Source organism: Plectrocnemia conspersa, unplaced genomic scaffold (genome assembly GCF_051122295.1).
Source record: "Plectrocnemia conspersa isolate PC_06_02 unplaced genomic scaffold, ASM5112229v1 ptg000011l, whole genome shotgun sequence".
Classification (NCBI taxonomy): Eukaryota; Metazoa; Arthropoda; class Insecta; order Trichoptera; family Polycentropodidae; genus Plectrocnemia; species Plectrocnemia conspersa.
The window spans coordinates 2,330,071-2,618,428 of NW_028277175.1; the positions used below are offsets into that span (position 1 = coordinate 2,330,071).

Genomic DNA, 288,358 nt, shown 5'->3' on the forward strand with positions numbered 1-288,358 from the left:
ACCTGAACGAGATTGGAAAACTTGTCTGGCGAGCCAGACAATGGTGCAATGGAGGGCAATACCGGCGAGGCCGTCTTGCACAACGACCGTCTGGGGTCTGTCTGCTCGATGCTGGACTTTCGCCTTCCTTTCGACTCGAGCGCTCCCTCGGAAGAGAAACTCAAAGCGGGCAGTCAAATGGGCAGTCAGAGTACATGACAAATATGACATGATGAATTGGAGAAAGCTGAGATGTATGTCAATAATTAGAAAGCGATATACATAGACAGATATAATCGAGTCATATTATGGGTCAACAAAATTGTCCTATAAACTGTTCATTTTTCTCCAGTCTTCGGTCGTGTAACAACCCCAAATTTAAAACTAATGAATATAAAATACATGTTATATGAATTCAATAAGGAAGTAATACGCTTACATTGAATATGTGGTAAAACCACAATGTTTATTTCGGGAAATTGTCATTATAAGATAAGTCTCGCGTTAGACGTCACATCTATGGTTCTCAAGTATTCAAATATTCGAATATGTTCGTAATTTATTTAACCAATAAATGCAAACAAAGCAATTATTTGCTTATAAAATATTATTTAATTATTTATTTTTTAATAATTACTTTCATAATATTTAAAAAATTGAATTTTACTACTTTAATATCAGAAGTCTGTAGTAAGATTAATTAGGATAGCTATCATGTAATATAAATACAGACGAACAATGGAGCAATATGCGAGACGCGACGTCTGTCTGTGATGAGTTATCTTTTTTTATTTATTTTGGACTTGACCTAACGAAAGTTCTAAAACTATACTTTTAGAACTTTCATTAGGTTAGGTTTGGGTTTGAACAGCAAATGGATGTTTCTCAACTGTCAAATTTTAGTGCTGCACATTATTTCACTTTCTGTTAAATTATATTTAGCTAGTAGAACTATATATCTACTAGTGAAAATGTATTTGTACTTTACTAGTGAAAATATAGCTTCACTGAAAAATACACATTCACTGTAACATTTGTACATCGCATGTAAGTAAATGTATATATGTATACGTATGGAAGAGTTGAAATCATATAATTTTACTAGCACCTGCCAGATAAATTTTATTTTCACTAGTAAAAATATATATTTACCGGTGAAAATTGTATTCCGATATGATTTCACTGCAATGATTTATTTTGAAAAAATATTTTTGGAGTAGATTCGGGACTGTTTTTTTTTAGATTTTCTTTGAGGAATAACCAGATAATTTTTGGTTTAGAATCAGGGACGTATTTTCAGCTTTTCTAGTGGGAAAGGCAAAAGTTGGCCAGTCAGTGGTTGTTTTTTTTAATATTTCGAATTCATTAAATGATATGCATTTTTCTAGCCAAGTTCAAAGTGAGGGAGAGGGGACAAAATTCAAAGTTATACCATAGAATAAATCGGAGGTCTATTGCTACTTTACTATATGTACAATACAATATAGTTACTCTTTAAGACACCGCAAAAAAGAGTACTATATTGAATACAATCCGTTCTAAAATAATCTCAGATACTCTATTTTTGCTGAAAAGCTAGTGGAAAAAATAAATGCAATATTTACTTGACTGAATCAGGATTTTTTTTTAAATAAATAAAATAAAAAAACACGTAGAGCAAGGCAATGATTATAAGATTTCAATAGAGGTACTTCAAAAACAACATAGCAATAGTACCCTGTGTGCATACACATAACGGTACCTCCCTCCGGGCGACTGACTTATTACAGAACAGAAATTTAAAATCACGTGATTTTTTACTCTTTTTGAAAAATCACTTATCTATCTATGTATATATTGATAACATTGGACTCTCTCAAACTAAACAAATTTATTTGTGAAAAAACTGAGACAACATCGTTTATGGACTACTGTTATATAATATTTGGAAATACTTTTGCACTTTATAGATTATTGTGGTAGGTGGCTTTCAAAGTGTACATATACAATTTTACTTTGTTAATCTATCAGACTGTCAATTTCTAATGGACATAAACTAATCTGACTCTATCCAATCACCCATAAACCAAAAGCTATGCCACACTAAAAGCATTTACGATAAAATCTACAATCGGCGCCACTCGAATGACCACAGTGATTCGCAGGTTTGGCACCAGGTCATTGATCACCGCCGTTCACCTTCACCCAGAACTATTCAGACAGATTGACAGTGTGCGTTGGCAATTGTAACCACCATCAACGTCTGCCTCTTACTTATTGTTGCCCAACGTCCTGCGTCTGGCCAGCGTCTAGCCGAAACGTTCCACGCATAGGCCATCATCATCATCACCGTCATCAGCATTTAAGCACCGTGGCAAATGTCGACAACGATTGCCAAATTGGCCAACTCTAACGACTTGGTAGACGCGCCTTTCGAATTACAAATTTCCCATAGATACTGTATAAAAGCGACGCCCTGCGATCGTCACGGTCGTTCAGTTACAATAAAATTGACCGGCGACCGAATGATAATGAAATGTCAACATTTCCGTTTGCCCTTTTCGAAAGAAGGACGGAGCAAAGCAGTGTTTTTAATTTACGCTTCGACCAATAGCTGCGAAGTAAATTTAAGCTATTAACTGTTAATTAGTCATAGATAAGAGAAATGTTTGTGTGTTTTACATTAGATCTGATATAAATGCTTAAAACTATTTGTTGATTTAATGACATGATGGAACGGTGTTTACAAAATATTATGATGATAATACAAAAGTTTTTCTTTTATCGTATAAATACACGTTTTGTGTTATAAATATCATTGCTTTGAGGTTTTTTAGATAATAATTTAGAAACGATGTTTTGTGGTAAGACTTGTTGATGGTTCCAAACAACAGTAAACCACAAAAATATATAGACCGTGGTAAGATTACTGCACTTGTTTATATACATAACCTATTAATGACAATAATTTAGCAATTAAAATAGAGACATAAAACTATAATAAATTCAGTCATGACCATAACAACTAATAACCAACGAATAAAATAATAATAAAAAAAACACTGTATATGCCGAAATTCCAGAATACACGCATATTTTTTTATTAAAATTGTGTAGCTGTGGACTCTCAGTGACCAGGGAAGTCATTTGGGGAGGAAGGCAAGTTGAATTTAGCCAGAAAATGTTATTTAATTAAGTACTATGAATCTTAATGAAAACAAAATATTAAAAAAACGACCACTGATTGGTCAACTTTTGTTCCCCCCCCCCTCTGAAAAATTGAAATGACGTATCTGTCAATGACGTATATTTAAACATTGTATTTTTTTATAGCAGTACGTATAATGTGTAATTTTTGAATATATAGTATATTATGAGCTATCAGTATAACAATTAATAGCAAACAAAATAGTAAAAAATACTGTAATATGCGAAATTTCATAAATTACTCATATTTTCGATTTGCAATGCTGAAAATGAAAATGCTACATTAAAAAAACTTCCATGTTAAATAATAGTAAAACAAATATAAATATTATTTTATTAATTTTATTTTATACTAGATGTCCAAATAAAATCCAGGCATTCTGTCTAATATTTTGCCCTACGCGCTCATAGGTTCACGTTTAGAGCTCATAATTTAGAGCTTTACGCTCGAAGCCTTGCTTTTTTGTTAGTGTATGAACTTTATGCATATAAATAAAACATAAATATATATTCTCAAAGTGCCGTCACATTAATCTTGTGGAAAGCAACTCCCTATGTAATAAAAACGGAGTACAACGTAGTGGTTATTTATTTTCCTTCTACGATTTAATAAGATTGAATTTTTGGTTATTTTTTTTGGAAATTAAATTATAGTGTCTAGCGACGATGCATTTTTATTGTTACATCGCGCTTAATGCTATGGCAACTTAATTAATCACCTCGGTTTTCATCCGTGAGATTAGTGTAAAACCAGACAAATCTAATATTAAGTGATAGATCGAAATTGTAATTATAAAATTTGAATGAAGCCATCTAAACCGAATTATGACCAATAGGAGAGCGCAAAAACAATTATCTCTTCTCAGAAGTAAAAATTCACGTCAAAAGCAATAAAATCGTGCCGTCGCCGTTGCAGTGGGAACGCTCGTTACCGAGCGTTCCCACTGCAACGGCCCCGACACGATTTTATTGCTTTTGACGTGAATTTTTGACTTCTGAGAAGAGATAATTGTTTTTGCGCCACCCTATTGACCAAAATTCGGTTTGAATATACTTTAACCAATACTCATACTAAAAGTCCATAGTAATGTCGATAAGGAAAGCTATCATATTTTTAAGAGATAGTCTAATATAAGTGCAGGCAAACTATGGAGTAACGTGTGAGACGTGACATCTGTCTGTCATCTGTCTCTTGAGCTTATTTTCCCTGAGAGATGAGTTGTCTTAGTTTGTATTTTGGACTTGACTTAATAAAAGCTCTAAAATTATAATTAGTTTCAGAACTTTCATTAGGCTAGGTTTGGGTTTGAACAGCAAATAACGTTTCGCAACTGTCAAATTATTTTAGAGCAGCATATAATTTCACTAGCGCCTATCATTTAAATTATATTTTCGCTAGTAAAAATATATATATACTGGAAAAATGCATTTGGACTTCACTAGTGAAAACATAACTTCACTGAAAAATACACGTTCACTGTAATATTTATACATAGCATGTATAATATTATGTAAATGCATATAAGTATGAAAAAGTTGAAATCATATTATTTTAATAGTACCAGCCAGATAAATTATATTTTCACTGCTAAAAATATATATCAAGCGGTGAAAATGTATTCCGATATAATGTCACTGAAATGACATTTTTTAAATTAATTTTTGGATATATTCGAGACTGTTTTTGTATATATTTTTTTTGGTATAACGCATTTCTAGTTTAGATTCAGAGACGTCATTTAACTTTTTTCAATGGGAAGGGGAGGCAAATGGTCGTTTTTTTAATATTTCGATTTCAATAAGATTTATAGTACTTCATTAACTCTTTGAGCAGTATCATCGTACATACAGTGGTCAATTTTTACTGTTTTGATGTACCCTAGATAGTTATATATTTACATATATTACTGAAGATATATTATATTTAAATAATATTTTTTTTTTAATTTTATATAATGTATTTGATTTCTATAGAAAATAATTTATATAAAGTAGAGTACAGAATAAGTGAACATAACAAAAAATATTGAGAGCTTCTGAATTGATATAAAAAAATACACAAAAGCCGAATAATATATAAAAAATATGTAAAATAAAATAACAATATTTAATAATACCTAGAAAAGTAGTAAAATAAATCAAAACAATAAAACGTTGATAATCACTGATTTTTTTATAAAAACGCAATAAAAAAGAATATAAATAATTATGGAAGAATACATAAAATTCACTCGCAGGTGTGTAATAACAAATTTATATTAGTTAACTCACTACTAAATGGGTTAAATGACATGTATTTTTCTGGACAAATTCAGGGGGGGGGCGAAAGGCTCCACGTGCTCCCCCCCCCTCCACAAATAACGTCCCTGTTGAAAAATACATCTTAATTAAACCCAAGACTTTCATACTAAGCATGACTTATATAATAAGAAACACATGAGAATCACATAAGAATCAATGACGGGCGTCGTGTTTCGTACATTTTTGAATATTATTATTAGCTTTTAAATATTTATGATTATATTAAATTATGTATTATAAACAAAATATGATTTTCGTGGATATTAAATATAGAAAATTCTCAGTTAATTTCATGTACTTTTTTTATGATACCCATTTATTATTTTGATTATGCACGATCATAAAAAAATGCGGATGACGCAATGCCAGTCAATCGACACTGATCACGAAAATCATATATTTCTCAGAAATGAAAACTATTTGATCTTTTCCGGCGTACGTTAAATATAGCTAGGAACATACAGCAAAAAATGATATTTTTACAAAGCTACATTGTAGTGTTACAATAAAAGTTAATTCCAATTTATCGTCAAAGAAACTAGATAAATCTAAGTCACAGCACATAGAGACACTATAAACAAAACGACGTTCCTTATGGGGAATAATAATTAGAAATCGCAAGTTTGGCAATCGGAACCATTACGAAACTCAGCTGACAGCGTTAACAGCGTCTTGTAATAATATAGTGACGTTCGAAAGTCACATGTGGCTACTATAGTACAACGTCACTACGAATTCGCAATGTGTCATTAAAATACAATTTTTTCCATTGCAAAACGTAAAGCGCCATTAGGCGAGCTTTTCTGACTCGAAAAAAGTTAAATAAGCTTTAAAAGGTATAACGTGAAAATGTCATAATTCTTATCAGATTCTAATCAGTTTTTCTTACATATTTTCAGTTTCGTGCGCTGAATCATTACTCAGTTCTAAATGAGAAAAGCAAAATTTAGCCGACACACATTTTGTGTTGTTCAATTATCGGCGTCAAAATATTGCACACTTGAATTCGCTACACTTTCGTGACCAATTTGCGACGGGGTTGCCTAGCTAGACGTAAATTTACGTAACACGTAATAGAGTACAATGACCGTTTGTCATTACAACCTGTGATGAAGGCTACATTAAATACCAAAGGCCTTGACAATATTATGCAAATTATTGGGGTCCGTACTCCCCCTCGTGCTTATTTCCTGTTTCTCCCGGAGAAAGAGGCTAAAAAGAAGCCATATGACAATAATTCTGAACACGCAAACCAATATTGCAATTAATTGCACGAACTTCCACATAAACTAAATAAAAAATACGTTAGAGAAGAATGAGTAATAAAAATATTTAGAATCAGTATTTTTTTATTTAAATCAACTATTTTATATAAATTAGTATCAACTTAATGAATTAAAAATAAGTCGCTGAAAAATTTCAATCATCCTAATTTAATTATTGTATTGTCATAAAACAAAGTTTTTTTTAGGAAAATATTAAATTTCTAGCTACGCGGACTAGAAAATTAAAATCTTATAAGGATCATTTGTACAATTGTATTATTATTAAAATTAAATTTATTTCAAAAATATTCAAAAAGTTTGCTCTGAACGGTTGAACATTTTTTATTATAGAAAATAAATAAAGAATTTTGTAAAAATACAAATTCTAAGATATAAGATGACTCTCGAAAAAGTTATAATCATATAGAACAGGGGTCGGCAAACTTATTTTGTCGAGATCGCCAGATCGTATATATTTTAGACTGCAAGCCAGGAAGCAAAATTAAAGTGTGAGCACTACTTTACATTGTATTTTAAATTCGTTATGAAATTCAATAATAGCGGCAAAGGCTAATCTTCAAAGCCAATTAGTATTTTAATTAATTTATGGGCGGATTTTTCGTTGAGAAAAATTTTAATCGCTCCTCTGAATTAAAAAAAATCATAAAAAAACTTTACCATAACTGACCCATTGCACACACAACAGCTTTCATTTATGATAAAAAAAAAAGTCATGGGACTGACGACGGTTAAGTTTACGGGAGCGAATAAAATTCACTACTGACACAACTGGTTCAATAAATCATGATATATTAAGATGTTTCCCGAGTATTTTTCTGAAACGAATTGAAAGTGAAATATGATTAAAAGATTTGAATGGTTAAAGGTCAATAAATATTGAAAATTAATGTTTTAGTATTTATATATAAGTTAATATTTTATCCGAGTATCTAATAAGAAATAAAGATGTGCATAGATTTAATACTAGAAATAGAGACCATTTAAGGATAGTTAGGTATAAGAAAACGAGTACGGACAGGTGAATTATGTATGGAGGTGTGAATTTGTATAATAATATTCCTAGGAAAATCCGCAAAAATGTAAAGTGTTTCATAAATAGTACAAAAAAAAACACCTTCGTGCATTAAGAAATAAATTATATTATTAGGTATAATTTATATTCTGTTTATGTATATATTATGTATTATATGTATGTTAGGAAAAAAATTGTTTAGTATAAAATAAATAAATAAATATATAATCCATGTCAGGCGTCGTGTTTCGTAAATTTTTGAATATCATAATTAAATAAAAATAACTAGATTAATTATGTACGGAGGTATGAATTTGTACAACAATACTCCTAGGACAATTTTTATTTTCTGTTTATGTTTATATAATGTATTACATGTATGATGAGTTAAAAAAAATGAGTGTAAAAATTAACTATATTAGCTAAATAAATTAATAAAATAAATAAAATATGCTCGTAACCCGATATTTTATTGTACTATATGTTTATGGATTTCGAAAGTCACTCGATCGTAGTTTGGGAATGACAAAAATGCTACCAAGTTATTTTTAGACTTAAGACCAGAATGTCGACTTCTTGTTTCGTCAATCTTAATTAACATAATGTTATAAATAGAATTCCGTATAGGGTTCTCATTAATTCGTAGATTTCCACTATTCGAATATTGAATAAAAAATTGATTTTTTTCAATATTAATTTATTTAACCAATTAGTGCAAAAAAATAATTAATTGCCTGTAAAATATTATTTAATTAAAAAAATAATTAAGAGTTAGCATTAATTATTTTAATTAATTAACTAGAAATAAATAAATCGCGAACGAATTATTGAAAGGCTTGAAATAACATCTTTGCGTCTTGAAAGAACAAATACAAAAATGTTACACGAACTTCACAAAAATTTACGACGCACCATTCACAACATTTTGTTTCGTTCAACGAACGAATTCTGCGAGTTTCGGTCATAGTAGATACAGTCAATAAGCTTTCTATTTACTAATGATTTTCGAATGCGTAAAAGCATTTTTTTTAAGAAGCCTCGTATTATCTCTCATTTCAAAACAAAATAAAGGCAAAACAAAGGATTTTTGTGTGGCACTAGTCATTCAGGTATATTGAGAGTGAAAACGACTACCTGTGTTGAAAAGATTTTTTTCAAATTTAATTTATTTTTTTACTAAATCTTCCGTCATAACCTGATAGGCGTAAAGCCAGTGCATTACAACGGGGTAAATCTGTACCAATTGAATAAGTCAATCAGATATAATGAATACCTACAAAGTAAGTATTAACCACCAGACTGAAAGTCTGGGAATCGGTGATATCTATATTAATAATTATAAATTATTATGTGTAATATAATTTATAACCAATAGATGTTACTGCAGCTGGGACCGGTTTTTTTAATAATAGCGCATTTTTTATAAATACAGATTCGAGTGCCGCTGCCGGGGTTCGAACCCGCAACCTCAGAGTAACTAGTCTGAGATGTTACGGACTACGCTATTCCGTTTTTATTTGAGATGGTATAAACAAATATTTTACGAATATTCGATCAATTATTCGAATTTTAATATTGTAAAAAATCGGGTGAATAATTCGATTCAGAACCCATACGGTCCGTTAGAACACTAATAATATCGATCTTCATCCGTAGCAATTATTTTATTGCGTTTTAATAATAATAGCTGTAATTATCAAGTCTTTGAAGTCTTCAAATCCTTCACAGCAATAAAATAAATGGCATTCGCGAGACCCGCTAATTTATAACATAAGTTATGGATAAAGCTCTAGTTTTGAGTGAATCGCTAATGGTCGATTCACTCACTCAGAAGAGAAAGAATCGACCGAATGTTCAGAGGATAGATAACAAATTTAAAATATATTGAAATGACACGATATTGCACTTTAGTTTGCTCCGTTCTATTCCGAGCACTAGACAGACATATCGCAAAGTTAAAACATTTCATTATGAAGAGTTGACAAGCGGTCAGTGATATGACGCGTCTGTGGGCGTTTCCACTACGATACCATATACAATCAAAATAACTACATTAAGTATGATTTAATACCTGAGTTCGGGAACTTTTCTACAAGAAATGGACTGCAAGGCCGTCACGTCACAGCCCGTGACGTCACGTGAACACCGTCGAGCCCTTCGTCACGTGGAGTGCTCGTTTTTGCGTTCGGCTAGGTCGGAGCTTTCGCGAACGTTTCGGCGTCACACTCGCATCGCTCGCTGGATGTCGTCGCCGGTGGAGCGCACGCTTGGAGCGTTCGGTCGATGCGTCGGACGAGGTGTGGTGGGAGGGGGTTCGCGTCTAGACGGCGCGGCCGTTGACCCCGCGCGAACGTCGCTCGCCAATTTCGTCTAGCCCGCGTCTGACGCAGCGGTTCCCAAAGCGAGGCGCGCCGATAACCTATTCAATATTCATCAATATTCAAAATGCATCGATTACATAACACACTAAACTCAAATAAAAATAAAAATATACATGACGAAGATTTCGAACAGATTAGGTATATTTAAATCATTGGGTTTACTCGATGACGTTATGGTTATAAGATAACAAATAAGAGGGATTGGGCTTTTAATAAATATATAAATAGAAAAGGCAAAGCAAGACATTAAAGATACAAAGAAACCCTTATTCAAATTTAAGTATTAATCAAGTGAAGGTTAAAGTAATATTATTTTTATATTTTTACGCGTTCGATTTATTAAGATATCTTTATCTATACTATAAAATGGAAAATATATGTTTGTCTGTATGACACAAGAACTGTAAGCAGTGGCGACCAGGCCTGCCGAGAGGGGAGAAATTCCCAGGGCCCAACTCTGGAGAAATCATAGCAAGAATATTTAAAAAAAAAAACAACGTCAAATATGAATCTGAACTAAGCTACAGTTGTTTGATATGTACCTATATACTGATGTATTTCAGGTATACGTTCCTTTAGTCCTTTTTTTATAGATATTATACAATAAATAAAAGGAGCGGAACATTGCCTTCAAAAGCACACATTTTATAGGTAGTACTTTCAGAAAAACATTATTATTCAAAGGGACAGATTGTAGTTTTTTGACGCGGCTCCGTAAGTACTAAAATTTGTTTAAAAATTATTGTTGTCTTTATTGCTTTTAGAACTTTTATATTAGACATAAGAGAAAATATTCAACGAATGTAAATCAGTAACAGAAAATTTAGGTATATTATTTATCCCGAAAATAGTTTTAAAACATGTCATTTCAGTATATTTTCACCAGTGGATATAAATTTTTATTAGTGAAAATATAAATTACCTGGCAGGTTCTAGTAAAATTATACGATTTCAACTTTTCTATATGTATTAATATATATATATTTACACACTTTTCATTATTTATTTACATCTGATGTATAAATGTTACAGCGAATGTGTAATTTTTGGTAAAGTTATATTTTCACTAGTACGTTTTCAACAGTATATATATTTCTACTTGCGAAAATATAATTTAACTAATAAGCGCTAACATGCTGCTTTAAAATGTCTATGAAACTCAATTTGACAGTTGCAAAACGTTCATTTGTTGTTCAATCTCAAACCTAACCTAATGAAAGTTCTGAAACTAATTATAGTTTTAGAAGTTTCATCAAGTCAAGTCCAAAATAAAAACTAAGCCAACTCTCAGGGGAAAATAAGCTGAAGAATAAGTACAGACAGACAACGCATCTCACATATTGCTTCACAGTTTGCCTGCATTTATAATAGATATTACATTATGTTTTAAGAATATGATAGCTCTCCTTATCGATATTTCTAATATAAGAGGGCTGATCAAAGTATTTTCAAACCGAATTTTGGTCTAAAGGTAGGGCGCAAAAACAATTATAACTTCCTAGAATTATTTAGAATATTTAATATTTTATTAATATTTTTATGGGTTCGGTAATTATTGCACAAACAAAAATTGCGTATAGCAAAAATTCTGATCGTAGATTATTAATATACACATAAATTTAATAAAATTTAATAGGATTTTAATTTTACAATATTTAAAAAAAAAATTACTGATGATTACGTAATTATTTTTAGAGGCCTATTGATAAATTATTAAGATCGGAATAATGTAGTCCGGAAGATCTAGATCTCTGGTAACAGTTCAGAGGTCACGGGTTCGTGTTACGGCAGCAGATTCGCATTTTTGTGCGATTTAACAGAGAATTATTTTAAGGAATACGTGTAATTAAATAAATAATTTGTTCCATAAAATGAATTGTTTGTGTAAAGTAAAACTTCAGAAAAAGATTCGTTGCATAGTTATTAATAAAGTGTTCACTGTTCTGAAAGTGTTACAACAAAACGTTAATATTTATATTTATAAATAAACATGAAACGACTAAAAAATTTTGAAACAAAGTTAGAATTTTATAATAAATAAGTGTTGTATTTTACAACAGGTTAATAATGAAAATAATTAAAAGTAAAAATTTCAAAACATTTACTAGCTTAGCAAAAAATAATTTAAAAAATGCCACAATCAATTGACCGAATACACAATATTTAGAATTTATTTTAAATGCATAACTTATAATTTTCAGTTTTAAACGGTTTAATTTCTAAAATAATTTATTTTCAAATATGTAGGTAAATTCTAATTAATAATTTGTTATACAGCTAGTAATTTATGTTAGTTGATTTGTAAGATAGTTGGCTTCTATTTTAGTGGTTTTATTTTTTAATTTATGAAATATTTAATTTTTACTTCGTTCATTATTCAAACACCTGTTAAATTATTATTTTGTTTTCAACTAATAAAACTTATCTGAAATCAAAAACTTGCAATTTTGACTTTTATTTATTTTTTTTATAAACTTTTTGTGAAACACAAACACTTTGTTCTTAATTTGTTTCAAAAACTTTCACTCGTTTTGAAATTAAACAATACATTTACACAAAAGATATTCATTTTTTATTTGAATTTATATTAATATATTATTTAATAAATAATATTAATTTATATGTACATATATAAATGTTGAAATTTTGTCGGGTAGCGTAATGTCGCGTTAAAATAATGTCGTTTAACGTTTTGTCTTCATTATGCCTGATTAGCCTACACAGTTGCTACAAATTTGCCCCGTTGTAACGCATTGGGCTTACGCCGGTCAAGTTACAACAGAAGAATACCAAAATAACATTCATAGGTCGGAAAGCGGTTATCGCAAATAATAAATAAACTTTTTATATAATATACATATTATTCTCAATGTTTAGAGAATTTTTAATATCTTATATGTACGACCTATTATGGTTTTGCTAATTAATCATCACGATATTAGGAAATGTACACCTAATATTTTAGTAATCGATCGAAATTATAATTATACAATAGTCACTAATTCTGATCTCCCAAACATGATAAAAATTGAAAAACAGCGTAGTAAACAAATGGGATTCGAACCCAAATCTTTCATATAATATTCATCAACTAATATCACTCGTCTATCATTAATTAGTAATTTAGCATTTTTAATGTCCGCAAAACATCTAATGCACGCAGTGGCGTAGCTATGGTGGGGCGGAGGGGGCGGGCGGCACTTGCTTGGGGGCGGCATATTCGCGATGGAATCGTCTAGTGTGGTTCTTAACCTTGAATATACTAAAATTCATGTAAATCTACGAATAGTAAGGGCTTAACAATAATCAATTTATTATTTTTAAAAATGCTGATTTTATGACTCTGCAAAAAAATGTATGGGGGGGGGGCGGCAATTTTAAGGATTGCCCCGGGCGGCACATACCCTAGCTACGCCACTGAATGCACGACACAAATATTATGTATGTAAATAATATCAATTAATAAATGCAATAAACTTTTACCTGAAAATATTTGAAAGTTTGGATTAGATTATATACATCTAGTTATTTAGAACATAATTGTTATTTTAACTATATTTTTTATACATGGTATTCAGTCAATTAGGATAATGTACGTTGTGCTATAAATAAATTGGAGAATCTATTGTTATATTTAAATTAAAATATTAAAAGTTAGAAAATCAAAAAATTCTAATATGCACGACACTGATATGTACAATGAAAATTAAAACCACACACAATTATATTTAAATTGAGAAAACTCTTTTATTATATTTTCATAAACAGAAAAAAGGTTATCTATGTTTTAAGCAGGGTCCTAAAGTGTAACCATTCATAATTAACATATAAACAGAAACAATAATAAAAATTAAGGCAAGATTCATGGCCGATAATCAGATTAGTTCTACTGCGCGAAAGTTTAATGGTACAACATACTGTATATGCAATTTACAGCGATAATGATGAAGAAATACATGTAATCTATCTAAAAATAATATTCTGGAATACGTTTTCAAAAAAATGTTCAGATTTATATGAATATGATAGATTAGGCTACTGGAAACTTATAAATGTTTTTAAAATGCATATATGAGCATTACTCGTATTATATATAAATAATAGTATAAATTTTCTTGAATATTAATTAAACATACAAAAGATAACGAGTTGAACTCAAAGGTTGATATGAAAATATCCTACTACTTAACAGAAGTTAAAATATATCATGAATCATTATTTCTGCAATACTAATGGGTAATGAGAAGCAAAACAAAGATTGCTGCGTTTATTTATATTTATATGTCGTCAATAAATACATGATATACAGCAAACATATTTATTATTACTGTTTTCGAATAAAAAAAGTATGTTCTCACGTTGATATATATTATACATCTATATATATGAATATAAAACCATATTGTATATCGTAAAAAGATTCCAGACAAAATACCGCGTATTTATGTTCTATAAATATAACTCGATGATAAGAGCTCCGTAGGGAACATTCAGACGACCTTCAAAACTGATAACGCCAATCGAAGCTAAAAACCGTATTAATGATTATAAATATAAAAACACATTGCCATTGTTCTTTTTATATAAAAATAAACCATGAATAGATTGAGAAGCCGCCAAAGGGTTGTACTTTTCGCAGACGTCTGGGGGCATCGAACCTTGCCCTGGTATGACCTGCGGGAAAGCGGAAAATCCTTTAGACTCAGACTAGGAAAACCCTACTAGGATTATAGTGTCAGTTAGCTTTTAATTTTTATTTATTTATTTTTATTCTTCAGATAGAAACAGTCAATGTGATTCACTAATGTGCGATTTTTATATACTAGCGGACGCCAACCTTTGACCCGAACTAAATATATAAATGTAATACAGTAGAAAGTATATTGTTATAAAAATAAACTGTAACGTCTACCGACAATTCTAGCAGTATGGGAATATATAATAAACTAAAATAAATTTACAAAAAAATATAATTTACTTTCAATATATTATTATTTCTATAAATAAAAATATAAAGATGGACAAAGAAGTACATTTAATAATCATATTAATTTTACATTAAAAAAATGTAATTTTGCTCAACCAGGTCAACACAATCAACAACCACTAAATAATTAGTGAGACTGAATCAAGGTCTGTAAATCAGTGATAGCTATTTTATTATATATAAAATGTTATTAAAAAGATGCCGCTTTTGAATTATGAGAATTCGGTCCAGAACAGTCTCTAGCCTAGGCTTTTTTATGATCGTCTGATTGCTTTATGGTTACGTTTTTATCACATTACATCTCTACTTCTTATCAATATGAACAGTAGGCTTTCGAGGCAAGACCGGTAAAGTTTGAGCAGCCTCGTTTGGGCGCGCTGTGTCGCTCTACGACTAGTTGAGCAACCCAACCTTACGCAACTCCCGCCAATATGGCGAACGTCTCGCGTCTGGCATAACAATATTTTTTTCGCAATCGCACACTGTGTCACGATGTCGATTTCGTCGACTGTTGTGACGGCAAAGACCGGACGTGACGATCCTTTTACGCGCGGCAACTGTAAACTTGGAAGAACAACCGTTCTAGTTCTACACATATAGCAAATCGGAGCAGATAGGCAAAAGCGAGAGATGTAACAGTAGTTCAACTACCATTGTCTGACGGGTACCGTTTTAAAAAATGACGACTTCGCGACCCGAGACGAGCGCTGCGAAGCGATTGATATTGAAATCGATGCAAAAAACTTCTATGGCCATCAAAAATAGATCCTCTACTTTTATTTTCCGGAAGCGCCTGCCTGTGATCTTTTGACATTTTACAACGTCGAAATTAGCATCGAATTATAATAACAACTATTTCAGAAATAGCATACAATAAAATTCCAAATTAAAGAAGTTATAATCGTAAAAGCAGAGCCCCTCAATTAGGCTACACCTTTTTTGGGCATTTTAATGGAGAAGGCGTCACATTCGGACCATTACTGATTTTATGGTTCATTTTAAATTTAAAACTTCGTGCTATCAGTGTTGTTTTTATTCTCATAATTGATACTGTAAGACCAAAAAGAGGAATTAGTAATTCATATTTTAATTTATTTAAAGGAAGGTATAAAAAAGTCTGACTCGTATAAAACCACTGAAAAACTACGTTTTCTAAATCTACAGAGCTAAATTAATTACACCAGATTATTTTATCTGTTAGCCCCAGAGACGTAATGGGGGGTAGGTGGGGGGGGGGGGTTCTCCCCCCCCTCCTTGAATTTTGCCAGTAAAATGCATGTACGTATTTTTTATATTTATTTATGTTGTTTTTTATTTATAATTTTATTGCATTGATGAGCCTGGCCAACTTTTGCCCCCTCCCCCCTCCTCTATTTTTTATGATATTTTTATCGCAAAAATATTTTTTAAATTGTAATTTTAGTGAAATCGTATTGGAATACATTTTCACCAGTAAATATATATATTTTTACTAGTAAAAATATAATTTGTCTGGCAAGTGCTAGTAACATATTTATATTTATTTAGATTAAATTACGACTATCGTGATCTAACAGTTTACCCCAATGCGCCACGATGGCCGAAAACAATCTACACATATAATCAAACAATAAAACATATTAATCATTACTTATTCACATGCGATTTTTTCAATTATATATGTATAACTATGAGTTATCACAAAACAGTAAAAGATCGACCACCGTACATGTACGGCGATACCTTTCTAACGGGCAATGAAATACTATAAATCATAATGAAACGAAATATTAAAAAACGACCAATGACTGACCAACTTTTGCCCCCCCCCCCCCTATGAAAAAATCTTAAATGACATCTCTGGTGAGCACATACAGGTATTTTAGATAAAACTCTCATATGCAATATTAAATAGACCATGCGAGAAGCATTCATCTCTCAAGTAAATAACATGTATGTATGTAAGCAACGTTTTCACAATCTTTTGTTACTGTTTTGAGTATTCAATAAAATTCAGAATTGTCTAGACGCAGTGAGAAGTATTATATGATACAAATACTCGAATGATTATTATCAAACAAATTTTTAGCCGTTGAATATTCAAATATTTATTTTAAAAGCTTAAATTTCATCACAATTTATGCAGGTATTATCATGTTCGATATTTTAATTGACTTGAAATAATTTCCGTAATGAGTTACTGTGTTTAAATCGTTTAATAACTAGCTTGCTTACAAAATAAATGTATTATTACTAGTCATGTAATATTATAAAAATATATTATATACGTGATACTTTTTAGCAATTTAATGAAATGAACGTGCTACAACTGGCATCATATATTGATTTCGATAGACAATATGTTTGCCATTTTTTTTATACAAAGGAGTGAACGATTTTTTTCAATCTAAAATGGTAAAACGGAACTAACAGTGCATTGCAGAGTGTGAGTCATGCTTTTGGCGAAACTGTGCCGAATAGTTTTTTTTCAGTCAGTGGGTCAAAGTTTCCTAGACTCTGTCTGGAACGGTAAGTTATCAACCCCGTCGTTGCCAAGGGGAGGCCAGTGACTCCAGGAGGTACTGCTGGCAACACGTCCAGACGATCGATACGATCGTCTGGGTTACAACAGGAAGACGGTAGATAGCTAGAGCATCTAGATAGAGCTACCTCTATCTCTCTCGGCTCCGATCAATCTCTCACCGCTGCAGAGGTAACATAGCACTTTAATTATGCCCAAAAAGTTGGCAACGGCTGAACAGCTGACGACTGAGTGTGTGACATTGAAATCGAGCGCACGTATGATAATTTCGCTCGCGCTGAAAGAAAAAAAACATGCATATTCACACAGCGCACACATGCCGACTATAAATAAAATAAATAATGCGTATAGGGTTGCAACAGATATTTTCTTTAAATTATGTGAAACGAGCGGTGCTTAATCGCACAGATTTTGTAACCAATTTGGGTGTTTTATCGTATATAAAATTCTCATAAATAAATGAGTGCCACGTAATGAATATATTATACAACGTCTTCCGGGGATAAGGCCTAATCAAAATTCAAAGCGACCTACCTCAAAACTCCCTTTATCTCGAAGTGAAAAGCTTGACCGTCGTAGGGGGAATGGAAAACGAAAGGGTTAAACAGTTGAATTGAATGAGATTCAGAAATCTGCTCCGAAGGTTTTAGAAGTCCTTGCACCTGACAACACTGTGCAATAAGGCTGAGGTCACTGACTGTCTGGAGAGAAATGGCGAAAACAGCGGGGCGAGGGGGAGGGGGATGTACGTACTCTCGGGGTCGCCAACATTTGGCGGAACGACTCGATGCGATGCCTTTGTGTTCGTATTTGTATGTCTGCCCGTTTTTTTTTTATTTGGTGTCTGCTACAATGTACTATTCAATTTTGCACAGTAATATTTTTTGACATATACATTTCGTGGGGAAAAATATATAACATAGTGACGAGAATCCTTATAAGCATTTTCCTTTCATTCTTATAGGAATTTTTCTTTTTTAAGATTCCAACTAGATTTGCTTATTATGACAGTAGGAACACAATTCGCAAGAAATGTTAAATATTAATACTCGATTTTTTAATATTTAAAAAAAATAAAATGATGATGTTATAATATATATTTTTAGTTTGTAATGCATTAAGTTAGTTGCGAATACAAAATAACATATATTATGAATGATTTTGAGCTTGGGTGAATTAATTAAGAATAAGTTATATTTTTAATGGACAATGAAAAATAACTTCTGTTCTTTATAAGGTTGTGCTCTATTATATGTCTAATAATAATTTAAATCTATTGCTATAAAAATCCTATTTGAATTAAAATAATTTATCAAGTTAAATAAATTAATTAAAATTTTATTTTAAAAAACTTTTCGCTATGTAGCAAATAATGTTTATACTAAAAATATATGAAACCAGATTGAGCAGCGTCATTCGCCATCTTTCTTTTAGTATAATTTAATTTAATTGGCACGGCGTTTTTTATAATTTAATATATAATTTAATTCAATTGACGCGTCGATAAATTGCTGGAGGTAAATTGCTGGCGATAAATTTTCCTATACTCAAGTTCTAAGTAGTGGGCAACTTACTCCTAAATACACAGCACGATAGACAAGTGGTAGAAGTCGCTGATTCGATGGGTTCAAATCTCATATGGACCTCAGTGTTTTTCTATTACTATCTTGTCTGGGAGATCGGATTTTGATCCTACTCTAATATCCGGTTTGTCCATACGTCACCGATGATGTAAAAGAGCAAGAGCAGCGAATCGTGACGATTCGCGCGTGGGAATCAGGCGGCGCATGCGCGAGCCGCGCGCGTCACGATCGCACCGTTAACGCCGGCCACGTGGTAGCACACATTCCCGCCACGTGACCCGCCTAGTGTCAAAGGTTGGCGGCCACTGGACCGCGCCGAGACAGGTTATCGAGCCAGTCTGGCGCGCACATGCACAAAGAGAGCGAACCGGCCGACGAATCGCACATGCATCGTTAATATCTGATGCCGCTGGTCTCTGTTATCGCCCGTCGTGCTACCGGTGTTACCTGACCGGTCGTTTGGCGAGCCGGCCGGCGAGAAACGGAAGGGCAACAGGGGTGGGAAGTTGCAGCAAAGTGGTCACATACTTATTTACTTGCAGACAAATTCTTAATTTTAATTAATTGGGAATATGATCTATTACATTTTTACGTAGATGGGTTTAAAAATGTTAAACTATTATTTATATTTTCTAAAAAAATTATGCGTTATAAATAAAATCAAAAGTAAGGTGACCAGACGTCCTTATTTGTCCTGCTTGTACAAAAAATTCTAAAAATACCTTTTTTCGAGTACCCGTAGTAATTTATCATCCTTAAAAACTTTTCTGAAATTTTCTAAGATACATTTTAAATATTTTTTTAGCTCTCCAAAAAAATTGTCCTAAAACAAAAAAATATGAGATACCTTTTGAACAAAAATTTCTGAAATGATATTTTTTTAGCTTTCGCAAAAATAGTGACCCTTTTATTTTTTAATGTCCTCCTTTGATATTTTCAAAATCTGGTCACCTAAATCAAAGAGCTTATTACAATAACATTTTCCTTAAACAGGTGCTGAGTTAAATTCATAAAAACTTATAAACAAGCTTAAAACTACTTTAAAGATCTCTGATCAATTAAAATTTCTAATTTTCTGAACAAACTTGAACGAAATTGTCTATATGCAGTAATAAATTCGAGCAATTAGTTTATAAATAGGTATAAAAAATATATAAAATGTGTTAATTTATCATCAAATTAAATACTTTTAAAGAAACAATAAAAAAATCGCGCGAAAGATTTATTTAGAACACAAACAACCGTATTTTTATATATATAAAATATATGCCATTTAATTAAATACTATGAATCTTAATAAAATTGCAATATTAGAGAACGCTGATTTTAAATTTAGGCGCTAGGATACATGTACGGATAATGACCAAATATCCAAATTAAAAAAAACGCATATAAAAACATAAAAAAACGAATCAACATAATTTTTAAATCAGTATGTTCAAATAAAAATGTAAAAAAAAAACATATTTTTCATGGTGGGGAGTATGTTCAAAAAATAAATTAGGTGTATAAATAAAAATATTCATTAATATTACGAATTACTTTGATTGACTGATGGGGGCATTTGCCTTCACTTGAATTTCTCATTTAATTAAAGATAATTAATCCTAATGAAATAAAATATATACAAGCTGAAATGATCTGCCTGATTCAAAACCATAAATTTGCGGGTTATCTCTCAAAAAAAATCTATAAAAAAAAAACAGTATCGAATCTATCCCGAAAATATTTTTTAAAACATGTCATTTCAGCTCATACCGTAATACATTTTTACCTGTAGATACACATTTTTAGCAGTGAAAAAATATTTTATCTGGCAGGTGCTAGTAAAAATATATAATTTCAATTTTTCCATACGTAGTAATATATGATATATGTAAGTATATTAGTCATTATTTATACACGTGCGATTTATAAGTGAAGTTATATATTTTCTAATGCTGTCCATATACGTTTTCGACAGTAGGTATAATTTAATTGATAGCGAAAATATAATTTAATTGATAGGCGCTAGTAAAATTATATGCTGCTCTAAAATGTCTATGAAACTCAAATTGACAGTTGCAAAACGTCCATATCCTGTTCAAACCCAAACCTAGCTCGATTTTTATTCAATCATTATAATATCATACGTGAGATTAGAAAAATCTCATTTGTATTATAATTATATAATACTCACTAATTCCCATTTTCTGATGGGACTGGTTCGGTGATTATTGCGCAAACGAAAATAGCGGAAACGAAAATTTTAAATAGCAAAAATTTTGATCATAGATAATCAATATACACATATATGTATATTTAAGAATACGTTTATATATATAAAAAAAATAATGTCTACATATGTATATATCAAATGTTAATATGATTTTAATTTAAAAATATCGCGGTTTATTAATATTTTACAATTATGTTAGTAATTTACATTAGTATGATTAAATTAATTTCCTACACATTTTTTTAATAAAAAATATAGGAAAATATAAAGCAGTTGGAATTTCAAGTATAATATATAATTGACAATCAAGCAATCATCTATATTCAAAATTTTCGCTCTGTGTAATTTTAGTGTTTGCGCAATAATCCGGTCACCAAAAAAAATTCGCTATACACCGCCGAAAAAGAGAAGAAGACCCGAGAAAGATTTATTCATATCAAAACACAACAGTATTTTTTATAGATATAAGATATTCTCTATGAGGTGAAATAGCTCATTTTTAAAGAATTTAATGTATAACCTAGCTCGATTTTTAATTATTCATCACGATATTTACCGTGAGATTTAAACAATCTAGGTAAATCTAATTTGTATTATAATTACATAATACTCACTATTCCGATCTTCCAGACACGGTAGTTGACATTGCACATTGAACTGTTTAATGTAAGCTACGAGGAGCTGGTCCGGTTAGTATCATTTCATTTTGATATTTCATGATTTATTGTTTTTTCTATGTATTATTTTTATTATATTTTTTTATTGTGTGCTAAAATAATAATACGTCTTGTTTTTTTACCATAATATAAAATAATTTTAAAAACAGAATTTTGTTATTACTTCTTAGAAGTTGAAAAATTTACGCCAAAAGCAATAAAATCGTTATATCACCGTCTCGAATTTTTATTTTTCGTAGAAAAAATATATTTGTTGAATTATTTAGTATAAAAGTATATGAAGTTTTTTTTTTATTTTGAAACAATATAGTAATTTTGTTAAATAATTTAATAATTTTGTTAAATAATTTAAACTTGAAAATCGTATACAGAAAATCAAACGATAGATCATAACAAATTAATTGAATACTAAAAAAATCACAGCGCAGTCTAATATATACAAGTTTTAATACAAAAATTCATCTGCCTTCGTCTTAATTTAGGAACAACATATAGTTATAAGATATGATAATCATATACAGAAAACCAAATTATATATCATAAACCTTACTTCACAAACAAAAAACAACGAAAATAAAATTAAAAAAAAATACTGCGCGGCCTAATAAACCAAAGATTATTCAGCCATTTTTATATAGAAGCAACTTCTAGTTTTAAAACATGAAAATCACATGTATTTATATATTATAACATATTTATTTCTAATAAATTTTAAATTTAATATTAAATAATAAAATATCGATGCAATGTAATAAGACGAGAATAAATATTAAAATCATGCATTAAAAAAAATAATTCCTCATCTTTATGTATGTATATACAATTAGTTGGTTTAATTTATAAAACATAAAATAAATCGAAGCTCATAATTATAACTTTAAATATTATGGGAATTGTAGGATTTCTAAATAGAAAGCCACATAGCGAGAATTTTTTTCTATATATTAAAATTATACAAAATATAAGCAATGGATCGGAAGCTATCAACAATAACTAATAGCCCCATTTAGGAATCTCTCAAAAATATCTACTACGCGGTCATTTACATATAGATTATATAATATAATATTCCTAAAAGACCTGGGTTTGAATCATGTGTGAACCTTAGTGTTTCTTAGTATCAATCGTGTCTGGAAGAGCAAAATTAGTGATTATTTATATAATTATTATTCCAGTTTATTATCACAGAGTAATTTTATAAATTTTATTTTTAATTTATTTTCATGGATGAATAATTAAAATAAAATCGAAATATTACAGTGATATACATTGGTTGTTTATTAAAATATATGTAACTGTTTTTATTCACGTGTCTCAATATTTACTTGTTGTTGATTGTGTTTACATGGTTGTAGCGCAATGTTGCAGCAGAAGATTTACTATAAAATAAATCTATATCAACATTTAATTTAAATTGCACCGATGAAAATTTTCACGCTACGCTGCCGTTTAAAAGATAGTTTTAGTAAAATCGTGTTTGCTGTTCGCAGCGTATTTAGCATATTCCTAACAAATTTAAATTTATAGATTTATTTGAGTATCCAAAATGTGTCGCTATGCGACCAAGTAAATATATTATATATTATATTTATTACTACACTTGGAAGGTATTTATCAATAAAATAGCTCATATGCCTTATTAAGTATCCTAATATAATAAAGTACTCTTTATAAAATAAAATATGCACTGATTTTACTACATATTAATTTATTAAAGTAGACGACCAACGTCCGATCGTTGGAATTGATTGATCGATCGATTTTTAATCATTGATCGCGCCTAATAATAATAATATCAGCATTGACAATAAATTTTATTTCAGAACAATCGCGTTGACCTTACTTCTACCATAAAAATTCGATCGTACATAAATTTTCTAAGACAGCTTCTGAAAGCGTCGATCGGTCTGCTTTGAATTTATAAGGACTCATTTTTGGGTCATAAACACGAAGCAGTCGCCATTTTAGGTATTCGGAAATGATCAATCACCCTGTCGCGTCTGCGAGAAAAGAGAATAAATAAACATCGAGACGAACTGTCGAGACAGGTGAGGCGAGACAGGTACGGTCGAGATCTACTGCGACCTCTGTCGTCTGTGACCTTACGATTTCACACACAGAGAACAATCGAATACGATAATGCGAAATGACCTGAAATGATAACAAAAAAATGACCCAAAGCATAAGCTTAAACGCGACGTCGCTGCTTTGCACGAGATTATATTTTTCTTTGAAGTATCAATGTTTATTAAACGTGGAGTACAAGGCGTATGTTTTAGATAAGCTTTCGATGATAATCGTTTTAGCAACGATTGCATTCTTTATCAGAATAAATTTCACGGTCGAGGTGCAAACTTTTTTTATGGTTGCTAAATATATCGAGTCTGGTTTGGATGTTGATTTAGTTAGATTTCTTAAATAAATATAAATATTTTTAGATATGTATGGTAGTTTGAAACGGTTGCATACTTATCGCAAAAATGAGGTATTTAAAATGCCTGCCTAAATTTTAACTGATAATTTTACAAAAGTGAGAATTTGATGAAATACATTAAAACAGTTAATTGATTTTTATGTGAACTTCTGAGAAGTAATAATACTTTTTCCACTGACACCTCTTTATTAAAAGAGAACAATTTAAATAAGCAAAATATAAAATAATTATTAAATAAATTGATTTTTTGTTCATTACTATTGGACAGATTAAGTGCAAGCGAGCGAGCATTGGTCAGAATAGTGAACAATTCATGAATAACTCTCCTTTTCCTAAGAAAAAATCCGCAGATGCACCTTACATAAATGCACAAAATATTTATTTTAATGCATATATCTCTTAAAATAATTTACTACTTAATCGCAATATTAATAAAATATATATTTTTCAATTCTTTAATTTTCAATTCAATTTTATTGATTTCGAATTTAATTTTTAATTTTTGTAAAGTGACAATTGATTTTTGGACTCAAATTAAAACAAACGTTATATTAATATATTTCATTCAATTTTCAATTCTCAGGACGGTGACGTTACGATTTTATTGCTTTGAAAATTTCACTGACGAAAATTTTGTGCTTGTGAAGTGATAGAGACTTTCGCTTTTATATCGTCCAATTCTCGCGATGATTTTATTTCTTTTGGCGTAAATTTTTAACTTCTGTGAAGTAATAATAAAATTCTGTTTTATATTTATTTTATATACTATAACCCGTGCTGGCTATGTAACTATCGTAAGCCCGATGTGTTACCCCGTTGTAACGCATTGGGCTTACGCTTGTCGGGTTACAATAAATAAATAATAAAAAATCCTAACTTTTAAATAGCAAATTGAACGTATGTAAATATACAATTTATAATCATAAACGCATTGACCCATCATAATGAAATTTTGAATAGTTACTCTTTAGGACCCTGCTTTTCTGGATCAAGTTTTTTTCGAACCTTGAAAATGTTTAATTACCAACACTATATAAATAATATTATATATTGTATATAGTCCTATACGCGTTGATTGATCTTAATACACTTTTGCATAGTTACTCTTTAGGACTACTAAAAACATAGGCTATTCTTTTTTATTGACTGGACCAAATTTTGAATATATTAGGAATTAAACGTTATACATTATATTTGTTTCGTGCGTTAATGTTTTGTGAATCTCGAAAATGTTGAATTACCAACACGATAGACGAGTGATATAAATCACTGACTATTAACCTGAGAGATTTGGGCTTGAATCGCATATGGATGTTAGTGTTTTATAATTTCTATTGTCTATGAGATCATGATAAATTTATTAGAAATAAAAATGAATAATATTCATATACCAGTACGACAGACGAATGGTATAAGTCGCTGAGTATTAATATGAAGATCTGGGTTTGAATCCCATATGGACCTTGGTGTTTTATAATTTTTATCGTGTCAGTGAGATAGAAATAGGTGATTAGTATATAATTACAATTCCGACCGATCATTACAGTTTAGATTTATCTAGATTTAGTGATGATTAATTAAAATCGAGCTTGATGACAGAATAATAAATGACGCATATTTGCGTCAACGGCTCTTAACGATAATTCGGCCTGTAAAGTGTTATAATATATAGCGTATTTCTAGCGATTGATCTCTTGTTAGAAAAGACTTAGTTTTAAAATATTTTGTTAAATTTCAACTTTTTTATGTACAGCAACGTTATGATTTTATTGCTTTTGATGTAATTTTTTTACTATTGCAAAGTGATAATTGATTATATTCGTAGTCGTTAAATAGTGCGGGTGCCGTCTTAGTGTAAATGATCGATCAATCTTGTTTTAAATACATTTTTTTCTTCACATTTACATAGAAAAAAATAGTGCTTCCCATTTAATGGAATATTATACAACGAAGGGCCGACAATGGCGCACTAATTGGTTTTTGAAATATAATTGTAATAAAATGTTTTAAAAATTTATCGTTCATTTCATTTGTATTTCTCGGAAAGAAAATAAAAACATAAAATTCGTACTGTCAACCTTTGGCCTTCAATAAGAACTCAGTTAATTGCTCGTTCGCCAATATATCATTGTCCAGTTTTAATTTACGACACCACTATACTTTTATATATAATCAAACAATAAAAATCCAAATGGTGCATATATTTATTTATCTCTTAATTTCTCGATTAGAAACAAAACCAGAGAATTATGTAAGTTAATGCAAAAGTAAAAAATCTCGATTCATCAAGTTCGACTGAAATAGTTAAATCTCGTCTTTTTTTTGTTTGATGTGATAAAAATGTTGTTGACCTCATCATAAGAGCTACATTTCATCCTTGAATTTTAAACGCAATCCTTTCAGGCTTCATGTATAATACATATATATTAACTAAAATTATACAAAACGCAGGGGTGGCGAATTTTTTATCGATTTTTTTAAATTAGCGAATTGAATTTGTAACAACACAAAAACGACCGAGTTCCGGGTTGAAAGACTCGCGTTACGCAAAAAATTCGCCATCGCCAAAGTTTTTTTTATTTTTAATATACATATAAAAGATAAACTCACCATTTTGTCTCTGGCTTCTTGTACTCCAAAACCGTATAATAAATAAATAAAACACAAACAAAAAACAGGTGGTGGGTGGGGGGGGTTGTTTGAGGCACTTGGTCTGTTTGAACTGAACACTCACTGGTGGTTTTTGAAGCACTCTCGTGTTATGGGAGGGAAAAAAGAAAGTATTGTTGTCGAAAGGGTTCGTCCGCGGTGTCGATGTCGAACGCGCGCCGGTTGGAGACTGTCTGATTTTGGAGCTGGAGCTGTGCGAGTGGCGGGACAGGGGCGCTCAACCATCGCGCGTGAGAGCCGAAGCGGTCCAGGTCGGGACAAGTCTGGAATCGATAGCATCGAGACAACCTCCGCGCAGTCTCCTTTCGGCTTGTCTCGGACTCTGCTTTCCTGTTTGTATCTGCGGACAATTTCAAATATCAGCGTTGGATAAAGAGCTTATGGTATACACTTACATATCAAAATTTTTTAACGTACAAGAAAAACAACGTTAAATAAATCCATCAAATCTTACTATTTATAATAAAATCAGTAACCAAATCTTATTAGTTAATATCAATAGCACTAAACGATTATACATAATTATAGAGGTCCCCTTTTTCGAATGTTAAAAACGCGCCACAAAATTGATTAGAGATTTTCATATTATGTATTTAAAAAATATGTATTTCAGACATTAGTCACGTACTGGTAGTAAATTGTTTTAAAATAGCGAGTATTTATAATAATGAATTTATGTTTTATGGAATATAAGGCGGAGTCAGAATAGCTAAAAATCGACTAAATCAGATTCCTTTTTTAAAAAAGACTATTTTCATCATCAAATGTGTCATTACATATGTATTTATTTTATTATATATGGTAGACTTGGAGAAGTAGATATAATTTGAACGGAGTCAGAGTCGTAAAAAATCAGCCGACTCGTTTAATTTTTTTTTATTATTTTATGTTTTAATCTATTAATAATATATGTATTATATATAATATATCCATATAACGATTTAGCAGGGGTTTTGAAGTCTGAGACAAAAGTTTTGAATGTTAAAATGATTTTATTAGTTTTATAATATACATAAAAACATGTTAACAACACTTCTTATGAAAACCAAAATACCATTTACGGTAAGACTGTTCATTTCATAGTTAATGTTTAAACATGTTTGAAAATTGGATATTTATTAAAAATATTAAATAATTTTTTTTTTGATATAAACTAGTTTTCTTGGACATATAAAATATATCATTACATTATAATCATCCTCAGGATAAAAAATCTATATTGTTATCATTTTAAATAATTAAAAATAAATATAATAGTCTATAGTAAAAATTAAAAGCCGGTAACTGGTATGAGGAATCGTTTTAATTTTAGCTAGACGGCACAGTGGGTTCAAGACTGTACATAGCTGCCCTCAGGGTATACCTTTGTACATGTATTAAATTATATGAAACGAACGACAATGGCAGGTCAGTGGTTCACGGTCATTTTATATATAATACATAAAAATAAAATTGAATTAAAATTTAAAGAATAAGTTAGCTTTTGTTATTAAAACGTGGAATTTAAAAACCAAAAGAGTTTTACATGCGTAGTCATTGTTTAAAAAATATTTGTACTGCCCCATTAACTTAATGACTTGATACATTTCGAACAAATTACCTGCAGCGCTCGAGGCACAGTTTTATTCAAATTTTGAAATAGCACGTTCTAAAAGTAACTATTAAAAAGTTTGTAAATTACTGTGAAACACGATTTTTTTCGCCGTTTCTTAATTGAATGTGCTTTAATAAATCTTTATCTAGTCATCAACGAGTGGGAAGCGCCGGATGGGTCAGCCTATCTCAGCGTTTCTCAAATCGTTTCTTACATAGCTTTTATTTTGTTTGCTATATATATTATACACAACATATTATTTATTGCCTAATTTTGAAATATAAAAATAAATAATATATATTTTTTCGATAAGATCAATTAACGAACGTTACACAACTATTTATACGTAACCCTTTGTAGGATGTAATTAAAAATTATTTGGTACACACATATTTATTACGTGCACGCACGCAACATAACCTCTGTAAAAAAGACTTGTTTCAAGCTATATAATAACATGCAATTCAGCAAATCATTTAAAATTTTATATAACTTGCGCGTAAAGCAACACATCATAGTAATTTAATTTATTACTGCTCGAACACAAGCATTTATTTATGAAGAAGTTACAGAAAACACATGACGAGTAACTGCTTAGTTATTTTTTTTATTTTTTTCTTCACAAATTTGCAATTCTGTATTTTTATTGTTTTACATTTACTGTGCAATACATATATAATACATATGTTGTCACATCAAATATATACATAAATATTTGAAAAAAAAGACAGGCGATTTTGCAGAAAGTTAACAATACACATTTTATTGTTAACAATAAATTGTAGACTTCACTTACAATTTATTTTTTTAAATTGGATAGAAGCGTTGAATTTAATTAATAATAATTATTAATGTACTATTTTATTTAAATCTAAATGTAAAAATAAATAAATAAATAGTGTATATCAGTATTTAAATTACCTCAAATAAAGAAAAAAATGTAAGCTCAAAGAAATAAATTAACAGAAGCAGACATCGAATTTTAAAATAAGACAAATCTGTTATTTGAATGTCAATACATAACCGTAAAGGCTTTCACTATTGTAGCTGAAGAAGCAATAACAATTCCGTTTGTTACATATAATATATTTAAGACTGAAATACTGAAATCAGTTGAAGATATAATCTAAATTGTTTTAAGAATAAAACGTCCATTAGTAATGATTATATTTATTTAAAAGTGAATATTTTCTTTTAATGTATAAAAAATATAATACGATTTTTAGTTCTACCTCTGAATGCAAAAAAATATATTTAGGGGTAATAACTAATTATTGAAATATTCAGTAGATACGATTATAATATTAATTTGCTTATAGAACTTTTAAGATATTGTAATTAGATTTTTAGCTCAACATTTCTATTAAGTATGTATTCAAAAAGGTATAGAAGTTTAGCTGAATATTAATATTTTTTCTAAAGTAACAAAATGACATTAAATAATAATAAAAACTACACTCCATTTGACATTTTCATATAAATACAAGTAACATATATTTATTTTTACAGAAAAATTTTAATTTTTTTTTATGAATCATTATCTATTGTGCGCTAGTCAAAGTTTTATCTCTTAAACTTGCAATTTAAAGCAAGTTTTACATTTTATTTTTTTCTAAGATTTTTATTTGACAGATGGTCACGCAAATTACAACCATAAAATTTGAAATCTTTTGTGAATACCGCTACCGAACAATTTATCATTATTCACTTAAAAAAAGTTTATGTCGAATTTGCGACATGTCATTTTGCAATAGTTAGTATTTCATAATAAGAAACCCACCTAAAAAGTCGTGATAATAAACATAAATATTTAATTTTGCGACGCAGCTTTTTTTCTTTATTTTTTGCTAGGATATTTTTTTACTAACCGCCATTTTAAAACAAAATAACTGATCAAGCTGCGTAACTAATTTAGTTAAGATATTCACATAGTATATTTGAAAAATCCAATTTCTTATATTTTTAAATACCGCTACCAAACAATTTTACAATATTAAATTTTTGCTAAGCTAACAAATTATCAAATTGATAATACTTTATATTTTAATTGATGTTTTTGTAAAAACAAAATATTTCATTATATTCCGAATAAGTACCAGAAGGCAAGAAATGAAATCATCTTATATTATTATATTTTCAAAATTCCTATTTGACAGACAGTCATGCAAATTTCACACCTTTAAATTGAAATATCGCTATCGATAAATTTAGCAGATAATATTAAAATTAATCATTCAACCTTATCGTTACAGATATACTGTTTTGAAGACAAGATTTTACCCGAATCAAAACAATTTGAGATAATTTATCCCTATATATATATATAATACACAACAATAAATTGATTATTTATTTCTAGCCAATTTTTAATCAATCTGATTTTTTTTAAACAATAAAAACTTACTGTATGACGAAATTTAAATAAATTTTTTTCAAATGCAGAATATTTATTGACATTTTAAAAACTAAAATACAATCTAAAAACAATATCAAAATTCTTCTCTGACAAATGGTCATGCAAATATTATACCTTAAAATTTAAAATCTTTTGTGAATACAACTACCGATTATTTGCCATATAATCAATCTAAAATAGCGGATTAATATAGAGTTTATGAACAAATCTAAATTTTTCATCGCACATAATCGTTACAATTAAACTGATCTGAAAACAAGCTTTTACTAAAATCGAATCTTTTGTTACTATAATAATAATTATTGCAAAGTTATAATAATAATGTTTTATATTTAGACGGAAACATTTTAATTTTAAAATCCATATTTTACAGAAGTTCGTGAAATTTAAAACAATAAAATTTTAAATGTTTTATGAATACCGCTATCGATTAATATATTACGTTTTACGATTTTTTTCATTTAACACAAAATAGGTATTAGCATTTTAGTGGCAATTTACCTTTTTATTAAAAAAACTTATAAATTAATAATACCTATGTCATATTTTTACTGATTTGTCAGTGTTGAAATATTATAAAATTTATAAAGTAAAGAAAATAGCATATTAATTATTAGATTTTAATATACACATATTTTAAATATTTATTTATAGATATTTTTGTATCAAAATATAATCTAAGGAATATGAGTTCTAGAAGAGCAAAAGGCAAATCAAGTTATATTTTATAAATTTCAGCAATACCTCTTTGACAGATTATTAAACTTACGGTAATGTTATATTTAAGTAATTAATCATGTAAAATAATTATTATGAAATTTTCATATAAAATATTAAAATAAATTCTTTAAGCAATTATATTTTTAAATTTTCAGAATTTCTATTTAACAGATGGTTAAGAGAATTTCAAAATTTAAAATTAAAAATCTTTAATGTATCATCAACTGAAGATAGCATATTACAAATCCAAATTATTTTTGTCTTTGTTTGTTGTAAGTATATTTTATATTTTTGCAAAAATATATTATACGATTTTATATAGATATACTTGTATTAAAATATAAAAATAAAATCATTGACCCTAATTTTATTTTAAAATAAAATTCACGAGAGATAAAGCGAATCGTATTTTTAATTTTGAAAATTCTAATTTGACAGATAATAAAGTTGAAAATTTTCATGAATACTACTATAGGTAATTCACTACCAATTGAAGATTAGATGAAATTTTCATTAGGTATCGATCGAAACATAACCTCACCCCCGCCATTTTGTTGGTCACGCATTTTCTCCTCTCGTCCCCTTACAGTACGTAGCTCGATCGATCTACTTCACTTTTGGCGGGACGCGACGTGGCCTCACGTGTTCGACGACGCGCGTGACGTAACCGCAATCGAGAAATGCACTTACCGGCGTTCGCGAGCGCGCCCCACGGTTTGACAACGCAAGGGAAGCGATTCCAGCCGGCCGGCGATCGCAGACTATTTCGACTCGCGGACGAAATGCACTCTCGTGGTGCGGTCGTCTCGCTTACTCCGCCCCGATTGGTCGATCTCTATTTCCGTCTCGCTCGCTCTATCCCTCCCTCGATTCGGGCCTTACCGCTCGGAGCGCGCCGGTCGATTCAGCTGCCGTCTCTCTTTATCGTATGCGCGCGCAATTGCCGTCTCTCTCGTTTTCGGTCGTGGGCGGGCCGACGCCCGGTTCGGGTCGGTTCGGCGGAAAAAAGAGGCGACCGAGAGACTTTCTATGGTTTGAAAATTTTAGCGGTGTGAAACCTGAAAACGGGGAGTTATGTAACGCAGCGTCGGAAAGAACGACGATGGTTCGTCACAATATCAATATACCCCCTTTGCGTTGCATTGCACGGCCTTGAGGCGAGTCGAATAATTTTGCATAAGGTTGCCTTTGAAAGTGCTGAAAGGATCGGATGAAAATTCTTCATGATTTTTCATACACCCAAAAAAATAACGAGACAATCAAAGACATATATAAGTCCTATTAATAAATATTTTTATTTAAAAAAATAATCTCTTAAATCAGGGCTCAACAACCCGCAGTCGCAATTTATTTTAAATAAATTTACAGTATCACAAAAAAAATGTATTGCGCAGCCAAACTATTTTTTGAATAGATTACGAGTTTATTTAGTACATAGTAAAGTAAATTATTCAAAAAAATCGCGCTAAACAGCTAAAATTATTGCAGCCGCCATTTTGAAACAATATAACGGATCATAGACTATTAAAAAAAAGTTTCATGACGAATTTGAGTCAAGAGTCATTTTCCAGTAATTAGTATTTCTTAAGAAATCAACAAGTCGCGATAATAAATAATAACATTTTATTTATTAATATTTTTTAAGAATATAAACCTTCCACAAATTTTGCTCTGCTCTGCACAGCTTCTTGATTTCTTTACTTTTTTCGCTAGGATTTTTTTAACGAATTTTACATATCTAGCTATCATTTTGGAACAAGATAACGGACCAAGCTAACTAGCTTGAAATATTTACAAGGTATATTAAAAAAAAAGATGTCGAATTTGAATGAGTCTTTTTGCAATACTTAATATATCTTAAGAAATACACCTAAAATTTTGCTATAATAAATAAAAATATTGTATTTAATCTTCAAGACATTTTAAAGATTATTAACCTTTCATAAGTTTTGCTCTACGCGGCTTTTTGTTTTCTTTACTTTTTTTGCTAGTATTTTTTTTAATAAAATTACAATTTATGTTTTTTACTACCCGCCATATTGAAACAACAACGGACTTTGTTAAGATATTTCCCAGGTCTATTTAAAAAAAAGTTGCATGTCGAATTGCGTTATAAGTCCCTTTAAAATAGTTGATATTTCTTAAGAAATCCAACTAAAAAGTCGCGATAAATAATAAAAATATTTTATTTAATCTTGAAGTAATTTTAAAGAATCTCACATAAATTTTGCTCCGCGATTTTTTGGCTTTTTGTTTTCTTCGCTAAGAGTTTTCTATATTTTTTTTTACTAGGTGCTATTTTAAAACAAAATATTTGATAAAATTAGCTAATTAACTTAATGCAAATATTTAGTCTATTTAAAAATAATTCCATGACGAATTTGAGTTATGAGTCATTTTGCAATAGTTAATATTTCTTAAGAAATCCACCTAAAAAGTCTCGAAAAATAATAATATTTTTTTTTTTTAATATATTTTAGAAAATATTAGAATATAAACAGAAATTTTGCTTTGCATGATTTTTGTTCTTTTTTTGTCACTAGTAATTTTCTAAAAGAGTTTATCATAAGAGTATATATGCGTGACCGATTTATTTTTGTTTTTTACTAGCCGCCATTTTGAAACAAAATAACTGATCAACTTATTTAAGATACTTACAAAGTATATTTAAAAAAATTACAGCACCAAAGATAAATCTTTTACAAATTTTGCTCTGCCCGGAAAATATTACTAAAACATTAACATATTCTGATTTTTTTTGAATAAATAAAAATTGAATACAAAAATACCCAAAATATCGCGTTTATGAGTAAATATAAAAAGGGCTATTAAAACCAGTTTTTGATAAAATCTAATTTTTTAACTAAATAAAAATCGCAGAAAAAAAAATTAAAAAAAATATACATAAATATTTGCAAAAACTGTAATTGTAAGTTATTTTTTATTTATATATTGCAAATTGATTAGGAAAGTGTGACGCTGCATTTAGAAGCGCATGCAATTTTATTAACACTTGCGGACACGAGAATCTTCATTTCGCGATCCTAATCGGTTAAAAACGGGAGACGAGGACAACACGTTTTTTTGTACTGCAATGTTAAAATTCCGTTCTATGCTATCTGTTCTTGTAAATATTGACTATTTAGGGCAGGGATCTACTTTACCGCTTCAAGACAAGTAAATTTATACTTAAAATACAAATATATATAAAAATACATTACATATACTTTATGAAACTTAGAAGAGTAACATCTAAATTTTCATTTAATTTATATGAAAGTCAGCATTGCTGTTATTAGCTCACTTAATTTAATTAATAGAGCATTAATTAAGACATCTCATCGACAGCGATACACACTCCATATATATTTATAAATAACCCATCATGGACGCTTTGGTTCAACGCCATCCATGGCAGAGTCAACACACCATCCCAGTTCAACCTTGTTACCAGGGCTGTGGAGTCGTTAAAAAAAAACACGACTCCGACTCCGACTCCGATTCCGATATTTACCAACAACACGACTCCACTCCGACTCCGACTCCGACTTCGACTCCGACTCAAAAAAGTTTAATTTTATCAAGTATTTTTGGTGTTTTTCTACACGTTTAATATTCATACGCTATACACATTCATTATTACGCAATTAAAAAATCATAAATTTCATAATTTAAAAAAATTCTCGGAGTCGCTCATTTTTTACGACTCCGACTCCGACTCCAACTCCGGCCAAAACACCACGACTCCACGACTCCAACTCCGACTCCGACTCCGACTCCACAGCCCTGCTTGTTACTATGTCTATATTTATTTTTACTCATCTCCGGCTTCAATCAGCTTCCGACTCGATTGATTCTGTGCCTACGCAAATAACTGCCCACAAAGTTCCATGAGTTTCGCACTGACCCACAAACGCTACAACGGCCAACGAGCACCACCGTCCAAAAAGAGGTATAAATATTATACTTTCATAGGTAAACATTTGCTCTAGTCAAAGCCTAGAGCTAAACATCTTCTACTAATATCTACTATATAGAAATTTGTTAAATAGCTATGTATAAATTTAAGCAAACTGTTTAACACCAGTAAGTGTAAAAACATAAGAACAAATCTCGAAATGTCTTTGAAGATACTCTGTGTGAATTGGCTGTTAATTAATAGGTAAAAAATATTTTGAAATGAATTCTAAATTCTGCACTCGAAATGCAAAATATGAGATTTAACTTAAAATTGTCATTTGCCTTAACCCCGTGATACTGGTTTCTCTACTTTAAATTTAATTAAAATGAACTTATTGTGCAAATTTCAGTATTCATTACATACACAACTCAACTACGAGTTATTAAGTTATGCAGAAAATCAGGTTCACCTGCCACATTACGTTTTATAATAATTAAATATATAATATTTTAATATATCAAGACTTATTACCTTTTTATTAATACATGTATTTATAAGAAGAACATGGCCTATATCGACAAGTTTTCATATTTTTATTGGAAATCAATTATTAATAATTTCGAATAAAAAAGTTACCTTTTATAAATTTTTTCACTACGCCGCAAAATAATTACACAAACTTACACAAACTAAATGCACAAGAAGCATTTTTTGTTTTACTTGTTTGAACATACCCCCCTCTATAAAAAATATCACTTTCAAAATAAAATTCTCCTTTTTATATAAAAATACTAGCTCAACCTTATATTTATTGTGCGTTTTTTATTATATATATTCCATAAATGAAAACATTAAAGTATGTTTATTAGTGAAGCGAAATATATTTTGGATAATATAAGCCAAAAAGTTTCATTAACTGAAATTTCTTTTAATACGATTTTTTTATGATGGGATGCATGTTTGCAGAGGTAAAACTTAAAACGTCTTTTGTGTTATGAGTTTAGGGTTGGATTACGTTTAGCTTGCGGGTTGTATAAGGCACGCAAAATCATTTGATGTAGCCCTGCCAAAGCAACTGATGTTGTTGGGGTAGCAACATCATTACTACCAACTAGCATCACACGCCTCACCAAAGAGAAGCAGTACCATTTAATTAACTCCGCATTAGAGGAGCTAATTAAATGTTTTACTATAAATAAAAGGCTCATTTTAACAATATATATGCGCTCTCCTATTGCTCAAAATTTGGTTTAGATATGCTTCATTCGATTCTCACTTATTATAAGTAATAGTATTGTTATAAAGTCTCAATATGAACACTAGATAACCGAGTGTTTCCAATGCGACGGCGACGGCACGATTTTAATTCTTTTGTATCCTAAACAGGGACCCCCTTGAATTTGGCCAGAAAATGTCATTTTATGAACATTTTATGCCTGGCCAACTTTTGCCTCCGCCCCTGGACAAAGCTTAAATGACGTATCTGATTTAATACTTTGAATTTATTAAATAAAAAACGCGTTGCGTAATAAAACACACATTGTCTTATAAACGTTCATTAATAAAAATCAAAAATTGCGTTCCTAATTATGTATTAATTATAGTCTCTGACTAAAATACTGGTCCACCACACAAGCAAATATATTTCAATGAAAACGCAAATAACAAAAACATAAATTTCAAATAAGAATGCCTAAATAAAAATTGTAAAAAAAAATTTTCATGGTGGGGAGTATGTTCGAAAAAGTGAAATTTTATTAAGTTCATAAATCAAAATATTCAGAAAATGTTACGAATTACTTTGATTGTCTTTTATACGTTTTCCTACAATATATATATGCGAATCAACATTTGAATATGTACAAAAATAATGTGATTTATTCATTTTTACTAATAAGGGATGTGGGTTTTGTTTTAATAGCTGAAACACATGGTAGTATATCTGAATATATTGACTATTTAATCATTACGACCTTCACGTTCGTCGCGCTTTCTAAAATAAAAAGGCAACTCCAGGTGGATCCACCGATCATTCAATCAATCTTTGACAAAATCCGCGAGGGGCACAAAGCACACAGACACACGCGCACCTACCATACAGCATTAAGCGTCCGTGAAATCTCAAAACTGGATATCATTATGAAATTCAATTGACATGCGGCCCGCGGATCCTGCAGCGGACTCTGACTGCAGAAACCAGTTCTCCGCATCTGACGATCATATCCGATTCAAAAGCTCCCGACGCTCGCGCGAATAACACCTGTACACCCCGTGACTTCATGTGTTCCATACAGAAGAATTTAGCGAACGGCCTTGGACGGACGGACACACGCACACACATGCGTCTCGGTAAAAAAAAAAGCAAAAATTACATAATAATTCAGAAGCCGTAAAGGTGTCGGTGACAAGGTCAGCTTTTTATTAACCGGAGGGGGTGTGCGCTGGCCGAGCCACCCTTCGCTTTTGCCGCCCCTGCTTCTGCATGTTTGTTTTCTACCCGGTCGCTTATCTATTTAGAAATCTCGCAACCCCACCGGCTACCATTGATGACGTAAGACTCGAACCACCCGATGGGAGTGTACTGAAAATCAATAACACGACGGAAGCTCGGTCGCCATTAGCAGAGTTCGTACATTACTTACTACATGCATATGCATTTATATTCGAGCTATTCAATTATATCTGCGCATGTGTAACTTAGTAATGAGACATATGGATATTAATTATAATATGCTAATTTTATTTTTAAGAATTTTAGGGGCAGATTGCGTGCTACCGGTTAATATTTAAATATATTTGCAAGCGAGCTGTTTGCATTACTATGCAGAACAACTGTGCTAAATTATGTTCAGTCTATTATATGAAACACTTCAACTCTTATCTGAAAAGAAGAAAAGCTGTTTACATCTCCACTATTCAATTTATCAAGGAACAAAAACGATCGAACGGTATCTTAGGCTCTGACATATTGAAATTTTCATAGCTTATTGTGTCTGGATTTTATAGGCTAACGTAACGTGCCAAGGATACTAACAAAATTATTCGAGTAGTTTTATTGGATTTCAAGAGAGCTTTCGAAACAGTAGACATAATAATAATGTTGAAGAAATTAGAGAATATAGGTATAAGTAAAATAGTGTTAAGATAGTTTAATAATTATTTAAAAAAGAGAAAGCATAAAATTAAAATAAAATATGCTTTTTCCAAAGAGCAAATAATTTCTCACGGTGTACCGCATGTGTCCAAATTAGGACCATTGCTGTTTATATTATATATTAATGATATAATAAAGACTATAAGAAAATCTAAAATATATCTGTTTGCGGACGACACTTAAATTTAGTGTATAGGTGATAATGTTAAAGAAGTTGTAGATAATTTAAATAACGAATTAAGTATAATAGAAATATGGTTAAAAAATAATGTATTTAAACTGAGAATAAGAATGAGAATAAAAAAGTTAGAACACAACTAAATGTATGTTTACTAATTAAAAATATATGTTAGATAATAAGTATATTATCTAAGATAAAAATTATGTTAAGAATAAATACGAAAAAATATTATAATCAACTTCAATTATATTGCAAAAATATTATATATGCTTAATAAATTAAATAAGACGGTGTGGTAAAAATTACAAATTAGGGCAATGAGAGTAGTTTTAAATAAAAATTGATTTAATGGTTGTAGAAGTATGATTGATAAATTAGAATGGTTAAATATTCTAGATGAATGTTTTAGTATCTATATATATAAGTTAGAATATAATATGTTACCAGAGTATTTTAATAAATATTTATTAAGAAATAAATATGTACATATATTTAATACTAGATATAGAGACAATTTAAGGATAGTTAGGTATAAGAAAACGAGTACGGCCAGGGGAATAATGTACAGAAATGTAAACTTGTATAATAATATTCCTAGGACAATCCGAAAAAAACAAATAAAGAAACACCTTCGTGCATTAGGAAATAAATTATAATATCAAGTTTTTTTTATTTACATATGTTGAGTTCAAATTTGTTTAGTATAAAATAAATAAATAAGTAAAGAATCCATATCGGGCGCCGTGTTTCGTACATTTTTTAATATTATAATTATATTTTTATCCGGCTTAGCCAGATACATTGCATAATTCAACAGTTGACCTATGTTTTACAAACTATTGTCAAGTATTGTATTATAATATAAAATTGTTTATGAGAAAAGCATTTATCTCTTAAAACAATACCTGAAATTTTTGGTCCATTATTTTGTTAATTGAGTAAAATTAATGTGCTGCAACTGGCATCATATTTCATTGACTTGTTATTTTTTTAACCCTTTGGATGCCGGGCATTTTTGGAAAAATGTTCCAGAACTGCCGGGACTTTTTATTAAATAATTAAAAAGTCAAAATGTGTATTTTAGTTTGTAAACATACGGTCGTACGTGCGACGCTGTCTGCAGCGAACTAGACCTAATTAATGATGAATATGCGATTGTGTGTTATTTTAGTTCGTATTTACGCTGTAATAAGAGTCATTATCGCATGACGTATTAAAAATTACGAGATAACAATGGTATATAATATGGTATTTATTTTTAAAATGTAAATAAAACTTTTCGTAAATTAATAAAATATGATATTTTTAAATAATGGTAGAAGTAAAAATACCCTACAGACGGTTAAATTTATATATATATATATATATATATATATATATATTTATATACATACATATATATATATATATATATATATATATATATATATATATATATATATATATATATATATAAATATATATATATATATATAAATATATATATATATTTATATATATATATATATATATATATATATATATATATATACATATACATCTATATATATACACATATATATATATATATATATATATATATATATATATATATATATATATATATATATATATATATATATACATACATACATACATATACATATATATATATATATATATATATATATATATATATATATATATATAAATATATATATATATATATATATATATATATATATATATATATATATATATATATATATTTATATATAAATATATATATATATACATATACATCTATACATATACATCTATATATATATATATATATATATATATATATATATATATATATATATATATATATATATATATAAATAAAAATAATAATGAAATTTAAATAAAATAATGATTATAATATATTTATAACATATATTTGAAAAAATGTTATATACCCCTGAAGCAATTACCCTACAGACGGTTGAAAATGTATTGGATACTTCGATTTCGGAGCCGTCGGATCCGGCAGTTCTCGCTAGTGTAGCCAAAGCCGATATATCGGATTTCGGTAGCCAAAGGGTTAATAATAGCACATAAACGGCAGTAATATCAAGTTAGTTTTAATGATTTACTTCAGCAGTAAATAATTGAAAGTAATTACACTATACGCAATTAACTCCTCGCGTGCTTCAATTTATTTACTAACCATGTCAACACTTTTGATGATATATGTACATACATAAGCACTCGTATATATAAATATCTAAGCGAGCATGCAAGTGTGCACAACAAAGCACATTCAACAGACACAACCAGCTCGTTGTGCCTATCGCGACATTCGATATTTCGCACTTCCGCGTCTCACTCAACCCCAGTCTCCCCTTGTCGTCCACTAGGGACGAAGAGCGTCAAAGTGTACGTCCCCCAAAACAGTAAACATTAACAGTGACTCTCATACGTTCACGTGTCAAGAGTTGAGAACGCTATGGAGGTATGGAGGAAGTGGATCGATTACACAGGAGGGAGAAGGTATGGTTATCTATGTATTGTATATTATACTCATATGTGTGTATAGTTAATCCCTCACTCGAGTCAAATCCTCTTCACATACATATTATTTAAATATAATTTAAATACAACCTTACTCGTATATTTATATGCTATGCGAAGGTCGTGTATTAGGTATATATTATATAGTCATTAAACTATTAATTTGAATAGACATCCACGTGGCAGGTGAATTGAGAAAATAATTATTGTTAAATAATACATCCGGCTTTTCTAAATGCAAAATTGTACTATGTAAAATAAAGACGCGTAGGCGTAACGATGGGCGGTAAAGTTCATCTCCGTTATCGTACGATGTTATTAATAGATTATATAAATTAAAATACATACATACTTTTTCAGATAACGAAGAACAGCATAATATATTTAATTTAGAAATAAGAGTATAAAATAAAAGCTTCACTAAACTATAAATAGTCTTCGATTTCCGGAAACATGTAATTATCATATAAATTAATAAATATAATTAAAATTCAGGATTTTAACTATAACTTCAAGGATTTAAATCAAGAAAAGAACTTTTTTCGAAAACAAGTTTATAGCAAAGAATATTAATGGTTTCATGGTTTTCGAAAACAATCTAATAATAATATTCTAAAACGTACGAAACACGACGTCCGACATTGATTTTTATCTTATCATTGATATCATATTTTATAGCAAAAAAGTTCAATAATAAAATGATTTTTAGCGAGCTATATAATTTAATTTAATATTTTATATAAAAAAAATTGTAATTTCTTGATATGATTTCTGATTTCTAAAGTTCACTTATAAGTAATGAATAATTTTTATTTTAGTCTAATAATGAGTTGTGAGTTACACTAGCAAAAAAGCAAAGCGCGATATTACGAGTGCGAAGCGTGTTTGTTAATATTTTGGATCTAAAATTCACTGCTAGCAATTTACCGCCGCGTCAATTGATCGCATAAACAATTTACAGCCTACAAATGATCGCTAGCACATTTTACCGTCTAGAAGTATTAATGTATTTATAAAAACTCGCTTATTCATTGGTTGATTGACGGTGTGGGAAGTCTACAAAGTTAAATTATTAAATCAAGATAAATTTTAAGAAGTTTTAATTATATGCTGTTCTAAATGTCTATGAAACTCAATTTTACAGATGCGAAACGTCCATTTTCTGTCCAAAACTAAACCTAGCCTAAATGAATTAATCTAACGGAAGTTCGAAAATTATAATTAGTTTTAGAACTCCCATTGAATGAATGAAGTTTAGGTTTGAACAGCAAATGGACGTTTCGCAACAAGCAAATTGTGTTTCATAGACATTTTAGAGCATTATACATTTTCACTAATGCCTATCCTTTAGAACTCTGATTAAGTTAAGTTAAGGTTTATATAATAAATGGATTTTCGCAACTAGCAAATTGTGTTTCATAGACATTTTAGAGCATCATAAATTTTCACTAGCGCCTATCCTTCACTAGTACACATATATACATCTACTAGTGCCAGATAAATTATATTTCTACTGGTAAAAATATATATTTACCGGTGAAAATGTATACACATATAATTACATAATTCGCAACTATTACAGTGAAGTTACATTTTCAATCGTATGAATATAATTTTACTAACTACGCCAGTTAAAATGTGTCAATTAATTTATAATTTAGTAAAAATAACACCTATAGAAAAACCTTATTTTCAATTTAAAATGACCAATAAATTTATATTAATTATACATATTGCCTGGCGATAAAATATGCTATGTGTTATAAATTGTTTATGTGATCAATGGAAACGGCGGTAAACTGCTAGCATTTAATTGCTGGCGGTGAATTTTCCGGACCCCCCGATGAATCAGAGACTGAGGTAAGATCTCAAACTTTTGAATCGCTGATTGATGCTTTAGTAAATCTGGTCATTTTAATGTTAGTCTCATGTTTCAGATGGTTCGGTGATTATTGCGCAAACGAAAATTCAAAATTCAAAGCATAACTTCTGATTGTCAAATATATTTTACATAAAATTGCAACTGCTTAATATTTTTCTGTAATTATTATTATAATTGTAAAATGTTTTTAAAACATGATATTTTAAAATTAATATACACATATACATAGTATGTGTATATTAATAATCTACGATGGGATTTTTTGTTGTTTGAAATTTTTGCTGTGCGTAATTTTCATTTGCGCAATAATCACCGAGCCATCAGACACGTAAGATACTAAGATTAAGATGATCAGATTTCCTAAAGCATCAATCCGATTCAAAGTTTATTGGAGACAGACATACAAAAAGTGTGAAGTCAGTTTCAAAAAATTTGATACGCAGCCAATTTTAATTTAAAAATTACGTTTTATTTTAGTAAAATAAAAATATATGTTTTAAATATTGCCAGTTAAAAAATTTCATGCTGCATGGCTAAAACTAAAATAATTTTAATAAATTTCTTCAAACCTATGAAAAAATAAGTTCCCGAAGAACATACTATTGTAAAATGGTAACTTTAATTCAGAATTGCATCATTGCTTACATCGTTAGAAGTAGCGCAGTTCACCTGTGTAAATGTTGACTCTATATAAAAAAATGAATGCTAAATATCCGGACTTTTAAGGAAGTCAAGACTTTTCGTTTATTGATCTGCTTGTTTGTAAATAAATTGGTTAATGAAAAGCAAAATGTTTAATGGCAATTTCTAACCATTTTATTTCAACCAATTTATGGCAATTTAAACGTCCATATAAATACGTTAATTAGACATTAAAATAGCAAATTATGTAACTAAATTGACTTTTATTTTAGACATGCCAGTGGCTGTGAACTCGCACTTCATCATATAATTAAAATATAGTTTTTAAGAACCTAAAATATATTGCCTCGCGGCTAAATAGCTCGTGATAATATTAAAAAAAATGAGTTTTTTTCAGAATAAAATTTTCAAAAACAAAAATATTTTTGCACTTGTAATATAGATGACCTCAAAATCAGTACCAGAAACTTTAAGAACATATAATATCATGGGTTGGTTACGCTCTTTCTCCAAAAGCTTGCGAATAATTCTTTGATCAAAGGAAATATATTGAAATATATGGAAATATATTTTTATTAAAAGACCGCAAATGAGCAAAAATACCTCATGCGGCCTTAATGCCGCAGGCTCCTGACCTAACCTAATACCTAACATAATTTTTATAAAAATCATAAAAGTTTTACATAAAAATTTGCATTTCTAACAAAGAGCACTTAATTAAAAATCATGCATTACAAGTGAAATCAAAAACACGTACTATATCTAAATAAATATTTTGTAAGCATTCTTTTAAATTAGTAGGTAAAACTACTAATTACATAACTATTATACATATAAATTGAATTTTAAAAACTTTTAAAGACTATATGTTTAGTGCAAATACAAAAAAAATATTGCAATGCTCCATTTTGATTGCTCAATGTTATAAAAATTACAGAACAGTTATGAAATCAGTAATAAACAAAGATAAATATATTAGTTGTAAAAGTATGCTTTAAGGTTTTATGTTAAATAAAGATTATTTTTTATATTTTTTTGTCTGATACGAAATACAGATGTATTACTACAAATCGCAATAAGTTCAGCGTAGAAAGATGTAAAAAATATAAGTAAGAATATTATTGTTTTGTAAAAATTTTGTTTTTTATGCACTACCATGATCAAAAATAATATATAGTATTATTTTTTCAACACACAAAAAATATAATAAAAAGAATATATAGAAAGAAAAAAACAAAAAAGAAATCATAAACAATTAATATGAAATGATACGAACTGGAGCTCCTCGTAGCTGTCATTAAAAATATCAATTAGTAATGCAAGCGTATTAAGGATCCGGATGGCGACAGCCATAGGAGAGTGCTGGCCCTAACGATCATCAAAAGAGGACGCGATCGTGATTTTTAAATTCCTCAAGAATAGTTTGATTGTTATAATAAATATTTATACAATATTTTTTTTAATTTGATTTAATGTGAATAATTTCCATAGAACATAATAGCAATAAATAGAGCAGTACAAAATAAATGAGCACTTTTTAATGGTTTGAAAAATGCTTAGCCACATACTACTTTCTGCAAGAACTCAACGAATCGTATCCCAACGCTCCTAAAAGAAGAGTGCTGGTAGGTATACAAGAACAGATAATAACTAAATATCCTTTTATAAAGGTATCTTAAGAACCTATTTTGAACTCTTTCTAATAAAATGAAGTATTTGATTATTCGAGGATTTCAAATTAGAGATATTGATTCAAGAATACTACGAACTAAAATGTGATAGAGCGAATAACTGACGGATCGTCAAAGTGAAACGTGTTCCTCGTAACAAAGCCAAGAATCTTAAAAGATTTATCGCAGCCGTCGCATTCGAAGCTACAATTGCTCTCAAAATGAATGACATTTTAAGAGGAAGTTTCTCCAGCCAAAATGTTCTTACCGAGAAGGGAGAAAATGACACAGTAGTGCACTTTCCGATACTAAAGGGCAAAAGCCCATCTCCATAGAGAATATCAACCACTGTGTAGAGTGAACGAGTCCGCAACAGATCGAATGCATTTATGAAATTTCAAATCATCTGCATACACAAGAAAACTCCAATTCGTAACTGCCGTATTTAAATCATTAATTAATAACGTGAAGAGTAGAGACCTTTGAAGAACAACCGAAGGTTGAAATACTCTTTCGACAATCAGTCTATAGATCTCTTAAATAGCTCGAACATAGCATCTGAACACAGGGACGTCATTTCAGCTTTTTCCAGATGGGGAGGGGGGGCAAAAGTTGGCTGGTCAGTGATCGTTTTTTATTCAGATTTTCATATCGTTAAGATTCATTGTATTTCATTAAATGACATGTGTTTTTCTTGCCACGTCATCCACGTCAAAATTCTAGCTATCCTTATCGGACTTGTTTAAACTCAAACCTAACGAAAGTTTATTATAGTTTTAGAACTTTCATTAGATGAAGTCCAAAATACAAACTAAGCCATCGCATCTCGCAGGAAAAAAAGGTACAGACAGACGTCTCGCAAATTGCTCCATAGTTCGTCTGCACCTGTCACCTATGAAAGCTATCCTTACCAATTTTACTACGGACTTCTGATGTCAAATTATTATCAAACCGAATTTTGATCAATAGGAGGGCGCAAAAACAATTATCCCTTCTCAGAAGTAAAAAATTCACGTCAAAAGCAATAAAATCGTGATGGTGCGGTAGCAGTGGGAACGCTCAGTAACGAGTTTCAACATTAATTATTACTGTTGAGACACGAAAATGAAATCTCCCTGATTTGTAATGTGTGTGATGGTTTAAATGAAAAACTGTATTTATTATATTTTTGCCTTTTTGGAAACTGCAGATCATCAATCTTTTAAAACACATCTCGTCCACTAAACAAAAACAAAAACCACAAAGAACACGAAAGACTAATTAACAAACTTTCGAGAGTCACGTAATATGAAAATCTCTAATAAATTTTGTGCCGCATTTTATCATTCGAAAAAGAGGACTTCCAAAATTATCGTTCCTCTGAACATTTTGGTTGATTAGGAAATACAATAAATGTAAGCAAATCATGAAAGAGTTCTGATATTATCAATGAACATGCTGACAACATTAGTCAGGACTATCTCAAGATTTATTGCATCATTAATAAAATTTCTCTATGATTTGTCGCAATTTCTCTAAGCAAGGAAACGGAGAAAACTTGACGAATATAGAATGAAGCATACCTTTTTGTAATTTATTAAATAAAAATGAAAATTACTGTCGTATTTTATTATATATATTTTAAGTACAGTATTATATATTTTTAAAGATGCGTGATAATTTTTTATAACGGACTTGGACCGAATCTGAACTCCACCCCTATCAATGGAATTAAAATTTTAATATAAATTATTACTGTTGAGACCAGAAAATAAAATCTTTCCGATCTGCAATGTGTGTGTTGGTTTAAAAACTATTTTTATTATATTTTTTTTTTGAAATTGCAGATCATTAATCTTTAATAACACCCTGCACACGATTTACAGAATTTCGTCCACGAATCAAAAACAAAAAACACGCAAGAATAATTAACGAACTTCCGAGAGTCGCGTAATATGAAAATCTCTAATAATTTTTTGTCGCTTTTTTATCATTTGAAAAAGAGGACCTCCAAAATTATGTTGTGCCTGGGGCGGGGCCTTCCAAGTGCTTAATCCGCCACTGATAAAAGTGTATTTATTCAAGTTATACTTCATGTTTCATATTTAAATATATACTTGATAGATATTATACAGAAAACCAGGAAAATAGGTTCAAGAAAGAGTTAATATTTAATATTATTTTTTATATTAGCGTTAATACGTTGGAGGTTGTAGAAATACGAATGATATTATATCAAATTGTTTGTACCCAAGTGCTTAATCCGCCACTGAATGGGCGGGACGAAATTATCTTATAATTAAGTATTAGCTCATATAAATTAAATAATAAACCATATCAGTTTCACATAGAAATTTACATTTCTAACAAAGACTACTAAATTAAAAATCATGCATTAAAAAACACATTTTTTAATTATTTTATTTAAATAGTATGTGAAACTACTTATTAAAAACTATTTTAAAACTAACGTAAATATGTAATAAAAAATTTAAAAAATACGAAACATGTTCAGGGTGAATACAAAAGCATATATACTCGTATATGTTTTAGGGGGATCAGATTAATAAACAAAAATATACTAATTAGTTGTAAAATATGCTTTAATAAATATATTTTTTAAATAAATTTGTATAATGATTTATTTCTAGAGATATCTTAAATTTTAAAGTAGATAGGTATAACAAAGGATATGGGAATATTGTACGGTGATCGGAATAATATATAATAGTGTTCCTGATTTTGTGTTAAATTTTAAATGAATGTTTTATTATAATATTTTATTATTAACTATTAGCTAATATTAATTTTGTATGTTTTATAAAGAAATCTGCATTTCTTACAAAGACTACTAAATTAAAAATCATGCGTAACTATTTATTGAAAAATTATTTTAACCTTATTAGTGCCAAACGAAATTAGGCGGTGTATGCTAAGAATGCCAAGCAGACTTTCGCAAATATGGATGATTGTATAAATATATTTAAAAAAATATTTCTGGAAATTTAATATTTTTGCCTGAATTTTTTATTTATTATAGGAACAAAATTAAATCCAGTTTATACAAGGAAGTACACAAAAAGTACATAAAAAAATTATTTAATAATTTTACAAAGGAATGTAATACTAGAAACGGACACCCGCGTCCTAGCGGCATTCATGTCGTCTTTCGTAAGCGGACCCCGGCGTCCTCACGGTATTCAAATGGTTAAGACCAACATAAATACATAATAAAAAATGGAAAAAATACGAAACATGTTCAGGGTAAATACAAAAACATATATATAATATTTGTAATATTATACTCAAATGCTACAAAAAATTTAGAAGAGTGCGATCAGAGTAGTAATAAACAAAAATATATTAATGGGTTGTAAAAATATGTTTAAATTAATATATTTTTAAAATAAATTTGAGTAAAAAATACAGATTTATTCCTAGAAATGGCATTAATTTTAGAGTAGTTAGATATAACAAAGGCTGTTAGGTAGACCTAACAAAGGAAGTGGGAATAATATATAATAGTATTCCTGATTTTGTGTTAAATTTTATATGAATGTTTTTAAATAATAATTATGTATGTTTTATACAGAAATTTGCATTTCTAACAAAGGCTACTAAATAAAATATATATATATAACTAAAATTTTTTTTTCATTGAAATGTTAGAAATTATTATTTACTCACCATTGCCCCCGAATTGTGTGATGAAGTATTTTCGGATTGAAGCATTCGATTCTTGGTTGACGTCTCGTGTATTAACTTATGCGCGATAGTGAGATAACTAAAAAATGAAGAAATATATTTAGAAATAATTTTCTTTGTACTTTATTTATTTCAATAATTTTTAAGGCGTGATAACACAAAAATATGAATAGTAAATTTCATATACCTATATTCCACGACACTCTTGACAACAAAATGATTTTTCTAGTATGTGATAAGTAGCTTCATATTCAGACGCGCTGAAAACGCGTCATCCCACGACCGAAGAGAATGCGAACTAAGCCGACAGCGCAGTTTTCACAGAGCGCCAGTGCGCAACCCAGTTTTGGAAGCCGCGCTCTCCTTCCGCCTCCGCCTCGACGACGAATCGATAGAGCGACCGGCACGCCGGGTGGGAGAGGGCACTTCCGCGTGCGTGATAGGAGAGCTGCGGTGCGTAGGGCGTCGAGGGCCGATCAATAGAGAAATAGAACGGCGGGCGGGAGGGCGCGCCCTACAGGGCCAAGGGCCAATCGCCGAAGCCCGCAGGCGCATAGACGAACGCGGAAGTAACCTATCCGAGAGCTCGCCCGGGTCTAGGCGCGGACACCGAGCCCTCCTCCCTACCACCTCTGCTCCCTACTAGCGCACGGCGATATGTCCATATGTATATGTAGATACAACACATTTTTTCAACCCAGCCACCATTTTCATGATATCATATTCAATAGTTGGGAATTAGTGCTTTCAGTATTGATTTTAAATTAAGTGATCATAATATTTTTGTAATTAAATATTGTTTTAATAAATAAATTGTTTTATGTCACGTACGATCCTTTGTCAATGTAGATCTCTACCTAAATATTACACTGGCCAATATTTTAATTTTTTTTTTGTAACAGTTCTTGATGCATTATGCAGCGGTAAATTCAAATTCGAAATCAAAAAAATTACCACGTCAAATTTTTCAGTTAAAGATAGGTACATATATTTTATAAATATATCTGTAGATTTATTTTTTTTATTTTTGCATCAATCATGTTTTTTGTTTGCACCATTTTTTTACACTGGTATAACACTGCTGTTAACTGATAGAAACCTCGTAGTTGATTGTCAGTTTTAGTGAAAAAGTGCACTTAGAACCCCTTAAAATAATACGTAAAAGCAGTAAAATGTTCAAGGATAACTCAAGACATTGCAAGGTCGCGGATGACAGTTGTTCTTACATATGTGGAACATAAATATCCGTCAAACAAAGAAATAATATAACTCCATAGATTAAAACTGCATATTTTCACTACTTCGGATGCCATATTGGCGATCAAGACAAATCATGGGCTCTCCATGTTTGCTGCACACCTTGTAAGGTAAACCTAAATTAGTGGTTACATGGAAAAGGAAGAACGATGTCATTTTTGTTTCAATGGTGTGGAGGGAACCAAAAGATCATGAAACAGATTGCTACTTCTGATTCTCAAGTAAAATTAAGCATTACATTTCGTATCCAAACCTGCCAAAAGACCAGTTTTACATAATTCTGACATACCAGTGCCTACTCCACCATCCAATATAGAATATATTATTTTTCATGAAGAACCTATTGCTTCTACCTGGAGGAAACTGTCATCATCGAGCGATGAAAGTTATGACGACGAAAAGAAACCACATTTAATTCAACGATCTGGTAATGGACCTTAAATTATCAAAGCAACAAGCTGAACTGCTCGGCTCATGACTGAAACAATGGAATTTACAGAAAAACAAATGAAAACTTAACTGTTTATTTCGATATGATGGATGGCGTTTGTTATTGCAAGGATATACGTGAATTATTCCAAGATATGAACTAAGATTATGATCCAGGAGATTGGCGTCTGTTCATATTATAGATTCATCTAAAAGCAGTTTTGCTCCACAATAATAATAAACAACTAAACTCATGCAGTCAATATGAAAGAAACCTACGACAGTTTGTCCCTTCTGATGAATTTGATAAAATACAATGATTTCCAATGGAATATTTGTGGACACTTGAAAGTTCTTGCCTTACTGCTAGATTTGCAAGGAGGATTTATGAGATAGCAGGGCAACACATGAACATTATAAAATAATAACATGGCCCCAGAGTGCCTGGGAAAGACAATATTAAAATTAAGCCACTTATAAATTCAGAGAAAGTTTTTTTACCACCTTTACACATAAAGCTTGGTCTCATGAAAAATTTTGTGAAAGTGTTCGACAAAATTTCAGAAGCAACGTTGAAAGAAGGTATTTTTGTTGGGCCACAAATACGCGAAATATTACAAGACAAAGAGTTCGAAAACCACCTCACTAATGTTCAGTTAGCTGCCTTGAAGTCATTCAGAGCTGTAGTGGAAGGCTTTTTATGTTATAATAAAGACCCTAACTATACTGATTTAGTGAAACAGCTATTAGGCTATTAGCAAAAAATGGGTGCAAGAATGTCACTTAAGATAAATTTTCTCCATTCGCATCTTGACTTTTTTCCGGAAAATCTGGAGTCAGTAAGCGGCCAATCGGTTGAGAGATTCCATCAAGATATGGCTATTATAGAACCGTTTTCAAGGGAAATGAATGCTAGTATGATGGCAGATTACTGCTGGTTCTTGCAAAGAGGTACTGACGAAATAGAATATAAGTGAATAAAATATAGCATTTTTAATTCTTTTTTTAATTGATGTTTATCTTTATACATTTGTGATCATTTTTAATATAAACTACTACTTTTACTCCATATTATCACAACTTTCATTATACCCTTAGACAAAGACATTCCTGGGTACCAATCACCGGTACGTGTTTAATGTGGGTGGGGTCCATACAAACAATAATTTTACAATTACATCATGGTAACCATATAGACTGAATATGTATACTCAACTTAGTCCAAATCAGTCATCAAAATCTTAGTTACAAAATCTTCCATTTGCGGTTCCATTTTCCTTTAAATTTGCAAATCGGTAAATACAAAAGAGATGATTATATATTCACTATTTTTGGCTTCTAATTGATTGCCTCATCTTATTCTTATTTTTTTTATTGAAATATATAATATATGCATGTGCAAAACATATAGTTTTCCCAGAAATTTGTTTTAGCCTTGCATGAATTCCTAAAATAACCCAAAATAAGGAATAACACCTTATTTCAAGAACAAACTCAAATACCTGTTACCTGATATCAGTACATTTCATAAAGTAAATTATGGAATATTTGCAAAGCGAATCAATGAAATGTATGTTTGTGTATTATATGATGGAGAAGAAAATAACTTCAGTTTCTATAAAATGATTTACATTCTATTTTTTTTTTGCAACTAGCGGTATTTTATTAAGTCAGTTAAAATTGTATATATTGTTCAATAATATTTTTCTGTAACTATATAATATAATATATTTATTAAATATTACATAGTGGTACATATTTTGCTTGACGTAAAAAAATACTGCACGCGACCAACAAAAATATTTTCATTGAAAAAAAATGCACAAATTTTGCATTGCATGGTCAAATACATCTCAACAATTACAATTTTTACAAATATATATCCAGTTTCTTTGCAGCTGATTACTAAATATTACAATTTTACGTGTTAAGCGGTCTGTTATGTCCTCGACATATAATTTAAAGAAAATTTCTGTTTATTAGCAAAATATTTTATATATGAGATGGTTTATATATTGTGTTTAATCTGAAATATTACTGATTAATATCATTATATAGACATTGAGTGTAATTGATTAAATATCAAGAAGCTATTATTTGATATTAAAAACACCATGATTTTTTTTCAGAGTAGAGATAATAAGCGAATAGATTATAGAAGAGAGATACAAGATCTTCGTTATTCGCAGATAAGAGTTTGTATAATATGTTAGAACAATATATAAAATAATTGTTCCATGAAGCAAATTGTTTGTGCGTTGGATAGGTGCGAGCGAGCGGCAGTGAGCGTGCATTGCTCAGAACATTGAACACCCCATGAATAACTCTGCAACGTATTCTTTTCCACAAAAAAATCAGAAGGTTTACTTTTCATAAATGCATAAATAATTTGTTTATTGGAGCAAAATATTTATTTAAATGCACATATCTCTCAAAATAATTTCCTGGTAAATCACACCAATTTATTAACAAGAATCGTGATTTGGATTGCAGTAATAAAATGGTGTAAACTGTTTCTCCTACGCACTCATTATTTCATGCTTTGCGCTCGAAATCTAAGCTAAATTATTTTTATTTATTAGTGTGCTTTAGACTTTTAAAAATTACATAAATCATAACCCAAACCTAAATACTGGTATTGAATATTGACTAAATTCAATACCGATATAGCACGCCTTTTTTAATGTATTTGTTTTATAAAAGTAACTACCATAATTTAAAAAAATATTATATTTAAAAAAATGCCATTTTAGTTAGCCAAATTAGTCCAATTGGCACAGCGAGATGTTCTACATCCGAAACGATTCCATTTGATTAAAATATGTTTACATAATTTTGACAGTTTAGTAAAAATCTTGCTACATAATGGATAAGATACAATTAATACATCTACTTATAAACTAAGGGAACGTATAATTTAGAGAGCGATGGCATGTCATGAAAGTTAAAAATGTATTTTTATGAATATGTGTTACTGTTATTTATATAGCAACATATTTTAGCATCACAGACAATATATAACAAAGAATATATAAAATTTACAAAATATGATATGATATATGAAGGCACGTGTTTAAAAAATATATGTACTAAAGTAGATAAAGTACACACGGCAAAACACACATGTGGATCAATATAGTCATAATGTTAAAAAAGTGCTTCCATTTGTCACTAACTTATTTGACTAAATTATTTAGCACGTGTGTTTTGTAATCTACACATACGAATTACATATATACAATAAATTAAAATCATTGGGTCTTGGCGAGGCATGTAAATAATAATTGGATTGTTGCTATTGCAAGTTGAATGCTTATTCAAATTCTAGTTCACAGTCCTCGACAAGACTCAAAGAGGCTCTTCAAGTGTCTCTGAATATAAGTGTTTAAGCGCTTCGAAACAGCATCGAACGTCCGATGATTTCTCGAATCCAGCCACACGGAAAATTCAATGTTGTATTGAAGCATCAAAACACGATTGTCGAAATGCAGTGGATTCCTCTTGCTCGTTTGGTAGATGGACGATTTTTCGTAAAAGTGTTCATGCGCTTCAGGACAACAATCAAGCGTCTGGCGATTTTTCAAATCGAGAGGACAGACAAATTGTTTGTTGTGATGAAGCATCAAAACATAGCAAGCGCTTTTAACAATGCTTAAATTTTAACAAAAAGTTCGTGGGGTTTTAACCCTGAACGACGACGGCGGTATAATATACACATACTACACCTTATATCTAGGCATGCGACCTGTCCCTATCACCTCGCATGTGCGCTCGCGCATCTTTTACGAGATTATACACGAGTAACATTATACATAAAAAAATCATATAAAAATGATTGAATATCTATTTCAAATTGCAATGCGAGAGAGTGAAGGGCGCGTTTCACCCTTGCACCCAAAACCAGAATCACATTTCAACTTTCAAATATCATATTTCAAACTTTTGATATCGAAATAACAAAAAGAAAGCAAACATGAGCAACCTTTGTGCTTTATTATTTATTTAGTGGGTTGGTTTGAGTTACAATTTATGTGCGTTTAAGATCCTCGCGGACCCTTGCGTGGACCCTTTCGAATTTAACGTTTAATTATGCCATCGGTCGCAGTTCAAACCGATGCAAAGAAAAAAACTGCAATATACAAAAAGACCGATCAATTTTCTGTCGATTTTTTAATATATAATATGCAGCTAAACTAAATTAAAATCATTATTTACAATAGAGCACGCTAAAATAATTTAACATGTAATTTTTCCATAAATTCTCTATTATCTATGTACCTAAATTCAGCATGATTAATAAACAAATCAAGAAAAATACAAGGCGGCTAATTCGAGCTTCCGTTACCGTAACAATGGCGATGAATCACGCGATACATTATTTTTACTATGTGGTAAAAAATATTTTTACTGGACCCACCGATGTACATTCACTAGCATATTCTTAGAATGCAATTTGCATGCCGAGCGAAATTGAATTTGCACGTTCGCAGCTTTCCATCTCACGCACTATTGTCGTTGTAGCAATGTACAAGAAAATCTCTGCTTAGCACTAACCATTTATATTAGTCGTTTAGATTTAGAAAGAGAGGTCATTGATTCGCTTTGTAATTCATCAAGCCCATATCAATAAAACAATGTCACTGTTCTGAGAATATATTCTCATTAATATTTAGTTATGAAAAGTGAATTCATTGTGTAAAGAAATTAGATTATTTTAATTCAGTTTCTTAACCTTTACCCTTAACTGATATGAAGTATAAAGTATTCAAAAATAAAATATAATTAAAATCTACCGCAACATATGCATATTTTAGTTTTAACTACAAGTAGAAGGTAATTTGCTACTTGTGGTTGTTTAAAGCTTGGAAAAAAAAGAAAGCCTGCAATTTGTGGTTATTTATATTGCTGATGGTATGATCTAGTTACAAGTTAGAAAATTATATAATATCATATAGTTATTGTAATATCATAGAGCTAATGAAAAATGATAGCTACCAAAAGTTCACAATGAATAATTATTGTCCCCAAACAAAGACATAGAATAAGCCCTTAAATAATATTTTTGAATAATATATATATATATATATATACACACAAATACACCATAAGCTATACATAGTATTAACATATATAAAATATTAAAATAATATATATTAAAAAATATAATATCATACATCTAAAATCAATGAGCACCATTCAATATACAATAAATTGAACCAGCGCCTCGTAGCTATCACCAAAAACATCTTTATATATGGCGAGTATTTTTTATTTTATTTAAAAATAATATTTATTTTAATTATTATTTTTTTTATGATATAAATTGAACCAGCTCCTCATAATTATCGCCCTAAATATCTTTACATCTGGTGAGCTCATTTTGAGTAGTTATATAGAGCCCATGTCAGATGAGAATCATCCTACGTCTTGAATTATATGTTTCATTTATTGTTTATCTTACACACTTATCATTATTTATTTACATCCGATGTACAAACGTTACTGAATGTGTAATTTTTGGTTTTCAATTTGACAGTTGCGAAACGTTCATTTGCTGTTCAAACCCAAACCTAACCTAATGAAAGTTCTAAAACTAATTCTAGTTTTAGAACTTTTATTAGGTTAAGACCAAAATACAAACTAAGCCAAATCATCTCGCAGGAGAAAATAAGCAGAAGAATAAGTACATACAGACATCGCATCTCTCATATTGCTCCATATAGGGATTCCAATCCCGAGCCGAAATTTTGATCCCGGGATTTCGGTATTGCAATTAGTCGATCCCGGGATCCCGGGACCAGTCCCGGGATAATTTTCATGTTATTTTATCGATAAAAATAATTTAAAATTAATAATACAATATTTTTTTACATCCGTTTTTTATAACGTACAATTTATAAAGTACGTATAATTTTAGTCCTGGACTTAAAATAGAAAATAATATAATAAAAATAAAAAAAGGAAGGTCTTATTTATTTATTTGAGAAGATAAAAAATAAACTTTTGACAATGTATGTACATATGTACATTCATAGACACAATTAATGGAAAACATTATTTTGGAAGAAACTCACGAAGTAACATCAAAGCATCAAGCGTTTCATCATTTAGCCTTGATCTGATTTTGGTTCCTAAGCTGCAGCTGAAAAAGCACGTTCAGACTCACAGCCTCAAAGATTCACAGATGACACGTGCAACTCGCGCAAGTTTGTATACGAAATATAACGATTTTGTCAATAATAATTCGATTGTGCTTGATAAATCAATCAATCCAAAAAATTCGGGATTATGTTTTATAATCCCGGGACTCATCGGGTATTGAAAATCGTTCGGGATCCCGGGATCCCGGGATTGGAATCCCTAGCTCCATAGTTTGTCTGCATTTTAATATTACACTATGTTTTAAAAATATGATAGCTATCCTTACCGGTATTACTATGGAATTCTAATACAAAAGAGCTGATCAAAGTATATTCAAACCAAATTTTGGTCAATGGGAGAGCGCAAAAGCAATTTTCACATCTCAGAAGGCAAAAATTCACGTCAAAAGCAATAAAATCGCGGCGGCGTCTTCGCAGTGAGAACGCTCGGCAACGAGCGTTCCCACTGGCACGGCGATGGCACGATTTTAACAAAAAATATGATAGTATAATAATGCATTTTACCGCGAATTTTAATCATTAGTGGAGGAACCATTCATCTTTTTGGTCTGTGGCGGCCTGATTTACTTGGCGAGAAGATCACTATTTGGTTGACCAAAATGAGAAGACGGATTTACTTGGCGGGAAGATCACATTGGTTGACCAAAATGAGAAGACGACGACCGGTGGCGCATCGTCTGCCGATCTCATTCATAGCATCCATTAAAACTATAATTAATAAATAAACTAATGCAGCGGCCCAATCTATGTCTAATTACCACCCGTCACCATCCATTCGCCAAAGACCATTTGTAAGTCTTAATATTCTATTTAAGTTTTAAAATTAACACAAACGTATTCCATTGGCATGTACACAAATACATGCATATTAAATAAGTAATATTTTACTTGTACACATTAAAAAAACAACGAAATGCAATATTTTATTGATTTAGGTCACGTACGATCCACTTTCATTTTAGTTTTCTACTTAAATTTTATTACAGAACGCCCGAGAGATTTCTATGTATTTTTACGAAATGCGATTATAATTTTCGCGTATTAAATACTGGTCTCGCGCTAGTCGCTCATAATTTTGAGCTTCGCGCTCCTAACAGTGTCAAATACTTTTTAGAGATCAATACATATTGGTCTTAAAGAACTAATGTATAATGTATAAAAACGTATACTAAATTATAGAATATATTTTTCAGAAACTTGATAAAATTAGAAGATATGTATTCAATCTAATAGCTTAATTATTAGTTGTTCAGATATATTAACACGATAAGTTATAAGTTACCCAGGGTTAAAATCACATATTGATCCTAATTTTTTAAATTTATATTATGTCTGGGATATGTTTATTAGTGATTATTATATAATTGTAATACCGCTTGATCATTATAGGTTAGATTTTCTTAATTTCAAAAATGAATACTGTGATTAGTAATTAAAAAATAAAATCGACTTGGGTGGTGCGTAGTGATATCTATTATTTAAAAGCTACAATAATACGTTATAATTAATAAAATATATGTTACTTATTTTTTTAATCATTTTAGTGTCTCAATACGAGTCTAGGAATATCTTTATCGACAGCAATTAATTGCTAGCAGTTTACCGGCGCGTTAATTGATCGTATATACAATTTATAGCCTATCACTTTTCAATTTAGTTTTCTACCTGAATTTTATTACATAGATTTAGTTCCAACGGGTTTCTAATTTTCTATCAGTGGCGGATTAACCCATAAGAGCATGAGGCGCGCGCTTGGAACCTCCAGATCTTGAGGGGCCTCAAAAATAATTAATATATAACCCACATATTTTTATTTTTTATGTTCAGACAAATTAAATTATGAATTCTTATGTGAGTGCATACAGACTTATGGAAGAGAAAATTTATAGATCTTACATTTTAATGGTTAAAAATTACTCCAACTTAGGGGTGGGTACCAATATAAATCGGCAAATGTCATCCGCCGTTCAGTCTTGACTAGAAGTGAGGTCATTTCAGTGAAATCTATTCAGAATCAGAGATATTTATGATTAGAAGAAATTACAAATAGAGTAATTTATTTTATATACATTTTTTGGCGTTTTTTAATCATCTGAAAAAGAGGACCTCCAGATTTATTGTTCCTCTGAACATTTTGGTTGATTAGGAAATATAAGAAATGTAATCAAATCATGAAAGAGTTCTGATATTATTCATGACCATACTGATAAAATTAGTCAGGACCGTCTCAAGATTTATTGCACCCCGAGTTAATAAAATTTCTCTATGACGCAAGTAAACGGGGAAAACTTGACGAATATAGAATGAAGCATACCTTTTCTATAATATACTCAATAAAAATGAAAAATATTTTACTTTATTTTATATATTAGGTACAGCATTATATTATTTTTAAAGATGCATGATTATTTTTTATATCAGACTTGGACCAAATGTGAACTCCACCCCTATCAATGGAATTACAATTTCAATATAAATTATTACTATTGAAACACGAAAATCTCTTTGATTTGCAATGTGTGTGCTTGGTTTAAATGAAAAACAAAATTTATTATCTTTTTGCCTTTTTAGAGACTGCAGATCATCAATCTTTAATAACACACTGCACACGATTTACAGCATCTCGTCCACCAATCAAAAACAAAAACCACAAAGAACACGAAACACCAATTAACGAACTTCCGAGAGTCGCGACGTCCCGGCGACTCGGCGACCTCATTCGAAGGTCCCGAGGAGAAAATTCCCAAAAAAAAGACACCGAAAGGCAGGATCCGAAGAGTAACGACTGACCGGCGAGCAGCGGAGAGCAGTGTTGCCAGGCGGCCCGGCGATAGTTGCCAGTCAGGTCTTTCGGTTCTGTTCAAGGCGAGTTTTTAGGGTCATCGCGCTCTCAGAGTACGTGACGCACCTCCGCCATTGCACATAAGTATAATTACATACACACACGTGTGCAACATGCATATTCGCGGGACACACAGATACACAGATGCGCACGCACTCACAAAGAAGTCGGGCATGGGCATCGCGAATGGGCATACGGCGCACGGGGGACTATTTTTAAACGGCCAATGCAGTTTTTGTGCGGTCCATCTTCCACTCTCGCAACTGAGATCCTTTCGACTGGAACGTTCGATCTGTGCTGAAGATTTAACGTGAAACATCCTCTCGAGCGTCGAGTTACTCCAATATGAAATGAATGCAATTTACGTAACTAAAAAAAGTGCATACATGTCGGATGCTACAATGCCATCTGGCTCTTGAGAGAGTGGTTCTCAATAGTATGTGGTTTAACTTATGAAAAAACAACACGCACAAAGGGTATTTTCATATAAAGCGTAAGACAGAATTCCAAGCCTTCCAAATCCATTTGAGTGAAGTGTGTTACAAATACGAGCTGTAATAAAAAAATAATCAAATGTAGATATAGTTATAATAATCCAATTTTGGATAAAAAAATTTGCATTAAATTTTGCGTTAAGCATGTAGTGCAAATATTGGAGAAGGCGTTTAAAGAGTATGGTATATCTAAACGAAGTGTTTTGAATGGTATAAAAATTTAAAAGAGTTAATAATGGCCACAACATGGGCGGTTTAGCACATCAATCACTGATGTAAATAATATTCGCCAATTCACTGATTAACTCCAGATCGTGGTAATTGGCTGTGGCGGCAATAAGCGGGCGAGCACTAAGCCTCCCTCACGGTAAACAAGTACTATTTTAAATTTAGAATGTTACCTTTATCAACAACAAAAAATATGGACGCGGTCCGCGGGATTCAACATTTTGAGTTTAGTAGTCCGTGAGGTTCGAAAGGTTGCGACTGTAGCGTCAGATGGTGCTCTTGCAGGATTTACCTAGTGGGAGAAAATCAAACGAACCTCGCACTCGATAGGACTATGATTGTCGCGGACCTTTTAAACACTCACTGAAAGAGCTGATATGCTTTATCACGTCACGCGGACCATAGCGTGAACGACAGCGCTATTAACCGAGATGGTTTTTTAAAGCTATTATTTGTTTTTATTGTACTTTTTGAATATCATTTGTACATTCAAATTTATTTTCCGAGAATCAGCAAATAATAAATTTGATTTATTGGCTTCAATTTAAGAAATCGATGCAGTGAAAGATTTAAAATATGCTGAGCAAAATCTACCTTATTAATCTATTAAAGATTTAAATTTTTCTCGTGTAAAAAATTATAAATAAATAAATAATTACATATTTTTAAACCTAGAGGTTGTCAAACGATCAAAATGATTTAATCGTTATCAAACTCTCTTATTTTTGTTAGAATTTGTAGTTTGAAATGAGTCATACTTGATCTTATTATGATAATAATTTAATTACAATTTAAATTTAAAAACTACATATTCAGGTTGATCAAAAGTCACTTTATTGTTTACAAATTTAATATATTTTTCAGGGTTATATATTATTCAATTTTTATTTCAAGAAGCTTAGTAAAAGAGATGATACAAACATTTATTTTTAAGGACGGAACAGCGCAGTCCGTAACGGTTCAGATGTTTCGGGTTCGAGCCCCGCAGCGACATTCGATTTTTTTAAATGCGCTATTAATAAAAAAATCCGATCAGTTCCAGTGATTATAAATTATTATTCAGTCTGGGGGTTCATATGTCGATATTCATTATGCCTAATTGACTTACCCAGTTGGTACAGATTTACCCCGTTGTAACGCATTAAGCTTATGCCTGTCAAGTTACAACAGAAGATTTAAAAATAAAATACATTGCAATAATACCGGTATTGAAAATCCTGGTATTATTGCAATCCCTAGTCAGAACAGTGAGCTTATGAATAACTGCAACGAGTCCTTTTTCGAAGGAAAAAATGAAAGATTTAACCTTACTAAATACACAAACAATTTGTTTTATGGAACAAAATGTTAATTTAAATGCACATACCTCTTAAAATAATTCCCTGTTAAATCGCACCCTACTTTTTTTGTAGAGATATTTGAAAAGAATAAGTGTTTATTAAACCTTGAATAACTATATTTGTGAAGTAATCTGAGCGATAGAGACAGGTATTTTGCATACAGTTGTGGAGAGCGTCAAGATAAAAATGATGGTAAATGTATTTATAATGTATAATTTGTATATATCTATACTATAAAACTGAAAATACACGTGTCTGTAATATTATCGCATTTTAAATGATGAAGAATGACAATTTGACATTTTCATAGCTGCCATTTCTAGACTAACTGTGCTATTTTCAATTTTCAGGTTGAAATTTAAGCTGAACATGGACGTGCTACTGCAATACGTGAAAACAAGATACTACAAATTGTGTAATAAGTTTGTAATATTGGGATGAATAAAAGTAAATATAGTGATAAGGAATAAGTTTGAATCTATCTCTGGTGAAGCTAGTATAGATATAATCTTTATATTGTAAAGAATATAATGTAAAAGATACATACAAAAATGAAATAAATACGAGAAGGTATTTATCTGTTGAATTATATGTAGCCAAATAATTATATATTTGCCACAGAATTCTAAAAAGAGTGTGTCCGTGGGTAAAAAAAGATTCTATCAATAGCTCACATTTTTTTATGCTATGCGTTCATCTACCCTTTGACATATAAACTTGAAAAAAATCGTACGAAGAGCGAACATTAAATACTTTTTTTTAATCAAGTAACCATAAGTGCGGTAAATGGCGTCTTCACATTAATTAAGTACAGCAGCAAACAAAATTGCTGGAGATCATAGCAGCTTCCATTCTAGGTATGTTTATTTTGTTTCACTAATGATTTAGTTGGTCTTGTTTCCATATAATATGTAACCGCATTACATAATTTATGTTTATAAAACAAAACCTTATCAGTCCCACTTCAAAAATATGACACGACCATAATAAGAGATAAGAATAACCGCGAGACATGCGGTCGTCGACGTAGTCTTTGTTCCACCCACCTACGTAGATAGTTTAGCTATAAAGGTAGGTACCTACAGCCTCGATGTGCATTATCGAGCTAGACCCGGGAAATTCCCAGGGGTCGGTTCCTAGTAAAAGGCTCCGAGGCTGAGCTGAGCTGGAGTGCGCATGCGGGCCGCGCATATAGGCTACTGGGTGCATCGAACGGTGCTGTAACAGCAAATTGTACCCATGTATGTACTTACATAAATGTGCATGTACGTGCATATACTGTATAATTAATTCGAGCTGTATACGATTGAATATGTATATATGTATGTAACGTTTTCTCAAAAGAGTTTGTGGATATTTAGAACTTTTTCCATAAGAGTGATGGAAAACCAATCAATACATAATTTCTGAATGTCTCACGTGTAACAAATTGAGTTTTAAATACAACAATAAAGCTATTAGTACATCTTAATCTGTTTATTTAGATAATGCAAGTTAAGTATGTATTCATTTAACTTATCTAACAATATGGGAACGATACAAGTAATGATGAATTTCACATTTACAGTAAGTATATTTCTCTATTTCAACCCTACCTGACATACAACATAAATCCAATGAGTTACAACAGGGTTAATCTGTACCAACTCGGTAAGTCAGTCAAATATAATGAATACCTACAAGTAAATATTAACTACCAGACAAAGTCTAAAATCATCAAGAAAAATTGTGAAAAATATTGGAACAAGCATTTTTTATTATAAAAACAATAAAAAAATTAATTAACCTATAACATACCATAAATAAATAGTACGATTGACTAAATGTAAATTTTCAAAATCACATACTTATATGCGAGAGCAATTCTTCAATCAATTTTTTGAAGAAATTTCTTAATTACTGTATCATATAAATTTTTTCGATTTTGTATTTTTTTATTCTTTCGACATTAGTAAAAGCGCAAAAAGCCTGAGTATTACGAACTGATGTTTTTATGCATTTCAAACATGAGAAGGTATATTTGACTGTTGAAGTACTGACTGGAATGGTGGAGAGCAAGCAACAAAGCTAACAAGCAAGTAACCGTTCTAGCAGAAAAATCTAATAGACTGTATATGGTCATCAATGCATATTTAATTTTGATGAATCAATAATAAGGTTTTTGGGATGTAGTATACGGGCGTCAAAGAGTCGAAGAAGAATATTTAGCTGATTGCGTAGCACCCAAAGTCAAATATAGTGGCGGAAGCGTTATGGTCTGGAATTGAATGACAGCAGAAAGGGTAGAAAACCTGTACACTTGCGAGTGAAGTGTGAATGGTGACATTTATATTTCAATGTTGGAGTACAAAAAAATATGTCCAAGCACAGACCACGCTACCACCCGATTCCAGCAAGATGCAGGGATTGTTTTGCGTCAAAGAGTTTCACGCTTTTAGAATGGCCTACACAGTCACCAGACCTACAGCCTATAGAGCATTTATGGACAAAATTAAAAGGAAAGGTTGCCCAACACAATTACAAATCCAAAATTGCAGATGGAATGGCGAAAATTGTCTACGTCCATCTGCATTATAGTAAACAGTATGCAAAAAAGGATTGCAGCTCTAATTAAAGCTAAGGATGGGCCAACTAAATAAATAAGATTTTTTAGATATAACACATTTATTGGGGTGCCCCATTATTATGGCCATGTCTGTATATATACATTTACATACTGATCATTATTTATTTAAGTGAAATGTGTAAATGTTACAGTTAATGTGTATTTTTTGGTGAAGTTATATTTTCACTAGTGAAGTCCAAATACATTTTCATTTATTTATATTAGCAAAAATATAATTTAACTGATAGACGCTACTGCAATTATATGCTGCTCTTAAATGTCGATGACACTTAATTTGACAGTTGCGAAACGTCCATTCGCTGTTCAAACAAATTTTTATTAGGTCAAATCTAAAATACAAATTATGCCAAATCATCTCTCAGGGGAAAATAAGCGGAAGAAGAAATACAGACAGGCTTTACATCTCATATATTGCTCCATAGAGTGTTTATCAAAGTATATTCTAACACTTTCTGATATAATAGCGTTTGTCAAAGTATATTCAAACCGACTTTTGGGCAATAGGAGGTCGCAGAAACAATTATCCCTTCTCAGAAAGCAAAAATTCACGTCAAAAGCAATAAAATCGTACCGGTGCTGTCGCAATGGGAACGGTAGCATATTAAGATTTTTAAGTAAATCGAAACCGAATTTTGATCTATAGAAAGGCGCAAAAAACAATTATTACCTCCTATTGACCAAAATTCGATTTGAATACACTTAGACTAATACTCTTATATCAAAAATCTGCAGGGATAGCTATCATGTATTTAAAACAGAGTGCGGACCAACCATAAGATCCACATTTCCGCAAAATATCTAAAAAAAATTATAGAACTTAGTAATAAACTACTCATTTCCTTCATTTCGATTAAAAAATTCATGGATATATTTCTATGAGTGCTATTTAACATGGTATTGTTTTGATATGTGTGCATTAAAATAAATACTTTGTCCCATAAAACGATAAGTTTGTGCATTTATATAAAGTAACTATTTTTTTTTAAAGATTTTTTTTCGAAAATTCTAATCTGTTCAACAGTTATACACAATTATTTTATATATTGCTCACTTAAATTGTCTTCAATTTCTATGTTTAGATAAGATTAATTTTTCTATGTATCATTTGTATATTACTTTAGATGAAGTATGATTTGATAAAAGAGTTAACTAGAAATATAAAAAAAAAACACAGGTCGCTCATTTTAAATTTCAAACATTATGCCGGATATGGATTAGTTATGCATAGTCACCAGTGGCAGTGCGCTTATGTAAGCTATGGAAGCGCCGCTTCTCATATGTATAAATAATAAAATAACTATTATAAAAAAAATACAGAGCATGAATAAATACTCGTTAATGATGATTTAAGTCCAAGAACCAAGTATTCTGGTATAAATGTAGAATGTTTATTTTAGTATTTCTATAAATAACCAAATTATTCAAACAATGAAACCATTGCAGATTTAGCCCCGCCTAGGCTACCCGATGTGTAGTTGAGAGTGTATGTGCATGCACAAAGAGCGGTACACGTCCAGACAATAATCCACATACACACATGCACGGGTTTAATCCAGGGCTGGGAGAAGAGGTCAGACCGTTCTCCCGAGCCCTCTGTGGCCTGTCACGCGAAATGCGCCGTGCAAGCATCGATCGCGACTGCAGCACACAAAAGCTCTTCCCACACCACCACGTGTTCGAAGACAGCCGACACCAACCATTTCGACTACGTTTCGCTGACGAGAAGATAATAATTAATATCTATCGTAATTGGCGTCGGTCGTTTCGGTGGCGATAATGACGCGATAAATCGGACGACAACCATAGATTGGGCGCGACTGACATTAAAATACTGATTACACACACACACACATGCACACAATGGAAATTTAGTTTACATTACCGGCACGTAGACATATAACTTTTCCATTGTCCCCGAATATGGATGTGGCAGACACGCGACGCACACGATGCACCAGATTGTGTGTGATGATGTGTCCTTTTCCGTGGTCATTGCAGCACGCGATCCTTGCGAGTTTTCCGGGGCTTCCGTCGAGATACGCGCGTACGCGAGAGGAAGGGGTTCGCCGGCGCGAAAATGTGGAAAAGCGGTGGAATAGTCGCGGGCGTCCGCGACGCCGAGAGTCGCCGGAAGCACTGACCTAAGTTAATGCAGCGCCATACGTGCACGACGCTGTCCCTGCGCTCATGCTTCTCAAACTGCAAAGATTAAATTGCAATGTATCAGATAAAATATGGGTGTTCAATGTTCATTAGTGGGTGCTGTTCCCGAAAATCGTAGAATCCCGGGAATTTTAGAGATTTTGAAAATATCAAAGGAGGACACTAAAAAAAGTCACCTCGGACATCTTTATATTTTATCGTCCCGATTCTTGAAACGTGAATCCCGGAAGTCTGTATTACAAAAAAAAAATTTTCCCGAGATTTTTTCTCGTTGATTTCCCGGGAAGGACCAACAAGTATTAAATTTTTATTTTTAATAAAAATACTACATGGTATACTGGGGATATGTTTAACGTGAATCTCGGGAGTCGTTATCATAAAAAAACATTTCCCGGGATTTTTTTCTCGGGATTTTTTTCTCGTGATTTTTTCCCAGTGATTTCCCAGGAAGGGCCTACTGGTGTTATTTTTATTATTTTTTTATAAAACTCCTACAAGGTATTCTAGGATGTTTATCATCCCGGTTTCTTAAACGTGAACCCCAGGAGTTGAAATTATATAAAAATATTTTTTTTTTATATGAGGACGACTTATTGGAGGAATTCCTTCCTCGCAACACAGAAATGCCTTCCATTACAGGAACTCACTTTGAATTTCAAAAAGCTTTACACCAAATCACTATTTCAGTGATTAAATGAACAAATCTTACACTTTTGGAAACATTATTTTCACATCGTGACCTGCCTCGAGATTATCGATAAAGCATGGAATGTGGTTACCAAAAGAACCCTCAATTATATTTAAATAAACTGTGGCCTAATCGCGTTGACGGGTTTGCTCATGAACGGGAGCTGAAAATTGTCGATGAAAATATTTCCTTGGGCAATAATATAGGACAAGAAGTGAATGAGGACGATATTCAAGAGTCGGTGAAGTAACATGGCCAGGAGCTGATTATCGGAGAATTAATAGATCTGCATCGCACGCAACGGCATAAGGCTTCAGAGGAGATCTCGTCTGAGGAGTAAGAGAAAGTCAGAGAAAATCCTCACTTCTAATAAGATAAAGGGATATCTGTAAAATATCACAATTTCGCCAAATCCTCAAAAGGAGGTAAAATCAGATATCATTGGATAGGTTCATAGATAAAATTCCACGAAAAGAAAAAGATTTCACTGAACTATCACTAATTCTGATATAAATAATTATTAAATTAATTTATTTTATATCAAAAAATGTTCTTTGTATTATTTATTTTTATATAACTATTTTTGGGTTTTGGAACGAATCAACTCAGATTTTTTATATATTTATATATAAAAAATCTGAGTTGATATATAATATAATATTTCTTATGGGGGGGAAATTGCTTTGGTATACGAGCATGCTTTCGGAACGAATTATGCTTGTAAACCGAGGTTTTACTGTCTATGTTATTAATTATAAACTATCATACTATATTAATTTTATTTTTATCATTCATCACGATATTCATCCGTGTGATTAGAAAAATCTAACCTAGCCTAATCTATGTTGATCGGTCGGAACTGTAATTATATAGTAATCACCAATACGCCTAGACACAATAGAAATTAAAAGAAAAGCTAGGGTCCAATATGAAATTGGAGCACGGGTCTTTCAGGTATTAATCATTGACCTATACCGCTGTATGTATAAATACTAAAATGTTATGATTAATTGGGAAATACAAGAAATGTACACAAATCTATAAAGAACTCTGATAATATCATTAACAAAGGCAACAACAAATTAATTATATACAGGACTAACAGATAATCAAGCATAAAATATTTTTTTTATTTATATGTGCATTTTTTTATTTATATTTATCTTCTCACTATTATTAAAAATAAGATCGCTCATATATAATACAATAAATATAAAGTTCCAAAATGTACGAAACACGATGACCAACATGATTGAATAATTAAAAAAAATCATTCAGATGTAATCTATACTGATTTTGAAAACGTTTTTGATAACGAAAATGTTTTTTTGGGTTTTCACAAAAAAATATTATTGTGAATGTGTTCAAAGTATGCTTATATAAGTCGTCTGAATATATTTTCCAATAAGGAATTCATCAAGGTTCTAATATCGGCCCATTAATGCTTATTCACTGTTCTGTTCACATTTGATGTTGAAAATCTATGTGCGTGGTCATCCGCCAACAGATTTCCGATGAGCATCAAACATTTTATTTCATGACCTTTTCTAGAATGAGAACACCATGTATTTTTTATAAAAAATGGACAACAAAGTGCTTCGTCGCTTGAAAATAAAAACCGATTTAGATATCCTATTTTAAGAAGACTACAGATTCTGAATGCCTCAAATATGGGACTTGTCTTACGATAAGCGTATCAACTGAGGAGCTCAATGGCACTGTGTGCCTTGTATGATCAGCTATTGTGCTACGTAATATCTTGAGCATGGTTCTCTAGTCAGTTGACAAATAATATAACCGATTCATTTTTGATAGAAAAGGTTTTTAAAATACTCTGGAAGCTCGATTTACTTAAGGCATAATTCGTTCCGGAAACGTGTTCGTGATCCAAAACACTCGTATATCAAAGAAAATTTCCGCATAAAAAATAAAATGAGCTAGGACCTATCACGATTCATAGCAACAACATTTTGGAGAGAGAGAAAAGAAACATCGGCTCAGTTGTGATCAAGTGACCCAATACGTACTGCTCGTATAGCAAGACATCGCTTATAAATCAAGTTGCTCGTATTTCGAAACAATCACAAATCCAATTGTTATACTAGTACTTGTACACGCAGAAATATAAACTTTATCCATTTTTATTTCTCATAAAATTCCTATTAGATATGCTGGGATATGATTCCCTCGAGTCGTGTCGACGAGTGTACTTGGGAAAGCACTTCTTTAACCTGCTACTATAGAATATACACAATCCATCTATTATGGAAAACTAGCCTTTAATGTTACAATTTATGTTTAGGTTCCATTGTCTTGAAGCTGTAAATAAATATAAAATATCGTAACTCAGATTGCTATGATTTTTTAATAAGGCTATTTTTAATAATATCTTATTAGTTCACTAATAAGATATCGATTTAATATTGAGTTATTCTAAGAAACGCTAACAAAAACGCTAGATTTCGAGCGCAATCTAGGAAGGCCTAGATTTTAGTCTATATAATTTATATATAAAATAAAATAATCAATTATGTAGCAAAATCGAGTTATTCAGATCACAGTATTTCGGATGAAAATACAATTTTATTCAAAAGATAATTGTGCGATTGATTTATTCATGAAGCGTGAAATTGAAAATATCGTAGTGACATTGGCTTTTTTAATTTTTGGATTTCGCCTCTAACCAAAATACAAAAAAATTTAATAACGTTTATCAAAGCTCATATTTAAGCCCTTGAAGTGATTTGATTTGCAATTTATGTACCCTAAAAAACTTGTACAATAATACAGGAAATATTTAATTAGTTTGTTTTAATAATAAATAACACCTTATTTACTATACAAACATTTTTTACATAACCTAAAGTCAAGCTCATTAGCATCAACTCTTCTAAAAAACACACACCCACTAATCTCATTGATACTTACAACGTCGATAAAAATCTCGCACATTTACACCTGTCGTCGGAAATTAGCTCACCTGTCTGTCGTCCGATTAACATATGCACATAACCAACACGCGAGCATAATATCCCGAGAACTTCGCCTCGGGCTCGATTGTTACGTAACTGACAGTTTGAGAACTGGCGGCGCGTCCGCTGCAGTCGATACGGAGCGCTCCCCACCACCGAGAGCCGCCGCCCCCGGCGACTGCGCCCTTGGTTTCCCGGGACAAAGGGACCTCAGATAACGCGGTTCGCGATTGCGATGAAAATTTAGTTCGACTGATGGGTTTGAATGAAGTCAACGGAAAAATTATCCGCCATCGCTGCGTGAAAAATGATGGTAGCGAATTATAAAGTCAGACGTGTTTATTTTCTCATTTTGTTTATTTGTTCAATGAGCCAAATTTAGCTCTTGATTAGAGAATTTTAAAAACCATTTTTGTACATTCGAATTTTAATTAATAATCACGATTTCATTGATGATATTAGAAAAACTTCGTAAAACTTAATCTGTAATGATCGAACGAAACTATAATGATTAAATAATTACTAATTCAAATTACCCAAACACGTAAGAATTCATATGAGAACGTTTAGATTATTTTTCTTTCATGTTTATTTTTGGGTATGGTTCTTCTTAATCTACATCCTGATTTTTATACACACGTTCATTCGACTACATCACTAATAATCTCACTATTGATGATTCTAAATTCATGAGTTGTTGGAACAATATCTTAAGGATCATTTTTTTATGACAAAATTTGATGACAAAAAAATATAATTCAAACCTAGGACCGAAAATGAGGTTAAAGGGTAGGTAAAATTATGCACCTGCCGATTTTAAGGGAGGGGCTTAAAATTGTCTCTCTGTGGCCCTGCTCATATAGGTGTATATTATACATAAATATAGTAAATTCTTATAAAATTAACTACGGTATTATCTGGCAATGATTATGTACAATGGGACTTTTTATACAAAAAAATGAGCAAGCAAAATCACAAAGATTTTTGAGATGGTGCAATAAAATTTAAGTTCATAAAATAAAATATGCAATATATGACAAAGTAACTAAGACAGGTTTTGTTTAGGTGCAGTATTTAAATATATTTTTCAGTTGTATCAAAAACTTAACCTTATATCTATTCGCGGTAAACATTAATTTATGAAACTATTTACGAAACTAATATTAAATTATGAAACTTAGTAAAATAAAATAATAATATGGTTACATAGTTTTTAATTAAAAATCCGTAGATTCCAAAATTATTTCCAGAAAGGATTGACTAAGAAAATTAAAAAACCTGTTATGGCAAAGGAATATACAAGAAAAATTATTAAGGTTTAAAGTTTTTGTTCTTAAATTTTAACCACTAATATTTTATTTTTGATTTAACTTTGTTCTATTAAAATAACTGTTATTAACATTAAAATAAATATAAGCCAACAGGTTCTCTACCTAAAATATGTTTATAAATTTAATCATTAATTAAAAAAAACTACTGAAAACATAGTTGATGATGATAAAACACAAAAATGTACATTATATATTTAATATATAGCATGCCAGCATATTTTTGTAGGAAAACGTTAAATTTAAAATAAGTACGAAATACTGTCATTATAATCAAAATATAACTTCTGATCACGACGAACAAACTTAAATGTTTTTTAAGAGATTGCAGTGATAAAAAAATAGTAAGCAACATAAAATATTTTTAGAATAAGAGCTATATAATTTACAACCGAATTAATTCAAGAACAAGAGTGGAATAAATTGTCCAGATTAATATTCTAACCCTTTACGATTTTTGAGAATGTATAATTATCAGAATAGCCCAGAATCAATCATATTTACGAAATGTAGACAAACAATTACCTTCTTATCTAACGTTCAAGCTAAAATTAATCACTATACACATTTATGAATCCGCTCTATAGAGCTTATGGTCATCGTGATCTTAAATCAATATTTAATAAGAACAGCATTTCTAACAACAAAATTTTAAATTGCAATATCCAAAATATAATCAAACCTATTTTAACATGTGCTTGCTCGGTGAGGAGTAGCAGCACCAATAATACAAATGCAATCATTTACAATATATATTTTTATACTAATATTTAAAAGCAAATACCATATATTATCTTCACAAAAAAAATACTATTAAAATATTTCGCGTAACCACACTAATCTATTAATGTTAAAAACTACGATAAAAACAACTTAAAATTTAAATATATTGGTTTAGAGGTAAAAAAACACATTTCAGTGGTTCTATTGCAGTTTTTGCCGTTAAATTGTAACTACTTTTTTTTATTTTCTATGTAACTCTATTTTATTAGAATAAATGTGCATAACCCAACATGTTTTCTACCTATAAGTATATTTGTAAATTAAATCATTATATTAAAAAAAAGTCGAGAGATGTAAATGAGCTTATGGAATGTATGTTCAGCAAATAATGCTACTATAAATCTAGAGAAATAGTTTAATAAAATAGACATATTTTATATAATATGTACATATGTTTATATAAATTTATAAAATAGGAATAGTATTAGTAATTAAATACAGATTATAAAAATAGTAAAATACAAATATTTGCGGACGATACTTTAATTTATAATTGTTATTATTATTAAGTATTTGATGATTCAAATAATGAATCAAAAAAAGTAGTTGAAGGATTATGATTAATAATTATAAATCTTAGATAGTTAGAGATAATTAAAATAGAGAATTTAACGAGTTTTTTATAGATAACCAATTTTATTTTATGGATTAGATTGTAGTTAAGTAATTAAATTCACTTTAATTATGTAATTTAAAAATATGTAAAGTACTCTATACATTTTTTATATTTACATATAAAAACATAGTATTATATCGCAATATTTTAAATAATGCACAACGATATAATACGTGTTTAATGGAGCATATAAAACAATCAGAATATTTTTTTTAATTTAAAAAATATTAATTTTCAATGTAATAATAAGTGTATTTATAACTAAATATAAATACATTTACTACAGAAAATATATTATGAGATGAAATACGACTAAGAAAATATATATTTATTAGTAACCCTAAGATAATTTACAGAAGTGAAAATTAAACGATTTCTGAATAGAATAAAGAAACACTTCAGTATATAATACTCAAGATTTTTAATTTAAAATTAGTTATGTCATTATAGTTTTACATTAACTATAAATTAATTAGTATAAATATTATATTTTTTATCTAATGACTGCTTATTGAAATAAAATGAAAGAATCTTTAAATGTTTATTGATCCATAACAGCTAAATAGCATAATCCTCTATGGGCATAAAGAAACGATCAAAAAAATTTTTACAAAAAAAATCCTACTGCTTAATTTTTATTTTCCATAACTGCAGATTTTTAAAATCTATACATTTTTAATTTAGCATTTTCTTCAGTAGTGAAAACTGCAGCGTAATGAATTATAAGAGTGGAAATTAAAGACATCTAAAATTTGCTTAATAATTATGAAATGAATATATAACTTGCAGTTTTTGGATACTCATCTAACGGTAAATTGCTGCTTATTAAAATAAAATGAAAAAATCTTTCATTTTAGATGGATTGATAACAGTTACGATAAATAGAAAATTGCGAACATAAAGACACAATAAAATACTTTTGATAATCTATCTTTTAAAGCACTCAAGTTTTTTTTAAATTGAATACAGTTTTTCAAAATTTATATATTTTTAGTTTAACATTTTCTTCAATATTAAAATAGCACTGAAACGATTTACAGGAATGGAAATTAAAGACATATAAGATTTGCTTAATAATTATGGAATGCGTATATGAAGATTTTTAACTTGTAAAGATAGTGTATGGGATACTCATTTAACGGTAGATTGATGCTTATTAAAATAGCATGAAAAATATTTGATTTTAAATGAATTGAGCTTTGTGCACATAAAGAAACGACCAACATACTTTTAATAAAAAAATCTATTTTTTTAACTGCAGTTCTTAAGATCTACCTTTTTTAATTTAGCATTTTTTTCAATTGTAAAAACTGCACCGCAGTGGCATGGCTATGTGGGGGCGGAGGGAGCGGGCCGCCCCGGGCGGCACTTGCTTGGGGGCGGCATATTCGTGCTGGAATCGTCTAGTGTGTTTCTTAACCCTTAATAAACTAAAATTTATGTAAATCCACGAATAGCAAGAGCTTAATAATAATCAATTTATTATTTTAAGAAATGCTGATTTTATGACCCTGCAAGAAAATGTATGGGGGGGGTGGCAATTTTAAGGATTGCCCCGGGCGGCACATACCCTAGCTACATCACTGCTGCACCGCAATGAATAACAGGGGTTTAATTTAAAGACAACTAAGATTTACTTAATAATTATGGAATGAATATACGAATGAATTTGGAATACGCATTTAACGGTAGTGTATTAACAGAACATGAACGATCTTCCATTTTATATGGATCGCTAACAGCTAATATGCATTATTTAACAATTTTTCAGATATGATGAGTCATTTGAGTCAATTCAAATTTATCTCCAAGGGCGGAAGTTATTTGTTACTCAACCTATTAATTATAATTATGTTTTTCTCATATAGTAGATTATTTTTATCATACACTCACTATCTATGTTATATTATGTTATGAAAAATTCCGACCGGAAACTACCAAAATAAAAACTTTAAACGTTATTTATCACTTTTTTAAACTCGGCGGCACAAGACCGCGTTTATACATATATTTACTACCTTTTTTCGGATCGGAAGCAATATTCCGAGCGGTGGCCCGAGAAATTTGCAGTTCTTCTTCTTGGACCCCAGCCAAAGACTTTCAGCAATGTTAGTGAATAAAAATAACTTATACAGAGCGATGGGTACACGCGCCTTGGCCGCGTTAGCCGGACCGTCCCAAAATTTATGCATTGTGAAAAATTGCTACATCCACAGCGATCAAGCGAGTGAGGAAAGAAATTAACCAAACGGCGCAACAAAGTGCCATAAAGTACTCCATTGGACGGATGGTGCAAAAAGGTGAGATAAATCTGGAACGGGAGTGTTCCACGTCAGATATATCACGGCATGACGATCGTTTCGTGCGAGTACGTTTCTCGATTCGGTCACACACCACCATACGATGAGGTCAGCGATTTCACGCCTTGTTATTGGTCCTTGCGATCATGGCATGACATTTGAGGCATGCTGCCAAATATTTTGGGGGTATGCATCTGCTCATGTTAATACCCGAGATAGATTTGCTGTCTTGGGCAAATTCAGTAATTTGTTCTTGTGCGAAGCTTAAAAACTAATGTCTTTTTCTCTCTCCTATTTTTAGATACTATTACACATATACATATATACAATACAATACCAAAATACACAAGTCATAATATACGAATTATCTTAGATAAGCATAATTATATTACCAGTTTAGTTACCTTGGGGTTATGACAAATTCACTAACCTAATAAGTAGATATATAAAATTGAAAATCATGTGATTCTTAAGCGAAATATGCTTTAAATTAATTGAATTATAATATGCAGTCAAAATTACAATACAAACGGCCAAGTTAAAAATAATACATAGTTTTCCAATTTCAGCTTCAATCAATTGATGAAAAAGGAAAGGAAAATGTATTTCATCAATATTATAAAAACACCTTATTTAGATTCAGGAAACCCAATTAATTTATTAAACATTAAACCATTTATTTAATCAAATGTATACAGGTGGAAAAATATTACTGAACTGAAATTGTATGCTAAGCATTTTATACAGTAAATACACAAAAAATGCAAAGAGCTATTTGCCACAAAATGCAAAATTCAATAATAAAAATCTTAAAATTTGAATTCCATTTTAATTACATTACAAGCAAATAATAATATCCTTAGAGTTTATAAATTAATTTCAAATCTTTATACTCTACTTGGTGATCGCGAATGCCACAAGATCACCGGTGTACACATTTTTTAATATATTACATACACGCTGTTTTTTTACAATTAAGTGTTAGTTTTTAGATAACATTTATAGACGTGCATATTTCTAATCGTAGATGAAAATAGTGGCGGATTACTCAATAATCGCATGAAGCGCGCGCTTGTGGCCTTAAAAATAATTTATATATAACACACATATTTTCAATCACCTTTAAATGTTGAGACAAACTAAACTACGGATTTCCTTTGTACGGTTGTATATGTACATACAACTTGTGAAAGAAACAAGTTATAGATTTTACATATTAATGATTAAAAAGTTACTACAATTTAGGGGTGGGTACCGTTATAAATAAGCAAACGTCATCCACTTAACCAATTATTGAGTTCCTTGAGAGAATTTCCATTGGAGTACAATCACTTTTCAAATTAGTTTTCTACCTGAATTTTGTTACAAACGTTCCAACGGGTTTCTAATTTTCTATCAGTGGCGGATTAGCCCATAAGCTCACGAGGCCTCCAGATCTAGTGGGGCCTCAAAAATAATTTATACATAACCTAGGTATTTTTTTTTATGTTGAGACAAACAAAACTATGGAATCCTTTGTTTTATTTTAGATAAATGTCTTAACATGAACAAGGATTTCCTCTTTCTTCTAAATCAAAGGAATTCATTTATAATGTTTATAAATTTGTGAAGAATGAAAGTGAAAACGGTTTTTTAATTAGTGTCGTGGAGTAGGCTATACATAGTTTAAACAAGTGCAGTATATAGTTGCTAAAGTGATTAGTATCACGATGAAGTTACTTCGAAATATGTTTACTTTGAATTATATAACTCCAATTTTATATATTTGGTATAATTTTAATGATATGTCTTGATTTGAATATAAAAAACATTATTTTTCTTAAGTTTTTTGTTTGATTTTATAATTTTTTGGATACATATAATATATCATAATCGTATTACCACATGTCAATTTATTATACTTAAAATTGTTTAAAAAAAATACAAAAATAAATTTGTTAAAATGCAAAATAAAAAAAGCTATAACGGAACGGAAAACCGTCGAATTCAGTAATTACGAGACATAATCGTATGTGGTGCTCCTATTGCTTCGCATTCCAAAGCCAGATATTAAGAGATTCGTGGACTTTAAATTAACGTAAAGTGTGAATTATTTTGTTATCGAATTAGATGACAACGCTTTATATATATTTTAAAATAATACAATATAAGCACTCGACACGATATTCACAACTCGCAGAAAAGTTGGAACGTCTTAATCGGAAGTTTCATTACAAGGCAACGCTAGAAGAGTTGAGCACATTGTGAGTGACATCAATGGCAATGAATATAGTTTTAAGTGGGATTTGTTTAAAATTCTCTCGACACTAGGGCTTTTCTATGATTTTCCCGTAGCTTCCTATGGCAAATTAAAGCGGATACTTTTTTTATTTAATTGTATATATTGAAGTTATTTTTAGATACATAAATCATAATCGTATTACCCCATGCCAATTTATTATACTTTAATTTGTTTTAAAAAAAAATATAACAATAAATTTGTTAAAACAAAATACAAGAAATAAGCATAGAATATTTCTGTGAGTAAATTTTATGTATTACTTTTGAGGACATCGCAAATGATGAAAACAACTTGTTATTATCAGGGATGTCATTTTAATAGGGGATGGGGGCAAACGGTTCATTTTCCTCCCTCCTTGAATTTGGCCAAAAAGGCATGTATTTTTTTGAATTTTAGTCTCGAAACTATTCCGAAAATATTTTTTAAAATATGTAATTTTAGTAAAATTACATTGAAATACATTTTCACCGTTAGATATACATATTTTTACCAGTGAAAATATAATTTATTTGGCAGGTGCTAGTAAAATTATATGATTTCAACTATTCCATACATAGTAATATATACGTTTACACACTTATCATTATTTATTTACATGCGATATAAAAATGTTTCAGTGAATTTGTATTTTCACTAGTAGATACATATATACATATTTTATTCGCGAAAATATAATATAACTGACAGGTGCTAGTAAAATTATATGCTACTTTAAAATATCGGTAACGAGCGTTCCCACCGCGATGGCGCCGACACGATTTTATTGCTTTTGGCGTGGATTTTTTACTTCTGAGAAGTGATAATTGTTTTTTGCGCTCTCCTATTGGTCAAAATTTGGCTTGGATATGCTTCATTTGATTCTCACTTATTGTATATCGTAATATTGTTATAAAAAGTCAAATATGAACACTAGATAACCGAACGTTTCTACTGCGACGGCACGATTTTATTGCTTTTGCCGTGAATACTAAACAGGGACATGATTTGAGAGGGGGCGGGGCAGGTGGTTTATAATTTTATTCGTTATTATAATATAAAACGATCAAGACAATTGTAACCGTCTTAAATAAATAAACTATAGTTTACAAAGTATACAATCATGAAGCATGAAACCTACGATTTTGTATATAAATATTTATATTGTGATATATTACAAATATAAATATAATATTTGCATATTATAATCTAGCATTCAAAACATAAAGTAAATACAAGTTAATTGTAGCATAAAGGTACATTTTTCTGAAAACGTCAAGGTGTTATTAACATTACGCAAAGTTGTATCCTGAAGGCTTAAAATAATCTGGCAATGGATCAATTTGTAATGTGAATGTTAGTTTGAATTATATGGTGTAGTTAAAATCGCCAGTAAAACTAAAAGCACTCATCATCCAAACAAATCATTCTGAAAAAATGTTTCTCTTATCTTACATTTAAAAATAAAACTCGACGAGTAAATACCTACAATAATTCTAAATGTACAGTTTGACATTTTCACTAGATAAACATCTCCCGTGTTACGCCTTCCCACGCGTAAAATAAGATAATACTTTAAATAATAAAAAATCGCACTTCTTAAACACAGTAAGTTGTATTTATAAATAAATTTTCACAATACGTACGCAAATTTATATACCTATAAAGAAAAAAGTATGTAACAAATCAAGGTGGTCATTGCTAATATTCTGCTGGCGCCGGCCTCGATATAACCGGATTTTTAATACACATTTTTTATCGTATCAATAAAAAATATAAATATTTAATTATAATAATTATTAAAGTATAGAATGCGGCAAATGTATAATTATTAATATTTTTTATTAAATAAAAATGTATGCTATGATTCAACAACTCATTGATGAACGATAATAGTAAATATCTACATGACGAAATAAAATTATCAACTAATATGCAGTTATTTCGTTAAAATATAATTAGTTAATATTGTATCCCACTGTTTTATGCATAGCTACTCTTTAGGACCCTACTTAAGAACTAGCGCTCTTTAGCATCATCGTTTCTCCAAACACAGAAAATTACTTTTAAAAAAATGAGAGTTTAAATATCTTAAGAGCTAATAATTTATTTGGCTGAGCAGCAGGAAATTACATTAACATTTAAAAGAGTATACAAAACGGTACTTCATAGATATTTTAAATCAAATGACGAGAAAACCAGGACAAAAAAATATTAATAGAAATTTTTCTCAACGAAAAAACCGGCCCTCAGCTTTGGAAGTTAGCCTTTGCTGCATATATCATACAATTTCTTACCGAATTTAAATTAAAAGTACAAGGAAAAAAAGTACTTATATATGAAACTTACACTGAATGAATTACTTTTTTTTGAGCTTACTTAAATTTTGCTTTCTGGGCCCCCGAGCTTAAAATATTTACGATCTGGCTCTTCAAAAAAAAAAAAATTTTTACGGCCCATGTTCATAGCAATTTATTTGTAATTTTCTACCTTGAATTTAAAAAAAAATTGGAGGTGATCTAACTGATAACTTTGTGCTTAGATTTTTTGAAAAAAAACCCAGAGCAGTAGAGCTAGGGTATATGCCACCCGGGGCAATTCTTAAAATTGCCGCTCCCTCTCCCCATACATTTTTTTGCAGGGTCATAAAATCAGCATTTTTTAAAATAATAAATTGATTATTGTTAAGCTCATAAATTTTAGTTTATTTAGGTTTAAGAACCACACTAGACGATTCCATTGCGAATATGCCGCCCCTAAGCAAGTGCCGCCCGGGGCGGCCCGCTTCCCCCATAGCTACGCCACTGACCTAGAGTCAGTGAAATGATAATTTCGACAACAAAAAACAACATCGCTCTATGTACTTACATGCAGGCCTGCCGAGAGGGGTGTGAAGAGGGGACAAATTCCCGGGGCTCGTTCTCCTTGAGGAGCCAACTCTGGAAAAAAATCAGAGCAAGAATATATTAATAAAAAAAATAAAAACCGACATCAAATAATGTATTTGAACTAAACTACAATTTTTTAAGATGTACCTATATACTGATGTATTTCTGGTATAAGTTCTTTTAGCCCTTTTTATATATACCTAGTATACAAGAAATAAAAGGAGTGGAACATTGCTTTCAAAATAACCTACATTCTAGGTAGTACATTCACAACAAACATTATTATTCAAAGGGACAGATTTGAGTTTTTTGATGCTGCTCTGTTTGTGTTAAAATTTGCATGCAAATATTAGACATGAGAGAAAATATTCAAGAAATGTAAATTAGTAGCAGTATATTTAAGGAAGAAGCAAAGAAATAAGGAAAAATCAACAACGGCACCAGCTGAATTATATAAATTTAATGTTTTTATAAATTGTATCATCAGTAATTTGACAGCTAGATTTAATGCAGAAAAATAAATGAATAAACATTCAGTTTCATGTGGCTAAACCTTAAAGAAAATCTTGAAAGAACAGTCTCAAATCTATCCGGAAAATATTTTTTTAAATATGTCTTTTCAATAAATCATATCGGAATATATTTTCACCGGTAGATAATTTATATTTTCACTGGTAAAAAAATACCAGTGAAAATATAAATTATCTGACAGGTGCTAGTAAAATTATATGATTTCAACTTTTCTATATGTAGTAATATATATATTTACATTTTTATCATTATTTATTTACATCCGATTTATAAATGTTACAATGAATGCGTATTTTTTGGTAATGTTATATTTTCGCTGGTGAAGTCCAAATACATTTTCACCAGTAGATACATATTTCTACTAGCGAAAATATAATTTAACTGATAAGACGATAATATGCTGCTCTAAAATGTCTATGAAACTCATTTTGGTAGTTGCGTAACGTCTTTTTACTGTTTAAATCCAAACCTAACTCAACTAATTATAGTTTTAGAATTTTCATCAGTTTAAGTTCAAAATACAAACTGAGCCAACTCATCTCTCAAGGGAAAATAAGCGGAAGAATAAGTACAGACACACATCGCATCTCTCATATTGCTCCACAGTTAGTCTGCTTTCGATATTACACTATGTATAAAAATATGATAGCTATCCTTATTGATATTACTATGTACTTCTAATATAAGAGGGCTGATCAATGTATTTTCAAACCAAATTTTGGTCAATAGGAGAGCGCTAAAACAATTATCACTTCCCAGAAGGCAAAAATTCACGTCAAAAGCAATAAAATCGTGTAGCCGCCGTTGCAGTGGGAACGCTCGGTAACGAGCGTTACCACTGTGACGGCGACGGCAAGATTTTATTGCTTTTGACGTGGATTTTTGACTTCTGAGAAGGGATAATTGTTTTTTGCGCTCTCCTATTGGTCAAAATTTGGTTTAAATGTGTTTTATTCAATTCTCACAAGTAATTTTAGTATAAATATAAACGCTTGATAATCGAGCGTTTTCACCGCGATGAAACGATTTTCTTGATTTTGACCCGAATTATAAATTCACTATATAGCAACACTGAGCAGCAAAAAAAACACGACTTATAATCAGGTAAATATTATGAGAAGATATTTTTACTATTTTTTAATGCCTAATTAAAATATGTCGCAACGATAGCTAATTTTTGTTTATTTGTAGCATAGATAGGGTTAAATCGTACCTATTGTTATTTATTCAAGAAATTATATTACGATTTTAAAAAATATATAAAATGATATTTTTGTCATGAGGCCCGGGTTCATTGTTTTCCCAGGGTCTGAGTTCGCTCTCGGCGGCCCTACTTACATGTGCCAGTACGTCCCCATCAGAACGATCTACTAATCACAGGGCAGATATTTAAAAGCACGTAATGAATGATGTTTTTGTGTACGGACCGTTAAAAATAACTATGTGGTAAAACACTTCAAATTTTAGAAGCACTGGAATGCTTCACCGCATGCATGTCATTATTGTTTCTCGCATGACCGGGAGCTGCTGTTGCTGCTGCATCGCCCCGAAAGGCTCGTTTTGCAAATGCAGAACATAAAGCCTGAAATATTGTGCAGTGACCAACTTTTTGCCATAACAAAGTTCATTTGGCTCCGGCCCAAAACTGGTGGCGCGAAGTGCAAAATACATTCTCGAACCTTTTCCCCAGACCTGAACAAAGGGAGAATTATCCGCCGGAAAATATTTTCGCGAGATTGTGTAATAAAAAAAAATACTCGGAATGAAAAAGTTTTTACGCGACTGAATAATTTATATTTACAAAGGTGCATTGAATGCGCGCGTTGCATGTTTCTCAACATTTTTTCTATATTTAAAAAATATATAGTAGTGCAATGAGACGTGACTCAAATCTACACAAAGAAAATTTATTTGATATGCAAATGATATCATGCTATGAATCTTTTAGATTGTGTCACGATTTTATGACTAAAATTAAACAACTTGAATTTATGAGAGATATTTTCAATGGATCATTTATACTTATTCTCTGTAGATTTTTTAACTTGTACTATACAATATAATATCCAGAATGGAAGATACAAGACACTGAAATGAAAAACGAATTCTAGCAGACCTCCCGAAAGAACACGAGTACGATAGAAGGAAAATGTATTTTATATTAAAATGTAGCTATCATTACTTGGCAGGTTTCCCCAATGCGGCATAATGACTTTAATACAAAATAGTTACATAACATTTCATACACGTATATAATCGCGCAAATACTTAAAAAAAAGTGCACTATCGAAATAAATTGTTCCAGCTCCTCGTAGCTATCGCCGAAAACATCATTGTGCTTAGCAAGCTCGTTGAGAATCTGACTTTAAAAATTCATTGACATGAAGGTATACCGAATCTATATTATACCTTCTATTATAATTGACTCTGTTATAGTTAGATTTATCTAGATAAAATATAGTATCCCTCACGGACATAATAGCTACATAGTGAGCATTTTATGATCGACAAATGCCCAGATTAGACAGATAGCCTTAACTCGATACGTGCAAGTGTGAATTACGCTACTTATCTCACGCAAAAACTAGTCCTATATACTCTTATAATAATAATAAAACACCGTCTGACCATCTAGTTTAGACAAAAACTGGTTATTCAGTTTCTTTCATCTCAGCAGTTTAACAACCAATCAAAGTGCATAAAAGCACTTTCCCATGCACTTTTTTCTTCACGTGTCAGTCGCACGGCACACGCATTGTGTCCTATATGCCTCCCTTGTGGCATTGTGTTATAAACTATTGGGGTTCCTAGCGAATGGTCTATGAGCTACGAGGGGTTGATTCGCAGTTCACACCCCTTCATTTGATAGAGGGGTCGCTGACGCCTTTTCTACTTTAGAAAACTAGTTTTTACTATTGTGATTGCCCTATGCGATGATTGGTGCAGGCGATGACCCCCCGTGGATCCCTAGGATAGAGCAGGCAACGCGGGAATGGTGCACAGCTACGACCAACCGCTGCACATGTGAACGCCGAGAACATAATAGTAATAATAATAATAACACATAACCAGACGAAATTCAATACGCTTTATCGCATTACCTTTTCCTTATCATTTTCATGACTTTGTGTACTTTTGACAGACTCGAAGCAAAACGTCGTTGTGTGTTCGAGTGTCTCGGATGTTAATTTATAGTCTTCGGGTATCGCAATATGATTTTGTACTACGCTCAAATCGCTCGCATAATTGATCGTTGTATCTCGGTAGACAGTAATTTCCTTTAGCGTCCAGACTAAGCAACGTTATGTGGTTTATTACCGGTTGGTGATAACGCGAACGACGGCGATCGTAAACCTTTTCGTTCAATGCTTGCTAAGATAAAAGTATAATACGGTTATACATTTAAATGATCCGAAAGCCATTATTTAAATGGGTTAATCAATATTAATATAATTTATCTATATTATCCAATCGTCTAAAACTTGAGTGAGTAGAATTTTTTTTAAATTAGTATAAACGTGTAAGTAGTGTATATTGTTCGTAGTTTTATTTTAAATAAATTTATATTTAAAAATAATACCGTTACTTTGGTACTCCATTCCTAGCAACCATATGTTAAAATATGTCTGAATAATTGTTTAATAATTTAAATTTAAATTATATTTTTTATAGTTACCGTGTTGTTTTTATTTAACATGCGCCTGGGGGCAACGTTAGCGGCAAGCCATTCAGAGCGTATTTCTCGAATTGAAATTCAGGTGTACTTTATCATTTCTACCCACTTTTACCATTTTACAAATTTAGTATAAATTAGGACTTTAAACACTCGTTACAATGGCTGTGATTAAGGGACGTCATTTTAGCTTTTTTCAGAGGAGGGCAAAAGTTAGCGAGTCATTGGTTGTTTTTTTTTTAATATTTCGATTACATTAAGATTCATAGTATTTTATTAAATAACATGCACGCAAATTCCCTGTTTAAAATCCACATCAAAAGCAATAAAATCGTGCCGTCGCAGTGAAAACGCTCGGTAATCTAATGTTTATATTAAGACTTTTTATTTTACGACTTACAATAAGTGAATGTGAATCGAATGAAGTAGGGGGCGCAAAAAACAATTATCCCTTCTCAGAAGTCAAAAATCCATGTCAAAAGCAATAAAATCGTATTGGCGCCGTCGCAGTGGGAACGCTAGATAACTGGGCGTTCCCATTGCGGATAACCCTTTAACCAAAATTCGATTTGAATACACTTTAACCAATACTCTAATATCAGAAGAAAAATTAAACTAGTAAGTCAAGGCACCAATGTGCATTAATAATCAGATAAGAAGAAACCGCTCCGCGTGGGAGTCTGCAGATTGTAAAAATGTATGGGGGCTTTCCACGAGTTTTACTCCCTCCGAAATTTTCCTAACAAAAAACAACAATTATTCGAATATTCATATAATTAAAAATCGGACAAAAATCTCCACATTCGTTCTCAACTGAGATAGAGAAGAGGATAATAACTAAACTACTTTATATCTAAAGGTATCTTAGAAATATTTTCTTGATTTCCTCAATCGATTCAAGATTGTTAAAGGCTAAAGTGTCATAATAAAGATTTCCAATACCTATTGAACGTGGTTCCGATGCTTCAGTGGAAGCCTCTCTAACCAAAATCACTCTACTAGCAATACAGCTCTGTAAAACGACACGACATGGCACTTTCTGATGCTATCAGCGGCCCATCTCAACAAGGAATATAGATCGATCTGCAATGACAACGAGTCAGAAATTCTGCGGACGCTTTTGAACACTTTCAAGTCATTGGCATTATATACAAAAGGTGCTTAAATTTGATTGTTTTTAATAATATGAATAAAGCATTTATTCACCATTTGATAAATTAATTGTTTTTTTTTTATATAATATAAACAACATTTTTAAAGAGTCTGCTTCCACCTTTTCAGTGTTTAAACGCATTCGCTCTGCAACATAATTGCAAAACAAACTGCCTATATTTAGTGACAGATCGAATGTGCAATGATTTTCAGTTGGCGATGCCTGCCAGGAGCGTCCGCTGACCGAGGCGAATATTAAACAGTGAAAGTCATTCAGATACGGATAAGGTGACCTCCGATCGGGAGAGGAGAGCGTGTGTGCAAATCTGTTTTAAAAGTACCTACGCACACGGTCGTGAAAATTCGCGCCCATAAAAATAATACTTGATGACCTCAAAGAGATCAGGAACCTCGACAAAGGAGAGGAAAGTCGGCACGACATAAAAACCACCCCACAACTCAATTACTGAAAGGTTTTGTTCCGCAACAATGTATAACAAAGATTCAAGAAAGTATTATTCAATTCACTATATAATATACAAGTAAATTATATCCCAACGAAACATAAACGGAGAGTACATAGAAGCAGTGTAAATTATTTTAATGAAATATATGAAACCTTATTCTTGAAATACCAACATCAACGGAAAACTGTACATATTTATAATACTACGGTACTCGGATATTTCGGACACAAATTTTGCGGACAGAAAAAACGATCACCGACTTTTGCCTCCTCCCTTAGAAAATGCTGAAATGACGTTCCTGAATTAATCCTAAGAGAAAAAATTATTGTATAAAATATAAAAATACGGCAAAGGGAACATGGTTCAATTGCATTCAATCATTTTATTATATTATAATAAATTTAACAAGTGTTGAATCGAATACATTACAATTATATGTGGATTGTTTAAGATTTAGATAAAGTTGGTAGACCCATATTGAAATGAATGACTATCGAGCAACTGATTGTTATAATTAATTACACTGTATGCATTTATATACATATTAATATAAATTCAGTTTTAAAAAAAATAAAAGTTGGTAGACCTATATTGAGGTGAATGACCATTGGCGAGCTACTGATTTTTATAATTAATTACACTGTATGCATTTATATACATAATATAATATAATAAATAAAATATATAAAATTGGTAGATCTATATTGAGGTGAATGACTACTGGCGAACAAATGGTTATAATTAATTACATTGTATATAGTTATATATTACAATACAAATATGGTCCAAAGCACACATACGCAGCAGCATCCTCACGCACCCAGAGACGCATCCTCCTATAACTCAGGTATATCGATAGCAGCATATGCGAAACGGACGCATTTTTTATGGATCGATCCCGAGGCTCTCTCGAGAGGAGACGGAGAACAAAGAGGCGCAGAGGAGCGAGAACGTCGATATATTGCGCAGGGATCGGAAGGGAGAGGGCCGTAGGTATAAGATGTATGGAAATCATTAAACAAACAAAAGAAAGCCATCACCGAGGCAGAGGGCCACGACCTCTCTTCTCTTTCTCGCCAGTCGTATGCCAGACGCGACGGTTCGACACACGGTGATTAAATTGGAATTCGAGTTCCGGCCCGATTTTAGAGGTAGGTGCATGCGATTAACGGACGCTGGCGGAAGCTGGGGAGACAGGAACCGTATGAAAAAAATGTGAATATTATTTGGAAATTTTAGGGAGAACAGCGAATGTATATCAGCCAAATATTTATAAATATGTTTAGTACTAAGGGCGTCTGAAATAATATATAATATGTATATATATATAGGGTAGTAACAGCAGCAATGGCAGCCTAAACATGCAGTTGTAGTGTTCATAAATGAAACAAACAAAGCATTTTTACCCTCCGCCTCCACTCTTCGGTTCCGTAATTGAAAACTTTCAACCCTCATTATTTTGATAGTAGTAATCATATATGCAACGTGAAAATTGATATATTGAAGTTTTGTAGTCATGACTACTCTTTTCCAAAAATATAATGCAGTGAAATGTTTTTCCTATAAACTATATTATTTATTTAAATAATATATCGTATTTTATTCATAAATTACCATTTTATTTAATAAAAATATTATAAAATAGTCCATTATATAAAATAATATCATTCTTGGAATATACTCGTACATATTATACCGGTTCAAAAATAAAAACATGCACAATACTATAATAGCAAAGGAGGCTAAACTGTGGCTCGCGAGCCGCATGCGGCTCTTCAAGACTTATCGTGGCTCAACTCATACATAATTTTTTTTGTTATTTTTTAAATTTCTGATTCTTGTAAATACACTCGAGCATACTTCGTTTAGACACGGTTCAGTAATTCAGTGCTGGATGGAGCTATGATTCTTTACTGATTAATTAACAAAAATAAATTTATTACTGTAAGGCAATAACAAGACTATTTCATAATTCAGTGAGAACGTCATTTGAAAGGGAAGAGTGGGACATTTTTCTCCACTTAAATTTTGACAGATAAATGTATGGCAAGTAATGAAATTCTATGAATTTTACTAGCCAACTTTTGCCCCTTCCCCTCCCCCCATGAAAAAAACTGAAATTACATCCTTGATTCTAAACCAGAAATTCTCGGGTTATCCCTCAAAGAAAATATAAAAAACATCTCGAATGTGTTGCGAAAATATTTTTTTAAATATATCACTTCAGTGAAATCATATCGGAATACATTTTCAACGGTAGATACAATATATTTTTACCAGTGAAAATATAATTTATCTGGCATGTGCTAATAAAAATATATCTGTGCTGGTATTTAACTTTTTTATACCTGAAAATAGTATATAAAGTAAATATGTGCTTTTTGGTGAAGTCCAAATACATTTTCACTAGTAGATATATATTTCTATTAGCGAAAATCTAATGCAACTCAGAAGTCAAAAATTCACGTCAAAAACAATAAAATCGTGTCGAAGCCGTCGCAGTGGGAACGCTCGGTAACGAATATTGTATCGTTTATTATTCGATATTTATATCGATTCCACTAAGAACTGTCACCATTCATTAAATTGAAAGTTGATGTTTTAATCATTAGTTTAAAGCTCTGTAGAATTTTCTTAATGATGGCAATTTTGCAGATTTTAACTCTCGCCAAAACCAATCAAATATTTTAGTATCAGGAATTGTTCAAAAGAGAAATCCTTTACAATAGTAAATAATTGACTGAAAACTCTTGTAAAAAATACAAATATACATATGCATAAAAATACATATATTAATAAAAGTCAAGATGTGCAGTGAAAACCTTAAAAACACATATATTATGAAATAGCATTTAAAATGAATCATATTTTTAAGGAAACGTTAATTTTATGTTATTGCAACAATAAATAATAAAAAAATTAAATCATACATCTAAAAAGTGCTCCCATTCGGAGTTTAATTGCGGAGACTTTCACAGGACAACATATTTAACAACCGCCCATGGCGTTGCGTTTTATGGGGGGCAGCATAAAAAATAATTAATGGTACGTTTTTATATTACAGCCCGAAGCTTTTAAAACCCTTCAGCCGATTTTAACCGCACAAGCACGACTTTGTATTATTTTTTATTATAATGTATCAGCTACAAATACAAAGTAATATATGAACTGGTAGGTATTTGAACTAAAAAAAAACATAGGATATAAATTAGATATTTGATTTGATCATCAGATTATATTTTTAAAATATTTTTTTAGTCTTACGAATAAAGATCATGATTAATAATTAAAATAAAATCGATTTATCTATTTTCTAAAATGATTTACAGACTTTGATTTCAGTCAGGCGTCTCACTACTTATTAAGTGGTTGTTGATTGTGTTTACATTGTTGTAATAATAAACAGGTTTTTCGCTGTCTTCTACGTATATTTTATTGATAGGATATGTGGAGAAAAATATTGAAATTGAATCCATGACTTCTGAATTTAAATTGCTCAAATTCAGAGGTCGTCTCCCACCGATTGAGGGGCGCTGGCCTCTCCACATCGGTGAAAGCGTTTCGGTTCGCAACACACAGAATCAGGAACACAAACGCAAATTGCGAAATGCATTTTTTCGAGTACACACACAAACACGTGCGACATACTCGCAAAAGTTTACACAGTTGTCTGGCTATTTTTTTTACATACACACGTTTTAGCGTTATACGTATACATACATACATTTAATTGATCGATATTTTTCTCTCTCTTGTCCAAAAATCCACTGGATTTTCGCCGGATAAGCTACGAGCAAACGGCCGAGTGTAAATTCGACCAATTTGGCGAGACGTATGTAGGTCGCTTCACGCCTTTGCTCGCCAGACGTCTTGACGGGGAGAGCGATGGCCAATCTTTTTTAGATCTAATATCACTTTTAGCGGACGCGAGATAAAAATTATCATCATAGCTGATTGTACCATACATATTGACAATTTATTCATGCGGAGATTACGATAAAGTGTCAACAACCTCGATTCTTTTATTGTGGCGAATTCGATAAGTACTCTTCGGCTTAAAAAATGATTTATTGCAAGCATATAATAAATAACATTATAGAGTACTTCTAGTTTAAAGTTATATCTAAATGAAATACTAAATTAATTTGGTACATGTGTAAATAAAAATACGGTAAATAATAAACTGTACATATAATATTTCAAATCAATTTTAAAATTATTTGTCAAATCCTAGATTTCTGCTAGCGTTCATCAATGTAAAATTTTAGTACCCTTGCTACTTACGAGGAATTTCCATTTTTTATTTCTATATAAATTCATATCAAACGGTAGAGTTCAAAACAGAATAAAAATAATTCGACAAGTGGCTAGTCACTGCAAATCCCAACACAATCATTACATTGTTTTCTCGACAAATTAGCCAAAATTAAAATATATAACAATTTTCTAGATTGACGAAATACCTAGGTATTACTTTAGACTTTCGCGAGTCTCATATAAATAAACTAGTACAAATAATTAGCTTTAAATAAGTTACTGATTTATAAATATATAAATAAGACCTGCAATTAAATGACTTGATAAATGCGAACACGAAAACTGCGGACCCGAAAATTCCGGACAGCGAATATACAATAAATGATGAAAATGGTGACAAAAAAATTCTGATGATAACAAATGTCAATATGTATTGTGTCGGCCAGCTTAAAAAGCAGGGGGTTTTAATCCAGTTATGTTAGAGAATACAGAAAATTCATACTTTAAACCAGGGCTGTGGAGTCGTTAGAAAAAAACACGACTCCGACTCCGACTCCGATTCCGATATTTACCAACAACACGACTCCACTCCGACTCCGACTCCGACTCCGACAAAAAAGTTTAATTTTATCAGGTATTTTTGGTGTTTTTCTACACGTTTAATATTCATACGCTATACACATTCATTATTCCGCAATTAAAATTTCATAATTTAAAAAAATGCATTTTATAGAAAAAATGGTCGGAGTCGCTCATTTTTCACGACTCCGACTCCGACTCCAACTCCGGCCAAAACACCACGACTCCACGACTCCGACTCCGACTCCGACTCCGACTCCACAGCCCTGCTTTAAACCGAAAGAAAAAAGTGAAGGGGTCAAAAATGTTTTATAATAATATTAAAATTATATAAAAAAATTATCGTTTATTAAAAAAAACATAATTATCGCTATTATATAATAATGGCAGTATAATTGATATCGATTAAATTATAATCGATATCAATTATATGTACACTGAAAATATGAACATATTTTAGGCATATTAATTTTTTAACGACCAGAAAAAAATGTTAAAAAAAGACTTTTCACAAGATTATGATTGTTTGAGACTAATAATACAAAAATATCAATCGCATTAAAATATTGTATACTAGTATGTAAAATTATTTTTACTGTCTTTACCGATATTAAATTGCGAATTAGCAGCTCTTAACAATAGTTCTACAATGACGCATATTTGAGTCATCGCCCGGTAAAGAGCTAAAAGTATTTTTGTTCAGAATTAAGCGTTAGAAATCTACAAACATAATTTCACCAACTCAACTAGTTAAGTTTGATAACATTGTTTTATAATTTCAGTAAAACTATTTGTTAACAAACTGATATGGTACAAGTATTTCCACATGATCAGAGATTTACGGAATTGTGACGTCACATCGTTCGACAAAATACTACAATATTTAAAATAGCTTAAGCCAAACGTAAACGAATTAACCAAATGAAAGTTCAACAACTATGGTAAGTTTTTTAAAAAAAATTTTAAGTATTTATTTTTTATATATGAATTTTTGTTGATATTGGCATGTAAAGAAAGCATCCCATTGGATGCCTCTCTATATTTATTAATACAAAATCTAATTTGTTTTTAATTTTAGGTAATGTTAGGTTTGGGTTTGAACAGAAAATGGGCGTTTCCCATCTGTCAAATTGAGTTTAATAAACATTTTAGAGCAGTATATAAGTTCAATAGCGCCAATTAGTTAAATTATATTCTCGCTAGTAGAAATATATAACTAACATAACCTAATGAAAGTTCCAGAACTAATGTTAGGTCAAAACTGTTTTTTTTGTAGAACTTTGTTTTTTTTAAAACTAGACTAACAAAAGACTGTTTCGCAACTTTTAAATTAAGTTTTATAATAGACATTTTTGAGCAGCATATAATTTCACTAGCGTCTATCAGTTAAACTATATTTTTGCTAGTAGAAATATAGAACTAACCTAACCTAATGAAAGTTTAAGAACTATTAAGTAAAAAATTATTTTAGAACTTTCATTAGATTATGTGAATTGGGTTTGGTTATTTTTTAAAATTAGGTTTGGGTTTGTGCAGCGTAGAAAGAACGTTCAATTAGGATTCTTAGACATTTTAGAGCAGCATATACTTTCACTAGCGCCCACCGGCTTAATTATATTTTCAGTAGTAGAAATATAATTATATCTACAGCTGAAAATGTATGAAGATATGATTTCACTTAAGCGCCAGTAAAAATATAACTTCACTGGTAATACACATGCACAGTATGTAAAATTTATACTAGATTGTTTTATTAGAAAAATATTTTATTAGAATTAAACACGTGAGAAAAGATCAAGAGTCTGTATAAAATCAATCACAAGCAAAGCTTAATTAGAACAAATAAAACAAATTTTATAAATTGTTAAAATTAAAAAAATTGCTCTATGTATGATATGGTAAGGATTTTTTAATTTAAGAATATTTCTGATGAACAAAAATAGTATAATTATTTTGACTCAAAAGGCAATGTGCAAAAAAATATACTCGCAGAATTCACGTGATCGGAGAGAACGGGTCTAAATAAAAATAAATTAATCATTTTTTAAATAAATGGAACAATATACATTTTAGAAATGAATAAAATAAAAAAAATACACACAGATCAAAGCAATGTTTATAACAAATAAAAAAACTAATACCGTCCTGTGTACTTACATATTACGTTACTGCCCCTCAAGGGTACCGACTAATCACAGGACAGAAATAAAATGTTTTACGATATATTTTTTTTAAATGCAATAATTAGCATATTTGACCGAAGAATATAATCGAGTACGAAACGCCTTCAAAGTTAAAGAAAAGCCAGTAGAATTTCTACTTATTTATAGGATTTTTAATATTTTTATGTATAAATATAGAAACGAATTTTTATTTTTTTTAATTAAGAAATAGGTTCCGCGACAAATAAGTTCAGTAAGAATTTAGTTTCTGATAAGTCTAAGATACTTGTCTTTTAATGATTGTTATAAATTTCCTAATAATTCCGTTCACTTAAATTACATGTTTAATGAAGTTAATTATATTTTAGAATAGAACAATTTCTACCACTTTTCAGTGACCATATATTACAGCACAGTCGTCATGATTAATTTAGCACGCATGAAATGCACGCATTTTTTTTTTGCAAATTTAATTGCAGTGCGTGTCGGGGCGTGGGAAAACATACATATATATTTTTTCTACTACACAACGACGCATTGTGTACACACACATGGGTCGATTGAATTTATCTGCATTCCTGTAATTTCTCCACATTCTCCTTTCAAGGGATTCGATCCTTTTACCAGGCGTGTGTGGAAGAAATGCGTATGTGTATGTGTGCGAGTCGAGAAGAAAAAAAGTGCAGAACCGGCTCGGCCGTGCAGAAAAAATAAGAGAAAACATGCATTAAAGTGAACACCACGTGCATCCTCGTGGTGCAATAACTGGTTTAAGCGAATGGTGAAAAAAAGAGGACCGCTGGAGGTGTACAAAAAGGAGAAAGAGAACAAATAAAAAGAAAATGGAAAAGAAGAGAGATAGAGTGAGAGCGAGAGAGGTGGAGAGAAAAAATAAAAAACTGCAGAGCAGACGACGACCGCTTTGCAAGAGGTCCCAACCGACATCTTGAACCGAGGATTTCAATTGTGGAATACGTTGGTAGTTTTCAGTTTTTTTTTTTTATTTTTTCAGTTTTTGGCAAAGCGAAAGTGCATAACGAGTGTAAAAATAAAAAAAATGTAAGTATATGGGAACAACGAGACTCGCAAAGCACTATGTCTGAATAATGAATAATACAATTTGTGCCAAACTGAGCAGTTCTAAAATAATATACCAAAAATATGTAATACTAAAACATTCAGAGATTTTTTTATCTGAGAGTTCAAAAATAGTGTATCAATGATAGGTTTTATAAATGTGTTTTAATTTAATATATAGCTGTAAAAAAACTATTATCAAAACAATATAAAAGTGCCGTTTAAAATATAATATAAATATAAATAAAACAATCATCTTAAGATTTAGTAAGTTATTGTATTGTTTAGGAAATATAATAAGAAATATAATAAGAGTGAAACAAATAAAATCATAAAAAATTGATATATTTTTTATAATTGAGAAAAATATTAAATATAGTTATTTATGTTAATCAGTTGTTATTTTTATTTTAGGTAAGCTGTATATTTGAGTTGCACGTTTAAAAAGTTATATGTCCAAAATGCTAGGCAGTGTATTAACAGATGCAACCATATTGATTAATGGTAAAAAATACGCATAAATGAGGGAATGGTCGTTAGTGTTAAAAATTAAAAAAATAGTGTTGGGATTTTCTGAACCAATAAATATCAGCTGACCTAATCTAAACACTGCATTTCGTTACATTTACACTCTACTTTGTAGTGCACAGCTACACAATAATTTGAATTACTAATTGCAAAAATATTTTTTATTTCTTATTATTTATATAAATTTAACTTTTGATATAAATGAAACCAGAAGTTTTTAAGCTTTAATATAATAAAAAAAAAACTAGCAAATATAACAAAATATATCCAAATCTTAATTTGCTATAAATACATGTCGTATGTTTTTATTATCTTAATTTTTTTAATGAATAAATTGATTGTTTATTTAACTTCGAATAATAAATATTTTTATTTCTTATTATTTATATTAGTCAGATACGCTTGTATTTCTATAGTCACACTTTTTATAGCGTTGGGAAAGGTTATGTCGATACTAAAAAAATGCTATATGTCAGATATGATTTTTACATGTTAAATTGAGCTAAACTGTGCTCATTATTAGTAAACAATTATATATAAGATTATTTACATGCACTATAAATTCGTTCGTGAGATACTTATTATAAGAATGCTTATGTTTTGTATAAGGCGATTTTTAATATATAATCAAATATAACCTCACTCAACATAAGCTGTACTCTTTTATGTTGAAAGAAAAAATACTTAATAGAGAATATGCCAATGTTTTTAGTTTATGAGCTTAATTTAGCTAATCATGAATAGATTTTTTATCATTTATATGTAAGACCTAGCTCAATTTTAATTAGTCATCACGATATTGATTTTTTCACGAAAATCTATAAGCGATCTGAATTAAAATTATATAACAAGCATTGAATCCGATCTCTTACACGATTGAAATTGAAAAATACGTTCGTATGGGATGTGAACCCAGATCTTTTTTTCAGACGTTAATCATCGACCAACTACTAATTTCATTTGTGCACAGCATTGTGGCCTTAAACATATTTTTTACTCATAAAATATTGGTTTTGTAAAATATATTATTTTAGATTTTTTTTTTGTTATATTTTTGTGATATAAAAAAACACCATGAATTGAACTTTTACAAGTTTTACCTTTTTTATTTGAATTTGTCCTTGAAACTAATATTTTAAATGAAGACATTTTTTAACTTCTACGACAAAGCAATAATTATTAAGCCTTTTAAATGTAGGATCAGGTAATCATAATTAATCATAGTAGTACAAAACATATTTTCTATGAAATAAAGTGAAATGTACCTACAAACAAAATTAGTTACAGTAATATATGATAATGTTAAGTATATATCGTTAATCATAAATCAGATAAAATAGTGTTGCAAAAATTATAAAATAGGTCAATTAAATAATGACTCGAAGAATAAAATAGTAAGACTTTCAAGAAATATTAAAAATTGTTAATTTAGAGAATAATATGTAACCAGTGTTAAATGATATAGTGACATATTTTTTTTTTGAGCTTTTAAGAATATAATATTAATTAAACGTGTAAATAGAATAAAATACATAAAACACATTACGACAATTTTTTTTGTTATATAATAAAATTAGCTAATAAGAAATAATAAATTAATAAAAAAATTAAGTGGTTCATATTATTTAATTTATTGCGTAATTTAGAAGAATAAAATTGTGTCTAGTATCAAAACAAATTAAAGCATTTCAAAACATTTTTGCGATTTATTAATTCAGTTAATTAAGATTATCTTTAAATTTTAATACATTTATATTCAATGATCATATTATTTTAATTAGCTTTTCATAAAATCTTTTTAATTATATTAAATAACTTTATAACGATGACTAGATTATTATGATCCAATAGATTCTAATGGATTTTTAATAATAATTGGTATTTCCTTGATAAAATAGTCAATAAGAAATATGAATAAAAGCAATAAAAGTTGTAAATAAATACAACAAAAATTGTAAATTAATACAATAAAAATTGTAAATAAAAACAAATTTAAATTGAGTTATGAATATATTTTTTACGCCTATTTCATAAGTAATTAATAAGTGAACAAGATCAAAATATCGCTAAAAATATGGATCGTTTTGTCCACTTCGTCTCGCCTGTTGCGTAACGCCGATTTGTATCAAATTAACAAACCGACCGTATTTTAATAATTTGCCATTTGGCGTCGGCCGTTAATTTAATATAATAATAATGAAGCGCGTCGCGTCCGTTTTATTGCTTGCCTGGGCAATAAAACGTTACCAAGCTTTTATTGGTATGAATGAGACAAAAAGTGTAATATATTTTACGTAACTATAATTTTAAACAATGATTGTTATTGTATTTTATAATAATCATGTGATACCTAAAATATTTTTGAGTAAATGTATTACCACTCAATAAACTGCTAAGCACGAAATTTTTGCACATTTTTTTAGAAACTGCTGGTGTTTTAAAAATAAACTGTTATTTTTAATTAATAAGAAGTCACGAATTTTTTTTTTAGACATAGTTTCTAAATAGAGCCGGGAGATTTGTTTAAAAAATTAAAAAAAAATGAAATTGTAATAGGTTGCGTTTTGAGTTTTTTTTATGTGAAGTCAATTTATTGCCGACCACTTTTAAATATTAATTTATAAGTGGTCGGCAAAATTTTTTAAAATGACAAAATTTTATATTATTTCTTACAAATTCTACTTCAAAAATTTTTCTTTTATTGTCTTTTAATTTTGGTCTAATATATTTGGACTAATATACTTTATCAATTACCGAATTAATTTTTTTAGTATTTTTTTTCTTCAAATGTAGTCATAAGATTCTTCACTTGTAATTACAATAAAATTATAATAATTTATAATATTAACTAAAAACAGCTTATTATATTATGAATTTAAAATATTTTTTTCTGTTTTTTAGTATTACATATATTCGTATTAAATTATTTATTTGCCACTTATGAATATTTTACAATTTACAAATCATTATATTTAAAAATAAATAAAGCATTGATAAAGATGTCCAAAATTGTATTAATCTACCATAAGTTTTTTAAACGTGGCCGAAAAAATTAGGGATACTTTTTTTTTAAAGAAAAAAGGTTATTTAATTGAAAATTTATTAAACTTAGATCTAAAAAAAAATTAATTTTGAATATTTGTCAGCAGATACATTCTTTTTTACTAATGTAATTAAGTATTAATAAATGAAAGACTTGGGTTTGAATCTCATATTAAGCTTAGTGTAATTTAATTACAATTATTCGTATCTAGGAAGTCGTAATTATTGATTATTATACACTTATAATTCTTATTATAGATCATTACAGACAAGGTTTTGCTAGATTTACCTAATCTCACGTACGAATAGTATTATAATAATAAAAAAATAGAATCGAACGTGTCGTGCCTATGCACTATTGCAATTGATAGTGAATACCAAAATATATAATCATTGATTTTAACCTGTTGTCTTACTATTTATTTTATTTAACAGTTGTTGATTGTGTTAACCTCATTGTAACGCATTGGGATAACGCCTGTCATATTACAATGGGAGACTTACAGTGAATAAATATATATTAGTGATCTTAGTGGGTTTTAGAATTAATTAAAATACATAGCAAATAAAAATTAATTTTGGGTGTCGTTTTTCATACATTTTAGTCTATTATTATTCAATTGTAAATATAATTTTGAATATTTAGTTTTGGATTTGTAAGTTAGAAGCATATAAAACTTGAAAAAAATATACCAGTACCTTGGGACGCTTCTTGGACGTACCAAGCTATTGTCAATGTCTCGAAACAGTACTGGAAATACTGACAAATCATAGTCTTTGGTGACAGATCTATTTTTGATATAAAAAAATTTGAATCATTTACATGTAAATTCTACAGCATTGGCTTCATATACATATGTATGTACATTACAATTATAGACGGCTTTTTTGCTTTAAAAAGCATCAGCACATTAGTGTAAGTCGATGAGAAATAACCTTTGTTTTTAAATTTCTATCAAGTCTTGAAGATCGAAATTAGTGATTGTTATATAATTATAATTCCGATCGATAGTTAGGTTTTCCTAGGTCGTGAATATATAATATAAAAGTCTCTAATAAAGAGTTAAAATCAGCTCATAGAGAATATTTAAATTTTGTATGTTAAATTAAGTTAATCAAATTTAAATCTGATATGCAATATTTGCAAGATATGTTTTTAAAATTAAAAATTTGATTCAAATTATATTAAATAATGTTAATTTAACAATTCTATATGTAATATCAACTTGATTTCATAAGTGCTTGTTATATTTATAATACTTGTGAGATGCATTCACAAATATTATCTATTTAAAATACTGGGATTTCAAGATGGTTAATTTTATTTTTAAATCCTACCTTGGTATTTTTTTATTAGAACAGTGTGTTATTTAAAAATATTATTTTGATTTTTTTAGTCGCGTAGCAAAAATTTTTTCTGAACTTTATTTAAATTTTCCATTTTATTAAAAAAAAATGTCACAGCCCAGCTAGAATTTTTCTTAAAAGCTTATGAATATAATTTAAATTACACAGCTAGAGGGAAAAATATATATATTTTTTATAATTTTTATATTTTGGTTTGTATTTTATTTTTCTAGGATGAGGTTCGATTCTCCTAAAATAGGGGAGTCTAAAAGGGTGAAATCGGAGTCGACATTTTTTTGTACCGACTCCGCAGCCCCGCCCATATGTGCAACGTGCCTATTGCACGAGGGCGATCGAGATTTAAGGGCGGACAAACTGAACTCTTCTTCCTATAGTCCCCATCACAATAAAAAAACTCGCAAAATGGACTAGAAAGTAATTAATGGAAATATTTCAGGGCAAAAAAATACTAAATTTTTTCTGAATTAAAAATTGAGCATATGTATAAATAAAATTTACTTGAAAAATTTCAAATACATACGCATATTATAAGTAACAGCGGTACAAGAATAAATATTTGCAGGACGCCCTAATTAATTGGCGGTTTTACATTATTTACTTCTACATAGATTACGAAGTAATGAGAAATTAATAATGAGCAAAAAGTGAAAAGTCTTATAGTCTACCGTATTTACTTTTTTTTCTACACCAAGAAATAATTATATTTTATTAAAAAAATAAAACATTCTCGCAATAATTATTTCATTTAAGAAAAATGATAATCTTAGAAATCCATAGTCTATATATGTATGTTCGATATATTGTATAATAGTAGGAAGAACCGAAATTGAAAATTTTGAGCACTCTCTTTGAAGTCCTCTTTATATCTACTATACATTTACATATATAGGAATCGTTTTAGCAGCCTTTAATTGATCTGAATACATAGCAAGTGAAAATGTTTTCTTTGTTAGATTTCTTGTTTATAATATAATATGTAATTTAAGGGTCTGGAAGTGTTCGTTTTTGTTCAAATTTTGTATTTGTTTCTTTAAAGAAAATAAGTTAAAACTCAATTTATCTTTTTTTTCTCTGATGACAAGAATTTTCAGAATCATTTGACTAATGCAATACTAAGCATCATACATCACAAAAGTATATTTAATCGGTATATTTTTAAATGACTTCACAGTCCTAAACGTAAATATATTCTAAACGTAAACGTAGTAGAAAAATTTATATTTATTGAAAACTAAATAAGTTGGAAATAGATTATTATTCGTTGGGGTGATCTGCTGAAATTTAGCGAGGCTTAGACCAAAACGCAACTAGTGTAAAATATTAAGGACAAAATGCCGGCCATTTTGCGCGTATTCAGTGGTAAAAAGTTTTGATTGTTTATTTAAAAAAATCGGCCTAGCAACGCGATAGTACGTTAAATTAGGTGGTTTTTCAGAGGAAAAACGCCGTTTTTTAACGGCGGGATTTTCGAAACGGGAAAATGGGCACTCACCGGGGAAGAGCCGGAGGTCGGAGGTCGTAGCGTGCGAATCCCGTCGGCCGGCGGCACGTCGCGAATTTAGGCCTAAAATTCGCACAGCCGTCGGCGCCCGCGCCGCTCGTCCGCGAAATCGCCGCGCCTCCGCGACCGGCAGCGATTTCAACGGCGACCGATGAAAATGGCGAACGCTGACGAAAAGACGGGATTGCCGCCCTTCGTAGATTCGAGGGGCGCAGGCGCGCGTCGGCACCCCCTACGCACCCGTCCTCGACTCGGCGACGAGCCGACCGGCCGCGCAATGCCGATCGCCACACCGGAGAGGCATCTATCGGCGGCGGCCATATTAGCAGCTCCCTGCTTTACCGACGCCGGCGTCCGGTTGCGTTCTCGGCTATGGTGGAAATTTCGATTTACTCCCCTATTAAATTATTAAAAATCCAACAGGAATCCAATAAGATAGAAAATATTTTTATTTTCAATTTCACAAAATATCTGAAAATCAGTCTAATAATCATGTCAAGGTCGCAATTGGACATTGCCGCATTCGCGAAGAGCGAGAACGCCGCCATTTTGCCGCGCGATCGACGAGTTAGAGGGAGACGGGCGATTCGATGCGGCAACGACGTACATGCCCGACGATGATTCATGTCGTTTTTCGCAAAATATCAAATTACAGAAGCAAAAATCGCATCAATTGCAATAAATTTTAATTCGTGTTTTAAATACGTATTCATTTTTAAATTTGCAAAATTTCTCATTGTCGAATCATTCTTTTTCAAATATTTCAAAAGTACATCTGCGCGCGAGAGCAAAAGAGAAAGGTAGCTGTCGAAATCATGCCTGCCGACTCAGTCAAACACGGCGCGCGCTTGTCATTGACGTTCGGTGTGGCAGCTCATAAAAATATTTTTCCCAACTCGTGTCAAAATATTGCGAAAATGCAATAATTACTGGTAATACCGAGGTGCAGTATCAGTCTCGCTTTCTACCTGGTTATTTTTGCGCTTTTTTATTTATAACTGTGGGGGGTTCAACCAATGTCCATCAAGAGAGTTGCAAGAGCAAAGGCTTAGTTAAACAAAACATTAATGAAATCGTAATTTTGGAGTTATAAATTATTACAAATTAAACAACATTTTCAAATTTATATTTTGATTTATAATTTATCAATATATTGAATAAAAGTATTTTTTTAAAACTTATGTTACCATATATAGAAGCAGCCCGTTGGTTGCATCTTTCTCCAATGTTTCAAATAGAGAAAAATGGATAGATTACTTTTTATTGGCACTAATTTAATATATTACCTTTTTCTTTTGGCCTCGAGGCTCGGGAGAAGTAGCGAAACCACTTCCACAGAAAAAACAATTTTTGAAATACGTTTTCATCATGATTTTTATCACTAAATTTTACAAGTCAGAACTTGACTTTTCTTCTACTTTGCTTTTGTATTTGAACACATGAGAGCTCAGTAGAACTCGCACCAAGTAAAGCTACTTTGAGTACCGAGAAATCAGCCGCTTTTTACGTCAAACCTAGTCCAGCTAAGAAGTCCGATCTTTAAATTGGAAAATTGAAGATAATGCGATGCAGATAAGACTACAAAGACAACATAAAACTATTGCAAAAATATTATGTGATTAAGTAGTTATGTAAATAATAGCGCTAATTTTAGCGCTAACTTATTTCTGCGTTGCAATATTCATTTAATTTCAAATACATAAAATAACACTGAATAGTGCCATATTTACTCGAGCTTAGTGCTTGTTATTATTATTTTTCACTCGTATTTGTATCCACGTCTAAACAAGTACTAAGCAATAAGTAAATCTGGCAAATGCAATTTATTCACCAAGCGACAAGCAGCTATCCCCACCACAATTTAAATGAGCACTTATCGTAACTTGTCGCTTGCAGAGTTGTCTAAGCAGCCGCGACAAGTGTTTAGTGACAAAAGAAAAAGAAAAAGATCCAAAACTCAATACGTTCTGGAAGTGGAAGTGTTACGTTGCACTCGCCAAACATACCATGGCACAAGAAGATGGACAGTTTGTTGAGAGATTTGGACGAAAAGCGAACAACTATAAACAATGTAAATAATAAAAAAATATTCTTATTTTATTTATTTATTTAAAATTAATGTAGGATTCTTAGTCCTCTGAAACTAATCTATCATTCTAGATTGCCACGAGACTTCACCTGCATTTATAAAATATGTCGTATACCTTTCTCTTATGTCTCGGGTCATCTTGATGAGTGATTGCTACTTATATTGTCAATACTTGGCAATACAATTAAATTCTCCTACCTCTATAATTATTCTATAATTTATCGATATCTAGATGTTCATAGTCAACACACTTTCTTGTCATGTGGCTGAAGTTTTTCTGATCCAAGTATGTAAAGTACATGATGTAAGAACAATTTTATCAGTAACCAACAAATCTATATGAATGGCTTTTTCAAATATTTTGAAGCGACTCACTAAAATATCAAAAGCAATCTCGACGATTCTTTGAGCCCTTGATAGTCTATAATTTAAAAAAATATGTGGGTTCGTTATTAAAGAACTAGGTTTGTAAGGTTTTAACAGATACGTCTTATGTAGTAATAGTTTGTCTGCGCTTGGATATTAAACTATGTTTTAAAAATACTATCCCTACTCGTAAATGAGTGTTAGTCAAAGTATATTCAAACCGAATTTTGTTCAAAAGAAGGGCACAAAAATAATTATCCCTGCTTTTGACGTGGATTCTAAACAGGAACGTCATTTAGGAGGGGGGGGGGAAGTAAGGTCATTTTCCCCCCTTGAATTTGTCCAGAAAATGCATGTTATTTAATTAAATACTACAAATTTGAATGTAATCGAAATATTAAAAAAACAACCACTGAATGACCAAATTTTGCCTTTAGACGCATGCTTAATAAAAACAGCACGGTTACCATTAAAAATAAAATTTTAATTTTAATCAATAAACAATTATTCAGACATATTTTATCATATGGTTGCTAGGAATGGGTACCGCATCCACGCTTTTGTTTTTCAATATCAAAAAATTAAATATAAAAGTGTACGAATAGTATACACTACCTACACATTTTATACTACTATATTATATTTTAAAAATAATATCCTTGTGTTTGTCAAAATGATTCCAAACCGAATTTTGGTTAATATAAGGGTGCAAAAACAATTATTATCTCTCAGAAAACAAAAATTCACGTCAAAAGCAGTAAACGTTAAATATGATGTTTTAATATTCCACTGCTGATATATTGTTGAATTTGGCCAGAAAAATGCATGTCATTTAATGATATATGATAGATACTATGAATGATAATGCAATGGAAATGATAAAAAAACGACCACTAACTAACCAACATTTGCGTCCCTGGAAAAAGTTGAAATGACGTCCTTGCCACTCGGCCAATAAGTCCAAAATCTTCATCATTTTATAAGTTTGCTTGAAAAATGGATTCTATTTAAGTTAGGTGACCGGACGTCTTTATTTAATATAGATTATCCTCCTTTTATCCTTTGAAGTGAAATGTTTTAGTTCCTGCAGCATCCTTAAATAAAAAAATCGCAGATGACATTTTTTTAGTGTCCTCTTTTGATATTTTCCAAATATTGTTGCCTTACCTCAGGCGGCTTCCATTACTAAATTAGGCGATTGTATTCGTGTTTTTGCTTAGATTTTTAAAAAAAGTTTCTAAATGGAATTTAATCAGAATGAAAATTGTAAGAAGCGATTCCCAAACGTCAGATAGAAATTTTCCCCATGGGGAAACCGATTTCCCACGCGGCAAACTCGAACAGCCGCTGACGTCACGCATGCCTCGGCAGCGCACGGGGGCGCCGCCCGCCCCGCGCCCCTCGACCGCTGCTAGTGTCGCGCCCCAAGGTACGCGCCGTTGAAATATCGCTTCCGAGTGATCACACGCATCCGCCATCTTTTAATTTTGAGTATCGATTTTGGTGGGTTTTATTATATTCGCGTTGGAATCCGATACGGCCAGCGCTTCGCGCTTCGCGCCTCGCGCCTCGCGCCGAGAATAGCGATCGATCAGCTGACGGGCGATCGACCTTGAGTCGCTTATCCGACCAGTCAGGCTCCGGGTTCCGCTCGGTTCGCCCGCTGCCGGCTATTTCGGTACGATCGATCAGCGGCGGAGTTCGCGCCGCACGAAGAGACCAGTTCGGAGCGGGCGCCCGCGAGCGCTGCACTCGCAGTACCCGAACCTTATCGGTTATCGATCGCCGAAATCGCCGAAATCGCCGATCGCCGGCGAGGAGGTCGTCCTGAGCGGTAGTGCCTCGTCGTCATGGTTACGCGTAGCGCTAGCCCCCACTAGGTCACAAGAGTGCAGTGATGTTCTACTCTAAAACCAAATATGTCTTATACTTATAAATAAAAGTGACTTTGACTAGGTCAGTGTAGCACTAGCGACTCGATACATTTTTTAACTACTATTTCTTGTCAAGTACCTATATTATCCGGAAGAAATGGGGATTTAGATAATAAATGTATATAAATATTGTTGTTATTGATTTTAGATGCCAATCTTTGTACATTCTTCTCAGAACTATTTCGGGGTTACTACTATTTTTATTGGTTAAATTAATTGTTTCGTTCGAACCGGATAACCGAGGTTATACTGTGCTGTGATATTTTCAACAACCGAAATCTTTTTTTTTTCATCATATAAATGAAATACAACGAATCTAAAATGCAACAAACCCAGAATTTTATTGTCGGCATTTCTACATAAATATGTTTTCAATTATACAAAAATTCCTATATTAACTTTTTATTTTATTGATCTATCACACGATAGTCTATTTATTTACATAAAAATACAAAAATAAATATCTTTTAAATGACCTCATTTTCATTTTCACAAATAAACTATACACCTGACTCCATCGCTTAGGCTTCTACACGAATATTGCTCTTCAGCTCAAAAAGAAATCGAGGCTTATTGACAAACGCCTTTTAAATAAAAATAAATCTGAAGCAGTAAGCCGTTATTACTGTCACATTCACTATTATAGTGAGACAAAAGTCACTTTACTATTCAAAAATCAAATATCTTTTTTTATTTTTATTACATGATATTATATTGTATATAGTATGAAGATTACTTTTATATACACAAAAAATAATATATTATAAATTTTAAAATGATCTCTATAACTACACACATGAATATTCTATATTTCTCCTTAGCCTAAGAAGAAATTGATTCTTATTGACAAATATTTCTACATTATATGTACAGGAAATAATCAAATTTAAAAATCTTTAAGTATAACTTTTTTATGAAAATCACACATACATACATATGTATATGCTTGTTTTCATCGTACCATATTTTATTGATAGTATCCTATACATATGTAAAATAATATGTTATTCTGAAAAAGTTATTCAATTTTTGAATAATAAAGTGATTTTTGGCCTTTATGTACTTTCTCGTTGATTATCAACAGTGGTCTATCATTAATCTTTTGACAAAATAGGTTATACAATCTTTCACAATTATACTTTCCGAATAACGGACAGAATAACGCAGTCCGTTACGTCCCAGACTAGTAACTCTGGGGTTGCGAGTTCGAGCCCCGGCAGTGGCACTCAAATTTTTATTTTTAAATAAATGTGACATTTGTAGATTATAAATTATAATACAATTTATAATTAATAATATATATATGTCACAGATTCCCAGACTTTCAGTCGGGTAGTTAATACTTGTGAGTATTATTATGACCGACTTAATCAGCAGGTATAAATTTGCCCCGTTGTAACGCATTGGGCTTAGGCTTGCCTGGTTACAGCGGAAGATAAAAGAAAATCACTCCATATTTCATCAAATACTTGTAAATTTAGACAAAGTGCAAGTCAGAGAGCTTAAGAAACGTCCTATTAAAAAGTGAAAAATTCTAAATAGTTCTATTGTCAGTACATTTAAGTATGTATATATTATACAAGTCAAAATTCACTTTACTTTTTAAAAATATTATTTTTATAGATATTTTCATTATTTTTTTATTTTTCTTTTATATGATACTCAATATATTATGGAGATTATTTTTACATATTAAAAAAAATAACCTCTAAAATGCATACATAAATATTGTACTTAAACATAAGAAGAAATCGATTATTATTGATAAACATTTTTACATATCCTAACAAAAATAATTCTAAAGCAGTTGATATGCTTATTATTTCTCAATATTCATGAAGCACAATATGCTGATATAGCTGGTTAAGCATCAACACATTTTGATGTGTAGGCGATTTCAAAGAAATATGAGATTATATTATATGAACCTCAAAAAAAAGTTAAATATTTTTAAATAATAAAATGACTTTTGATCTTTATGTATTTTTTTGTTAATTAATGGAAGATTCTCTGTGGATACTTGTTCTTAGAAAAGGCAAAATCTCTAGTTTTAAAGTAGTGCTTATTTTATGCATATGACGCAGTTTCTATTGTTAGAATGTCAAAGAAATGTGAAATTATATGAACTTTCAGAAATAGTTATTTAATTTTTAAATAATAAAATTACTTTTGCTGCTTAACAACACTAATTTAGACCTATGCGTTTTACTGTCACCGGGCGATAAAATCTTGTAATGATTTTTTCTTATAAAAACTCTTAAAACACTATGCTATTGCCTAAGTGCTAATGTCTTATAAAATGAGATAAGTCGATTCTTAAATAACATTATTGACAGCACTTATACATACACATGTTTAATCAATATTACACAGATGAGTCAAAAGTAGCTCTTACAAATGTAAGAGCTACTTTTATTATTAAATGGTATATTATTTTTATTTTTAAATAAAAATAAAATACCATTTAATATTTTATATGATATTCTATGGAATGAACCCAATCCTAAAATTTCCAATCCTGATCTGTTGTACCATATTGATGCCAACACATTCCAAGTGTTTTCTCTACATCATGAATCACATAATGTGGATATCCCTGGTAATATTTATCAACGATGTGCTATACACGTTTAATGTTTTTCTGGACACGACCTGAGCTTGACTGATCTTTGCTTCTGTGAAAGTCGACCGAATGTCAATATCGCTAAACTTCCATCAATAACATATTTCCCAAGCTTCTATTTATACCATCTAAATAAAATAATATATAACTCTGTAAAAGATATTTAATTTTTAAACGATAAAGTGACTTGGCCCACCCTATGCTTTCTTGTTGATCAACAACACTGCTCGTTGTACTGTCAATAATATTTTGACTAAAATCTGTCATATATAAATTTAATAGCATTAGTCTTAGTTTACGGATATAATGTTTTTTTTATAGTAAATTAAAGTTGTGATTATCTAATAATATATATCTATTACTCTCATTCTTGCAAACAAATATAATTGAGTGGCACCCAAAAATTTAGTTTCTTTATAGAATCATTGGGTTGTAAATTTCGTAGAGAATAAAAACAGGTAGTAAGATTTTACTATGTTAATCGTTAAACGTAGCGTTTTATTGAAATTTTCCGATTTGAGGTACTCGTATATTAAAATAGTTAGTTAGCCTTGAAATTTGACTCGAACGAAGTTTGTATAAATGATGTTTTTTTATTATGAATCAACAGACCTTTTACTAGGTCAGGAGTGTAGGGATTTATGTGTCTGGGTCAAGGGTGTTCCAATGAAAAATTTCCGCCTTTAAACTGTTTTGAATTACTTTGGAATAATGATGGTGTAATTATGCACAGAGTGAGTCAAAATTAAAAATGTAAAATATTTTGTATTTAAAAATCCATTGTAAGTAAATAAAATAACAAATCATAATGTCTACGCAGCGCGACTGTAGTGAGGTTTTATTTGACGCAAAATTAAAAATAAAATACTAATTAAAAATAAAACGTTGAATACAAAATAAATAAATCAAACGGCCATCCTTATCTGATAGATTACCCCAATGCGTCACAAAGATTCCATTATAAATGAAAAAATATTGAAAACATAGTTACACCTGTGTTTATTTTTTATATACAACGGTTGTTATGATATGATCGTTTACAAACAATCGTTTCTGGTATAAACAGTAGATTTTTAGAAATCAAATTATCGAACGTCGACTTTAAACTATTTGCTTATACTAAAATAATACAACTTCACTATATTCAAGGACACTTTACAACCTTAGTAAAAGTCCAATACTCGGAGATAACAACACTAATCAGTGTTTTGGTAAATAAAGTCTTAAATTAATCATTTATCTAACAATGTCGTAGCTTATATTGACGATTTCAACTTTTTTTACACCAATTTCATATTTCGACATATCCGAAAGCCTCAATGACACTGTTTAAGTCTGTCAATTGCTAAATGACCTTCCGGTCTGCTGTCCATTGCCTGTCGCTTGTATTGTGACATGAAATGTATAATAGCTCATCAGTTTTTTTTAGATTATCCTATTTTCTAATGCTTTTTCACTAAACTAAAGACTATTTTATTCACATTTGACATCATCTAGATTCTAGATGCTTTGCAAGGTCGTGCAAAATTAGGTAAAACCAATTATCAAGAGAGAGTGGTAATTTTCCAAATTGTCGACCTTGTGCGATTATTCGTGGATTTTAATAGGTAATCTATCATAAACTATTAAGAAATACCACCATTCAAAATATCTGACATATGTGCAAGCTTCTGTAAAAGTGTTAACTATTATATGTACATCACCTGAGATACTTTTTGTTCAATATAGGCATCGGATTTTGCGTTTAGTGAGTCACATGTATACATATATGCTTATAAAATATGTTGAAGGCAGTCGGATGCTTGTGTGTCATCATAGATCAATACGTTACTCTAATTTGTTAATTATTCAACCGGACCAGACATGAAATGACTAATTCTAGCGAGACCTTGCTACCAAAACAGATACCCCACCAGTCTGCCCGATAAGTTTGAACAGTTCAGTTTGTCCAGTAAACACTTTTGTATATGTTTGCTAATCTTCAGGTAAAGGATCGTTTTGTTGATAACTCGATATAATTTATATTTATAGTTATTATATATCATAGAAAAACGCGCCACGTTCCAGCTACTGTTTACTCTTGAATAACAAAAAGAAGATTCGGCCAACTGGCGCGGATTCAGTCAAACATTTCAGATTTTATTTTTGGTTTGCTCTTTTATGATGCATATACACACTATCTAATTATAAATTTGGCATTTTTAAAAACAAATTTTTAATTATAAATCAGGTGAATGAGTTTGAAAATGCTTTTGTCATAGTACGTCTGTGATTTTTTTTAAATTATATTTAAAAGTAGATTACAGATTTGTTTTTCATATACAAAATATATGCCAAAATGTTCTCTTCGCTATTCTTATAAATTAAATAGCTCGAGGACACTGCGCTTTGTATAATCACTTAATGCGCAATTCGTAGTGAATACGCATTTCTTACTTGCTTGCCAAAAAATTCAAAGTAACCCTTATGAAATATAAAGTAATAATAGTTTTAATTTTCAATGAAATTTCTGCAGAGTATATTGGGGTATGAATCTCTACAGTTGCGTCGACATGTATGCATTGTAGGAGTTTTATGCAATATATATCCTAGGAGACCTCTGTTTTAAGTAATAATGCTTACACTTTAAGGTATTGTAATTACTTGAGAATTATATATGAGAAGTCTTATCACATAAATCGCTTACTTTGTATCAGTTGGTATATAGTAGGCAAGTTTTGAAGTTAGACCTCTCATATCTTGTCTTTAAAAAATAAATGGCTACCTTTTGCCGTTGTCAAGTGTCACATTCATCATTTAACAACTATCTGTTATCGAGGGAATTCCCGTATAGCTTAGGTGGAAGTGTCTTAACCAGAAATAATTCCGTCGAAAACAAGCAGGAATGAAGGCTTAGTATGCGCGTCGAAGATGCTCGGCTTTCTTATGAGGAGCGCGTGTTAATTTTAACAATTTATTGCCAATTTTTGTTCTGTACGATACGTTAGCTCGTAACGTCCTCATTGTCTCATGAGGTCCAACAGTACACCTTGTTGTTATTGAGGATTCAGAGAAAAAATATCAGATATCTGCGTATTTGTGCTAGGCTTAGTGCTAGGCTTTGAACAAATTTTTCGTGACGACTTTTTTTAGCTGTCCCAACTTAGAGCTTCATAAATATGGTGTCGATGCCTAGCATTTTTCAGCCGCAGACTGAATGCCCTAAAGAGTCGCGATTGCGTCCCTTCGAGGCGGCGGTGCGCGTTCATCGTCTTTAAGATCTTCACGACCAACGTGAATTCTGCCAAACCACTTAAAACTGGCCGAACACACTAACGTGCACGTTGCGCATCAATTCGTACGTGGCATTTTTTTGCCGAGTTTAAGACAATTTAATATTAAGTAATTTTTTATGTTGATTTATCGACCCACAGCAAAAATATACTGTCATATTTTTGCCATAACTTATAAACCAGAAGAGCCAGCGCCAAAATTTTTTCAGTGGTGTCAGAACCTAGACCTACAAAACGCATGCCACAACTAAGAAATGGCGCTACTAGAACCGTAGATATAAAACTAGTCCTCGCAGATATGGGGCAGACGGTGCATGTGTCTATAAAAAATGTTATCCTATTTTTAACTAAATTTCGGGCGGTGTTAATCTGTTCTTAACTGGTTATCTAAATTTATATTACTATTGAACTAAACGACTGTTTTTTCAACCTCTACTTTAGTAATCATAGTGTTTCAAAACTACCTGACCTTATCAAGTTCATCGGTTTAAAAGCTCGTTAAAAAGTGCTACTCCGCGGATTCCCATGTGCGCATTGCTTATCTAATAATAATTCCTGACGCGCGCGTTTGCGTATATAATATGAATTTACAATGAAAAAATATGCGTTTTCTATTCTCGGACGTAGGATAATGCGGTCTGCCAAAAGAAGCAAATTCCTGACGTATGTCGTTTGTTTACAGGGGACATGCAGTGTCGAGGGTCGCTTTTCGGTCGCCTTGAACTTTACGCTACTATAATGATCGAATCCCAGCGGCAACGGCGGCTAAAAAAATAAAAGAAACATAGATATTTTTATATTGTAAAAATCTCATAATCTATTTATAAATATTAAAATAATCGCGCACTGCGTCGCACGAATTGCCTTAAAGTATAGGTCGGTTTTTAAAGTCGCCAAGATGCCCGCGTCGAGCACCTCCCTGTCTTCGACGGGGTCCTATCGCTCCGCGCTGAGTACCACTTCGCTGGACAGGCCGTACTATAACTCGTCGACGGGGTCGTACATGGCATCTCGGTCTTCCGCGACGTATTGCAACCGAAGTACCAGTTACGCGTCGGGGAGTTACAGAAGTCGCCTAGCGTACGACGGCGACAGCGTCGGGTTGCGCGAAAGGAAGTCTACTTACACCACCAGCGAGTACACTAGGCGCACTCGCGCGCCTAGCGTGTCCGACTCTGATTCTGGAATCTCCGGAGTGTACGCGACCAGGTCGGAGAGGTCCACGTCGAGGTCGCGCGATGCCTCCGCTTCCCGCAGCGAGTCCTCCAGGACCACCAGGAGCGATCCGCTGCCCAGGGCGTACGTTTCCTCTTCGACCACAGACTTATACGAGAAGTACTCTCCCGCGAACTACATCCCGCTGTCGCAGAGGCTATCTGGATCGGTGACCGGCGAGACCGCTCGCTCGAGGCTTTTGGCGAGCGACACTTCCAGACCGCCACGGAGACTGCGCCCCCAAGATGCCGAGGTAAAGATCCCCCGCACGCACCCCTCCGCTCCTCTCACTAACCCCGAAAAGCGACACGCCACTAACAACGCCAGCAATAGTACCACCGTAGCTAAACCGTGTGCCGTCGTCCCGCTCGAGTGTGCCACTAACGCTTCCGTTCAAAGAGCTCGGGAACTAACAGACGCGGCCAACAATTCAGAGCCCGCGAGAGTAAAACGCGATGTTGAATGTACGCAGAAGCAGAGGGCAGCGCGCACCACCGACTCCAGCTTATCCAAGACCAGAACCACCTCGTCCACCGTCATCCCCAGGGCCAGGTGGTCGCCTTCGTGGAGCGACAAGAGATCTACGCAGTCTCACAACGGACACTCGTTGCCAGTCGCCGACGACAACGGTAACGATCTTCAGCTCTCCGTAACCGACATACGTAGAAAGTTCGATCCGAAGATGACGGTTACTAAACTTCCAGCTAGGGACCCGGATCTATTGTACAAGACGGCTCACTCGAGCGATAACATATACGGCGCGCTGAGGAATCTCAACGGCAGCGTTTCGTCGCTGGTGGACGAAAAGCCAGTGCCAGTCCACAGGCCGATCTCTTCCGACAAGTACTCGAACGGAACTACCGGGAGTCTCAAATGGGAGTTCCCATCGCACAGTCCGAGTCCCAACAGAGAGACCAAAGCGTCGGATTCGAGCTACGTGATCAAAAAGCCAATCGAGCCCATAAGCAAAATCCACTCCGAAGGAATTAAGACTTCATCGCTGAATTCCGTCAAGAATCAGTTAAACGCCAACAACGTCATCGGTAAAATCTTAGAAAAGTCCACCACTATATACGTTGGCAACGGCGAAAACAAGAACTACGAAGACGCCAAGAGTGACAGCGGAAACGTGCTATCGATCGAAATAGGAAAAGAACAAAATGCGATCAAGCAATCGAAAGATACTTCTGATGAAAACGCCAAGAAGAACCACTCTTCTGAAAGCTTCGGAACGGAGGGCAGGTCGAAGCATACGTCAGATTTTGCATCGTACATACAAATATCGTCACCTGCGCAAACATCCACATCTCCTACGGGTCAGAAAAGGTTCATTCATAGCGCTTGCAATGGAGATTCCAATTCATCGGATGATTCCAGTCCAGATCAAACGTCAGTGTCCAAGGTGAACGGATACGAAAAATACTCTAACGACGTACAAGACAAACGCACCGTGCACTTGCTCAGTCCAGACGAAGACGGCACCAATTTGAGGTATATAGACTCCGAGCCTAGCTTGGATAGCGACGGAAAGCTGTTCGTAGACTATAACGGAAGAGACGACGGTCATTACGAAGAGCAAGGCTTCGAGAACAAAACGTTTGAACACGCCAACGGACATTTATTAAGGTCCAAACTTAACGGAGTTATCAAACTAGCGGACGATCTGTCCAACGAAGACGAAGACGACGCCAGAAAGAATAACGATTGCAACTCGAACGACAGGCGCTCCAGAGGAGATAGCAGTAGTCCAGCGCCTGAAACTCCACTAGCCAAGAGAAAATACAGAGAGATCAACGGTGAATCGGGATCGCTCTACCAGATCTATCAAAACGTGAGTATGCACAATGTTTCTCTTTAAGAATCCACAGTTTTGTCTGTTCATTGCATTTGGAATTGCGGCGTAAGACCGTCTCGCCAATCTCCATACCGTAGTCAAAACAGAGTTGCTAAGGTAGTTCGATTATTGTAAAAGACAGGATAGGTTGAATCGTGCTTGAACAGTTTTTCAAATCAACCATTGAGCAAGCAGAGCGTATTGCCTAACAATTAAGGGTTTGCTAAGTAGTAGTAGATTAAATTGAGCATAGTAATAGAATACAATTTGTTTGTTTTTCTTCTCTTTTTAATAGAACAATTAGTTATCCTTGATCCAGTTAAGTGGTGCTTCTTAAGACTGTCTCTAATGTATTGCAAAGTCACTTGCGTAGCAAGGCCTATCCGAGATGATTCAGTGGTACCTAGAGACAGATGTATACACTCACACATGGGTGCACTGTACGTGGGCCACTGAGGAGACGTTGGACGCCGACCAAGATTTCTATTTCTACGGACACGCGGAAATATTCTCTGCGAACCGTTCAATCGGTCGTCCTATAGTGCTTCTCTTTCGTTCATACGTTTGCACCACTGTATTATTTCTCTCAGACGCGTTTCCCACGCGTTCTTTTCTTTTTTATGCTCCTTTCTTTATTTATTTCGACGCGCGCGTAAATATGTCGGTCATTGCTTGGCGTCGATTTCGCGGCCGCTGGTGAATTTCTGCGCGGTTTCAATATCTTGAACTCGGGGTCGCTCGAGTTTCCAGAATAAAATGCTCTTTCAGCCGTTCGCAATTAGAGTGTAGATGACCCAAATCTGGCAGTCGTTACTAGAATGTATACGTCGATTCTCCGAATCATCTAGCAAGAAAGATAGTCTCGAATCCGCCTCTTAATTTCCATACGTGTGTTTTAAATTGACACATTCTACAGTAGGAAATCGATTTGCACGCCCACGTCTATTCGCACCAAGGCAACATGTTCGATGTATATTTCAATGTTGGGAAATCCTCATTCATTAGAATGTTTTTTCACATGCCTTTTTAAGACGTGCAAAGATTCATTCCGTGTTTTAGATAAGTTTGTAAGTTAATAACTCTACTTACAATGCTATGCTCCTATATTTAAAAATGTATTTAGAATAGAAGAGCCAAATGTACTGGGATTTTTGCACCTCGCAACTTACATTATTTTTATAATCTCCCAGTTGTATCTTTGCTTGAGATTTACATTTCTTCAGATGGTTTTTTAAATAGATTTATTTTTAAATATTAACTATTGCAATGGTACTCATAACCCAACTTCAAAATGTTTATATTTGAATTATATATGTACATACATATGTGTATATGTGCATATATTCGATGTTAAAACCCTTTGGACGCGATAGTCGACTACAGTCGCTCAATTGATTTTTTTATCTCTTTATGCAAAAATCAGTAAAAAAAATGTTTTTAAGAAAAAACTTTTTTTTGTGAATAAACATAAAATATCATTTTAAATAAATTAAAATTAAAAAATCAGAACATTTAAACACAGAACCTAAGTAAAATTTGAATTTAAAAAAAAAAAAAATTATATTTATTTTTGATTAACGCGTCCAAAGGGCTAAACATATATTTAAAAGTAGGTTTTCGTCGCGATTGCGACTTATTGTTCAATATTTCGGCAGTGATAGACATACTATGATAACGAATTTTAAGAAAACAAAACTTTTCTTTGAATTCGTGATTATGCTAGGTCTATCACTGTCGAAACGTCAAACAAAAGTTTTAAGAGCGACGAAACCCGCCTTTTAAAATATATATATGGAATATAATGTTTTTTTGAGACATGATAACTGCTGTAGTAGTCAGATCGCCATATTTTTTATTAATTAAATTTAAATAAATTTTAATGTTTATTAATCATAACGGTTTTCGAGAACATGATATTTGCTGTAGATCAGATATTTATGAAACTTTTTTTTAATAGATCTTGTGAATATCTCAACAAAATTCGTGAGCCAGTCTGATCCCCTATTTTGTTTCAAAATGACGATTAGTTAAAAAAAATAGCAGCTTGTTTCAAAATAGCAGCTATTCTAAAAATTATTGAAATTGTAACTTTGCTTAACTAAAATCATAGAGGAAAAAGTTGTAGTTTAAATTATGAAACTTTTTTATATAGTCCTTGTAAATATCTTAACAAAATTCGTAAGCAAGTCTAATTCGCCATCTTGTTTCAAAACACTGTTTTTCAAAAAAAAAAAAAAAAAACGTAGCTTTGTTAAAATACATCCTAGACAAAAAAGAACTGTAGCTTGAATCAGATATTCATGAAACTTATTTTTTTACTACTCTATATAAAAAATAAATATCACAGCGAAATTCGTTAGTCAATTTGTTACGATATATTGTTTCAAAATGGTGACTATTATATAAAAAAATAATAAGTTTAATATTTTTAATTTGCTATTACAGCGGTATTTATGGATAATATATTGTTATGATTTTTTTTCAAATATTTCAAATAATTTCGAATCATCCAGATAGATTCTTCATCTTGTTTCAAAATTGTGGTTTTTCAAATACTGCTTGAAAAATCCTAGAAAAAAATAAAAAATATTCTATAGAAACTGAAATGAAATAAAAATTCTTTCATTATCGTTCTGTTCTAATATTATTTCAAATTCAAACTTCGTTAAAAATTGTAGAAAAAAACCAAAGATGTTATGTTTTTATATATAATAGATAAAACTAATTTTTGCGACTTTTGCCAGACGGAATTTTTTATTAAATTTTAATGTTTACTCACCGTTTTTTAATTATAGTTCTTATTGCTTTAGAGTAGTTTTCAGCATTTTCAAGTCCCGGAAGTCCTTAGCCATAGACAGTTATGGGTCGAATTACATCTGCCACAATTGCAAAAGCGGTGTCACTTTTGCGCGTTAAATCGATAGCTACGTTATTTTATGAGACATATCTGAGCCAAATTGGCATACATTATACAAAAGTTTGTGCACTTGTGGCCCAATTTTGAAGAATATTGTAAAATTTCTCGTTACGCGGCTAATTAAATCTTATCTTTTTCTTCAATTAAAATGGCAATCTAAGCACTGCTTGCTCTTTTTTTAATTATATTTCACGATAATGCCGATATACATCCTCAATTCGATATCGTAGATAGAAACAATGCTTATGGAGTGGAATGCGTATACTATTCAACTCTTTAACGACTTGAGCAAGAAAATCTTAATGTAAAATGATACGCGAGTCCGATCCGTCTCACTCCAATAATGCTCTCCGCTAATTAGAGTTTATCGCATGACCAGATAGCGTGCGCGATCTTCTATTTCAGCTTCTGGAAGCTGTCGACTTTTGCGAGGGGGTAACGAACGCTTCCAGAACTCGAAAGTCTTTCTTCCTGGTTCAACTTTTGTCTTCTGGCACTCTTAATTCGCGACAAAGCGGCTGTTTATTATTTTTGGAACGTATTATGACATTATATTTAGAGGGAAAGGCATCTTTCTGGACCCAGAATTCGTCTTGAATCTCTTCTTCTGTATATCTTCGTCATTGTTTTGTTGTATGTGTGTGTATGTTTAATATGTAATGACTGGCGTTGTCGCTTTGTTTAGATGACAATTATTCGCACGTTGATATGTAGCTGATTGTAAGACAGTAGTGTTTGTTGATAGTTGCTTCTTCACGTATTTTCCCATGATATTTATGGCATTCGAAGACCGCAGCACACTGTAGTATTATATTAGCATGTAAATTACCATAAGTCGGCATGCCTATTTATCTAAGAAACACGCGAGAGATACTACTTTCACGGTTGTTTTGAATGACAAGGGTTGATTTATATTATGTCTGCAATATAGTTACTCTCATATATGAAACATGAACTAAACCAAAGAAGTTTCATTTCATAACGTACAAATCCAAATACGCTGCTAGATGCTCTATATTGATTTCATTACATAATTTCCCATCTCTGCGTTACTGTTGTTTTTCTTCCATACCGCGCTATTATTGCATAATGTGCCAGTGTCGAAAATGTCAAAAAAGTGCATCAGACCTCGAATATTCTATTCCGGTATTCGTTATCGGGGTAAATGGGACGTCTGGTCGTCTACTGCCGGGTCACAGTATAATTAGTCTGAAAAGCCGTTGCTTCTAAATTATTTTTGACGGCGAACAACGAGGAAGGTCTTCGATAACTCGATTTGTGACAAAGCACCAGACGGCTTCTTTGCCTATGACTAAAAATGTCGCATTTATCGATTAGGGTAATGGCAATGCGTTGGAAAACTCGGAGACGCTAAGGTCTCACATTAGAAGCATACTTATAGTGAGATATAAGTTTTTCTTGCTTGTATCTACTTCAGATTCAAGGGTTTTCTGATTAAATTGAATCTTACTAAGATCCTCATGAAAGTCTCTTTTTATACACAATAAAACGGCAGTGGCTGTTTTTTTTATATATAAATTGAGGAATTCGGGTGAATGCTTAGCTGATTCAGATTGATTCGGTTAAACACTCACTATTCCAAGTCAAAAGCGAAGTGGTACTAAAGTTCGGGTGGATGTTCTTGACGACTTTGAGAATTTTTTAAGCTAATACCAATAATCCAGGGCGGGACCAGACTCTTTGTTTTTATCTAATCCATGTCTTTAGTACATATAACGGAGCAACAAAACCAGTACATTGGTGATATCTTCATTGCCTTGAATGTGGAGATGTACTTGCTCGGCAAAGATAATTAATTTTGAGTGCAATTGCTTTAGAACTGTTAAAGAACATCCATCGGATACGGATAACCGTTCTTTGTTTGTTTATGATTTTTGTTTGAATATATTTTTAAAGAAAAAGTGCAACAAATGGTTGAACATTTTGTCAGAGCAAAAGTTTTGAAAAAAATCCACTTTATCTAAAGAAATACGACAATATTTAAAAAAAAACACTTAAATCTTAGATTCGTAGCAAAAAACAGTTATGAAAATAAAATATAAAAATCATAGCTCCGTTAAAAATTACTGAATTTTTGCCGTCAATACTTTGCTTATAAAAAAAAACTAATAAATAAGTAATTATTATTGTGGAAAATAATGTTTTTATTTTATTATTTTTTTAAAGCAATAGTAGTAAATGGTTAATTATTTTGTTGGATCAAAAATTTAAAAATAAATGGTAATTAAAAATAAACTAAGAAATTATCTTATATTTTTATTTAAAAATATTTTATATTCGATTTTCGTTTTGTTGGAGGTCCACCTAGCTCAGTGGTCGGCAAACTTATTGGCCGAAGAGCCAAATATGTACATTACAACGATTCAAAATAGTTCTGAGAGCCAAATCTGTTTTTTAATTTAGTAAACCTTTATTATAATTTTAAACCTTCATTAAATTACAGGTACACTGAATAAAACTTGATTTCACACTTAATAAAGATTTATTAGTTGATAAACAATAATATGAAAGTAAGGTATCCATAAATTTAAATCATGACAATGACTGACAAACACTTAATGCAAACAATGTCCTTGCATCTCCTTGGAAAGTTTCAGTAAGTCAGGTTTATATGTTGTTGTTTTTAATTTTAGGCATGATTCCAGGTTCTCATCAATAAGACAACTTTTCAGTTTACGCTTGATAAAGTTCATGCTTGAAAAGGTTTGTTCGCATTAATATGTAGAACCAAAAAGGGAAAGAACAGCAAACGCAAGTTTTTTCAGCGGATCTTAAGAGTCAGGAATACTATTCCAAACGTTGAAAATGATCATGACTTCATTCTCCAGGTCTTTCAAAGCAGACCACTTGTGTTGTGAACTAAGATCACATTCGTTCTTCTCCGATATTTCCAAATCAATACAAAGACGTTCAAATTTGGAGCTCCATATTTTCTTGTTTTTTAAATCCTGCAATTATATTTCAAAGTTACTAATGTCAATGCCAAAAGGAGAAAATTTCAACTCAGTTTATTGTAGCATTAAGAAGATTTTTGACGAATGCTAAGGTCGCTTTGAAACCTGCTGAGAAATGCTTTCCTCATATTTAAAATTGTTGTTTTGAAATGGTGTTTGTCAATAGAGGAATTATTTTCTTGGCGATGCTTCAGCAGGCTCGGAAAGTGAAACAATGTTTCCCTTTCAAAATCTTGAGCAAAAGCGTTTTAAAACGTTCCCTCTTGATAACCATCGAACCTTGTTATGAAGCAGAAAATCAGCGTACTCACTCTTCATTTCAACTAAAAATTCTCTGAATTGACGATGATTAAGAGCTTTAGCTACAATGGAGTTGATGATCGTGATCACTAATCCCATAACTTTACTAATTTCTTCCGGAAATATCTGCGCACAAAGCGCTTCTTGGTGAATAATGCAATGATAAACCAATATCTCGTAATTATTTTTTTCTTTCAAAATGGCAACAAACCCTTTTCTAACGCCAGTCATACTTTTGGCCCCGTCTGTAACCGCCAAGTACGCAGATTGACAGCTGTCATACTACTACGCTGCGCTGCGCCCCTATCGGACGAAACAGATACTACGTCAACGCTCACGTACACATTCAACGTTGCATGGAAAGGACACTCGACCAGAATTAGCGCCCGGGCCCGTGGATATTTGTGCCAGAGCCGCACTCAAGGAGCCAAAGAGCCGCATGCGGCTCCGGAGCCGCACTTTGCCGACCCCTGACCTAGCTGGACAGTTAACGCTAAGGTCATTCAGGCGATAACTTTAAATTCATGAAAAGGAAATAGTAACGCGTTTTGACAAAAGGCTATTAACAATTAGAGAATACTCAATACCATAATTATCAGAGATTTCACCATTCTGTCGGCATCTGCCCGTTAACCGCTCGTTAAGCACATAAAGACAAGATAAAACAGTTTTTCGGGATACGATGACTGTCGTAGTTAAAATAGACCTTGTAAATATCTCGGGGAAGTTTTATAGCCAGTCTGATCTGCCATCTTGTTTCAAAATAACGGCTTTTCAAAAAAATAATCGTGTATCGTTTAAAAAACCACAGAGAGCAAAAATGTTAGTCTATATTAAATATTAAAATAGAAAAAAATAATGCGGTTTCTTTTACTTAATTTCTCTCGACTAATTTCGTTAGTCAGCCTAGTCCGCCATGTTGTTTCAAAATGGTTATTTAAAAATTCGTAGCTCCATCAAAAATTACTGAATTTTTGCTGTCTTTGAATGACGATTTTTTTAGACCCATAGTTTTTGTTAAAGTCTTTTTCATTATTTATTCTCCTTCTTCTTGTCTTCGATGTTTTTGATGCCATTCTCGTGGCATTGCGACATAAAAATTATTATGAAAGAAGCATTCTTTCATGTCAAATCCTGACACATTAATCATATGTTATTGAAACTTTTCATTGACATAGCAAAATCAATGAGAATTATAGATTCAAGTCTTTTGAAGCGTATGCAGATTGCTAACGAAATAAACATGGTGCAACTGGAATCATCTTTGATTGTCCGACATTTTTCTTGTTTTTAAAACCATTTATTGCAATAACTTAACTTTTTTTTAATAAATAGCATTGAAGACAAAATTATGGAAAACATTTTTTAGTTTTAACATTTATCGTACAATTATGATTGTGTAAATTTTTGGCGGAAGAGAATTAAGAGCGCATTGTTCAAGCTTATATACCATTTAATGGCGTAGCTAGAGGGGGGTGGACCGCCCTGGGTGGCACTTGCTTAGGGGCGACATTTTCGCGATGGAAGGACCGTTCATGCAGCGTGGTTTTTAAACTGAATGCGCTAAAAATAATAGCTAAGTTGAATATATTAAAATAATAAACAACAGTTTAACAAATACTGGTTTTATGACCCGGCTGGTTATAAAATCAGATATTCTCCATTGTTTGTTTAAGTCGAACACGAGCTAAAATATAAGATATTTTATTGTTTTTCACATTTTTTAAATGCATATATTATGTGAAGAATATGTAGCGTAGCTGTGAGAAAGGGGGGGGGAAGGGTCCGCCTCGGAAAGTTTTGGAATATTTAAAACATATATAAGTTAACAAATTTTGTATTGGATAATTGTATGGGGGGGGGGGCAAAGTAAATGATCGCCCCGAGCGACACAAACCCTAGCTACGTTATTGAAAAGTGCATCGTTCCTTTCAGTCTTCGATCGTCTGGCCAATGCGATTTTTCGGGGCAGAAACAGACTATTTCTCACTGTCTAATAAATATCTTGACAGACTATCTATGTACGATGATTTTAAAATTTTCTTTCTTTCTCTAGCATGAACCATCAATTATATTAAGATCTCACATTTATCTGAATCCGTGATTACTAGCCTTCGATCATCTTTGCTCATTCTTAACTAATTAAATATGCAAAAATTGTTTCAGAACGTTGGAGATAATATCGTCATTATGCTTCCTCAACAAAGTAATTATCATGCAGTTATGCATGTAATATCACGAATAGATATCAATTCAGTATCTTCTAAATCTAAAGCACGCTAATTACGCAATTTCATGACCGTGATTCAGTTATCGCGAGACTATTCAAACATAACGTAATCCTTTCCAAGAGTACATACCGATAATAAGATTTGTGACTTAGGTATTTAGTAGCAAACCGAGTGCAATTGTAATTTTATAAAATCGAACCACATTCATTGTTGATTGTATGACTTTGTACTTTCGACCTTTTAATTGTATTTTATAACTACTGCAGTTAGTCGACGTTTACTACTTACTATATATAGACTCGATCGTACGATTTCTGTTTATTTAATTATGCCAACAATGACTTGTTATATAGTGATTTGCGATAGTGAGCTGTCGTTTAGAACGGAGGAATGCTATCGTTAATGGTAAAGATTTATACTAATAAACGTAGCCGATGAATAATTTATGGCGAAGATTTCAATCGTTATAGTTATGGAATGTGCTAATACTGGATTCTCAATATACTATGGAACTAGCTGGTTCAACGTCCTTAGACGGATCATTTTCGTAGTTTACAGGGGTAGGCCCGTCACGCGTAGCCCATCGATTCTGCGAAACGTGGTCTTGCTCACTTTTTCTTCCACCCACCCCTTTCTTTCGAGTTTCCGCACTCGCGTCATATATCTTTTCTCGGGACTGCGTCTTTGGCGACAGCCGGTCGTTTGCGAAAATTATTCCTGGTGCAAAAATAATGACTCATGCCAGAAGAGGCGCGACCCCCCTACTTTTGTGGGCGACTTGTGAATCAATTGCGGAACTGCGCGCAAATTCATGTGCATGCATCGCCAGAATGACCGAAGCCCTTATAATAGCGATACCCACGTGTATGTGTATGTGTATGATTCTAGAAGAATTTTTCAAACTATTATTTGATATGGATACTATTTGTCGATGTGAAAGATATGATTTTATCGAGCTTTTCAGGTTCGTATCGGTCGATTCGGTGTAGTTCCGCTTAGTGCAAGTTCAGTTGAATTTTTGTTTGTTAAGTCGGACGTAAAGTAGTGGATCTGGACAAAGTTTCTAAGATTGCCCTTCCAGTTTTTCATTGTCTGACCAATACGATGAATCGGGGTGGAAACAGAAACGTACTAAATGACGTATGAAATACTATGAATTTTATTAAAATCGAAATATTAAAAATGGTTGGACAACTTTTAATCCTCCCCCCTAGAAAAAAACTGAAATGACGTTTCTCAATCTAAACCAGAAGTTCTCGGGTTATCCCTAAAAAAAATTAAAAAAAAAACTTTTTTAAACATGTCTTATCTGGTAGGGTAAAATATAATTTATCTGGTAGGTGCTAGTAAAATTATATGATTAAACTTTTCCATACGTAGTATAATATACATTTACATATTCATCCTTATTTAAAGGACGATAACTTCAGTTTTCACTATAAAAAAACCCACAAATTGGATTTTTTTTTGTTAATCGAGCATTTAATGTATTTCAGTAATTATATAAAATAATAAATGCCCGTGTCTGCACCTTCTGCAGCAGCCGATCCTTTCAATGTAATTTTAGATCGTTCATTTTAGGTAGTATCTCGGCTATAACTTTCTAAATGTTGGTTTTTAGATGCTCCAACGTTTCTGGTTTGTCGGCGTAGACATGACTTTTAGCTGTAACCCCACAAAAAATCCATCAGTGTTAAATCGCATGATCTTGGCGGCTAGATGACGTCACCAAAACGTAAAATAATGCGACCTAAGAACTTTTCACACAAAACATCGAATGTTGCACTTGATGTTTGGCAAGTTGTATACAATTTTTAAAAGTGACATTTCCTTAATAGACATCTTTCTGAGGTCGAATTGTGCAACGGGAATATTGTAGCTTTACGGTGCTTTTTGTCTTCTGGTAATATATTGTTTCCCGTGACCGTTACGCAACAAAGATATATTATTTTAATGCATCGAAGAATAATTGCGTATTATTTATGTGAAACCATTTTTTCTAGACGTAACGAAGGCTTTTTTGTGGTCCCATCCTTAACATTCTATTGTCTTATTCATCATTATTATCATCCTTGGTTACAAGAATAAGGATTTTGAAAAGATCAAATGAGGACACTAAAAATAAAAAGCTCATCTCAAATTTTCTTGTTCTAAGAGAATAAATTGCTTCTAATTTTAGTTCGAGGAAGAGAAAGAAGGACAAATTGTCATGGGGCATAAAAAAAGGTCATTTCGGATTTTTTTTCGATGAAAGTAAAGAAGAACAAATTGCTACAAAAGCTAAAAAACTATCATTTTAAAAATTTTACATTTTTTTGTTTAAAGGCCATCTGAAAAAAATTGTTTGAGAAAGATAAAGCTGCGGAAACTAAAAAAGCTCATTTCAGAATTTTTTGTTCAAGAAGGACAAAAGTTTTGTGGAAGACGTCTGGTCATTTTATTTTAACAAGGTAAATAAATGACAATTGTCCTCCATACAACTAACGTATTTCCGAAAAATATTTTTTTGGAAGATTATTGGAAGAATCTGGTTTGCTTATAGAATAAAACATTTGAATATTCAAACTATGCTCTAAATCAGGGTCATTGCCAGAATCGTAAAATTGGTGATTTGTGTCAGTTGAGCCGCTAATCTGTGTTGATAATCAAACACCACCTTCAGATCAATTAACAAGCACTTCCGAAAGTCTATATCTAATACTTTCGATAACATGATGCCAAAATGGAAGCTGCTGCATAAATAGCTTTCTGCGCAGTTTTATTTCGAAATGTGGAGCATTTAAAAGCAAATCGCTCCAATCTTCTTGATGAATGAAAATCTGCGTTTCAGACAATTTCTCACTCACTATATTTCTCAGATTAGTCATCGAGAGTTCTCGCGAGTCATTTCGGTTCTGGTCCGTTTTTGGAACCGCGTGGACGGGAACGCGGCCAACGCTCGCCACGTGCTGAAGAGCTGCATTCGGATCCCCTGGAAAACCCTCGGCCATCTCTCTTCCGGTCACTCCTTTCGAACCCCTCAACTTTTTTACCTTTATGAGGTAACCGGAGAAGACGACGCCTTAGTCGGCCGCCGCCACGTGGTCGCTCCTGTCGTGGTTCGGGGAACCGTTCTGTCCCCGTCGAATTCCGAACCCGATGCACGGTTTAATTATAGGCCTGCTTCGCACCGTCCCTCGCCCCGCGCCCGAGAATCTTCCAGAAATAAAATTCGACGCCAGTCGGCGACAAACAATTTCCCGCTTGTTTTTCTCCTGCTCCCCCCAACCATCCATGCCTTCTGGACTCAAATCCAGGTCTTATGCTGGATTCCAAACTCGACTTGCATGTTTCTGTTTACTATTTCGACCTTATTTTACCTGCTGCCGGTGGTAGCTGTATTCTGCGGTTTCCTTGCGGGCCTCAGAAGCACCACAAACCCTAAAGGTATAAACAATTCATATCAAGTACAAAAAGTTGAGGTTTTAAATTGTAATCTTTTTCCACATTGACTTTCTTGCATACATATAATCTTTCAGCTCAAAATAGAAATTTTCCAATCTGCAGAAATCAATTCTTCATTTTTTCAACTAGAGCTGAACCTGCTCAAATAAAACTGTTATAAAAAAAACGTTCTTATTTTGAGCACTAAAATGAACAAAGAGGAATATTATTTTCTTGACTTTTTGATATTTAAGAAAATACATAATATGTGAAACTATGTATGGAAAGCGGCTGCTTCCTCGGTGGAAACTCGGCGTAGCTCCACTCGGTACTAGTTCGTTAAATCTATCATGTTTTCCAAGTCGGAAGCGAAGTAGTATAAAAATCAATGTTTGACTTGTGGAAGTTCCAGTGTCGTAAGCACACTATCCACGTTTATATGCTCTTTTATATATAGAGGCTGTTTTTGACTCTTCTCTACTCTCGACTATATTGTTCTTTTGTTTCTTTTCTAATAAAAAAATATTTTACGTAATGACTATTTTCAAACAGCTGGAGCTTTGGCAACGCTGTAATCCAGGGACGTCATTTGAATTTGTCCATTTAATTAAATTAATACCATAAATCTTAATGAGATCGAAAAATTAAAAAAGTTGAAACAACTGAAATGACATTTCTAATTCTAAATCAAAAGTTCCCGGATTATCTCCCAAAGAAAATAGAAAAAAACAATCCCGAAAATATTTTTTAAACATGTCATTTCAGTGAAATTATATCGGAATAAATTTTCACTGGTAGATATAAATTTTTACCAGAAAATATAATTTTTATGGCAGGTGCTAGTAAATAGTAATATATACATTTACATATAATGTTACAGTGAATGTGTTGTTTTAGATATATATTTCTACTAGCGAAAATATGATTGAACTGATAGCTGCTACTAAATTAAATGCTGCTCTAAAATGTCTATGAAACTCAATTAGAGGGTTGCGAAACGTTCATTTGCTGTTCAAACCCAAACCTAACCTACACAAATTAACCAAACCCAACTTTCATTAGATCAAGTCTAAAATACAAACTCAATTCATTTCTTAAGACAAAATAAGCGAGGAAAAAAGTACAGACGTATGTCGCATCTCACATATTGCTTCATAGTTGGTCTACATTTATATTACACTATGTTTTAAAAATATAATATGAAATACTTTTGATATGAGAGTAATGGTTAAAGTGAATTCAAATCGAATTTTGCTCAATATGAGGGCGCAAAAACAATTATCACTTCCCAGAAGTCAAAAATTCACGTCAAAAGCAATAAAATCGTGGCGGCGCCGTAGAAGTGGGGACGCTCGGTAACGAGCGTTCCCACTGCGATTGCGCCGATACGAATTTATTGCTTTTGACGTGGATTTTTGACTTCTGAAAAGTGATAATTGTTTTTTGCGCTCTCCTATTGAGCAAAATTCTGTTTTGATATGCTTCATTCGATTCTCACTCATTGTAAGTCACAATATTGTTATAAAAAGTCTTAATATAAACTTTAGATAACCGAGCGTTTCCACTGCGATGGAGACGGCACGATTTTATTGCTTTAAACGTGGATTCTAAATAGGGAAATACTATGAATCTTAATAAAAATCGTCCCTTTATATTTATATGGACACTGACTGTCATTTTTTAGCTTCATTGAAAAGGTGCATTTTTAAGTGGTCCTAATCCGCCGAAATTTCCAATCGTCACGCTCGCTTGTATAACGCCGGCGAGATGCATAAAACATTAAAAAAAAACAGCCGAAATTTCTTTGTTTTTATTTTCAATCTGTCTCTTATTATTAATAATATTATTCTAGACATTTTTTATCTATTGATAATATATTTTTTTAGAAAGCAGAGTTAATTTTTTTTGTTAATTGCATTTTTATGGAGAGATGTGAAGACAGCTATTATATTATACTTAAATATAATTTTTATTACATTATCTTCGCATTTCTTAATTCTACAATATAATTACAATTCTGTAAAAGTCTGATCAATAATAAATATCAAAAAAGTATTATATTTAAAATTTCACTTACTTGCATATACATATATGAATTTAAATTCCATAAATTTAAAATCTTCAGTTTTAGTTCTTAAATTAGATTATAATTGGTGTCTCAAAATGACCAGATTGTACCATCTGCAAAGTTTTGCTTAACGTAGTAGATTTTTTTTATGAAGCTCAATTTTGAAGTTGATTGAATTCAGTAAATTTTAGTTAAAAAATAATGGTTTACCATATTCAAAAATAGATTATCCTCACACTTTGTTTGTAGAATTTAAACTTTGAATTATCTTAGTAGAATGTTCCAATCAACAAATCAGACCTTGAAAATGATTACATTTCCTTTACATTGAAACTTTTTCTCGTAATATATTCTGCATAGTAACTGTCAAATCGCACATTCAATCCGACTAATCAAATCACACCCAAAACTGATTGTTAAAGCGGCTCTCAACATTTTAGACTTGATTAAGAGTTCCCCGCGTCGAAATTACAAACTAAGCGCCGCTGCTCCGTGCGACGAAAGAAATGGCACATCAATCTATCCTGCGGTTAGTATCGAAGTGAACGTAAATAACACAATAGGTTATGCTGCATAATTACTGTTTACCGTCGCTAATTAGAAAACGATTTAGAAAAGTGTTAGCTTCTGACGTCTGCGGTCAGTTTTTTAACTCTGTATCTTTGGCGATAATTCGGTTGACTGATAAGATTCCATGTGGATAAGTTCATTTCGTATTGACGTGTCAAATCGGCGACTGTATGGAGAATCAGTCCCGACTCATCGTAAGCCACTCGTGGGAGAGGATTATATTGAGAAACATCGTTCGATTAGTGTTTTTATACAATGTTCGTGAATCGTGCGACTTTATTGTTGCATTGTATATATAATATATATAAAAAAACGTGTGACTTTTGATTGATTGATAGATTGATTGATTGAGTGAAGAGATACTTAACTGTTTATATATGTACATATTTTTATAACAAATCTTTTTGGCTACAATTCCTTAAATGTTTCATTAACATATCTTGAATGTATTTGACCTATCGTCGCTATGGTGACGAAGTATTGTTGTGAATCAACAGTACACAAAAAATAACAACATGGATGACATTCTTTAATTCGGTTAAATGGACTATTTATTAGCACGTGGTGTTGCGAATATTACGTTACACGTACGTGTTAAAAAATATTCTGTTCATGTGCACGTATTGCTTATTTAATGTGATCCTTTGATTTTTACTCGTTCAATAATTTCTTTATATTGATTTGATATTATATTTAATTAATCGGACTCGGATTGATTTGCTCTTTATTGTTTTATTTTGCAACGCAAAGGACTCTTTGGCAACGGCGAAGAGTACGTCTCCGGTAAATACACTATCCGCTTCGTCCAGCGTGACTTTAAACAACAGCAATAGTACCTCTCCGTGCGGAACCCTGACGACCAGTCGGCGGAGATCGGTCGATTCAAAATCGCCTCAGCCCAGCGGAGAACAATTCACCAAGACTAGTGGTAAGCAAATTGTTTATAGTTGTGTTGTAAATATACTTATGCTCATAGTCGCTTTAATGTTTTTTCAGGACTCAACGGCCTTAGAAACATAGGAAACACGTGCTTCATGAACAGTGTTGTGCAATGTTTATCGAACACGAAGCCGTTGTTGGAATATTGCGGCACTCCGGATGCGTTCGCTCCACACATCAACACGACGCTCAGTTGCATGAAAGGTGCTCTAATCAAAGGTATGAAACTGAGTCTTATGGATTAGAAATAGTATTGAAAACATCAGAACTAGTATCATACTTATCGTTATTTCAAGTCGGTCTTGAAGAATGGGAAGGAAGTAAAACGTTTCTTCCAGCTATCGATCCTTTGACCAATGTAAATTATTCAGAGTAGAACCAGACTCTTTGTTTTTATCTAATACAGATTTTGTCAGACTGTACAACTAATATTTTAAATTGGAAGCATAGTGGTAATTCTGTAGTCAAGTTACGTGTGGGATTTTATTTTTTAGAGCTTGCAGTGGATTAAAAATCAGCATAGCTTGGAATGTGCAAATTAGCACGGTGTAGATATTCGGTACCGAAGCTTAATTTTTTGTTCAAGTAGGGTCCAACAGTTTGATGCAAGTACTTTGGTACTATTAGTAAATACCGTTAATGGACATTGTGGGGTTACACAAAACTCCTATTTTTTGTTTGTTTTGTCGTCAAAACCTCGGATTCTGAGTAAATTCGAGGGCCATAAATCAATTATTTTTATGACCATTTTAATGAGTCTTTTAACGTTTATTGGTGGTTGTGACCAATGTTCCTTCTAAGACAAGAGGGTATCTGTGCGGAAAATCAAAGCCAAACCACCGAATGTGCAGCATACTTTTTTTTGTTAAAGGAACTTCAATTTATTATTTATTTAGCTAATTGCTTATACACTAAACAAATATGATCAAAACATACAAATAAAAAATAATTTAATATTATAATTTATTTTTTAATTCATATTTTTTATGGATTGTTCTAGGAATATTATTATACAAATTCACACTTCTATACAATTTTCCCCTGTCCGTACTCACTTTTTTATACCTAACTATCTTTAACATGTCTCTATTTTTAGTATTATTAAATCTATGTATCTTATTAAATAATTAATAAAATCAAATATTTTTAATGCTACTAAGTTCAGATGATATTATTTATGGTATACAGAAAGTTCACCGACTGGTAAATTTCTCGAATAGAAAATTTACCGACCCCCGCAATTTTTCGAATGGAAAGTTCACTGATTTTACAGAACGCCTTATTTTTTTTAATTCATAATTCTGTAAACTATTTGATCAAATTTCCTTTATTAAATTGTTTGGCAAAATCTAATCTTAAAAATTCCCTTATTATAATGCAATGTACAATATTTGAATAAACAATAATATTATTTCTTCCTGATAATAGAACACATTGGTATATATAGATAAAAGCAGATCATATAAAATTACTGCTAGTTTAAATCGATTATTTTACTTAAAATTTTTGAGGAGTTCCAGTTTTTTTAACATAAAGACAAATTGGACCATCTTTCAAACTTTTCTCGTTGTAGTTTTTAAAGCGTTTGGGCAAATTTTGTACTATAATAAAGTAATTAAATGTTTTTGACGAAAATATATTTATGTTTTATGTAAATTATCCATTCATTGTATGTATTATGATATTGCATTTCAGATTTGTATTTATGAATATTTTTAAATAGTAAAATGTAATCTCAAACACGCATTCAAGTAAAAAGTATTGAAGAAAATATTATTATCATTATAAGATTAAAAATTGTTAAGATTATAAAAAAAATTTCAATTTTCTAGTATCTTTAGAAAATTCATGCTTATTTGGAATACGTGATTTTTTTACATGAATAACAATTTATTATTAATATTGAATATCTTTTAAATCTCAATATCTAGGATTAAATTAATTCATTATTATATTAATTTAATATGTATTTTATTTTAAATTAATTTGCTTATTTAATTTAATTTTTATTTATTATATTGTATTCTTACAATTTTATTTTAATTATTTTTAAATTTAGGAAAATTATTTATTTATATTGATAATTATTGCAATGTACTACATTATTACAGTAGACCACCCAAAAACACGGTAAATTAGGAACGTGCTATTTGAGTGCGTGTAGTTGGGGGGACTGAAAAATACTCGTACATTTTTTGCAATACGTAAGTACGAATCAGGTGCGTACCGTGAGATATCCTCCCTTTGGCTCGCTCACACATAAAGTAACGGGCTCTCAAATAGACTACTGTATATAGAAAACATTTTTTAACTCCACACATTCCCAGGTTCAAGAGAGCCGACGATGCACAAAATTTATATTAATCATTTTTATAAGGACACTTTATCAGTTTAAATATCGACAGAATTAGGCAAACCTAAACTACTGTAAATCATCTTTTGAGCAAATTCTACTTCCTAATAATATTGTCTTGATTTAATTTTAAAGTTGTAGCTTTTTTATGATCTTCACAATTTTTAATCTTAATAGTTAATAATCAACTTCATTTTAAATTTGATTGAAATTGGTTCAATAGCTACGGAAATATTAAAAAGAGGAATTCATATGTATCTGGCGGTAAGAATGATGTTTCATGATTTTTAATAAATAAATCACTGACGTTCAATTGAATTTTCCATTCAGTGAACTTTCCTAGAATCTTATTTATTTATATAATATATGTATAGAAGACGATTATCATTATTATTATTTATACTGTTAGGTTAGGTTAAGTTAATATTAGTAATAAAAAAATTCTAAATTTTATATTTACATTAACGTATTATGTCAAAAAAAGAGGGAGTGCCTCCACCTGCCCCCCTCCCCCCGAATAACATCCCTGATTCAAAGGCATATTTTTTACTATAAAAAAATAGGGAATATATTATATTAATAGGGTCAGCATTTTCTTGCTCTATATTTTCACATCTAATATACCGATTTTTTTTGTTTCGAATAGATTTACCGAATCCATGTGAACTTTTTGACATAGATGGCTTTTAAAATAATCTGATTTTATTACCATTAAGGCTAATTGTAATTTTCCCAAATATTCAGTACTTTTTTGTATCTGAAAATAAAGCAAATTCTTGATTATTTTAATATTTGATTGAGTTATTCTTCCATTGTCAATAACTGTTTGGTCTGGGATCATTTTAAAATGAATATTGTTCTGCAGTTGTACTATTTAATTTTATCATTTTCTTCATCAAATATTTTTTTATTAAATCTTTTGCAAACATAAGTACTTTCTTTGAAGGCATAATTCTATATTTTTTCGACCATTTATTCGAGTCTCCATTGTCATTAACAACTCTTCACTCAAATTTCTATTTTCTAGAAAGAACCTAACCTCAAATTTTTATGTATAGTTTTTTTTTGCCTAGTCCCCCCTATAACGAAGTCCCAATCTCTACGCTATAGGAGGGTCGACTGTAACAATTGTATTGTATTTAACAATTGTACGAACACCTTTGAATTATATATTGAAGCATATGAATTTGTAAATTCAAATTTCTTCACTTTCGTCATTAATACAGAAAGAAAAATCCTCCACAGCATCAATATCATCATCATTTTCATTATCGCCTCATTGTTATGTTTATTTTGTATGCTAGAACTTGTTTTCTTGTAAAGTACATCGCAAACGAATAAGTGTAGTGTGATTCAAACATAGGTTAAAAAGTACGAGAGATATTTTTCTAAACTTGATCATTACATTTTTTTAAATCTGTATTAAGTAAGCTTAAATGGTGTTCTACTTTATCAAGTAACTGAGTAGCTGAACTAGAGTTAAAAATTCTTAATGAACCAAGATAATTGTTTCATCATCGTTTCCACGTACATTGATATTTAAATATTTTCTCGCATTTTCATGCTCGTCGAATTTGTTGGCTTTCCTTTATCTTCTAATTTCAATCTTTTTTGATTGAAATTAGAAGATAAAGGACTAGATTTTGTAATTGCTCTAATCAATATAATATCAAAAGCAGCCATTTCGGAAAGAATTTCTTCCAAAGATATATTTACAACGAAATCGTCAATAGTTTTGAATTGCTTAGATGCAGTATTTTCTTTAATAATTTTTTAATAATTTCTATAAATTATATTTACAGAAATTTTTTAAATCCGTGCGTTGCATGAAATAATCCCACATTTTTAGTTCTTTTGGCATTTGCGGTAATTTTAATAACAATTTTTATCCCAAAATATTTAATATTCTTTATTTTCTTGTATTTAATTTATTAATTATGATTTTTAACCTTTAGAATTCTAGCGCCCCGTTTAAATAATGCGCGTTTAGGGTTGACACCAGGGCTGTGGAGTCGGAGTCGGAGTCGGAGTTGGAGTCGTGGAGTCGTGGTGTTTTGGCCGGAGTTGGAGTCGGAGTCGGAGTCGTGAAAAATGAGCGACCCCGAACATTTTTTATATAAAATGTATTTTTTTAAATTATGAAATTTTAATTGCGTAATAATGAATGTGTATAGTGTATGCATATAAAACGTGTAGAAAAACACCAAAAATAACTGATAAAATTAAACTTTTTTGAGTCGGAGTCGGAGTTGGAGTCGGAGTCGGAGTGGAGTCGTGTTATTGGTAAATATTGGAATCGGAGTCGGAGTCGGAGTCGTGTTTTTTTTTAACGACTCCACAGCCCTGGTTGACACTCTTCTGCACGAAACCGTTTTTATGTGTAAAAATATTTTTTAAATAAATGAATAATCGCTATTTCAGCAAATTTTCATTGTTTACATAATTTTTTCTATCTGCGAGGAAACGAAAAAATAGTTGTTGGTTAAGGCTAATTAATAATAAGTTATTACTTATTGCAAGACATATATTCTCAAAACTTCCAAATAAACGTCTGCAAAACACGTCCACGGGCGATATTCGTATTAGAAAATTATTGTATAAACCCAAAAAACCTAGTTGTGAGTTATATTAACAAAAAAGCAAAGATTCGAGTACAAAGTGTGATCACAATTGCATAGTGTGAAATAACGAGTGCAAAGCATAAGATTATGAGCGTTTAGGTCAAAACAGTTATACATTTTCTGCTTCTGATGTTAACAAAACTATTTCTGATATGTACAATGCTACTTTAGCTTTTGCGGCAGGATTTTAATCATGCAAACTATTTTTTTTATTGCTTAGCATTCTCAACTGTCATCACAGAGCTATGGAAAGCTGACGAGAAAGACGGTGTCGTTAATACAACTTCATTGAAGGCTCAGATTCAAAGATTTGCCCCACGATTCATGGGATACAGTCAGCAAGATGCTCAGGTATATTATTGATTTTCTTGTATCACTTTCATATTATAATTTTAATTGCTTATTCCAGGAATTCTTGAGATATTTACTCGAAGGCTTACACGAAGATGTTAACAGAGTGACAATTAAACCAAAACCAATTTTAACAGAAATTGACGAAAATTTAAGGTATGTAAACATTGTCAGTTATATAAAGCTTAAGCTAATATCGATGTTTTTTTAGTGATGCGCAAAAATCAGAAGAAGCATGGCAGAGATATTTGAGATCGGAAGACAGTAAAGTCGGTGATATATTTGTAGGACAGTTGAAATCTTCGTTACGCTGTACGCATTGCTCTCATACAAGCGTTACGTTCGACCCCTTCTGGGATCTTAGGTATTATATACTTTTACATTGTTATTTTGTATCGACTATCTTTTAAATAACGCGTATTTTCTTCCAGTTTACCAATTCCTAGTCGGACTGGTCAATTAAAATTGTCGCAGTGCCTCTCTCATTTTGTTAAAGAAGAAGAATTGGACGGAGACGAAAAGCCTGTGTGTATATTTTTAATCGTATCTAAAGATCTATGTATTCAGTTTATTAAGACGAACGTACCTCTTTTTCAGACTTGCTCCAAATGTCAAGTTAGACGAAAGTGCCTAAAATGGTTCACAGTACAAAAGTTCCCGCGTGTGTTGGTGTTGCATTTGAAGAGGTTCTCGCCGACTGAGCGATTCCGCGGAAAACTTAACGTGACTGTAGAGTTCCCGCTGGTGGGCTTGGATATGACACCGCTCGCTGCGAGCGCTTCGCCGGGGGCACGCGGTCCTCCACCACAGTCGGCCATTTACAACCTGTACGCGGTCAGCAATCATTCAGGTATGAACGAATCAATTGATTTATGTATGTATATGTTTTGTATTTTATCTTATGATATGATTTCAGGCACGACGTATTCTGGACATTACACAGCTTATTGTAAACATCCGTACAATGGAGAGTGGCACGAATATAACGATTCCAGGTTTGTTTTGATCATATGTTCTTTTGCGTTTTATAATATTAAAATTTGCATTAGCGATTTTTTTAAATACATCCGTTGTGAAAATATATTGCACTACTTCAAAAGTGAGGGATTGAAAATTTTATTAGCATTTTTTTATAACAATATTACGACTTACAATAAGTGAGAATCGAATGAAGCATATCTAAACCGAATTTTGCCCTATAGAAGAACGCAAAAAAGCAATTATCCCTTCTCAGAAGTCAAAAATCTACAACAAAAAGCAATAAAATCATGCCGTCACCATTGCAGTGGGAACACTCATTACCGACACGATTTTATTGCTTTTGACGTGACTTTGTAACTTCTGAGAAGTGATAATTGTTTTTGCGCCCTCCTATTGGCCAAAATTCTGTTTGAATGTACTTTGATCAGCCCTATTATATTAGAGCCCATATTAATATTGGCAAGGAGAGCTATCATATTTTTAAAACAATGTGATATCAAAGTGCAGACCAACTGTGGAGCAATATGTCAAATATGACGTCTGTCTGTACTTTTTCTGCTTATTTTCTTCTGATAGTTGAGTTAGCTTAGTTTCTATTTTGGACTTAAAAGTTCTTAAAAACTACAATTAATTTTAGAACTTTCATTCGGTTAGGTTTGGGTTTAAACAGCAAACGGACGTTTTGCAAGCTTCAATAATTATTGTGTTATCGCCCTTCTATTGGACAAAATTCGGTTTATATGTTCCTCATTTAATTTGTAATATTACTATAAAAATTGAATTAATATTGGTCAAAATTCTCTTATTGGTCAAATTTCTCCTATTGGTCAAAATAAAGTTTTTTTTCAGAATTAAGAGAAGCACATCTTAACTGAATTTTGACCAATATGAGGGCGCAAAAAAGAATTATCACTTCTCAGAAGTAAAAAATTCACGTCAAAAACAAAGTCGTGTCGGCAAAGTCGCGATTTTACGCAGACACGATTTTATTGCTTTTGACGTGGATTTTTGACTTCTGAGAAGTGATAATTATTTTTTTTTGCGCCCTCCTATTGTTCAAAATTTGATTTAGATGTGCTTCATTCGATTCTCACTCATTGAAAATTGTAATATTGCTATAAAAAGTCTTAATATGAACACTGGAAAATGCTTTTGACGTGGATTCTAAAAAGGGATATACTATGAATCTTAATTGGCCAACTTTTCCCCCACTTGAAAATAGCTTAAATGACACCCCTGTGTTCATACATTATATCTACCAGTACGATAGACCAATAGTGTAAGTCAGTGAGTAATACTTTGATTCGAATCCTATATGAAGCCTAGTGTTTCTCAATTTTTAATATAAATCGATTATTACAGATTCTGTTTTTCTTGATTTTATTAATCTTGCTTATATTAGCTAGGCACTGATTTACAGATGTTGATCTTAGTCTGGTGTCTTATTATTTATTTAGAAGTTGTTGATTGTGTTAACATGGTTGTAACACATTGGACTCATGTCTGTCATGTTGTAATGGAAGATTTTTTAATATATTAATAAATAAATAAATACTGTAATTGTAAGACATATTTACAATTATTCTATATTTAAATTAGATCATTTTTGACGATGTGTAATATAAACGATTTAACCCATACGTCACGGTGCCTCGAAATGAAAAATGACATCCGATGGGGTCGCTCAACTCCCCCAAACATTTCAAGTCAAAATATTGATGAATTCTTTATCAAATTTATTTAAAAATGGATAATTCTAAGTATAAAATTTGTTATTCATGATAAGCTTCATCATCTGGTCAATATTTAGGATTTTTTAATTAATCATTACGACGCATAAGTGACGACGTAAACGCCGAGATTTCGCTGCAGACTAGCTTTGCAGGTATACGAGTGACTGCCGCGCGCTCGGTACATAAAACTACGGAGTAACCCAAAAAAATAAACAAGTATTTCATTTATTTATTATTTCAATTTTTGAAATAAAAAATTGTTGCAACATTTATGTTGTTAATATACAAAAAAGTCAATATATAAATACTATTTTGAAATTAAAATAAGAATTTGAAAAAATAAAACACATTTATTTTATAAACACAAAAAAATTCAAGTGTAACACTAAAAAATATGTTTATTTTATACATATATATTAACATTTTATATTAATTTCAAATTTGTAAAAACTTTTTTCAAGCACACCTTTCTTTCGGATTGTGATATTTTGTGCTAATGATTATCTACAAAAGTGAGAAATGACATTTTTGCTAATACGAGTTTATTGATATATAATTCAATTGCAATCAAATATTCACTCACCATTGTAATTTTCTCCACCGTAATGGGAAATCTTCCAGGCAAACTCAATTCTTATCCATAAGTTTTTATGTGTATCGTGCTAATAATTTAAAAATAATAACTCGAAAAAATTACCATTTTCTAAAAAAATGTGCCATTTCTGAGATTCGGTACTTCCAGTGAGCCAGTAATATCTGACGGGAGATAATATTTACTCAAAAAAAATATGTTATGATTTCCTTATAACAGGATAGAAAAAAATACAATATAATCTTACTAATCTGACAATCTTTAAATTCTCAGTAATCCATTATTATCTAATGGTTAATGGTAAGATACATTTTTAGTGTCTTGTACTTTTTATATATGTACATCGTATTTTTTATTTTCTGTAATTTTACTTCATTTCTAAATTAACCCTTTTACATTGGCATGCGTGTCCTTGCCAACAGTTAGAGGGCGAAATATTTCCCGCATTTTCATTTCATTTTGCGGCTATAAAAATTGAAGGAATTGCCTAGCGAATCATTCAAATCGATTAAATTTGGTGAACGTTATGCATGTATATGTAAATGAGTATGTAGCCACAGTTACTTTGGCAAATTGTAATAAATATTATATGAATACATATAAGAAATAACCTGCAGCTGCTCGGAAAAATAAACTATAAATTGTGATTATGTACACGTGAGTACAATAAAGCATTTATTAAAAAATATCTTCTCTGGTCAAACGATCATCAAATCGGAGCACTGAAAATCTATCTCTAGACATGACCGCTGAATAAAAATATTGTTTGGACAGTTCGTTTGTTGTCCATAATTCTTTGAACTGTATTTTACCCCCATTCAATCCTCCAGAAGGTAATAGGATACCTATAAACGCTTCAACTTCGATACGATTTACGGGAGAAATGTATTTTTTGAAATGTATCGTATTCGCTACCACTCTCGTCAGAATCTTGCAAAATTCTTAGCAACTCTTCGTCAGTTACAAACCGATCAGCTATTTTACAATTTCAAAAGTAACGCGAGAAATAAAATAATAACGATCGAATTTGGCAGTTCAATTCGTACTGTATGTTTTTTTGGGTAGCGGTGTAGTTTGCGATAAAGCGTTGAAGGAACCGCGTGGAGGGGGCGCCGCGCGAAATTCTTAGAAGGCGAATTTCTCTAAAAACTGACTCAGGTATACAAATCACACGGCGACAGTACCGATTAGAGTTGATTTTATTTTTTTCTCGCGATTGGAGATAATAAAGTACAATGATTATTTTTAATATTTATTCTTTAAACTACTTTTGACAAATACAAAAAGTTTGCGACAAATAGGATTTATATTAAATAAGTTATTTGAGAAAAACCAAAAAGTTGGGGGAGTCAATAGACCCCACAGGCACGGAAGGGTTAAGATCAATCTCTCATAAAAACTAAATTTGATATTATTTTTTTTGTTTCAGAGTGTCACCAATATCGCCGAAGAACGTGGTGTCGAACGAGGCTTACGTGCTGTTTTATGAATTAGCAAATGGAAGCGCATCTTCCTAGCGTCCCACCACATCGCTTTCGTCCATGTGTCGACTATACTAAGTCTCCGCCTTTAGACATCGCCACCACCTCCATTGTCGTAACACCACTCAGACACCGCCCTCGAGACTATTAGCGAAATCATTGTTACTCATCAACAAATTATAATAATAATTGCGAGCAATGTATGCGGACGGATGTAGCATGAAAAAAACAATTGACAAAATTTTACACGTAATATGAAAAAGTGTTGATTTATTTATTTTTTGCTAAACTTCATATATATATATGTATATGTTTAACGGCACAATATCGTTTGTGTTTTGAATAAATAAATTATGTATACATATAATGAAATTGAGTCATATTTGTTAAATATTTATAAGTTATTTATTATGTATTTTCGGAGTTCACGTCGTCGGCAAATATTAAATATGTCCTTTAAAGTTGTTCAATTGGCGCAATCGAACGTCGACGTTCGGTTCGTCGCGGCTTAACGGTAAGTGTTCATAGTTGTACGATCGGACTACAGGTCTAAATATGTCTGCGTATCAATTCTGCGGTAACATTGTGCGGATGTGTTCAATTAGTGTAAACGTTGATAAATAATTAAAAAAAAATGATAAATACTATACTCATATTTGATGAGTCGAAAATTCGTTTGTTCTGCGGCAGAGAGAACAAACAGACGGGAAGATGGACAGCTCGGCATACAGCGCCGACATGTGATATTCGTAATGAGCGTAATTTGAATTTGCCATACTTACATGAATGATTTTTGTGTGCATTTAACTCTTTTTTTGTATTACGATGCTTGTGTCATTGAAACTGTAACCATGTTTCCATTTTTTTTATGGGAATGAGTCAAATAAGTACTTTGCGTATCATATCTTCAGAAACAAACCGACGTTTTACTTTGAACTGTAAAAGTTGCACTTGTATAAGTGTCTTAATTTGAGTCGTGTCATTGTGATCTAGTGAATATTTTTTTTTACAGTAAGATGATCATACAACTAAGAATAATAAATTTTTGTGTGTATACTTTTACATTTCAAAGCCGTTTTTTGAGTTGTGTCATTTTGCATAAGTTACATTTTTAGCTCGCCTATTATATACATCTTAACGTTTTTATTTATTATTTTTTTTTACATAAAATCGCTTTTAAAATGCATTTGTTTTTTATCGGGGCGAATCATATTTATATAATCGTTTTTATTATTATTATTATATTTTAGTTAAATTAAATAGCAAGAATCGTCAAATGTCGGTAGCGTTTTTATATATTCGGTATAAATGAATGTTGTGCACTTAGAAATCGGGTCGTCCTTATTTTAGACCGTATTATGTATTATATAAATTTTCCTCTTTCTACGTCCTCTTATCTACAAAAAGCGATTGATTTTTCCCCTTCTTTTCGATGATAGTTCAGGTCGCTTCCGTCCATGTTGTTAATCGCCTAGTTTTTCCTGATTGTCGAGTCGTCGGGATATGATCCTCTCGTATTTGTATTATTATTATATTATATAATAAAATTTATAGTGACGAAGAGTGCAATATATGCTTTGAACCAATCTTCGGCGGAGTCACGTTTTTTTAAATCTCAGATCCTCTATAAATTCAAGTTATGTACCTATGTAAAATTATAAGAAATATTAAAAAAAAACGACAATGAATTATGACCGAGTGTTAGTTACCATTGTATTTATATAAATGTGGACGTGCGTATCTGTATGCGTGCAGAGGTATGTATAAAAATTGTGAATTTGGACATTTAGCCTAATTTTTACAGTAAATATATAAAGTGAATATATCTATGCATGTAAATATTGTTAAAATATTTACACGCATATATGTATTTGATATAATAAAATATATTTTTCTCAGATATATTGTTATTCTGGAGTAAATAAATCACAATGTATAGAGAGTCCTTGTTGTGTTTTAATTAATTTATTTAAATAGTTATTAATTTAATAAATTATTGTATATCTGTAATATATATGAAGATGATATTGCTAATTATTGTATAAAGTATAAATTGTGTTTGAAAAAATGAGTTTTAATTTCAGAACCCATTCGTTCCGGAAACGTGCTCGTATTTCAAAGCAAATTTCCCCATGAGAAATAATGAAAACTTAAGTTGATTTACCCCAAGATACAAAATACATGTATTAAGTTGCCCCATAAGCTTTGCATTGCTTAAGTTTAAGGTGTAAGTTAAATGAGCTAAAAATTAAAACGTGTAATACTTTTCCCAAATTATATATTTTCCATCTTTTTCTACAATTATTATCCTCATCTCAATACTTTTTTTTATATATGATTCGAAAAATAATGCATTTTTGGAAGCAATAAATTCTTTAATGCCGCTTTTTGTATCCGTGTTTGTAAAATATTTTTTTTCACCAAAAACCTGTTTCAGAGATCTAAATAGATTTTACTATTGCTTATACACTAAATCGAATCATATATATTTGAAATATATAATAAACATAAACTGAACCTAAAAAAGGACTTAATATTATAATTTATTTTTTCACTCACGAAGGTTTTTTTCATCATTTAGGTTCTCATTCTTGAAACTCACGCAGTAAATTGCCATGACCAAAAATGAGCATTCATCAACAATTGAGAGAAACAAGACAATATAGTGTAAAGGATGGGACCACACAAAAGCCCTCGTTACAACTACAAAAAAGGGTGTCACATAAATAACACGCAAGTGTTCTCCGATGCGTTGAAAAAATATTTCTTTGTTGCGAAACGGTCATGGGAAACAATAAATCACCGGAAGACAAAAAGCACCATAAGGTCACAATATTCCCGTTGCACAATTCGTCTCGAAAAGATGTTCATCAAGCAAATGTCACTTTCTAAAGGCGTATACATACTTCGTTGCTCTAAGAAGCGAGTGCAACGATTGGCTGTGTATGATTATGATTCGTCAGCGAGCTTTGGCTGATCTCCAATGAGGATACAACAGAGACGCGAAGATACGGCATGAGACTCCCGAACACGATCATCACAGCAAGAAGAACTGACCTCCAATACACTGTCGCTGCTCGCTGCCACATCTTCAAGACCCCTGAGGATCTTCCATGGAACATCATCCCTCCGCCAGCTTCTCTACAATATTTTTTTGTGTTCTAGAATCATTAAATATTGACATATTGAGATTCGCTGCACGAGATTTTCCTCAGACAGAGATACCCAAATTCTGCAAATTACCACCATTCCTAATTTTTTAATGACAACTGATATAGCGACGTTGAGCTGTTATGTTATCTCGGACCTGCTTTGATGGCAGCCCTAATATCCTCACTAACAACCTCTTACGTAGATATTCACTATCAAAATTCCCGTAACGAAAATTTTAAAGCCACATTTGACATCTAATAAATTTAATGGCATCCCTGTCCATTGCATTACAGATGCTCTTGCCATTTTTGTTTTAAGCTTTAAAATATATTAGGATAAATTGATTTTATGATAAATAAAATATTACATTGTGAGGGCCTATATATTTATTTATGGCAAAAATAGACGGCACTCTTTTTTAATGGCACGGTTATTTTTTATCTAATTATGCAAATTATGTTTAGATATATATACATTAGACCCCCCAATAACACGGTAAATCTTGGACGTGTTATTTGGATGTCCGTTACTTTATGTGTTAGCGAGTCAACGGGAGGATATCTCATTACACGCACCTGATTCGTACGTACATATTGCATTATTGAATTTTTCCCCTAACTACATGCACACAAATAGTATGATCCTCAATTAACCGTGTTATTGGGGTAATCTAATAAAATGATTTTATCTTTTGATATTCGGGATGTTATCTTTCATGATGATTGTGTTACATAGAAATTAATTCGCTCTTTCGTTTTTGAATCCTAGTAAATGTGCTTTGCCGCTAATGTCAAAATGTCGTCTGAAGAGCTCATCGGTGACTGTGTTCTCAATATCGATGAAGAAGAAATTGATTCGTTAAAACAATTTATTTCGAAATTTTTGCACTATTAATTATACACCTATGGCAAATATGTCGATCTCTAATTCTGGGTGTTCTCGTATTGTTTTATTTAAATGCTTTCTCTCTCTTAATAATAAAAGGATTGGTACTGCCGAATAAAAATACAATTTTGTGACACAAAATAAATAGGACTCATTTAATTGTACACAATAGAAGACAACTTTTACACAATGTACGTACACAATATCAATTCGGTGTAACAAATGTTATCGTCATTACAAAAAGATCGCTTTTACACATTTTTATTCGTTTATTTATTTTTACTAAAAGTGACTACAAAATATCTGGTGTCTTTGGTATTTTTTTCATCTATACAAAAATATGGCAAAATACTATGTATATTACATATACATATAATGTATATAATAAACCTACGTCTATTTATGTTAGCGTTTTTTTCCAGACCAGATATATCTATACATACGCGTTTTATATTTCTACAAAAAATATTTCGACAATGATCTCTACTTTACAGATCTATACACACTACAAGCCTATTACATCGATATATTATTTTTTAGGTTGTGAAGGCGCTACGTTTATTTCTCAAGTACACGTGACCCGAAACAACTGAACCGTTCATAAGAGAAATGCGTTCGGTTATTATTCAGCCGACTCGTATATATAAATATATAATTTCACAACAAATTTGATGGAAATGTAATGGATAAAAAAGTAAATAGAACTGATTGTGCATGCATCGAATGTGTAGCTTTAAATGCATCTGGTCTTTGGCGACAACGGCACACATGTTTTATATCTTACACGATAAATGCAATGGTATTAAGATTAAAATATATAAACAATGTCGCATTCTTTGTATACGCACAATTCAGAACGGAACATAAAAGCTGCTAAACACGAGTGAATGAATTGTTTCTTTTCAGACGATAAAATAGTTCGAGAACTCTTTATTTTTTTAGAACACGTGCAAAGGCACATATGTATTGCAGGCTACAATTTCTTTTAAAAGTACTCGTTCACAAAAAATTAAATACAATAAAAAACATCAAATACAATTGTCATAAAAATAGATGTTTATACTACTAAATAATTAAATGTTTAAAAAAACGGTCAATGGCAAAAAATAATACTATATAAAATACTTATACGTCAAGAAATAACAATCAACAAAACGTTCAATACATAATAAAAAAGTGTTTTTTTTTTGGGGTTTTTAATGCCAATAAAAATTGCACTAACCTTCCATTTATAATGCTTAAATATTAAATCAAAGTACAATATAAAACGTCGTATTATTAATAGGATTGGAAAATATTATTTTCTAATTTATTAACCCTTTGGTTGCCGAGCTAGGGTTACTATATGAATGTCAATGTATTACATAATAATAAAAAATATACGTTGGGAACAACCCGTGAAACAAATACCCTACAGCTCATTAAAATGAATCCGATTCTTTTTTCAATGATGAGGTCGTATCCGGTAATTTTTGCCTAAATAGCAAAAGCGGATATATCGGATTATGGCAACGAAAGAGTTAATATTCAAACATTTTCATTGAAATGAGTCATGCGACGAAGTGTAATTGTATGAACACTAAATCTCTATCTCACTCTTTCAGGGCCTATTTTTTCACATGAATCTGAGGGAGATAGACAGATTTTAATAGACAATAACTCAATTATTTGCTTTGAGTTATCGAAAATTGAATCAAACGAATGGTGCAAATTGTAGACGTAGTGTAATATTTTGGCACCAGATTATATTTTTTTGGTAAAACTAGCATAAGTTTATGACAAATTTACTGATTTGAAAAATATCAACAGATTCTCATAGATTCAGAGACAAATTAGAAGTGCGTTTTGACTTAAAAATGAACCAAAATTGTTTGAAAAGAAAATCGAAATCTAAGTAATAATACGACATTTCATATGCAAATCGATCGATACATAAAACAATTCACATTAAAATGCAACGTGATATTCTTATACCCCGTTTAATCAGATCCATAATTCAGGAAGGCTTTAAATCGAACATTTATCAATCTCTCAACACTTCAAACGAATAATACTGCAATGTTACCTAACCAATACGAATAATATCACAAAAAAAGAAACAAACCGGCGTAGCGAAATACAATTGACAAAAAAAACATTAATAATAGTAAAAAAAACAGTCTCGCTACAAATACAAATAAATACTGACGAATGTGTTCAACACGTTAACACTAACGCAAAAATAAAAAACATATTCATATATAATTGGAACCGGAATTGTATACGTGTGCCACAAATTATATAGACAAAAATTAAACCTAATCATTGAACAGCAACCTAGTCTAAACCTAAAGCTAATTTTATATCATACGCATGCAAAAATAAGCGGCACAGCAAATTTCCTACACATTTTTTTGTTTAAACTTTAGAATATTGGTCATACTAATAATTTACAACGCTAACGCTAAATACTTTTTAAAACATATTTTTTAATTACACAGTGCGCTATTATTTTTTCAAGATAAATATATTTTCATATGTATATATATATGTATATTTTATCCACAGAAAGCTCTATAAGTATTAAGTCACACAATTTAGATTCTCCGTCTTTGACTTTGCACTTTCTAGGTTATACATAAAAGAGACACGGTAAACACTTGAATCGTCACTATTTTTTATATATATATACATATATAGTTATATATATAAATATGACTACGATTTATTGAATCTCATTAAAGCTACGATATTAGACGAAAGTCTTAAATGCACTTTCATTAAAACTGCATCCGTCTCTGCCGACGGATTGATTGTTTAATCATTTTATCCATTAACGAATAACGCTAAACTGTATACATATATATAAATTTTATAAATAAATAGGGAAACACTATGCTCCAGCGTTGATTGAGGTTATATCGAATACTATATACACACAAACGAAAAATCTTAACATTATTATTCTACGCTCAGTTAAACGAGATATGAGAAATTTTTTGAGAGTCAGTTCTTGCAAACATTGCTAATATAATAATATATGTATATAAGTTGCCTGACGAATATCATTTCATTTTTTGTCAACAATTGTCATAAAATATACTTTGCGATGGCGACGTATATATATTTACAATGAGTTTTATCGATGGTGACATTAGTTGATCTTCTTCGTGAAAATGATTATCTGTCGAGTTGTTGTCAATTATGAAACTCTACCGAGGTCCAAGTCGGGCAGTTTGAAGTGAGCCATGTGGTAGGGCGGCTGAGTCGGACTCGGAGGCTGCGCCGACGACTGCTGGGCTTGTTGCTGATGCTGCTGCTGCGACAGATTGGCGTTCTCGGGTCCGAACTGGCCTACGGAGTTGCGACCCCGTTTGCGTCTTGGTAAAATTCCTTTGCGAGCCATGAAGAATCTGAGAAGTAAAATACATGCTATGTAGACAATGTACTGTTTTTGGAAAGTAAATACAAAACACTATTTTTATTATAAATAGTTGTAATTCATACAAAAGTAAACAGCTGCGCGTAACCTTAATAGGATTAAGACCTTATCGATCACTGATTAAAAATATATGCTTTGTAGACAAGGTGAATTTCAAACACAATATTTATATAAACAGTCGGATGTTGAGTTGTTAAATGTATGTCTAATAAATCCTAGGGTTTATTAGCAATCAAAATGTGTCTTAGCAATATAAATGATTAGGTTTTTATATATGTACGACTCCCTTAGAACATTTCAAGTATTTTTTGCGTTCATTAAGTGGCGTTTAAGTTCTGAGAACTTCAATCTTAAAAATTCAACAATATGAATCAGCATAAAGGTTAAATATTTATATTTTTAAAAAGTAAACAGATGCGCGAAACCTCAATAGGATTAAGATTTTATGGCTCGTTAATGAGAAATATATGCTTTGTAGACATGTGTTGTTTTCAGTATATAAATATGAAACACAAAACTTCAAAAATAAATAAAAATAAAAAGATTAAAAAATCATAAAAAATATTACAAAAAAATCTGTATCGCGAAAATGTACATAATAAAAAAATTACACACTTTTTTGTATATAGAAATACTTTGTCGGACGGAATTCTGAACAGTGGCGTTAAAGTTTTGAGAACCTCTAACCTCTAAAGATTAAATATTTATGCTTGACAAAAGCAAACAGCTGCGCGAAACTTTAATAAGATCGGCGTCGCTAACTAATAAGAAATATATGCATTATAGACAATGTGTTGTTTTCAGAAAATAAAATAAAACAAGTAAAAAAAAAAATTATTAAATAAATAGATATTTAAAATTTCTAAATTTCATTTAAAAAATCATGGTGTAAAAAATAATAATCACAAAAATGTACTATAATATATAATAAAATAAAATATCACACGTTTTTGTATACATAAATCTGCAAGGATAGTTTTCGCATTAATAAAGTAGCCTTAAAAGTTTTGAGAATCATTAATATGAATTAGCATAAAAGTTGAATATTTATGCTTGTAGAAAGTAAACTTCTGCGCGAAACCTTAATAGGATTAGGATTTTATCGCTCAACAATAAGAATTATAAGCTTTATAGGCAATGTTATGTTTTGAAAAATAAATAAAAAACAACAAACTTCGTAAAAAAATAAAATAATAATATTTGAAATAAATAGTGTTTCATGATCAAAAAAATGGTTAATAAAAATTCAAAATTTCTAAACTTTGTTTAAAAAATTCTAGATAAAAAAGCTAGGATAACTAAAAAATAATTGATATTAAAATAAAATAAAGAACATTTTTACATCCATTTTTGTATACAGAAATGTTCTGACTTTTTGCCGGACGAAATTTTTTGCATTAATAAAGTGGCGTTAAAGTTTTGAAAAACTCTTTAAGAAATCATTAATATGATTTAGTATCAATATTGAAAATTTATGCTTCCAACAAGTAAACTGCTGCGCGAAACCTTAATAAGATTAGGATTTTATTGTACTATGAATTTCTAACTCAAGAAACCAATAATATGTATTTATTAGCATAGATGGAATATATGTACTTGTAGAAAGTAAACAGCTGCGCGAAACTTAAACAGGTTTAACATTTATCGCTCACCAATAAACAAATCGTAAAAAAAATTTCGAAAGAGAAAATTAAAATCAATATAGTTTTATACTAAAAAAAATATTTAAGAATATGGTTATTCAAAAATTGTTCAAAGATTTTTTTTCAATTTTTGCTGCATGAATTATTTTTACATTACTAAAATGAATGTCTAACTATATAAATACTAAATATGAATTTAGCACAAAGATTGAATATTTATGCTTGCAGAAAGTAAACAACTGCGCGAAAGTTTGATAAGATTAAGATTTTATCATTAACCAATAAAAAGCTTTGTAGACAAGGTGTTGTTTTTAGTAGAAATCTACTTAATTCTTGCGAACCTCTAACTTAAAACATCATTAATATGAATTAGCATAAAGGTTGAATATTTGTATCTGCCTAAAGTAAACAGCTGCGCGAAACCTTAATAGGATTAGGATTTTATCGCTCACTAATAAGAAATATATGCTGTGTAAACAGTATGTTGTTTTCAGGAAATAAATATAAAACAGCAAACTTTGGCAAAAAAAATTGTGAAAATCAAAAAAAAAATCATTTAAAAATCAAAGAGAAAAAAATCAAAGTGCAAAAATGTTTTATAATAGATATTAAATACAACACACGTTTTTGTATACAGAACTTTGCCCAATTCTTGTAGTTTTCACCGCACGAATTATTTTCGCATTAATAAAGTGGCGTTAAAGATTTGAGAATATTTAACTTAAAAAAATATTAATATGAATTAGCATAAAGATTGAATATTTTGCTTGAAGAAAGTAGACTGCTGCGCGAAACCTTAATAGGATTAGGATTTTATGGCTCGTTAATGATAAATGTGTTCTGTAAACGATGTGTTGTTGTAAGAATATAAATATCAAATATAAATATTTCATAATAAAAAATACAAAAAAAAGTTTTACGTTAATTGAAAAATGGTTATTCAAAAATTCGTAATTCCGTTTAAAAAATCATAAGGAAAAAGTAAGTATCGCAAAAAAGTACAAAATAAAATAAAATATTTTTTTTTACAGAAATTTCCGCAATATTTGTGACTTTTGCTGGACAGGTGCCGTTAATGTTTTGAGAACATCATAAATTCAGAATATTTATGCCCGTAGAAAGTAAACTGTTGCGCGAAATCTTAATAAGATTAGGATTCTATGGCTCGTATATACTTTTTAGACAATATAAATATCAAACCCAAAACTTTGTCAAAAATAAAAAAAGTTAAGTAGATCAAAAATGTTTCGTAACAAAAGTTATAAAAAAACTTATTTTATTTAACAAATGTTTATTCGAAAATTCGCAACTCCGTTTAAAAAATTCTTAAGAAAAAAGTAAATACAGGTATAAAAAAAATAAAAACTTTTTAATATACTTTTTTGTATACAGAAATCTACAGTATTTAATTTTTGCGATTTTTGCTGGACAGAATTTTTTGCATTAATAAAGTGGCGTTAACGTATTGAGAACCTCGAACTAAAGAAACCAATAATATGTATTTATTAGCATAAATGGAATACATGTATATACTTGAAAAAAGTAAACTGCTGCGCGAAAAGTTCATAAGATTAAGATTTTGTTGTTCAACAATAAGAAATATACGCTTTGTAGACAATGTATTGTTTTCGAAAGATAAATATTAAAAAAATTAGAGAAAAAAATAAAATTAAAAATGTTATATAAAAAAATTTAAAAATTCCAAAATTTTAAACTCCCTTTAAAAAATAAGAGAAAAAATTAAAAAATCACAAGAAAGTTCTATAATAGATAGTAAAATAATATATAACACACATTTTTGTACAAATAAATCTCAATTATTCTTCCGGTTTTTGCAGATGGAATTTTTTGCATTAATTAAGTGGCGTTAAAGTTTTAAGAAAATCGAACTTAAGAAACCATTAATATGTATTGGCATAAAAACTGAATGTTTATGTTTGCCGAAAGTAAACTGCTGCGCGAAACCTTAATAGGATTAGGATTATATTGCTCACCAATAATAAATATTTAATAAATATTTTTATAAAATTCCTGCATATATTAAGTAGTGTTAAAGTTTTGTAAACCTAACCTTAAAAAAGCATATTTATAAATCAGCAAAAGAAAATAATGAAATAATAAGAGCGCTGAATTAAAAAATTAGTATTTCTTTATTTTTACACTTTCATCACTTCCTTAAATATCTGATTGATTTTTATTTATTTTACTTCATGTTTTTATATATACATATATTAATTCATCGATAGTTTATTGTATTTCTGTATTTTTTACACTTTACAGGCAACGACGATAATATCAGTCATTTATAAAAGTAAAATATCGTTAAGAGCCGATGACATAATTATGCGTCATTCAATATCAGAAAAGATTTAAGTATTACTTTGATATTGACTTTTTATTTAAAAAATGGCAGAAAATAAGTTAAGTATTTAAATAATAATACCTGATAGTAGATATCGGTATGTTGAACTGATCCGACACAGTTTGAAACGTTTGCCCGCGGCTGACGCAATCGGCCGCCTTCTTCAGCAGATCTTCGCTCCGTCGTATTCTTCTCGTGATGCCGAGATCGGATGCCGAGTTGCACTGGTTCTGTTGCTGTTGCTGTTGTATGTTGCGTATCACCATTGCGCTGGTTGCGTTTTGCGGTATGGTAGTGCATAACTGCGCACTATTTCCGGCTGCCAGCAGCTTCCTGCTCATCTCCAGCAGCTGCTGGTTGAGGTGAGCGTTAGTCGGAGCGATTATGGTCCTCGGCAAATCCTGAAAAGTGATTAGTTACAATCGGAATGCAAAAATTTATAATCTACAAAGACGTACCTGTTTGATGATGAACGCCGGAGGCTCGCACTGATCCACGACAATCAAGTTATGCGCATTGTAGTTGTGATCTTCGTTTGTAACGATCGATGGAGTGATATCGGCCAGAGGTGGTGGTGAGGACGAAGTGTCGTATTCGCACGTAACGTTCGAAATGGCAAAATCTGTAATTAAAAATTGGCATTTAAACGAAAAGATCGTCAATACTGAAAGATTAATAGATTAAGGAAATCGTCTAACCTGAAACATGTTATATATTATTATCGTTTATTATATTATAATAAGGTTGTTATATTAAAAATAGTTTTTATTTGAAGTTTATTTATTTAAAAAATCACACATAAAAATCGCTCTATATATTTATACATATACAGTATATTATTATCGGGAATAAATAAAATATATATACTTATGTTAATTAATATTATTTGGTTTCAAAATATGTCATAAATTCCTCGAAAATTTAGACAGTCTATATTTTTGGTATTTTTTTACTTAAGTTATAAAATATTGACTTGAATGGCAAGTTTAAGTACGTAAAAACGTCTATCATATATAAAATCAATTGGCGATTCAGACTAGGGTTATATACTTTGCATCAAACTCCTTGTAGCAGTCTTTGGTATCAAAATTTTTATATTCTTACTACCACAAAAATATTTTACATACATATTATTAATTAAAGACTAGTAAAGGACAACAAAATTAAAACCGGAAGTTTTTTTTTCATATAGAAATAATTTTGATCACTTTAAATATATTTATATGTATGTATGAGTATATAATATATATTCAGCTCTATAAAATTTACTTGAATATGTAAATTTTTTATTCTAATAATTGCTATACCATATATTAAAATAAAACAAAACAAACAAACAAATCAATAAATAACACTAATGCCACGCAGTTCTAAAATATAAATTTTTGGCTTAATTCAGTACCGTTCTATAACAAAAAATAAATAAAATGTTTTAAGTACTCAGTCTTGAGATATTATACTCTTACAATAAAAAAATCCAAAATAACATTGCATTACTCCCGACTAGCAGATCTATCATTATAAGATAAGATCATAATTAAGTCAGCACGTCCACAAATCATAATCAACTAATACATGCGTAAGTATGGTATGTATTTCATATAGGGAATGATAGTTATATATATATATATATATTAAAAAATAAATGTACGGGATTTTATGAGATCATTCTATCAGACCTTATCGTTCATATCCTCATCTAACCCTGCCAACTGCTCTACGCTCGAAAACAAGACTTGCTTCTTAAAATTTACAGGCCCCGAGTTACCCTCTTTATCCTTACTAACGCTACTATCGCTCTCACTGCATACCCCGTTATGTTTGCTACCCATAGTGATAGTCGCTATGTCCTCGTCGTAAATGACGTTTCCCGACATATCGATTATCTCGCTCTTGTCGCTGTTGACATTGTTGACCTCTTCCTCAGAGTGATCGTCGGCTATGCTTCCGCTTCCGTATATTTCTTCAAAACTTTCGGCCAATTTGATGGAATCCAACTCTTCGGGCGTCGCTATTCTTGAGCCGAGAGACAGAAGAGTGCTTGCGAATTCTCTCCTCAGTTCCAATTTGTGCTTTCGGTTGTTCTCAACGAACTGCTTTAACTGTTGAGGCATCGGAAACGACGACTTAATGTGCCATCTCTTCATCCAGTTCCGGAGACTCTTTCGGGGAACCTTGTGTGTCTGAGCAGCTCTGTAATTTAATTAGCGACTTGAGAATTCACATAATTAATGGATATATACATATATATGAATCAGTACCATCAGAAGAAAGATTAAAAATCAGATATGCATCATTGAGTTCTAGCTTGTAGTATATCAATGTTCGGAAAAGATAAAAAAAATCAGAACCCCATGTACAAAACCAATGAAATAAAATCTGATTCCAAAATGCTACATAGTTTGTCAACAACACTAAATTTACTAATAATAAAAAACGCAGTAGTGCGGAAATGGTCGTTTGCGTTATATAATCTTGTTTTGAGTTGGTTTTGGAAAAAAATTATTATGAAATTCTATCATTGAATTAAAAGCTTTTGTGTCTATATCATATCAATATTGAGAAATTTGTAATTTATCAGTCAATTAAAAAAATATTTTATAAAAAAAAGTAGTCCTGACTCGAAAAATGAGACTACATTGATTAATATTATACTAAAAAACGCAATAGTGCGGGAATGGTCGTTAGCGTTATAAAAACTCGATGCGAGCTAGTTTTGAAAAAAAAAAGATCGGAACGTTAACAAATTTATGAGCATTTCAAAGCTAATAATTATTATGAAATATGTAACTTAAACATTCAATCGTTGAATTAAAAACTTTTGCTTCTAAATCATATCATGTCTAAAATATAGCAGTATTGAGAGAATTCTAATTTATAATATTGATATAATTTTTTATATGTAAAAAATATGGTCCAAGAAACTAGGAACTCAAACATTAAAAAGCAATTAATGACCGAAAATAAATACTAAAAGTCGGGCAAGCAAAAAATATTTTTCAGAAAATAAACTCGAAAATGACGAAGACTACATAGATCAATACTAAAAACCGCAATAGTGCGGGAATGGTCGTTAGCGTTATAATACTCCATTTTACGCTAATTGTGTACAAGCAATAAATTTGTAATTATTACCAAATACAATTTTAGGCTAAGTAAGCTAACTTATAATTATTTGCAACTATTATATTAAAAAAAATCGAAAAAACTGTCATTATATTGAGCAATATTAAAAACGCGAAAGTGCGGGAATGGTCATTTGCGTTCAAAAATCCGATCAATGTGTGAAAATTATGGTAAATAAAATTACGAGGATTTTAAAGCAAATAATTACTAACCAAACTAACATGGTTAGGTTAATAAATATGCAATACAGAGGTCATGCAATAGTTAAAATATATAATTGCAATTACATAACAAATATTTTTGAAGCAAATATAACAATATTTGTTCCAGTGCCTTCAAAATCGTTAACTACCACGTATTTTCAAGCGTTTAAGATTTATAAAAAGCTTTTGGCTTAAATCTAACCAGCAGTTCTCAAATTTTGTTTGATTCTACGCATCAAAATATATACCTAAGAGCCAATGGAGCTCAAATAATATTCCCAAACAGAAAATATTAAGCTAAAAATAACATTAAATTGAAATAATCTAAAGATTACCATCGAAAACATTGAGCTTGACTCAAACTTAATACAGTTATTTACTAAATAGCAATAGTTTTTTAAGTTTCTGTTTCTTTCTGTGTGTACTGATTAAAACGTTACAAACCTGTAGATGCTTCCTCCTTTTTTGACATCCATCAGAGCGGCCCACATAGCTTGGTTTGAATATCTCCGATTCGGATTATATTTGCCCATCATCGCTTGTTCTATCGCCTTCCTCGATATACCCGAGGAGCTCACTTCTTTGCCGGCCAAGAACTGATCCAGATCAGATGGCTCTAAGAAAGCGGCCATCTCTTCCACGCCGGCCGATTTGACCGCGCGTTTGAACTTCTTCTCCGCCACCATTTTCGGATTCAGTCTATTCGATATCGTGAAATTGTTCAGCCGCTTTCGACCATCCGCCATGGCGCTCTTTGAATCTCCGCTCTTGCACGAGATCAAATCGCCTATGCCGACCGTTGACACCTCGAGCTCTTGATTCTTCAAAAGCCACTCTTTCAGATATTCTTCGTTTTCATACAGATGATAGTCAAAGTCGTCGTTGTTCAGAATCAAATCTGTAACAGTGTTTTCCAGCTCGTTACCGACTCGCTCTCTGGCGTTCTCCGAATCCTTCGGTTTAGTTTTGGCGACTTTGGGGCTCTTCTTTCCGTGGAACATTTTGACTTGGAGCCGTGAGCACTTCTGCAGCTCGTTCAGTAGAGGATCGTTGCAGTTTTGCAGATCGTGCAGCGCGTGCCGGACTCGCTTCTTAGCACCTGTAAATAACATGGTTTTAATAGTTCGACTTATATAGTTCATTCCTAAAAATTACACATATTACTAATTAGAATACCATTTGTGCAAATCTGATAGTGACACTCAAAACACGAACGGGTATGATGGAAAAAGCAAACAAAAAGGTAAGATAATGTATTTTATTTGATAAAACAGTATTATTCAAAAACAAGATCTACAGCACTTTTAACTCCTAACGTTCAGTTGTGTTTGATTGAATTAGTGGACTGTTTTAGAAGTTAAAAGTGACCGATTTACAATGATCGAATAAAATAAATCAAACATCTTCTTTGTAGAGCTTCGGTTGCAAGCGTGGATGTGTTTTTATTCTTTTACTTGAATGATGTGTGATAGGTTTTCGTTTTAGTTCGTTTCGAGACACGAACCGACTCAACTTGAACACAAAGTAGTTCATGTGAAGTCCTTCGAGAACAGAAAACACAAATTGGCATTCTATTTAGTTATACATGTTAGATAGTTTGAGAAGCTGCGATCGTGAAATCAAACTCTCGACCGTCTCTTTTTGATCCAATCCAATATTTGATCAAGAGGTTGATTCATAATCGCATGTAGTAATTAAAACATAACGCATAAGTCTACGTACAATTTTTTAAACGTATCAAAAGGAGCCTACCTTTACATAACAAATATTCACATAAGAAAACGTCCATTCACAATATGTTCTTCGCTCTTCTATTTTCGCACTTTTGTCATCATCATCGTCATGATCACCGATTCGCGAAAGATTAAGTGTTAAAACACACGATGCGTAATACGTAATAATATAACGATTTCCGTTTCGGTAGTAAAAGTATTGGTCAATGAAAGCGGGATAGGGAGAAAATAGAGAGAAGACACACTGCAAATAAACATTTTTTGTCTCACTTCTGTGATAGATTAACAAAAATAAAAAAACAAGATAACATAAAAGCTTACTTACCGAAACGGATGGGTAGGAAAAAGATGTTTTGATGAAAAGCAAAACGAGTGGAAGATGAATAGAAACTTAGCTATGAAATTAGATGATGTCGTCACATATCTCCCTTTTTAAAATTGACACAAAAATAAAATATTCACTTTATTTTACATCAATTATAATCGATAACAAATATATATTTGATGATTGTACTTCATGCAACATTACTGTCAAACCCTTAAAATTATGTTTAATAATTAATAATTGACGTACTAAATTATACACCCCTTAATTTTACACGTAACTAGGCCACAAAAACGACATCATCATCATTATTAAATATTTACAGGAATTCATATTAATCTAAAACAATTTGCTGCTAAAAATACAGACATTGTCAAAAGACGGTAACACAAACAACGATAGATAACTCACCACTAGGCGGTTGATTGCCCATGCTGGATGATTGCACTGCGTCATCGTCACCCTGAAAACAACAATACAATGAAGTGAATGACATAAATACATATATTACAAAAAACTGTAATACTGACGTTATCGCCACATTCCATTTCATCGTTTTCCATTTCGCCGTAATATAATCCATCTTCTTCGACCATCTCTTCCTTCACCGACACGTCCACAGACTTCTTACTGCTCTTTCCATCGTTGGACGATTCGGGGCTGGCGCCGTGTTCGCGACGCTTTTTCGATACCGTAGGCGACGAAGGCGCATTTGAAGAACTGTCGGATTGGTGCGCGTTTTCATTTATGTTTGATGATTTAGATGCTGAAACGACAGTCAGGTTTAGGACAACATTCTTAAAATATATGCAGCTAGATTAATTCAATAATACATACCGTGTATGTCTTTTTGAGACTCTGTGTTCTGCGGAGAACTCTCCCTGAAGTGATTGCTAGATGAACGTGGTGAAGTTGGAGTGTTTGTTTCATTAGGATTGTTTCCGTCATTAGCTGATCCGGAATCGCTTCCGCAAAGGCCTATAAATATAATTTTAAGTATGATTCAGTGCTTTGGTTCTTTATGATATAAAGTATTTTTGATAGTATCTGTAGCACTGATGAGGTAACATTGTGTTTAATCAAATAATAATGTTGAGTGAATTGTGTTAGAACCATTCATAATCATTTTATTCGAAAGACGTAACATTGAGACGACTGTAAAATATTTCTGAGAAACTTTTAATGTTCTAATTGCATATATATCATCACAGTAATCATGGGTTAAATTTGAGAAATAGCTATGAACGACATATGAAAAAAGCTTTATCTGTTTTTGTGTAATCAAAACTTGAACAAGTTGCCAAAGCAATAGAAACAGTCGCTCTTGCTTTGCAAAAAAATAAAATTATTGTTCATGCAGAATACTGATTTTTGATATTTTATTGATCTTTTCTTGCAAAGCAACGACCAAGTGTTTTAAGAGATTTTTAATTTAAGAGGACGTACAAAGGGATTGCTCATCATATAAAAAGTCATTTAAATAAATAAAGCAACAATAAATTATAAATTTGGTATGAACGATTCATACGGCATGTTATTAACACCTATTTGCTAAAAACTTGCCATTGATTTTGAGTAGGAGTTGCTAAACTTTCAATTGAGAGAGAAATTTAGTTTAGTTTAAATTGAGTTTAAGCAAATATGCAATACAGATAAAATCACAGTTTTTTCTGTGAATCTGAAAGAGTTTAAATGGCGTTGAGATATGAGCTCTGTTGGGTTTAGGAAAATTTATCACCAGCAATTCACCGCCAGCAATTGATTTCTAGCAGTTTACAACTGCGTCAATTGATTGCATAAAAAAATTATAGCCTACAAACAGATCTAGGGAGGGAGGTGTAAAAAAATTGTGGTCATTTCAGATTTTTCCAGGAGGGGGGGGGCAAAAATTAGGCAGTCAGCGGTCTTTTTTTTATTTCAAAGTATTTCATTCAATTTTGTAGACTAATTCAAAGGGAGGGGGGGGGGGATACTTGAATGAACTGGAAACGCTCAATTATCTAGAGTTCATATTAAGATTTTTTATAACAATATTACAACTTACAATGCGTGAGAATCGAATGAAACACATCTAAATAAAATTTTGGTCAATAGGAGGGTGCAAAAACAATTATCACTTCCCAGAAGTCAAAAATTCGCGTCAAAAGCAATAAAATCGTTACCGAGCGTCCCCACTGCGATGGCGCCGACACGATTTTATTGCTTTTGACGTGAATTTTTGACTTCTGGGAAGTGATAATTGTTTTTGCACCCTCCTATTGACCAAAATTTGATTTGAATTCACTTTAACCATTACTCTCATATCAGAAGTATTGCATATTATATTTTTAAAACATAGTGTAATATAAATGCAGACCAACTATGGAGCAATATGTGAGATGCGATACGATTTATGAGCTTTGGATAATTATATTTAATAAATTAACAGGGCCTGACAGCACTGAAACTGTTCTATAGTTCTTGATGCACATTTTCTCACTCTTTTTTTGAATAGGGATTGATTGATTTTTATGCATTTTAAAAGATCAGGAAATGATGGATCAATAATACACTTAAGGGGTGCAGCATGATTGACTTTGCAACATTTAAAAATGGAACTGGGAATCAAATCAGGCTTCCATTTAAAAACCATATTTAAGATACTTAGTGTTCCATCTCTAATCCCTCATTTTAGAATATTATATCAACGATACACCCTAATGAGCAAACAAATTATTTTCAACTTTAGTATATAACTCCTATTAATTTCCAAAAACCTAATTGAACCAGTAGTTTATTTATCAACAATAAAAAACAAACTTCATTGCTGAAAATATATAAAGAATGTAACTGTATGATACTAACCTCGAATTTGAAGAGCTTCTGCCGATTTCAGAAGGCTTGGAAGATCATCTTGAGATACGTTAACTTCTCCCTTATACATAAAATCCACCAACGACTGCATTTCTGAGAATCTGGAACACAAAACAGCAATCGAATCACGCTTCCAAAAAAGTATACACAGACACACAAATCCGACAGTACCTCATATCCTTCATGAATATGATGGGGTGCTTGCACGGGTTCTGTATCAACAGTTTCTCGAAGTACGTCGAGCACGCGCTCAGCACCACCTTGTGACATTTTATCTGCCGGTTCTCGCATGCCAGCGTCACGTCCACGAAATTCTCCGTCGACAGCAGCTTCGGGAACACTGTCTGGAGGTTAGTGTGGTACGAGTTCCACCGCACGCAAAACTGTTGCGGTGCCAGCGTCATTTTCACCGTTTCAAAATTTCAATTTCGAAAAATATAATAATAAATCGACGACAGACTCATTTACCATAAGAATGTTTCAACATATTTTTTCATGTATATATATATATATTATATTACAAAGAGCAATAGACACTCGTTAATTAAGTCTTCTCTTTGCGCTTAAATACTATTATTGCGAAAGTTACACATTTTATTTGTATATATATGTATATATATTTTATAGTGTATATATATATGTAGATCTCTAAAGACTAGAACGGAGAGCAGAGTCTTTTATTATATATAGAGTAGTTTGAATGACTAGATATTATTTAATACTGGGGATGTTTGGGGACAACTCTTGAGACACCGATGTGAGATCTATTTCGAGACTGTTTTGAGGTGGGAGATTTCCTTTAGCGGACGACTTCAAAGTTGAACGAGCAACATCCATAAATAATCTGAAACGAAAGAATAAAACCCAACTTTAGAACATTACATAAACAATATAAATGTACATATATACAAAGAATTAGATTAAATATGTATAAGAATACAATGGAAAATCATCTATATTTGATCCGTTGGAGTACACGAGGAACTTCTAATTTTTTCAACAGTTTCATAGCTCACGTGTGATAAAATGCACCCAATGTTTATAACAATGTTATATAACTGCACTACGCACGCCGCCAGACGACAAGCTAGACTTACCAGTGAGGGACAACGGCGGCATTGTACCACACCAAGTCCCAAAATAGTTTATAAGCAATGTTTAAAACATACGTACGCACAGAAAAAAAACTACACCTCACTCATATTTATAAATGGCGTGGCGCACAGCTGCATAACATGCGCGCAGAGTCAAAGAACCCCCACATATGCACATACTGGGATGGAGGATATGTGTAAGAAGAAAAAAATTAACGCTAAAAACGACTCCCTCTCGGCGCGCTAGTCTAAATCTCACCAACATTGCTATATCGTGACTCTTACCATTGGGAACGGATGAGTAATGTATCTTAGAATAACAAGATATCATTCCAACGGAGTATGATCCTTAATTCTAAGACCAATTTGGACATGAAAACCAAATTTAGACATATTAAATATATTTTTTTGTACAATTATATTGAAACTTTGCTAGAAAGAAAATTTATTATATATCTTGTTACTGAATGATAGCCATCTCCGCTCTATAAGCTATATAAAGTGGAGCAAGCTTTAGGATAGCTTATGAAGATTTTAATAAAACAGATTTGCATGCAAATGATACATTTTTTGGACTATGTAACATTTTTTGCCTAAAATTCTTCCAAGCCTTCCAAGACTTTTGATCCTTGTCCAACCATATAATTATTATATTTAACAGGTGATCTTTTTTTAGCTCCAAAGTGAAATTTTTTTTATTAATATATATGAAGACCACAAACAACATTTTTGTTGAAAATGAATAGCTTATCTAACTGACTTTCATTTTTGTGTTCTTTCTATAACACATTTGCATTGCTCATTGTAAAACTAGTGAGTATTACGGTATGTTCTTGCAATGAATGTATTTTGACGTTAGCGTGTTTTTTTTATTCATAATAAAAAATGTTACATAGTAAAAAAATAAAATAATGTATTTAATAAAATCAGATCGTATATTATAAAAAAAAAATTTATCACAATTTATAACATAGTCAAATTTACATAATACAACATCACTATGATCAAATTTATATGATACCCTTCTGCTATGTTATGCTTCTTAATAAATTGTTTTGAACTAAAAATAAGATAAATTATCAATTTTAAAGGTTTTTTTCCATCTTCTATTTTATAAACTTATCATCGTTGATAAATATGTGAAAAATTGTGAGTTTTATTCAGTGATTAATTTTTTAAGAATTACTATTGAAGGCAGCAAAGCAAATTGGCTTTATTTAGTAAGCACTCAAAAGCGGTGGCTTTTTCTTCCGAATATAAAAAAATCCGCGCAATTATTTTGGCTCGTTCCTCGAAACTTCTAAAAGCCGTTATCTTGTGATTACTAATTCGTTGGTGAAGCTCTGTATAGTATATAAGATAAGTATTAACATATTTTATTTACTTGCAACATTGTTCAAGGCGGTCCATCGCGTTTTATTGAATTATAAAACATTTTTATTATAAATCATACATGCGGCCCGCCGACTAACAATAAGAGTGGAATATGACTCTTGAGGATAAAAATACTGCCTTTCCCTGATCATTCAAATTAGCTCGCAATGATCTAAAACGCATAGAATTTGTAGAAGTATTATTTAAAACGTTCTATCTGAACATTACTATAGAAAACAAGAATGCGTTATATTTCACAGTTAACATGTTCTTACAAAATAATTTTTGACAGTTTTATCAGAATTTACTTTTATTTTATTTTTTTAAAAGTAGAACCAGCACTTGATGGTGCAGTTTTTTTATGGGAGTCAAATATTTAATTAAATATGTATTAATTCATGAGTATTTGAAGTCATATTATTTTAACGAAAAAAATATATAATAATATTTGAGGTTATGTTATGTATTCCCTTCATAGATATTTGTAATCAAATAATGTGTTTTCAATTTAAGAAAATTTCCAAATATCTAGCATGAAACAGATTCAGATTTCGGTTTGCAATAGTGTTATCGTATAGTGTTGTTATTGCTGTAACGCTGAAGATTGGCACTGTCATTCGCATGTCGGCAGTTCATTAACATGATCATTATCAAGGTGTTTTTAGAGCCAACTTGTTTGGTTGGGCTCGCAACATTGTCAGATGTCAACACAACAAACCAAGCGTGCTCTCCATCGCCGCTCTGTCATTATTCCCGCTTCGTTCGTCGCTTTGAATACTTTCGCGTCCTACATACAATTAAATAGATTTGATGAGAGTTATTCATGGGGTGTTTAATGTTCTGAGAAACGCTCACCCGCTCGCACCTAACCTGTCCAAAAGTTTTTGCGCGAGCGAGATATTTTATAACATATTTTTAAAATAAATAATTTATTGCCTAATTTTATTTATAAATGTTGAAATATTTTTTTTTAATTCACATGACCGTCTTATATTTTATTCTGACCGTATGCAATTTTTATTCTAACCATTTGATATTTATTCTGACTCTGAATAATATAATTATCACCATTCGTTATTTTAATTTTGATCGTCCCTCTATTTTTATTCTGACCATTAAATTTGTTGCCCAATTTTTGTCAAAAATATAAATGAAAGAGATAATACATCCAAAAACATATCCATGTAAATACATCATTTACGACAAAAATATGTTTTCAGTCAAATAAATATTTGCAGTCAAATAGTGTGTTTTAATTTAAGAAATTGTTAAAATATTTATCATTAAATAAATGATTCAGCTGTAGTTTTTGTGTTTCATGTTTTATTATAAATATATATCAAGATGAAAATACATTTAATAATATATCCATATAATTTATGGCAAAATTATGTTTTTCTATACATAGTTAAGCATGTTATTGCCATACTTATATTTGGGTCTGTTTTTTATGGAATATTACTTTAGGACGAAAAAAATATTGTTCTGGTATGTCTAAAAATAGGCAAATTTATCGCTTAACACGTTCTTGCCATACGAATGTTATACTTAATTATTCTGTATTATAATAATGTAGAAGTATTAAACAAGGCATGAATTTATTTATATTATATTTTACTTTACTGAAAATTACAATAATTATATTTGAATGTGTTTTTAATTTAGGAAATTTTTCAAATATCTATCATTGAACAGGTGACACAGCTGAAGTTTTGGTTCTACAAATTTTTGGCAAAAATATGCATGTTTATGAAAGATGAAAATACATTTAACAACATATCTATTATATTATATATATAATTTACGGCTAGAATGTGTTTTTCTATACATAGTTAACATGTTTCTTTCATAATTATATTTGGACACTCGAGTCTGTTTTTATTAAAAATTACTTCAGGGCGAAAAAATGTCGCACTGATATATATATCTGTACTGTAAATATGTGAAAGAATCAGACAAGACGGTAATATATTTACATAAAATCTTACTTATCAAAAAAAATGATAAGAATATTAGAGGTTATGTTATGCTTTCCCTTCATAAAAATATGCAGTCAAATAATGTGTTTTCAATTTAATAAATTGTTACAATATTTTTATTATTATTCAGTTCTAGTTTTGCCACTAAAATTTTTGTTAAAAATATATATCGATGGCTTCAAGCGTAATATTGCTTACTCCATATTTAACAACTTTACAGGAGAAACAAAAAACTAAATAGACAACTTGAAAATAGGAAAATAAAACAATATCTCAAGTTTGTAGCGCTTAATTGGAGATTTTAGAGATAGCAATTTGATTAAAAGTACAAGATGACATTGTTAAATCATTTTCATTCAAAGTGGAGTTAGCAACTTTACACTTTAAGCCATGGATATGATAGATAAAAATACATATAATTTCAGCTAGCACGTTCTTGACTTTGAAGATCTTCATTTGCTTTATTACATATTCACTGATAATATAAGCCAGAGTTTTAACGGATTTGAAATTAAATACAAAATGAAAATTGACTCCGGTATTGTAAATAAAAGTAAAATAAAATTGAGTCTGGTTTACTATTTATTCGATTCACTTATTTAATATTTAAATTAAAATAACGAGTATGTATGTGTGCGTGCGCGCCTCATGGACATCGATTGCATCTTTTTAGAATCACGCCCGTGACGTCACGCGCCGTTCAGCTTCACCGCACCGCCGACGGTGGCGCTGAAGGTCAATAATTATTAACTTTTACGCACACACACACACACACACCCACACGCGCGCAATATTTAAAAAAGGCAAATCACCACTTTCGTCCGCCCGCGCGACAACCCGCCCGACGCGACTGACTTTCCGCCCTAGTAGATCGATTCTGCGCGCGTTCGGCGATTGAAGAAAAAGAGGCGAAAAAATAAAACGTGTGCGTACACCGACGTAGCCGCAACATAAACAACGGTATCGATCCGTCGAAGGGGGCAGGGGGCGCCTCCCCCGAGCGGCGCGCGACGACTCGTTTATTATTGTAATGACCGCGAACAAAATTGTAAAAAATAATTTGATAAAACTAAAGACGGTGTCCACGCGGGTGAAAAATCGAACGAGGAAAAGAAAAGGAAGAAGAGCGTACCGAAAAAATATTTTTGGCCCAAAGAGGCGAAAGAGCGGGCGACGCGAGCGCCGCCTGCGCGCGATATGAACAATTTGTTTAAAAGCAAAATCAATATTGCTATGTGTGTGTGCACGTGTACGTGTGTGTACTTGTGTGTGCGGCGAGTGCAAGGGGTGCGAATGACCCCGGTGTAGGGTTGCCCCTTTTTACATCGCACTTGGCGCAGATGTTATTATATTTAGTTATGATCTATAATTATTTAATATCAGTACAACTCACAAGTCGGATCAGAATTTTAAAATTAAAATGGACACCATATCGGGGGAGAGAAAAAAATAAATATAAATAAATAAATAAATGAGCTATATTTTTTTTTTGTTAGATATGCTGTTGAAAGCTAAAAAATGTTTATTGTGAGCCGCTAGTTTGACAAGCCTGCTCCAAACGAAGGATTTATGAACGTTACAAAGTTTCCAAGAGGGTCACATAGACATTGAAAGTAAAAAAAAGATTCGTGGCCTAACACGTCAACTACTGATGAAAATGTAAATAAAATAACAGCACTGTACTTATAAATCACCAAATTATCATTAAAATTAATGATATAAAAGTTAGTGTCTCGGACAGTTCTTTTAAAAAAAAATAACTAACATTTTAGTTATGAAAAATGAAATTCATGACGACCTGAAATTGCTACAATATGTTCAATTGTCTCAAGACCAAAAAAACATGTCAAGTTCGATCGAATATCAAGGTTCTCTATACTGTTTATCTTTGCAATTTTACGCTGTTTGCGTTATATAATTAAAAGATATTCGACCAAAATTGTGGGCAAACAAATCTGAGATTTTACACTACGAATTCGCACAAGCTCTTATTTCACTACTGTCGGGAATTAATAGCTGTTGTGACGTAAACGTAAAAACAAACAGGGAGACTGCTTAGTAGTTTCCGAATCACTATCAAGAGAGATTGCTGAAAAAGTTGGTATCATGTTCGGTCCTTGCAAAGCAATTTCGACTAATATTATTGGCATGAAACGAGAAGCATATTTTCTAAATTTGTTTCAAAATAACTCAATGAAAGTGCTGTCGGGTTCATCAACTAAAACACTCGCTATTTACAATTGGAAGGATTAACGCACATTATAATTATAAAAAAAGTCCGACTCGCGATAAAACGTTTTAACCGTCAAGAAAAAAAAGGTTTCTTCGTTTAAAATGAAACACAGTGGGAGACCATTTAACATATTAAGGTACGCGCTATAAAGCATATAGAATTAAATATTTTCTTGCCTTGAAAATAGATACGCACGCAGCCGTTTACATTATATTTTATCGTCCAACGGCAACTTATTTCGAAGAAATTTGCCACCCTTCTATACTTCGTTGTTTCGCCGAAAAGGGTGAACCACAAAATGTATCATGGAAGGCCATGAATATAAATACTAAGACATTAGCAACCAGCAATTAATTCAACTGGACACTTCATCTGACTCATACTTAAACATCCATATCAAAAGACCCCGGACTCTATAACCCGGATAGTGTCTTGAAGAGCCAAGAGCAAAAAAAGTACGTCAAGATCGATCGAATATCATGGTTTTTCGTACTGATCATAACGGTATATCACATAAAGAATACTATTAGGTCGTACAGTCAATAATAAGTACTATTTTTCTGTATGACGCTTTTGCGACAGACGATCCGAAAAGGATCTAAAACTTGAATTTTACATCACGATAATGCACAATCTAATACTTATTAATGGTTCTGCAGATAAAGATGGCATTAAAGTCAGTTGTAGAAAAAATTGTATAAGTAGTTTGAAACATATGTATATGCCTTAAAGATGCCCCATTATATTATACTAATTATAAAATGTCGATATGTATATATTGTGTATCTTTTGTGTTGCAACAAGATGGGCGCCAGCCCAATGCGTAACTAATAACTACTAAGTAAGTAGTGAGACATCAGATTAAAAATCTGATGTCTCACTACTTTACATTACAGCTAACAATCAATGGATGTGTGAGATAAGGAAAATCTAGGAAAACCTAATCTATGATAACCAAAGTGTAGAATATGAGGAACTTGTGTGTGCCATAAACATATTCTATTACGTGGCGAGTGACAACCCTGTCTCGCCGCCGAATAAATGCCGGCGCGCGCCCCCTTCGCCCCGTATCGACCGTCAGACGAAAGGAGGGTGGGGGCGTAGGGGGGTGCAGCGGGGGCGCGAGATCGAGAGGCGCCGCCGCCCCCTACCACTACACGGTTAATATTGTTTTTAAACTGGGAGAAGGAAGAGCGAGAAGAGAGCGTCGCGGTCACCTGTGTGGGGGCGTGTGCGAGCGACGGCCACCCCACGTCGACTACCCGACACAACATTTTCGATGAAAAATCAATAATTTTAAGAGTCGACGGATTGTTGTAAATTTTCAGAACGCACCACGTGCCCCTGCAGCGCATCCGAGACCGTGCAGCGCGACCCCCCCACCGACGCCAGTCAGCTGGGGTTCGCCCCCTCCTACCCCCAGACGTCATCTTTTTTTTCACTACGCCCAACCTCCCCCGCTAATTTACATTCTCGATTCGCGCTTTTCAGCGACGCCATCTTGTTTATCGCTTCATGACGCTTCGACTCGAATACTATTCTTCACCCCTCCACATATTTTTCAAAAGCCTGTCTGTGGGTATTGACTCATCTGATATGAGTTTTCCAGGATGGTGTGGGCGCAGATAATTGAGGTTTTTCCAGAAAACTATATACTATGTATGTGTATTACAAATCTAAATGAATCAGGAAAGTGCATTGGCTATCAACGAGTTGGACAACCGTTATATGAAATTTTATAAAGCTCAAGTCTGGACTTCATCCCCGATTTTATACTCATGGGATGATAGTTGTATATTTCTATTGTATCGCATTATTTGTCATTGTTTCCAAACTTATAAAGATGCATCAAAGTTCATGGGAAAAGGGTTTTAAATAAATATATATCTAAAAAATATTTTTAAGGAAAACAGGAACTTGCACTGGAATTACACTTTTAAATAAAATTGAGTTAAAATGAAACGAGAATTTTTTTTATTTAATTGCCATTTTTCTGCGTATATCCGTCGATCGTATTTCATTTAAGAATCTGATTTTTATAATTTTAATGAAGCAAAAACGTGTTGAAAAATACTTAAGAAAAAATTATGGGCAGTTAAATTAACGTTTTCTTAAGTAGTAAGCGAATTAATTAACTTTTAATTTAATTAAATAATAATTTTAATAAAAATATCCAAAAATATGGAACGACAATATAGCGTGTTATTAAACAGCAGGAGCAAAATTTTCACACTGCATTACTAAGTAAACTTAATTTTTTTTAATTAAACTTTTATTTCCTACGATTTATAATCACTCCCATTACCACTTCAAAGAAATATACGAAATACACTAAAACTCCACTTATCAAAAGTCCAAAATCAACATTAAAAGCAATTAAATCGTGTTGTCTGACGGTAGCGTAGGGGTGGCGAACCGCCCCGGGCGGCACATGCTTGGGGGTGGTATTTTCGCGATGGAAGGACCGTTTGTGTAATGTGGTTCTTAAACTGAATGCGCTTAAATATATATCGACAAATAGCTAAATTGAATATGTGAAAACAATAAACAAATGCTGATTTTATGAACCGGCCGGTCCCTACAGATAAAAATATTTTTAACCTGCCCGAAAATTTCGCAACTTTCTCAAAATCGGTAAAAGTCGAAGTTACACTGACATGAGATGTTCCCCATTGTTTGTTCGAGTTGAGTATATGCTAAAGTAATGAAATACTTGATAACCATTAACTGTTTTGCACATTTTTTATATGCATATAATATGTGAAGGGTATGTGGCGTAGTTGGATGGGGAGGGGGAGGAGGTAAAGGGGTCTCCTTTGCCCCGGAAAGTTAAAGGTCCTCCTGGATGGCACAAACCTTAGCTACGCCACTGGTCTGACATTACAATAGAAGAAAAATAAGTATTATTTACATATGAGGCGTTAAAAATATTAAATATGAACTCAATATATGCTTTGAGAGTTATTTAAGCGTTTGTAAGCATTAAGTTAGCTATTAATAACCAATTTTCAATTTAAGAAGCATGAATATAGTTTTAATAGTATAACTGCCGTTGCTAAAATCGACTTTTTACTATGTTACTATGTATTCTAGCGGAGGTTTAAGACGTGTATGCAACAATTTCCCCGCTGACGTGTATATCCGCGCGTTTGAAAAAATGTTTGTACGAAATAGATTGTCTGAGTATTCTGTTTTTTTGTACAAGTCTGTAGTTGTTTCTTGCAGACTTAAAACATTGCATTGACTCCTCGAATAAATAATGTGGTGCATATCAGTAACTCATTTTTTAAAATGGGTTTTTACTGTTATTTAAATTATAAGTGCACTTGTTATAATTTGACACCGAGCGCCTTGGAAAAATCTTGATTCGGTGCGAGTTAAAACAATTAGGAACCACAGAAAAAAACATCTGATATTGAATTGGCTATTGATGTTACTCGCAATGTGCTCAACAATCAAATACGACTTAATTAATTCACCATCAGTAAATAGCTCAGTTCCTTTATTAATAAATAAATGAGCTACACGTATATTGACTTTAATTATAGCTTCATCATGAGGTGTGAATATCGTGCTTAGTTTCGTAATGAATATATTGTGTTCTTTTAGTATAGGCATCATAAACATAATGTTTTGTCACTTATAATTCACACTAGTCTCTTCTTACATAACATGATGCATATTCACGGATTATAAAATGGGATTAAAATATGGGAAGAAGCGTTATGAAGGGTACTGAAACTGTCGATTTATAACAGTAGTATGCGAAGCAATAGGATTCATATTTCGCAACTCTTTAATTTGACGGTCGGCAGTTCTGTTATAGCGCATTTGAAAATATAATAATTATTCTTTGCTCGCGGGACGTAGTTTGCTGACCCGTGCCCTAGAGAGTTGCGATCGCGGTCCTTATTCTTGACCGTTGCGGCCAGGACCCTCCAGCTCTCCAGCTTCTGAACGAGCTTGCCAAGCACAAGGATGTTTTCGGCATAAGCTATGAGGAGCTGGAAAGCATTGAGTAAACCTGTCAAGTCATGATAGTCAGAGTTGTAATAAAAAATAAAACTAAAATAATATTCGTTATTTTTAAAACTGTTTTTTGTATATTTATTGGAATTTTTATTCAGACAGAAAAATAGATACAGAGTGGGGTGGTGATTGGTACTTCACCTCCGAGCCTTTTCAGATTCTACGTCTATCGTGTTGGGGTAGATTCGTGTATGTCGAGGGTAGAATTTCTCTCGTACATACCTCAAAAAATCAATCTTCTCCCAAAACGAAATGAAATAATAAGGCATTCATCAGTTATATTTTATATAACCTATTTTTTATGACGCACTCGATTTATATATAAATATATAATATGCGCCGTGATTTATTCGAACTTCTAGAATATTTATCTTGCTATGTTGTTAAATATAAATCAACGTTCTTAGAATTGCAATAAACATTTCATTTTCTAGGAACAAATATGCTGAAGTACTACATATCGAATCGGATATTTATAAAATAAATATTAATAGTTTTGTACGGTTTTAGCTGAATGATGCAATAAGTTTATAAAAAAAAAACATACTGAAATATTCAGAATATAATAGAATTTATAGTCATTGAAAAATAGACCATTAAATTGTTAAATATAAAATAATAATAAATCGAATAGTAAAAATTAAACTTTTGGGCTTTGAATAGGAATCCTCGTTAGTTCTCATGAGTCACATGAATAACATTTCAACGAAACTGAGGTGCAGAAATGCGTTTCAAGCGATTTTGGAATACTGATTTTAAGCATAAATTCCATATTATGTTAATCGGTATATTAGGCACAAAAAAAATCAAAATTTCTAGAATGCTTTTTTTGATTATTGACAAACTAAAACCAGTATTTGGCGAGTATATTATTTTTCAAATACATAAATCTACGCTCACTTGGCACTCTAATAAGAAAGACAAACAAGACGAAAGGTCACAACTAACATCGGCCGAGCACTTCGCGTCCATAATTCAGTATCATAATGTGTATTTTTAGTAACATTAACAGCGACGGTAACAATTTCCCTCGCTTGTGTTTCACTCTTAACGAAATAGGGTGGGTTATTTTGATAGCGCAGCTGGAAGCAGTAAAAATTTATTTTAAAAATTAACCAAATACGACCGACAAAGTTGAAGTATTGTCCTCTGGTATAAATTATTTTACTACTACTACACTATTGACCAATTTATTAGGCGAGTTGTGCCGTTTATGTGGATCGTTATTTTCCAAATCGTTGCCGTAAAAGGGCGTGTTTGGCAATTTGGGCATATGCTTACGTTACGTGTACGTATAAACATAATCGTTTCAATTGGATGGAGCAATTATAGCAAATTTAGTTATAAAGTTAATTTCCGCATTAGCTAAATATTAATATTTCTTACGTTATTTCTATGTCAATATAAGCCTTTATATTCAACTTGTATATAACATCTAGCGTTCATATTAAGACTTTGTATAACAATATTACAACTTACAATGAGTGAGAATCGAATGAAGCACATCTAAACCGAATTTTGACCAATATAAGAGCGCAAAAACAATTATCCCTTTATCCGATTTTGTAAATAACAAAATCGAACTAGACACACCCGTGGCTCGGACTACTACTTCGCTCCAAAGGCACGCACTCGAGAACAAATATCGACGACTTCAAAAAGGATCTACCGACGTAACTGAATATCTACTATCAAAGCGACTACATACGACCAGTTCGCTTAAAAATGAAAAGCAATAAAAGTAAATTAAACAACAAAAAATATTGCCTATTTTAACAGAAAATGTTCAAAAACATCAGGTTTATAAATAAAATGACTTACTTTTATACTAGTTGAAATTATAGTCACAATTTCAATTAAGAATCAGATTCATACAAGAAAATATTATAGTTAATTAGAATTCAATGGGAATTATACTAAGCTTGCACACTGATTTTTACTCCATAATTATTTTTTCACAATTAATTTGCATTATTTAGATATCGCCTAGTAGGGATTCAAAACGTATCGGGTTTTCTACACTGTTTCAATAATAGGTGCCCCCCCCCCCACATATTAACAAATTTCGAAATGGCAGGTAAAAGAAAAAAAAAATCTTAATATACGGACAATTAATCAGACATATATAAACATATGCTTGCTAGGTGTGGAGTAACACCAGTAATTACATTTTTTTTAAATAGCAAATCATTCAAAATTAGGCTAATAAAAATAATATATAGTACATCTTCTTTATACTGATCTTAAAAATCTACATAATAGCCTACAAATACCAACAATATTAAAACATTGTCATTTTTATACCAGAAAATACAATAAAAATAATTCGCGAAACCGCAATTACCCACTAATCTCATGTATCTGAGACATTTTAAATTTAAGCACAACCTGCCAAAGCACATATTACTTTAGAGGCTGAAGAACATATTTCAATGGTTTCAGATCTTCAGGTAAATTAGTTCTTAATCCATTTTTTTTTCTTTCCATAAAATTGTGAAAGATTTGTAGTTTTTACCCTTAAACTGTAACTACCAACGTTTTATTTTACTGTAGCTAATAACATAATTGTAAACATGAAAATGGTTATGAACTAGTAATATTATTGTTTATAAAATTAATTATCGTATTAAAATAAACGTTTTATAAAAAAAGCGCATGAAGCACCTAAAAATTGATAATAGAACCAGAACTCCTAAATCTAGATTGGATTATTCTTCGGTTTTTTAACTTATATTAAATAGCACCTAAGTGTTCTTACAAACTAAGCTACCGTATTGTGAAATTAGAATTCCATTATAGTTTAGGCAAAGGTGTTTAAACAGAAATTCTTGACGAAATACCAGGGAGTGGCGTGGAAATTCAGTATGCATATCGCCAAAGTTTGCGATAAGGCGTTGAGGATGCTCGATATCGTTATGCGGAGCGCCTGTCAGTTTAACAATTCATTAGAGTTTCGGCTATTTCTAATGTTATAATGAAGTACATACTCCTTGATAAAATAATTAAAAAAAAAAAATCTCAGATATCTTTACAACAGTACGGATCTTATCTTTATTTTTGTGCTAAGTGCTCAATTTAATGAAGAACTGTGGACAATCTGTCGATGCTTGGCAATTTTTAGCTACGGAACTTAGAGCAGCAGTCGCCAACTGGTGTTTGAATACAAGGCACAGTGCCTTCGAGCTCTTTAAGGCATATCACAAAATCTTTGAGATTATAGCGATGGAAATTACAGTCTTCTTCTGTACGATGAAGTGCATTATTATCTACTTTATAATCAAATTTAAGTGGTGTTCTTCCTTTAGGTCATAGAATGACATTTTTCGATACTAATTGGTAATTTATTAGCGAATGATCATACACATAGATTTTCAACATCAAATTTAAATATTTAATAAACCTGTATTTTAAATAATATTTTAAGGTCGTCGTGTAAAAATTTGGAATTACAATAATAAACAGAATAAACATTAAGGAATTTATGATGTAGATCTGTGTTTCCCAAATTGAATATATTAACGAAGAGTTGAAAAGTATGATTCAAAAATTTTAAGAATTGTAGCATGGTAAACTGTATCAAGTATGTGTGAAAAGAATTTTTTATCAGGTATAATCAGTTTATCAGTAACGGCTATCCGTCTTTCAGTAACGTTATTGCAGCCAAAAAATCCGACATATTATTTCAAACAAGCAGCAACAAATGTCACACATATAAAGTGCGACTGAACTCTTGTGTGTCGCAAATCAGAAGTGAAGTCACTTGTGAAAGTCTCAGATGGATGATTATGATATAAGTGTATTCCGAAAGGAAGTGTCATGAGTGGTGAACGGACTTTAGCTCACAACTGGTCACAGGAATATTGGTGATGCGGATTATTACTCACACGAAAATTGTATCACAAATCGATCGCTCACAAGACACTTTTCAGACTAAATAAAGAATTAAATACATTGCATTAATTTGTAATTTATTACTTTTTATTAGGACTACCTTTTTGCGCACGGTCATCATTACTGATATTATTACGAACTTCTGATATAAGAGTATTGGTTGAAGTATATTCAAACTGAATTTTGATCAATAGGAGAGGGCAAAAACAATTATCACTTCTTAGAAGTCAAAAATTCACGTCAAAAGCAAAAAAGTCATGTACGGCACGATTTTATTGCTTTTGACGTGGATTTTTAACTTCTGAGAAGAGATAATTATTTATTGCGCTCTTCTATTGGTCAAAATTCAGTTTAGATGTGCTTCATACGATTCTCACTTATTGTAATTCTTTTTATTGTTATAAAAAAAATATATATGAACGCTAAATAACCGAGCGTCTCCACTGCGACACCGACGGCATGATTCTAAACAGGGACCCCCTTGAATTTGCACGTCATTTAAGTAAATACTTTGAATCGTAATAAAATTGAAAAATTAAAAAAACGACTACTGACTATGCACATTCCCCCCTCCCCCCGCCATGGAAAAACTGAATTGGCGTCCATGTATATTCTATCGAACATTTCATTTTTGATCTTAATTTTTTAAGGTCCATTTGCAAGTGGTATTAATCCGTCCAGATTTCCGATCGTCACGTACGCTTGTATAACGTGACGAGTAAACTTGTTCTGCGAGTCGCAAATATTTTTTTATTAAACTTTTAACAGGTAATGAATTCCTGACGCTGCTACATTTTTTAAATTCACCCACTTCATGAATGCCTTTGGATTTCAACCGATCTTTATATGAAATATCTAAGAGCAAAAACAGTTATTTGCTCAAAGCTCAAGTTTTGAACTGTCGCTCGACGACTCTAAATGAAATTTGTTTCAACTAAGTCCATAAATGAATTTACGGCGTATTATTAAACGTGACTCACTGAGTGGTTAATTCAAACGCACACATGGAGAGTAGTAAAAATATGAAAATCCATATCCATACACACGGTTACATAATAATTGACGCCACTTAGTTTTTATACACAAACACATACAAACGCTGAAAGATAGAATTCATAAATAAAACACAGTGCGGCGCACAGTTTTAAAAATAAACAATCTCTCCTACTTGGCACTAAACAATATTTACATAATGTCTGCGCGAAATGAATCATATTCATATGAAATTTGATAGTACTTAGTTTTGTAGATGCATAGGGGGTGCATGGTGCTGGTGCCCCCACACTTTTGGCTTCGCAGGTAGCTCTCTCCGTCCCTTTCGCACTTAGCCACTTAAGGGAAGGAGAGAGCTTTGGGTGAATATTTTTAGGGGCGAAGGGCGAAGGCGCGGGGCGCAGTCTCGCGGACAGAGTCTTACGAAAAGTACCAATTGTACAAGATAGAGGTCTGAAAACTTACCCTACTAGTGCCAGGCCCCAGGGCACGGGCCGCCGCCGGCCGCCGCTTGTTTACAGCCGCGGGGTGGACACAACACAAAACTTCGCCCGTCGATGCCCGGCGTTTTCGGTCTTTGGGCCAATTGCACAATTCTTCAAATATCTTATTAAACATAAATACCTATAAGATTCTAACTGTATTTTATTTCATTACAAAACAAATATTACAGAAAATGACGTACACTTTAACAATCGGAGTAATGAGTATATCCGTATCGTGTGTTTTAGAGCTAATAGTAAGAGCGTAACTTTCATCACTTTCTCAATTATGAATAATGATGAAATGGATAGCCCTCGAACTGACTGTGTAAACGCAAATATAGTATAGCCGTCATCGACTTTTGGACCTTATATCACAGTTGTTTCATACATTTTAATGTTGAAAATTACTTGAACAAAATATTAAAACCGTTATCTAACGACATCGCTTTAGGTTTGGTTAAAAATATTTGCAGGTATATTAAAATTACATATTACATGTTTGCAATTCTCGTCACCACAGCAGATATGTTCATTATAAATTGATATGTTGATTATATTTTATGAAGTAACAGGATAAGTTTAAGTACAAAAAAATAATTCCTAATTCATTAAAAATTATGCCGCGCACGGATGTTGTATGGAAGTTTTTTGAACGCGGCCAAAGGGTTAACTTAAGGGCTTCCAAAAATTATATCACTAGTTTAGGTTCAGGTGGTGTGGCATATTTATAAAAGTAAAAACAGGGCCCAGAGTGGTTCCCTCGCTCACCTTGCCGTAACTCCAGTCCCGATGGCCTTTGTTCAAAAAAGTCTCATTTTATATACGTACGTATACACACACACACACACACACTTAAACAGTCATACACTTATTAAAATAAAATAAAAAGAGATTGTGGTTCATACCAAAAATATATGTGCAGAATCTTATATAAATTGTTTCGTACACTTCCATATAATTGGCAAGCTAATTGAGAAGCTGGATGGCTCGTGTAAGTGGACCGTTGTCAGCGCTGACTTCTGGCCGCAACGGTCATTAATAAGGGACGCGTTCGCGATTCTTTGGAATAATCTATAGTCCGCTGCTAAAACTCGCCGAGCATTGACGGATTGTCGAAACCGTTTGATTTGAAATTTCAAAAAGTGATATTTGAATAGATGCTGCGCCAAAAATGCAATAAATTGTATCCCAATGCTTATATCAGACGCTAGAATACAAATATGGGTATGACTTGTACTCATTCTTGTAGAAGTATATGAGAAAATTTCTCTAAATCCTGTTCAGCAACAAATTACAATGACGGTTGAATTCGAGGTCGCTACGAACTAGCGCATTGATATTAAATATTAAAAGTCACACGCGCTCCGCATAATGTAGTCGAAGATCCTCGTCGCAAACAATGGTGATGTACATACAAAATCTCTATCCCAAGTAATCCGCATTTGTGTGAATACTCAGGGTCGGCCCTAGCTTATAAAACGTCTCTAACAAAAACTAAGTTACTCCCCCCCCCCACATAATATCAACACATTTAATTTAAAACGTGAGCTGATATACATTTAAAAATCACAAATACTACTTTACCATCAATAATCTTTCGCAAATAATTTTTAAGTTTAGAGTTATTCAAATTAACTACATGCATTTTAAAATTTATTAAAATTATTGAATATTTTTTACATTTAAAACAAAAAAATAGAGTAGCTAACCAAGTGTGCATAGAAGATCATCCACTAGCTCTACGAAATAATTTTAAGTGTTCTCTAATTCTTAGTGGTTTCTGATCGTACGCTCACCAAGCAATTTTAGATTTTTTAGAAACATTGTTTTTCATTTTTGGATATAATCCTTACGCTTTTATTTTGATTTTTTTAGCACTCTTCTAGTCCTAGCGCCCCAGACGATCTGTGCAGCCAGTCTCTCGGGTTAGCCTTGCATGAATGTCGTTGATAAAGAGAAGAAAGAATAGAGGATCCAGATTAAATCTCTGTGGTACTCCAAAATGACCGAAATACATATCGGGGCAATGATTACCATAGCTCACATACTAACAACGACGACTTAAGTAGTTCAGAAAAGGTAACGATAAAGGTAAAAAAACATAGCTTAATGTTTTTGAAAGTCGGTATAGACTACATCAACCTGTTTTTAGAGTCAAGGGATTTCGTAATGGCCTTAGAAAAGCATAAGAGGTTATTGGTCATAGAACAACGCAGTAGAAACCGTGTTGTTGGTTCACGAACACTTTGCCAATAGTGATTGTGGATATATTTGTAAAAAATCATAATGAATAACCTATCAGAATGGGAGCAAGGAGATAATTCTGACAACTTTTCAATATAAAGTCAGTAAGAATCCTTAACGAATAATAAAACAAGTGGAATTATCTTCAATATACACAAGTCATTATGAAAAAATAGTTCATGTGTGAATAGTTTCACTGACAGCACAATTACTCAATAACCATTTAAGTTATGTTGTGGTACGCGTACGTTCGGTCATACGCTACATCTTATCTAGGGTTGATTATGTAAACTTAAGGACGACTACCCAAGTTATTTAGTTTGTTGTGCTGTTTAAAATTGTGCTTTCAATAAAGTACTAATGCAACGACTAAATCTATATGTGATTGCCACTCGTTAACATCATTCCAACATTTTTTTTTTCTGTTTTTTATACCACTGTATATAACTCAGTGATCCTTAACATTTTAGTGTTCTGCCCCTTTCTTCTAACAGTATGATTTAAAACTATTATTAATAAAATAAAAAAATGTAATATGAAACACAATATTCAACCCGTTGATTGCGTCAGTAAAGCAACATTCGTATGCTGTACTATTTTTAATAAATTATGAATGATGATTTTTTTTACATGAACTAATCCTGTTGCTTTATTAAAATAGTAAAAGTTAAAATATTTCTTGAATATTCAGCGTAAATCGTATATAATTTCATGCTATATAAAAATGAAAACTCATCCGCTTAAAATAATTATTAAAATAAGGATTTTTTATTCAATATTAAATTTTAACTTTCCTTATAAAATGGCTTTTAACACTACTTCGTTTTTAAATTACATGTAAATAAAAACATCTCAGATGTATTTTTGACAAAAAAATGAATATATATAATTGAAATTTTATGCTATAACAGATTTTGGATAAATGGTTTTGACTAATATTTTTTTAATATGGCCACATCGGCAAAACAGAGTTTTGTACGATGGTCACCATTTCCACTGTTAGGGCACAGTACGGCCGGCGTCATGGAGTCCAGCGAAATAGTGAGTTATCGGGCGTCAGTCCTTTTTACCATTTTAACGTCAACGAATGGTGTCAAATAATGACAGCAATGGGTAACTAACCCCGAATGAACATATTTTGTCACTCGAACGGTTCGAATCCATTAACTATAATGGAGAAAATGAAAACGCATGCTATTTATCTGTCAATGAAATCGACACGGTTTTCGTTGATTATATGCATTGCTAGAGCTCGATATGCAGCTCGATACATACATTGAGGCTATAACAATCCGATACGTGTTAAATTATCGCTGAAATGGAGCATTATAATGCTTTTTTATGACTGCAACCATCCGCCATTTTGTTTATATATTTTTTTAATTAATAAAATGAAATTGAATATTTTAGGACTGGGGTAACGAGCGGTTGGAGAGAGCTCAACGGCAGGTAGAGATAAACCAATATGACACCGATTCGTGGTCTCTGTTGGTGCGAGAGGCTCAATCTCGTTCCATTTCTGAAGTCCGAACGTTGTACGAGAAGCTTGTGGCAGCTTTTCCGACGACCGGACGATACTGGAAAATGTACATAGAACAAGAGGTATTTCTTACACCGTTTCTTAATACAAAATCAACTCGGAAATGTTAAATCTGTATTGTATTTGCAGATCAAGGCGAGGAATTTCGAGCGCGTGGAAAAGGTTAGTATTGAAATATGTACTTTGGTATGATTGATTTATTTATTAAAATCGGTATCGAATTATTATATAACCAAGTTTTTATCACTCGCAAGTCTGTAATTTATCTAGGCATATTTTTGTAACCGAACTTATTGAATAAATAATAAAATGGGTTGTATCGATTCATCCTTATTCGTCGTGTGTTTTATTGTTAATTATAAGAAGAATATTTATTGATGTAAATAAATCAATTTTGGGCTTAGTTTTTTCTTCATTTTTATGTATTATATTTTTCTACTATAGACTGCAGCTTGTATGTTGAATATAAATAAAACTATTGATACAGTCATATGCATATATATTGGATGTTTTTTATTTGTGATTTTGATAAACAATAAATTTGAAACTATAAAATGGTCTTTTTGTCAGCGGATTCATTATGTGTTATGAAAGCTTCGGAGGTAAAATTTCACACCTATTTCACATTTAATTAACTGACGAATCAATTCATTTATCATCGAAAATACTTTTAAGATGTGAAAATTTACTTTCAAAGTACTGATTTTCAACCCATGGTGTTTTTTTATTATGTATTAATTATTGTTTATTTCAACATATTTTTCAGATAATTATTCCGATACTCGTTTCAAAAAATTTTCATTTTACTTGATATTATCATTTCTTTAACCCTTTGGTTGCTGAGTTTCTTGCTATTATTTTATAAATATTCAAGTATTATATAATAAAAAAATATTATTTACTCCGGAATCAAATACCATACAATCCATTAAAAACGGATCTGACTTTTCAATGATCAGTTTCGGCAACGAAAAGGTTAAATATATAATGATTATTTTTATCTGAATTTTAATTTATTTTATTTTGTTATGTTGACATTTTTTAAAATGCAAAAGTAATGATTTGTCGTTCATTTTTATTTTGCAATAATTTTTATGCTAAATCACTCATTAGTCATCATTAAAACAATTGTAATAGAAGTGGCGTAAACCAAAAATGTTAAATTCAACTAAAAGTTTCAAAAACATGTTTTATACTATAGTGATACAAGTTTTTATCGCTTAATGATATAAACATATATCCAGAAAGCTATATTTAACGTTAACCCTTTCACCCCGGATGATATTTTTGCATGCCATTTCGAAATTTGTAAATATATGGGGGGGGGGGGCACCTACTCATGCCATATTTAAAAAAATATTAAGGTTCAATAAATTCAAGTGATTTACAGTCTTAAATCATACCAAATAAGCATATTATTAGGCTCAAATGCTTATGGCAACTGAGTACTGGTGAGTTTCACAATGACTTCTATAGAAGCCATCGGCGGTGAAAGGGTTAAGGAGATTAAACCATATATTTTGAATAAATCTATATTCAAAAACACATTTTTTTGTTATATTTTTTACACTAATTTTGAGTTATGCCACTTTGACCAATTCATCTCACAATAACATAAATAAAAAATGTTGAGCTCGTCATTGGTCATATATAATTAGTGTGTTTATATTTTCAGCTATTTCAGAGATGTTTGATGAAAATTCTCAATATAGATCTTTGGAGGTTATACTTGAACTACGTAAAAGAGACTAAAGCTTCTTTAACCACTTATAAGTATGATCTTTTGATTTTTTTGTATTTATTTCGACATTCTCTAAATTGATCTTATTATCATCAGAGAAAAAATGGCTCAAGCTTACGATTTCGCGTTAGAGAAGATCGGAATGGACATACACGCCTATCCCATTTGGAACGACTATCTAACGTTTCTCAAAGGAGTGGAAGCTGTCGGATCTTACGCTGAGAATCAAAAAATCGGAGCCGTCAGAAAAGTGTATCAGAGAGGAGTCATAAACCCCATAATCGGCATCGAGACGCTTTGGAAGGACTACATTGCCTTCGAGCAGAGTATCAATCCGATGATCGCCGAGAGAATGGCTATGGAAAGATCCCGCGATTACATGAACGCTCGTCGAGTGGCCAAAGAATTGGAGACGGTCACGAGAGGCTTGAACAGAAACATGCCAGCCATACCTCCGACTTTGCATCCCGAAGAAGTTAAACAAGTGGAATTGTGGAAGAAGTACATAGCCTGGGAGAGGAGTAATCCTCTTCGATCAGAAGATACGGCATTGGTTGCGAGACGCGTCATGTTTGCAGTCGAACAATGTTTGCTATGTCTAGCTCACCATCCTGACGTATGGTATCAGGCGTCTCAATTTCTGGATCATTCTGCTAAGCTGTTGCAAGAGAAAGCTGTACGTTTATATTATAGTATATGAATATAATTTGTATTATGTTATTACAATATAATATTTCAGGACGTTACGACGGCCAAGATATTCTCCGACGAAGCTGGAGCTGTATTGGAAAGAGCCACTATGGCCGGTGGCGGCTTGCATAAGAATATGCTCTTATATTTCGCTCATGCTGATTTTGAAGAAGGTCGACTGAAGTACGATAAAGTGCATCAGATTTACAATAAGTACATTGATATATCAGATATTGATCCCACGTTGGTGAGTTATTGATATTAACACTTAATCTGCGGGCCTATTGCATGCGAGTGCTATTAAATAATAGCATATATATTAAAATTTTAATAGTGTTTAGCTAAAATATTTCTAGTACCTTTCATTTAACCACTTCCCGGTCACAGTATTTTTTAAAAGCGACTCAAAAACTTCTTGCACTGACCCACCCTTTCCTATGCAGCAGTATAAAAATATACAGCTGTTATAAAACAAATACTCGTACAAATTTAATTTTTAACAAAAAAGGCTATGATAATTTTCTCGAGAAATTTTATGATTTTTAAAATAAGAATTCACAAAATACAAATTTCCGAGTTAAATCAGGCGTGACCGGGAAAGGGTTAATGTATTCACAGTATTTTCGTATAATCTGTAAAGTAAAAATCTGCTTAAAAATCACAAAATGTATTTAAATTTTGTTGCATGGAATATTACTCAACCTGCAGATTAAGAGTTTAAATATTTTTTTTAAATTATTTTGCTTATTAATATTTTATTAATTTACTTTCAGGCTTATGTACAATATATGAAATTCACAAGGAGAGCTGAGGGAATCAAATCGGCTAGAACTGTGTTTAAACGTGCACGTGAAGATCCTAGGTAAATTTAATTTTGTAATCTTTCTTTATAATATATTTCCTCCTTTGATTTTTTGGGTTTTTGTTGCCGAGTGTTGTACTGTCTTACCCCACCTATTGTCTTCCGTGTGGTACTTTATAAGTGAAACCATTGTTGTCGCTTTCAGAATGTCGACAAAAGATACGAGTGCAATACTATTTGGTAATGTTATTGTTCAACGCATTGAATATCATAAATTAATTATAGTAATTTTGGTTATTGTCACGTGACTATTGTGACTAGTCGATCTTCCAGATTCTTGTGTGTTTCAAAATAACGATTACTATAACGTTTTGTCCGATAAAGCACCCTTGTTCAATGACAGCAATTATGTAGGATTTGTACTCCAAAATATTTAAAAAAAAAAATGTTATATAATTTTTATTTGTAACGGTATTTGTCAATATGATAACTGCCATAGTTTTAATTAGATCGCCGTCAAACATTTCTAGAGAATATACTTAATAAATAGTTCGTTAGCCAGTCCAATCCGCTATCTTGTTTCAAAATAGCGTCCATTCAAAAAAATAAATCACAAATTAGAAAAAAATCTTGAAAGAAAAGTTAGTAGCACAAAAATGTTCTATAATAGCAATTGAAACAAAATTAAAATAAAATATTTTTTTGTCATTTGTAACACTTTGAGCCATATATGTCAAGTAGTAGATCCATCACTGTTTTGAGGTACCCCAGATAGTTATGTATGTATTTACATATATAACTAAAAGGGTAAATGAAAATGGTGGTTTTTACGCAGGTGAGACGCATTGTCTATTGCATCATGCTGCACAAAGGGGGAGTTTTTTTTTCGAACATTACGAGAGTTTAATGAAAGTGCAAAATAGGATGAGTTGATATTTCCTTTATTATGTTTAAAAGTGTCGTTTAAGTGGACTTTACGTAACTGTGCAACTAGCTCCACACAATATCATAAAATTTCGTTATATTTAATTTAATTTTAAAACGTTTTTTACACATATATTTTTTAAAAGTTTTTTTGATAAAGAATTATATTTTTTTTATTAAAAACTACTAATTTATATAAGTAAATGGCTTATGTATTTTGGGTCAGTATTCATATTAAAAGCTTGATATACACTGGTTAGTATAACAACGGTCAATATAAATAATTAATGGTCAGTATATTAGTATAACGATCTGTATTTATATATCAGTTTCATTTTGACAGATGTCCATTATAAAATTCCTACCATCATTAGGATGGTTTTGGAGTAATTTAATTGACCAGTAATATTGTCGCAAATAAATTACATTATCAAAACGGTGATAATTAATTACACTTAAGTTTAGATCAGATGTCAGCAATCTTTTTTGGCTGCTGGTCAAAATCAATCAAAATGTAACTATTAAGAAGACGTTTTTAATTTTAAAATATTCTAAACATAAAAAAATAGTTGAAGTTATTATAAAAACAAATATAATTGTCAAGTTTTATTTATTAATTTATGAGCTTTATTTAAAAACTTAGTTTAATAGATAGTATAACTAATTCTCGACATAAATATCAGTTGACATGTCTTTTTGATAGCGCCTTTTAACCTATTGATTGCAGAGACTATTAAAATTACTATTTAAATATCGATGTAATACAGAATAAAAATATATGTTCTGAAAAAACCCTGAAGCAAATACTCTATAGCCCATCAAAAATGTATCCGATGTTTCTTTAATGATGATGTCGAATCCAACAATTTTATATATTTATATCGAATTTCGGCAACGGAAGGGTTAAATCACAACAGAAATTTTCTATTTGTTCTTTACAGGTCTCAATATCATGTGTTTGTGTCTGCTGCTCTAATGGAATACTATTGCTCAAAGGATAAGAACATAGCTTTCAGAATCTTCGAGCTTGGTTTGAAAAAGTTCTCCCACAGTCCCGAATACGTCTTGTGCTACATTGATTATCTATCGCATTTAAACGGTATGTACCTCTTTGATATATAAAACATATTCTGGAATATTTTTATTGAGCTTAACTATATTTCAGAGGACAACAATACCAGAGTATTGTTTGAACGAGTGCTCTCATCAGGCAACCTGGAACCTGAGAATTCCGTCGATATTTGGAACAGATTTTTAGAATTCGAATCAAACATTGGCGATCTAGTCAGCATTGTCAAAGTCGAGAAGAGGAGAAGTGCAGTTTTAGAAAAAGTAGAAATTCACACCATTATTATTAATGTATTAATTGGTGCTCTTATATTTTATAATTGTTTTGCTTATCAGATCAAAGAGTTTGAAGGCAAAGAGACGGCGCAGCTGGTAGATAGATACAAGTTTTTGAATCTTTATCCGTGCACGCTGGCAGAGTTGAAGTCGATCGGTTATACTGAGGTATTACTTATATAACTTTACACCTTGCTATATCTTATAATTGAATCTATCAACTTTTGGCTCAGGTGGCGTGCATATCGACTAGGGCTCACGCCTTAGGGCCTCTCCAAGCTTTGTTGAGTGGAGTAGGAGGCGCTGGAGCCGGAGGAACTGCAGCTATCTCTTCGCCGGACACTGCTCACATGTTGCCATACAAGCCAAAGTTGAACGCAATACCCGGAGACCATCCCATACCAGGTGAAGTATTTTAATGTTTTGTAAATCTATTTTGTTATCACACTAGCGGCATAACCAAATCTTACTTTGAACTTACTTTAGGGGGTTCGTTTCCAATGCCACCATCTGCCGCACAATTATGTACTACTTTACCACCACCATCGTCATTTAGCGGTCCATTCGTAGCTGTGGATCAACTCACCGATATATTTAACAAAATACAGCTTCCCGATAAAGGTTTGTTTATACATACAATATTATATAGCTATAAATTATTAATACATAATGTTTCTTTGTATAGTTCCTCCACCAGTCACTGAAAATGGCTGCGATACAAAACTCTTCGATCTAGCAAGATCAGTTCATTGGATCGTTGATGACGAGGGTATCTCTACTGTGCATCGAAAGGTTCTTATCGTTCTTGTTCCATATATATATATATATATATTAATTTAAGATTTTAATGATTGTAATTAATGCAGAGGAAACGGCGAGTTGGCGATGATTCTGACGACGAAGATTCTCTGAGTGCACCTCCTCCTCTTAACGACATCTACCGACAGAGGCAACAGAAGCGTCAATCATAAATCTGTTAACACTTGGCCGACGGGTCGTTTTTTACCCGTATGATCTGCAAAATCGGGCTGTTTCGCGAGAATTTTGCAACACAAATTTATAACAAAAAGATATGATAACTTTTGAATTAAATGGAATTAAAAAACAAAAATTTATCAAATGTTTTGGTTCGTATGCTAAAATTATTTTATCAGTGGTTCTCAATCTGTGGGTTGCATAAAATAATAATTAATATCATCAAATTTGCTTTATTCTACTTTATTATATCTCCAGTTTAAAAAATATATTATAATTAATTATGTGAATTATCATATATAAATTTGTATTTCGGTCTTTCATGTGTTAAAAATGTTATGCTTATAGCTCTGTCAGCTTTAAAAGTAATTTACGATCAAGTTTTATTATTATCTATTGTTTATACAAAGAGCTCTTTGATTGTCCCTTATGTGGGAAGTCAGCCAGGGCAATAAAAATAATTATGCATTGAAATATTTTTTAGGCAGCACGTTTTTAGTTTTTGCCAGTAGATACTACTGGACTCCTTGTTAAAAGTCAGAAATCATAAAAGGTAGTCACTACCCGTCAGAGGAGGAAGCCGGTAGATACTACCCGGCCCGTCGGTTAAGTGTTAATAATTCATTCCATAGTACTAGCATGTGTGTACGATTTGTTGGATTTATATTATAATATAAATTCAATTTGAGATCTTATATTTGTGTCTAATAAATGATGTAATATTTGAGTGTAATAATAAAAATAATATGTATTTTACTGATTTTTTGTATTAAAATTACAATGTACGTTTCCTCCTAGTAACTTGGACTAATGTGAAAATGAGCTTATTTAGATGTATGGCTATTCTGTTAAACTCCGCCTATAACATCCACCCTTTTTAATGAAGGAAAATATGTCTCCCGTCTGCCTTTTATAAGTGGAACCATTGTGGTCACTTACAGATGACAACAAAGGATAATGGATAACAATACTGTTCGTTTAACAAGACGACACATGTTGCGCACTCCTTTACACAGTGATATAGATACTTGAGATGGAAAACCATCAATCGGCTGCCATTTAGTTAAAGCTATTTTTACAGACCGCATAATCTTAGTTTCCGGATTTTGAAAATATCAAAGGACACTAATTATAAAAATATCATCTTTTAAAAAAAAAATAACGAAGGTCAAATTGACACGCGAGCTAAAAAATGTTATTTCAGAATTTTTCTATCGAACAAGGATGTCATTTTAGCAATTCCAGGGGAGGCACAAGTTGGCAAGTCGGTGGTCGTTGTTATTAATATTTCCATATGAGGAATGCCCCACCCTTATAAACGCCGTTCCCGTGTTCGAGGACGAGAAAGGAGAAGAAATTGCTACGGGAGCTAAAAGAAGGTCGCCTTGAACATTTTTATTCAAGAAGGACAAAGATACAATATTCTCGTTGCACAATTCGACCTTTGTAAGATGTCCATTACGCAAATGTCACTTTCTAGAGGCGTGTACATAATTCGTTGTTCAAAGAAACAAGTGTAACATTGGCTGGATGATCGCTGTATGATTGTGATTCGGCAACAAGCTTTGCAACCCTTGATACTTAAGGCTGGTCTCCAATGAGGAGATGGCAGACACGCAGACACGGCCCGAGAGGAGATACAGACGAGGACCATATGGTCATGGCCAGAGAGGGACTCCCGGAGACTAGCACCGCAACAGAGAGGGACTAGCCTCCACTACACCTACAAGGCCTCTGAGGATTTTCCACTGACATCATCCCTCCGATAGCTTCTCCACCACCGCTCAGAGAATAACAAGCTCGCCCAGCATAGTTTGTCTCAATATGTAAATTTAACTAATAAATTATTACCAGTTTCCAACGGTGTCTTTTTGGCCGCGAAGTCACACCCCTCAGGGTTAAACAACCTTAAAATATATTTTCTTGTTAAAAATTTTCCATTATTTTTCCTTTAGCAGACGGATGGTGACAAGTGGCAATTACACACAGATTGGACCGCTACATTATTATTTTTTTTAAGTTTGCACAGCTTATAATAGTAATGTATGTAAATGATAACGATAGTCGGAAAAGGCCCCACCGGTCGTCGTCGTGCTGCCTGGTTTATTTGGCCCATAGTAAAGAAGTAAATAGACACCCAACAATAACAATGGCTTTTTCAGCCGTCACAGGCGCCGTTTATGGTCGCTCCCAGATGTCTACAAAATATTAGAGTAACAATGCAGAAGGAATGTGTATTGTTTATAAGCGTGCGTAAAGATCATACATACATTTGTCTTTGCGGTGGTTATGAGATAAAATAAATTATATGATGCTGTGTTAATCTTCTGATCTATCTTCGCTGTGTAAGATGTGAGCTAGTGTCAAACTTTTCATATGATTCTTCACCAAAGCTTTGAATGTATGGGAAAAGGTTGATTTAGACGTATAAAATAGTGTTTCCCGGGTGCGTTTTATAAATCAAACCGTTGTTATTGATATGTATAACAATAATATTCTTGTTTTATAGGTGTGTGTCAAAGATCATAAATAAATTGTGTAAGTATTTAAAAACGGATGAGTAGTTTTAGTTACAGTAGTTAATGCAAAGGGTTTTTAAAAGTCTGCAAGGATATATGGTTGTAGGAAATAAGTTAAAAAATTGAAAGACAGCTTTTTTCCAAATACATTTCAGTAATCAAAATATAATAACCTTATTGAATACAATTGAAAAAATGTAATATTACAATTTTTTGTTTAAATAATCGCCACATACGGCATGAGTGTTTTTTTTGTATATAATATTACATTTTATTCACTCTTATTTCTTCTTTGTTTTTTTTATTTATTTATTAAAAATCGTTGGTTGTACAATAATAATAATAATAATAATTTATCAACATATCTATAATTCTTTTACGATCGTTGGAGAATGGCCGAATTTCAATTACGATTAGTGTGGAACCCGAAACGAAATTAATTACTATCAATGAATAAAAGAGAGTTGCCTTCAGATTATCACAAATAAATATCGAGACATAAATAAGGAATGTCAGAGAAAGTCAACCGTTCCACACTGAAATTCACATCGATCACGAAAGCCTCAGCAGTCGCACATGGAAGCTAAAAATGACTGTTCAGATTACAAGCCGAGGCAGTTTCACATACGCACATACATAAAAAGCTCCGAATCTCATTTAAACACAAAAATAAAATACAATATATTACATAACTTCAACAATCGATCGTTCAGTGTGTTCGCAATTTAATACAAAAAAGAAAACCGTGGAAGCATTCTTTAGCAATCCACAGCGGGTATACATCATGAGTTCGCTTACACTTTTAGGTTAGGTTAGGTTAGTGAAAAAGAAAAGTTTAAAATTAGTTATCAGATTTAGGCATCAATTCCATCAAATTAAGTGCACGTCGATCAGTTAGTTATTTATATAAGTACAATGCAAAAATTATATTCATATTCCATCAGCGATGATCACATTTTTATTTATTCATATAGGATGGCTGCAAAACGAAATAATGGCAATAACCTAACCTCCTATTAAGTTATTAAATTAAGTTAAATTTAGTTTTAAATTATCTATTTTTTTAATATCATATATATAATTTTTTACATTGTGAAAATATTACTATGCTAACAAATGCGCATGCGTAAAAGGCATACGCGTGTATATATAAATAATATATATAAAAAACATGATTCAAACGAACAATTATGATTAATCAATTTTTTTGGAAACAATATGTTATAATACAATATTTTTAGTGCGATTAATTGATATTTATATTTAATTTATACTTTAATGTTGGTCGATACAATGGCAAATAAAAAATATAAAACGAGATCGCAAAATGTTAAATAAAAAAAAATTAATCGCAAAAAATATACACTTAAATGCACAAACAACAAAAAATACACTTATATTTTATTGCTGCATAAGTACTGTTCCATTGCTTTTTTATTTTTAATAACAATTAGAGTAGTCTCTTTGGTAGTAACTGTGCTTTAAATATCGCATTTTTTCAGTTTTATAATATAGCTAATAAATTGGGAATTATGCATTTATTCACTGCTCCATTACTAGTCTGTTTGATTAGCATATTTACTGCTATTATAATTCATGCTTGATTTTAAATATTTATTTAAAGTCAAAGTTACGGCATTTGAGGTAATGGTGCATTCACCTTTTTTTATGTATTTGAGAAATAATTAATAATGAATTAAAAGAACAGGACTTATGTGGCAACCTAATATATACATACAATATAATTTATAAATAATCTCAACAATTTAAAATGCGCCAATAATTATTAAATATTTTGTTAAAAACATTCCATTTACAAATATGTACACAATTAAAATCCATATTGAATATTCAAAGAAAATAATCTGAGACAATCTTACAAAATCACAGAAAAATATATACATTTTTTTTTGCAAATTTTCAGCGTGATATACCACTTTTTAGTTACCTTTTTATTAGAATAAATATCACAAACAATACGCTTGTAATTAAAATTAACTTTGATTAATAATAAACGTGCAGCAAACCGAAACACATCAAATGATGCAAAAAACAACGAATTAAACATCATGCATATATAATAATTATATAAATTTATACAATGATTCATATATGAAAAATTTGTGTACAATAAACGCTAACTAGGAATTTAATTTTTTTATACAAATATTAATTTTAAATATTTTTTCGTTACATAAGGGCTTTTCACATCTTCATACACAATCTGCTCACGATGACCAGCACTTGAGGATCAAATCTGTACATATAATATACATATAGCGAACTTAACACCGGATGCAAGGCTTTAACGCTGATTCGTGTGAAAAAAATATACATATCATATACTTATATCAACGAAAAAGAGTTTCATCGTTATCATATCACAATAATTTGCCTCCTCAACGCGGCGACACAGTCAGATCACGCACACGCACACAAAACATGAAAAATTTCAGACACTTTTAAAATTCTTTAACAATTACATATAAATATGTATATAAAGTTGCGTCCCTCTTGAAAGGAAACAATATATGTGTGTATATTATATGTATTTTATAATTATATAGGTTAAAGCGACTCGTTCGGTTGTGTCAAGCGAACGAAGCTCGTGGCAAGTCGCGGCCATAATGTCCAGTTCATTTATCATCTCAGAAACGGAGACGAGTGAGCGCACCGGACAAGGATCACAGATAAGATAGGCAACGAGTAAACGAGACGACTTAGGACGAAGAGTCCGGCGTTGCCGCTGCTGTACTCGCTAGTCTGCGCACATGTACCTGAAAACAAACAATACAATATGTTAAAACGATATCTTTGTCTGGATCAAGACCAGTGGCGTCATTTCAGCTTTTTCCAGGAGAAGGAAAAAATTAACCAGTCTGGTCGTATTTTTAATATTTCATTTCATTTAGATTAGTAGTATTTAATTTAATGACATGCATTTTCTAAAGTCCAAAATACAAAGTTAGCAAACTTATATCTCGGGGAAATAAGCAGAAGAAGAAGTACAGACACGTTACATCTCGCATATTGCTCCATAGTTGGTCTGCACTTCGATATTATACTATGTTTTAAAAATATGATAGCGATCCTTACCAATATTACTATGGACTTTTAATATAAGAGGGCTGATCAAAGTATATTCAAATCAAATTTTGGACAATAGGAGAGCGCAAAAAAAATTGTCACTTCTCAGAAGTCAAAAATTCACGTCAAAAGCAATAAAATCGTGTTGGCGACAGCACGATTTTATTGCTTTTGACATAGATTTTTTACTTTTGAGAAAGGGTAATTGTTTTTAGCGCTCTTCTATTGGGCAAAATTCGGTTTGAATATACTTTGACCAATACTCTCATATCAAAATATAGTGTAATATCGAAGTGCAGACCAACTATAGAGCAATATGCGAGACGCGACATCTGTCTGTACTTCTTCTTCCGCTTATTTTCTCTTGAGAGTTGAGTTGGCTATTGGCTTAATTTGTATTTTAGACTTGATCTAATAAAAGTTCTAAAACTGTAATTAGAATTAGAATTTTCATTAGGTCTAGTTGGGTTTGGTTAATTTGTGTAGGTTAGCTTTGGGTTTAAAAAGCAAATGTACATTCTGCAACTGTCAAATTGAGTTTCATAGACATTTTAAAACAGCATATAATTTCACTAGCATTAAGTTATATTTTTGCATATAGAAATATATATCTATTAAAGAATATGTATTTGAAATTCACTAGGGAAAATATTACTTCAATGAAAAATACAAATTCACTTAACATTTATACACTGCATGTAAATAAATAATGAAAAGTTTGTATATATGACTACTAAAAGTTGAAATCATTGTACTAGCACCTGCCAGATAAATTATATTTTTACTGATAAAAATATATATCTACTGGTGAAAAGGTATTCTAATATTATTTCACTAAAATTACATTTTAAAATAAATAAATAATATTTATATTTTATATTTATAACCCGAGAATTTCTGATTATTTCAGATTTTTCCAGGTGGGGGAGGGGGGGGGGCAAAAGTTGGCCGGTCAGTGAGGATTTTTTTAATATTTTGATTTTATTAAAATTCATATTATTTCATTAAATGACATGCATTTTTTGGGCAAATTCGAGGGGGGGGGGGACAATTGCCCTCATCTGCCCCCCTTAAATGACGTCCTTGATCAAGCTCTGCTAAAAGAGGCATGAAACTAATTGTTTGTTTTTAAGAACAATTAACATGATCAGTAGTGGTGACGCAAAGGAATGTACACTTAATCTGCTGGATCCATATATTTCCACAAGTTTCTCTGAATTGCATCATTCCAGAGTGTTACTATTATTTATCAGAATTCTACCTGCCACCTGGACAATGGACTAAAAATGAACTAAAAATTGTAATAAATTATGTAATAGACAAAAACAAAGATCTTAGTTAGTTATGGATCAAAGCCATAGTTTATCAATTCCACATGGACTACGTTGAATCGACCTTAGAAGTTTGTGAAAAGTAGTGGCTTTTGATTCAACCGTCCGATCTGGTTCAGTCAAATCTCTAAGAGTTCAACTCGATCTTCGAAACGACTTCTTAAATATATTTATTTTACAAGGATTTTTTTTCTATTTTGAAACAAGATATAATGAATTTTAATACCGTTCATTGTAAGGTTATAGGCACGGTCTCCAGTGATGCCAGGTAAAACGGTTCTGCTGCACGATGCGGCCACGGCACTCAACCGAAGAGTAGTTCGTTCTTTACCAATCGTGATACGTTGTCGATTTAATCTATTGATGTTTGACAGTGAATTTCCATCGCTGTTACCATGAGTTTCTGAAAATAGATAAAAAATACATATGAGTTACATGCGCTTACAAGATAATAAAATTTCATTAATTAAAAACTGACCGTTTCCAACGCCCGTCATTGTGTATATAAAGCAGTATCTTCTCGGATCGTTTGATCCTCGTGCTTGCGGAGAAGCAATCAAATAGTGTATGCCTCCTTCCGTCCAACTTCCATGGCAAGAATATGCTATAAAAATATAAATAATAATAATATAAAGTCTAAATTTTATATCTACAAATTAAATACTCACTGGTTGTAGAACAAGAAGATTTAAACTCTAAAGTATCTTGTGATCCGCTACATCCCATTGCTAGCGATTCGTATAAAGTCGCAGTGGGACATTCTCGTACAGCCGTCTGCGTCGATTCTTGACCGTCAATCGCTGCAATATAATAGTTGATTTAAATCATTAACGTTCAGTATACATTATCAATTGAACAATATATTACCAGTCGTGACTTGTTGACGCCTTTTCCTCTTCTCGGCTAAAGAATCGTATACAGTGAACCGACCCGAGTGCGGACACGGTTTGGAATGTAAAGTGGCAGCTGTTTAAAATTAAAATAAAATTAGTACTTGAAGAGTCTCCTTGTTGAATTATGGTTTTTGATTATTTACCGATTAATGTCGTAAAAGAGGTAGTGGCTTGGTCGAAATATTGGCAGGCATCTTCGGCGTTCGATTGCCATTTCTCGGGCTGCTGTACTTCGATAACATTTGCGTCTCGACGGTAGAACTTCATGCATATATGACCAGATTCACTGCGAGTAAAATATATTATATTAAATATTGTTTTCATTGATATCTTATATTTTTAACGTAAATGTACCATTCTTGTGTCACGTGTGCTACGAGTTGAATGTAATTGTTTCCAGATGATGGACTGCGAATCGAGTGGCAGACTAGTCGCATTTCATTTCCGGAACCGTCATCGTTAGTTATCTGAATCAAAAAATATAAGTGTCAGGACCATTTGTGATTGTTGCGGCGAAGAATTATAAAACTAGTTGTTATATTTAGTTAAGAAGCACTTGAACGCATTTTATATTAAATGACATTAGTTCCAAATTTCACTCAGTTACACGTTAAGACCCTGAATAAAATATATAAATCTCAGACATATCATCCCCATATGTAAATATGATTAAAACAAGTCTTTCGAAGCAATTAAAAAATATATTATACCTTCAATGTTGCATTTCTTAGTGAGAAATGATAAGAACGAGTGTGATCCAAGCTGTGCCATGTGTGATGATCTGTGATCCACGATGGGAATTTGCACCGATTGTGATGGTTATCCACTGTAAAAATACAAAAAAATAAGCATTTATTAATTAAAAAAAATCTATTAAAAAATCAGCTTACATGTCGTTAATTTCATAGTTTTGCTCCCTTCTGTAGCTGAAAGAAGTCCATTACACGTCGCGTCTCCGGATTGAGCTATCTCATACGTCACTTTGCCGTTGTGGTGATTACTTCTATAAACGAAGCATCTGAAACGTACAATAAGATTATAAACACTGTATTGATTCACATTTAAATTGATAATATTATAATATACCTATACGAGTCTTCATCGGACATTCTGCGATTTTTCTGAGATACTTTTCCTACAAGATAACGTGTGGATCCTTCTTTCCACGAGGCTAAGCAAAGCAGTTGTTCCACTGTAAAAATTATTTGTATTAATATTAATTTTGTAAGCATATTCAATAGTAAAAACTAAATACCATTAGCTTCAGTGGATGGCACATCGGGGCAAGCTTGATAGTTAAATAATAGTCTAGAATCATCTGTACAACTATCGGCTCTTGATGGAGGATTAAAGCAGTCTCCCGTACCCCTAATAAATAAATATATACATGTTGTAATATATAGATTAGCAAAAGAATAATCTTATTCAAATTACCTGTTATATGAAAATGTAAAAGGTGCAGATTTGAAAGGGCATGGTTGAGGTCTAGGCGCCGGATCTTGTTTGAACATTGAATATAAAGGAGCGTCACCGCTTATGGATTCGCACAGTTCGTTTAGCGTTTCTTTATGGTCGGAGAAAGCTATATAAATTTATTTTAAATACATATTAGAATCAATTCTATACATACATATTAAATATATATATATATATAATAAAAAATTATACTAACCTTCCTTATACTGTAAGACACTAGGGTGTTTTTCATGAATTACAATACATCTATAGATACTCTCGACCCTGAAATTTGAACGTAACTATAATACATATACCGTTGATTTGGTTTTATTTAAATTTGAGGAGTACTGACCTGTCGTGTAAGAGATATTTGTCTCCTTGAGCCTCGTGGCATTCCCCTTTGGTTTCTATATGCGTAGAGTTGACTGTAAGCATCGGAAGAACTCCCGATAGAAACCATTTCCCTACCCATTGCGCCGGAAATTCACATCCGCCTGAAAAATATAAGAAATTGTATATTAGCATTTGTGTTTCAGTAAAGCACTTTATAAACGGATAAACTTTTGTAGCAGAAAAAAATCTACGGATTTGTATGAGCACGTTAGTGTGGGAGGTATAAATTAAAGTTAATTTGCTACTTTCTGGAAAAAATTATAATAAATTAAAGTATAATTTGGAATGAGTGTATGCCACTTATTTTTAAATGACTAAATTTATTTTCTCTAAAGTAGGGCTGTAAAAAATAACAGAGACCTGAAAAATCGTATTTTTTTCAATCTACAGTGCAATATATCATGACAAAAAAAAACTCACTGCATGGACTATGTATTGTATATAATATAAACAATAATAATATTTTTTGTTTTTTTAGTTTTTTTCAATACGGTTGTGGTCAGAATTTATATATTAGAAGGTCAGCATATAAGCGTCCAGAATTTATATTAAATGGTTAGAATTATTTTTACAGATGGTCAGAATTATCATTTCAGTGAGTATCAGGTCAGTATTAATAAAGAATAGTCAGTATTAATATTATATGATCTGTATTTTAACCTTAAGGTTAGTTTTATGTTGATAGACCATGGTCATTGTTAATGTATTTTGTTGGGCTAGCAACATTGTCAGATGTCAACACAATTCCGTCGCCGCTCTGTCGTTATTCCAGCTTCGTTCGTCTCTCTGAATAACTTTGCGTCCTACATACAATTAAAAAGATTTATTGAGAGTTATTCATGGGGTGTTAACTTTTTTGACCAACATACGCTCGCACCTAACCTGTTTTGACTATTTAATTTGTTGCCATATTGTTCTAAGTTGTTTGATTTTATGCGATTTTATGTTTTACTAAATTTTTAATTAAATTTTTTAAGTCAAATAATTTTGGACTACTAAGAAATAAGGCTTCTTGTTATTATATGTGGACTGATTTTTGTGAGAGAGATAGCTGTTAAGATTTATTTGGGTCATGCCCGTTACGGATATTGTTATGGTCAATAGATATTTGGTTCAAGCCGACTGGGAACTTCCACTCGGTCGTCTTTGTACTACTGGGTTCTGCACTGTGCGGACATGGTGAATATCCTACGTAAAATAATAAGTAAAACTACCTTCAAATAGTAAGGTCATACGCATAATAAAGATAACCATCGACTTCTCTCCGAGGAGAGAAGTTAAACGATATTAGTGTATTTTTTACACAAAAAACACCTAATCATGCCAAAGAAAAAAAAAGCAAACGTTATTTAATTTTATTAAATGTAGGGAAATAAACGAACAAGAAACTTGTGAAGCTAGTTTTAATAAGGTGATCAGACGTTCTCCTTTCTGCAAAGTGTATAAAGATGTGACACTTGCTGAAGGTTAACAGGCACAGTCTTTTTTTAAAGAAAGCGACTACTCTGAAACACTATCAGTTCATTAGCCTATAACAAATATTTAAAATTATCCATTGCTGTATGTATGCTAATGATTAAGAGAAGAAAAAGTAGAGGACTGAAAACGGATCCTTGGGGTACCGTAAAATGAGCGAAATACTGATGAGTTAATGAATGCATCTTTTTTGAAAGTCGATATAGACTACATCTTAAGAATCGAGGAACTTTGATTGTTACAATAGGTGAGCGACCGTGGAACGACGCGGACGAAAACCGTGTTGTTGGTCCACTAGAGCCTTTTGCTTTTTTTGTTAAGATTATCAAACTTGAGTATCGGAGTGATTTTCGTACATATCCACCAATCAGGAAACAATATTTGTTTCTTTATTGCTTAATCCCGTTATATTATTTTTTAATAATTCAGATCTACATAAATTAATTTCATTAAATAAAAATAAAGCAAGGGCCGCATTCTCCATTGAAACTTCTCGCCCGGGGGTCGAAATTCAACGGGCGTTTCTAGCCATGTCCAGACTATGGACTTAAGGTGTTCCGGAGATTCTGCAGACACAAAAGATGCGATTAACGATCCCGGGCGTGCGTTATCAGCGCCGTCGCCGCCGCCATTGTGCCGATGTTTATAAAGAATAATGCCCAATTACTCTCGTCTAGCGCCCCGGTCGCCCCCGAATCAGGTGGGGCGGCGGCGTCGGCAATAAGGACAAGATTAACTTAATTCGATCATTATTTTGTTAATGGCCCCAGTCGTAAAATTGAATGGGCCTTTTGTTCAAATTTGTACCGCTTAATGCGGGCCTTACGGGCGCCGGATGAAGGCGGTGGGGAATATTTGGGGAGGAGCAGCCACCCCTTTACTTTTTAACGCACCGGATAATTCACTAACGGTGCCGAATTTAAATAAACACCTAATGGACGATTTGGACCACGGTGGGGAAAGTTTCTTTTAACGTTTTCTAAGGAGAGGTATTCTTTTTAAAAAGTTACAATTTAAGCGTAAAACAAAACCAGCAGCTTCGCTTCGCAAATGCACCGGCTCACACAACAAACCAGGTGATGTATGTATCTAGTCTCTATGATTTAAAAAGCAAACGCTGGGAATAAAATTATAGTCAAAGTAAGATACGCAAAGGATTTTTTTATTATATATATATATATATTATAGTAAAATTGTTTAGTATTAATCTTAGTTAAATATTGTTTACAAATATAAAAAAATGATCGAACTGTAGCAAAAGATATGGGTTGAACTATTAAAATTATGTCAGAATCATAAATTTCTGATTTAATTATTAATGGTAAATCTTCCGATGTAACGTGATAGCGTTTGTCCAATGTGTTACAACTGGGTAAATAAAATCAAGCCCTGCAAGGAGTGGGACATCAGACTGAAATCAAACATATATTTTATTAACTATATTATCAATATTTAGATCAAGCTCGATTTTATTTTATTTATTCAGCACAATAATCCGAGGCCCGCGGGCCGCATGCGGCCCCACAGCCGACTCGATATTCATAAAATTTGGCATCATCGTCTTCAAAATGTGCACTTACAAATCTGCAGGTATAAAAGCTTTTATGGCAGGATTCGAGTAATTGATCCCCATACTTTTACCTACTAGCTTATTACTTTTTACAATTTTCCATAGCCCATAATGAAAAAATATGAAACAGTGTCGAATACGCCCGAGCGATAAATTAACACTAAAATCCCAAATTTAGGTGCCAGTAATTTAAGTGTCGCTTAATTCCAAACACGTTCGAAGGGTTTGTTTTGTGAATTATTCCATCTTTGAACGCAAAGTTACATACGTAATAATTTTTCTGATCGCAGATTCTTAAATTACTGGTAACTAAAATTTAATATTTTGTGAAATTTTGAACAAATTTACAAGAAGCATTAATTTAAAAACACGATTAACAGAAAAAACACCCCTGTCTCTTTTTTATTTCATATTAAACATTTTTATTTGTGGACTGACTAAATATGGTTGAGATTTAAGTGAGAATTTTTTGAAAAGTTATATATGTGAATCTAAAGGTACTTTTAACTTTGATTCCGAATATGTATTCATGTTTATTCATAAAAGGGTTTATTTTTGTATTTTTTTTAAATTATTCTTTGTAGAATATTATGATATTTTATGTAAAAAAAGGTAATATTTTTTTACATAATCGTTTCATTCTTAGTGAGATATTATTATCCATGTAAAGTTTTCATCGAATTTTGTAAAAGATAACATCTTATAGTATGTTTTATATATCGTTTACATTAATACATTGACTCTTGTTAAATTTAGCCAATAATATAATCATTTTCAATTCACTGATCCTTACATTCTTAAATTGTTTTACTAGCAAATGTTTAAGAGTCAAAAAAATAATCTAATCGTAATTCCTAGGGTCGGTCATAAAACTTAAATTATCAAACAATGCTTATTTATTTTTTCATTTTTTATCACTTAATTTAAATTTATTAAAAAGCTATAAATATATATGTTTATTCATAAAATAATATTATTGATTCACAAAAATGAAAAAAAATTACCACAATATCCTGCAGAAATGTTTTTTTTTTTAAATTAAAATTAGGAAAAAATGTTAAATATAAATTAAGTCAGCTTTCAGGATAATGCAAACGTAATTATTTTCTAATCTCAAGATAAGCTTTGCGTCGCAACTATCCAACAAGAAAAAAAGCTTTCCACTTCGTGCGTAACTAACAAAGTCCCCGATACCCGAAACGCGCCACGCATTTCGATAAGTTCGCGCAATTTGACCCACTGTCTGCCGCTCCTGTTGTTCAACCCCTTCGACCCTACGGAATCTGAATAATAAAGAATCTCACCCGCTCGTCTCTTTGTCATGCGAATTCTAAATTAGAGCAAATAAATTAATTTAACGGCGACGATGATACACAAAGCGCTAGTGGTTTGACAGACATTTTAAAAATGAATTTCAATTATAATATAACATCAGTGAAAATTCTATTTTTTTAAAACGTAAGTTAAGAAATAAAAGTGCTAATAAAAGCACAACTGAATAGATTAATCTGGTAAGTCAATATCTCAATACACAAATGCCTCGAAAAACATCAGTTCTTAAGCAGCAGTTTGAAAGATGTCAACTTTTAATACCTTAAATTTAACATATATATTAAGTCATGCTGGTCAGCTTAGAAAAAATAAAAAATATATAAATGTTATTACATTAGAAATAATAATACAGTGAAATCTCGTTGTAACGAATACCGAAATAACGAAATTCTCAGTATAACGAATCTTCAATTAGTCACAGAAAAACTTTCATACAAAATGTTTTTATTGTAACGAATACTGATCTCAGTATAACGAAACATTTTGATCCGAATTTAAGAATGACGTTATAAATTGACACAATATTTCTCTGAATTTAGTTCGTCCTTGACTTGGCGTGTGCCGGATGTTTGTTTCGCCGAGCCTCAAATTTTATTGTGTTGATTACATTATCCTTAAACATGTACAAAAAACCATCTGTTATTTTGATTCTGTAAATAAAAATATATCATCTTCCTTACATTAAATATAACAATTATTTTTCTTCGGTCCCGTGAGCTTCGCTACACTGAGATTTCACTGTATAGTATGCAATGTCGTAATAAAACTTTATAAAAAAATAGCTTACATAATATATATAATTTTCTTAAAGTAAAATTCCAAGTAAAAAGTAAAACAATTGTTATTTTTAATGGGCTAATTTATAATGGTGTAATTCAGCGCTCGTTAAATAAGGATAAAATATAAACTGTATTTGTGGAAGTGTTTTTTTTTATTTAAATAAATAGCGTTTTAAGTCGCGTCGATTTTTATTATTTTTTTTATATATAAATTTCATATAAATAAATTGTGTCAAATAATAGCGGGGGAGACATATTATTCGGTAAGATAAAAACATTTATGTATGTATTAAATATGCTAAATCTGCCTATAAAAATAATATGGTGAAAATGTTTTATTTAAAAAAAAAAATCCAAAAATAAAGGGGGGGGGGGTTAGAAATGATATTTTGTGATTTGTGCGCAGTTAGTTCGTGTATTGTGACTTTATTAAGCAAGTCTAATGTATTCTAAAAATATTAATAAAAACGCTTAGCTTTTGAGTATCCTAAAAAGTCGCGATCGTATCCCTAATTATTGCCCGTTGCGACCAGAGCGTTAGAGCTTTAAAACGCAATCTAGCTTCTCAACATGCTTGCCAAAAACAAGGTTGCTTTCAGCGACAGCTCATTTACTTTAGGAGTGAACCATAACTGTTTATTATTTGTTATTTTTTTTAATAAGAAAAAGTTTGTATAATGGCCATCATTACTCATTGGGGAAACCTGTCAAGTCAATAAAAATTTAAATAATAATATATGATTTTACAATGAAAATATATTCTACTCTGCAATGTCGTAACAAAACTTCATAAAAAATATAACCAACGTAATATATAATTTTCTTGGAATAAAATCTCAAAGCAAAAGTATAACAATTGTTATTTTTAAAAGCCTAATATATAATGGTGTAATTATACGTTTGGCAAATGAGGTATATGTAAATGAAAATAAAATAAAAACTGTATTTTTATTTAAATAAATAACGTAATATGTAGCGTCTTTTTTATTTTTATTTAATTAGATAGTAACATCACATACCAACATTACCTCATCTTAATATTAGAGATCTTGTCGTGAGACAGATTATTCGACATGATTAAAACCATTTTTTTATGATTGTTCGTATATATTAAATAAAAATGTTTTTATTGAAAAAATCAGAAAGTAAGGGGGGCGGTTAGAAATGATATTTTGTGATCTGTGTGTAGTTAGTTAGTTCAAATACTTTTCATTGTGACTGTCTGTAATATTTTCTATAAATATTAAAAAACGCTAATCGATAAAATTCGCGCTGCGCGATCAATTGTATATCTACATTCTTTTTAAGTAATACGTAGCAGAGTACCCGTAAGCTTCATAAGATTCCCATGTCGTCTGGACGAAGTACCGTTACACGAAATAGCACGCTTTATCTCTTTCTTCGTTGCGTGCGACACCCCTCCCACTTTTATTTCTAGGGGATCGGCGACAGTTCTGGATTGTTAAATAAATAAATTTGATTAACCTACAATACTACTAACTTCATTCCATAATTTTACTACTTATGTATCTGTTTTTTTTTTAATTTCGCGCAGAATTTCAACGATATTTTATATAAATATAATTATTATAGTCATTATTAAATGTGTTCCTACTATTGTTGCTTCCAAAAGCAATAAAATATTTGTATTTATTATAAGAAAAGGGCATTATTATATAATAAAAATAAAATGGTGAATATTTCTTTAGAAGCACAGGGTAACACCCCCACGGTGTATGGCTGAGAGGCAAATAGTAGTGGATTCTAATTAGAATGTAACGGTAAACCGTCGAGCTCGATAGGGAATCTTATGATGCTACCCGTAATACTTTATTATGGTAAAAATACCTACAACTGTGGCCAATTGAAAGTTTCATAGGCAATATTTGACGAATTCTGTTATTAAAATGTATTATTTCCTTAAAACTTGTTCTATTGTATTATTTTTATGATCGAGTGCATCTGTGGATAAGATATTTTAACTTGTAAAGCCTCCTCAGTTGCACGTTGGCTTCGGTTGTGCAATGACAAACCCAAAATCATGAAGAGATCTAAATCTAAACAAATGTTGATCACGGTAAAATCTAAAATACTAGTATGTATCGAAGAAAAGGTTTTAATTCTAGAGATTTAAATCGAAGAGTGGGGTTTAGTGTTTCTGCCATTCGAAAATTGATTAAAAAATATTGTGAAACAGGAATTTTAGAGAGGGTGGTTGGAATATGTATCACGTCTGCTTGAGAAGACCACAGAATAAAGGATATCTTGAAAAAATATCGATTCAAAACTGCTGCTGAAATACAAACAGAATTGCAATCAACTTTAAACTCGAATATTTTGAGACGGACAGTGAATAGACGTATGGTTTTACTGAAAAAATAAAAAAGATTCGCCTTGAATGGACAAAAGCTTATTGCCATTGGACCGTCGGAGATTGGAGAAGAGTGGTTTTCTCCTACGAATCCAAATTTAATCTATTTGGAGCAGATGGTAAGCGACTGTGCGACGTAGAAAAAGCGAAAGATTTCATCCCTTATGCATTAATCGATTCATCAAGCACTCATCCTATGTGATCACAGCTTATGGATTAGGCTCTCTAAATTTCATCCAGAGCTCCATCAATGCAGAAAATATAAATTGGTTGTATAAAACGACTTTATTCCAACCCTTTAAGAACTTTCCTAACATAATACTGAACCCATTTTACAAGACTATTCTGCGCAATGCCATCGAGCTCGTTCTGTGAGTCCAATTATAGTTTTTACATTCAACTTTCACTAAATTAATCCTCTATCTATAGATTACACAATTCAAAGAGTTAATGGGAATCACATCATTAACATGGCCAGAAAACAGCCCCGACCTGAACCCAATTAAAAATTTATAGGCAATCATAAAACAACAATTAAGAAAAAAACGATCAAAAAAATTAGCCGAGCTGAAAAAACATATCATGGAAGTGTGGACAGAGAAGATCGATCATAAGATAATTGAAAATCTGTATTTATCGATGCCAGACAGAATACAAGAATTTATTAAAAATAAAGGTAAAATGACGTCAAAATAATATTAAGTGTTTTATTTACAGGCTTCTAATTTTAAAATGTCCTCGTTATTGCTTTCTATGAATAGAACTAAAAAAAGGTCGCGCGCACGTGTTGAGTTGGAGGCTCGTCATTATGCACTTGCTGGGACGACGAAAAAATACACATTTCAAAAACACCTTTCAACCCAACACAAAAAAATGTGACATATTTTTGTTGCATTCGTGCTTACAGCAGTGAAACAGCAGTTTGCATTCTCTTATTAAAAACCGTAAATTTTCGCTACTAATGCACTTGTGGCTTAATCGACCTCAAATGGTATTTTTAACAAAAAAGAATCCAGGGCCGGCGCGTGTTTGTTTTAATTATTAATCTCGTCGGGGTACACATCATAACGGGGGCCGAATCGGCGGGATTTGTTTGTGGAGCCTTTGGGGGGCGCAGCGCCCGCTCTCGCGCCCCTTGTTTGCCGTGGCTCAACTTTTAAATTTTGAACCGGTGTTTGCTGAAGGGGCGCCCCCGCGGGGGCGGCGCGTTCGCGCTTTGCGAATCGAGAGTTACTTACCGGAACATTAATGTAAGACAGAAAGGGGCAAAGTTGTTTAATCGAATTGTGAATACGGAAGTTATTGACATTTTTTATTTACTTAGCAAAAATTAAAATGCATTTTAATTGACTTGTGTTTTTAACTTTTATCTTTTCTAATATAATATTAATTGCAGTTAAAAATTGGATATGAAGCAATAAATATAGAGAGGCATCCAATGGGATGTTTTTTTTACATGGCATTATTCTAATTAAAAAAAATACTTAATGTTATATGTAATATATAAACAGATTGTAAATAAATAAATAAAAAATTGCATACTATGCATTTCTTAAATTGATAATGATATTTCTTGCATCACATAAAAGCAGACAAAGATACTTATTTTTTTAAGAAAAAATATTGAAGGTATGCAAAATTAAATATATAGGAAAAAAATATAGAAAACCGATTTATTAAGTCCATAATTTGGTATAATTTATATTGATGAAAAACCATTTGACATGTCTTGGTAATTGAACTGTCTAGAATCACTCGAATGAAGCAAAAGTACGTCTCCCGGGTGTCACATTATAATCTAAACCTTTGTGGTTTTATTTATAATGTTTTATTCACATGAAATAAATTACATTTAGACATTAGGAGCTGAATTCTCTTAAATATAATTAGATATTATGTTAATAATATTTCTAAGAATATTTCAAGTTTCTTGATCTATCATATTATACCCGTTTATTTTGTTAATCTTTAGCATCTGTATCATAGATCTGCTTTGAGCATCACATCAAAGCATTAAGGATGCAATAGTTTCAAAACGGAAATGTGCGATTTCTCTTGACCCTGAACGATGACCAGATCTCAGAGCAATGTTCATAAGCACGCAACCCAGATGCAAACCTGTGGCATATCTATACATACATCTACAGCTACACTTCAAACAGCTTTCGGAAGCCGCTTGGCAATTTATTTTCGCAGTCTTAAAGTTTTATGCGAGAACCGTGTACAAAACGAATTTTATTACAGCGGTTCTCCTAGTCGAATTTGGTTTTAGTGCACCATTAAAAACTATTGCGACCGACCGAGATTTTAATATTTTATAAAGTACATTATTAATGAGGGATTTCGTTTTACCATTACTATACAATGGGCTTAAGCAGTAAACGTATTAAGAGGTTCTCTCCCGAGAAATGTTTCTTGTCATTCATCATTTAAAAACTCTGAAAAACTCATAATGAAACTCGATATCTTTTAGGCAACAGGTGAATAAACACAAAACATCACTTTACTGCTAGATGCACTTAAGTCAACTCCACCCACGTCTATACATAGAATCTGAAAGAGTATTTTTTGCAGAAGGACGAACTTATTCAGAGTTGATGTATCTTTATTATTAAAAAGTTATTAATGAAATCATCAATATTTACATTTTGCATCCAAAGATACATTTAGTGGCGCATGCGGGTGCGCGCACTAAGAGGCGCTTGTGATCTAGTGCTATTCATGCGCCATAGAATTGTTTGTCTAAATTTTGAGTAACGAAATCCCAAATTTGCAGTACAAAAAATTCATCTCCCGCTTTTTTGCTTCCCGCATAAATTCAAATGTATTTCAACTCATAGCAAAAAACTTTTTGCTTACCAATTTAAACGTGATGCATTTAAATCCCCAATTACCCTCGATGTTTTTCAATTTATTTCGTGCTTAGATCAGTGGTGTCCAACCGAAATGGTTTACTGGGGCAAAACCAAACATATAAATACACTGTGGGGGCAAAAATTGACCTTCGGTACTACTGGTATTACAAAATGAAATACTGGTACCATTAATTTAATTTTTTTAATTATTAATTGAAAACGACATATCCATGGCTTAGAACTACAAAAAGATTGATGCCCATATTGCTTTAAAGCAAAATCATAGAATAAAATAATGCTCATTTTAGGGGATTAACCTAATAAGTTTTATCGGCGTAGGATATTAAAGTAGAATAATATTATTCCTTTTAGTTCAAGAGGGCCAAAATATTTATATTTAAATTAACCCCGCAAAAATAAAAATGGCAAAGTTATTAGAGATAATGTATTTCAGTTTGCAATAAACCCAGAAGAGAAACATATAAAAATATAATTTAGGAAGCATAAAACAGCCATTTGCCACAAAGAGACAGTCGAACAAATTTGATCATTCTAAATGATATACAGTAAACCCCCCTATAGCGAAGTTTCCTATAGCGTTCCCCCGTATAGCGTACTTTTTGTTACTGTTTGTCCCTTGACTTTGCTAGACGTATTCCGTGACAAGCGAAACGCCGCCGCGCTATAACATTCCAGGGATATTCATAACAATACAGTAAGAAAATATTTATTTTTGTATAGCTATGGAAAAAAATATGATCAAGCAAATCATGTACACGTTTTTTTAATACATTATGTATACACTTTTCAGGGGGATCAACCATTCTAATTTATTATAATAAAATTATTTAATTATGTGATACATAATAATTATGTAAAACGGTTGCGTTTGACTCCCCTGGCACTCGCAAATCCAAGGACATTCTTTGCGCGCGTGTCGCAATAAGAACATAGGGCACGTGCTCTTGTTTACAAACTAAATACAAGGTCATTAATACATGAAAAGTGAAGAAAAGTTTGGTTTGCCGATTTCGTTAAATTCACAAAATACAGTTAAAAGAAGAATATAACGTAGTATTCCTATAACGAAGTCCAGATCTCTACGCTATAGGGGTATCGACTATATTATAAATAAAAGGGGTACTAGCAAGGCGTAGCGGGAGTAAAGGTAAATATTTTAGCAGATAGTTATAACCTAATTCTGAAAATTATTTAAAGAAATTTATCGCTTTTAAGTTATCACTTGAGTTTTTAAAAAATATTGCAGGGCAAATTGTTTAGTCTCGCTTAAGTGAGCGTTATGTTCAGTTGCGTGATTTCGGCCTTTATTGCTAGTTATAATTTTTAATAACTCGAATTAAGTGAAGCTAAAAAAGCGAATATAATTTTATTTGATATTACTGACTAAATATATCAGAAATTAGTAAAAACATTTAATCTTTACGACACGCTGTTCAAAATGCTTTGAAACGGTTCAACGAATGTGGTTCTTACAAATAAAAGCCAAGAACTGGAAGAAAGCAAAAGACAACTGCCCAGGAAGATTAAATGTTGATACTGGGGTCCCTTAAAAATTGTCGAAAAACGTCTTTAAATCTGGTTTAAGTCAAAGGAACCGAAGTTGGAGCTGCTCTTTCGAGCGCGAGCGGTGAGATACTTCCTCTTTCGCGTGTTAAGTGACGAAAGTGAGAGAGATAATGATATGGTGTTTCGCAAACTGAGATAGAACGAGTAACTCGATTCAATTTCAGTATGCGCGTAGGCGTCCTATGGTAAACACGCATGTCGAGCGCTGCATCGTGGTCAATTTATAATACTATATGCTTATCGGGGACTTTAACAGACTTTTACTGACATATTTGAATATTTTAGGGCAGCAAAAAGGATTAATTATATTTTTGATAGTATATTCTTCTAACAGATATCGTTATTATATTTTTTTTCATATAAAATTAAATAATTAATGGTACTTGATTTTGTTAAAAAAAATCGTTTCGAATATCCTTATGTATTTTCCTAGATTGGTTTATATAAATATCACACCATAACAAATTCTTATTTAGAATCGATGGCGACAAATACTAGGATAGTCACAGATGTGGTGTTCGTATTCTGAAGTATCATTTTTATGCCTTATAGCATATTGCAAAAGCCGACAAAGATTTTGCGTAAATTGAATATTTACGACCGAAAAGTTTTAACTGATATTGTATTGGTGAGTGCCCACACAAACTTTTATAATTATCAGTAGCGTAATTTTATTAATATGACAATTTAAAAATTGCGATTATTTGGCACATTTTTCGATGCCGGCTGTACGTGACAGAAGCCGCCGTCCGGACGGCATATAAAATTTGCGACAGTGATCGCTTACTCGAAGTCTAAGGTCTCGGCCGACTTCAGTTGTAACTTAGGTTCGGACAACTTACATAGAGCAGGCATTATGGTCTGGGGTTGCATGGCAGAATCTGGGATAGGAAACCTGTACATTTGCGAGGGTAATATGAATAGTGACATTTATATTTCAATGTTGGAATCCACTTTAATGGATTCCTAGCACAGACCACGCTACCATCCGATTCCAGCAAGAAAACGCTCCATGTCATACTTCGCTAAAAAGCAGGGGTTAGTTTGTGTCATAGGATTTGACGCTTTTAGGATGGCATACACAGTCACCAGACCTAAATCCTATATAGCATTTATGGGCAAAATCGAAAGAAAAGGTTGCCCAACACATTTGCAGACCGAGAAAAATTGCAGATGGAATGGTCATTAGTTGACATGATGACAAAAAGGGTTGCAGCTGTAATTAAAGCTAAGGGTGGGCTTACTAAATATTAAAAATAAGCTGAATATAAACACAACCTCGATCGCTTTTTCATTTATATTTTTACATTTAAGATATAACAAATTTATTGGGGTGCCCCAATATTATGGTCAAACATGTATATACTAAGTAACGTTTAAAACCTTATAACCGATCTTTGACCCATTAATTCCAAAACAGTTTAGCTACATCTAGATGTACTTTTTTCTGCATGAAAGTGCTCGTGGGCGAATCGTTAGCTGGTTCGCCGGAGCTGCAATAAGTTTGCGACTTTGTTCCAATTCACAACCCGAATTAACGATGTTTACCCTGGCGGCGATGAAAGACCACCACCACAGCCGTTTCCGTGTCTACTGCTTTAAATTTTATGCTGTTGTTTATTATGCAGAGAACGAGGTATGATTGCGTCTATTTTTTCCCCACAGCACGCACACCCGCCCCACGACTGGGGTCGAAATCGCATTATGCGCGAAATTCGAATTAAATTATTGCGTTTGCTGGGGTGTTGAGCAACGGCAATAATGATGGCACACACACGATAGCGAGCTCACTATACATGCTATATGTATGTACACATGTGGATCGACGACAAGCGTGTTATTAACTGCACTTTTGCGAATTGCTTCCGCTTCGAAACGAACGGTGCTCAAGTTTCGCCAGTGACGGATGCTATCTGTGTGTATTATATCGCTGGTGGTTTTTGGAATGGCTCCAAATGATTATTGAAAGTTTTTTATGTTGTTTTTTGTCTGCCATGATGTATTCAGAAAGGCTTGATGTAATAATTATTAGTATAATGCTATGAGTGATTCTTTTTATTACGTTTTTTGCTGGCAATGTAACAGCTTATGAATAAAATATCTTATCGCATAAATGTTGGCAATATATTTTTTTATAATAATAATTGAATTATATATATAAACATCATAATAAATAAATACATAAAGCTAGTTCCAAAACGTTCTAACCCTTTTTAAAGTTTTAAAGAATCAATAAATTAATTTTATTTTTTACTTAAAATCTAAACATCATAATGGCCATTACACAAAAAAATTTTACCTAACATACATACATATTTTATTTATTTTTATTACAAATCTGACTTCATGACTTTACAGGTTTTCCAATACTATAAGTTTATTAATTAAAAAGGTAAGTCATATACCGATTTACCGTTGCTACAAGGGTTGAGTACATTGTGAGTAACATCAATAGGCAATTAAATAGCAAAACAAATGATTTTATTTGTATTTTTTCGACCTCACAAAATGGACAAATTCTACCTCACTCTTTTAGAGACTTAACAATTAGCTACTAAGTCCAATTTCCGCCATCCTTAACTATACCCCCCCCTACTAATAAAAATCTGAATTTCCAAAAATCTGTAATGAAACTTTATGCTTGTTTTTAATATGCCAGACCTTAATTTAACCTACCCCCAGCAACTAAACATATCCTTCACATATTATATGCATAAAAAAGTGCAAGACAATTTTTAAGTTTGTTGAAATAATGTTAATTAGGCATTTCATTATTTTAGCATGTGTTCGACTTGAACAAACAATGGGGAGCATCTGGTGTAACTTGGACTTTTTTTATCTATAGGGTAATAAAATCAGCATTTGTTAAGCTGTTGTTTATTGTTATCACATATTCAACTTAGCTCTTAGATATTCGTAAATATATATAATTTAAAAATTGACACTAACATCTATCGCGAATATGCCGCCCCTACGAAAGTGCGCCTGGGGCGGTCCGCTTTCCCATGTCAGTTACTGATTTGCTTCAGATTATCAATGCTATGCAACAATGACTCCATAATTAAACAATGAAAAATGCGTCTAAAACGCAGTATATAGGAAAATCAACACAAAATCTAGGATGTTTTAGATTGAGAAACAGTAGCGCTCTTTGATGAGAGTAAAATAATTTATATGGATCAAATGGGTTGCACTACTTTATCGATAAGGTGGCGAAAGATTTAGTAAAAAATGTCTCACGGCAACAGTGCAAAATTCTGAGAGCTAAATGATTTTAAGATGCTTCTTATATTCCGTAATGGAAGTATCCACTTCAAGACAGTGGATTATAAAATTGTTATATCTTTTTATATGAACTGCAGCTTCATGGATATTTTTGCACCTTGTCATAAAGAAAATATAGTTTTTTTACTATCAATTTTAACAAAGCAGTACAGTATAAATTAAAAATAAAATAAAATTATTATTTTATTAAAATATTTCAGAATGTAAGAAAAAATGTAAAAAATATTTAACTGGCACTAAAAAGGTAGTTTTAGTACCTGTTCAATATTTTTTACATTATTATATAATAAGAAACTTTTCCGAAGGTGTTCGTGCCAGATGTTTAAAAATATGCATACTTTCTCGGAAGATCGAAATATTTGAATTACCAGCACTATTACTCTAATCGGCCGGCAGTTTTATCTTTGCTTTGGTGATCTAAGATACCGCTCCGATAAGAAAAAAATACGCATGGGAATCGGCAGAATGCAAAACGATTTAGTGCTATTTTTCTTTTTCTTTTTTTATATTGTTTTTATAAAATTGCAACAGCTGCTATTGAAAATTGTTTCACGATTATTGTAGACACCCGGAGGGGTCTTAAAATGTTGTTAAAACATTTGGAAAATATCAATTCTGAGCTAAGCTCGAAATTTCAACTTGTATTTAAAGAAAAATGATATAATCGAAGAAACCAGACATTGATATAAAATCCAGAATCTTTCACCAGTCAAAAAATAATGACTTCTTTAGTTATTATTCAAAAGCAGAATTATAAAAAATGGAGGAAAAATTATTTACAGAATATTTAATTACTCGACGAATTCTAAGGACCATCGTGACTGCATTAAAATATTTAAATTTATTGGAAAAATTTAAAATTTATCATTGGCGCAACAATTAGAGAAAGAAATTTTTTTCAACCTTACAGAAAGTAGTGTAAAAAAACCAACGTCTTACAGATTATTGGAGAAAAAATTAAAAAGAACGAATAATTAACAGTGCCTATTAGAAGCCTTGTTGTTATCAACATCAACACAAAACGAGAGAATTTTTTCCAAGTCCGAATTTTTTTTAACAAAAAAAACAACGAGGAGTTTTGATTCCACTTTAGAAGGCATATGTTTTTCAAAGGGTTATTTTAAGAATAATATGTAATAATGTATCTGCAATATTTAACTGTATTATACAATTTTTCATTCAGCAAAATTTCTCGAGAATTCTCGATAAATTTAAGAAGTATTCTGATTTTTGACCATATAATTGATCTAATCACCATTATGTCATTACATTTTGATAATTTGATGATAACAAAGTTCGCTCTATAAGTTTAACTTAAATTTGCAGATTACTGGTTTTAGTTAATGACTTATTAATAACGAAGTGTCAAAATACGACCGTACACAAACAGAGGTAGCGCAGCACTGACTCGACCGATCGAGTTGAAACAATGTTACGTTACTGGGATGCACTTCTGATTTTAATTCTAATTTGACAATATCCATATGTTCTCATTTTTAAGTCCATATTGATCCGATTTCCTACTTCCCCCCTTTTGAATTAATATGGTCCTCGTGTCCACCGCGTATCCCATCTCCAGAATGACCCGGCGATAATGGCCAGCCGCCGCATTAGCGTTCGCATAAGGAGAGTGCGTTTTTTCGCATCGTTTCCATCGCGGGACACGTCTCGGCCATAATTCGATTGGGGGCCCCGGGTGTGGGGGCGCAGCGCCGGCGTCCTTAGGGACCTCCGGGTGGGCGGGGGCACCGGCGTAAATAACGCTCTCCTTCGCTCGGAGACAATTCGATTTGCCGGAGGACGGCGTCTCGCGTACATATGTCCCAAAGAGGATAGGTCAGACGACGCCCTCTCTCGCCAATTAGACAATTACTATTATTATCGAGAGGATCGATGCCGAGCGTGAGTGTTTTGGGTCGTGGTGGGTTAAAATTCAATTTGTAGACATCTAATAATTGGGATTAAAAAATAAAAATTAATACAAAAGCAAAATATGTCCACTGTGCGCTGGATGCACACTAAAATTTGGCTTGGAACAAGACTAGGCAATTTATTATGAGAACCGTATAACATTTTTTTATTCATTCTAATTTTATCATAGTGAAGATATCGTCAATAGTATAGTATAGTGAGAAAAGAAAAACGGCATAAGACTGGTCTCCAACGAGGACCAGGAAGACACTCGAAGACGACTGGAAGCTCCTTGGCCAACGCCCTCCTCCCACGGTCGCAGCAGGCTCAGGAGTTTCGGTCCATGAGCGACCAGATTTACCTACCCTGGCTTTCGCGCCTGCATATTGCGCATACAGGCGCTAGGCCAGGCCTCTTTCCTAGGTCGTCACGAGAGACGACCTGGACGGGTAGACTGGTGGTCACCGGTCACTCGAAGACGACTAATAGATTCAACCCGCCCGCGGACTACATACGGTATGACGCTCACATCCTAAGAAGGACTTACGACGGACCATACGAGCACCGCAGCAGAGAGGGAGCAACCACTGCTATACTGTCACTGCCATATCAATCAGAACTCTAAGGATCTTCCATTGACATCATCCCTCCGCCAGCTTTTCCATCAGCGCTCGGAGAATAACGATCTCCGAGTCTTAATATGTAATATAATCTAATAAAATCTCACTAGTTTCCACCTGCATCTTACTGGCTGCGAAGTCACACCCCAAAAATTTAAAATTCCGAAATTATTTCTTCTGTTATATATGTAAATATATAACTATCTGGGGTACTTCAAAACAACGAAATATCGACCACCGTACATGTACGGCGATACTCTTTAAAGTGTTAATTGAGTAGATTCTACACTTAGAATGCAATGAATTGTATCCCAGCGCTGCAGGGTGCGTTGCCATGAAGTTATTATGCAAATAAATAAATATCAAGAATAAATATTGACAAATTGGTTTATTCGAAGGTAACTCAAAATTTGAGCAAGGAACGAGATGATGTAAGACGAGAAATCCTTGTTTTAGCACATTCTAAATAACATAACGAAAGTTTGCTTTTTTATGGATTCATTACCATATAACTTCCTATACCACACGGTTCGTCAAGACACTGATATTATCGACCTTGACCTGAGCAGCAGCTAGATTGTAAAGCTATAATAATGAGGATATGTGTTATAATAAACCCAGATGCTATAGTAACAGAAAAGAATAACTTCTGCGAAGAACTTTGAACCTGGAACATGAGAACAGTCACCAAGTTTTATCAATTGAATAATACATTGCAGTAAATAGTGAAGTTATAGGTTTAATATACATATTTTTTTAACCATATTCAGATTGGTTTGTGAGTATTTTATATGACGAAGAGCAAAATGCACTCTTGATAATTAAGTCGTCTGTCAATTACAGTAGGGTCACAGCGGGATAGGAGATACAGTGGCCATATCAATTTTGGCGAGGGGAAACAGAGAATCGAATCAATATGGACAAACGAGAGGCGGAGAAAAAAGGACAATTTGCATCCGCAGACGTAACTCTATCTCGAGTTCGAACCGAGCGGACCACTTATGGTGACAAACAAAGAGACATACAACAGACAGGCAGACAAGCAGACGCTGCTGGTCGCATGATATGTACACATACTTTAACATTGAAATGGGTTCGATTCAATATCGAATGAGAAATGCTTCGCGTTATTGGTACACGAGGACAGTTTCGAAGACGCCGACTCTAGTGGATAGGATACTTTCGGAAGCTATTCGTTCCAGATGCTCCTGAGGATGACCCTAGCGTAAAGACTATCCAGAAATTTCATACTTGAAGCTCCACATTACTATAGAAACTTCGATCTGGTAAATAGAGCAAGAAGTTTATATGCAAGCATGTACTTGGCCTGATTCAACAAAACAATATTGATGAACTTTACATACAAAAACAACTCAATTCAGGACTTTTAAAGCCTTCCAAACAATCCAAATATAATGCAGGGATATGTATAAGCTTTGAGAATTTAAGAAAGGCAAGAAAAAATAGCAAAAACTTTTATGTTTTATTAAAAAAATAGCGAAGAAGCAAAAATAGTGCAATCATGAAATACCTTTCATGTTAATAATAAATTAAATACCACAGTATTTTAATGTATTATGATTTACTTGAGCCTCAATTTGAGTATCTACAATATAGTGAAGATAATCAGATATTTAAAATATATTTTGATATTCATCTGTAGGATTAAAAAACCTAGTTTAAGTAGATCAATAATTTTACGAATAAATTTAAAAACATTCAGGTTCAAGTGGGATTCGAACCCAGGTCTTTCAGATGATTACTTGTTAATTAAATTACCACAGAGGTTCAAATTAGGACCGTTGTTGTTTATATTATATATTAATGATATATTTAATAATATATAAAATGTAAAATACATCTGTTTGCAGACGACACTTGTGATAATGTTGAAGTTATAGATAACTTAAATAAAGAATTAACCCTTTTAGTGCCATCGAAATTAGGCGGTGTATGCTAAGCATGCCAAGCATTTTTTTGGAAAATATGGATGATTATAAAAAAATATTTAAAATAAATATGTCTGAATACTTACATTTTTTTTGTGAACTACTGTTTATTATAGAAGCAAAATTAAATCCAGTTTATACAAGTAAATACACAAAAAGTGTAATAAACAGTAATTTCATAATTTGACAAAAAGAATTACAAAAGTAGAATAGGACACCCGTGTCCTAGCGGCATTCATGTCGTCGTTATAAGCAGACACCGGCGTCCTTACGGCATTTAAACGGTTAAGTATAATAGAAAGATGGTTAAAAAGATAATGTACTTAAACTAAATGACCATAAAACTAAATGTATGTTTTTTTAATTATAAGATATGTTAGATAATAATATAAAATTAGTTATATTGTAGATAACTCTATTATAAAAAATATTTAGGAATAATTGTAAATAAAATTTTTGTTTAAGTAACATTGGAATTACATAAACAAAAAAATAGAAAAATAGATATATTATCTAGAATGAGAAATATGTTAGTTATAAATACAAAAAAATTACAATAGTACTGTGATTTTACTGTAACTAAAATAATCATCCATTGACAAGGAAAAAAGACAATAGCGTAAAGGATGGGACCGCACAAAAGCCTTCGTTACGCCAGAAAAAAATCACATAAATAACACGTAGGTTGTCTTACTGTAAATATTCATACTGAAATGGTCACAGAAAAACAATATATATCACCGGAAGACAATTTCCTGTTAAACATACACAATTCTTCGACCTCGTAGTGTCCATCAAGCAAATGTCACTTTCTAAAGGCGTATATATATTTCCCTGTTCTACAAAACGAGTACATCTATTGGCTGGACGATCGCTGCATGATTATGATTTGTCAGCAAGCTTTGCAGCCCGTAGTATTTAAGTTTGTCACCAAGGAAGAGAGGGTAGTCACAGGCAGTCACTGTAAATACTTGAAGAGATCAGCAGACACCCGCCGCCCGCGGACAATATAATGTTATGGGCGCTAGAGTCCTGAGAGGGACTCCTCCATAAGAGAGGGATCATCCTCCGCTATACTGTCGCTGCCACCCCACCTACAAGACCTCTAAGGATATTCCACGGAGTCCAGGCTTAAGTATCCAGGGCTACAAAGTTTGCTGACCAATCGCAATTATGCTGCGATCATCCAGCCAATCGTTGCAGAACGGCGAAATAAGTATACGACTTTAGAAAGCGACGTTCGCTTGATGAACATTGTCCAATAGGTCCCAGAAAACTCCCTTTTGGTAATTCAACTGTGTTATTGTCCACAACAAGCTATTAGTATTATGTAAAGATATGTTATTCATAATTAGATGAGGCGATAAGACAGCGGGAAACGAATCACGCATCGTCGCAAAAGCTGCGACAGATAGACATGGTAATGAAATAAGCAAACGTCACGCCCTACAAGCAAATTTATATCTATTCGGTCTTAACTCCAGGGTACGTTCTTGCATATTTTACGGCGTTGCGATACGCAGTACCCTGGCTCGAAACAATTTTTTCCTCCCAAATCCCCATCGGTTGAATAATGTGAGTAACGCGCGCGTGTCACGTGTTTATTGCGAAATTGAAAAAGCATTTGTATTCTGCGAGGCGTTCGCCTGATTTGAGGCGCGCCCGAAATTTATTATGTTTTTTCGGCCAAATTGTGTCGTAAACGCGTAAGCGTCTCCAGGGAGGATCTGAGCCGTGGTGAGGGTAGTGCGCGAGTTTGATACACGGCGTAAATTATGCTAAATAGTGGCGGCAGACTTTGAACAGCGAACCACTTTCACGGCGGATGGGGACTCACACCTGCAACCTCCTCACCCCCTGGCGGACAACACACAAATCACTGATAAAAGCGAAACCAATGAATACGTAATGGCGCAAGAAGTGGCAGAATAATGAAGTTATGGCAGGACGATAAGATGTGAACCATGGATGATAGTAATCTAGTAATGATCAACGAGAATCTTATGAGAAAATATTATTGTTAAACATAAAAATATTTGTTCTAAGGATTTTGAAGAGACCACTGAATGTCTATGTAATATAGAAGCCAGAAAATGAGCTTTTTAGAAGAGTATGAGATGAGTAGAATTGCAGAATATTGTTATAAATCAACCTTGTATCTTAAGCAGTTTCTTCATAGACAAATTAAAAAAAATATAAAATATATTGGGCATGATATATATGCCTTTGGACTTCTAAAGGTTAATCAAATTGATAAATATAGTTCAATACAATGCTAATAATAATAATAATCATAATAATAATTAGTATTTTTGATTTTTACTTATCAGAACATTTTATTAAAACGCTTATGCTTGCAGCAAAAATATTGGAATTATTTGGGAATACATTTTTTCTTTTAACCCTTTAAATGCCAGCGACTTTTTGGTGAGTCACTTGTTATTTCTCTTCATGAGTCAGTATCTCTTTCTAAAAATAAATATAAAATACTTGGTTTACTGATAAATACAGCTAATACAATAATCTTTATTAATTTAAAAAATAAAATTTATAAATAATTCGATAACTTGTTTTAATAAAATAATTTGTAAAAATAATCAACAAATTGCGCACCGGTCAGTAGCTGGCGTTTAAGTGGTTAAAGACTTCACACTGGTCGAGATTAACAAATGAGCATTTAAAATCCGCACTAATGACAATACTATCTCAATAATTTACACTTTAAAATTTTTAGCAAAATATGGCAAGTTTCGAGCAAAAAGTATATTTATATTTATTTACACATCTCTAAGTAAGCTAAGAAAGCCAACCTTTTTTTGCCAAATATAAATGATTTTAAAAATATATTTGAAAAAAAAATATTTCTGAAAATTTTCATTTTTTATGTGAATCAATATTTATTATAGAAGCAAAATTAAATTTCGTTTATACGGGTGTGGCGGATCTTATTCTTAAAATTTGCGTTAATGACTGTGACCAAAAATGATCACTCGTCAGCAATTAAGAGAAACAAGACAGTATAGTGTAAAGGATGGGACCACACAAAGGCCCTCGTTACGACTAGAAAAAGGGTCACATAAATAACACGCAAGGATTCTATGGTACATTAACAGAATATTTCTTTGTTGCGAAACTGTCACGGGAAACAATATATCACCGTAAGGCCACAATATTATCGTTGTACAATTCGATCTCGGAGATGTTACTTTCTTAAGGCATATACTTATTTCGTTGTTCTAAGAAGCCAGTGCAACGATTTGCTGGATGATCACGGCATGATTGTTATTTGTCAGCAAGATTTGCAGCCCTGAATATTTGAGCCTGGTCTGAACACGATCATCGCATCAAGAGGAATTGACTTTTAGACACTGTCACTGCTACATACAAGACCCCTGAGGATCTTCTACGGACATCATCCATGCGCCAGCTTCTCTACCGCCGCTCGGAGAAAACGATACGATATGTAATATATTCAAATAATTTATTACTAGTTCCACCCGCGTCTTACTTGCTGCGAAATCACACCACTTAAGGTTATCAAACTTTAAACAAGTAAAAACACAAACAATATAGAAAAAAAATATTTCATAATTTTACAAAAAATAAATAAATACAAAGCTAGAAGCGGCATTTATGTCGTCGTTCATAAGCGGACACCGGTGTCATTACGGCATTCAAACGGTTAATAAAGGTAAAATACATTTTTTGTAGGTGATTTTGTATGCGTCCTACAGATTATTTTTGAATGAATTTGGCGGCACATCTTTATAAGTTTGATACCACTATGAATAGAACATATAAAGGAATATTTCACTAGGTATCTTGCAAAATGTTATTATTATGTATCCTTCGTTCTTATTAACCAAGGGAAGGAGAAAAAAATAATTATAAAAATCACTCATTGTTAAAAGACAGATTGTGAAATAAAGGAGAAAAAAAAGTGTACTAAGCTCATAGTTTTTATTATTAAAAATGTTATTTAGCAATTATAATTTATCTATATTATAAAAAATATAAAATCGCACATCAACATTTTTTAATAAGAGATAAAGTTTTGACCGTCACTCTCGTACAATCATTCTTATAAATCAGAAAAAAGACGCTGCAATAAAATACTGAAATATTAAGGGTACTAAACAAAAATAGTTTGAAAGCTTCATTCAGATTTTCATACCGAGCTTCGCCTCATTATTCTGTAGAACTTTCAATTTTGATCTTTTAGTTGTGATTCCTGGCCCCTAGCTGTCCAAACTGTTTTAACGACTATTGTATTATTAAAACAATATTAAGAAATTTAATGTTTTTTTTTTTAAATATAGAAATAAACAGTTTCAAGATAGTGGAATGAAAACATTTTTTTGTGAATATAATAACATAATTGAATCCAACCCAACCATTGGGTTCCCATCCAACTCCATCGTTTTTAATGCCACCATTGTTTGGCTATCGTCTCTGGAGCGCCGTAAACCAGATACGCCTCCTTTGTTCCCAATTCAAGACATGGCAAAGTTCACCTGTTTAATTATCATATCGCAAGCCCGAGGACCAGCAGTATCGAGTTTCACTTCCACGCCATAGATAAAAGCAGCCGAGAGACAATAAAACTCGACTATGACTAAGCGCCCATTGTCTCTCTCCACGCACACATGCAAAAAAACCTAATTAAACCTCTTTCCGCGTGCGCGAAAAGCACATTCCGGGATACAAAAGAAGCTTAGCGTCCGCCGGAATTAATATGTCATTAGATTCTTAAAGCGCTTTATTGCGTCCGTGATGAATAATTAAGTCTCGAAAGTGCCGCCCGTCAAGTTTATTATGTGCAGCTCTTCGAAGGGGATTTAGCCTTGTGTATTTTTTCTCTCTACTTTATTTTGTTTTTTTTTTGCTCCACTCGTCTCGCATTATGCGATGACGTTTCCTGGGAAAGCGCTAAACAATTCATTTCGTCGTGAAATGCCCGTTGTTTCGTCTTAATGAGCGATTATCGCCTCCTTCTCTCTGTCTTAACGTCCTACATATCAAGATAACGTGTAGTAGAAGTTGTTCAATTTTAGGGATACGTAAAAATATTTATTAATTTATACATGTACGTTCGCAAACCGCTAGTCGATATTCCGCTTTGTACTGTATTGTGTTTCCAGTGGTAGTTAATACCTTTCCTAGTAAAGTGATACGTACGGGCGAATTTGATCTTGCAAATTGATTACACTAAATATTCCGAAGGTACCGGTATACATTGATTCGGCTATCGTACTAAATGTTATTAATTAACTAGTAGTATTACCGCACAGCCTTGGCCGAAATAGTAAGGCACCCATAATAAATGTGCTACCAATTATCTAAAGCCTAATTTAATATTTAGTATAGTTTAATTACAGCTGCAATAATTGTTGGCATTCTATTTATTTATAAATTACAGATAAAGATACAATTTATTTTGGATAACCATTTAAATATATGCAATAACGTATTAACATGGCCAACCATTGAGTTAAGGCTAGGGATTGCAATACTGAGAGTACCATTTTTTTTCATATTATTTGTTGGAAACGGTATCTCCATGGCTTAGAACTATGAAAACGACGATACCCATATATTGCTTACGTAGAATAAAATGAAACATAGGCCCATCCTATCTATGCAAAAAATCCCATCAGCCGATATTTCAGCGTAAATTTAAAAAATAATAACGTGTCAACATAAAATAAATACATTTGCTTTATCTCAGACAAATTTAACGGCTCGGTACCTATCAATTCCTAGTAAATATTTTATATAACAGAGAAATGAGCGTGCCCTTTTTATGATAAGGTTGGCTGGTGAAGTGAAAACAAAAGCAGGTATTGCACACACTATTTTATTTTACTATTTATACATTTTTATAAATAGTGAAAAAACATTTTTATGAATAGTAAAAACATAATTTTACCCAAATAGAATGTGCTTCACTAAACATTAGTGTTAAATATGAGCAAAAAGTTAGTCTCAATTTTTATATTTAAATAAAAAATGTATTTAAAAAAGTTGCGCGTGGTAGGCGAGCTAATACCGGTATTGAGTATTTTTCTCACGTGTTGCGAGGTGTTGCGAGATATGACCGTATGTGGTGTTCCTATTGTTCTGCATTACGCTCTGCCCTGCATAACATTTTTAATTCCCATTTTATTACCCGTAGATATTCGTTTTGTCATTGTTAACACCAGAATGGAAAAGACGTGCATTTAAAGCAGAGTAGAGTGTAAATTATTTTGTTATAAAATTATGTCTGTACTAAAATAATATAATATAGGTAATATTACAAGACTAAGCATTCGACACGTTAATTACAACTTCCAGAAAAGCAACGATTAAAAAAGTTGAAAAGTTTAATACAGAACTTTTTATCACAATTTTGTGATGATGATAAAAAATAAAAATTAAGCTATAACTATTGGGTTGATGCAAAAGTTATGACCGTTTTTTACTTATACAAGTAAACATTTTTTTTTTAGATTTATATTATTTATTTAATCAATTATATAATTTCCATCTGTTCTTATAACCTTCTTCCATCTTTCTATCAACTTATTTATACCATTAGTGTAAAATTCCGTGGATTTTGATGCGAAAAATGTAGTAAGGGATGTTTTTACCTGCTCTATTGTATCAAATTTTTTATCATTTAAAAAATTTTGCAGTGATCGGAATAAATGATAATCGGAAGAAGCAAGATTCGGAGAATACGGTGGAAATCCAATCACATGTAGCTCATTTATTAACTAATAAAATAAAGTAGTATATTATTGTTAGAAGGTTTAAAAAATGTAATTGTAATAAAAATAAATTTATTATTGAAAAAAACTAATTAAAATTTGTGAAATTATTATCTTTTAATAAGGGTTAAACATTTTTAAAGCACATTGTGAGTGACATCAATAGCCCATTTAATAGCAAACAAATCGGACACGATACCAGAAGAAAAATAAGAATAAATATTTATGCTTTCCATCTGACGAGGTTGTTTCAAAAATATTGTTACAGTAACTGTCGGGATCACCCACAATTGTTGCGTAAACAACAAAATCAGCGTAGCACTAAAACTAGATTTAAGGGCCGCTGAAATAGTTTACTTATAAAAGGTGCTTTTTTAGAGAAATATTTTTCGAATTGGCAACCCCTCGTCCAGCGACAGCTGATTTGTACTCAGTTTAGTTTGCCATTTCACTATGACTAGACTTACGCCAGAACAACACTTGCAAATTGTGCAAATTTATTTAGAAAATCATGGTTCAGTTCGCGAAACTTCATTTTACGTTCGACATAAACGTCCACCCGAACAAGTAATTCGAATAACCATGGATCGTTTACGCACCACGCATAATTGATAATACGCATCCGCAGAGACGTCGTACAGAATGCAACGAAGAAGTTGTTTCTGCTGTGGAGCGTAGTATTGAGGACCCGAATGAGCCGATTCGCCGTCGTGCACTGGGAGCTGTGTCTATACACTTTATGGAATATTTTGCAAAAATATCTATGTTTACGAGCTTATGAGATCCAGTTCGTGCAAGAATTATCCATCGTGTACGTCGTATGTTCGGTGAATGAGCCGAAAATTGCTCTTGATTCTCATTTTCACTGCAAAATTTTGTTCAGCGATGAAGAACATTTTTGGTTAAATTTCTGCGTCAACAATCAAAATCACCGCATTTGAAGTGAAGAAAATCCACAAGCCATTATTGAAATTATTACATCCACAAAAAGTCACTGCTTGGTGTGCTTTGGCGTTTATTCCCCAATTGAATAGCATTGATGTGGAAGAGCTTTGGTTTCATCAAGACGGCGCAACATTCCACACAGCGCACGCCACAATCGATTTATTGAATAAAATATTTAATAATCGTATACCTGTGAATTGACCTCTAATATCGTGTGATTTAACACCTTTGGATGAGACGCTGATAACAAAAAGACGATGAACGACTTGGGAGCCAACAGTCGCCGCGTTATTTCCAATATACGGTCCCAGCTGCTTGAAAATTACAGCCAGCCGCGGCGCTTAATGCCAGAAATCATATTTAAACACGAATGGCATAAAAATATCTTCCCGAAAAAGTCAATACCATGGGAATTACCATGATTTTTATATGTATTATTTAATTTTAAAGTTCTATACCTCTAAAAAACACCCTATATGTTGATTTCTCAAGAGCAAGAATAATGAGCTTAATACTGTTACAATAGGCACTCTGTATTATAATATTATCAAAGAACACCACAACAGACAATAGTACAAAAGTCGTTCAGAAACCAACCAATGGAACAGTTCGCTCGAAACTTACGAAAGACCACTCGAGCCATGCAAATCTTAACGAGAAACTATCGATCGCGTAACTCGATATGCCCGATCGGCGTTTTGAATTATCAACTCGTGTTTGTTGTTGTTGTTGGCAAACAAACGGCCGAGTCATGTCTGGTAACGATTTCGTCGGTCGCGGAAGGGCTAATCTTCCAAATAATTGTGCCATGATTGATGAACGAGCCCTTCTCGCTTCGGATATGCGGCGCGCTTTGATTGGTCTTAATTGGCAGGAATTTGATACTACCTATATCGTTACATTATGAATGATAATGCGGGCTGATATCAACATAAAAACTGATGCTGCATCACAATATTGTGATGGTGTGTGTGCTATAAAGAAAACATCAATTACCATGCTAATGGGTCAATCCGAAAGAGAGACCAATTTGACATTTCTACTTATGGTACTAGATTGTGGGACACGCGTGGAATGTGCGGTTGCAGCTGACATACAATCTGAATTTCTATTACACCACCGCATAACTCGTAATTCAATACAAATATCACATTATTAATAATAGCTACGCTTCAAAAATAAGTTAAATATCCTGCTGCAAGAATACATAAAAATCTATATAAAATACAGTAGAATATCTGACGCCGTTAATAACAAAAAAACATGGTTTGTAATGTTGTCTTTGTTCCTGTAAATGTTTTTGTAATAATATCGTATACCAAAATCACATCGGTGGTTCCTCAATGGTCCAACTTTGCTCTTTAAGTTATTTATTAATGGTATAAATACGACTGTTACAAATTTATTTTTCTGTATACGGATGATTTAAAATTGTATAAATGCAATCAATCTGTTGCAGACTCCTCTTTACAGTGATTTAGATTCTCTATGACGTGGGTTACACGTTCAATCTGGTATCAGTTTAGTCCACGATCATGATTGTAAAAATACTGATAGCGGACTGATGGAGTTACGGAGGATATTACATGATCAGTCAATACTGACATCAGTCTTCTCGAGAATGCTGCCAGGTGATAAAAAAATTGACAACTATTCGAAAAAGGCGGTTTAAATATATCAAACGAAATTCCAAAAAAGCGGCTAGCTGTTATTTAAATTATTTTGTTAAAACCCAACCACGACTATATTTGGCATCAAATTGGAAAATCACAAAAGAAGATGGAGATGAATTACTTGATTTGGAGTCCAGTAGCACTCAAAATTCACCAAACGATGTAAAAATAATAAGAACATTTTTTTGCCAATATTTCAATAAAGGGGGTTATTTTTAATTGAATATTTGTGGACATAAATAATAAATATTTAACTGTATTAATTTAGTTAGGTAATGTATTCGTTTTAATAAATGCATTAAATATTTTAAGCGTTTTTATCTAAAAATAACCTGAGGGTCGCTCAATTTGTCCAAAAAACGAAGATATTGCAAAGTCTTACTTTTCGTAGTAATAAACATTATCTTCGAGACGTTATTATTTTTTTAGTAATCGACGGTAATTTAATTTTAATGTATCAATTGTCTTTTTAATATCGTCTATGGTGGCCAGGGGATTAATATTATCAACAACTTTTTCTAAGATTATTTTATTTTATATTTATTTACATAATTCTAATGGCTTTTATCCCAGTATTATTTCTACGGTAATTATAACAGGGGCATCATTTGGGGGGGGGGGGGTGATATGAGATTTGCAATATACGACCTTGGACAATGTCCATCAAGCAAATGTCACTTTTTAAAGGTTATTTCGTTCTGAAAAGCGACTGCAGCGATTGCCTGGATGATCGCTGCATAATTGTGATTGGTCAAGCAAGCTTTGCAGGCCTGGATACTTAAGCCTAGACTCCGATGAGGAGAGGGTAGTCACAAGCAGTCATTTATAGACTCCGTCAGACACTCAAAGAGACCAGCAGATAGTCACTCTACCCTTAAAACAGCCCTGATTTAGTATTGGTAACGTTCTCCTATCGGTATAAATAAATTCGCGGAAAACTGTGTATGTATGCATGCATGCGTACAAGCACCCTTATTTCCAATACAACGATGATGAGCGCTAACATATTGGATGGAGTATAATATAATCTAATAAAATTCTCACTAGTTTCCACTTGCGTCTTACTGACTACGAAATCATACCTCTTAGGGTTACAAAATCGTAAAGTAAAACATTACAAATTACACTGTTTTAAGAATATGAAAGCTATTCTTACTAATATTACTACGGACTTCGAAACGTAAATTTTATGTTCAAACCTAAAGCTAAATTAATATAAGTTTTTGAACTAATTATAGTTGTAGAACTTAGGTATAATTGTAAAACATTAAATGGTCCAAAATACAAACTAAGCCAACTTATTTATCAGGGGAAAATAAGCGGAAGAGGAAGCATCTCATATATTGCTCCATAGTTTGTCTGCACTTCGATATTACACTATGTTTTAAAAATGTGATAGCTATCCTTACCAATATTACTATGGACTTTTAATATAAGAGGGCTGATCAAAGTATATTCAAAGCAAATTTTGGACAATAGGAGAGCGCAAAAAAAAATTGTCACTTTTCAGAAGTCAAAAATTCACGTCAAATTATACATTTCTAATTTTACAAAACCCGTATTGCTTCTGACCTGGAGTGGAAATTCACTATATGGCAACATTAAGCAGCAAAGAAAACACGACTAATTATCATATAAATGTTATGAGTAGATAATTTTAATAATTTTTAATGTCGCAACAGTGGCTAATTTTTATATTTATTTGTAGCATAAAAAGGGTTAACTCGTACCTATTATTATTTATCCAAGAAATTTTATTACGATTTTAAAAAATATTTAAAATGCCATTTTTGTTATAAGGCCCGGAATCATAGTTTTCCTAGGGCCCGGGTTTGCTCTCTGCGGCCCTGGATATTACACAACGCGATTATGTGGCATTCAGTCATCCGGAATCAACAGGAATAGCTTCATTCAATAAGCGCCCGGTCCTTTTGATTTGATTAGGTCAATCTGTTCAAACGGCCTAAATGATGACTTATGACAGTGCCGATGACAAGTATTGCCACGTCCGACATTTATGACATTATCACAATACCACAAGAAACGCATGGACTACACATACATATATTCAAGTTGTATTTGAAAATGATTAAGTTTTGACAATAAAAACAACAATATACTTGAGTCTAATGTTGTGCAAATTTCATTGTGAAATTTTATTCAATATATTTTTTTAATTTTACGTAATTTTCATTGTGAAATTTTACTCAATATGTTTCTTTAATTTTATGCAATTATTGCTGACTTAATTTTTTTGGAAATATAAAAACAGACAATAAATGAATTTGCAGTCAAGTATTTTATAATAAATTACAAATAATATTTATGACAATATAATCGACTTAATTTTTTTCTGATACTGCGCGATCGACTTATTTAAAACTAAAGTTCTAAAACTATAATTAATTTTAGAACTTTCATTTGCTTCGGTCTGGGTTTAAACAGCAAATGGAAATTTCTCTCTAATATTTTTAATTGTTCAAAAAGCAATAATTTGCAAACAAATTTTAACACAAACAGAATCGCGTCAAAATACTTTGAATACTAATATTTATTGTGAAAGTACTACATAGAAAGTGGGTGCTTTTGAAGGCAATGTTTCGCTTCTTTTATTTATTGTATGTATAAAATTACTAAAGGAACATATGGCTAAAATACATCAGTGGCAAATTGAAAGTTTCATAGGCAATATTTCACGAATTATATTAATAAAATGTATTTTTCCTTAAAACTTGTTCTATTGTATTTTTTATGATCTAGTGCATATGTGTACTTGTAAAGCCTCCTCAGTTGCACGTTAGTCTCGGTTATGTAAAGACAAACCAAAAATCATGGAGAGATCTAAACTAATATCGATCACGGTCTAAATCTAAAATAATAGCATATCTCGAAAAAAAGGTTTCAATTCTAGAGAGAGCGCGAAGAGTGGGGTTTAGTGGTTCTGCTATTTGAAAATTGATTAAAAAATATTGCGAAACAGGAATTCTAGAGAGGGTGGTTGGAATATGTATGACGTCTGCTTGAGAAGACCACAGAATAAAGGATATTATAAAAAAATATCAATTCAAAACTGCTGTTGAAATACAAACAGAATTGCAATCTACTTTAAACTCGAATATTTTGAGACGGACAGTGAATAGACGTATGGTTTTACTGAAAAAATAAAAAAGATGCGCCTTGAATGGGCAAAAGCTTATCGCCATTGGACCGTCGAAGATTGGAGAAGAGTGGCTTTCCCCGACGAATCCAAAAATAATCTATTTGGAGCAGATGGTAAGCGACAGTACGCCGTAGAAAAAACGAAAGATTTCATCCCTTATGCATTAATCGATTCATCAAGCACTCACTCTATGTGATGATCTGGGGTGCATGACAGCTTATGAATTGGGCTCTCTAAATTGCATGCAAAAAATTTAAATTGGTTGTATTAAACGTCTTTATTCCAACCCTCGAAGAACTTTCCTAACATACTGCTGAACCCATTTTACAAGACGATTCTGCGCAATGCCATGAGCTCGTTCTGTGAGTCCGATTATAGTTTTTACATTCAACTTTCACTAAATTAATCCTCTATCTATAGATTACACAATTCAAAGAGTTAATGGGAATCACATCATTAACATGGCCAGAAAACAGCCCCGACCTGAACCCAATTAAAAATTTATAGGCAATCATAAAACAACAATTAAGAAAAAAACGATCAAAAAAATTAGCCGAGCTGAAAAAACATATCATGGAAGTGTGGACAGAGAAGATCGATCATAAGATAATTGAAAATCTGTATTTATCGATGCCAGACAGAATACAAGAATTTATTAAAAATAAAGGTAAAATTACGTCAAAATATTATTAAGTGTTTTATTTACAGGCTTCTAATTTTAAAATGTCCTGGTTATTGCTTTCTATGAATAGAACAAAAAAATGTCGCGCGCACGTGTTGAGTTGGAGCCTCGCCATTATGCAGTTACTGGGACGACAAAAAAATACACCTATCCCAGAATTGACGCAATTATACATTCCTAATTTTAAAAAGCCCGTATTTTTTAACAGTATCAAAATAAAACATAAATTCAAAAGCGTGTAAAAATGTATCAAAGTTGATAAAATAATCAGCTGTACAATTGCAGTTTAGTTAAGATTCATTATTTTTAGTCTGTTTTTACTTTTTTTATACACATATTATTGCTATGATTTTTTACAGATTCAGGCCCCGAGAATTGTCCTCTACCCCCTCTCGGAAAGCCCGGTAATATCGGAAGTTACAACATGAAAAAATGTTTCATACGACATTAAAAGGTTAAAAAATCGCATGAAACATAATTGCTAACGAAACGTTAAGATAAGTGCGACACATAAAAACATACGGCGATTCGCACAAGCACGCACGCATGTGTATTATATTATACACATGGTAGGGAGAGGGTTTTGATCGCGCATGATGTTTATAATGCCATCAGAAAGCGATTTGAGCATTAGCGACTGTCACGCGAACCACGTGACGCTGCTAATCGACGCCTATCTGTCTGTAAAAAACAAAAAAAGCACACAATGAATAAGAACGACGAAAGGTCGCAAGTCACATTTGAGGTTGGATTAAATTCAAGCTCGAGCAAAAAGTTAACCGGATTCAATTTTAACCGGTCGAGCTTACTAATCAATCGGCTAATGACAGTTTGGCGTGCGGGGCGAACAATGGACGTTTGAACTTTCGTTTATGTAGTGTGTGTGTTTTGAAACAATCTTTATGGATGTGAATGCATGGAAAGTATCGTTTGTGCGTTGCAACACGCAACGTGACGTCAAAGACGATTTTAATCCCGCGAAGTTTTCAAGTATCGATATAAAGTTAATACATACATAATCCATTAAATAATACCGCATACGTAGATGCTCACCTGAAATCATAAAAAATAAACATCATTAGAATAATGCACTAAATAACTACATGTAGAACTATCGCAGTAGCTTTTAGATTAATGAACAAAGATATCACAACCTGATCGGCAATTGAAAGTAATGGACAAAGCGTGTTATGATACACACGCATATTAGCATTTATTTGGCATTATTATTATTATTATTTTTAATTAAAGTGCATAATTGAAATTAAATAATACATGTAAAGTAATTCCAGGAAATTTCTGTATTGTGAAAATAACATAAAACGCAAAGAACAAAGAAAAAACGCCATAGAGCCTTAATTAAATAATTAACGCTGGCCGGCGATATGGATGAGATTGTAAATAATAATTTTAATTAAAACATTTGTGTTTACAATATTAAATTATATTATTTTTAAAGTATGATTAATAATATTTGTATATTAATATCATATTTCATTGATAATAAGTTCAATCGCAACTTATTATCAGTGAAACATGACGTATTCTATAATCAAAAGGTAAGAAAGATACTTTAGATATGCAAATGGGACAAGTGTGATTAAAAATATTAATAATGTTGATAAAATAAATATTAAAGCATGAGTATGCGTATTTAATAGTGTGTTAGTATTATGTATACGCAAGATTATTAATTAGCAAGTAAGTAAAAGTAAAAATAAAACAATTATAAACTAATCCATCAACGTGATTAATATCAAGTAAGTTATAATATCATTTCCTATGATCTAAGTATGATTTTATAAAAATACTATTATCGTACCACTTAGTGCAAAGTTTTGATAACCACTTTTTTGTCTATTCACCATTTTTAACGTCGTATATGCTTTATTGTAGTTAAGCTGTTGAAATATGCCTATAGTACAAAAATAAAGTGAGTTATAAACAACAATAATTTAATTTGACAATTGTTTGTCTTTCAACAATGATTTTGTGTTAACAATAAAAATATAAATTGACAGAACCTTAATACCTTAGTAACCTCTGTCGGGATTTAACAATGAAATAAGTTTGTCAATATTTAGCTTTCGGCAATGAATAATAGTTTAGCGTCAATAATGAATATTATAAATCGGTAGAACACCCAGTATTGCACAATAGCCACATTTTTTCCCAAAAACTTAAATTAATTATCAATTAGCGCAGAAACAATCTCACCTTCAAAACGCATACCTATAATAGACAATATTTTTGACCTTACATTGTTGTGCGGACCTTGTTGTAATTATCAGACAATATGTCATTATATGTCAGCTTTTACTAAAAGGGTTGATTTTTAGAGATGCATCACAAACAAACAATTATGCGTATCCTAACGGGCGTCAATTAACATTATCCAATTATATTTCTTAATTGCACTGAAAATCAGTGAACTGCACATTAACAACTACATTAGTCGGTCTTTCTTTAACTACTATATGCGCTGTACGGTATTAAAAAAAAGTGCTGTCCAATTAAATTAACTTCTTTGAAGTTTTAACCAGGGCTTCAAAATGTTTTTTTATTTGTTTCGTTAAAAAAAATATTTTTCAGTTTCGGTTCTAAACCCTCGTTTTAACAATAAATTTAGTTAGACAATAGTGAATATTAAAAATCGGCAGAGCACCCAGTATTGCACAATAGCCACTAAAACTTTGAAAAAAGGCATTATTAATTATAAATTACTACAGAATAAAATCGCAACTCTTATAATATCCAAAAAGCACGCATAAAGACAATACTTTTAACTTTGAATTATTGTAATTGTCGGACAATATGACATAAAATGTCAGCTTTTATTAAAAGGTTTGATTTTTAGATTCAACGCACACAAACAAATGTGTATCCTATCGGGCGTTAATTAACAGTAGCAGTTTATATTTTTAAAAAATGCAAGTGAAAGACCGTAAACCGTACTTAACCAAATACATTAGTCGGTCTTTCTTTAACTAATATAACTTTAACTAATATTAAATAAAAGTGCTGTCAAATTAAAGTAACTTTTGTGATATTTTAACAAGGGGTTAAAACTGTTTTTTTCATTCGGTTAAATTAAAAAAATATATATTAGTTCGGTTCCGGTTTTTGTTCCGGAAAAAATAACAGTTTAGTTCCGGTTCTAAGCCATGATTGTAACAATAAATTTAGTTAGGCAATAATTTGACTTTCGACAACAATAGTTTTGACGTCAAAAATGAATATTATAAATTGGTAGAGCACCCAGTATTGCATAATAGCCACTAAAAAATTAAAAAAAACCGTTATTATTTATCAATTACCGCAGAATAAAATCTCAAATGTTATAAGCTTTGAGACGCACGCACAAAGATAATATATGTTTGACCTTATATTGTTGTATAGACATACGCTATAAAATATAAAAAAATCGTGATTTGAAACCAAAGAAACTTTAGTGGGGTTTTACCATTGAATTTAGTTTGACAATGCTTTGGCTTTTGACAATAAAATAGATATATTGCAAACAACACGGGTTTGGCATCAACAATGAATATTAAAAATCGGTAGGGCACCCAGTATTGCACAATAACCACCAAAACTTAAAAAAGCATTAAACTTAACCATTACAAGTTTCGAGACGTGCATATAAAAACAATACTTTTGACATTGTATTGTTGTATAGACGCTGTTGTAATTATCGGACTACAGGCCAACTTATGCCAAGGTTTATTAGTGTTTTTATTTTTTTTTGTTAAAGAACACGAACAAACAATTATTCACATCTAAGCGGACGCCCATTAACGGTAGCATAATCATTTTTTTTAAAATGCACTGAAAAGCTAAAGCCAAGTCTATCGACTTTTGAATCATCGCCGTTATGCAAAGGAAATCTTAATTAACAAATAGTATTTATAGGACTCTGATATTTTTTTGTGAGATTCAAAGAACGTGTAGTATTTATGTAGTATAAAAATATTAGCCACTGAAATTAGTAGTTAAGACCAAGTTGTAAGTATGATTGTTAAGGCAAAGAAGAAAATGGCAAACGCCTGTATTGAAAATAAGTATGAACGTATTTTAAAATAAAATAAAAATTAATAATATGCACAGAAAACATATAGATAATTATATGTACATATATCATTATTTTCAATATATGATTAACTACGGAAAGGTGTACACAATACAAGTATAATCCCAATGCTATAAAAGTAGATCAACCTATTATTTTTTGTGTCCCATTATCAATTGTGTATTTTTGATAGGTTATCGAACTATTCCCACATAGTGCACTTTTATTGTGTGCGCGATTTATGCAATAAGCAGATGATTGGGTGTTTTTTTAATATTATTATAATCATTTGGTGTTGCAACGCAAATCGATTGGTCAACCTTTGTAAACACCCTGTCGCCGCCTGGTCGCCGTAATCAATTCTCGGCAAATTGATGTCTAATCCGAGCTCAAGTTGCTCTTATTAAGCTATGGGTATGTGTGGATGTACATAAATACGTGCAAGCGAATATGCAGTTAATCGGACTTGACATATAATATTATTAACATTATTAATAAATACATACTTGATAGGTAGAAGACTGGTCCTATTTTTTGGCAACGTGATTTATATTATTGCAAATAAGAGTAGGATCAATAAAGAATAATATCTGCAACGTTTTAAAAACCAACTATTTAAAATTTGTTTTATATTAATCAAAAGAATTTATATACATTTCATTTAAATATAATAAATACTAGAAAAAAAAGAATAGTAAATATTTAAATTTTTTTTATTATTTGGTTGGCAATACTATCGTTTCTGCTAGGGCGCGCATGACGTGACAGAGAGTATTCATGCTTCAGGCGTATCATCATGCGATTTATGTGTTTAAAATTACAGTGACTTACTAAAAAGTTTCTGCTGTTGAAATTCAACGACAAATTGTTTATGTTTATGCAAGCAGATTTAATACAAAAATAAATATGTTGTTGCTGATGAACTCATTAAAATATGGTTTAATGATATAAATGGACTTTAAGACCTTAGGGTTCTGTGTACCATTATGTCTGGCCTCATTTATATAGATTTGTCGATGGCTTAAAAGCGTGAAATTATGAGCGCAATGTAGGATAAAGCAAAGAGAAAAATCAGTAGTAAGGGTTTTAATAGCATTATTTGATAAAGCTATTTTAATTCTGCGCGCGTTGGGTGGCTAAAAAGAGCGCAGGTCAATAAGGGAAGCTGCTGCTGGAACTCAATTAAACTTAAGAAAAAGTTGGTCAATATTAATGGGATAGTATAAGGCGATACGTTATGACTAATCGTCTGAAACTGTTGTATTTGCTTAAGTGCCTTAAAAAAATGTTTTCTATTACAAATAAAAGAGTAGAAGGAGCTGATAAACACATTCGCAAAAATAATGTTTAAAACTAAAAATATCAGAATTTTTGCGCGTGTTGGGTGCCGGAAAAGAGATTTCTATAACAATCTGCATTTAAGACGATATTTAAAAAAAAGAAATAAGTAGGCATTTTAAGATACTATACGCTAAGTCTTATGCTTTATTTTATTTTGAAGTGCAGTATATGATCTATGTATGCATTTATATACACTTAATCTGACTATGTGGGCGTTTCCATGTTTCCATATTATAATATTTGCGTCCATGACTGTACCGTTGAAAATTTGGCAACCTCGCTCTTGTCATTTCGCATTCAACTTGTTTGTCAATGTAATGCAATATCACACATAAAAATGTGATGCTCTTTAGAAATGTTTAAAATGGTAATTTGTTATATATAATATAACGTTAAGCTACGGAGTCAGTATGAAAAATTATTATAGTAGCATAAAATGTAGGACAACGCGCTTATGTACATAACAAATATATGGACACATTTTCGCATATTTCCCTCGTCCAAAATCAATAACTCGAAAACGATACATCACACGAAGCGTATATTTACATAATTTTTCCAATCAAACGTTTCGGAAAAAAGCTTCACATGACAAGGGGCGTCCACACAATAAATCACACTTAACAACACGAATAAGCTCCGCATCTACATGCCTCTGTCTCGCTCTATCACAATCGATCCCCACTCTCTCGCTTTTCGCCATCACGAGTATCATTAAAAACAGATTTCGGGGTTGACATGCTTGTTCGACCGATAACAGATCGAAAAAAGACGTGAAAAAACCCCAACAACAACAACATCGTCGATACATGTCGTTTCATGTGTAGTATGTAGCTATGAATATTTTTATTATCTTGAGTTCGTATAAAGGCGACCTCATACATTATACAGATGCCCAAGCACTTTGTTTGATGTATTTGTTACCTGTCAACTTAAAACATGAAAGTTCAAAGAGCTTAACCATTCCACGATGGCGTAGCAACCTCACGTTCACTTCTGCCGTCAGCTCCAATTCTCAAAAATTTTTTTTAAAAAATCACAGTAGATTTTACATAATATATTTGACACACTTTTAGGACTATATATGTTACTAAAAATATTTTAGAACCGAAACAATTTGATACAATATATTTATGAAAAGAGTTTGATATTGTTTATCTGTTACTTATTAAAAATAAGTGTATTGTATTTTTTTATAATGCATCATATATTGGTTTAAGGACCACAATAGCAGCAAGCTAGAAATTTATTAAATTTAAAATTGAATTTATTGTACTTGTCTATATACATATCTTTTTGATAATAAATACACTATATTGAATTTCTGATCTGTCTGTATTAATAAAAATATATTTCAGGGTTGACAAGCTTATCCGATCGAATCAAATACAATAAAACACGTCGGTTTGCGTGTAGTACCTGTCCGTTTCGTGTTATTTTTTTGTTGTTATTGTGTCGTAGCGGGTATGGGTGGGTATAATCCACGTCGGTGTTGTTTTGTCGTCTAGGAAAATCCCACGACATTAATCCTGTCATGGGGAAAAGCAAGTGCCGTGTCAACCGTATACGCCCAGGGCGACGCGAAGGGCTCGTGTCTCTATCCCGTTAACATGTTCCCGCAGTAATTATACCTGGCGTTTGTATCATTCGATACATGTGAAAGACAATGATTGGATATGGACTCTCAAACTTTGCATTATTTAAATATAAACCATAAAACACTTTTACGCGATGTGAAAAGCGGCTGATTCTTCTTAGTCGGTGATATTGAGTGGTAGTTCTTGATGAAGTGTTGATAAAATTGAATTCCGAATGGAAGTGCAGAATGTGTGCTTTGCCTGATGAGACAGCACATTTCACATGTCAATACAATAAATATTTTTTTTTCTGTGTTTTTAAGAACTAGTATAACTTTTATACAACCTTAATACTTTATTTGTATAGCAACTAGCTGTGATTGAAATATTTAAAAGTAGCGCGAGACGGGTAAAAAAAGATAATGTAAAACGACACATGTATTTTAAAAATTCAAAGCGAAACCAAAAACTCACATCGCCACAAAGTGAATACAGATTATCTCTCGTATGAAATTACATACATACGTCTTTTATATCTGTGCGTGGAATTTAGAAGTATTGAAATGAAATGTATACATAATATATTTAAAAAATGCAGGAGTTTCAGACTCTTAAAGATTTAAGTGATCAATCATTTAGTAGAAGTAGATCTAAACACACGTGTCTGTTCTATAATTTTAATAATAAAATTAACGTCACAAGATTATTTCTTATATTGTTTCGAAATTTTGTTAGCTAAGTTTTGTGACACATAGACAGACATTAAAAAGCAGTAAATTTTAAGGCCATATATAAATTATTAAGAATTGTATCAAGCTCTTCAGTAAATCGATTATTGATTAGCTTACCACAGTGATATGTTTTATATTAAGCAATTTATTAAATTAATTAAAAAAAAAATTTTCAGTAAAGCTCAATTTATTACAATTGTTTGTGATTTGAATTTAAATTGTCAGTCATATCGAATGCGTGTTTTGTGTTTGATAGCTCAATATTTACGAGACATTATTTTGAAAATATTAGCATGATACATTTGTATTACAATATAATAAAGTCTTTATGAATAGTATAATTGTTTCTAAGAAGATCACAAAGACTTTGAATATGACACAACTTTTAAAAATTTGCAGCTATACTGTAAAATTATCAGTTATTTCTAAATTACAATTTATCTTTAAATTGTTAAGATAAAAAAATGAGCAAACAGCGTGTTAGTGCAATTTTATTGTTCGCAATATCTCAGCGTGTGCTATTACTATCACTCGCTCGCACCGACCTTACAGTGCGTTAGAACAACATCCACACATACGCTAATACCAATATGTTTTACTTTCTTTCTAGTTGAAGATCAATAAAGTGAAACCTCTGTTTCTGGTCATTCCCTAGACTTTAAAGACTTTAAAGACAGGAATTTTAGTTCATTAAGATAAAGTTTATTTATCTGAACACCACTCATTTACCCCCAGCTTATGGTTCAGCAGATCATTTTTAACTTTTAAAAGCTTTACACATAATAAATATTTCAGCGATGCTTCAAAGTGAACGAAAGAGCAAATCTTACCCTCAGAGACTTTTGGGAAAAATCGTCAGATACCCAAAGATATGGCAAGGTTACTAAGAGAACCTTTAATGCTTAATTACGTTGACAAGTTTGCTCATGAACGGAAAAATTGTGTCTTTGGGGGATACCACGGGACTGGAGGTAAATGAGAGTTGGCGGAGGAACATGGCCAGGAGCTGATTACCAAATAACTAATACAACTGCGCTGTGAACAACAGAATGAAGCTACAGAAGAAATCTCGTCTGAGAAACTCTTGACTTCAAATGATTTTAAGTATATCTGTAAAATATGGAAAACAGTGCGAAATTTTGAGAAAAACCAACTGTAGCAGTGCGAGCAATAAATGCAACAACATTTTCGCCAAATGTCATTAGATAGATTCCTAGTTAAAATTTAACAAAAAAGAATACGTTGAACTATCAGTGATTCCTATATGAATAATAAAAAACGTGTATTTTGTATTTATATTATTATTATTTTTTGGTTTTGGAACGATTTAACTTAAATTTCCATTATTTTTTATGAGGAAATTTGCTTCGATATAAAAGTGTTTTGAAATACGAGTACATTCCGGAACAAATTATGCTCGTAAATCAAAGTTTTATTATAAATGCTAGGTGCCATGTCGATCGATATATTTGGTTAGCTACAAGCTAGGTAGCACACTCAAAATACTGTTTAGATGAGCACGATAGAAAGTACGACAGCCGGCAGCGCCTCGTCCGGCGGACTCATAACAAAATAATCGTAAATTGTAATTATAATTTTAAATAAAAATTTCTGCATAGGTTCCAGTAAGTACAGAAGAACATGTTGTAAAGCCCCTCTTTTTTTTTAAATAAGGGATACTATCCATTCTTGTTCCTTGCAAGGTATTCTGAGATTCGAAATCTTCGAGTGTCTCTAATTCTGCTTTAGATTTAAATTAATTATTTTTTATGTTGTGTTTGTTTTAATTCAAAGTATTCCTGGCGTAATAAATAATAAGCAATGTATAATTCTACCTATCGTTTAAGCCGATTATTGCAAAAGAGGGCTGAAACTGAACTTCTTTCCGAATTAATCCCACGAGCCATATGATGCTTTTAAAAAACGCCCTTATTTATTGTTTCAATAATACTTCCAACCGCAAAGGCCATCTCTCGTAATCATTATTAACCCTCACCACTTTCGTACTCAACGATGAAAAATTCCGTTTAACTCGTTTCGTTTAATTATATTTCCTTTGTCTCCGAAAAAGGGAATTTTCCAACGCTCCTTCGCTTAGCGCAATTAATTGCGCAATTATTTCAAATTTTTACCCTGAAATTTGTCCAAGATACTATTCCTTATTGATTTCTTCACCTCCAGCGGGTGCAGTAAATAGTTAAACAGTTTTCGTCGGCAAACTTTTATGCGGCATTTTTCGCCGTTTTATTTCGAGCGCCCGCTTCCTGCCGGTCCGCGCCGTAATGACGTCAGACACGTAGGTACATGTACGCGTATGTACATAAGATATTATTTATGGTCCGATGTAAACCGATATGAGTTATGTCCTCTTCGTTCGGAGCTCGAGACCCCGCAATTGTCTCCTTAATGCCCGCGCGTCTGGGGAAAACTTAGAAAAAACACCTGAGCCGGTCGGCGCGGCGCTAGGGCTTTTCCTCTAATTTAATGGAGAGGCGCCAGTAAAAAATATCCCCTCAATATGTTGTATTACATGGGAAAAACATCTGTGTTTGTACATAAATTTCAAAAATGTGTTATTGGTTGGATAAAAAAAAGGTTGGTCACTCCTGCGCGGAGGAACGATCAAAATTTCATATCTGCAGAAGAGCGCTCGCATTTCGTACATTTCTTGTATCTTAAATCAGAAAGAATTTTTGTATATAAGAAATATTTCAGCTTTGTTCTCTTCGCAGTCTTGGGTGAATGCGTAGTGTCCCTGATAGGATGGAGATTATTTTATTATTTATTTCACTAATAAAATTAATTTGTTTGTTCATTTTACAATATGAGTATCCGAATGGACGTCATTTAAAAGTACGCTACACAAGCGAAAGATTTTGATAATATATGTTTTAGAGAAACTAATATTAAATTATTAACATATCAATAAACAGTACTATAGACTAGTAATATAAGTAGTTAATTGATACAATAAGGATATTTTAATTATTTGCCAATATTGTATATTTTGCATTAATATTTTTTGGGTTTGGAACGATTTAACGCAAGTTTCCATTATTTTTTATGAGTAAATTTGCTTCGATATAGGAGTGTTTTGGAATACGAGCACATTTCGGATAAAATTATGCTTGTAAATAGAGGTTCCCCTATATTAAATTGCTAGGGGGGGAGTACCGTTTTGGCCGATTTATTTTAGTTAGCTACGAGCTAGAAACACTGTCTGATGTAGTGACAGCGAAAGTAATACACACTGTTTTGGTGAGCACGATAGAAGTACGACAGTCGACGGTATTAGGACAATTCAAAAAACAGTACTCTAATTATATAATAATCACAATAAAATTTTAAAAAATACTCGGGAATCTATAGGCCATACTATAGTTTAAGGGAGCCTACAGATCGTACAGTATGACAGTTTTTTTTACTTTTTATTAACATATATAGTGTAAATATATTAAATATAAATTTAATTTTACTACGGCATAAAAAAACAGTATTGTCGCGTTATTAGCACGACAATAATTTAATACCATTCTTATCACAGCGTAGTAAAAATACTAATGATTTATATTTTCATAATTTACTGTGTTATGTTTACTTCTCGCCCACGGAAAATGTGTACTGTAAGAGAGCTTTTGGATTTTTTATCGAGAAAACTTTAACAAAGATTGACGTCATCTATTTGTGTGCGCGTTCGCCATGTTTACAAATATTTTAACGGAAATATGTAGGTGTGGAAATGTAATTCTTGTATTGATGTTGAATAAGTACAATATATATAAATAAATTGTAAAGCTGTCAATTTTTGCATAGTATAGTTAATAGATAAAAATGTAACAAAACAATCGTACTAGTCAAGACACATTCAAGACATTGATGCGAATCATGAGTAGAGATTGTATCTCTTTTTTTAAACACGAGATTTTTAAGGAGCTTCTCAGACATATGTATGTTTTCATTGATAGCTACAATAAACTTCCAGTCTCGTATAAAACACTAGTAGTTATTATGTTTTTATTTAATAAATTTTAATAGTAGTAGTTGAATTACTGTTTTTGAGAGGTTACATACATTGAAATGAATATATTAATTGTTTGGAATTCGAGTGTAGCAAAGTACTCCTTGTTAGAGATTCAAAGATTTTTTGAGATATCTCTATAAGAAGGAGTACTGATCGTATTTGTATCCTAATGCAATTTTTAGAAGCGTTGTTATACAATTTATTGCATTTTTGGCGTAGAGTCTATTTAATGAAGCATTTTTAAAGCGCTAAGGGGCGGTGTCGACAATCCGTCAATGCTCGGCGACTCAGCTGAAGGCTTAAGAGTGCTGACGTTAGCATTATAAAACGCTACTCTTGCACGATTAAAAAGCTTGCTAAACACAATAATATTTTCGGAGATAACTATGTGGAGCTGGATGGTGGGCACTTTATGTTTTTATAATGATCATTATGGCGCATTAAAGTCAGATTTATTAAACAATGGATGCACGAGCCATCCAGTTTCTTAACGAACTTGCCAATCACAAGTATGTTTTCGGCGATATTTATGAGGAGCTGAATGCTTTTTTTATTTTTTTTAATACTTATTATTATTTGTATAATAACCATCATTACGCATTAAAGAAATCTGATTAGTAATAAAAAATAAAAATAAATAAAATAATGAAAATATTCTATAATGGGTATTAGTTTTTTTGTCATGTAATTTAGTACAGAAAAATAGCATCTGCAGCTATTTTTTATGGATGTAAAACTGTACATTTAAAATCGAAAAATAAATGTACTAGTTCAAGATTTTAAAGAAATAAAATAGATTTTTAGACAGACGATTATTCAGCTTTTTACAGGGGGGGGGAGCAAAAGTTGGTTAATCAGTAATAGTTGTTTTTAAATATTTAGATTTTATTAAGATACACAGTGTTTCATTAAATGACATGCATTTTTCTGGACAAATTCAAGGGGAGAGGGGAGGGGCAAGTATGCGCAATAAATCGAGTAAAAATAAAAATACTTATAATAAATAAATGTCACGTGATTATGAATGTGTATATTCAGTATTTGCAAAACATTTGATAAATACATAAATGTGTCTTAGAAAAGGAGGTGTTTACAGTGCTATAACTGCCAAAAAAATCTCATTGACCGAATATATGAGTCAATACTGTTTAAAATCGAGAAAAAGTGACACTCAAAGGGTGGAAGGTATACACATGTTTGCTTCCGAATATTGAATCTGAAAATATAAATATTAATAAAACATATACATTTTTTCGAAGGGCATTTGACCGCTTTCTTAAAAAACACGCGACTAATTACAATCGCTGTGCTTTAATTACCTTGCCACACCCAATCCCAATGCGACTATCAACATTTCGTTAAGTACGACATATAATAATGGTAATATAAAAAAAAACCCGCACACCCACAACCCAAAGCGACAATACAAAACGAATAAAATCCACTAAACGCTCGCCCGGAGATAAACTTTATTTTGTTGCGCACGAACGCGCACACAGGTGAGCAAGTAAGTGTGTTATCACAACGACAACCCGTTCCTGATAAAGCGACGATCTGGACCCTCCTAAAAACCTTCCGAACGTACCGAGGTGTGTTATTCTGTGTAGGTTAATATAGAGAACTTTGAGAGGCGCAGGGTCGCAACGCTCGCAGCGAATTTCGCCCGGGGCGCGACACGTACAAATGTCGGATATTTGTACGTAACATAGTAGTAATACGGATGATACACTCGATGCATGTAAAGGATGCATAATGTAGTTTGGATATTGATACATCGTAGGAATTTCGAAATAATATAGTGAGTAGGAGTGTTGATGATGATGAGATCGTTTTGGAATGAATCAATTTAAGTTTTCATTATTTAAAATACGAACACGAGGTTCCACTATATTTGTTTTCGCAGAATAGAGCAGAAGCAGTGTGTTAGATTACAACGCACGAGCGTGTTCTATAACAAATTGAATGATTAATGTCATAAACTTAGGTAGAAATATATTTTACATTATAAATTTGTGTATTTAAGTGAGTTTAACTCATTGAAAATATAACAGAAGCATACAAATTACATCATAAAATGTTTTGAAGCTCAAAGCACAATTATTGGTACGCTCTGTACAAACATGCGGAAAACACTCTTTCTCTCTCGTCTTTTGTACTACCTGAGGCATTTACGAACGTCTACATCCGCGACGAGATATTACGATTATAGCAATGTTATTTTTCCATTAGGCCGCGGCATTGTTGCGTCATTTTTTTGAACACCCTAAAACGGCGTCGAAATTATAACGATTTTCTTTTGTACCGACAAAAAATACGCAATTTTATACTTGTTTGTTATGCGCGTTTTATACACCATTAACTCTTGAACGTTGAGGCTGAACAAAAGCCACAAGTGACGGAGGGCTCAAGATTTTTTGGTGCCTTGTGTCATATACGTAAGTTGTTATTGACTTTTTTGTGTTAAACACGAACGTTTTTAGTTAATTAGAGGCGCGCGATCGTTAACTGCGTCCCTAAATAGTTAACGACTGTAGTTTATTTAAACCTCGTTAACTGAGTTGCGACGACAGATGACACGGTAGATTGTCATCAGATAATTTAGATAAAATTCAGTCTTTTTTATTTAGATATATTGTAGCTATGCATTTAAAAAGAAATAATTAGTAAAATTTCTATATTTATTACTTTTGCCTACAAATATACATCTTAGTAGAAATTGTAAAAGTATTGGATTTTCAATGATTTGAAATAGAGGAATATATGAAAGAATAGGAAGAGTAAAAGGGAACAGATTCTCATTTTCACTTATCGATTTTCTCGAGAAATTTGGAGCAATAAAAAAATATATGTAAAATATAGTACTGTGTTTATAATGGTTCGGTGATCATTGCTCACACGACCATTGGTCACAAATCGATTGCTCATACGAATATTTCTCACACGGTTTAATGCCTGCACTACCCTCTCTAGAAGTTAGCCAAGAATGGCCAAGGACGGAGAATATAGTGGGTTACTTTGGTCGAGTTCGGTTCTGCTCGCTCTAAAATCTCTCGGAAGTTGTCCGAGGTGACCGAGAACGGGAGGTAAAGTGGGGGTAATTCAGTCGACTTGGAAAGCTTCGAACGCTTCCGAACATTGTCGGCATTATTTTCCGAGTCAAAGGGACCGAATTCGGAGCTGCTCTTTCGAGCGCAAGCGGTGAGATACTTCACCTTTCGCTCTCTCGCGTGTTAAGTGACGAGAGTGAGAGAGATAATGATATGGTGTTTCGCAAAAGAACGAGTAACTCGGTTCAATTTCAGTATGCGCGTAGGCGTCCTATGGTTAACACGCATGTCGAGCACTGCATCGTGGTCAATTTATAATACCATATGCTTATCGGGGACTTCAACAGCTCTTAGTGACATCTTTGAATATTTTAGGGCACCAAAAGGGATTTATTATATTTTTGATAGTATATCGTTATTATATTTTTTTTCATATAAAATAAAATTATTAAAAAATAATTAGTAGTACTTAATTTTGTTAAAAAAATCTTTTCGAATATCCTTATGTATTTTCCAAGGTCGGTTATAAATGTCACACCAATACGAATTCTTATTTAGAATCGATGGCGGCAAATTCTAGGATAGTCATAGATGTGGTGTTCATATTCTGAAGTATCATTTTTATGCTTTATGGCATTTTGGAGAAGTCGACAAAGATTTTGCGTAAATTGAATATTTACGACCGAAAAGTTTTCACTGATATTGTATTGGTGAGTGCCCACACAAGCTTTTATAATTATCAGTAGCGTAATTTTAATAATATTACAATTTAAAAATTGCGATTATTTGGCACATTTTTCGATCGCGCGTAAATATGCCACAGAAACCGCCGTCCGGACATCATTCACGGCCGACTTCAGTTATAACTTCGGTTCGGACAACTTCCAGAGAGTGAAGTGCAGGCATAAGGAAAGTTATTTAATTTCAATATTAATATGACACGAATTAAAAAAAAGATCAATTGACTTAAATGAGATATTAATATATATATGCATACACTATTCTGTAAATAATTTTATCCGATTTTACAAGAAAAATCTCCGGGTTAAATAATAGTATAGCAATTAGTTATTTTTGATTTTAAAGTCGAAAGCATATTGATAATTTTAATATGAAAGCTGCTGATTTAAACATAATTATATAATAGCCGATGGCTTTAAAAGCAAATAAATCAAATTAATGCAATTTATTTAATTATTGTATTGAATTTTTTTGCAATTCAAATACTTAAATCTTCAAAATAGGACACACTTCTGTCACGGACACACCTTTTTATGCAGTGGTACAAAAAATGCAGTAGTTTTAAAACATATAACTATATTCGTATAAATTTAATTTTAAATAAAAAAGGCTCTATGAGAGCAATGAAATTTCTCTCATTACATTAGGTACAGTTATACTGAAAATGTATGGAGAGGAAATTGCAATTAAATATTAACCAGAGATGTGAATATAATATTGTGCAAATAAGAATCTTTAATTAAAAAAGGTGTAAACACGCAGTATTCTTAATTTAATATTTGCACTTTAAGTTAAATATGGACATTGGGAGTTGAAGAGAAACGCGGACAAAAAACTCACAGCAAACACACGAAGCGCGCTATACATAAAAAAATATACCCTCCTCGGGACACGTACAGAGATCTCAATTAAACTCACTTAAAATTGTATACACTTTCTCGGATTTGCGCGCTATTTCGTTGTTCCCTATTCCAGGATTCAAAGGATTGAATATTAAGTTGTTTGAGCGTAAACAAAGCGGAAGGAAGCTGCGTGAAGGAAGGGATGGGCGCCTTTAAATTTCATCCTTTGGCAATTTGCAAATGGCTTATCGATTGCCATCCCGAAAGGGCAGGTGTCTTCATTGTGACGAAATAATAATACTCATTGTATGTACGTGTGTCTATCATATATTATTTAAGGGAATAATGAGCAAGGAGCATTAAGCAAAAATGAAGCGGGGGTAGGAAACGAGCCCCGCGAGTCGCGACACAACAGACCTCAGGTGTAAGCCAAATTGGGGATTTGCTAAAGGATCCACCCTTGTTTAATATAATAATGAACTGGCGTCTATGAATAAAGGCAGGGGTGGGGGCGAAGTAAAAAAACGGTGAAAAATGTCGAATGTCGGCTTTGTCGCTCGCTTAATTCGGAACGGTTGTTTGCGATGTTAATTTCCCTTCTGTTTGGAATTTTAAATAGTTGCGGTATTCTTTTATATTATAGCGAACAGTGCGGTGGTAAAACTCAAAAACTTTTATTTAATCTATGATACTTTTTAAATGTATTTTAAAAATATGGTATGAATGAGTAGCATACGCTTATGAAAATATTTAATACGAAAATAATTGAAATGCGCTGTTGATAATATATATATAACATTAAATGAGACAAAAAAAAATAGAATAATCGATTCATTAGCAATCATACAAGTAAATTGACATAATATTGGACGCAAAGTTGCGATGGAGCAAGCCCGTGAACTCAATTGTAATGCTTCCACTACACTCTCTGAAAGTTGTCCGAACCGAAGCTACAACTGAAGTCGGCCGAGATCTACGACTTCGAGTAAACGCCCACACTGTCGCAGATTTCATATGCCCGCGCGTTTCGCGGCGTGAATGACTTCCGGACGGCGGCTTCTTTCACGTACAGCTGGCATATTTGCGCGCGATCGAAAAATGTGCCAAATAATCGCAATTTTTAAATTGTCATTTTATTAAAATTACGCTACTGATAATTATGAAAATTTCTGTGGGCACTCACCAATACAATATCAATGAAAACTTTTCGGTCGTAAATATTTAATTTACGCAAAATCTTTCTCGGCTTTTGCAAAATGCCATAAGGCATAAAAATGATACTTCAGAATACGAACACCACATCTGTGACTATCCTAGAATTTGTGGCCATCGATTCTAAATAAGGATATTTAAAACGAAAATACATAAGGATATTTAAAACGATTTTTTTTAACAAAATCAAGTACCACTAATTCATTTTTAATTATTTAATTTTTTATAAAAAAAAATATAATAACGATATCTGTTAAAAGAATATACTATAAAAAATATAATTAATCCCTTTTGGTGCCCTAAAATATTCAAAAATATCAGTAAGAGTCTGTTGAAGTCCCCGATAAGCATGTGGTATTATAAATTTACCACGATGCAGCCCTCGACATGCGTGTTAACCATAGGACGCCTACGCGCATACTTAAATTGAAGCGAGTTACTCGTTTTATCTTAGTTTGCGAAACACTATATCATTATTTCTCTCACTCTCGTCACTTAGCACGCGAGAGAGCGAAAGGCGAAGTATCTCACCGCTCGCGCTCAAAAGAGCAGCTCCGACTTCGGTCCCTTTGACTCGGAAAATAATGCCGACAATGTTCGGAAGCGTTCGAATTGGCCAAGTCGACTGAATTACCCCTACTTTACCTCCCGTTCTCGCTAGCCTCGGACAACTTCCAAAAGATTTTAGAGCAGGCAGAACCGAACTCGACCGAAGTAACCCACTTCTCCGTCCTTGGGCAACCTAGGCCAACTTCCAGAGAGTATAGTGCAGGCATAACTATATTGAAACAATACTTTGTATTGTAAAAGCTCCGCGATATTATTTAAATATTGAATAAAAAAAATGAAAGCTGCGATGCATTCGGATACTCGTAGAACAGTTGAAAGTAAAATTTTAGATAAATTAGAGTTTTTTTTACCAATATATGTATAGATTCAGAGGTATGCACTATTTTTCTGCCTTAAAAAAATAAGACTAAAATAATTTAGAGAGCATTGCTATAGAATATAGAATCTATATAGACTTTATATCAATGCTTATCCAAACGGATGTTAATTAACAGTCTATTAGCGCATTATCATCGTTGGACCCTACTTGAACAAAACATAAGGGTCTGTGCCGATATTATCTGTCGATACAGCATCTTCAAAAAATAATTATATCAATAATTAGCAGATTTAGATTTATTGTTATTGAGTCTGTTAAGATCTGTATTCTGACTCAAATTATCAGCACTGCTCAATGCATATAGTACTAGAAGAGACGAAAGAGTATACATATATGCAAAAACATTGCTGTCACTTCATTAAATTTAAAAAAATAGGAGGTGTGAGAATCTAAAATTGTTATAACGTTTACACTGTAATAAAAAATTGAAAAAAATATGCTTGTTAGATATATTTATTATTAAATATAAAAAACATAATTGGGAAAAAATGAAAATGTTTTTCCTCTCTGTCAATTATTTATTACGATACTTTCCTTGCGCCCATCAAAATATAATTTATTTTCATGCCATAAATTCACATTATATATAGATATATAATAAAAATAAAGCGCAAGCATTCGAACTTAGAGCAAAATATTACTACCGGGGGATACATATGGCGATGGAAAACTTCGCATCAGCGAAAACGTTGTATATTATTGCACACACAACTTTTATTTATTATAGACACTATAAACTTGTACGATACTAGTTTGGCACAATTTATATGTATTATTAAAATTAGTCAGTGATCGAAACATTCGCTAAGTTTCTATTCATTAAGTATCTAATAATATGATATTATTGATGTTCTTATCAAAATCAATATAAGTAAAACTCAGACAGGTGTTGTAAAATTTCCAGTTCAGTTACTAATTTTTTGGGCACGAGCGATTTTTGCTTCATGAATATGATTTATAATATCATAAATTACCATTTTCTATTTCATTAAATATGACGATTTTCTTTGAGCATCCTTAAGAATTTTGACGCAAAACCTCTATAAGGATTTTGTCTTACAATTTCATTAATATAATATTTATGTTTGGTGACTATTCATGGATTAAAGCAGAGCAATAAGTTTATGATTACTATGGTTGAAAAACAGATATTTAGGTATGAAAATTGTATTTAAAATTTGATATTTAAGATCATAATTAATGAGCAATAAAATCATTATCTTATTCTATTTGATGTGCTGACAAAAAACAAAATTTAACAATCATTAAATAAAGTAATTTAAGTCAAAAGTAAAAAATAGACGCTTCTTGGAATATATATATAATAAATTTAAGGTAAGCAAAAATCTTGAAAATACAATAATTGTACAAAACTCGCAAAGAAACAACAAATTTTGTAGTACAAAACAGTATATTAAAGGTGAATTAACATATGGCTTCCAGATTATGATTTTAAAATAATATGCGTTTATCGCTTAGAATTCATCATTAAATAGTTCATAAGCTCAATGTTTATAAAAATATTGTGTTATTTATTACTGTCCGAAAACAGCATATTTTCTATAAAACTTATATTAACAATCAATAATCGATAATGTCCCAATTAAATTTTTTTTGTATGTTTGAGGTGTTGACAAACAATATTAAGCGAGCTTCAATTAAAGTAATTAAATTACAATAGAAATTAACTTGTGACTTCTAGATATTTATTTTGTAGTATTGTGCGTTTATCCCTTAGGTTTTATTTGATCTTTGTTAAAAAGCTCGATATCCTAAAGTTAATAAAAATTTTGTTTTTTATTTACTTTCCGAAAACAGTTCATTTTCTATAAAGTATATATTCTTTGATTAATAATCAATCGAATATTATTTTACATTTTTTTGTATGTTTGAGGTGCTGACAAACAATGTCATTAACAGTGTCATAGTCATTATCAAAAAACGTAATTAAATTATTTTCGAAATTAAATTTAGATCCTTTTTAACATATATTTTTTTCCACAAAAATAGCACATTTGAACGATACTTGCAAAAAGACATATTTATTCGTAATAGAAAACAGTATCTTTAATGCGAATTGATGTGTTACTTAAAAATTATTATTTTGTAGTATTGTGCGTATCCCTTAAGTTTAATTTAATCTTTATTAAAAAGCTCGATATCCTTCAGTTAATTAAAAATATTGTGTATTTTAATTACTTTCCCAAAACAGTTCATTTTCTATGAAGCATACATTTTTTTTTATTAATAATCGATAAAATACTCATTTAAAAAAATATTTTTTGTATATTTGAGATGTTGACAAATAATATTTAGGGATCATAAATTTATGTATTTAAATTATAATCGAAATTAAAAATGAATGCTTTTAAAATTTATTATATTATATAAAATACTTGCAAAGAGTGAAAGGGCGTGCTTAACGCACGCCCTTATCTCTCACTCACTCTCGTCACTTAGCACGCGAGCGAGCGAAAGGGAAAGTATCTCACCGTACGCGCCTGGTGCTGAGAAATAAAATAATCATTATTAAATAAAGTAATTAGATTATATTCGTTTTAGAATATATATTATATTATATAAAAATCTCAGAAATATCATAATTGTATTGGACTTGCAAAGAAACAAATCTGTACAAAGTACAAAACAGTATCTCAAGAGCAAATTGACGCGTGTCCTTCAGATTATTATTTTGTAGTATTGTGCTTTCATTCCTTAGGTTTAATTATGATTATGAAAATAATGTGTTTATTATTTACTTTCCGAAAACAGCCCATTATTAACAAAGCACATATTTTTAATTAACAATCGATTAAAACCTTAAGTTTAAGGTTCTGAAAAACAATATTTAGTGGTAATTAAATTTTAATATATGCTTTTTAGAATGTATTATATTATTTTAAGATCTTAAAAATATCATAATTATAAAAGACAAATTTAAAATCCTCATTAAAAAAAACTTTTTGTATGTTTGAAGTGCTGACAAACAATATTTAGCGAGTATCAAATTAAATAATTAAATTATTATCGAAATTAAAAATGGATGCTTTTTAAAATATATTATAGCATATAAAAAAAATATCATAATCTTTTTATGGTACAAAGCATCATTTTAGTACTTTTAATAAGATTCGAATATTGATTATAATCGACTCAATTCTATTTTTTTACCTCTTTTTTAGAGACACGATTGATATTGGTTTAAAGTATTTATGCATTTTTATTACAGCATCAAAATCCAATATCTATCCGCTCCCCAGAAAACCAGGAAAAGGGATACTACCGAATCAGCATCATAGAACTCATTTCTGTAGATGCGATCGCACGTGCGCCATATGTTGCGCATACCTGCGCTACAAATATCGCATCTCGAAGAATCATTCGGCCGAATCTTATTGGTTTCGCGTGAACACCGCACTTTTTTATACGATATATGTATTATTATTCGATTTCGTAAATATTTCCCTGAGACAATTCAGACAAGACTCGTGTATATATGTGTACCTACAGAGAGAGCCAACAAAAGGCGAGCAAACATCTCTCAAGAGTACCGAAGTGGGTTTAATAATGCGAGAGGACGAATACAAGACAAACAATATATTAACAAATACCGCCCCTGTTTCTCAAATTTATAATATTTGCTCGGGGTGGTTCGGTTTCGGCGAATCGAGTGTTGAGGCGGTGGTTCTTCTTCATTAGCGATGCTAATTTGAAAGAAGAGTGACGGCACCGTGCCAAAATTAAAATTGGCAATAACCAAAATGAAAAAAATAAAGGGGTGCTGGATAAAGAAGATCCAGTTATTCAAGATGAACAGCCGATAATGCCCCAGTCAAAATTGGATAGGGGATGTTTTCGGTAATGAATATACGATGGCGCGGAACGCATTGCGGTAATAGTGTGATTTTTATGTAATAAAATCAAATAAAATCGAATGGGGTTGTACGGAAAGCGTCTGGGGGTTCAATATTCATATTTAATATAGAGTAGTACTCAGGAATCATTAGCATCGGATAAGGGTTTCCCTCGTTTTCGAAATTGCTCAGAATATATAATGAGCTAATTTGATGAAGTTAGTCGGATCTTCTGAAATTTTTCCATCGCTTTAATTTTGAGAATTATTATTTATGCAACAAATATGTTCTATATATAAATAAAAGGATAGAAACATAAATTCAATAGCAACACAGCAAAATACCTTTACAGTGCATTGATCCTTATTTTTTCAATAGTTGGAATATTTTAAATACCATAGATTAAATCTTTTAAAAGTTTCAGCTTCCGAGTATTATGCAAATGTAAGAGCGTACATATTCTATATGTATATAAATAAACTCAGATTTTTCAAGATTTTCTTTCCATTATCGTTCTCGAGCAGACAAAAGCCCATTGCGCACGTGCTTTAATGTTTCACATATACATTTACCGTCCGTTTCACACAACACATCCATATATAGGGAGAAGCTGCGGCAAACAGACTCTTCTACTATTATTCAAAACGCATTATATTATTTTCAATTAATTATTATTTATATCAGCTTCTACAAATAACATAAAATATACACAATTTAATACTCTAAGAAGGATATCACCTTAAATACAAGTTTGAGATTTTATGCTATCTGGTATCATAATAGCTCGAGTGGCGAGAGTTATTTAGCTAGAACACTTGTACAAATGTGATATACCAATAATACGCAAAAAAATGTAGGTAGCAATTTTAAATGAAAAATAATTGACACTCAAATCTGGTCTCAGGTTTGAGTGTCAATTGTCAAGTAAACTGGTTATAAGATAAAGCTTAATCGAATGGGAGAGAAGACCAACTTAGGACCGATAGCATTATTGTTTAGCTCCGCCTGCGATATATACATAAGAGCTGGATACTGGTCGCAATTATACCAGCCACCGGCATGCTTGTACACGTATACGAGCACACATAAAATAAAGAAATTTAGCGCATGCGCAAAAGTTGTCTAAATACGGATTATTTATTCATTGCGTGATGTGTGAAAACAGCTGTTTCGCGAGAACTTTGCGCAACACAGAATTATAAAAAATAATGTGATAACTTTTAAATAAAAAAGGGATTAAAAAACTTTGCTACATATGTTAAAAACAGTGGTTCTCAATCTGTAGGTAGCATTAGATCAAAATTAAAATCATAAAATTTATTTTATTTCTAATCTACAAAAATATTTTGAAATTCAAAATAAATAAAATTGAAAAATGCTGTTTTTTTACTTATCGTACTTGTTTATTATCACGGCGCCACACTCAAATTTAACAGCTGCGAAACGTCCATTTGCTGTTAAAATATATTTATTCAGGTTAGGTTTGGGTTTGAATAAAAAATGTACGTTTCGCAACTGTCTAATTTAAGCGTGGCGTCGTGATAATAGACAAGTGGCAAAATTTGAATTTATTATAATTATATATAAATTAATTTTCGGTATTTTCCTGTTATCGGTGATCAAATTATTAAAAAAAATATTCATACATTTTATTTATTTATATAAAATTAAATAAAGCAGAGAGTTATTCATGGGGTGTTCACTGTTCTGACTAACGCTAACTCGCTACGGCTCGTTCGGACCTAATTTGTTTTAATTATGCAAAGCAATGTTTTACTAGATATATATTGAATAAAACAGTGAATACCCCATGAATATAACAAAACAAGTTCTTGCAGGAATTGTACGGTTTCTGTTTCGGTACTAGAGTACGCTCGGGATAAGGATTCCGGTTTGTTATTGTGTGCGTGAACTGTGTGGCTCAAAACAATTTCGCTCAGAATATTTAATTTTTTTATTTTAAAAGAAAATATATGTTTATTTAACATACATATAATACATCTGAGCTAAGTTGAAAATTTCAACGGACAATTAACAATATATAATATAATCGAAAAAACCAGACATTGATGTCATTAATTAAATATTTGCAAAATTCAAAATCTTTCACTAGTCAAAAAAATAATGAAGTCTTTAGCTATTCTTCAAAAGCAAAAAGATATAAAATGGGGAACGAAATTATTCGCAGATTGTTTAATGGCTCGACGACTCTATTAAATCATTAGAATCCATTGAATAAATTAAAAAATTATCATTGGCGCAACGATAAGAATAATAACTTTTTTAAGCCTTACAGAGAATAGTGTAAAAAAACCAACAACATACGGATTACTGGAAAAATAATTAAAATATTTTAATCCACGGCTAAGAGAACAAATAACTTACAGTGTATATTTGAAGCCTTGATATCAATTAACCCAGATATGCCCAAAAAATTTTGTTCTCTTAAAATTTCATTTATAAATAAAAAACAGTGGCACGAGCTTAGTGACCTACCCATGGGACAGTGGGCATACCTGGGTTAAACCAATATCAACACAAAATTATTTAAAATAAATCCCTAAAGAAGATCGAACTTCTGTGCCACACTGCACTTTAATGACGAATACCAGCGTTGACGAATCAGCGACTGTCCTTAAAAGAGAAAGCGAGACAACGAAGTACACGCTACATCGCTTCTCCCTCTCATATACATGTACACGCATACAATAACAAACCGGCATCCCTATCCCGAGCGTACTCTAGCTAATGTAAACACGTTTATTTTCAATACAAATATGTTTTTGTATAAGTAAATTTAAAAAAAAATTGCCTCTAATAACAGGAAAGTACCGAAAAATTAAGTTTAAATTTAAATATCTTAAATGAAAATTATATATTATTCAGAAAGTCATTAAAAAAATACGGGTTTACAAAAATATGCAATGAACGAGTATACTATCGAACTTAATATAAGTTACTGTATTAATGTTTTACTTTATTCGAACATTCATTAAATTATTTTTCTTCAGTTCAATAAATAGTTTCAATTACCGGAAATTTAGTATAATATAAAAGCGAGATATTCTGTTGGAAAATTTGCATTTTCTGCGAAACACTATTACCACACAAGCGTCCGCATAATTTTTAAAAACTTTTCCGCGATGAAAACTTACGAATTTTCTCCCATTGAACGAAATATGCAAGGAATTCGCTTCGCTCGCGATCCTTTTTTTTCACCTGGTTATATTCTTCCACTGTTATACATAACATTTTCCCTCCGTCGTTCTTTCATTTTTTTTTGCCAAAGTGCGTTTGTGTTTTCGTTGAATTAAACTTTGTTATTGAAGCCCGAAATCTGAAACGTTGAAACTCGCGTCGCCGCGGGCGTCCGTTTTTTCGCGTTTCTTTCAACCGCAACCCGTTACCGGACTTTCGGCCACTTTGCGAAATTAAAAATTCGCCAGCCTCGGGCGGATTTAATTAATCATATCCGTGTGTTTGCGCTTTTAAAAATTCCTTCTGGTAATGTGTATATAATGTAGCGCAAAGTCAATTAGTGCTCGCCGCTCAAACAGCGTTCGCGGCGCAGGCTAATTAAAACGAAATGTCTCCGGATTTTTGGCCCCGGGCGGCCAGAGCTCGCGTCGCCCCTGTTCGAGAAGTAACTTCTCCTTTGGCTAAATTTACGATCTCTCTGAAATTGTATGCTTTGTTTTCGCTACAGTCATCAAAAACGATTTACGTCTCGGGCGTGTGATATCGGGGGACGTATACAGCGACGTAAAAGTTCATAGACTGAGACCATAACACTATTTTCGCCATTTAATATTATACTAAAATTTATATAGTAAACAATCTTTGCATTTACCTGACAATAATATTTAGGATCGTACCTGTTTAAAAATCGACGAAGAATATTTTAAAAATAAATATTTAATGTTTGGAAAAGCCACAACTATTCAATCAGATACATATAAAATATTGTCCATAATACTCTATATTACCCAATATTATAAGTTTAATTTGTGAACTGTGAATCTCTATAACTGGTCGATCAGCAAGTGATTATTTTTTTGCCGGCCGACTCAAAGAACAATTTCGGCCTAGATCTTTGACCACACGCTATTCGCGTTCAAAATTTATCACTATTGAACAAAAATATTTCATAAATAATTTATGTGCTATTTTACAATCTTCTTCCCAAATATGGTACATTTAGATGCTAAAAAACGGTTATAAGCAGCTTATCTCCATAATAAATTCAGATATATATGCAAATAAAATGAACGCATAGAAATCTTAACACTTTCAAATAATCGGCATTAGGGATTCCAATCCCGGGATCCCGGATCCCGGGATCCCGAACGATTTTCAATACCCGATGAGTCCCGGGATTATAAAACATAATCCCGAATTTTTCGGATTGATTGATTTATCAAGTACAATCGAATTATTATTGACAAAATCGTTATATTTCGTGTACAAACTTGCGCGAGTTGCACGTGTCATCTGTGAATCTTTGAGGCTGTGAGTCTGAACGTGCTTTTTCAGCAGCAGGCTGCTTAGGAACCAAAATCAGATCAAGGCTAAATAATGAAACGCATGATGCTTTGATGTTACTTCGTGAGTTTTATTAAAAATAATGTTTTCCATTAATTTTGTCTATGAATGTACATATGTACATACATTATCAAAAGCTCATTTTTTATCTTCTCAAATAAATATATAAGACCTTCCTTTTTTTATTTTTATTATGTTATTTTCTATTTTAAGCCCAAGACCAAAATTATACGTACTTCATACATTATACGTTATAAAAAACAGATGTAATAATATATTGTATTATTCATTTTAAATTATTTTTATAGATAAAATAACATGAAAATTATCCCGGGACTGGTCCCGGGATCCCGGGATCGACTAATTGCAATACCGAAATCCCGGGATCAAAATTTTGGCCCGGGATTGGAATCTCTAATCGGCATGCAATAAAAAGTTTACAGTGTTCGCAATCTGGAAATCTGCAAAACTACTTTGATACGTAGCAAATATTACTAATGATCTGACAGACTAACAGTAAATCTAAGGTTTAAGAATTTTCGCATACGATAAACTTCAGGACTTTCCTTATCAATATCGTCAAAAAAGATAAAATATTGCTGACCATAAATCATTTAAGATAAAAAATATTGCTGTTGGTTTACTAAAATTTGTTCATAGTGATCGTGAATTTATCTATGGAATATTATTTCAATAAATTTAATCTAAGGGGTCTATAATTCTCAGTGTTTTAAATATCACTCATTTGTGAATCAGTGTTATTTTCTACATTTTTATAAATAAGAAAATGTTGGTGTAAAAAATACAATTTTTAGTATGAGAACTGTAAACCTTCATAACTGGCCGATTAGCGAGTGATTAATACCTTGCCGGTCGATTCATAGAACTACGAATACACGTTGTTACGCTAAACATGACTATCAGATAAAAATATATTATATTTAAATAATATATTAAGTCATAATTGTTGGTAGCTATATGTAAAAAAATATGGCAAACATGCACAGTTACATCAAATTAAAAGTGAAATTTTTATTTCAAATTAATGTTTAATTCATGTAATTTTAAGGTAAATTATATTTATTTCTACATTACATTTAAAATATGTGTGGAGCAAAACTTTTGATACACCTTTCTTAGCATTGCATAATGATATTAACTAAAAATATGTACAGTGTATATTTTTTGCATAAAAGAAATGTATGTAAATATCTATAAACTATTGCTAAAAATAGTACAACCCTTTAAATTATTATAAACCTAGGCTTTAAAAAGTCAACAATAAAATTATAGCAAGTTTTGAAATTCAATCAAGGTTAAAAACAAAGATGTGTACTTTGCATTTCAAATATACAGGTTGTTGAGACAACACAAAATAATCATAAAACTTTTCGTCAGAGTAAACAATCAGTTATGTCCATTAACGGTATCCATTATCATTTTATGGAATTTTACTAAGACACGGGTTAGTTATACTTTATTATAGACATAATGAAATTTTCATTAGGCTGTTAGTTGTGTATATGTATATTTATATATAAATGTATATTTTTGAGTAAAGTCATATTATTACTTACTATTTCAGTGAAATTATATCTAACAGTAAATACATATTTCTACTAGCGAAAATATAATTTAACGGATAGGCGCTAGTGAAATTATATGTATGTATAAAATTTTACTAGCACCTGTCAGATATTATATATGTACCGATGAAAATGTATTCCGATATGATTTCACTGAAAAGCCAGTAAAAATATATTTTCACTGGTAATAAGCATTTACTATAAGAAATATATACAGTGGCGTAAAAAAACCCATCATCTTCGAAATAAAGAATCTTCAGTATTACACATAAAAAAATAAACAAAGTAATTATAATTAATAATAAAACAGTAAAATACGGTGAATAATCATATGGTAGAAAATATTTAAAAATCGTACGTTAGGAATTTTAAAATATTAGTGTATAAAATATTAGTTTGATATACACTCTTTATCCGTCGTAAATACTGTTAAAAAACGAAAGTATGGCATTACTAAACGAATCAATGAGTTCGTGGTTTAATTCATCATAGCAAACTTTTTCTATCAATACTTTTTTTTGCTCTTTGAGTTTCGTGATCAATTTTTTCCTTAATTATTACCTAAAGATAACATATCAGTTTAATTGAAACTATTTCAGTGCCAGTCAATTTTTTTCCTAATATTCTAAAAAACATCTATAAAGATGCAGTTCAAATTGAACCTTAGGTCCTTTTCCATTAAGGGAATGAAAAAAAATCATGACAGTTTTATAATCCAACGCATTCACAATTCCGTCGATAAAGTGAATACCTTCCATTCCGGAATATAAGAAGCACACCCATATCATTTGAATCTCTGATTTTTGCATAGTTGCCTAAAGACATCTTGACGAAAAAATTATTTATATATTTTTATTCATTGAAAATATCCAAAAAGTAGCAGTCCTAATTTGTATGCAATCTAACGCATTTAATGTTTTGTCGATAAAGTAAATAACTTCCATTCTGGAATATAAGAAACACCCCCATTGGACTCTGGATTTCACACAGTTGCTTGGATGAGTTTTTCACCATATTTTTTTCCATGCTGACGACAAATAAAAACATTATTAATTATTTTTATCCGATCAAAAAGTGCAAAAAATATCAATTCAAATTTAAGCGAACGTGCTTTTCCATCAACGAGACGAAAAAAAATATAATCTAGTTTTATAATCCACTGTCATCACTGTTCTATAGTGAAATGGATACCTTCCAGTTCGGAATATAAGAAGCAACGCCAAATCATTTAGCTCTCTAAATTTCACACAGTTGCTTAAAGACATTTTCGCTTTATCTTTCGCCATTTTGACAACAAAATAATACACCCCATCCGTGAATGTATTTATTTTTAAAAGTCTTAACTCATTAGAATCGTTTATGAATATAACACAATATTTTAGTCCATTTCCAAATTACTAATATTGCCATTATAATAGTACAGTGCGCTCAAACTTTCCCCTAAAAAGCGCATCAACAACACTTGCAACGAACACAAAGCCGAACAACAAGTCGAGTCGGCGAAGACGACAAGCGTTATTAAAAGGACGAAAACTCTCCGCCAGAGTTAATCTTATTAGCATTCGCAACATCTTGTGTCATGTAACGGGGAGGGTGCTAAAATTGTGTTCGTTTTTACGCTCGGCACCACCCATCGAGAACCACCCTCGCGCCGCCCCCTAAGTTACTTCGGATTCTCGGCAGCTTCTGGCTTTTAGGGTTAATCGCGTTCGCGTTGTCATGACAACCGCGAAATGGTTCATGTGCGATATGCGATTATATGTGTAAATCACACAAAATCTATGTACGAAATGATCTAGGGAATAGAAAAGTATATTTGCTAGTGTGAAAGTGTTTGAGGTCACTGCAAACTTTAGTACAGGTCAGGATTATATTTGGAATGAAACCGATGCCACCTGAATATTTTACGTGTTTTATTTTGTGATATTGCTGTATAACAAGAGGTCATATATTGAATGACTATATCGCCACAATTTAGTAAATCTATTTGGTCGAGCTCACATATGCCAAATGCGTCCATTAGTTGAGCTGTAATTGATCCGCCCGCCGAATTTGCGTGCGCCCCGGGCTAACTGCCCTGGATCATGCAACACGCGTTCTTAGGCTGAATATGTCTCTGTCTGGCCTCGGTGGTACCCCGCGGGACCCATTTTTAAGAGTACATACCGGGAATTTAACCGTCATGGATAGAGGTAAATTTTCGTTTCGCCCGTTGAATTGTTGCCCTTCTCCGGCCATATATCGGACGCGTCGCGCCCCGGGCCGCAAATACGTATTTACGGCGCGACACAAAAGTTCATGGACTTGAAACGCAGACAATCGTATATAACGATCAATAAAACCATCTCAACGAATGTGAACTATTATTTTTTTTATAATTATTTATACACTATACTAATAATAAATTTCGTTAATTTATTTTACATATTTTTCGGCTTTTGTGGAATTTTTTTCATCAATTCAGAGGCTCTCAATATTTTTTTTATAAAATTATTGTGACATATTTTTTGTTATGTTCATTTACTCACTCTTTAATATATAAAAACTATTATATAAATATAATGTTTTTTATTTACTATTTATTTAGTTATACATATATGTAAATATGTAACTATCTGGGGTACTTCAAAATAGTGAAATATCTATCGCCGTACATGTACGGCGATACCGCGTGACACACTCAACTTCATTAAAAATATTTTTCATAAAAAGCTAATTATTCAGTCAGTCTAAACAAAGCACTCCTTGAATAATCAATGCTTTCTAAAAAGTACGCTGCGGCGCTATAACAAAATTTTCATTTTTAATTTAAAGTAGTGCAAACGAGTATATTAGTGAGCAACTGTTTTTTTACAATTTTTTTTATTTTTTATTTTTTAGATTTAATTGATACCATCGTGGCCTAACAGGTTACCCGAATGCGCCACGATGGTCGAAAACAAATTTTAAATTTATAAAACATAAAAAAACGTATATATACATAAATATAACAATACTTAAACATAGCAAAAAATTATAAAATATCAAAATTAAATGATACAAACTGGATCAGATCCTCGTAGCTAACATTAAATAAGTCAATAGGTAATGCCAGCGTATTAAGGAGCTGGATGGCCACAGCTATAGGTGAGTTGGTAAGTGCGGATGTCCTACCCCTAACGGCCTGCAAAAGAGGTCTCGATCGTGATTCTCGAAAATGTTCCGGAACCAAAAATTGGAATTCCTCGAGAATAGCTGGATTGTCGACAGTACCTTTTATTAATTTGAAAAAATGCTTAGCGACATACAGCTTTCTGCGAGAACTCAGTGAATCATATCCCAACGCTCCTAAAAGAAAGGCGCTGGGATATAAGTACGGGTAATAACCAAATGTTCTTTTGTAAAGGTATCTTAAATACCTTTTTTGAATTTTTTCCACTAAAAGAGAATATTTGGCTATTCGGGGATTCCAAATTATAGATCCCGATTCAAGAATGCTACGAGCTAAGGTGTCATAGAGGATGCGAATAACTGACGGATCGTCAAAGTGAAAGGCATTCCTCATAACAAAGCCGAGCATCTTGGAAGATTTATCACAGACGTCGTATATGTGTAGAGAGAACCTCCATTTGCTCTCGAAAGTGATTCCGAGATCTTTAGTGAAAGTTTCTCTAGTCAAAATGTTACCACCGAGATGGTAGAAAAAAGCTGATGGCGAACGGGATCGAGAAAATGACACAGTATGGCACTTTCCGACACTAAAGGGCAGACGTTTAATGGAAGCCCATCTCCACAGAGAGTCTAAATCACTTTGTAGAGAGGAGTCCACAACAGATCGAATGCATTTATATAATTTTAAATCATCTGCGTACAGAAGAAAACTTGAATTTTTAATAGCTGTATTTATGTCATTAATAAATAACACAAAAGCAGAGAAGGGGTAAAATATTCTTTTGACAATCGTCCACCGTAGGTTACAAACTGTCGAAGATTGCTTAAATAACTCGAGAATAACCGAGTTAAATTATCTGAGCAACTGAGGATCGACAATTTTTTTAATAATAACCTATGACAAACTTTGTCAAAGGCTTTATCAAAATCTGTTACTATTTTTACCTAATCATTTTTTATAAAAAATATTTGCCATTTGGCAAAGTTCATTTGTTATAATTTGTCATATCCTGACTTGCAATTTTAAATTATTTCTTGTGCAATCTTTATGTGTATACAGTAGTGGTTCTATTTATTTCTATTCGCTACTTTAATTTTAAATTTGCTTAAATTTTTATTGATTTTTTACTACTAAACCGTAATATTGCTTTAAATTCACATTAATTTATTGCCTAGATATTAATATTAATTATTATTTAAAAAAAATAATAATTAAAGCGTTTATAAAGAAATATTATAGGATATTTGGATGTTATTTATACATTATAATATTAATTAATCAAAGTGTGCTTTAATATAAAATAACCATTTTGTTATTATTCTTGCAATCTGAAATGTTAGCCACAAACAACAAACGCTTTAAGAAAAAAAATGGTAAACATAATCTTTAATTAATATCTGCTTTTATTCACATTGTTTATAATAACAACAAATTTTACGAGAAAGCGAATTAAATACTGTAAAAGCGAAAACAACCCAACATTGCGTTATAATAATAGTGTTTTTTTTACGATCCCTTTTTTGTTATTCTTTCTGGAAGCTTTTAATAAGCGCCGAGGAAAATCTCAAATCGACGAGAGAGACAAAGGATCTGTTGTATCTGCAGTTGCAGATGCGAATTGGCGTTAAACGACTCCAAGTACAAGATAGGAAAAGTGTTCGAATCGTTGTTGCTATGGAATGGGTTTACCTCTGTGCAGCAAAAGCAAGATACAAACTGCAAGCAAACGCTTTCGCAAATTTGCGCAATCGTCAAGACGCGAGAGATCGCTTTCAAACTGGGAAAGCTCGAAATATGCGAACAGAACAATCCAGACGGATGCAAGCGGAAAATTCGCTTTGTTCGGGTCTAGATTCGCAAAATGGTGTATACCGAGACACTTGGGGGAAATTGTAATGTAATGGATGACACAATTAGACAATGAACATTGTTTGTGATGTCAAATCATTTCGATGTAACGATAATGTTAATTCAAAACGCGTAAAATGAATTAAATATTTTGTATTACTTGCCTTAGTAATAAAAATAAAACATGTCTACAAATAATTACTCTAGGTCGTAGACTAGTTTTCCCAAAGTCTAGGAAAAGTATTTTTCCCTTCTAAAAATCGTATTGCTCTTCCAAACCAATGGAATTCTTACGGAATTTGTAATTTTTATTATCAATATAAAATAAATTTAGTATTTTAAATTTTTTTTCTATATTATTCTATTATCTTCTAAAAAAGTAAGTTTTAAATATCAATTAATTTCTTTGAAATAGGGCATCCAAATACCCGGCCAAATTCATGACCCGGTTCTCGAATATTTTTCCATTATTTAACCAGGTACCCGGTTCGGTAACGGGTAATTTTTGTCCACTATTGTATACTGACACGGAGATTTATATATTATTCGCATGTAAAAAAACCGGGCCTTCAATTTTTTTAATTATTTACTTTGGTATCAGTGGCGTACGGTGGGTGTTAATATTGGGTGTGCTATAAAAAATTTAAAAAAAAACGTACATTTTTTCATTTTTATTAGCCGAGGTTTTGGCATGCCTAAACTGCCTTACAGCTTTTTCCCATATATAAATAAATAAATAAACATCAAACCTAATCTAAAATATTATTATATAAAAATATCAAATTTGCAATAAACATAAAATTATAATTATTTATATATAAAATCTAATCTTCTTTCTTTAATCATAAATTTTTCTATCACGCTGTCATAAAATGTGCTCTTCTTTCTAATATCCATAAGGATCCCTTTTTCTATTGAAATCAAGCTAATGCCACATAGCCTTTCTTGGCCTTGGGTACTTCGATAACAATTATTAATTCGTTTCAGAGCAGAAAATGAACGTTCTGCTGAAGCAGTACTGCTTGGAAGAGTTAATATTAGTTTGCCTAATTTATCTATTTCCTGAAAACCTGACTCGAGATTATTTGTGTTCATAAATTGTACAAGCTCATGAACAGATTTCTCTGCAAATTCAGGCAAATGACAAAGAACAGCAAGCTCATTTTTTAAACTTATATAATCGAATAATGTTCCATAGAATTGTTGCAGTTTGGTAAGTAATTCATTTGGAAATTTTCCTTTCTATTGCTCATATTTTTCTTTCTCCAGAAGGTGAAAATATTCCAATTTGGACATTGAAGAAAAACGGTATTCAATTTGCTTACATATATTAGCAACTATTGTATTAAATAGTTGGCTAAACGCGTGCTTTTCTTCAACAAGCAAATCATTACTCAGTCTTGGATAATTTTCTTCCGTTACATAAGTATCCCATAATGTTTCATAATTATTTTCCTGTTCATGTCTGAGTTGTTGCAAAATTTCGGTAACTTTCTTACAGAAATATAATATGTCAAAAGATTTGGATTGTAAAATGTTGTATAACACATCAGTTTTTCCAAAAAGGTTTGAAAATATGTAGAGAAGTTTCCTTGTTTCAAAATCTTCCAAAAAGCTAAGAAAACCTCGTGCTTTTATTACAGTGTCGGGGTCCCATAGTTCACAATTTTTCACGACGTCTCGAAAAAACTCCGTAAATTCATTTCTGTATTTTTGCACTGTGTTACTTAACCGTGATGTGTAATTCCATCTTGTAGGTGTAACAGAAGGAAGTCTTCTACCTACAAACTCTTGTAAAGCATTTATTCGTTTGGAAGATTTCGAAAAGAATGCAGACAATCCATTTAAAGTTTGAAAGAATGATTTGCACACTTTTATATTGGAAAGACCTTGTTGTAATGTTAAATTCAACATATGAGCATAGCAGTGTGTAAAAATGGCCAATGGATAAACTTCGAGTACTTTGGCTTGCAAACCATAAATAAATTGGGAAGAGGTGGACGTGGTTTGCCAATTTTGATTATCTTCAATTTAATTTCATAACTTCTTTTTGAAAATGGATTATTCAAAATATCTTCAACAGTATTCTTCAACATTTTTGGGGTAAATAAAAAAAATATAATCTAGAATAGAAAATTAAATATTGATCATATGTAAATAAGATAATAAACTATTTTACGCCAAAATATAAAAAATGAGTGACCTGTTATTGTGATATAATGTAATAAAAAAGCAGCGACGGACGCAAGAGTTTTTGAAGTACGCGCACCAAATTCGAGACCAATTTTACTACTGAGCGCTGCCAGCCGACAGATCGACTTCAGCCGTTAAATCTCGGAACAATTTACTTTAGTCGGCGGCCGCGCGCAAGGTCGGCGCGTTATATGTGTTGTTCCAAAACGATCGCTCGCGCGAAAACGTTCAGAGCGAATGACAAATACCAATGTATACTATACACTGCATATTAAAATTTTATAATTTTGCATACTACTGTATGCAAAATGATGTCGCTTTATGCCCTAAATTTTCTAAATTTATATTTTAGATGGTTTTGCGGGTGTGCGCCGCACACCTAGCACACCCTGAATATACGCCCCTGTTTGGTATTAAATTGACTATTGATGTTACTCACAATGTGCTCAACACTCCGAAAGTCTGCCCAATCATACACGATTTTATCGATTCAGTATCAGTAAATTATTTTATTTTATCAGTTAATAAGTGAACTGACTTTAGTTACAGCATCTATTTATTTTCATAAAAAAAAGTGGTAATAAAAAAATCCGTTATATACTCTAATGGTTGTTTTTCTGCAAGTTGTAAATATGGTGTCGAGTCATAAGTCTAGCAATGATGTCATATAGTGTATTATTTTAGTACAGACAAAATGCAATCAAACAAACCTAATAATGGCTTTTTCATCTAATTCGATAACAAAATAATTTACATCTGCTTTAAAAGCACGACATTCATAGTCTACTAGTATCTCTTTTTCTGGCTTTGGCAATGACAAGACCAATATCTACGGGAGATAAAATAAAAACACAATATTGCAGAAAGCGTTAAAAAATTGCATAACGCCACAGCAGAATGGGAGAATCACATACTGTAAAACTTGCAGAAAAGCAACTACAAGACAAACCAGATAACGGATTTTTGTATTACAAATTTTTTTCGGGAAAATAAAATTGTTGCAGCCTTATTTGAATCTATCATACTTATGGAGCGTTGAGCACATTGTGAGTAACATCAATAGTCAATTTAATAGTGAAGCAAAATATTTATTTTTTAAGGCGCGGTTTTTTTACAGGCGAATTAAAGAGTGCTTAACAATATGATAACAAAAAATACATTAAATATTAGTATTTTTATTGTATTAATACCGGTATTAAAGTATTTCAAAATTAGTTCATACAAAGCTCTTAATACACGCTAAACGTATGTTTTATATCTTACATATAATTTTGCTTACAATATTATATTATAATGGGACTTACGGGAGTTATGAGAAATCACTACTTAGAATATTTACATGCCTAAACACATTCTTAATACACGATGGAAGGAGTCTTAAGTAAATGATCCATACTAAACAAATTATTCTAATTATAATTAAATTGCCTACTAAAGCAACGTTAGAGAAAATAATATATTATTCAGATCACACTCGAACGCCTGCTAAATTTATTTTCGTGATTTTTTATCCGAGCTCTTTATATTACATATAAAATACATTTATATAGAAAAAATCCACTTATTTCCATTAAATCCATTCGTACGCCTGCAGAATAATTTTAAATCCACTCAAGCTGCATTACGATTCGATCACTTAATTATAATACTCAAAAGGAATCAATTACGACGAGGGGCGTTTACGTGTTTTTTTATTATATATATTTCATTTTAAATATATTTATGTATTCGGGCAGTGACGGCGAACCTTTTTCTGCTGTCCGTCTCCGTAGCACACATGTAAACGTTGAAATATTCATCGGTAAAGTGTGAAGCGCACTACTTTCATTGATGTACGATCTTGGCAAAGAAATGAAAATATTAAATATGCATACGCGAGTGGCTGACGTTTATTTTTTGTTACGGGACACGCTCTATACATAGCATATATGTGGAAATAATATACTTATCGCACACAGAGAGGGGTTTAATATAAAGGACGCCCAAATTCAAAGAGCGTGAAAATCTGTTATGAATGAAAATAATTCTATACATTTATTTTTATGGTATGCTTGCGCATAGTAATTTTAGAACAGTGACTACAATTTACTTTTATGACATTTTATGATCCACCTGTTTTAATTATTTATATTTATATAAGTGTAACACATAAAGTTAGTTGCGAATATTTTTTTTCATGGGTCAAAAAATAAACTAAAATTTATCAGAAAATATGTGTATATTTATTTACTAAATAATATTTAAAACTCGGCAACTGTAATTTTCTTTATTTAATTACTTTTGTGATATAATTTAAAAGTTGTTAAAAGTCGTAACTTTTTTTATAAGAAATGGATCTTTTTTTCTATGTTTATTGTTAATTATTTTGAGGATTTTTTAAACAAAATATATAAATAATTTTTTTTAAGTTGATGCGACAATTTAAAAAAATTGTTAAAAAATCAAATTTGAATGATAGAAATGGACCAGAGATATGACGATAAAATTTCCTTTCCAACGCAATTGACGCTTGTAACAGATAATAGCATAGTACAATAGCGCAATTCTTTAATTGAAAGTCACATTAAATACTACAATAATTTTTTACTTTTTATTGTAACTGGTAAATCAAAATTATTATTTTTTATAATTACAACTTCGATTGATTATAAATAATATAAGTTTTTAGATTTTCATAATTTCATTGATTAATTGTGCTGTAACAAAAGAATATAAATTTAGCAATTTATAATTTTTTGTTGCAGTGCGATTAATTAATAATAACAAACTACAAAAAAAGTTTTACGTTAAATCTAACTAAAAATCACTACGTTTTATTACTGTGTAACTGTTTCTATTAAATAGTGGGTCGCCTACTATTTTTAAAAGGTGACTAAGAAGCAAACAAAAGCTATTGTAAATTCTAAACTAAACCACTTTTACTTAACAGTTTTAAAATCATGTGTTTCATATGCCAAAATTTTCCAAGACAGGTGTCTCTTTTTGACCTTCCCCCTCAACTACGCTACATATCTTTCACATATTATATGCATATCAAAAAATGTCCAAAATAGTTTTCAATTTTATTAAAATATGCTAATGGTTATCAGGCATTTCATTATTTTAGCAAACAAACAATGGGGAACATCTGGTATAATTAAAACTTTTACCGATTTTAAGAAGCTAGGCAAACTTTCGGGCCGGCCAAAAATATTTTTACCTATAGAGGCGACATTTTATGACTGATCGGGATATAAAATTAGCATTTTTAAAACTTTTTGTATCTTCAACATAGCTGTTGGCTTTTCGTGGATAAATATTTTTTTGGAGCATTTACTTTAAGAATCAGATGAACGGTCCTAACATCACGAAAATGCCGCCCCCAAGAAAGTGCCGCCCGAGTCGGTCCTGAAGGAACTTATACCTGAAATATATCAGTACATACACCTGTAGGTTAGTTCAGATTCATTATTTGAGGGCGATTTTTACTTTTTTTTATTAATATATTCTAGCTATGATTTTTCTAGAATCGGGCCCTGAGAATTTGTCCCCTCTCCTCACCCCTCTCGACAAGCCTGCATGCAAGTACCGAATCGAGAAAATCAGGATAGCATTAAACTAGTATAAAAAAAGTTACTTGCAAGAATAACAAACTTATTTAAATAAAAAAATGTGAACTAATAAAGTGACACATATAAAAATGTAAATAATAAAAATAACTCTTGAGGGAAATTTGGGCCACACGCTAGAGACAAAATGATAAATCGAAAAAGACAGAACAACGAATAAAAAAGGTTATTTAAAGGCAGGACTAAAGCTTGTTTTTTATGAATTATTCTAAGATGTTGCGCTTTCGAAATGTTGATCTACAGTCTCATGCATACTTTGTATAAATTGGATGGAGTCTCTTACTTCGGTCTTTTCATGTCATTTCAAAACTTAAGAAAAATATAAATATAAAAATTAAGGTACCAAAATATTAGAGTATATTAGAGTTTAAGTAGCACTATTTTAGATATGTAAGCAATGAACGTGATGGAAATGATTTTGATAAACAGAAACCTTCATAAAATTAAACAAGCGAAAAAACGCATAGTTTGCTCTCGAAAAAGGTTTAAAACGACTGAGTGCGACAGGAACGCAGGCAATTTCGGCTCCTGCGGTTTGTCGAGTAAACACTCAGGGTCCACCGTAATGTATTTGACGAAGCTGAAAGAACCGCAGATAACCACACGGAGGTCCCCTTTATTAATCACACAACACGAGGCCCGTTCCCTTTTACTTTTCCCTCTGTTTCCATTCGAAGACGTTGTGTTTTATAATGGGATTACCGCTAAAAGGGAACCTCAAATTGCGAAGCGCAGATACATCTGGAGATAGAGGGAGGACCCACCCGCAACAGACGGAGCTGCATAACTTTTAAATGCAAACGCAATAAACGTCAACCGGCAACAATTCTGCGACGGGTTTAATTTGCGTCGGAATTGCGAAAATAATTTCGCGGACAGCCGGAAGCGAGAGGAGCAAGTAGCAGATTCCGGGCAAAGGATTTGACGCGGGCCGGTGGGAGGGGGCTAAACGCATCCACCGGCTGATTACCGGGCGTTTATTTCAAAAAATAAAACTAGTTGTCAATTCGGTCGCCTCGGAAGAAGGTAGGACAACTCGAGGAATTTCCTTTATTTGCGCCCAAAGACGAATTGCGTTTCCCATCACGTACGATTCCAACTCCTTTGCACCTTCCGTCTTCATTCTGCCGCACTTACACTTCGACACTTTGTCAATGGGATTAGGGATAAAGGTCTAAAGCCGTGTTAGAAAATAATTGTAAGGTCTTTCTCTTATTTTTTCCTTCAACACCCCCACCGCTGCGTTTCCTCGCCATTCTTCGCTCCAACGTCGGTTTCCGTTCGCTTTGCGAAGGGAGTGAATATTCGGCACGTGCTGTAATTTTTCTTCATGAATAGTAATTTGGCAATAGAGAGAGAGAGAATGCGTTCGACGCTGACATAAATAATCATTAGGCTTCCTCGCAAAATATATTATATATGGAAGAGAAAAACTAAGCAATAACTATTATGTGCTTTTAAACGAGTCGGCGCATATGAGATGTTGGACTTGTAGTACTTAATAAACGTCGAAAATCTCTCAGGATTACTAGACACGAAGGGCTTCTTTAATAGAAAATAAATAAATAATGGGGTGGCGTTAAAGCCACAAGACGGAGTGACCGAGTGAAGTAGTCGGCGGCATATAACCCTTCACTTGGTCACTCCAAGGGTGAAGAAGCGCACTACAGCGTCATAAAAGGGGTCAGGACGCTCAAGACGGGAGATAATAAATACTTGAAACTGAAAGACCAACATATTTTATCATGTAATTTAATAGCGAAGACGGGCGCCTTAAAAGTGTTAACAAGTTCGCTGCTAACTACTTTCAAATTCAATTAGTGAACGAATTTGAATCAATTAGTTTTATTCTGGGAAAGTGTTAAAGTTGAAAGGTCGAGTGACACTAATGTTTCATACAGGCGAAGGGGGTGAGAAAAGATGGTTCTAGTCACATACATCAACCGCTGTAAAATAACTGGCATCCGCCCAAAGCGTTAAAGTTGACATTTGTTTTTAATAATATATTTTAATACATGTAATATTCTTAACAATTTAATTCATCATCACGATATTCATCGGTCAGATAGAAAAATTTAGGCAAACCTAATAGGTGATGATAGAATTATATAATAATTACTAAATCCGATCTCACAGATACGATATAAATTAAAAAACATTAATGTCCATATGTGATTCGAACCGAAGTCTTTCAGGTCTATAGTCAGCGATTTAATCGACTTGTTTATCATGCTGGTTTCTTTTTTATCAATAGTTCTTTTCAATAAAATAAGATTTTAATTGAGTAAAATTATAGTACAGGCGGCCCTCGACTTTCGAACGTTCGACTTATAAAAAAAAATATTTTTTTTAAATTATAAACGGTGAGAAACTAAAAAACTTCAGTGTCTCATAAACTTCACACGATTCGAGACAAAGATGGAAATTATTAGACGTTCTGATAGCGGTGAATCTTTTGCTTCAATCGGACTATCGTATGATACAAACAGGTCTACAGTATGTTCAATTTTGCAAAATAAAAATATAATTAAGGAATACGTTTAAAATTGTGGAAATTAAAGATATATTTCCACAATATTTAAAGATATGTTTCCAAAAAAAACACGGAAAAAAAACATGGATGAAATGAAAAACTCTTGATCGATGACCAATATTAAAAAGATGTCCCTTGCAGTATTTCAATTATTCAAGAAAAAGCTCTTAGTTTGCACAAAGATTGGAAGGATAGATTAAAAAAGATTTTAACACGGTTTTTCAAGCAAGAAACGGTTGATTTTACAATTTTAAAATGATGTATTCTTTTCATAATATTAAATTTACTGGAGAATCGGCTGATGCGGATAAAGATGCTGCAAAAGAATTTATTTCCTAATTATCCAAAATTATTGAAGATGGAGAATATTCCTCTAGCCAAATATTTAACGTAGATGAGACAGTTCTATTTTAAAAAACTCTTTAACAATGAAAAATATTAATGAAGCCTTCACGCATCTTGACAATTTTTTAAATATTATGGAAGATTCTGATCCCAATAGAGAACGCATATCTCAAGTGCGTAGGGCGATCAATAAAGACATAGCATGTTATAAAATACTATATGAAGAAAAGAAAAAGAATAGTGGAAAAGAGTTAGCTCTTGATAACTTTTCAAAGGAAACACCCGCAAACCCCACTTAAACATGTCTCTTTAACATCTTATATTTACTTGATAAATAAATATTTTAAAATACACACAATTTCAAATTTTTTTACTTTCCTTTACTTTCGAACATTCAACATTCGCACACATTTTCAGGAACCAATTACGTGAGAAAGTCGAGGGCCGCCTGTATATTAAAAAAAATACTATTACATATTATATGTAAATTGATTTAAAGCTTGGTTTTAAGTTTTATGGATAATAATGGATTTTTCAAGTATTTTAAAAAAAAATTAAGAACTCGTTTTTTGCCCTCTATATTTTGCTGTAGAATTTTATTCTGCTCTATTTTGAAACAGGTAGGGGATCAAACTGATTTAATATCTATTACTGAGCATATTTGAAAACTTTACATTTTTCTCTAATTTTTTTGGCGATGTTATGATTTTTTAATTTTTTTTTCAGTAGCCCCCATTTTGAAACAAGACGGCGGAACATACTGGCTAACGAAGTTAGCCGATAAATATATACACAAGACCTGTTTTTATAAGCAGTTTAGAGGTAAAATAATATATTTTTTACTATGTCATTTGAAGAAATTGTTTTTTTTTGCAGACAAATTTTTGTATGTTGGCTTTTTTAAAAAAACTGCTATAATTAGTTTCAATTTAAATATTTTTTTAAATGTGGCATGTCGCTATTACATGCACAAATATTATTATAAAAAGAAGAAAAATACTACAATATTTCTATTATAATTTAAATTTTTATTTGATTCTGTTGCGTTATAAGCATGGCACCCTCTTGATACGCAATTAATTATTATGGCTAAAAAACAAATATTATTTGCTAATTGCATATATAAATAGATAATTGTATACATTAATATACAATAATTGGATGTTTGGTGGTTTTCATAAGAAAAGATTTTTTATGTTGGTATAGTAAAGCATCAGTGTTCCGCAGAGTACACTTTAGAAAACTGAACCAGACAATGCAGTTAGTCGCCTTAGGCACTGCAGCGTTGTTGTAGTTGCTCTGCCCTCTTTGCGGCATACACTAAAGCAAAAAATAAAAACAAAAGGCGAATCATTCAAAGCACAAGTATATATGCATATATATATATACACCATTACAAGTGTACAATATCCAAGGCACGCAATTGCCCTAACAAATTCGAGAAATTAGCCTGTCCGTTTGAATGCCTCCAAATATCCGTCTCTCGCAGAAGCAAAACGCGGAAAAAGACAAAGGACGGGCGCGAAACAAAAAGAAGACAATCTCCTCAAATCGGATCGGATTGTTGCTCTAATTGCGAACATCCGTCCTTCCTCTTTATTCATTAAATTATTTTTACGGCTTTGTTTTAACGTGGCGATCGACGCGTATATTACATACATCACCAGATGTGGGGAGGCTTCTTCCGCAGCAGCAAAACCACAAAAGAGCGGAGGGCGCACAGTGCCGGCGCGAGGGGGCGGATACACCCCCTGGGCCCGCTTAATCGGCCCCCGGTAGCCCATCATCACGTTTTGCAAATAAACAAAGTGGAGTGGAGATTCTATGTGGAGTAAGCAAATTGCAACTCACTTAGTTGCTTACCCCGGCAGACTGCCGAAGAGCACAAAGTTGGCGAACCTTGGGAATTCCTCTGGGGGGCGGCCGCGGCGCACGGAAGAGACCCTTTTTTCGTCATTAGGGCGCGTCTCGTTTGCGCGCCCCTTTTTTCTCTCCCACTTCGGAAAAAATGTATTATATGGGTCGCGAGATTCGGACGGAATTAACCGTCCGACGCCCCGCAGTTAACTTCGGCCGACAGTTAACCGGATCGTCTTGAGTGGGTCGTTTAAAATTTCATCACGCGCGCGGTGGCGTATCGCACGCAGAATTTTCCCGATATCTGATTTATTCGCAGACTTTCAATAAGTGTTGTGGTTAAGTCAGGAATAATTTTATTTCTGCTTCAAAGCATTGTGATGCAAAAATGTATGTACCACCAAGTGCATTCATAGACAAAGGCGTTTTTTTTAACAATTTCTGCAAAAATATGAGAACATGATAAGCTCTTTTTAGGATACAGGCAGGCCTGCCAAAAGGGGAAGGAGAGACGGGACAAATTCCCAGGGCCCCCGACTCTGAAAAAATTCATAGCTAGAATATATTCATAAAAAAGTAAAAACCGACCTCAAATACTAAGCTAGTTGTTTGATATGTACTGATGTATTTCAGGTAGCCAAGTTCCTTTAGATACAAGAAATAATAGGAACGGAACATTGCCTTCAAAAGCACCATTTTCTAGAAAGTACTTCGACATTCAAAGACAAATTGTATTTTTTTGAAGCGGCTCCGTTTGTGTTAAAATTTGTTTGCAAATTATTGTTGACTTTATTGCTTTTTGAATGTTGAAAAAATATTAGACATAAGAGGAAATATTCAACGAATGTGAATTAGTAGCAGTAAATTTTATGTATTCGATCTAAAAATTCAGATAAGTAAGAAGCAAAGAAATCAACAACAGAAATAAATAAATAATACATCAAGTTTCATGTGGTTATTCCTAAAATAAAATCTAGAAAACAGTCTCGAATCTATCCCGAAAATATTTATTAAAATATGTCATTTCAGTAAAATCATATCGGAATACATTTTCACCAGTAGATATAAATTTTTACAGTGAAAATATAAATTATCTGGCAGGTGCAAGTACAATTATATGATTCCAACTTTTCTATATGTAGTAATATATATATATATATTTATATACTTATCATTATTAATTTACATCCGATGTATAAATGTTACAGTGAATATGTAGTTTTATTTTCACTGGTCAAGTACAAATACATTTTCACCAGTAGATATATATTTCTACTAGTGAAAATATAATTTAACTGATAGGCACTAATATGCTGCTCTAAAATGTCTATTAAACTAAATTTAACAGTTGCGAAACGTTCATTTGCTCGTCAAACCCAAACCTAACCAAAGAAAGTTCTAAAACCAATTATAGTTTTAGAACTTTTATTACTTCAAGTCCAAAATACAATCTAAGCCAACTCATCTTTTAGGGAAAAATAAGCGGAATAATAAGTACATATTTCTCCATAGTTTGTCTGCATTTCGATATTACACTATGTTTTAAAAATATGATAGCTATCCTTACCGATATTACTATGTTCTTCTAATATAAGAAGGCTGATCAAAGTATATTCAAACCGAATTTTGTTCAATAGGAGAGCGCAAAAACAATTATCACTTCTCAGAAGGCAAAAATTCACGTCAAAAGCAATAAAATCGTGTCAGCGCCGTCGGAGTGGGAACGCTCGGTAACGAGCGTTCCCACTGCGACGGCGACGGCACGATTTTATTGCTTTTGACGTGGATTTTTGACTTCTGAGGAGGGATAATTGTTTTTTGCGCTCTCATATTGGGCAAAATTCGGTTTAAGCATGCTTATAACTATAAAATATTTCTAATATTTGATGACTCTGCTTAATTTATTTTTATATTTGATTTATGTTATAAATTAAGACAATAAAAAAGAGCGATATAAATAATATTTAACATATTTTCCTATACTAATGTAAGAACAACGTATAGCAAATTATTAGAGCATACCCTTGCTCGGTGTGGAGTAACACCATAATTTTTATTAAATTTAGTCATTAAATATAAATAATAAACACATCTTTCTATACTAATGTGAAAAAGCAGTAATAAATTATTACAGCAAATTTTTTTTACTATTAATAATAAATCAAGATAGGGCGATATAAATAATATATAACACAGCTTTTTAAGGTATAGTAAAAAATATTGTAGATTATTATAGCAAACGCTTGCTAGGTGTGCAGTAACACTAGTTTATCATTTTTTTCTGAATAATTCAAGATAAAGTGATATAAATAATATATAACACACATTTATATACAAATGTAAGAAAATTATAGTAGATTGTTATACTAAACGCTTACTCGGAGTAGGTCGTTTTTTCTAAACTATAAGTCAATCAAAGTAAAGCGATATAAATAATTAATATTATATAATTCTATACTTTAGTAAAAAAATAACATATGCTTGCTCGGAGTGGAGTAACACCAGTAATTATTTTTTGAACATCAAGTTATTAATCATAAATCAATATAAATGATTTATAACACATGTTTTTAAGCTTACGTAAAAAACGTACAGTAAATTATTATACCATATGCTTTCTAATGAAAAAACATAGTAGATTATCATACCAAACGTTTGCTTGGCGCGGAGTAAAGGCATTAATTATATTTTTAACTGCAAGTCGTTTAATATCAAGTGATATAAATAATATAAGTCACACTTTTCTATACTAATGGAAAAAACGATTAGTAGATACCATACGCTTGCTAGGTGTGGAGTAACACCAAAATTATTTTTCTGAATCATTCAAAATAAAGCAATATAAATAATATATAGCACACCTTTGTATTCTAACGTAAAAAAACTTTATAGAAGATTTGTAATAGTAATAATTAAAGAACATTGACATAATCATACTAAAAGATATTATGCAAGACTATATAAATCTACTAATCGACGACTACGACAACACTGGATTTTAAATTTAAACTAAACTAAAAAAATAACGGATTTTTAAAATGAAAATGTATTATGCCTAAATATTAGATAAACACTGTTTATATTTCGTCTAATTTATTATGACGCGTTAAAATACTATTGTTGTACTTTATAAAATCAGACAGTATGTTATTTTACTCTCGACTAACTTGAGTGTTATATTATAATATTAGATGCACATAAATATCTTGATTTATTTTTTAAAGTTTTTGTTTTCCAATCATCCTGTAGAGCTTAACACACACACACACACGCACAAACAGATAACGACTATAGTCGACTCCCCCGAGGGTCTAATTAGCACATTTTCGCCCAAAAATCGATTCTTTCTCAAATAAAAAAATCGCACGTCCACCCCGCAATAAATTACACACAAAAACTCGCTCAATTACATAATTCAAAAGCATGAACTCGTCGAAGCTTTCGTTTTCACGATCGTTTATCCATTACGGCTCCTCTGAACTCCTGACTAGCTACAGGCGAAAGCAGCAGCGGTGCGCTTTCAAATATGCATTTAAAATTCCGATTTACCAAACGCAAATTTCACCCCATAATCTACCCTTAAAAAGCATACGCGAATGTAATCCAAGAATTTGCTATGCTTGCGAAATAATTACACAAAGAACCTTTAGGGGAGGCTTAAGCATACGTACGTATCATACATATTATATAAATATATATCTCGTACGTTTTTAACTTATTTTTTTTGACGAGCTGTATTACGAAAATACCTACAAATTTATTCAGCCGCGAAGAGTACACGGGTAGTATTATATTTTGGATAGATACCCACTTTGAGGGGGTGGTAAAATTAAAACGAAATTTGGTCCGTCTGGTACGGAGCACCGATACAGAGCCGGGGGGCAATTAGTTATTTTTTCTCAATAAAAAAATGTTTATACCTACACCGGCGCTGAATTAACATTTTAAATGCTGCTTTAATAATAAATACTTGCGTTTTATGTAGAATGTATTTTTAAACGGGTGCTCACCTGCAATCAGAAAAAAAAACAAAATTAGATGTTTACGTTCATTGCTATATTTCTCGAGAAATTTAATAATAATCATATATATTATCAAAATAAAAATAAAATATAATACTATAACATTATACATTTTAATATAACTCAGGTATTTGTAATAATAAAATACAACATTTTTATATAAAAAATATTTAATTATTAAAATTAAAAACTTTGTTTAGAAAACAGTTTTTTTATGATAAGATCATTAGGGACCATAGAATTAAATTAAAGTTGTAAATTTTCTATTATATTGTCTGTCAATTTAAATATTACGAATACTTATATTTAATTGATCTGAAAGATACGATTCTTCTCCTGCATGAAATGGAATATTTAAAGCACTATTTTTGTCTTTCAATAATTTCAGCTGCTATCAAAGATTATGTTTAAAATTTTATTCATTGATATGGATTTTTAATTTATATAAAAAGCTTATTACTTATTTCACCCCTATCATGTTTTATATTCACAAACAAAAATATCAGCGCTCTTTCATTCGAATCTTATCTGCTTAGGCATTCAACAGTTATTCTAACAGGCTCTGATTCGCCAATAATATTTAATAAATTTTACCTAATTCATTCTTCAATACAATAATATTATCAATAAGCGTCGATATTCGTACAATTAGATTGATAAATGGTAGCAACAGAATTTTTGATTGGTTAACGATTGAAACTCTTTTAAATTCGTATATGATTGAAAGTTTAGTAAGGGGGTGCATGTTTGTTACTCCAGCAAGTGTACGAGTGGATCAGAAAATTCTGTATCAGATACTTTTCTTACACTAAGTAGTGATGCCAGAGTCGATTTCAGCAGTTAAATGCATTAAAAAGAAAAAATGCTGAGAAGCAGTAATAGAAATAGCAATATTTCTAAAGACGAGTCACGCCAAATAGTTCATGGTGTTCTGCAGCTTAAAGTGTTTATATGATGAGAACAAAACTATCTAAATTCAATAAATATTTTTTCAACGTTATAAATTTATTACTTATTATAAATGATTTTAGAATCACTGTAACGCAGATATAGCTTAGCAATATAAGGTAATTACAAAGAATCTGTTCCACTATGAATTATCGCCATTGGTCAGATGAGCAAAAATGGATAAAACACTGAACTTTTATCAATTCTGTATGGAGTATATATTTCAGGAACTTCCTTCATCATAACGAAACAATGGATAGTTCAGCTGAGCTCGCACCATAATTTAACCATTAAAAGTTCAAGAAACTTTCCCCTTTTTAGTATACCAATCACTTGAATTTCAAGAGTTCAACCCGATCTTTGAGGCGACTCAAAGCCACGAAGAACAGATGCGTAAATATTTATTTTTTAGTTTGCAGCAAATTTAAAAACAGCACAACTGTAAATATTTTTTAAAAAAATATTTAAAATCGTCTGAAGGGATCGTGGCTTAATCCTATATACTTTTATCGGTATTACAGTCATATTTTGCCCGACCGCCATAAAACGCGCTCTCACAGATGGGCGTATGATTTGTATTTATATTTAATTCGAACCAAACCAGTGGTCTTCATACACCCAAATAACCCTTGCCTAAAACAACTACGTACTTCAAGTTGCTATCCCATAAATATCCCTTCTTTAACAATATGAAAAACTGAGCCATTTATTTTTATTTCATTTCACGATGCGATTATTTTAACAATAAGCGTCTTTTGATTCAAACTCTCAAAAGTTGCACAATAATTGGCTAAATTCGTGATAGTAATTCTGATAACTCAGATTTTTTAAAATCCCAGGAAGCTAGACAAACCAATCAAGCCCAGGGAATAACCAGGAATCAAGACTTTTGTTTTCTTATCGGTAAAATCATAGCAAAAATAGACGAATCAGTAGTGTAGAACCGGTTTCCTATTTTTTTACAAATAAAAAACCGGTTAACCGGTTTTAACCGTCCTCGGAAAATAAAAAAAATTGTATTTAAAAAATACATATGTAAATATTTGATTGAAATTATGCAAAATAAAATCTAATTTCATTGCTTATATTGTAAATGTAGTATTCATTGTAAAATAACCAGAAAAAAATTAGAAGAAGCACGAAAAAAATATGTATTATATTTAGGATACACATATGAACATACATAAATTATTTTTTTATTTTTGTTTGAATAGTAGATGTACAAAAAAAAATTATAAATTGTGAAAAAATAAAAATAAAATATATTATATTATAATGAACAAAAAAACATTTTTTTATAACAAAAATAGAAATGGATTTTTATTTTATACACAGCCCATATTTTGAGAAAATATATATAAATTATTATATTAAAAATATAGCAAAAAATACCACGAAAAATTATTCGATTTTAAAATTAGAATATATAAAAATATGTAATACACCTAATGCTTAGAACAACTTTTATAAAGAAAAAGATTGGATATGTTTTAGCGATTGTTCTGTGCGACTTTGCATATAAATAAAATACATAGAAATAAATTAACAGCGATCGAGTACTTGAACTAATTTAAATAAAACATTTGCGCCTCTAAACAACAAACACAAAATTTGCGTCACACACGATAAGCGTTAATCAATGATAAAAGGCGGCCCTTTCCAACATTTAAATTAGTTCGACAACGAATTCTGCGAATTTCGGTCATGATAGACACGCTAATAAGCATTCAATTCATAAATGTTTTGATGTTGTTTAAAAGAAGCGAGTCATTATCTCGCATTTCGATAATAATTTTATGCGCATTTCGGATATAAAGGCGCATAAAGACTATGGATTTTGGAGCGGCACTAATCACTCACACAACTAAAAAAAAAAACAATTGTATGTGTTGAATTATTCGAATATAAAATCAAACACTAGATACGATTCATTATATTATCGCCAAGTTGATAAGGTGCGGTGTTGACAACCCGTAAATGCTCGGTGACTTTCGGCTGCGAGCTTTATGCCTGCATTGCACTCTCTGGAAGTTGGCCAAGGTTGGCATTGACGGAGAATATAGTGGGTTAATTCGGGGTTACTTCGGTCGAGTTTGGTTCTGCCCGCTCTAAAATCTTTCGGAAGATGTCTGAGGTTACCGAGAACGGGAGGTAAAGTTTGGGTAATTCAGTCGAACATTGTCGGCAAAAGGACCGAAGTCGGAGCTGCTCTTTTGAGCGCGAGCGGTGAAATACTTCCTCTTTCGCTCTCTCGCGTGTTAAGTGACGAGAGTGAGAGATAATGATATGGTTTTTCACAAACTGAGATAGAACGAGTAACTCGGTTTAATTTCAGTATACGCGTAGGCGTCCTATGGTCAAAACGCATGTCGAGCGCTGCATAGTGGTCACGTAGTCAATTTATAATACCACATGTTTATCGGGGACTTCAACAGACTCTTACAGACATCTTTGAATATTTTAGGGCACCAAAAGTGATTAATTATATTTTCGATAGTATATTCTTCTAACATATATAGTTATTATATATTTTCATATAAAATTAAATATTTACAAAATAATTAGTGGTACTTGATTTTGTTAAAAAAATCGTTTCGAATATCGTTATGTATTTTCCTAGATCGGTTTATATAAATGTCACACCATAACGAATTATTATTTAGAATCGATGGCGACAAATTCTAGGATAGTCACAGATGTAGTGTTCGTATTCTGAAGTATCATTTTTATGCCTTATGGCATTTTGTAAAAGCCGACAAAGATATTTCTTAAATTGAATATTTACGACCGAAAAGTTTTCACTGATATTGTATTGGTGAGTGCCCATACAAACTTTTATATTTATCAGTAACGTAATTTTAATAATATGACAATTTAAAAATTGCGATTATTTGGCACATTTTTCGATCACGCGCAAATATGCCAGCTGTACGTGACAGCAGCCGCCGCGCGGACGTCATATGAAATTTGTGGCAGTGTGGCCGCTACTCGGAAGTCAGCGACCTCGATCGACTTCAGTTGGACTTCGGTTCGGACAACTTCCAGAGAGTGTAGTGCAAGCGAGTCGCAATCGCGTGCCTTATTCCTGGATAATGCACTTCATACAGCTCCTCAACGAGCTTGCCAAACAGCAATATGAGGAACTAAAAATATATTTATATATGTAAGATAGACATCATAACGCATCGAAAATATTTGAAAGTCATGATGTAATAAAAATAAAATATATTATATTATTTATTATAGACTAATGCTAAGTGGCTTTTCATATAAAATAAGCCTTAAATACAGAAGTAGGACCAGAACCGATTTAATCTTACGGCTCTGAACGCTACGCTGTTATTTAATTTCAGAATTAGATCAGTATAGTAATTATTACTATACTTTATATGTATGTATGCGTAATATAATATATTCACCGCAACATATGTACATATTAGAAAATAAATAAACATGAAACAAAAACACACACAGCAAACATTCTCAGAATAAATTGACCTCTCTATTTAATATAAGAGAGGACGGAGGCTGCGTTGGGAACGTGTCACGTCTTCACTTGGTATACTACGGCAAAAAACCATCGTCGGCGCTTCCATTACATTTCCCGGACACGTTCTCGCTACGTAATCCCGAATTCGTATCGCCGAGCTTCTAATCTGAATATTGTTAATTATTACACTTTTTAGCTTAGCAATAAGAACTTCGCCATGGCCGCTCTCCCACTTTTGGGTTATAATATTAGTATATAAATAGAAGGGACGCAGGTTCAAAAAACACATAACACTTTACATACTTTAGAGGATATTTTAATATATATATATATAAAATAAGCATATAAAATCGAATTGATCAACGTTCAGTTTCAATTGCAATTATATTTTAATAAGACGAATACATTAGAGCTTTAAAAAATGTCAAAAGATTAGCGACAGTAAAATTTAGCGGTCTAAATCCATGTTGTTGGTATACGTACAAATGAGTCCATTTAGAAGACGCATTGTGGTTTAGACATTTTTGATTAACAGTAAATAATTACTATATTAATTTACAATTTAAGGCTCTCACGTACAGTATAATTTTCCAACATATTCCAATTATTATTATTATTATTATATTGTATACAAACACTATATATACATACATCATATATCAAACGCTCGCCTAGACGTTGATATTGAAAAACTTTGCCGCTGAGCGGATATCCGTTTATTCGTCGAAAAGTATTCACTCGATATCAAGTAGTCGGAACTGGGTAGCTGGTGATTCTTGGGGGATGGGCTTTTGAGTACAAGAACTGTGACCGTGAAACTTGGGCCGGGGCCCAGCATCCGAGCCGATCTCGGCGACAAAAGCCGCCAGATAACGCAGCCGAGAACTAATTATACGGTTTTCTTATCTGTCACATTTCATCGGCGGCTCCCTCTCTTTAAGGAGAGTTGCAATCGTCCGAATCGAATTTCATTATTGAGACGAAAGTTGTGTTGGAATAATATTATGAAATAAAATATTAAGCATTTCGAACGTTAGTTCCGATGCTTGAGAAAAATTACTCTTAATAAACTAATCTCACATCGAATTTTTTGAACAGCAGGTAGCAAAAGTATGAGGCGTTTAATTTCAAATAGGCGTAGTACTATTAACGTGATTATGGAAAATCAATATTAGGGGGGTTGCCTGCATATGAAAAATCGAGGGGGAAAACGTCGTGATAGAAATGCTAGAATGCTGTCCCTAAAGCGAAACCCTAAAACACGAATATAAATTCCATACAAATTCGGCTACTTGAAAATTAGTTATTTTTCAAACAAGCAATAACTAGCGATGAAAAGTAAATTAAGAACAACAATGATTTTAAAATTTGTTTTATTGTATACCTGATTGACATGGAAAAGTACCGTTTACCTGACACCAGGGCTTTTTGTCATGTAACGTATTTTAACTGTTTCAAAAGCAATTGTTACTGAATACCAGGCGCGTAAGTGAGTGAGAAGTGAGCGTGCGGAACGTATGCATATGCCCTTATCTCTCACTCACTCTCGTCACTTAACACGCGAGCGAGCGAAAGAGAACGTATCGCACCGCACGCGTCTGCTGAATGCATGCGTAGCGATTGACAATCTACGGAACATTTCATTATTTTCAGCGTAAAAATTTAACCTAAAGTTTAAAAATGTAATAAAATTCCAGTTATTTATTAAACGTTGGTCCCATTAAAAAAATACCAGAAACGACGACAGAAAATAATGGTGCAAGTTGATGATTCTGAATCATCACAAGCTGATCTTGAGGAGCAAGGCAGAACTCACAAAGATTGGTCGGATTGCTGGTCATTAGATCAAAAAACGATTTTTGCTCAAAAAATCAATGGTTGATCATACACAACATGAAAATTGGTTGAACACCTTTCAGAAATGTTGAAACTTTTAGAACTAAAACGACGATAGGAATAATTTTTTTTAAGGAATGGAGCACCAATGAAATCACATATTCTGGGAAAGAAAGGAGAGCCACAATTAATAAGAGCCCGCTTAAAAAAATCGGTCACAAAAAATCCGCTGCACACAAAGCAGCGTTAAAAATTATTTCTGAAACAGAAAAAAGGAAGATTAAAAACATTTTTTTTTAATCTCGCGAAAAATTAATAACAAAGAAAAAGTGCATATAAAGTAGCAAAGAAAAATCAAGCATTCTATACTTATAAGTGAAATTCATCCGTAAGAACTGAATGGAATTTAAATACTAGTGAAATGCGTTCCTCATAACAAAGCCGAGCATCTTTGAAGATTTATCGCAGACGTCGTTTACGTGTAGAGGGATGCTCCACTTGTTCTCAAAAGTGATTCCGAGATATTTAGTGAAAGTTTCTTTAATTAAAATGTTAGGATGTAAAAACTAGAATTTCCCGAGAAATCAGAATTCTCATTTACACTTCTGAATTTAAAAAAATAAAATAACAAGCTAATAATCTAAAGACCAGAACGGATAGATACACTACGGATAAGACCAGAACCGATAGATTGATTATATAGCAACGAGTTAGGAAATGATTTTGGGCTCCTGTATTTATACTCGAATCGTATTTTTTTGTCAATAACAGCTGTTACTGCATTGTTTATATTTGGAATTTGAGAATTAAAAACTTTTTAGGATTATTGAAAAAAAAATCGCAAAATTTAATCGCGTAGCTGTAGAGCCTCCTTACATTTTTGCAATCTGCCGATTCCCATGCGGACCAGTATCTTCTTATCTGGTTATTAATGTAGTTTTTGTATTACCAGAGCAAAGATAAGGTTTATTAGAGTAGTTGGGAAAATAGTTAACAATGTTTTGCTGTTAAATACTTCCGACCTATATATTAAAAGCTTTCAAGAAAGCATGCATATTTTCAAACATCTATCAAGGACCCGTCATTTTTATGCAACAATGTAGAAAAAATACAGTGGTTGTAAAACATTTAAAAATATTCGTACAAATTTCATTTTTAACAAATATAGCTCTATGAAAATTTTATTTTTTTTGAAAAACTTTCGAGAAGAAACACTAGTAGGAATTGATGGCGAACGGAATCGAGCAAATGTATGTAAATAGTATGGTACTTTACAACACTAAAGGGCAGACGGTTAACGGAAGTTCATTATTTATGCATTTAAACAATTTTAAATCATAACTTAAATTTGTAACTGCAGTATTGAAATCAATAATAAATAATTTAAAGAGCAGAGGCTTGGATTCTTGAAGGGGTGAAATACTCTTTATCGCTTAAAATACTCAAAAATAGCTGAGTTAAATCAACCGAGCAACCGAGGTCCGATTTTTTTTAATATTAATCACGACAAACCTTGTCGAAGGCCTGATATAAAACGACAATAAAAAACTCAGACACCATGTCAATATTAGGATTATATTTTTTTGACAGTCGAAATACCGAAATTAAAAATGGAAAAAGTGCAGCGTGTGCATAATAATACATCGAAGTGAAATTAAAGAGGGTCACGAACCCTTTTGTCTATATCTAGGGTTGTGATTAAAAATCGTCATTTGTTGATTGCGATCTCTACTGCTGCTGTTGTTTGCTGCGGCGATTGAAAATGATTGCTGGGTATACGTGGGATTAAAAAAAATATTAAAAAGAATACGCATCGCATAATAATAATATGAAACTACGCTTCAAGTTTTCGAAGGGCAAAAAAATGATGCAAAAAAAGTGTCTCTCCACATTAGATCCGTCCTGGGCAAAGTTAATTACGGAGTTTCACCTTCATTGAATAAATTTGAATAATTTAAGAATTCCATCGGCGCAGAAATATACATTTTAATAACGTCGACAGTTTTCCGATGAGAGGAAATGTTTTCTGATTAGCCCGGCTCTCGTCTCGAGGACACCCAAAAGTGGGAGATTTCGGAGAAGTAAAAAAATATATACATATATATTAATTATCAAGTATAATGTTCTGAGGATTTAAATTATGTAATATGTATATTCATTATTTATAGCGAAAATATACACAAGCAATAATATTTATGATCAAAATAAACATAAGGCTCAGAAAGACCTAAATTTGCATTAAATAAAGCCGTAAAATGGGATTTCCGAGGAGCACAATAAATCCGGGAATAAAATAGCATTTAACTTATCTAACGATTGGCTCAATTGAGATTATTAAGCTAATAAATGTTTTATATTAAATCGTTCACTTTATTACAAATGTTTATGACGATGACGTCCCAGGGTCGAATCTATAGAATAACACTGAACAAGAACAACGTTTATACATACTAAGAAAATATTATACCTGATTTATATATACAATTACGTAGTTATTCACCGGTGTTTTGATCGCATTTATATTATATATTTGAACATAAACGATGTTTTTAGGAGAAAGTCGGAAAAAAATCAGACACTCTTGAAAGATATAAAGAGGAAAATATTACTTACCTTGAGTGAAAAAAAATGAATCGACTAATACATTATTTGGGGACCATATGTTTTACTCATGATTCTAATAATAAACACAATAAAACATGCAATGCTTTCACAGCCAATCACATTTTAATTTAACCAAATCTAAGAGCTATTAATATTTTGAATTCATTAAAATTAATTAATTGTAATTGGATGGTTATTGTCAAAACAAACATTGATTCCACTAAGTGCTGCACACAATTGCGCAAATTAATGCTTATAAACCTAATTTATATGTACCTAAGAATCTGCGTTGATCATACAGTTGTGTAATGGCAACAAGAACGCCTTATATTCTTTAACATAAATCAAATATAATTTTAGAGAAAATCTTATAAAGTACTCGACGACCTCTCGTGCAGAAAAAGGATTAGTCCTACGAAACACCTGTCTCGAAAATTATTTGATGAACGAGCGCGTCGGCAACTCTCCGCCGCCTTTTCCGATCCTTGTTGATCGTCGAAACAAATAACCCGCGAACGGAGTAAACAATGACAATTAATTTCGCGAGGGTGGGATTTTCAAACCTTACCCCCGCTATGGCCTCTGAATACATTACAAGGGCGACGACTTTTCCGATGACACCGCTACGCTTCGGGTAAATATTTGCATTGAGCATAAATAAAATTTCAATTTCGAGAGCGCGTGCCGAAAGACTCGAGAGTCGGACTTGAATCGTACGGCGGGGGCGACATCGTTAATTGGGGCAGTGCGTTTTGTACTGGAATGGGTGCTCCGATTACAGGCAGTAAACCTTTCTAATAATAAGAAAAACTGCCTTTTTACCTAATTCACTACATAGCTCCACCCCTAGCAATGTATTTATTAAGTTAATTTCAAAGCATTATTGCCACTTATACACACATTAATCAACATCTAGGGCAAGGTTTTATCTGATTCTTAAATTAAAAAAAGTCAACTTATGTTTTTAGATATAAATTTAATATAGTATATTTTTGTTCAAACTTTCTTAGAACTTTTCACTACATGTCTCATTTTTATACAATAGTGTTTCATTAATACTAATATTTGCCTTTGTAATCAGATTATTTAAAAACAAATTTTTGTTTTTGTTAAAAGTATCAGAATTATTTGAAATAAAATAATCATATAGTGCTCTATAAATAACAATCTCAATTTCTCGGAAAATTTCTAGAAATAATATAAGTAGTTTTATTGTATAAATATTCATTGATGAGTTATATGTATACTTTCTAAATGTTCTATTTTTATATTTATAGTGAAGCCTAACCGATGTCTAACATTTTTGGATTAGAAAACGTCTGCCAGTCTGGAAATTTTGATCAAAGCGCTAATTGAAACGACAGCGTTTGAATAAATTAATATATTAGTGTCTTATTAAATAAAGTTCGAAGTAGTCCAACCATATTTAATATTAATACATATACACTACCGACGGAAAGTTTGAGGAAGGGTACCGATTCGTTCACTTATGAATAATTCTAAATTTAACTATTTAATAAATTAGGATTATATTTGAATATTTTATTATTTTAAACATAACATCTGCTTTTCTATATTTTTTTATATACTTAAATGTATGTATTGAATAATATGAAAATAATCAGCAAGGAAAAAAACTGAAAAGATGGGTGCCGCATAAGCTAAATGAGCGTCATTATTCTGTAACAGCAAAAGTCGAACAAATAGATTTTATTTGACAGGTTTCTCTATTGAAAAAGGAGTTCCGAATAAAATCCATTGATTTTTCTCATGAGGGCGAGCGCTGTCTTCGTGTAAAATCGTCCTTCTTTAATAAGGGAAGTCGTTTTTACGGTTTGAGTGGCTTTTAAACGAATTAGCTGAGCACAATATGTGTCTGTCGTAATTGTCTGCCTATAATTAAATACTCATAATGAATTATGCCCTTCATATCCCACCAAATGAATAACATTATATTATCGGGGTGTAATCCTGTTCTTGGGGTTGAAATTGGGGGTTGATAGCGTCCAATCACTGCCTTTTACGTCGCGTGTTAAAGTAAAGGATCTACTTCTCATCCTTAGAAACAATTCGATTCAGAAATAAATCTTTTGAATAATCGGAATAACGCGGCGAATGTTGGCTTCCAAGTCGTCTTTAGTTTATCGGCGTAGAATAGCGACTTTACATATTCCACAGGTGTTAAATTACACGATCTTATAGGCCAATTCACATGTCCATTACGCGAAATTAGGCGCTCATTAAATGTTTTCTTCAATAAATTGATTGTGGCGTGCGCTGTGTGGCGTGGCAAGTTGCGCCGTCTTGTTGAAACCAAAGCTCTTCCACATCAATGCCATTCAATTGGGGAATGAAAAAGTCAGTAATCATGGATATATTATATAACGTTCTGGTCGGAATAATTTTCGAAGAAATGTGGACCAATGATTCCACCAACCCATAAAGCACACCAAACAGTGACTTTTTGTGAATGTAACGGCGTCTCAATAATGGCTTGTAGATTTTCTTCACTTCAAATGTGGCAATTTTGCTTGTTGACGTAGCCATTCA

At 32.0% G+C, this 288,358-nt stretch overlaps 5 protein-coding genes across 23 annotated transcripts in view; 2 read left to right on the forward strand and 3 right to left on the reverse strand.

The window, feature by feature from the left end:
- Positions 1-9,849: 9,849 nt before the first annotated feature.
- LOC148229129 (uncharacterized) lies at positions 9,850-101,602 on the reverse strand. 4 transcript variants are annotated; one of them, XR_015811375.1, is made up of 6 exons: positions 101,315-101,602; positions 80,967-81,037; positions 66,874-67,190; positions 49,597-49,693; positions 27,176-27,575; positions 9,850-10,183 (listed from the first exon to the last, which is right to left on the reverse strand). XR_015811375.1 is itself a non-coding variant. In XM_088197457.1 (5 exons), the coding sequence occupies exons 3-5, from the start codon at positions 66,885-66,887 to the stop codon at positions 27,453-27,455; spliced, it is 234 nt and encodes a 77-aa protein (XP_088053583.1). In that variant the 5' UTR covers positions 66,888-67,190; positions 80,967-81,037; positions 101,315-101,602; the 3' UTR covers positions 25,256-27,452. The 4 variants fall into 4 exon arrangements, 1 of the variants encoding a protein (XP_088053583.1); XM_088197457.1 differs by lacking the exon at positions 9,850-10,183 and having other exon boundaries at positions 25,256-27,575; XR_015811376.1 differs by lacking the exons at positions 9,850-10,183; positions 66,874-67,190 and having other exon boundaries at positions 25,256-27,575.
- A 3,514-nt stretch (positions 101,603-105,116) lies between these two features.
- Positions 105,117-140,563, forward strand: Usp2 (Ubiquitin specific protease 2). Of its 10 annotated transcripts, none has more exons than XM_088197465.1 (13): positions 105,117-105,281; positions 112,290-113,075; positions 113,295-113,451; positions 113,527-114,653; positions 129,891-130,068; positions 130,137-130,298; positions 135,274-135,404; positions 135,463-135,560; positions 135,616-135,768; positions 135,836-135,929; positions 136,002-136,254; positions 136,321-136,399; positions 140,140-140,563. In XM_088197465.1, exons 2-13 carry the CDS (start codon positions 112,506-112,508, stop codon positions 140,225-140,227), a joined length of 3,090 nt encoding a protein of 1,029 aa, XP_088053591.1. In that variant the 5' UTR covers positions 105,117-105,281; positions 112,290-112,505; the 3' UTR covers positions 140,228-140,563. The 10 variants fall into 10 exon arrangements, with proteins under 10 accessions (XP_088053591.1, XP_088053590.1, XP_088053587.1 ...); XM_088197464.1 differs by having other exon boundaries at positions 105,117-105,207; XM_088197463.1 differs by lacking the exon at positions 105,117-105,281 and adding an exon at positions 105,410-105,734.
- Positions 140,564-144,355: 3,792 nt separating this feature from the next.
- Positions 144,356-176,052, reverse strand: LOC148229131 (uncharacterized). Of its 5 annotated transcripts, XM_088197473.1 has the most exons (9): positions 175,954-176,052; positions 160,067-160,739; positions 159,887-159,996; positions 157,880-158,020; positions 157,573-157,808; positions 157,454-157,505; positions 152,114-152,277; positions 151,737-152,056; positions 144,356-147,621 (listed from the first exon to the last, which is right to left on the reverse strand). In XM_088197473.1, the coding sequence occupies exons 2-9, from the start codon at positions 160,297-160,299 to the stop codon at positions 147,411-147,413; spliced, it is 1,467 nt and encodes a 488-aa protein (XP_088053599.1). In that variant the 5' UTR covers positions 160,300-160,739; positions 175,954-176,052; the 3' UTR covers positions 144,356-147,410. The 5 variants fall into 5 exon arrangements, with proteins under 5 accessions (XP_088053599.1, XP_088053595.1, XP_088053597.1 ...); XM_088197469.1 differs by lacking the exons at positions 144,356-147,621; positions 151,737-152,056; positions 152,114-152,277 and adding exons at positions 152,411-153,848; positions 155,429-156,083; XM_088197471.1 differs by lacking the exons at positions 144,356-147,621; positions 151,737-152,056; positions 152,114-152,277; positions 175,954-176,052 and adding exons at positions 152,411-153,848; positions 155,429-156,083; positions 165,475-165,534.
- A 3,141-nt stretch (positions 176,053-179,193) lies between these two features.
- Positions 179,194-186,989, forward strand: su(f) (cleavage stimulation factor subunit su(f)). Of its 2 annotated transcripts, none has more exons than XM_088197492.1 (14): positions 179,194-179,258; positions 179,628-179,819; positions 179,887-179,919; positions 181,433-181,530; positions 181,595-182,174; positions 182,238-182,435; positions 182,962-183,050; positions 184,856-185,013; positions 185,080-185,246; positions 185,319-185,426; positions 185,492-185,663; positions 185,745-185,879; positions 185,944-186,050; positions 186,125-186,989. In XM_088197492.1, the coding sequence occupies exons 1-14, from the start codon at positions 179,241-179,243 to the stop codon at positions 186,227-186,229; spliced, it is 2,160 nt and encodes a 719-aa protein (XP_088053618.1). In that variant the 5' UTR covers positions 179,194-179,240; the 3' UTR covers positions 186,230-186,989. The 2 variants fall into 2 exon arrangements, with proteins under 2 accessions (XP_088053618.1, XP_088053617.1); XM_088197491.1 differs by having other exon boundaries at positions 185,319-185,425; positions 185,485-185,663.
- Positions 186,990-190,069: 3,080 nt separating this feature from the next.
- The window catches only part of LOC148229133 (uncharacterized), a 357,476-nt gene continuing 259,187 nt past the window's right edge, over positions 190,070-288,358 (reverse strand). For both annotated transcript variants that reach the window (XM_088198923.1, XM_088198924.1), the window contains 14 exons: positions 195,874-196,015; positions 195,736-195,803; positions 195,498-195,645; positions 195,319-195,431; positions 195,150-195,255; positions 194,954-195,081; positions 194,774-194,889; positions 194,418-194,530; positions 194,207-194,349; positions 194,038-194,136; positions 193,839-193,970; positions 193,649-193,774; positions 193,397-193,573; positions 190,070-191,529 (listed from right to left, as the gene is read on the reverse strand). In XM_088198923.1, the coding sequence (XP_088055049.1) occupies positions 191,396-191,529; positions 193,397-193,573; positions 193,649-193,774; positions 193,839-193,970; positions 194,038-194,136; positions 194,207-194,349; positions 194,418-194,530; positions 194,774-194,889; positions 194,954-195,081; positions 195,150-195,255; positions 195,319-195,431; positions 195,498-195,645; positions 195,736-195,803; positions 195,874-196,015 (1,745 nt within the window). In that variant the 3' untranslated portion in view covers positions 190,070-191,395. The remainder of the gene's footprint in view (positions 191,530-193,396; positions 193,574-193,648; positions 193,775-193,838; positions 193,971-194,037; positions 194,137-194,206; positions 194,350-194,417; positions 194,531-194,773; positions 194,890-194,953; positions 195,082-195,149; positions 195,256-195,318; positions 195,432-195,497; positions 195,646-195,735; positions 195,804-195,873; positions 196,016-288,358) is intronic.

Bases quoted from the DNA above. Each gene is read 5' to 3' on its own strand.
- LOC148229129 (XM_088197457.1), bottom strand. The intron at 27,576-49,596 runs GTGAGTAAATAA...AATTGTCCGCAG, and splicing joins CACACAATTCGGGGGCAATG to ATACAAACAGGAAAGCAGAG.
- LOC148229131 (XM_088197469.1), bottom strand. From the start codon at position 160,299: ATGACGCTGGCACCGCAACAGTTTTGCGTGCGGTGGAACTCGTACCAC. The intron at 157,506-157,572 runs GTCAGTATTACA...TGTTGTTTTCAG, and splicing joins AAATGGAATGTGGCGATAAC to GGTGACGATGACGCAGTGCA. The intron at 156,084-157,453 runs GTGAGTTATCTA...TGTTATTTACAG, and splicing joins GGGCAATCAACCGCCTAGTG to GTGCTAAGAAGCGAGTCCGG.
- Usp2 (XM_088197461.1), top strand. From the start codon at position 112,506: ATGCCCGCGTCGAGCACCTCCCTGTCTTCGACGGGGTCCTATCGCTCC. The intron at 130,299-135,273 runs GTATGAAACTGA...TTTATTGCTTAG, and splicing joins GAAAGGTGCTCTAATCAAAG to CATTCTCAACTGTCATCACA. The intron at 135,561-135,615 runs GTATGTAAACAT...ATGTTTTTTTAG, and splicing joins GAAATTGACGAAAATTTAAG to TGATGCGCAAAAATCAGAAG.